At 36.8% G+C, this 251125-nt stretch overlaps 1 protein-coding gene across 2 annotated transcripts; it reads left to right on the forward strand.

Annotated features, from left to right (window-relative positions):
* The first annotated feature begins 40430 nt into the window (after positions 1–40430).
* LOC131035230 (delta(14)-sterol reductase) lies at positions 40431–238156 on the forward strand. 2 transcript variants are annotated; one of them, XM_057966892.2, is made up of 13 exons: positions 40432–40657; positions 40761–40878; positions 79464–79534; positions 107158–107214; positions 117117–117208; positions 134758–134805; positions 142189–142312; positions 142410–142456; positions 170565–170646; positions 193155–193231; positions 193454–193573; positions 237572–237646; positions 237768–238156. In XM_057966892.2, the coding sequence occupies exons 1-13, from the start codon at positions 40583–40585 to the stop codon at positions 237919–237921; spliced, it is 1140 nt and encodes a 379-aa protein (XP_057822875.1). In that variant the 5' UTR covers positions 40432–40582; the 3' UTR covers positions 237922–238156. The 2 variants fall into 2 exon arrangements, with proteins under 2 accessions (XP_057822876.1, XP_057822875.1); XM_057966893.2 differs by lacking the exons at positions 142189–142312; positions 142410–142456 and having other exon boundaries at positions 40431–40657.
* Positions 238157–251125: the final 12969 nt, after the last annotated feature.

Genomic DNA, 251125 nt, shown 5'->3' on the forward strand with positions numbered 1-251125 from the left:
GGGCAAGACCCTTCCTAAGTCTGCATTCAAGGTTGCGTAGTGAGCGAGAAAACTTCCCCGATGTCAGCTTGTGACAAAAATTAGTTTCATTAACCCTAATTGACAAGTATAAAAGTTGCATTTCCCCTCTCATTTGCAAAAAAATAAGTTCAATAAGCTAAGAATTGGTGATCAAACGTTCAAGAGAAATCAAACATTCAAGCATCCCTTTCAAGCATTGAGCATCTCCAGTCTCCCTTCAAAGCTAGGTGTTGCATTCAAGTCAAGGATTCAACCATTGAAGAGGAGATCCATTTCAACATTCAACTTCATACAAGCATTTCCATCAACATTTCTATCACAACCTCCCTTGAGGTGATTTACATTTCAGTCTTCCATTTACATTTACTTGCAAGTACTTTCTTTCATTACTTGGTTAATTCCAAAACTGGGGTTTGACCTGAAGGCAAACCTCCAATCCCAACCCCTTTTCCTCTCTTTTTTGTGTGTAGGTTGTAGGTGTGTAGCTATACTTTTAGATTTGGACTCCATTTGCAGAGGTGGAAAAACCCTTTTTGTTTCATGGATTTTTTGGAGGACCATGTACACTTTCACCACGGTCCAAGCAACTTTTTCTTAAATTTGTAGGGTGGCTTCGTTTTGACATATTACTGCCAAATCCAGGTGCACAGCTTCATCCCACACTTTGATCTTGAGTTATTATTAGTTCTTCCTCTCTTTTCACTTAGTCTTAATACATAATTCAATCAATTCCTTTCCATTCCGAGTAGAAGAGGGGATTGACTTATCATTCTCATTTCATTTAGAATTTTCTCTTCTTCTTTGGAGATTGAGTCTAGTGAATTCCCCCCCCCCCCCCACCTCTTCCAATGTAATGCATGAAAAGTGTTTGAAGGGAAATTTGTAGTAAAACTCTCATCTCTCCTTGGAGGGAAAGGGTAGCTTTCCTCTTGATCTCTCATTCACACATTTTTCACCAACCATTACATTTTGGTGACCATTACAATAATCAACAGGCCTTATAAATCCAACATCTAGACACTTTTGTAGTTCTGCCTTTACCAATTGTGTCCTGTGAGGATTCATTTTTTTCAATTTTTATTTGACAGGTTTTGCCCCTGGTGGCAAAGACAAGTGATTCATAACTAAATCAGGGTTAAGTATTGGCATGTCTGCATAGGACCATGCAAAATTAATCTCTCTTTCCTTATAAAATTAGATATGCTCTATTCTCTCTTCAGGTGTCAATGATTCTGCTAGATGTATAATCTTTGGATTCTCTTCTATGCCCAGGTTTGTTGGTACTATGTTTTCCACTAACATAGATGACTTCTCATGATATAATGCTCGGGGAAGTGTGTCAAGACTTCCATCCTCAGGTTCCTTAGAGAGGCTTTTACCTTTGGATACGTCCTTTATTTTTAATTTTTTTGGGTCTAATAGCACTGTAGAATAGTTTTTACTAGAAGACCTATTGATATTTTCCATGACTGAAAAGCTTGGCACTTTCTCCAAAGTAAGCCACACTGTTGAGTTCTATGGTGAATCCATCCTTATGATCTCCAAGGGGTAAATCACTTCATCCTCCAAGAAAGTTTATGATTGTCTTGTCATTTGAAGAACATATAACTGGGGCGGACCTAATTGGTCCCAATCAATAAGTTGTGGGTCAACAAGGGATCAGGGATCATGATTACACTCAAGATTATGAATTGGCTCAAGGGTACAGATAGAATCATAGTCATATACCAATGAAATCGTCAGAGTCATCGATGGAACCTTCCTCGTTAATTTGTGTTATATTAGAAGATTCTCCTACCTCACTCGAGTTACCCTTAGAACTCAAGGTCTTATCTTTATGTGTATCATACCCTAGACTAGGAACCTTACATCCACCATCAGGTTTGATTGGTTCAAGCATACCTTTTTTCTGTAAACCAAGAGGATTGTGATCATCATAGTCATATCTTTTCATTATCTCTAGTCCATTTCCATATAGCTCAGCTGGTATTTTGACTTTAGGTTCTGCAATTTGTTCTTTCTTTGTATCTTCGTCTTTGTATAACCATCTCAAGAGATCCTCTCCTTCCATTTAATCATACAAAGCTCCCCATTTTTTGAAAATTGTAGGTTTGCAGATCATAGTAGTGGTGTTTGATGTGGTTTTAGTCATTTGTGGTTTTCTATAAGTACGAGGGAACAAAGGTAGCTTTCCAATATAGAGAGAATGACTCATAGAATATTCCCCTACTCTATTCTCTTTTACTTTTATTTTGATCTCAGCTTCATTGGATTTGAATATGGATGCTTTTAAGGAATCAGGATCAATGTATGCTTGGGAAGGAGGTACTTCATGATTTCCAGGAATGATGGATTCATTCTTAGAACTCAAGTTGTTGCAATACATAAAAGGGTTTGGATCTTCTAATATAGTTACTATGACACCATTATGCAAAAATTTAATACATTGATGGTAGGTAGAAGGTACAACTTGCATTGCATGGTTCCAGGGCCTTCCGAGGAGAATGTTATAGGTCAAGGGGAGATCTAGGACTTGGAAAACAACATCCTTCACCACAAGTCCCACTTTAATAGGCAATATAACTGATCCCTTAGATGAACGTTCCTCTTCATCATATGCCTTTATCATAATCTTTTTCTTTGGATCAACTGCACTTTCATCATACCCAAGATCTCTAATTAATATTAGAGTACAAATATTTAGACCTACTCCTCTGTCTATCAGAACTCACTTGATCTTAACTCTATGGACAAGGACTTCAATGTCTAAGGGTGAATTATGCAATTGTTGCATGGATGAATCGTCATTCTTAGTGAAAGTGAGGGTATGAGGGGAGGCGATATGTCCCACCATAGCTTGAAATTGATCTACATGTAGATTTGTAGGCACTATGGCAGTAGCGAGCGCTTTATCAAGGATAGCTTTATGCTCAGGGGATAAGCGTAGTGACTCAAGAATAGAAATTTGCGCAGGAGTTTTCCCTAAATGCTCTATAAGTTTGTATTACAAAGTTGGTGCAACAGGTTTAGAATTAGGGCCTCTAAGGATAAATGTACCTTTGCGGGTGGTAACATTACAATCAATTTATTTTCCCTTTATGATGAAAGTATTCACATCATTGTCAGCCTCACTGATGTTGTTTATGGTATAATCACATTTAGCATTGGCATAGTTCACGCCATCACTAGATTTGGGGGCCTTCCCTTTATCCTTGTCATGCTTAGGGAAATGATTCTTGAATATATCATGATCGGAGTTAACAGAAGGAGTATGTCCATCAACCAAAATCTTTCCCTCATCAAGAAGATCTTTTATCACATGTCGAAGTTTATTGCAACTGTTAGTTTTGTGACCCTTGTGTCTATGATAGTCACAAAAGTGATCATCATTCCACCATTGGGCTTTGACTTGTGGATTGTATTCTCTCATCTCAAGCAACATTATAAGATTGTTCTCAAGGAGTTCTTTCAATGTCAACTCGAGCAACTGTCCTAATGGTGTAAAGTTTCATTTAGGGAAGCTTCGTTGTTTCTCTTTTCCTTTGTTTGAAGATGAACCCTTAAGGTTGTAAATAGGTGATGATGTTTTAGCATTTTTTGCATCAACAAATCCGTCATTAACCACATTCTTGTTTTTAGCCCAAAAGGGTGTTTTGTGGTTTGAACTCTATCCATTGTGATCTTTATCATTGTTAATATTTATAGTACCATCATCAATAAGGGTTTGTTCAATTCTAAATCCCATGTCTATGACCTCATCAAAGGTGTCCAAACACATGAGGTGAAGTTCTCTTCCAATTTATTTGTTTAAATTGTGACCAAAGAGGTGAATAAGTTGCTTATCAAGAATGTCATAAGGTACTCTTTTTTGTCAAATGTCTCCATCTTTGTAAAAATAATACAAAGCATTCTCCTTGTTTTTGTTTTGTGTTGAAGAGGTCCATCATGGTCACCTCATGTTCGCAGTTGTAAGCATAGTGTGAGATAAACTTATTAGCCAATTCTTGGAAAGATTTGATAATCGAAGATAAGTGAGAGAACCATTCCATAGTTCTTCCTCCAAGACTGTAAGACAATAATCTCATAAGGTATGTTTCATCCACTGCAAATCTTAAGGTGGTAGCACAAAATTCCCTCAAGTTATCTATAGGGTCCCCTTTTCCTCTATACATCCAATTTTGGTATCTCCCAATGACTAGGAAAAGGTGGCATCAAAATGCTTGGATCAAAAGGATAGGGATACATGTCCTTAATGGAAAACTTGTGTGATGATGCCTTTTTATTCTTGAGAGTGTCTAATTCTTTTCTCAATGCTCTTAATTCATTCAAAATGTGATCATTGGTAGATATAGGTTTCGATATTTTCATACATTTCTTATATCCTATTGCAAGTAGAAAGTTATGTGATCTTTTATTCTCTCCTCATTGTTTGTCCTTGTAGGTTTAGATTCACTAGCTCTCAATTCGTCCTTAACTATGAGTAATGATATGTCAAAATTAGGTGGTAGTTTAATTCCCTCGTCAACAATGGTTTTGAAGTATGCTTGTGGATCATGTTTAACCACCTCTTTAATAATTTTAGTAAATCTATGATCATGTAATGCTTTGTCAATGGTAGATTGAGTTATTTCTTCATCTTTTGTTTCACTGGTTTCACTAGTTGCAACACTAATGTGTTCTTCTGAATCAAAATCAATAAGTTTGTCTCCATCTTGAAATAGACAATTTTGAAACATTTTATTTCTCGAGTTAGGAGACATAAGTGATCATTTCTGATATTTGACCTAAGGTTTATGGATATGGCAATGAATGAGACTCAAGGTATGATGCAAACCCTAAAAATGCAGACTCAACTATATGATAGGTTACTTATGATGTGAGGCTCTAAAGGAGGTACTGACGACCAATGGTGAACCTACTATGATAAAATGCAAGGATTCAAGGCAACTCTAGGTCGGAAGGAAATTGTGATGCAAGGTGACACTTGTTTTATGATGGATAGACACAAGGACAAGTGATCAAGAAAGGGTGTGCTAAGTAGGAAATTATGAACTCCAAGTGGACTACCCAACTCAAAGATGCTAAAATTCTCCCTAACTCAAGGATTATGTGCCTCAAGTGATATGGGAGGATTGATAACCAATGTTTGTTTTAAGACCTTTTGAGAGAGACCTAATTGCAAGGCTAAGATGTGTTTCACCAATGAATGAGTGCAAGGACTAAATACACAATGAGATGAAGCAATCTGAAGGATGCAAAGACTAATGCAAGGTCTAAATGTATGATTGAATGGGATGATCTAAATATGCAAGGACTAGGCATGACTAAGTGAGATATGCAAGGACCTAAAAGGTGTGGAAATCTAGAATAATGTAACTATGCAAGGACCTAAAAAGATCAGAACTGCAAAATGATGTCTCTACAGCCTTACTAGTGTTGGGAGATAAGATGGTTGAATGTATTGTACTTTGTTATGCGCTTGTGATAAGGCTCTTCTAAAGAAGAAAGCTTGTGATCTCAAGGGTTCAGGTTCAAATTTCGTTGTAAAATAGTTTTAGAAATCTCGATAACAATGTAGAAATGTGCGATGTTTCAACAAAAGAATGCAGTTTTTGTATAAGAAACGTCTCCTCTTTTGAATAACCTTTGGGTTGATCTGATTTTTCCTAGAGTGACGATATATGGACTTCTTCATGAACTTGTGGGGCATAGGTGTGCTGCTAGATAGACGAATGAAAATGCAAGTTCAATGTTTTAGTTTCAAGTGTGGCGTTGATTGTGAAATTTTCTTGTTTGTTTTGCACACACTCATAAAACACAACAGATAGAATGTTAGTTTGATTTTGCAATGAAATAAAATCACATTCAAGCACAATCCTAAGGCTAGCCAAGGACAATACTTGTTGAATCCCCTTGCCCAGAACACCACATTCAACTGGATAGATAGAAGCTTGGTAGCATTGGCTCCAGAACACAACACTCACTTCTCAGGCATACCAAGCTTTAAATTTATAAAGACCCAAAGATATCGAGAAATTTTCTATCTCAATTTGAAGGGTACATGAGGGGTTTCTTCGAAATGCGCATATCACAACAATTGAGTCAACAAGTAAAAGTTTTTTGGCTGCTAAAACAATGAGTTTCTAGTAAGGGACTCTCTTTCAGGCATCCATATATGCTCTCTCCCTTTGGAGGCTTCCTTCCTGTAGACCACAAGTACTTGGGAAGTTGGCATAGGTAGGCAGTTAGCACCCATTCTGAATAATTTCATCCCACATATTTATATAGCAGTTGAGAGGTGACTTGGCTTTAGCCCATTACCACTTGGGTCGTTCCCTCTCACAAATCAGGAGGTAGGCCCTCTCAAGATGACAACAGATTCTCTTGCACCCAAGATCCTTTAGAAGGAAAGGGGAGAGGATACTTTTGTCATCACCACGGGTTAACACAAAGCATGTATGAAGAAAAACACAAGACAAACAGATAGAGTTTTTTTAAGCACCAAAATGAAGCGTTCGCTATACTAAAAAGACAATCGGTTTCAAAATCAAGTCTTCGTCAAATGTCTTGCACCAAATGTCATTAGTAATTTCAAGATTATGGTCTTCGACACATGAGAATAGATGCCCTGCACAAGACAAAACTCAATGATTAGCCTCCCAAGATTTGAAACAAACTCAACAAACAAAACAAACCCTATAGCTAACAAAAAAGTTTAAACTAATAACAAAAAGATTTAGACTAAATCAAACTTCCTAAACTAAGTAACACAAAAATATACACAAAAACAAATCTATCTAAACCATTAGCTTGCTATTCTAAGCTACAAATTAGTCTAGTTTAACCCAATTAAAGAAAATTTAAACTAAAAGTCTAACTAACAAAAATAAAAATTAGTTGATCTAATTAACAAAAATTAAAATCTAATTAGCAAATTAAAAAAGTCCAATTTTAATCTAGAATTAAAATCTAATCTAAATTAAAAAATTTAAATCTAATTTAACTCTAAAATTTAAATCTAAAAATTAAAATTAAAATCTAATTAAATGCTAGTTATTAAAATCTAATTTTAAAGCTAATTATTAAAATCTAATTCTAAAAAATCTAAAACTAAAAATTAAAATCTAATTAAAAGCCAATTATAAAAAACCTAATTGAAAAAATCTAAAACTAAAAAATTAAATTCTAATTAAAAAACTAATTATTAAAAATCTAAAACTGAAAAGAAAAGAAAAAAAATGCAAAAATGAAGAGGGTGGGAGGGCAGGGGGGTGGGCCTCAAAGCCTACACAACCTCTAAATAGAGGACTGCGTGGGTTGCAAATTGCCTGCGCAACCTCTAAATAGAGGCCTGTGTGGGTTATTGATGGCCTACGCAACCTCTAAATAGAGGTCTGTGTCGGTTATTGATGCCTTTGCAGCCTCTTCAAATAGATAATATTTCAAACAAAAAAAATGACAGCTAGAAATGCATATAAAATGTGGAAACACAAGAGGACCCATATGCAAAATGCGAAAAAGAAAAAAAGAAAAAAAACACAGGCAAAGATTTATCCAACACCAACAGATTTGTATATCAGCACAAGCAGATGTGAATGTAGCCTCAACAAAATGAAATGTAAGGCACGCCAGGTAAGGGATTAATCAAACCCTAGAAACCTCTAGGCAAATGTACTGATAAGCTATGCACAACAATGCAACCTGTCAAAATTTGAAGATCAACCTAGCCTGCAAACAAGATGTCAAAAATTTGCACACAAAGATATCAAAATCTCCAGCCAACCTGCAATAAAAATTAGTTAACGATTTGAAAATTCTTTTAGGCGAAATTAGAACAATAAAAAGGACAAATGCATGTCCCACCGGTTATGCCAAATGTGGATGGAGAAAAATAATCTAAAATCTTATGGAACAAGATCTAGATTTATTTCAACATCCTCAATAAAGTACCTGCAAAACACACACAATGCAAACCAAAAATCTAATCTAGAAACACACATGCATGCTCTAAAAACTACTCCATTGCACTCCCAAGATAAGAATGTTAGAATGCAAAAAGTAAGCTCCAATACTAGATTTCTAGATTGCTTGTTAGGGTTGATAAGGATGAAATAATCCTCTTATATAGAAGACCTTTTTAGAAAATGGAGGGATGAGATTAAGAGGTAAAAAGATAAATGGGCGGCTAGGATTAAAGGGTAGGTAGGAAAAATAATAAAATAATGAAGCGGGTAGGTAGAGGAAAATTAAGAGATAAATGACAAGTGTCATAGAGTGAAAAAGCTAATGAATTAATTAGATTAAATAAAAATTTATTTAATTAATAGAGGAAATGGGACCAATTAAATAAATAAAATATTTATTTAATTTAGAGAAAAGGTAATTTAAATAAATAAAAATATTTATTTAAATAGGAAAAAGATAGAAGAGGATAAATGAATTAATTAAATAAATAAAAATTTATTTAATTAATAGAAAAGTTAGGATAAAATAATTAAATAAATAAAATATTTATTTAATTAGGCTAGGACAAATTAATGTGTCTACAAAAACATCCCACCCTTAGGTAGGTGAAAGTAGGGAATTGGAGGAACGTACATCCATACCGGTTCACTACTTCCCATGCAAGATAATACACCCTTTTGTTGTATAAATCTTTTTTTAGCATGCACATATGATAGTCAAATAGTGCATCATTCACCTTTCTAAAATGATGAAAACTATTCTTCAATACCAACTAGGAATAGTGTTCATACACAACAACTTGCCTTTTGTCTCCTAATGTAGACAAACTTGGGAAATTTCTCATGAAAGTCGTTGCATATGCCAGATAAGATGTCATCTAGAATTTGAGGTTAGTTGGTACCTTAGTGAGTTGCTCACACAAGGCATCACTTATTTTCTTACCCCAAAATATTTTCTCTTTGTTTTGCCTAATGACATGGATGTACTGATACATCCATTCATAATAGGTATCTAAAGTATGAAGTCCCTTCACCCTTCTCAAAAGAGTAACCAATCCATTGACCTCTTCAATAAGATCACTTATGTGGAAGGTTTTCGGCCACTTGGCAATTGTAGGTCTTGAGGTCTTTAACCAATTGTCTTTCATATTCTTTCTACACTTCTTTGAATTCTTGTCATAGTAAGCTTATGTTGATTGCATGGTGACATCAGAATACTTTTCAATGTTGGGACACTTGAAGATACTGTCGAAGAAGTCCTCGTCAAGCCTGATTAGCTTTTTGCCACTAGTATCTTTCACACTTTTGCTAACAGGATCATAGTGATTTGCAACTTGAAGAACAAATTTGGGATCTTGAGCCGACATTGGAAATGCTGAGACTAGATTAATACTACTATTTATGGTAGGCTCCATCTTATAATATGAAGGTGGTTTCTCGACCCTCTCGAGAAATTATGTCGGGTCCACATGACCTATTTCAGTATCCCTTATATTATCAATACTTGAAGATACTCATGAAGGAGGAAAGATCAGATGTAGATCTTGCTTTTTGAACTTTATTGTCTTCTTGCTTGGAGATGGTTTTGTCATCTGTACAAGAATGTCACTGTAGCATAGACAAATCATCTATACTTGAGAATAACAATCATCAAAATTGAATAGGATAATGTATGTGTTGCAATTGGTGCCATTAGGGTGTCAAAAACTCTTATTGTATCATAATAGATCAAGTATAAATCGAGTCTACGAACCCTATTTACATGTGTGTGCATTTAGTGTAATTCAAGTTCGTAGACCCGATTTACACTTAAGGCTAGTTGTGGATCAAATGTGTAGTTCGGGTTCGTAGACTTGAACTGCACTTAAAAATGAGAAGAGAAAAACTAGGTATTTTCAAACCAACAAACCCGAACTACACTTAGGTAAAACAAAGCATTTGTGTAGATCGGATTCATAGGTCCAAAATACACATGAATAGTGCAATTGATAAATCAAGTGTAGGTCAGGTCGACTAGTTTGATCTACACAAAAAGGAGAGACATGGTGTAGGTCGGACCTATCGACGCGACCAACACCAAGAAGGGAGGAGCAAGGTGGTGAGGTTCGGGTTTGTAAACCAGATTAACACCACTAGTTTAGTGTCGTTAGGGTTGACAAACTTGAACACCACAAAAAACATGACATTGCAATGATAAAAAAACATAGTGTTGTTCTGGTTTACAGACCCGAACCGCACCATATCAATGGTGTTGTTTGGGTCGGTACACTCAAACAACACCACACATGAACAAAGGGAAAATTAATGAAAACTAAAAGGTATTTGGGTTGATGAAACCGAATACCACCATAAATTGGTGTGATTCAAGTTCACCAACCCGAATACCACCAAGGATAATGGTAAAAACAAAACGAGAAATGGTGCATTCAAAAAATAATAATTTGAACACCACTTCACAAACAATGTAATATGGCTAGGGTTTGTAGACCCTGACTGCACTAAGCCAAAAAAGTGAATGAAAACAAAATTATGGAACATGAAAACAAAAGGAAAAACCATGAAAAGGAGACTCAGAGGAAACTTTGCAACTTCAAAGGAGAAGAATGCTCCACGAATTCACCACTGAGAAAAGTGACAAACCAACAAGAAAAAAATATAGGCCAAAAATATTAAAAATAAAATATAAGAAACCTGAATCGAATCGATAAAGGAAACATTAAATTTAACATGAAGTGCAATTAATAGGTGCAAATCGGGTTCATGAACCCGATTTTCACTTATGGCTAGGTCAAGGTGCATTTCGGGTTCATGAACCCGATTCACACGTTAGTGCAAAGGGAAAAGCATTTAAAGGGGAGGTATAAATCGGGTTTATGAACCTGATTGACACCTAAAGGCCAAAATGGCATAAATCGGGTTCATAGACCCGATTAGCACCTAAAAATTAAAAAGGGGAGGAATTGCTAGGAATAGCAAAATGACAACCATGCACGAGGTGATAGAATCATCTCAAAAAGCATGCATAGAGCTTTTAAACTACAAATGGACAAAAAAAATTGTAGGGTTACCCCAATTTTTCTTATAATTCCAAATTGGAGATAACAAGTCTCTCGATAGATGGTGTCACGTGTAGACAATAACACTAAATGATGTTGTAAAGGACCCTAAATAAACCATTGCAAATGAAAAATACACCAACTCGGGCATGAAATATTTGATTGTGGAGGAGATAAAGGGAGTAAATGTGCAGTAAATGCTCATCAAGTGAGTAGGGAATGGTGTGATAGTTAATGTTGGAGTAAATGAGGTTTTATCATTTACATATACTTAAGTTTTACTTAGGTAGCTATTATTAGATATTAGCTGCATTTAGGTGCATAGTACTTAATAATAGTTGTAGTGTCATTAAATTGTGACCCTTGCAATTTGTGACCACATTAGGGTCTTCACGTTGGCGATTTGAATCCCCAAGGAGACCCGAGACTTGCTCATCCCCGAAAACTGCACTTTTTCTGCTCTCTGCACTGCTTGAACCTACTTCCTGTCCTAAGACAAGGGCAGGACAGGGGTGTGCCACCCCTATCCCCCCTAGGACAGGGGCGTGATGCAGTTGTCCCTACCCTATTGTGGGGCCCCCACTGTCCTATCTTTGCATGCGGGAAAAATTTCCTTGTGTCGGCCTCTGATGAAAAATCAATCAATTAACCATAACTGATGAGTATATAAGTCACATTCGCCCTCCCATTTGCATAATTTGGATAAGCGATAAGGTGGGCATAAGTTCAAGCATTCAAGCATTCCTTTCCATCATTGAGCATTCTCAAGTCTTCCTTCAAGGCTAGGTGTTGCATTCAAGTCAAGGATTCAACCATTGAAGATGAGATCCCTTTCAACATTCATTCAATACAAGCAAATATACCTACATTCTATCTACAACCTCCCTTGAGGTGAATTACATTTCAGTCTTTCATTTACATTTACTTGCAAGTACATTCTTTCATCATTTAATTAATTCCAAAACTGGGGTTTGATCTGAAGGCAAACCCCCAATCCCAACCCCTTTTCCTCTCTTTTATATGTGTAGGTTGCAGATGTGCAACTGTGTTCACAGATTCAGACTCCATTTATAGAGGTAGGAAAACCCTTTTCATTTTGCGGATTTTTCGGAGGACATGTGCACTTTCAGCACAATCCCGACAACTTTCTTCAAATTCATAGGGCAGCTTCGTCTCGACATATTGTAGCTAGATCCAGGTGCACAGCTTCATCTCAAGCTTCTATCTCGAGTTATAATCAGTTCTTTGCTAATTTTACGCTTAATCTCACAACACATAATTCGATCATTTTCCATTCTAAAAGAGGGGTTAGCTTGTCATTTCTATCTCATTATCAGTTCATTTAGTATTCAATCTCTTCCTTAAGAGATTGGATCTATTGAATTTCCCCCCTCTTTTAATGTAATGTGGATAAAGTGTTTGAAGGGAAATCCGCAGTGAACCTTTCATCTCTCCTCGGAGGGAAGAAAAACTTTCCTCTTGATCTCTCCATCATTCACCTTTTTCACCATTACATTTTGGTGAACCAGACGTCTTACATGCTTTATTCTGAAAATCATTGCATATTTTTCATTTACAAGTTTAATTTTTCTGCAAACTTAGTGGTTAATTCATTCAAAACCCTAGTTTTTAAAATTAAAATTGAACTTGTGTTGTGTAAAAATTGCTTGTTATTGTCTTAGATCTGAAAATTGCTTTGTTTGTCAAATTCAATTTCTTCATTGTCCAAATCAATTTGCAAATCAAATTCCCAAAATTAAGAGGTTAATTGTCAAAACCTAATTTTCAAAAATTTACTTGAAATTGTGCAAAAATTTAATTTTCATTTAATTTTCAGATTTGTGACTATTTTCAGACTTATCTTCTATCCTAAAAATCAAAATTTCAATTTCCCTCTATTGGTGTAATTAATTATTCATCTTGGATATTATTACATTATACTTAGTTTACTTAGGAAATGCATTTAATAGTAGTTTGGGTATGAGACACTTGGGTGTTTGTGCCACATTGGGATAGTGTGTGTAGGAGAATTTCCACCTTTTATGATGTTGATCTTGTTACTACTCTATCATATCCACTTATTGTGGAGTGATAATTCTACCTTAGGTGGTGATCCACCTCATGTGGAATATTTTATTGTTTCTCCTACCTACCACACCTATTTCCTACCTACCCTTGTTTCTTATTGAACCACATGTCATGTTGGTGTGCTCACATATCCATATAGCCTTGCCTATATATACAAGCTCATATTCATTGTATGTAACAACAATCTTTTTTTATCTATTGATGAGAATAGAGTTTATTCATGTCCTATATTTTGTCTGTATTTTGTAATTTTCATTGAGCTATTGATCTTGGCAAAATCTCACACGCTCCTTTTTCAAAATTCAAAATTTCAAAAATTAAGTGGTTAGGTCCTAAAACCCTATTTTTCAATTTTAATTGGATTTTGTGCAAATTTCAATCAATTTCAGTCAACTTCAGTTTTATAAACATTTTTTTAAGGTGTCCCTATCCATTAGGTTTGACCCTTTTCAAATTTTCAATTCAATTCCTCTTTTTTCTCAAAACCCTAATAGGGTCCTATTTTCACATTCAAACATTTCACCTATCTAGAGATCGTAAAATCCACCATTTTTGGGGGGTTAACTTTAAAATCATCGTAACTTTCATCCCTGAAAATTTCGAAAAAAGTTGGTCAGACTGTTTGCACTTTCAACATGGTTCCTAGCTTTTTTTCTAAAATTTCGTGAGACTGTTATGACTGTATTTAATAACTTAAATCTAGAAAATTGGCTGATTTTGTCAATTTTTTATCCCTCTAAAATAAAAAAATACCTTCACAATTCAACATTTCAAATTTCAAGAATTTTTTTACAATTAAGTGGTTAATTATAATCTACCCTTATTTTAAAAAAAAATTATTTTGTCAATTTTAAAATTAAGAGGTATCCCATTGGCCCTAATTTTAAATTCAATTTTCCTTTCATTTATCATAAAATTATTTTTGGAAATTGTGTCATTTCCTTCTTTCAACAAAGTTCAAATTTTTTAATCATTATTTTCTCAAATTTTGCATTATTCAATTTTTGTGCACTTTGTTCCTATAATTCACATTCAAAATTTTAAATTTTTCTTCTTGTCCATGAGTTTCACCACTGTTAGTCCACCTACACTATCCTTGTTAGATGAACCATTAGAATTAAGGCTTCCCAAGATTTAATTACCGAGGAGATGGAGCATAATTTGGATGACTTCTTTAATCAGGATAATTCTTCTCATCCTAATCATGTCCCTATCTATCCAATTGATGAATCCCATGATGAACATGAAGAAGCTTTGACTAGAGTTTCTATCGATCAACTTTCAAAATTGGACAATCAATTTGATAACTTTCAACAATGGATGTCCCAAGAATACCCTAATAGTGAAGTTCTTCCATTAATTGAAGGCCTTAAATGCATGATTCAAAGTGATAAGAATGGAATTGATATATTGCATGCCATTGCTCATATTGTTGATTCTAATGTCATGTCTATAAAGAGTTGTGCTGAGAATTTAGGTTATTCACAACCTTCAAATCAAATCAATTCTTATATTCCTTTGACCACTCCAATGGTTAGTATTCCTACTTTCACTTCAAATATCATGGCTACTTCAACTCAACATGTCATACCTATAACCATTGGTCATGGGGGCAATCCCTCTTCTTCATTTAATCGTCCATCTTTACCTATGTATTCCTTAAGTATTCCTATTATCCCTCAACCAATCAATGTGACACAAGGGGGCAATTCATTCAATAATTTTATTCCTCCTTTGCATGTCCCTTTTCCTACTCATTCATCACCTATGCCTACTTATCATAATGTCCCACCACCCTCAATCAATTCCTTCCTTCAATAACATCACACCACCTTCTCAATCAACCATGTCTAACATCAAGTCTTCTACCGAAGTGACCATTAGCAATCTTGCTCAAACTGTGTCTTGCTTACAACAACAAATTGCTTCCATGAGTCAATCCAAGTTTAGTGTGCCCACATTTGATGTTGCGAGCCCACTTTCCCTTGATATTGTTAAATTTGTCCAACCTAAGCATGTTGAGGCCCCTCAATTGAAACTCTATAATGGAAAAGGTGATCCTCTCACGCATGTTAAAACATTTCAAACCTTGTGTATTGATTTTGCTTATGATCAAAGATTGCTTGCAAAACTATTTACATGAACACTAAGAGATAAGGCTTTACAATGGTATTTCTCTTTTCCTTCTTATTCTATCACTTCTTTTCAACAATTAGCAAATGTTTTCATTCAACAAATAACATTGGTCCTACAATCACTTTGACTAATTTAATGCATTGTAAACAAGGTGTTAAAGAGAAAGTGACTGATTTCATTGGTAGATATAAGCATTTGTGTGCTCAAATTTCTTTTCATGTACATGATAATGATATTAAAAAAAAATTCATTTCTAATTTACAAAAAGATATTAGGGAAAAGCTTCTTTTGTTTGAGTTTACTTCCTTTCCGCAGTTGTGTGCAACACTCCACAATTATCAACTGGTTGTGAGTCAAATGGAGCAATCTACTCCTATGGCTCCGAGTGATAAGAGGGAGAGTGTTCAACAACCATTTGCAAAGTTCAAACCAACAAAAAGCTTCATCAAGTTCAATGATAAAATCAACAAAAACAATGTGAATGTTACAATAGGTGTGCCTCCTATTTCTAAATTCTTTAAAAGAGAAAGGCAATTTACTCCTTTGAATGAATCCTTACATAGTATTATGTCTCAATTGTTACAAAGAAATGTTATCAAACTTTCTCCTATCAAACCATTTGACCCATCTAAGCTTGCATCCCCTTATTTTGATAGCAATTTCTTTTGTCAATTATATCGTCAACCTGGTCATGATACTGAGAAATGTTTTGCATTGAATTGTAAGATTCAAGATTTGATTGATAATAATACTATATCTATGGTAGGTGTGAATGATAAAGGGGAACAAATTAGTAGCTCCTCCTAATCAAAATCAAGATTTTTACTGACCCTTTGCCTTCTCATGCCTCTAACGTGATTGAGACTGAACATACCTCTTTCTCTCCTTTTGATCTTACTACCATAGCTCTGAATTTGGTGAACATGGTAGAGAAACAAGAGACACCTAGGGATCCATGTATCACATTTGACCCTAGTGAGACCATTAGAGAACCTGATGGACCTTTATACATAGTTGTGAAGGTTAAGGACATACCTTGCGTGGTGCTCTTGTTGACCCCTCTTGCATGGTTAATGTCATCACTGAGGAGTATCTTTTCACTTTACGATTGCATAAACCGATCTATGATGACACTAATGTGCTTCTAAAGTTATCTGATAGCTTCTCTTGTCCTACCATTGGTTCTATCACCCTTCCTGTTGAAGTTCACACTAAATATATGGATGTCAACTTTGTTACCATTCCTTCTTTCAAGCAATTCCGAGTGAAGTTGGGCTACCCTTGGCTATCTTCCATGAAGACTATTTCTTCTCCAATTCATAAGTGTTTGAAATTTCCCCACAATAGATAAATCATAACTGTTAACCATAGCTTATTTTGACCATCCGAAAGAAGCCCAGGTGTTCCTATTGATCTCTTTTGGCCTAAGCAATTTCAATCTCTTCCACAAAGGAGTGATGCTCTTTTCCAATCTTATCAAAAATGGAAGAAAGATATGATTTTATCCTTGAGTCAACCTAGATCCCCAACACTTGACATTCCTATCATTCTTGAAGATGAAGTTCTTCCCCTAACGGATATAACTAATCTTCCTCCTAAGGAAGATCCTCAACCTATTCCTATGGATGTATCTATTCCTTCTCCTAACAAGACCAACAACATTCCTCTTAAGGTTAGACTTGTACCATCTCCTCATGATGGACCTGGTCTCCTTTCTACACCTAATATTCCTCCTTTATATGGCACAGTTCCACCTCCTTGCTCTTATAGAGAGAAGAGGCCCGTCTCTCCTCTTGTCCAACCTAAAAGACCTCAACTGAAACCTTCAACTATCAAAGAGGAGATTGTTCCTCCTTTCATAAATGTTACTCCTCCTTCTCAGTCTTCTGCTCAGACTTGATGAAATCGTTGTGCGAGAGACTACCAATGAAGGCGTCATGCTCGAGCTCATGAAGTTGTTCCTCAAACCATTCAATCTCCCAAGACTCCAACATTTGATATGATTCCCTTTTCTCCTAAGCAAGATGTTTAACCTACATCTCCAAATCATAAGTTTCACAAAACATGTGATGTTTTTACTCCTATTCATGTTCATGCTCCTCTTTCTATAAATCTTGATGAAGAAATGAGTGAAAATTTTATTCATGATGGCAATACAAATCCTAATGCTTCTGATAGTGACTATGAATATGTTGATGTGGACAAATATTTATCAACTAAATTTTCAAAAACCCGAATCCTAGCTCCTATAATAGAACAAAGTGATTTAGCCCATGAGCATAGTTCTTGTTTGGATCTTGTGTTAGCTCCATCTACTATGCTCGATGTCGCTCCTTTGGCATGTTTCTCGCCTTCCCAAAATTGTGATCAACAAGATCGAGAGGTGGATGTCATTCTAGATTTGCAATATTATCACTATAGATTTTCTCCCTCTCTCCTCTCTTTCTCTTTGTGACTATTCTTCTATGTGTATCCTTGTTCTTCTATTTTTCCTTAAGGTCTACTTGAGGACGATGCAAAGCATTGAGATCTCCTTTGGTCTCTTTTCATGTTGACTTGAAAGACATCCTCTATTCCCTTTCTTCCAAGGTAGTGTCCTTTCCTTTGGGAAATGACGATTATTATATGCACATACATATATGATATACATGAGTTATCATACAACATACTGACCCCAAGGAAAGCGTAACTACCTCGAGTTTTGTGTTCATTATCCTTGGGTTTAATCCTTTCTTGGGGGATAAATCCTTGCAATAACGTGCTCCATCTCTTCTATTTCTCTTGAGTGTATCCTACCTTAAAGCAAATCACTCCCAATAAGGCATGCACGATTGCTTTAACGTGGGGGCATACACTCCACTCATATTTTCCTTCTTGATACTTAAAGTTATTTAGTGAACCTAGATTTGCTTCATAATTTTGGTATCTTTGCTTTTTATGACTCATAGTGAGGGGAACCTTGCTAATTGCAGTCATGGTTTTCTTTTCTTGATCTTCCCTTTTACTTTGTCAATCGATGTCGTAAGATCCTTAGTCCATTGGGGGCTTGGTGCATCTTGCCTCCTTGATGTGATAGAAGTCTTTCAATCTTGTTTCCTTGTACTTTACCGATAGTATTGGCATATGCTTATACTCCCACTAAAGTGTGGGCTAAATGTAGTGTCATAGAATTGCAACCCCTGTAATTTATGACCACATTAGGGTCTTCATGTTGGCAATTTAAATCCCCAAACCTGATCGGAAACTGAGACTTTCTCATCCCTAGAAACTGCACTTTTTCTGCTCTTCACGCTGCTTGAACCTATTTCCTGTTCTTGGACAAGGGCAAGACAAGGGCGTGGTGCCCTTGTCCCTTCCCTATTTCGGGGTCCCCACTATCCTATCTTTGCATTGAACTTTGCATAAAGCGGGAAAACTTTCCTTGTGTCTGCCTATGACTAAAAATCAATCAATTAACCCTGATTAATGAGTATATAAGTCGCATTCGCCCTCCCATTTTCATAAGTTGGATAAGCGATAAGGTGGGCATAAGTTCAATCATTCAATCATTCCTTTCCAGCATTGAGCATTCTCAAGTCTCCCTTTAAGGCTAAGTGTTGCATTCAAGTCAAGGATTCAACCATTGAAGAGGAGATCCCTTTTAACATTCAATTCAATACAAGCAAATCTACCTACATTCTATCTACAACCTCCCTTGAGGTGAATTACATTTTCGACTTTCATTAACATTTACTTGCAAGTACTTTCTTTCATCATTTGTTTAATTCCAAAATTGGGGTTTGACTTGAAGGGAAACCGCCAATCCCAACCCCTTTTCCTCTCTTTTATGTGTGTAGGTTGCAGGTGTGTAGTTGTGTTTGTAGATGCAGACTCCATTTGCAGAGGTGGAAAAACCCTTTTCATTTTACGGATTTTTCGGAGGATCGTGTGCACTTTCAACATGGTCTCGATAACTTTTCCTCAAATTTGCAGGACAGCTTCATCATGACATATTATAGCCAGATCCAGGTGCACAGCTTCATCTCATGCTTCTATCTCGAGTTACAATAAGTTTTTTGCTACTTTTACACTTAATCTCACAACACATAATTCAATCATTTTCCATTCTAAAAGAGGGGTTAGCTTGTCATTTATATCTCATTATTAGTTCATTTAGTATTCAATCTCTTCCCTAAGAGATTGGATCTATTTAATTTCCCCCCTCTTTTAATGTAATGTGGATAAAGTGTTTGAAGAGAAATCCGCAGTGAAACTTTCATCTCTCCTCGGAGGGAAGAAAAGCTTTCCTCTTGATCTCTCCATCATTCACCTTTTTCACCATTATAATAGCATAGTATATTAAATATTTATTATTGCTAGTTACATTTCAGCTTGTTCCTACCTCATCAAATCTCTGCTATTTATACAGGATGTTTGTACATGTTTTATTATATCAATTCAATTATCACTCATTGGTAAAATAGCCTTTGTTGTTTCTCTCTTTATGAAGGTGATTGTTTGTAGATTATTGTTCTTGGGTTGGGTGGTTTTACCAACACAGTATAAGAGAAAACAAAGTTGCATCCTCTTTCATTGAGAGTTTTCATTAGCCTGAGTTGTTGAGGTTCTAGGAGTTCCAAATTGACAATATTACACCATTTTATTTGGTGCATCTCAATCAATTCCATCTTTTATTCCTAGTTTATTACATTTGCTTGTGGTAATTTTTGTCATCGGTTGTGATCTTCATTATGCTTGCAATATATACATCACTTTGATTTGTATTCCTTACATTGTAGGTAATTTGTGGTTTACAGATTTGTAAGGCCTGGCTAGAAATTTCATATTCACAAAATATCTTTATTTTTATCATCAAACTTTATACTAGCCTGTGTCTTAGCTTGTGTTTGGCTATGGGTTCAATTGCTATTGCTATTGCTTTCCTAAGTCAAATCATTATATCTTTTCGATGTGTTTGGAAAGTAGTTTCACGTCTTGGTATGCTTAGTTGGTGTCGACACTTATTATTTTTTAGTAGCTCATGGCTCATTCCTCTACTTGGTCAACACTTCTCTCATTTGAGCAGACATATTTGTAGTCAATAACCGTTTTTCATTTTGGTTGGTATTAATTGTTTAATAAATTGACCTTTTGTTGCATTTCAACTTGATTCATATTTTGCAAGGGTCATACCTGATCGGTTCATTCTTTGGTAGCTCTAAATATATTTTGCAACCTTATTTGTGGATTTGGCAATGCATTTTGGAGGCAAGACTTCATTGGCATTTTTTGTTCTTCCTTGATTAGGTGTCATTCAACTTTGATTTGTGTTTCTTATTTGTTGCAGCAAAAATTTTCTTGAGCCCGAAGGTTTTAGGCATCGACTTGTGCTTATTTTGTAGGCCTGTGTTTTTTGAAGCTTTTCATTAGGCAAGTTTTCTTGATTTCAGGCAAATTTTGTAAGTTTAAACCAATATTTGATTAGGGTTTGCCTAAGAATATTAGAGTGGGCCTGAGTGCAATAGTTGTTAATATCATATTGGGGACTTTAGTCCCATATTGTTCTTGCAACATGATATTACCTATTTAAATACATTAGTGATCCACTATTTCATTGAGAGTTGTTGTGTGGCTTATGGCTTGGTGCTTGAGGGAGATTGTGAAGCTTTGTGTGGTGATAGTTACCTGCCACTTAATTGCACCATCGCTACTTTCTCAACTCATAGGGTTTATATTTTCACCCCAGATATTGGACATGATCACATGGAGTGACCTACTATTGTGAATTAAGCCTCGTGGTGCTCTAAAAACACCTCATATAGGCCTTTTTTCATTTTTACATAACTTTTGCAAACATAAGCCATTTACTGCATTTAGCAGATAACAACAAAAAGTTCTTTTTGCCAATTTTATAGTGGTGGAAGTATTTTTCAGTAGTTTTGTTGTTTGATGCTGATTTTTACCTGTAGAAGTTAGAATTTCATGTTGTTTATCTTTATTTATGATGTGATAAGTGTATCATTGATGTAATAATTAGTTATGTTGGTTGAAAAGTTTGTACACCTGCTAGGATGTGCAAAATTGTGGTTTCAACCACAACACGTGAGTATAAAATCTCCTAATTTAGGGAAGGCTCCCCCTTTTCTAATATTATTTTAATCTTAAAATGGATGGGACAACATCCTTTTATCTTCTTTCAGAAAAGATTATGCTCTTCCCTCTTCATAGAAAAGAAGCAATAATTATGAAATAATGACAATAACAAATTACGATGAAACCAAGAAAGAGGAAATGAAGTTTCCTAAAAGCACAAAGACTTATATCACTTCCTTTGGGACTGGAAATTAGACCAAAATCTCAAAGTATTTTAACCTTAAGTTCCTATCAACCTTTTTAGGACTTTTAGGAAAATAACAACGAACAACAACACAAAGTCTGAAGTATATTGTAACTTTTTAACACAAAACAACAAGAACGAGTGTAAAATCAAAGTCTCACATCCCTTCCTTAACCCAAATCAATTTTGTAGATCACAAGATATCACTGAGAGGGGGGTGGGTGAATTAGTGATAATGGTAGAATAATGAAAACACTAGCAAGAAATCACACACGAGCACGTCACATAACACTGGATATACGAGGAAAGCCCAATGTGGGAAAAACATCGGTGATAAATGTTGCCGGATATCTACTGCTCCAATCCAACCTCACATAGAAATAACAATTTTACAATGTTTAGGACACCAACCCAAGGAGCACCAACCCCTAACAATTTATGGGCACCTACCCAAAGGAGCACCAACCCCTGATCTATTATGAGCACCAACTCAAGGGGCACCGACCCTTCCACTAAGCACCCACTCAGTGAAATACAATGAGATATTAAATTAATACAATGATAAGCACCTTGTTACAAATAAGTTTTGTAAATGTTGCAAACTATTCACTCTATCGGTTGAACTATTTTCTGTGACACTGCTTCTTCTCTACCGGATCTCAGTTCTCTCTATCTGAATCCTCTTTAACTCAGCTTCTGCCTAGCCGGATCTCCTCTAACACTCTCTCTGCTCTCCTTCACTCTCAACTGCTACCTTACCAGTTCAATCTATCTCAATTTGAAATTGTTATGCTCTGTAACAGTTTATCGGTTATCTTAAACCTTGTCGGTTAAACCCTTCTTGTCGGTTCTTCTTCTAACACTCAGTCACTTCAATATCTTGCTATCAACACTCAGACTGATCAAATCTCCTCTAGCATAATCAGACGCTATTTTTTTTCATCAATCATCCATCATCAATCTGCTTAAGTCTTTGATCTGCATATTTATACACATACTTTCTTGCTAAAAACAAATTTCAAACTTTACGTGCCTAGGGTTTTCTTCACTGACTCAGTCTGTATCAAATCAAATGAAATCTTATTTCTTGGATTGATAACCTACAACAAATCAAACATCACTGCCATTTTTTATCCTTCCAATACACATTCACTATATTTAGGAAACTGGATCATGTTCATTAGCTTTGATTTTGTCGACTACAATAAATGATCTAGTTGTTTCCTTTCAATCTAGTTTGAGCCGTAATCCTCTGTAATTGATCTATGATTTCTACAATTTTCATTTAATATCAACCTAATCAACAACTACCTTGCCAATACACTATTCACCTACCACTGCATGTTCACCACCTGGATTCCACGTGGCATCTTTGTCAGCATCCAACTCACTTGATTGTGTTGGTTCAAACTTGGTCACCGACCAAACATACTACCGATATACACCAATCGGTTAACCTTCATATCATGCACTTCTCTATTCTATCGGTTAGGACATGTTAACCCAAACTGCAGATGCCAAACCATGAAACATACCCAAGGTAAGCTACTGTCAGAAACCTTCATCATTACCGGTGATAGTCCTCAACCATTTTGCCAAAGTGGCAAACACTTCACATCCTTTCATCTTCTTATCTGGGTCCTTCAATTTGTCTCTTTACTTGCTTACCAGTTGACATACTTACCGGTTGACATCAACATGCCAACAATCTTCAATACTCCTACTTGCATACCGGTAACATCAACTTGCATACCGGTTGACATCAATGACAACACAATGCCAACAAATTTCTACTCTAATTTCTTTCAAGAACAAGTGTAGACACAAAGTTTTACAACTTCCCTTGATAAGAACTTTACTTTAATCTATATCAATCTCCAATATTTGCAACACAAAGTTTGCAAATAAAATTTGATTAAGCTCTCAAGAATTACATGCAAGAAGTGCAATAATGAACACAAAACTCAAAAAATTTAGCACAAAGCCTAAATCCTTGAATGATTCTCTTCTATTCCTTTCAACTTCAATTTACACACAAAAGCTCAAAGTCTTCCTTGTTGTAAATTTTGACAGAGTTTACTTGCTTGCTTTCAAAAGATATCTAATACAATAGGCCTCCATAAGTGTTTATAGGAGAAGAGACTCGAGAAAAAGAAGGGAATATTCTAACTAACTTGGACCTATTCAACAACTAGCTAAGACTTATTCAAATTGACTCATAATTAGTTTACTTATAATTACAAAAGTGCAAGTGATAAGTTAACTTACAATTACAAAATTATTTTTTCATGTAAATTTGTCAAAATGAAAACTACAATTTTAACAATTCAAAAATAAACACTAAGTGTTATGAGTCACTTGTCTTGCAGTATGCTTAGCCATATATTCTTCAAACTTCTGGACTATCCCTCATAGCTCATCAGGATTTGGCTCATGGGTATTCTCAGCAACAACAATTATTTTGATAACAATATCACAACACTGAGAATTGTAAGTCTATGTTTCTCTAGAACAGTTTGAATTTCTTCCAGAAAGGTTTGGTATTTCACCAAAGCCTAAATTGATGTGACTGAAAACTGTTCAACTTCTCATTCCTGATGAATCTTTCTTCTCAAATCAGAGAGAACTTCTTCTTTAGACAATAACTCCTCATCTTGGCTCACAATCTTACAAGAGATTTTCTCAAAATGAGAAACAATATCTTGCACCATTTCCACGAGCAATTTTGAGGCGTCATCAATTTCTTGAATAAGCTCTTTTAGAACAAGCGATTTATTCTCTAGAAGTTCTTCAAATTCTATATACATTGTTCAAGTAGGAATAATGTCATTTTCTTGTAGAACATCCAGCTTTTCTTGTGACAGCTTATGCCAAACTATTGAGTTGCTCTTAATATTTTCAAGATTCTATTTGAAAGCCTAATAAGTCTGGTTCAATCTAACCTTGGTCATTTCCAGTTTGACCATCACCTCGAATGTTTCTTTCACTACTTAAGCACTTTGGTCAGAAAGTTGATCTACCCAAGAATCAATTGTTTGCGCCTTTTGAGCAGGTCATTCAATCTGCTTGACTGGTTCTTCTGAGACAAAAGAGGCTGAAGGATTGATACTTTCTTTAGAAGACTTAGTGATCTTTTGGATCACTAAGAGAAGCTGCAAATTTTCCTCTTCCAACCTTTCTTTCTTTGCCAGAAGTTCATCATACCTCTGCACCAATGAAGTTACTGAGTGTTGAGCATCATGCACGACAACTGCATGTGTTCGCTTACCAAGTTCCACCCTTGTGATTCTATAATCTGAAGCTCGCATCTCTTCATGTGGCTTGTCCACAATCGGTTCAACAATTTTCGCAACTTTCATTTTGTCACTGTCTACTATCACTCTTGAAACCATTTTAGCCCTTTTAGTAGCCTTGGGTTTAGACTTTTTAAGCTGCTGAAAATGAAAGATGTCAAGAGAAATTTACTGCTTCTTTCTCTTAGGAGTGAAAGAGCTAAGCCTTGGAGGTAAAGTCATCGAATTTGTCTCAGAAATAGCTGGCGGTGGTGAAGAAGCAAACTCCATTTGGACTATATTTGTCACCCTGGGAAAGGTTTATGTCTGAACTATTGGTATTTTGGTATGGTTTTGTCATTGATGTCAACACCTACTTTGAAGATCTAGCAACATTCACCGACAAGCAAGTAAACTGTGCAACAGTTACTGGTATATGGTTCACCGGCAGGATATATTATTCACTGGTACCTGGAATGATATGGAAGACACTTGGTAATATCGAAGACATCGTGTGGACACTTTATTTTGAAGAATTAATCATTGGTATATTCATATTTGCATATTTGCTTTTACCGACAAACAGGTCCAGGTTATCTAGGGTTACACCGGCAGGTTTATCTTTTCCAAATCAGCATGGCACGCTATGGAGACGATTTATTATTGTTGTAAATGCATTTAGCCAACATGTTTAATCGGTTATTGCATCGGATATTATATTGTATGAAAAATGTTTTATTGTAATATCTTGTAGAGCCGACCTACTAAAATTGGTCTTAGGGTATGGTATAAATGTAAGATCTTATTTGTAAGATCAAGTGTGGAATACAAAAAAGAATTGAGTGAAGGTATATGTGAGATCAAGCAGGGATATACACGAAGATATCATTTGAAGGTGAAGTTAGGTTTTTGTAGAAGCATATCAGCATTACACCGGTACTGAATCCAGCATATGAAGATGCTATTTTGTGCAGTACATTCTTATTGGATTTAACCATCCAATTGTAGTCAGTGTGACTCCCATTTTGTGATTGAGCAATGAGCTCTAGGCTGTTGGCCTTTCTGCATGTGCAGACCCCATTTATGTACACTTACTATCTGCAGTAGTATCATCTGATTGTGTGTAAGGTTTCCCACCGTGGTTTTTCCCCTTGCAGGGTTTCCACGTACAAATATTGGTGTTATGTGTTGTGGATGACTTTATGTTTATGTTTCATGCATTAATCCTTACCGGTATAGCAATTTACTGTTAACACTATCTACCGGCATACTTAATTGGTTTACCGGTACTAAGCATTAAGTTGGTAAATTAGTTTTTGGTTTGAATTTATTAGACAACTGATTCACCCCCCCCTCCCCTCTCAGTTGTCTCCGGGACCTAACATGAACAACAATCATCACCTAGTCAACAGGCAAAGGATGTGATGATTCAATCATGAACTTCTCAAAATTTGTAGCAGAAGTATCAATTTCTGCTAATGACAAGCTGGGCAAATAAACATATGCAGGATTCTCATAAAAAATGTTTGACAAGTCTTCATGGGGATGATCAAGAGATGGTTTTGATGCTAAAATTGGAATAACATTCTGAGAAAACACACTCAAAGGGATAGGAGCAATGTGAATGGTGGAAAAAAATCTACATTTGTGTCAAAAGGAGACATAGGCACGTTCAAAGGAATTTGAGAAGGAACTTTGTGAGGTGACTCTGAAGTTGTGGACTTAGGAGCATAATCGTGTTGTTGTTCTTGATCTTGATAAGTCTAACAACATTACTTTTGAGCCAAGCATTGGTGTTAGCCAAAATAGGCTAGAATCTATCCAAAATGAAGGTACATTCTTTCTGTGACCATTGAATTGATGAAAGTGGTGCTTCATCAACTCTCTTTTCAACGTACTCAGAATCAAGTATGTTCCCATCATCAACCATTTCTTTAGGAATGTTTGTCAGGTTCAAGTCAACGATTTGAACAAGTGTAAACCTGCAGTAATCCATCCTTCGAATTTCCTCTTATGTATGAAGATCAACCCAGATGTCCTCTATGCGATGCAAATGTGTGAAAGATCTTTTAATCCTTTCTTTCATGCTCTGGTAATCAAATTCTTTCCTTGCTTTGAATCTTTTGAGCTTGATTTCCTGCATCTTAGTCTCTGTGGCCTTGGCTTTTATAGACGTCATGAGAGAATATCAACCAATATGCAATTGGTTACTTGATGATATCCCCATTCCAACCTTGTGTTGAATTGATTGTTGTGCATGAACTACCATAATTTGTCTTCCCAACTCCATAAGAATGATCTTGTCGGTTGGATACCTCAGAAGCATATATGGTTGCCCGTTGTAGCATCCAAATCTCATATAGGTAAAAGTTGGGAACTGAAGGAATAAGTAGCCATATTCATTTACACTCTCCCATGAAACATCTGACATTATTCTATTCTTCGGTGTTTTATCAAATAAACACATGTAGTGACCAAAGAAAGAATCTCAAACTCTTTTGGAATGGATCCTATTGGGTCTCAAGGGTATCTAATCATAATATTCCCACACAAGTACAAGTGAGTGATCACCCTTTATAGAAAGATCGGGGAAATGTTTGAGTGACGTTGCTATATATACCAGGTATGAATTCATGTAGAAGGACAAAGTGGTAGGAACTTTGGCAAGCTGTTCACATAAAGCATCACTAATAATCTCACCCCAAAAGATGTGTTAGGATTTTATGATGAGCAAAATAAATTGGTACATCCATGGTTAAAAGATATTAGAATGCTCCAAACCCATGATTCTACCTAAGAGAGTAATTGTGTCACCGATCTCTCCCTTGAAATCGAAGCGAAACAACTTTGCCCATCGGGTAAGACAAGTCCGAGGCTCATGAATCCATTTATTAATATGACGCTTGCACTCCTCCTCCCTTTGTACATAGTACTTTGTTGCACTTCCTTTTGATATTTCCACATAAACAGGAGTTGTAGGTACTTTGAAAATCTTCTCAATGGTTTCAACATCCAAACAAATAACAACCTCTCCATCATCATCTTTGACAGTTCTGGTTTCTTGATCAAAATGAGAAGTACAAGCAAGAATAAGTTCTAGCTCTAGGGCAGCTACTGGGAAAGAGGAAACAAGATGAGTATGGTTGTCCAATAAGCACTACATATTATGATCCTTAGGTTTTTCAACCCTTTTACAGAAATCTGACATATCCACATGTCCGATTTTTGTATCTTTAATCTCCTCCAATGAAGAAGAAACTTGAGAAGGTGAAATCTCGTTATAATAGTCATACTTGTACTTCATCTTCTTGTGGGAAGATGATGTCGACAAATTGGTCATGGAACAAGAATTTGTAATGTTGTGATGAAAATCCAGAAGTGTCAAGGCAACAACATGATCTATAGGAGAAGAAATATTATCTTCTTCAAATGGGAAAAACTTGAACTCAAACCCTATCCCTAAAGCTTTCAGAAAAGGAGTAATGAATGAACAAGAGGCTTTAAAGACATGACTTTTGACCAATTTTGGATCTTGAAAGGTATACTGCAAGTATGAAAATGGGGAAAAACTCTCGTGAAGACATAACTGCAATTGGGTTTAAAATTCCGATTGTGAGTAGACTCAAAATGGGAAAAATGAATGAAGGTGTGACGAACGAATGCTATGGTGGAAAAATGGATTTTTACATGAAGGAAATGATGGAAAGAAAGATTTTGACCATTGGTGACAAACTTGTATGACCATGTACCGATTTGGAAGAGACATTTCCAGTTTGACAACTTAGATAGAGGGAAAATCCTTTACTTGTAATATGATTTGTAAAACCCGAAATCAAGTATGCGAGTTTCAAACTCAACATTTGTACTTGGTAAAAGAGAATGTTTAACTCTTTTTACCAAAAGGGAAGGACAATTCTACCATTGTTACTTGTAATCGGGTTTCAAAAACCCGAATACAAGTAAATGTGGAAAATTTGTAAGAGGGGAAAATATGCAAATTCACAGGTTGTATTCAAAGAGAAAAACAACATGGGAAGACTATATAGAGACCCAAAATCTAAGCAAGATAATGATTATTTACAAGTTTGATCAAACAAGGACATAAAGATGCCAAAAAGCAAATAAAGACAACCAAAGAAAACAAAAGAAGACTGAAAACACATACCTTGCTTGATCAAATGCCCTAGGCGAAAATACATGAAAAAGAGATGACCCAAAATGCTCTATAAATAGATAATGGAGCCTCCACATCACATTTTTTGAAGCAGGAAAAATGGCTTGGCACTCAACAAAAAGTGCAGAAAATGATAAAGGAAAAGTCCCCTATTTAGCACCAAACACTTAACATTCAATAATAGATACAACAAGTGTCAAAACATAGCGAAATCCATGGATGAACCCCCAAAAATGCAGAGCTAATACATAGCGAATAGAGAATACAAAAACAAGATAAAAAACCCATAACACCGATATGCAACAATGTGCAAACTTTATGTGAATCAGATTTTAGGTTGAAAGTAGCAAGTTCAATGCCCATGGGAAGAGAAATGCGCTATCGGGTTGTAAAAATCCGATTACAAGTAGAAGTTATAAGCTCTAAAACTTCATACAAGTTACAAAGAAAGTAAGGAGAGATGTAGCCAGGTTATAAAAATCCGACTACATGTTTTCTATTTAAAACTTTATTTCTTTAAAACTATTGAAAGGCCTCCAAAATCGGGATTTAGAAAAACATAACCAAAGATACACGTAAAAAAAGACTTGTAATTAGGTTATAAAAATCCAATTACAAGTTTTAAAATAAAAAAGAACAAAAGATATTGATGCACGCTAAAAAGGACACAAGAAACATAAGACGAGTCGTTAGTGTTGTTAGTGGCAATAAAAAATGAATAACAAATGAAACTATTGTTGGCATTTTTGACGTTTATGTTGTGATTGTCATTGATGGACACACACTTGTATTGAGAACCCCTGTATATGTATGAGCTAGAGCTCAACTGGTATTTGTTCCAACCGGTATGTTGTATTCTAGTCTTTAGACTAGTGATTTTGCAGAATGTGTTTCTTGATCCGAAGTGGCATGTCGACCCCAAGCGGTTCGTAGATCTCAACCGGTACAAGGGAGCAAAGCGGCATAACACATTCTTACCAGTCTTCAGTTTTGTCAAACCAGCAACCGGTATTTTGTATGAACCGGTAATACTCTGTGACGAGTTACCAACCGGCATTTTGTGATGAGTTACCAACCCACCGATTGATTAACGGTGCCACAACACTGACAGTGCTTTTTGTGTCATGTTACTGAGTATGTCTATATTCATTGAACCTAGGAAATTGTAATGTAATCCTATTGGACCGACATGAAATCAGATTCCTTTAAAAGGACATCATGTCTAGAGGGTTTTGAGTTGTTGTTGTTGTTGCTGAAAGGGTTTATGTTGTGGCTAGGGTTTAAGGTGATTGTTGAGTTGTTGTAAGAGTGATCTTATCTGAGAAGATCAAGTTGTAAATAGAAAGAGATAGAGAAGACTGAAGTAATGCTGAAATGCATTAGCAGTGAGCTTTACTGGATCTAATCAAGCAGTTTGTGCTATTAGATAGATCAAACACTTGTTGATTACTCACATCTTCGACAAGTCTGTAGCCCTTAGTCGGGTAGGCCAAAAAGCCTTTGTAAAATCCTCTAACAAGGTGGTTCACTTCTGTGAATCTAAAATCCTCTAACAAGGTAGTCTTTAATCGGACTTATCTCCTAACAGAGATTGAGATTCCTAACAGGATCTGTTCTGGTGAAGAACATTGTAAGACCTTAACCGGTCTGACCTTAACCGGTTTGGTTTCTATTCTGCAGCTAGTGACTTGTGAGTTCCATCTCACCGTGGTTTTTCCCAGTTGGGTTTCCACGTCAAATATCTTGTGTTATGATTGTATTGCTTTTGTGGGTGAATGCTTTATTCGTATTTTGGTTTGCATGTGTGATATTGGTCTGTCTGTTAGACTGTTTTACCAGTTTATCTTCAGACTGTGTAAGTGTTTAAGTACAAAGATTTTTGGCATACTAATTCACCCCCCCCCTCTTAGTATTCATCAACTATAATCCTAAACATGCATACCAAGAGAGATATAAAATAGATTATGAAAAGCATACAAAAATGAAGGAAAGAAACAAAACCCCCCAAGATGCTCTCCAACATGCTCATAGTTGCTCCTCCCTTGTTCCTCTCCTCTCCAAGTTCCACATGAGTGTAGCCCTCAGCGTTTTGCACTATTATGGATGTCTTATGGAGATTCAAGATTATGAAAATGACTAATTATACAAATGCAAACAAGCTAAATATGAGAAAATACATAATTAATCTATGTTAATTTTATCCAAAATAACAAAGAAAAGTGCTTCTAAATGCTCTCTCAAATTTGGTATAAGTTTGATGCATACAAGATTTCTGGATCTGGATGAAGAAGGAATGGGCTCTATTTAAAGGAAAAATAGGGCAATGGATGGTTGAGATCGAGTAATCTCAACAAGGGTCAGGATTGATGGGTTTATGATCCATGTGAGGGCTTTCAGCCCAATCCCAAGATGACAAATGTCAACATGAGATGGCTTGAGAGGAGAGGGAAGAAGAATTAAATGCTTGAGATGACATAATCTTCTCGTCTTACAGATGCGGCAAAGGAATCCTGCCACACATCAGTTGCAGGAGGCAGAGATAGATTGCGTTGATGCGACTAGCTTGTATGACATGATGTACCTACCCGTGATTCAGATGAATCACGGTTTACTGACAGCTTTGGCGGAGTGATGGCACAACGAGACGTGCACATTTCACTTGGTGATGGGAGAGATGATGGTGACGTTGGAGGACGTATGGAGGATTCTGCACATCCTAATCAGGGGGGAGCTTGTTACATATGATCGATACCTGGGAACAACAGTTGTGCAGAGGATATTCATCGATGATGTGTACATTGAGGATGGCTCTATAGCATGGGAGGATATAGCAGCACTGTATGAGCCTCTACCATCAGTGTTATCAGGGATGGTCGGGGGTTTCCTTTGCCCCAATCAACGTTCACATGGATTGGCCATTGGTTGGGGCCAAGTGATAGAGCAGATGATGACTGAGGGGACCCGCTATGCATGGGGGCCATGTGTATTAGCACACCTATATAGGGATTTACATGAGGCAATGTACCGAGAGGCTAGATCACTAGGAGTAGGGATCACATTGCTGCATATCTGGGCGTGGGAGCACCTTCTAGTCACATGGCCGATATGCTTGAGGTTTAGGGCGATAGATTAGCCCTATGTGTATATGTATGGAGGCTTGATGAGCCAACCCCATTTGGGGAAGTTGGAGTTTTGGTGGCGGGCTTTGGATGATTTAGATACGGTCATATGGAGGCCATACCTTGAGTGTGAGCCCTGGGAGGATGATGTAGAGGTGCTACCATATGTATTTGTGACACATTTTTTGATTGGTAGTACATCATACTATGTAGAGAGACCGTTGCCGAGGAGAGTGATGAGGCAATTTGGACGGAGGCATGGTTTGCCGAGGGGATCAGGAGAGTATGCATGGGTAGTGCGGGAGAGATTTCAGTGGGGATCAGTATTACCTTATGAACAGGCCCTGACAGAGTTTCAGTTGTTATCGGCGAGACCATGGCAGATGAGGCCAGAGATTGTGGATGTAGGGGTGACAGAGGAGTACACACAGTATCTTACCGCACATCTGATTCCATGGATTTTAGATCCTGCCAAGCCTATACCACCTTTTGAGGATGACAGGAGATGAGGACAAAGGAGGAGAGGAGGCATGGGTGGAGGAGGAGGAAATGTAGGTGTGGGAGGAGGAGGAGATGGGGGAGGAGGAGATGGGGGAGAGGGAGGTGGTGGAGGAGGTTTTGGTGGAGCAGGAGGAGGGGGAGGGAGTGGGGATGGGGGTGGTGGATTTGGGGGTGGGGGTGGATTTGGAGGTGGAGGTGGTGGAGGAAAATGATTATAGAGGAGAGGCAGAGGTGGGCAACCATTACGACTATCATAGGGTCCACTTATACAGGGAGCAGCTAGAGCAGGAGGTGGGGATGTCGGTGGGGGAGCAGAGCCTATGGAGATGTGAGGGGGAGCCACAAGTGGAGGAGAGGATCCCATGGAGATGGGAGAGGGAGCCACAGGTGGAGGAGAGGGATATTTGTGGGAGTTTATGATTATACGGTTGCAGACTCGGTTAGAGGATAGGGAGGCAGAGATTGCAGCCAGGGATGTCCAGCTTTTTGCACTGGAGGCTGAGTTGAGAGAGAGAGAGAGAGAGAGAGAGAGAGAGAGAGAGAGAGAGAGAGAGAGAGAGAGAGAGAGAGAGAGAGAGAGAGAGAGAGAGAGAGAGAGAGAGAGAGAGAGAGAGAGAGAGAGAGAGAGAGAGAGAGAGAGAGAGAGAGAGAGAGATGATCTGGTGGACATATTGAGGGAGGTGCAGTACAAAATTTGAGTGTTGGAGGGAGCACAGGGGCAGGATCCAAATGAGGGAGTGTTGAGGGAGATGCGGCAGGCAGGTGGATAGACAGAATATTGGCAGGGATTATATGAGCAAGTTGTGCCAATTAGTTAGCGAGCATTGAGCTATTCCCAGATGCGGTGGGCGAGATCAGAGTGGTCTCAAAGGGTTTAGAGCAGTGGTGGTGTTATGGGTCCTCCTCGGCGAGATGGTGAGGGTGGTGGTGGAGGAGCATCTAGCCAGAGTGTTATTTGAGAGATTCTTATGCATTTGTTACTTTGTTGTTTTAGACTATGACTTGGATGGCTTGTGGTAGCCGGTAGATTTTGACATCATTGTACTCTGATACATGTATGCTTTTGTGATGCGATATATGATGCGATATATGAGGAGATCTCATTTTTTGTGATGATATGAGATGTATGTATATGATGACATATATGTTTTTATGCAGGATGATGATTATGAGTTATGCTTAGATTCATGCTATGGATGATTTTGCTTTCTATATGTACATGGTGATGATATGATTTCTATATGCATTTTATGGATGATTTGCTAATCATGTGGATGCAGGTAGAGGATGTATGATGCTTTTGTAATGCTATTAATATGATGCAATGACGATGTATGCTAAATGATGAGATGAGATAATGAATAATGATATTTGTGATAGATAATACTTGCTTATATTGATGATAGGATTTGATGATGATATGAGTAAAACGATGCATGTTTTTAAGATGAATCTAAGTGTTTATACAAATGTTTATTTATGCAATTAGATAAATGCATTTAAATGGATGAACAAAGGTTTATACAAATGTTATGTATGTATGCGCTTAAATGGATGAACAAACGTTTATACAAATATTATGTATGTATGCACTTAAATGGATGAACAAACGTTGATACAAATGTTATGTATGTATGCACTTAAATGGATGAACAAACGTTTATACAAATGTTATGTATATATGCACTTAATGAATAAATGTACTTTAATGATTAAATGAATGCCACTAAATGAGAATTAATAACTGCACCTTAATGCAATTAAAGGATAATGAATGCATCTTTATGGATCTACACGAAACTAAAAAAATGCACCTACTAAATGACTCTAAATGAAACTTCAATGATAATGAAATGAATACGTATTTAATGATTAAAGGAGTGCACTAAATGAGAATGAATGTTCCTGATAAAATGTAAGTAAATGAGGACAAATGATTTAAACAACTAAATGATGATGAATGATTGTGTATGATTTAGATGAATGCGACTTAATGATTGAGATGCAACTAGATGATAGCAAATGTACCTTAATGACAAAGTGCATGTACATTAATGACTAATAGGTGACTAAATGAAGATAGATGAATGAAATGATTTGAAAGGTATTTAAATGAAGTTAAATGCCCTTAAATGAAATGACGAAATGCAAGTAAATGAGAACAAATGCACTTAATGTTTTAAATGCACTAATGTGATGAATAAATCAATGCACTTAAATGAATATCTAAATGCAAGTAAATGATAATGAACTGAATGCATGTAGTGCAACTAAAGAATAATGACATGCCTTTCATGATAAATGAATGCAAGTTGGTGAGAATTTGCAGATGTGGAATGCAGATGTGAGATGATGTATCAGATAACTTCGTCATGATTTTGTACCCAAGACAAACTATATTAGATGCTTTCTTATAGAAGCCTGAATTACTTGTATGCAAACAATAAATATGAACAATGAATGAGCAAATGGATGGGTGATATGCAACAAAATGTAATATAAACATATGAGATGAAATGACGATTCATAGAGTATTTATAGTGCTTTATTTTCCTCATCGAGCATGGTAGTATCATTCTTGGCCGAGGTAGTAGGAACCAAGTTTGAGCATTTCACCTGTAAGCAAGCATCACAAACAAGGAAAGTTACCCCCCATTCTTGTTCATGCGCAAATGGTTGAGGTATACGCTGTAGTAAGCCATAGTGATCTATGACTGTATTTTGCATAGGATCACGTAGCTTAGTGAGCTTCCCACATAGACACCATTAGTACATGCCCCAAAACTTCATTGGATCAATCTGTAGACAACAAACAAAGAAAAAGATACCAGGTTTCATCCTAGCTTACTCTAATCACTTGTGGATATCCTAGAATAGCGTAGGAACCTAATATGAATAAATAAATAAATAACAAACCGACCAAGTGCTTATCAGCTTAAACAAAATTTTCTTGTCAAAGAAAATGTTACCATGTCTTGTTTGTGAGGAAGGATGCATCCTTGTGAAGACAGTTGTGTGTAGATGTTTTGATTGGTTGGTTGATTTGATAAGTGATCGTCGTTTAAGTAGCTCAAAAATGTTTGTTTGGTGTCTGTTGCGATGTGTATGTACAAAGAATATTATATATTGCAATGTCTTTGATTGATTTTTGATGTTTTTGACATGTTTTTAGATTTTGTGAGTGTTTTTGAATGTTCTGGGTATTTTCTGAGTTTTACAAATATTTTTGGTATTATTTCCAGCCAATTTTGAATGAGGAACTCAATGAATCACAAGTAATGTAGAATCCACTTCCATCAGTAGGTTAAGAGCATTGCCCCTAGTTTAAATGTTGCTATGAAAGCAGGATGCAGGATGTAGGACATATGAAGGACTAACCTTGATTGCAGATCAATAACAAGCCATGGTATAAATGATGGATAAATGGATGCAATGGATGTGATCACAACAAGTCTGAATGACAATGAAGCCATAGCCTTTACGAATGGCGCCTGTTTGCCAGGTTTTCACCACCGTACTTACCCAAGATGCCACCATAGTGGATTTCACCATTTGGATGAATGAATTTTCTTTACTATTTTCTTGATTTTTTGTATTTTTCTCAGGAGATTTTCTAAAGGTTTTTGGTATTTTCTGATATATTTGGAGGAGTCTGATGCTTTGCATAGCTTATGTATGAAACCGTTTGAGGTGCATGTTGTTAATTGGATATGCTAGTGGTTCTCCTTCTGAAGTTGCCAACTAATATGCCCCAGACCCGAATACAATAGTGATGACATACGGACCCAACCAGTTGGATTCAAACTTGCCCTGATGTTCTTTGTTTGGTTGGTTGCGAGGATTCTCCTTGAGAACAAGATCACCTGCCTCAAATGTACAAGGTTTAACCTGATGATTATAGCTTTTGCTCATGTGCCATTGATAGGATTTTAAGTGGTTGTATGCAACTTGTTGCCTTTCATCAAGCAGTTCCAAGTCCTGAAGATGAGAGACTCGATATGCTTCATCATCCATGAGATTGTGCATGCTAAAAAGGACACAAGAAACATACTTGACAAGTCGTTAGTGTTGTTAGTGGCAATAAAAAATGAATAACAAATGAAACTATAATCCTAAACATGCATACCAAGAGAGATATAAAACAAATTATGAATAACATACAAAAATGAAGGAAAGAAACAAAACCTCGCAAGATGCTCTCCAACATGCTCATAGTTGCTCCTCCCGTGTTCCTCTCCTCTCCAAGTTCCACATGAGTGTAGCCCTCAGCTTTTTGCACTATTATGGATGTCTTATGGAGATTCAAGGTTATGAAAATGACCAATTATGCAAATGCAAACAAGCTAAATACGAGAAAATACCTAATTAATCTATGTTAATTTTATCCAAAATAACAAAGAAAAGTGCTTCTAAATGCTCTCTCAAATTTGGTATAAGTTTGATGCATACAAGATTTATGGATCTGGATGAAGAAGGAATGGGCTCTATTAATAGGAAAAATAGGGCAATGGATGGTTGAGATTGAGTAATCTCAACAAAGGTTAGGATTGACGGGTTTATGATCCATGTGAGGGCTTTCAACCCAATCCCAGGATGACAAATGTCAACATGAGATGGCTTGAGAGGAGAGGGAAGAAGCATTAAATGCTTGAGATGACATGAAGGTTACCTTGGGAGGTAAGGTTAGGCTTGAGTTGATGAATAATAGGATTTATCTAATGAATAATGCCTTTATCCAATGGACAAATTCTTGTGCAAGAGTTAGTGGGGATAACCATGGTCAAAGCAATGAATGCTTTAAGAGACCCATGAGTTAAATAGGGGTTGAGTTAGAGGGAAAGTCTCTAACCATGTGGATAAGTTGAATTAACCATTAATGGTTACGTAAGAGCCATAAATGGTTATGTAAAAACCATTAATGGTTTGGAAGACTTTAGGGGTTAACTTGTTGAAGACATAAAAACCTTTAATGCTTTTCAAAGACTTTGAGGCTTTGAGAAGTGACTTCAAGTTGCTTAGGAATGTGACAATAATTAGGGAGGGTGATTAGGCTAATTTAGAATGGGTTTAGGAGAATCTAGAATGGGTTAGAAGAGTCTAGTGGGTTTGGTGGGTGAGAGAAAATAGGATTTTAATTAAAATAAAATTACTTTATTTCAACTAAATAAGTGCAACTTGCATTTGTAGGAGACTGCAAGTAGGGGGGGGGTAGTTTAGGGATTTAAATAAATATTTATTTATTTATTTAAAAGAGGAAAGGGGTTAATTTTAATAAATATGCTTTATCCATTTAATTGATTTAGAGTGTGACTTAATGAATTAATTTAAATAAATTGAATAATTTATTTAGTGAATAGAAGAAGAGTTTGATGATGAAATTAATTAAATATTAATTTAATTAACTGATTATTGATGGTTAAATAATCAAATAAATAGTAAATATTCATTTAATTAAGTGGACATATTTATGTGACTACATAAATATAGGAACTTTAAGGAGAACTTACAAGTTCTCATAAACTTGTATTTTTAAATTCACTTGTAATATGATAAAAAAGTCCCTACAAAACAACTTAAAAGACAAATAAGGGAAACATAAAAGAAATAACAAGTTACAAATTACACATCTTTTATAAACTTTCACTTGTAATTGTTTGAAAAAGCTCCTAAAACTTAAAAACAAAAGTCTCTTTTACTTGGAAAAGAAGGAAAATTTCCCACTCACAATCCAGAGATCAAAACTTGATTTTGGAGAAAAGACCAAGCAAACGAACTCAGAATGGGATCAAATTTGAAACATGGATCAAGGATGAATCAAAGATTAGTCTTGTTTAGAAAGGAGCAAGAATTTTGTCTCGAAAAATGTGTCTTAGAGTAAAATCTTCATTTTTGAATAAATTTTTTAAAGGGATTGTCCAATTTTATGAATACAAAATTACAGACAACAAGTTATGGAACACATACCTCTATTATCACTTTGACTAAGGATAATTATGAGCCATGGGCAAAAAATCAGCACATATTGTAGGTGGCTTAATCTTTTGTGTTATCTTTGTGGACTCATTCATGAGCTAAAAATACAATGGAAGCAATCAATTTGGGGTAATAAGAATGATCACATCATAGGATTGAATGGTTATAGTATCAATAGGAGCTTCGTCCATGACATCTACCCAAAGTTTAGAGGTATTTAATGCCCACACAAGTTTGGACCATTATTTGGGAGATATTTGGAGATCCACATGTTCCTCCATTTCTAGATGATCCTGCTTGAAATTGCCTTAGTCCACTTGATGATGTTGACACTATTCCCTTTGATGATGGTACCTTAGAGGAGTTTGAATATGAAGCAATACTTGACAGTTATGATGATCTAGTGACTCCTCCTGCAACTCCTACTTCTTTGCTAGATCACACATTCATCTTTCGTTGGTGATTCATTGAGTACTACCAATGATTCATCATAACATGTATGTATTTGTCTTCTCGATTGGGATTCCTATTAGCCAGACATTGGTTCATTGTCTGTGGACCCTCACATTTCAGATTTGGGAGACACATTTGAGGGTTTATATCTCCCATTTGATGATAGTTATGGTATAAGTGTTGTTACTCCATCTTTGCCTTTGGAGCTTGTTCACAATCAATTTCCATTGGTTCCTTGTTTGTCACCTTCTATTATGATTGGACATGTATTTGATTGATTTGTGACATCTTGATCATCCAAGGACTCGGTGACATATGAGTAGATTTAAGAGACATCATCTTCATACATTTGGATTCAACTTCCTACCAATTCCTATCTAGAATGGGAAGCATTCTTGCATTTATACTTGGTCTATCTTCTTTAGAAATGTTGTTTGTGGGCATTGGATAATGTTTTGTCTTCAAGAACTCACCATTTTTGCAGGATGTTGTCCATTATAAGGGGCTTTGTAGTCTCCTTTCCTTCCTAAGAGAAATACTTGATTGTATATATATATATATGATGTATATAGTCCTTGGGGCCCATATTATTGAGCCCTTCATGCATCATCTTGTTTGTTTCTTTTCTCTCTTTTGGAGAGGAGATTTGTGCCATTAGATTTTCTTCTTCTCTTCGGTTTGTGAGAGCTTTTAATTTCATTGCATTGCTATTTGTATTGTACATGGGCGCCTAGCATGGCCTAGTTGTTGGGACCCATCTTCCATCTTGCTTTCATATTGCATAATAATCTACTCCCTAAGTTGCACTTAAGGAGTGTTGGAGTAAATGAGGTTTTATCATTTACATGTATACTTAAATTTTACTTTAGTAGCCGATATGAGATATTAGTTGCATTTAAGTGCATAGCATTTAATAATAACATAGTGCATTAAATATTTGTTACTGGTAGTTACATGTCGTTCCTACCTCATCACACCTTTGTTATTTATATAAGGTGTTTGTACTTGTTTTATTATTTCAATTCAATTATCACTCATTGGTGAAATAGATTTTGTTGCGCCTCTCATTGTGAAGGTGATTGTTTGCAAATTGTTGTTCTTGCGCTGGTTGGTTTCATCAACAGTTAACATGTACATAAGGACCACATGCCCACCATTGGTTGATGCCCATTTTTGTCTTGAAAAAGATCTTTTTTAAAAATCGATCTAAATATGTAAAAAAAAATATAAAAAAATTGAAATAAATGAATAAAAGAAATATTTTAATAACGTCCACAAGACCAAACGACCTAAGAAACCCAAAACTCCAAAAAGATATTACTTGGTCTAATGGACCCCTCGCAGAAGCCTCTCCCGCAGATAGTTTAATTTTGAAAAAAGCCCGTTCAAAAAAGATAAGAAAATGCGCACGCCCAAAAACAAAACCGGCCCTGGAAAGAGTACGCTAGCTGTTTAAAAATAACGAATAAAGCAAAAAGCCCATCGCTGAACTTATTTGAAAGTTTTAAAATGGAGATCTACACAACCTCTCTCATGGCGACTCTGCAGGATTACGCTTCGCTGGTATTTCCTTCCTGGAACGCGGTAATACATTTCTCCTGGTTATATTGTTTTTCGCCTTTAATTTCATTTGGAATCCTGAAAAATAATATGTAGATATTACTATGTACATGATTTTTTAATGCAGGCGGGAATAATTTTGGTATACTTCACATATTTATATTTCGCTGGATTTTTTCTGCCCGGGAGAGTCATTCCAGGTGTTCTTCTTGCGGATAAGTCAAGGATTAGTTACCGCTGTAATGGTAAGCTTGATTTTAAGCGAACGCATCATCATCATTATCATTATTTTTTCCGCTAATGAAATCTCGATAAAGAATGCAGAGAGATTGACAAAAATGGTGATATCGGAATCGCTGGTTATTGAGCTCTTGCAATTTATAGAATTGTTTATTTATGCCTCGAATTTTATAAAGATTTTGGCAGAGACAATTATTTTTTATTCTCTTGAGATTTTAGTTGATCGTATCTTTGTAAACGAAATATTGCAGTGACCACGAAATTTCTCTAAAATGCAGTTCATAATAGAGGACAGAAGGAGTGTTGTAAATATTTTCTCGTAAAGGGATATTACTGTAAATACAAATTTTCCTGAAATAAGGATTGTAGAAAATTTCCATCAAAAGAAGGACCCTTTGTTCTGTGGGCGAACTGTAGAAAAATTCTGTCAAAATCTCGTAGGATCCGTCGTTCTGTTGGCGAGCTGTACAAAATTTCTGTGAAAACCACTTCCTGCATTTACCCTTCTTCATTGGGTATGCCACACGCAGCGAGTTGGATGTGTATTTCTCCTAACTCCAATACAGAAAACTTGCACCTACTCTTCAGTCATTGGTTACAGCACACCCAGCAAGTGGGATGTTGTATTTTGTGTAATTTTAACACACTATCCATGTCTCTCGGGGATTTGAATGCTGGTCTCTATTTTTTTTGTTTTGAAAGCTACACACGTTTTACCACTTGAGCTTATACCATTGGACAGAGATTTTTTTTTTTTGGTTTTTGTTTGGTCAGTGAAGGAAGGGATTACGGCCCTCTTACATACTAATAAAAGGAAAAAAGAAAGAATTTTTTTTAAGGGAACGTAGCCCTTAACTCAGAAGAATCTAGAAGATTCCAAAGAGTATGAGAAACTAAACTGCCCTAGGATACTAGTCCTAAACTTTTAATCCAATCAGAACTGAAGAAAATAGCGAAACCTATGCTGAACTGAATTACCACACGTGTTTTGAGGTGAACTTTCTCCTGTTTCTAGTGAGGAGAGCATCCATTGTTAATTGCACACCATCAATAACTGCACCTTGAGCTCCATTCGAAAACTTTCTTCTTCTATTTTCCTTTCTTTCTGCTTGCCTGAAGTACTTGTAAATTCAGGCAAGGGAACCAGATCATCTTCATTTCCTAGGAATTTCATCATCTTTAATTCGTGTTCCTTTGTAAGAGCCTAGAGGTACTTATCTTCATCCTAAAAAAATTGCTCTGTACAATGCTGAAATGCATCTTCTTTGTCAAACCACTGACCTGCGCGAGATGGAGCTTCCTTAGGAGGAATCAACATGGAGGTGGAGTGCATAGGAGTTGGTTCCTTGTGAAGGACCTCAGGGTGCATGGGTGGGATTCCAGCCCATTGCTCACGTGTTGGTGCCAAGGGCTTGAATGTGTGGTGTGCTAAAAAAAATTCCTGTGGTTTTGCCATATGAATTCTTTGTCTAGGCTTCCTGATTTCCTCACTCATTTCTTGAGGCTTATAAAATAAAGATCTGAAGACAATTTTACAGAACAACCCAAAATTTTGTGATGAATCATGCTGCATTTAAAATACCTCACTAGCAATCCTTTGAACTTAAAGGATTGGGTCAAAGTACCCTGTGAGGAATGGTTGTAATAGTGTGAATGATAGACTTGGAGATGTCTATCATGGCACACATCCTCACAGAATTCCTTTGTGAATCTGCCATCTCCGCATCCACTCTCAAGAAATCTGTCACTCGGTTAATTAATTTTTTGATTAGTATAGAATCTCTCATAACCAGTGGTAGGTTATATAAGTGCAACCAGAATGGGGTTTTGGAGATGATAGCAGATGCGGGGTCAAAAAAGGGAGATCATGGGGCCATGAACAGTCCAACCTTTCTAAAAAACCAAGGAACATGCTACCACACAAACAAACAGCCTTTAGCCAAGTGAAATTGCACTAGGAAGATATCATGTTCTATGGTCACCACTGTGGGAGCTGCCATGATGATCCAGGTGTTTTTCATCCATGAAACAAAACCTTCAAAAGGGGGGATGCTTCCCTAGGTACTTGAAAACAAGAGACATGCAACCAAAGTCATCCAAATATGCCTTAACAGAGTCCTTTGAAACATGAAAATTGAGGTTTTTTGAAGCTAAAAACATGACTATTTTGCCCAATGAGAAGGAATGTAATGTCCCCTTCTATATTCTGTACTGAGAATTAGAAAATTAGAAAATTAGGTTTTGAGATCATACTTGGTCAACTTAGAAACTTCAGATTAAATAAAACCATATGCAAATACACACATTCCTTTGATTAATAAACATGCAAGTTTAACAAGATGATAGGAATTTTAGTTTATATAATCATGATGTTTGGAAGGAGGATACTATGAGGTCTACTTTAGAGGCTCACTACCCAAGCCCAAGAGAGGTTGTTTCCTCTAACCTTCTTGCTCCACTTGGTGACTCTAACTGATCTCCTCGTATATCAACCTTCTTCATGGCTTACTTATCTTGTGAGTTTGGGATGTGGCTGTAACCAGGTTGCTAGACTCCTCAAGGTAAGTGCCCTCAAGGTCCTAGACGCCTCTAGGGTCATTCTAGGACAGCCAACTTACGAGTCTCTCCTAACCTCTCCATTACACCTCCATTCCCTCCCTCACAAGTGAGCACTGTAAGTCTGATTTAAATACTTAATATTTGTTTATCAATATGTTCTTAATGCTTCGAGCATTCAGGATTTATTCATAGTCTTTCATATTATTACATCTTGTGTTTATTGTAAGAAATTATTGAAATAACATTTATTTGCCTAAGTAAATTATCATTAATTTGTAAAGTCAGTATATTATCCTGCTTATGTTATTAGTGTCAATTGTCTTATGATTGAAGAATTTATTTAATATCGTTCCTTTATGACTGTGATTCTATGTTTGTGGATCATAACAACATACAGATAAGATTCTAGTAAGTAATCAGAATGATGTTACCGTGACAGAATCGCTGGAGTATTGCTTGTCTAAAACCCAAACTTGCTGGCGTGTGCCAATTCTTTTCTCCCGTCTCATAAGAATGTCCCCTCTTTTATATCTTCTTCCGTTAACTTGGAGAGAATACAACTGTTCCTAAAGAACATGTCTTTTTATATGGTTTTTGTTGTTATATGGAGCCTAATCAGACTCGGAGGTCAAATTTTCCCTACTTCTATTGACGCTTTTTCCCCCCATATTTTTCGACAGGAGTTTAGGGGCAGCGCCCCTTGCGGGGCCCAGGGACAGCGCCCCTTGCGTGCTCCCTGTCGCGATACAAGGCGGGGTCGAGGGGCAGCGCCTCGTGAGGCCAAAAAGACTTATTATTTTATAAAGGCGTCGGGTGTTATTTTTCTATTGGCTGACATGTTGTAACCCTAATTTTGTAGCTGACATAAGCCTTGATAAAAAGGCTAAGGGTTAGGGTTTTCTGTAGAAAATTTTGTAGCATTTTTTGCAGCGGTATTGAGTTGCAAGGGGATTGCTGGTTGTAATTGGTTTTGATTTATTGGATAATAATATTGGACTCTCTGTTTGGTGGATCTAGCCCGAGATTGGGTGAACCACCTTAAATATTGTCTCTTCGCTATTATTCTTTCTGTGTTTTTCATTCCTGTGTTTAATATTTATCTGCATATAATTGATATTTTCTGCATGCAATTCCTAACAAGTGGTATCAGAGCTGGTTGTGCTCGATTATCGTCTGCAGGGAGATCTCACGGTTGAGTGGGACTCTCATGGTTAAGTGGGAGCAATGGTGGATGAGGGTAAATTGAAGGTAGAAAAATTCAATGGACAAAACTATCAGTTATGGAAGATGCAGATGGAGGATTATCTCCATCAGAAGGATTTATGGAGGCCGTTGGAAAGAACAACCAAGAAAGGCACAATGAGTGACGAGGATTGGAATATTTTGGATAGAAAGGCACTGGGAACCATTTGGCTGTGCTTGGCACCGTCTGTAGCATTCAATATAACAAAAGCAACAACGATTGCAGATTTGATGTCGGCACTGGCTAAATTGTATGAAAAACCCTCAGCCTCAAAGAAGGTTTTTCTTATGAAGCGTCTATTTAATCTGAAGATGATTGAAGGTGGATCTGTGACATATCATTTAAATGAGTTTAATACGATTACTAGTCAGTTGACTTCTCTAAAGGTAAATTTCGATGAAGAAGTTAGAGCTCTCCTAATATTATGTTCTTTGCTTGAAAGCTAGAATTTGTTAATGGCGGTTAGTAACTCTGTTTCTGGTTCAAATACCATGAAATTTGATGATGTTGTTGGTGTTATTTTGAGTGAGGAAATTCGTAGGAAAAGCAGAGGTGTGTTGAGACATGGACCAGCTAGGACTTGAACCTAGGACTTTCCATATGCTGCTGGAGTGCTCTACCACCGAGCTACTGGCCCCTCTTGGACCAGTCCATCGTCGGTCCAGGTGTGGCTTATTTCCAACACCAACACCCCCCCTTCAGCCACACCTCTCGTGTGCTTGGGGCTACTAGCCTGGATCTGGCTCTGATACCATGTTGAGACATGGACCAACTAGGACTCAAACCTATTTCCTTCCATACGTTGCTGGAGTGCTTTACCACTGAGTGACTGGCCCCTCTTGGACCAGCCCATCGTCGGTCCAGGTGTGGCTTATTTCCAATACCAACACCCCCCCTTAAGCGACACCTCTCGTGTGCCTGGGGCTCCTAGCTTGGACTTGGCTCTGATACCATGTTGAGACATGGACCAGCTAGGAGTCAAACCTAGGACCTTCCATACGTTGCTGGAGTGCTCTACCACTGAGCTATTGGCCCCTCTTGGACCAGTCCATCGTCGGTCAGGGTGTGGCTTATTTCCAACACCAACAAAGTGGATCCACATTAGGTAGTGTTTTGAATGCAGAAAGTAGGGGCAGACCAAAGGAGAGAGGAAAAGGTTTTGGAGGTCGTGGGAAGTCATGAGGAAAATCAAAGGACAAGAGATCCCAATCCAGAGGATCAAAAGATTGCTGGTACTGTGGGAAACCAGGTCATCTGAAGAAAGATTGTTGGTCTTAGAAGAATAAAGAAGACAAACAAGAATGTAATAAGGAGGCAAATGTGGTAAGTAATAAATCTGAAGAAGATGCTTTGATTCTTTCCCTAGATAATGCTGATGATTCATGGGTTTTAGATTTAGGGGCTTTGTTTCATGCTACACCCCATAGAAGTTATTTTCTTGATTATGTCTAAGGAGATTTTGGGCTGGTTTATTTGGGAGATAATGAACCCTGTCAGATTGTTGGAAAGGGAAGAATTAAGATTAAGTTGCAGAATGGGAATCATTGGCTACTACGAGAGGTAAGGCACGTTCCAAGGCTAAGTAGGAATTTAATTTCAGCAGGGCAACTAGGTGATGAAGGTTGCATATTTACTTTTAATAATAAAAATTGGAAGGTTTCAAAGGGTGCCTTGATAGTAGCAAAAGGTGTGAAAGTAGGCACCTTATATCTTTGTACAGGTCATACCGTTCCTTCTACTTTGGTTGTTGCAAAGAAAACCCAAACACAGTCAAGAATAGTTGCTGCAGGTTCACAAGAAGAAACTAAAATAGTTGCTGCAGGTTCTGAGACAACATTGTGGCACAACAAACTTGGGCATATGAGTGAAGAAGGTATGAAGGTACTTCATTCTAAAAAGGTTTTACCAGGTTTGAAATGCATTAATATGGATTTCTGTGAAAGTTGTGTGTATGGCAAACAAAAGAGAGTTAGTTTTCTCAAGGATGGGAAGCAAAAAAAAGATGAAAAGTTGGAGCTTGTGCATAGAGATGTATGGGGACCCGCTCAGGTATCTTCTCTTGGTGGCTCTTGGTGTTATGTTACATTCATAGATGATGCAACTAGGCAGGTTTGGATTTACTTCCTTAGGTAGAAATCTGATGTATTTGAAACATTTAAGAAATGGAGAAGCTTGGTTGAAAATGAGACAAGTAAAAGATTAAAATGTCCCAGATTTGATAACGGTGGTCAGTATTGCAGCAAAGAATTTGAGGATTATTGTTCCATTAATGGAATTCGTAGGTACAAAACGGTTCCAAGAACTCCGCAAGAAAATGGAGTGGCTGAGCGCATGAATAGGACAATAATGGAGCGTGCAAGGAGCATGAGATTGCATGCTGGATTGCCTTTAAACATGTGGGTAGAGGCTGTCAATACTGCTGTATATTTAATTAATAGAGGTCCTTCAGCTCCTTTGGGCTGTGGTATTCCAGAGGAAGCATGGACAGGTAAGAAGGTGAGTTATTCTTTTCTCAAAACCTTTGGATGTGAAGCATTTGCACATGTAGATTCTGAAAATAGAACCAAGCTGGATGCAAAATCAAAAAAGTGTATTTTCGTTGGATATGGCATTGATGAATTTGGTTATAGGCTTTGGGATGTTGAAAATCTGAAAATTGTGAGAAGCAGAGATGTTGTATTCAATGAGAAGGTGTTGTATAAAGATCAGTTGCAACAACATGAGAAGAAAGAAAAGGATTTTGTTGTGCTGGATGATATTCCAGATAGTGATGTTCCAGTGGTTCCTCATGCTCCGCAACAGCAATCAGAAATACCACAAACTCCAGTGAATGTTAGACGGTCAACAAGGCTAGGTAGACCTCCTGACAAGTTCTCTCCCTCTCTGTATTCTATTTTGTTAACAGATGCTGGTGAACTAGAAGGATATGATAAAGCTACGAAGGTGGATACAAAGGTTCAGTGGGAGCTTGCCATGAAAGAAGAAATGGATACCTTTTGTAAAAATCAGACTTGGGAATTATGTAAGTTGCCTGTAGGTAAAAAGGTTTTACAAAACAAATGGGTTTATAGGTTGAAAGAGGAAGATGGAGGTAAGCACAGATTTAAAGCTAGGTTAGTTGTTAAAGGATTTGTACAGAAAAAGGGCATTGATTTTGCTGAAATTTTTTCTCCGGTTGTTAAGATGACTTCTATTCGTATTGTTTTAAGTATTATGGCTGTTGAAGATTTGCATTTGGAACAGTTAGATGTGAAAACCGCCTCTCTCCATGGTGATTTGGAGGAGGAGATATATATGGAACAACCCCAAGGATTTGAGGTCAAAGGTAAGGAGAAATTGGTGTGCAGATTGCATAAGAGTTTATATGGCTTGAAACAAGCACCTCAGCAATGGTACTTGAAATTTGATAGTTATATGGCTGAGCAAGGCTACAACGGGTGTAATTATGACCATTGTGTTTATTTTAGGAGGTTGGATAATGAAAGCTACATTATTTTGTGGTTATATGTTGATGACATGCTTGTAGCGGGGTCTAACATGGATCACATTAGAGAGTTAAAACAATAGTTAGCAAAATCATTTGCTATGAAGGATTTGGGGGTAGCAAAACAAATCCTTGGTATGAAAATTTGCAGAGATAGGCAGAACAAAAAATTAACTGTATCCGAGGCTGATTATGTTGAAAAGGTGTTGTAGAGATTCCACATGGAGAATGCCTAGTCATTTGAAATTGACTAAGGAGATGTGTCCAAAAACACAAGAGGAGAAAGACAAAATGTCCAAGGTACCCTATGCTTCAGCTGTAGGAAGTTTAATGTACGCCATGGTATGCAAGAGATCGAATATTGCACATGCTGTTGGAGTCGTAAGCAGGTACTGGATTGGAGTATTGTAATGTAGTAAAATGGGTTCTCAGGTATTTGAGAGGTACATCCAATAAACATTTATGTTTTGGGGGCTCTAATACTGATTTAGCAGGTTATGTAGACTCAGATTTGGCAGTGGATATTGATACCAGGCGGAGTACTACAGGTTATGTCTTTACTATCGGTGGGACAACGGTGAGTTGGATCTCCAGGTTGCAAAAGGTGGGTTCTTTATCCACCACAAAGGCAGAGTATGTAGTTGCAATAGAGGCAAGCAAAGAGATGATATGGCTGCAATCTTTCATGGAAGAACTGGGCAAAAGACAGGCTAACAGTTATTTGTTTACAGATAGCTAGAGTGCCATCCATCTTGCAAAAAATTCTGCCTTGCATTCAAAGACAAAACACATACAGTTAAGGTATCACTTCATTCGGTTAGTGTTGGATGATGGACAATTAAGGCCGAAAAAGATACATACAGATGAAAATCCAGTGGATATGTTTACAAAGGTAGTGACAAGGGAGAAGCTAAGCTCCTCTTCAACTTTGGTTGGTCTTCAAGACTGAAAACAATAAAATAGAACAACAGAGTCTAGGGCGTTTCATTCTAGTGGGAGCTACAGGGTCAGCGGTGTTATGATCAGTCTCCAAGTGGGAGATTGTTGTTATATGGAGCCTAATCAGACTTGGAGGTTAAATTTTCCCTACTTCTATCGGCGCGGTTTCCCCCCATATTTTTTGACGGGGGTTTGGGGGCAATGCCCTTGGCGCACTCCTTGTCACGATATAGGGCAGGGTCGAGGGGCAGTGCCCTGTGAGGCCAAAAAGACTTATTATTTTATAAAGGCGTCGAGTGTTATTTTTCTATTGGCTGATATGTTGTAACCCTAATTTTGTAACTGACATAAGCCTTGATAAAAAGGCTAAGGGTTAGGGTTTTCTGTAGAGAATTTTGTAGCATTTTTTTGCAGCGGTATTGAGTTGCAAGGGGATTGCTGGTTGTAACCGGTTTTGATTTACTGGATAATAATATTGGACTCTCTGTTTGGTGGATGTAGCCCGAGATTGGGTGAACCACGTTAAATATTGTCTCTTCGCTGTTATTATTTCTGTGTTTTTCATTCCTATGTTAATATTTATCTACATATAATTGATATTTTCTGCATGCAATTCCTAACAGTTTTTGTTCTAATAAACAAATTTCATCAATCCAAAATTAAACGCACTCTTTTGTTAATACATAAGTTTTGTTTACATAAATGAGAACCACCACTTGAAATGATAGTGAACCTTTTCTCTTAAAAATCGCACCTTTTGACTTTCACAAGATTAATCTGCTCTTGTGAAGTAGTTGCTGCTTCCTTAACATTGAATTTCTCACTTTTCAAATATAAAACTTTACATTACAAATCATTCAGCATCTTATTGTGGAATCGCACTTTATATTGTCTTTTATTTCTTATTAAATCGGTTCCTTTTAGTCTATGAGTTGCTGTCTTTGTCAGAGATCTCTTTTATGATAATTACATCACCATTTTTATCTTGATCCTTTTTTGTTTATACTAAACATAGTGCTACCATTTTATAAGATAACTAAGAAATATTTTAATGAGTTCATTCAAATAAATCCAAGTGCTTCATAAAACAATTCGAAGTGATCATTCCTTCAATGCTAATCGTTTCTTATTGATCATTTGTTGATAAGAATTACCTCCATCTTGAATTATTATCACTGCATTTTTAATCATTTGCTATCATAATGATGATCGCTGCCTCGATGGGAGTCTACTAGCATTAATCGCTATTTTCAAATTGCTGCCATTAATCTATATATATCGCTATATTTTAATGACATTCGTTGCGTTTATACTGTTTTTTGCTTATTTACATAATTCGCTGACTTTTGGAATAAAATAGGCGCTGCCTTCTATATTATCGCTGGCTTCAGTAATTTATCTTTCAAGTGCTTTCTTGAATTTTGTCTTAGTTTGTTATTAATAAACACAAGTATAAGAACTGCTTCATTTATTGATTAATTCCCCAATGAATCGAGTTTGCTCTAATTGCTTTATCGATGATTTTTTTAATCACACCATGCTTTCTCCAATGTTGTTTTAAAACTTCACAAACTGAATCGCTGCTGGCTACATTGTCCAACTTGATTGCTTGCCTTAGCTTTCTTTAAAATAGATCATTTCATCAATCACATCACTATTTGGTTTGCTTGTTGCTTGGTCACTCGTATTTTGACAAACTTCAGAACTATCCAATCGCTAGAATTGTTCTAAGTCAGCTGTAATTATTAATTTTCCTTTATGTTGATTATGATCTAGACTCTATTGAGGTTGTCTTCTCATTCTTAGTTGATCTGTCCATTCTATTATTCGATCTCAGCAGGTAATCCTTATAGGAACTAATCTTAAAATGACTGTGTGGATTGGAATTTGACGGGGATATAACATTGGTTCACTGTTTTGGTCTAGTGTCTATGGAGGGGACATGACAAGGAAGTAGTGGAATTATTTGGTTGTAGATGGGTAACTGTGGGATCTGGGTTTGGAGTGCCATTTGCCACAGCAATCGCTGAAACCAAAACATTTGCCTCAGCCAAATTTCTGACCGCTAGGTTTTGATAGAGATTAGGGATTTCAGTCAATATTTTCCTCATGCAAAAATCTCTGCAACCATGAAATGGGTTAAATGAGTTTTTGCAGTTCCTATATATTTAACTTTTAAGGTCTCATAGAGGCCACTGTGGAATGTAGTGGTGTTGCTGCTGCTGTGGTAGGGCATTGAGATGGTTAAAGAAAGTCTTATTTGAGGCTGTGCAGTGCTTCCTCAGCTACATGAGCAATGGTGCCATTCCTTTGCTCAGCATCTTGGTGGAACTGTCACCTTGTTGCCACTTCCATTGGCCACTTTCCTTTGCTATTACTCGTATATGCATGCTTCATCACTACTCCCATTCATCTCTCCACTATATCCTTACTATTATACAATGATTTTTTATTTTGAACCAAATTCATTATTATTATTATTTTTTTTACTGCATTTTGTGTCTAATGTCATTTAATTTTTATGAAGATTACAGTAGTGTCAATGATTTTATTTAATTTAATGTGTGAGATATGCTATGTTTGAAAATATAGATTATGGTAAAGGTGGAACCTATGCATTTACACCTTGACTGAAATTCTGCATTTGATCTTAGATTTTCATTACCTGATATTTAAAATGTTAAGCATATAGAAATGCTACAGCGAATCTTTTATTTCATATGTCATTTTTTGGCATGTAAAATTAAGGCATGCAGAAATGCCACAAAAAATCTTAGCTTTCATTGTTTATTGCTTGATTCTTAAGTATGGAATTACAGCAACAAATCTTAGGTTTGGCATTTTACTTCTTGATATTAAACTTGGAGCATACTGAAATGCCCCAGTAAATACCAGGTCTGTTGTTGTCTGATATTTAGCATTTATTTGTATAGAAATTGCTATGCAAATCATAGGTTTTCTTTTTCATCTGCTTGATATTTTAAATATAAGAAATTAAGTTTATAGAACTACCATCACAAATTTTCAGTTTCATTTGTCATTGCTTGATATTTTAATTCAAAGTTTGAGTATGTAGAAATACTACAAGTATAGTCAATCATATGTTTTAATTTTGTTTGTCCTTGTTTGATTTTTAAAGACTAAGCATTTAGATAAAATTAATGAAAAACGATTTGATCTGTAAATTCCATGGTAGAAATTATGTTTATAAAAAATGCAACCAGGATGAAAGATAAGTTCTTGCAACTATGAATACTCTAAATCTAACATTATTAATTCTCATGTAAGAGCTGGGAATTTCTTGGGCAAGTTAATTTTTTAGGTAATGTCTAAACTCTAAACCTCAGATCCAAGTTATTGATGATAGATTGATCTCAACTTTTTTGCAGTATGAAAAATGGAAAGTTTGAATGAGTCTGAAAAATGGTATTTTGAATGAGCATTGAAAACATCAAATGAACAAGCACAGTGTATCTTAACGAGTGAAATATGTCATTGTTCTGTTGTTATTATAATCATTGTTTGTTTTCCATTGGTAAACTCCTTTTGGTGTAATTTTTGGCCTAGATGGCACGACCAAGGGCATATCTTCTATTAAAGTTACTTAGGGCTTGCACATTCCCTTGTCTATTGGGTCATACCACCCTTGGAATTGAATGCTGTTTTCTAACTGAATTTCAAGACTTAACATATTTGATAGGGGAATGAGGGGCACCTCTATGAAAGCCTTGATGATTTTTGGTACAGGTCATTCTATTCAACAAATGTTAAGGTAAACATTAAGATAGATCTTATTGAAAAAAGTGGATGTGATTGGGTCCAAATATGGTTATAGTTGACCAGTACATTTAGCTTCTTCTTTGGTGATGCATCAGAGTCGGCATAGGTCCATGCATTACCAATAATTTTGACCCTAGCATCCACATGTTTTCATGGCTGCTACAAAGTGCCCAAAAGTGTTAGGAAGGTTTGTTGTATACCTTGCATAACAATATTTTACAATTGGGTCTTCATCGAATGGTGAGCCTAGGGAGGAGTCTTGACATTTCTCTCGTAAGATTGATCTTGCCACTTCGAATGTCATCTATGACATGGGAGTTACATGTGTCAGAGCATCTATGCTATGTAAGCTGTGTAAGAGCATTTATGGCACAAGAGTTACGTTGTAAGAACACTTATGATGGAGGCTACAAAGACATTAAAGAAAGACATCTCTAAGCTGCTTAAAACAATCATGTGTAAGAGCATCTTCTAAGGGCAATAGAATGCTCCGAATGGAGCAATTGGTTTAGTGAGTTGGACTCTTTGATTGTAAGGGTCAAATAAATCTCATGAAGTGTTGGGATTAATTTATGAGGTGTGGTGCAGGGTCATTGTGTGAACATTCTCATCAATGCCAATGGGAGATGCTTACTCGGGATCTGTGCTATTGAATTTTGCATTTAAATTCTCCATCCTCCATTTTGGGTTATCTTCTTGAGACTAAGGCCACAAAACTGCATATGATTACCTTGGGTCATGATTTGCAATTTGAAATTACCACCTTTAGCTTGGATCACGAAGCGTTGTGGCAGAAGTTTGAAGGCTTAAACTTTGTTTGGGCACATCTAACATTAATTTCAACCATTTTGGTGCTCATATGCAACCAAGGGAAGAATTAAGACAGCAATTTTTGCGTGGCAGGAGTGGAATAGATTAGAAATTTAAAGGTAAGAATAGATTGGGTTGTGTAAAATTAGAGGATAGCAAGAAATAAGACAAGAGAATAGTCAGAAGAATAAAGAAAGAAGAGGGGCATAGATCAAAAAGGGAGATTTTGGGCAAAATACAAAGAAATAACAGCTGTGAGCTGAACAGGTGAAGTCAAACTCTTGTTTTGTTTTGCAATCAAAAGTATGTAACTCAATATATTTTAGCTGTGATTAGGTCTTTTATTTGCCTGGTTTATGGGCAAGGAGGAAGCCCCCGATTTTGTATTTCTGGTTATTTTAATGAAATAGAGTTCGTTTGTTTATCACTCCTGCTGTCGCTAAGTATTTTCTGCAAGCTAGCATCATGAAGGGAATATTGTGTGCTGATCCCATTTGTAGCAATCTCAAAACGTCTCCTCTTGTTACAATGACTAGCTTGCAGCAAATATAAAGAGTTTGCTTTTGTAAGGTTGACCTAACTTTCATTCACCTGTGTGAAAAGGAGTTTTAGTGCTGATTTTACTTGCCAGTCACCCTAATGGTTTGTGATGCTACTTTTAGCGACTGCAAGGTTTGTCCTTATCATGTGGCATCACCTCAAACAACTTTACAGAAGTCATTCTTATGAGGTGTGATAATTTGCAGCAACTGTGATGTGGGTTATTTGTCTTGAGTGTTGTAGGTAGTGTATGCTGCAATCAAGGCCTGCATATAACTACATTATGTCTCTATTTGCTGCATGCTCACCTTCAGCAAAGCAAAGGCGTGCTCCAGCTTCACTGCTTGTAATCAATGTGTTTTGTGTTGGGTTGCTTGGTGGGATCCTTGTTCATTGCGGTCTCTTGCCTTGATGTTGCATTAGGGAGGAGCCAGAAGGGGGTACAGGGAGGGAGGCACAGCCTTTGGGTATGGGGATTCCTTTTGCCTAGTGTGGAAAACGGCAAGAAACCAAGGAAACTTAAATGAAATAGAGCAACATAAGGCATGGGATAAAGAACAAGAAGAAAACAAAAAAACACAAAAAAAGGAGATTAGAGAGGAGTGCTGCCATTTTTCTTAAGGAACAATCATTTGTCTTCATGTGTGAAACAGGAGAAGAAATGCCACGCAAGGAGAAAAAGGAAGATTAAGAGAAGATTTATGGGAAGAGAAAAGTGTGGTGCATGAGAATACAGAGTGAGGTTTAAAAAGAAGGTTAGAGAAATCCAAAAGGAAAAGCGAGAAGAGGTAGGCGACCACTCAAAAGGCATATTTTGTCTGTATGGGAAGGACAACAAACTTAGTGAAGAAAAGATTGGAGTGAAGGACACAAAAACCATGGGAGGTTTGATATTTTTTCTGTATGCTCATGTCTATTGTCACAAACCCAAACTAGTATTTTCCCTTCAAATTAATGAAATAATAGTTATTATATTGCTGTTCAAGTTTATATACACGCCCTTACTGTGTGTATGATAGAAATGTCCCAGTTTGTGTTCTCATTTCACTTGCAGCCATGTGTGTGAGAAGGCAGTTTAGTGATGATGTTACATGCAACATCTGTAGAGTTCTCATAGTCATCACTAGATGTACTTTTAGCAACTAGGAAAATCTGTTTAGGTGAGTTTGTGCTACTGTGTGTGTGTTGGTGGCTGGTGCACTGTTACATGTTTACTTGCAGCAAATGGAATAGTCATGCTTCCACCTTCCCATAGGTGCTATGTTGTTTGTGGTTCAAGAGTTTTGATTAGGCTGGTTTGTGGGATCCATGGTCACTTGGTCCCCCATAGAGTGGTGTTACAGCTTTGGGAAGGAATGGATCATTCATAGTTTGATTTTTGCAGGAGTCCAATAAGGGGTTTGTGTGAAAGAGTGTAGTCCTATGTAGGATTGCAACCTGGAGAGTTGTAGTAGTAGGAAAAGGGTGCTAGGACAGCCAGATGGATCCAAGATGAATGGTAGCAACAAATGTTGTGGGGAGATTGGACAGTGCATTCGAAATCATGAGAGAGATGTAGGCAAGAATGAAAGGCCTTCAGGAAGTTGGAAGAAGAGGCCATTTATGTGAGAGAATAGATAGTGAATGTGAAGGAGGAGCAAAAGCAGTGGGACAAGAAGGTGGCGATGCTTGTGAAGAAATGGATGCAAGGGAGAAGTGACTAATTAGGGCTATGTCCACGATTGGGAAAGGAACATAGGTGCAGTTGCCATGCTTTTTTATAATTCTAGACCTAGAAGAGCTGATAGATTGGATGATAGAGATGGAGAAATATTTTGAGTATGATGGAATAGCAGATCAGAGGAAAGTAGAGTGGCACAAACTAGGATTAAGGCACATGCTGCACTTTGGTGGAAAGATTGTAGGCTGAAAGAAAAAGAAATGGTAAATAGAGGATCACATGATGGGAAAGGATGGTGACTAGAATAGGCTAAGTTCTTACCAGCTGATTATTAGCTTGAGTTGTTGAACAAATTCTAGAACCCGTGGAAAAGGGAGTTGAGTGTAAAAGGTTACACTAAAGAGTTAGAATATCTCCATTAGGTCAGGTCATCAGGAGGCGGATCATGAGAAGGTGGCCAGATATATCAATGGCTTGAGGCTGAATATCTAAGATGATTTGAGCATGGTGAGGCTGCTAACTATTGAGGAGGCCTACCAACATACGTTAAAGATTACGAGAAATTGCCAAGAAGACAATAGGGTTTAGTTAGATACAGAAGTGGATTTGCTATGGGAGAGAATAAGCAAACAATAATACAGGATAAATCCAAGTAGCCAACAAAAGGTATAACCAGGGTGAAGAAACCAACTCATAATCAGAAAAACAACTATGAAGCAAGAGGAACGTTGTACCTAGCAAGAGAAGAAGGTAGAATTGGTAGAGGAAGATATAGGCGATTTATGGCCAAATGCTTGAAGTGTGGAGAAGCTGTCTGCAGAGTGATTGAAAGCTCACAAACACAATGGGACAGTGGTAGAAGAAGTGAGGCCCAAGGTCATGTTGCTTGGGTGCATGAAAGAAGTTTTATTGCACTTTAACACACGAAAGAACTTGTAATGGTGCAAAAGTGAGCCTACAAAAGGAAGAACTATGTTCCCTTGAGAGCCAATTTCACAACATACCTTCAGATATCTCCAACTAGGGAAGCTAGTGAAGATATCTAATTAGAGAAATTGAAAGAGAAAATACAGAGAGTATTCAGTCTAAGTCTGAGCATCTTAGCCAAGGACGCTAGTGCGTGTGTTGTCGTCTTGTACGGATTGCGAAGATAAAAGACTTAGAAACACAAAAACCCAACTTTATGTTTTGATTAACCTGCAAAAGCCCAAAAGTTAGAAATGTAGCAGAAAATACTAGATGATAAATACAAATAGAAATGAAATAAATAAAGCATAACAAACCCTCGTGCATTTGAATGCCTTCTAGAAACCTGCACACATACAAAAGAGGGAAAATGTTTGGGGCTGTTTGGAGAGTTGCCTCAGTCAAGTCCCTGTTTTGGTGTTTCCACCTCCACATTAGCTAGATAGATTGATAGATCAAAAAGATAAACAGAAAAAATGATGAAATGATCAAACAGATAAGGGATATGATAAATCCCAAGATGCTCAAAGACATGAGAAAGATATTACCAACAAGGATTGAAAAAGCCAAGAGAGATGAAAAGAGTATTGTGAGAGCTTGAGAGTGCTTTAGCAAGCGAGAGAGCAAAGAAAGCTGTGAGAGCCAAGAGAACAAGAGAAATTGTGTCCAGAATCTAGAGAGCTTGAATGGAGAGAAAAGACGGATTTAAAAGAGAGAATAGGAGGGAAAAAGAAGGTTGTCGAGCCGTTTAGAAGATTCTGAGCCGTTTCCACCGACCAAGTTAGGTGACAAGTGCCAAAATGCGGAAAACCAATATTTAAAAGTTAAGATGTTGCAAGGTGAATGTGTGGCGTGCAGATGTCCACGCAACGCACTAGTGTCCAAACGAATCACGCTAAAAAATGACGAGTGGCAAGAGAAACCCGCGGTTTATGCAAAACTGAAGCTGAAAGATAGCTGCTGAAAAGGTGTCCTGAGCATCCTAAGAGGGAAAAGGCTAATGCAAGGGCTAAAATGAGCCTACTCAAATGCTAGGGGAATGGACACTAAAGTGGCTACAAAAGTGTAGGTGGAATTGCAAAGGGATATGTGATTTTTCGACTATACAAAACCAGAGAGTGGAGAGACATTCATGATGAAGATAGTACTGTTAAGACCAATAAGGAGAAAGAGTCCATTTAGCAGAGAAATTTGTTTAGGATTGTGTGGAAAGTAGGAGGTAAGTGTTGCAAGGTTATAGTTGATAGTGGAAACATGGATAATTTAGTTTTTATTGAAATGGTAGAGATGTTATTTTTTATGTGCTGCAATGGGGTCATCAAATATTGGTGGACCAACAATGTTTAGTGAGTTTCCATAAAGGCGCTTATGAATTTGAGGTGTGGTGTGATGTTATGTCTATGGATTTGTGCCATATACTTATAGGGAGATTGTGGTAATTTGATAGAAAAGCTTTCCATAATGGCAAGGCCAATACCTATGCCTTAGTTAAGAATGGAAGAAAGCATATTTTCCCTTCATTGACAACCAAGGTAGAAGGGGAGACAAATAGCCCAAGGACCTTACTATTGACCAGTAAGCAACTCTTTCGAGAAGCCAAGCAAGAGGCTGCATGTGCTGATACAAGGAAGGAGCCCAATATTTATATCGCCTTCTCAGTTAGTTTAGAATTTACTGAACTACCATAGAATTGTAGGGGCCCCCCTATCAAGCTCCTAGAACTATTGCTTCCTACCCACCCGTCTAGTTGCTTCAATACCCTTCCAGCTAGTTCTGTTAATCTGTATGTAGGGGATTGAGCTGATGAGTGTAGGTGGTTTGGGCCCCACAGAGGGTCAATCCTTGCTTAGAGAGAATGGAGTTGGGGTTGGGAGAGGGTCCTCATGCAGGGATGGGTGGGAGAGATAGTATCCCTGGGAACCATTCCATAGGTTCATTTCCTAATGGTCAGTTGGATTTATTCCCAACGGATGGCGCAGGGGGTAACATGAAGGAGTTGGAGATCACCCTCTTAATTAATCAGCCTGCGGCGAATAAAGAGGGAGGGAAGTTAACAGGCTGATTAATTAGGCATGCCGAGGTAGATTAGTTGTAGGGGCTCAACTAATAGTAGTGGCCCACCCTGATTGTTGCTGATGTAGTTTCCAAGATGCTGCAAATAGAAATCACAGATGACAGCAGCGAGGAGCTTCCAAAAGAGAAGGATGCATTGGGAGAAAGTGGTGTGAAGATGTTAAATAAAATACTAGAAGACGACCTCCACAAGGAGGCAAATCATGGTTTGCTGGTTTCTGATTTGTAAAGAGCAAAAGCTTGTGGAAAGGGAAGTACATGCAGGTAAAGAGAATGAGTTCGCAGCAAAAGAGAAGACTATAGCAGAAGCAATGCCTTGTTCTTTGGAGGATAGAAGGGTGTTGGCAAATGTAGCAGACAAAATATAAAGGAAGGGAAGAGTGAGAAAGAGTACCTTGAGGAGTTGGAAGAAGTGGAAGTTGCAGACATTAGGCCTGAGGCAGCTGGTTGCAAGGAAGAGGAGAAAGCCTTGATTAAGGAGTAATGAGTATGAAAGCGAAGAACAAATGGAAAAGCTGTTTGAATTCATTGTTCATATAGAGTTGAGCCTGAAAGTAGACTTTGCATTCAAGAAAAAAGGAGGTGTTATATAAAACTTGGAATGAAGATGTGGAAGGAGAGGAATTAATGAACATAGAAGAGGAGAGTGGAGTTGAGGAGGAGAATTGGATTATTAGAGAACCATCATGAAGCAGCAATTCATGAGCGGGATGCTATTGCAGCAGGAAAGGAGTTGTTGAATGCTGCCAAGGAAGAAATGTACATAAAATTTACATGGCATGGAAGTACTTAGATGGTTGCAACAAAAGAAAGGAGAATTTATGAGCGAAAGCTTGCCTGGCAGCTGCAAAACAAACATTCGTTAAATATGTTGGACACGTGGAAGAAGATTCACCAAACATATTGTGCATGATGATGGGGAGGAGTGGCTAGTAATGAAGGCAGAAAAGATAAAGGTCTAGTCTGATTGGGCAGCAAGTTCACTTGCAGGAAGACATCTTATACTTGCACCAACACAACTGGTAACTTGTAGTGACACAAGTTTTTGGTAGTGAATAGGAGCTCACATTGTGTCAAGTTGCAAGGGAGCCTCATGCAGGGGAATCCGTGAACATTCTTGTCATCACCAAGCAAAGACACTTCCATAGCATCTATGCTATTAAGTTTTGCATTTAAATTCTCCATCCTCTGTTTTGGACCATCATCTTGAGACCAAGGCCGCTGAACTGCATTTAATTGCTTTTACTCACGATTTGTAGTTTGGAGTTGCCGCCTTTAGCTTGGATCATGGAGTGTTCACCTTCCTTGCTGCCTCATTTAATATTCAATAGTGTCAATTTGATTGTGGTGGAAGTTTGAAGGTTTAAAACTTTGTTTGGGCACATCTAACATTAATTTTAGCCATTTTGGCACTCATATGCAACCATGGGAAGAATTAAGCCTCCAGTGTTGGGGAGGATATAGCGTAGTCTTGGAGGGAGAGTTGTTTGAAGCCTTGTGGAGGTGAGAAGAGAAAGTGTGCAGGCATGTGGAGGAGCTAGAGAGCAGAAAAGTCAAAGAAAAAGAGAGCTGCAAGGAGAATTGTTCCCAATTGGTGTGGGCATGATAGAAAAGCAAAAACGTGTGTGGTAGGAGGAGTTGGCGGAAGTGGTGGGGTATCAACAAAATATCCTTTGCTAGAATGTATCCTGGTGTGTGTAAATAAGAGGAGAGGGACATTGAATAATTCTTTAAAGAAAGCTCTTTGTTCCCTTGTGGTGAATCAGCCAAGGGTTGCATGGCAGAAGTGGAATAGAGCAGAAATTTGAAGGTAAGAAAAGTTTGGGGTGTGTGAAAATAGAGGATAGCGAAAAATAATATGAGAATAATCACACTGACAAATAAAGAAGTGAGGCATATATCAAAAAGGGAGGTTTTGGCGGAAAGGCAAAGAGAGAAGGTCTATAAACTTAAATAAGGTAAGTCAAGCTTTATTTTTTATTGCTATGAAAACTATGTAACTTGGTTTATTTTAGCCATCAATATGCTTTTTATTTGTATGGTTTATGGACAAAGAGGAGAACCCTTGATTTTTATTTCTGGTTATTTTAATGAAATAGAGTTGTTTGTTTATTTGTCATTAAGTATTTTCTGTGAGCATGCTTGGTGAACGGAATATTAGGTGCTGACCCCACTTGTAGCAATTATAAAATGTCTCTTGTCATGATGCCTAACTGGCAGCAAACATAAAGAGTTTGCTTTTGTAAGGTTGACCTCAGTTGTGTCACGTGTATGAAAAGGAGTTTTAGTGCTGATTTTACTTGCAACATCTGCTGAGTTGCCCCAGTGGTCTGTGGTGTTATAGCAATTGCAAGGTTTGTCCTTGTCATGTGTTCTCACCTACAACAACTATAAAGAAGTCATTCTTGTGAGTTGTGATGACTTGTAGCAACTTTGATGTGGGTTATGTGTCTTGAGGGTTGTGTTGTGACCTTTTCACACATCGCCCCATTGCAAATGGGGACCCCCTCTTTCCTGCTTTCCGTGCTTTGTTAGTTTAGGGTTTTAGCAGTCAAGCAACAATTTTGAGCTTTCAAATGCCCGAGTCTCAGTTTTGAAATGATCTTGCCCGTGTGCTAATTAGGGTTTATAAATTTTGAGTTTTTGAGGTCAATAGGATCATAAGTTTTAAATTCCCAAATGTTTTTGTGATCCTAAACTTTGCCGAAGTTTGAGGTTGCAACAAGTTTTTAATGTGAATAAAAATGTCTAGTGCTGCAAATCGGGGTTATTTTTGTGTTAGAGCGTGTAGAGACCCTATAGGAGTGATTTTCTTGCTCCTAGTAGTTTCGATGAACCCTTATTTTCCGCCACTCAAAATGATGAAAGTCTTGGTGCAAAATGATTAAATTTGATAAGTTTTGACTTTTTCAGTGTGAAAAACACCATTGTCTTGATGGAATGTGTTTCTCCCATGAAATTAAAGTCATAAAATTAGGTTGTCCAGTTGGGAGACGTTTTTTCACTAAGTTTTCAAGGTGAATTGGACTTTGTCCCAATGGAGGGAGATTTTCCACCAAGTTGCAGGAGTTTTGGGGAAAATCCCAATGCATTCGTATTCTCCCCTATAGTTGTCCAGATGGACCACGCTTTTCCCCTAGAGGCCAAAATGACTAAGTCAAGTGTTGTATTTTGTCTAGATGAGGTTCGATTTTGCACGAGGCTGGAAAATGAGTGTGACAGAGTTAAGTGTGGACAAATTTACATTGCCCTTATGAGGTGCGTTTTTCCATTGGACGTATTGATGAATTTTGGAGTCCAGATGGACCACATTTTTCCCCTAGAGGCAGATTTGTGGATGAAGTGAACAAATCGATGGATTTTTTTTGTCTAGATGGGAATCGGTTTTCCCCAAGGAGATATTTGTGAACAATTTAAGTGAAATGATGATAATTTTTGAGTCCAGATGAGGGACGATTTTCCTCTCAAGGCCTCAATGTGCAAGTTAAGTGGAATTTAATGAGAATTATTTGTTTAGATGGGAATCTATATACCACAGGTGGCTAGAATTAAATGCAAATGAAAGTTTTAAATGACAAGTGTGCCCAAATTAATTATTTTTGCCTTGTTACAATTATATAATGATCAAGTGGGTTACATTTAATGCAAAGTGTGTTATCCCAATGAGAATCGATATAAGGCAAGTTTTTATCCCACATTGCTTGTGTGGTGAGCTTTCAAGGCAAAAACATGAATAAGAACACCCAGCCAGCATTATAATAATATTATATTTGCCTTGATGTGACAGTTTGCAGGCTGATTGGAGGTGTGATTGCTGGGCGATTTTTGTCTTAGTGTGATTGGGCACCATTTTTTGAAGAGCTCCAAGTTTATGCAGATTTGTTTTCTGGCACCATTGCCAATTGAAGCGTTTTCAATTTTTGGTGCCACCATAGACAAGGGCAATGGTTTTTGTGTGTGGCTAATCGGTCCACATTTGGGCGATTTTGAATGCATTTTGTGGCGCCCTTGCTGGAAAAGTAGGGGCAATTTCATACAAATATGAGTTTGACGCCATAGTGGAGGATTTTGACACCATTCAAAGGGGGCTCCATTGCTGGTCTATACTTGAAGCATTAAAGTTCCAGATCTGAAGTATCATTTCCAGCCCCTTTGACATCACAGTGATTTGTTCTCAGACCATTTCTAGCCAAGGCGACTTTATTTTGGACATCATTATTGCAGAGTTGAAGGTTGTGAAGACGCCATTGCTGGCCCAGTCTGAAGCATCATTTTCAGAACTATTCTCAGACTGATATTTCATTCCCAGCCACTTGTTTGTGCCCGGGCATGGCCATTTCAGAGTTTTCAAAGACAAAACAACCTAAGTGTAAGGGTGCACCATGGCTGTGATTGCTTCCAGCCACTGATATTGATCATTTTCTGAGTATCTTCAGACCTTTGGAAGCCATTTTCAGACTCTTGGAGGATACTTTCAGACTGTTCTCGGAAAATCAGACTGTGTTATCACTTTACCATAAAAATTCAGTCACTTTTTGAGTGTATTCGGACTTCCAAGCGATATTTTCAGACTTGGGTATACAATTTTGAGCTCCAAATTCACCATTTTCTGAGTATACCAGGGTGTCTTCAGACTTATGTTTCATGATCAGCCCTTAAATAAGTCTGAAAATTAAGTTTTAGAAGGGTTTAATACCCTATTTTGATTCAAAATCATGTTGTTTTCGGAATTTATGTTACCAATTGGTGAAATTTCTGATTTTAGACCTTTAAATTTGACAAAAACATTAAAAATCAGAACTTAGGAAATTCTGAAAACAAATTATTCGAATTATTTTCCATGATATTAACTACGAGTTTTGTATAGGTACCATGTCTAAGGCGGGGATAGTGGCAAGAAAGAAACAATTGAAGATCGTACAAGAGGGCTTCTATCCGGAGTCATTGCTATCGTCTTGATGGAAGAGGATCACAGATACGAACATGGAGTACTTGGACATGAAGCAGATGAGACAAAATGTTTGGAGTGAAGAATCATCTTCCTTCAACCTTATCGGCTAATATCATGAAGAGTGGAATCTACCAAGCAGCTGGCTTTCCCCCATACGTACAATGCAGTGAACTTTTTGTCGAGTGTGCGAAGCACTATGATCCAAGAACCAGAATGATCAAGTCACCTAAGGGGGTGGTGCTTGCATACTTAGCCGAAGAATCGATTGTGGAAGTGTTTGGAATTCCTAGATGTACAAACATGCAAGAGATGACTAAGGATGATGCCTTAGCAAAATTTGTGAAGAGAGCAGATGCATGTATGATAGTTGTGAACAACAAGTGGGTCATTGAGCCAAGCCTTCACCTCTCTAGATTGCCCAAGAGACTTTTATGTTTGGACTTCAAAGATGAGTACAACGATTTAGTAATTTTACTCAACTGAGTGATGGGAGCACCTCAAGGGGCATTGTTTGAGAATTGGATGTACTATTACATTGAAGAAATATCAAAGGGAATGGTGTTTAATTGGGCCAAGATAATCAGTGATAACCTCTACTTCTAGTTGAGAGGTTTGGAGAAACCACGAACATTTAGTGTGACTTCCTACCTTTTGTATGCAATAGCCAGATTTGTTGTGTACAAAGGATTGATATGCAAGGGCAAAGTTGGGAATGGGCTAGGGCAATACAGAGCTTATGAGTGCTATTCACAACTCCATATGCACAGATTGAACATTACAAGAGGGTGAATGATGCTTTCACCATGTATATCACAAGAATGCTGCAAGGCGGGATCCACAAATAGTTGTCCAAGGAGGCAACGAAGCTTATTGAGAAGTATGGATCGTGGTATATACAGTTTCCTACCTTCACATACCTACAGATTCAAGGATTTTGATCCGAACCATACAAGTTTCCTAGGTATCCGACCAATAAGATGATTTTACTTGAGGTAGTGAGACAACTTTTGGAGTATGATTTCCTCCAAAAGGAAAAAACATAGAATGGGGATAACTCTTCCAATTCCATTTGGGAAGACATTGGAGGTATGGCACACCGTGGCCGTAGCAAATTCAGTTATTGAAGAACTTGAGTTCTATCGCCTTGGAAGCTATAAGAGCAAGGATCGGTTTGATCCATTTAAGAATATTATGAAGATCAAAGGAGGAAGATTCACACACAGAATCAACGTCGAGGACTATTGGGCTAATCTCATGGATGAGTACATAGTTAGGAAGAGGATGTGTTCATGTATGTTAGGGGATTTCATGAGAAAATGTAATCTTTCTCCATTCCAGATCAGGTTTAGGATGATGGTGACCATGCTTACACAGTACGTAAGTGAAAGAGACAGACCTTTCTTGTCACCTAATTTGGTGCAACCTGAGTTGGTGGATTTGAATGTTTTGACGAGAGAAGTAAATGATTACTCTAGGGAATGGGTTGACAAGTATGTCAATGAATAGAGGAAGTTGAATGTCACCTTTACCTTTGAGAAGAGGAAAGATGAGGAGTCGTCTCTTAATGATGACGAAAGAACAGTCAGTGATATAAGGACACATGATGATGAGGAGAGTCAAGCTACTAAGAGAAGGAAAGGTATGCCTATAGAATCACAACAAAAGGTAAGGATACTGTTAGTCAAAGTTCGAGAAAGAAGAAACATAAGTCTAGTACTCCTCAATCCACCATGAGTTCTTGATCTGTGAACGAAAATGATATGATAGAGAAAGATGATGAGTCTAGACGGGGTTTCGATACAAAAATCCTACCAGAGAATAATCAGAAGTTACATGCTACAACATGGTCAACACCACATGATGATGATGAAGAACAACCGGGATCTCCTACATTCCAATTGGAGGTCAACTTGGGCAACAATGTGGTAGACTTAACCAAAGGACAAGGATAGAGATGATAATGTGATTTCAGCCTTGAGAGGACTTGATCAGGATATGAGCCTCGAGGATGGGATGAGATTTCTACTATTCTCGATTGGTTGCTGCAGAGCATAGAAAAGAAGAAAATGATAGAGGCATAGCCTATGGAGAACATTGATGATTTCTTAGCCAGGACAGACAAAGGAAACGAACAGAAGAAGGCTAAGGTGCTCTCTAGGATTGCTAGAGATGATACAGGTGTGCGCATTGCACAAGTGGCTGTCCCGATGGGTGATAAGACCAAAGATGTGGTCACTTCTATGGATTATCAGATCACCATGATTGACCTTGGACCAACTACAAAGAAACAAGAGTTCCAGGAACTTGATGATACGGTCAAGGATCAGGGCGCGATTGGATAGAGGACTATTGAGAAGAAAGATATGCTTGAAAATGATAACAAGAGACTCAGAGAGTACATTGAAGGGATGAACTCCCAAAGGTGTGAGGATCCTGCTTTTGTCTCACCTATCGCCATTGCTCGCGGGTTTCCTTTCGACTATGAGGCAGCAAGGAGTACACATTTAGAGGTTGGAAAATGGATTGAAGATATATTGAAACAGGCGGATGATTTACTAGCTCAATTTGTCCAGGCATTTGACAAGACATCAATGCTTCTATTTAGGATACAATACTTGGAAGGGGTTTGGGATGATTTCCAGCCGGTGCAGGAGAAGACAATTCCTCACCTCAGGGTGTTGAAACGAATCCCAATGCCTATTTTGATCTAGGAGGGAGTTGTGCATGTAGGTGATGTTCAGGGATGGTATTGTTCATTGGCTATGTGGAAGTTTGTTTATGATCATGCAAGGTAGGATTGCACAGAGATGGAGGGATCAATCCAAGAGAATCAATCCAAGATCCTTACATCAATTGATGAATTGTTGGGATGGATGTTCATGCTTCCAACAGTTTAAACTTAAAAGAATTGAAAGAAAAGATGAAGTTTGTTTACTTCAATCAGTTAGAATCTTTGAAGAAGAATCAGATAGATGATTTGGTTTCTCTTGTGGTTCACATCAACAATTTGCAGAATTTTATGCCGGATTGGGAAAGTGTCTTCGATGCTTGCTCAGATACCTTGGATGTGATTGATGCACAATAGGAAGCTTTACTCAATGCCACCATGGAGGAACTCAACTCAGTCTTGGCCAGATTCGTGGAGTATGGTGCTAGAGAGAGGGATGTAGGTCAGAATCTTCTAGAAAATTCCTTGCTTGATGACTAGGTGTTATCCTATTGGACCTCTGCTTTTTTGTTGCAAACCCTAATTAGGGTTATTTTAGAGTAGTGTTGGCAAGATCTTGGCCCTTGATTCTAAATGAATCTTGGCCATTCATTTCATTTGAGACTATATATAAATCCATTTGCCTCTCATTTGTAAGGGAGAGATTTTTGAGAATTGTCATCTATATGCTGCAAATTTTAATATAAATCATTGAAGTGTCGTAGCTTTGTTTGGATTTTGTATGCATTTGTGGTTCTCTTTGCCTCCAAAGTTTAGATTAAAATTTAGATTAGAATTTGTTTAAAGTATTTTAGATTGGATGAAAGAAGTATTGAATGCATTTGAATGAGATTCGTATAATCCATACCACTAGCTTCTTGCTGATTGTAAGTTCGCCCTGTGTGGTCAACTGGAAATTAATTGAGGTTAACTTCAATTATTGCACGTCCATTGGTATGTATTGCTTTGATGGTATTGATGTTGATGGTGATAATTTGAACATCTATAACTTTACCTTAGATGATTGCACTAAGCATGTGTTGAATTTTTCTTTGATGGTGAAACCTTGCCTAGTTGAATCTCATTGAGCCATTCATTACGTCTTGCATTCTAGGTTTTAGATTAGAACTCCGAAACCCTCATTCCTTTTGCATTTTATTTAAAATCCTTGTTAGATTAGATTAAGAGCTGTAATTGCAAAATCATTCGAAGTTATTGGCAACCTATCCTCATTCATGAATAAGCTCAACAAAACCGAACAATTATGTAAGTCCCCAAGTTAAAACAGCAAGTCACATCAACCATTGAGCTACCCACATGTCAAGAACTGACCGTAGAAACCTTGGAATCGTCTTAGTTAATCAGATATTTAGCATTTGAGGTGATATTGTTCAAGAGAGGGTAAAATATTTTGGTATTTTATTCTGTGTTCGATTGTGCCTAAAACACACATCAACAGAAATGGTGCTAGGAGGAGGGTTGCTTTGCTAAGCATGGAGGACTTTTCTCAATTTGCCTTTTGAAGGTCATGATGCGGAATGGTGTTGCTTGAAGAAGAACTCATCCTAGGTGAACAACAAGATATCATCTCATTGTTGAACACTCTTGCTTGGAGAAACAAAAGAAGTGCAGCTGAATTCAAACAAGTGAGAGTGGTGATTGATAAAGAGGAAGAATTGGGAAATTTGCCTCCGGTTGTTATTGTTCCTAGAGCAATCAATCGCGAGACTCCATCTCCCGCAAGACAGTAAGAGAATAAATTGAACAAGTTGAAGAATTTCCCAGTTGAGCATGAATCACGATGGTGCAACCTACTAGAAACGAACTCCCAGTGCATCAACCGAACTTGGAAGTCAACATTGACCAAGGAGACATTATTTCTGGATTGAACAATCTTGCTTGGGAAGTGAAGACGAGTGCACCTCAATACCTAGGTGCTACCTTTGTGTTCGACGAAGAAGAAGCGAAGGCCGAACGAATTGAAGCTGTAGTTGAAAGAGATTTTCTTGCTCAAAGATAAAGACAAGTTCCTATTGATCCTAGATAAGTTGGAGAAGCAAGTCACGTTGGACTGCATTAATTCATTTTCGCCTGAAAGGTTCCAAAGAATTCTAAGGTCCGCCCTTGGAGAACGAAGACATTACAAGCTGAGGTTCACTCCTAGATCCAAATTTGGGAGGCGAGAGGCCTCATCAAGCCAAGAGGCAGATAGAGATAGATTATTTGATCAAGAGGACGTGTTAAGGGAGGATATCTTTGGTTCATTCGAAACTCTTTCACATTAGGATCAAGATCAAGAAGAAGAACAAGGTCCTAATAGGCCTATATTTCAAGAAGAGAATCAAGCAATGGATCAAAATCAAGGTCCACCTCCAAATGGTGCTACATGGTTGGTAACCAACCCATCACTGCTTGCATTTGATGAAATCGATGATATGCCAAAGAATCCGAAGAACTTTTGCTCTAAATACAATGCCAATGATTTGAACTGGATGACAGAAGATCACATCAAGATGTTTGAAGACCATTTGTAAAATAGACCAATTGAGTATGGAGATGTAGCTTGCAGACTTTTTCCCTATTCCTTGGGGAAAGAAGCATATCATTGGTTTATTTCCTCTACCTGCAGGATCTATCACCACATGGGAAAGATTAATTCATTGGAAAATTTGGCTACCAAATTTCTCCATCAGAGTTGCATAGACAGTTTGTTGAATGCATAAGACAAGAGCATGAACCCATTACCTCATTCAACAATCGGTTCCAAAAGGCTTATACAAGGTTGCGAACTTCTTACCTTGTTCCAGATGCTTGAGAGATATATTATCATGCTTTGGATCCACTCACAACAATGTTTGTGCAAACTCATCCCACCACGGCAAATTTGAACGAAGCATATGCTAAAGCCGTGGAAGTTAGTAAAGGATTGGGTCAGAACATCACTGGACCCTTTCTCAATATGGGGTCGCCTGTGGTGGCAAATCAAATACAAGGCCATAGTCAAGCTTTGGCTCTACATACAACAATCATGAATCCTGTCCCGCAACCGACGTACCCAGTAGTTCAACCATCAAATCAGTTGGTACTCCAGCTCGAAGCACCTCTTTCCCAAGCTTCCCAAACGCACCTAGTGTACTTACAAAATGTAGTGACATCCACGAGGACGTAGGAGGAGAAAGAAGAAATGAAAGAGTTGATAGATCAAGTAAAGAAGTTGTCTACAAAAGTCACTCATTTTATAAATCAGAACAACCAACTCTATAGTATACATAGAAATCACCAAGGTGGTAATCAAAGTTATTAGATCAACAATCAAAGTTACCAAAGCAAGAATCAGAATAATCAGAATAACAACCAAGGATATTGTGGCAATAATCAAGGTTACCAGAATAGAACGTGGAACACTACGCCCAACAATGGAAATGTGCCGTCACCGCTTGACAATCCGCCAACATCAGAAAATCGAGCGACAGACAAGTTTTTCCTTGTAGAGGTTGCCTTATCAAATTGGTGCAGATTACACAATACAAGTCAACATTCATAGTTGCATTGTCCCAAATTCAAGGTTTGCAACAAACATTTTTCAACAAGAAGTGCGTAATAGTGAAACATCAAAAAGCACTCCAACAACGGGATATGAATTGGTCCCTACAACGAGATATGATCAGGCCTTGATCATTGAAGATTTCAAATTTCATCTAGCATGTGAGGAAAGTTCAATATGTGAGCAGAATGGGAGATTTTCTCCAAAATCGGCTAATGGACCTCAGTTTCCGCCTAGTTTCTTAGTTTTCGCCTGCTTCAAGGAATGGACCAATTGAAGATCGAGAGTACATTTTTCCACCATTAAACAACAATGTCTTAGTTGAAGGGACGAGGGAAGTATTTCATCAGTCATAAGGGAATTCAAGACCCAAAGTTTATCAAAGGAATCAAAGAAAAAAAGAACTATTAACTACATCGATTCCTCCGAACAATTTCTCTACTCCACCGAATTCAAATGCTAGCAATACACCAAGTTATCCACAAGACTTACCAGAGTACAGACAAAAGAATGTTTCGTCTCCTCCAAAAGAAGAATTGAAGAGGTTGAGTCTCCGTGTGCTAGAAGAATTTAAGAAAGTTAAGGTGAGCCTACCGCTATTTGAATTAATGAAGGTACCTGAGATCAGAGAGCCCGACGAGATCTAGATTGATAGCACCCCAAGATTAAGATTAATGATAATAGAATAAGGGGAGAATAACGAGATTCTATACCTAGAAATTGCTCTGGGAACAAGATCGGTAAGAGATAGTAAATTCCACAGAGGTTGTCATTGAAAGTGATCATGATTTAGATGAAGATAATGATATGTTCGAAAATTTTAGAAGATTCGTATTCAAAAGCATTCAACAAGAAGTTAAGATAGGCAATCGTACCTGCATTCATGATTTACTGTTGCCGAATTGGTGTAGAATACGTAATGCATCTCATTCTGAATTCTCTTGCGCAATGTGCAAGATCGCTTTGAATCAAATTCACAAGAGAATGCTTGAAGTTTTGACATTTGAAGAAATTAAGGAGGCCTCACCCAAGCCGGATGAGAACAAAGATAGAATTGAAGAATAAGAAGAAGATACAAGTGATGAAGATCAAGTATGGACGTTAAGGTTTGATGGCTCCAAATCAAAGAAAGGATCAGGAGCTGGTTTTGAATTGATTAGTCATGCAGGAGAGACCTATTTGGCCACTCATAGATTGCAGTTTCCATGTACGGACAATGTTGCCGAATACGAATCCTTAGTTCATGGATTACTGTTAGCTATTCAAAAGAAAGCAAAGATTTTACATGTGTTCGGAGAGTCAGAAATTGTTGTAAGACAAGTGCGAAAGCAATATGTTTGCCATGACAAAAGATTGACAAGATACAACAATAGGGTATGTGACCTCATCAAAAACTTTGATGCTCTCAATATCAAGTCAGCATATAGATCGTAGAACCAAGTGGCAGATGCACTTGTACAAGTTGCCAGTTCCTTGGCACCCGTTGCCATGGAAGGATTGAAGAAGTTTACAGTGGAAGTAGCCTCAGTTCCATCCGTACCAGATAATGTTACCAATTTCCAAGTTTTTGAAGATGATAAGCATATATTGGATTTTCTGACTAACTCAGATATTTTCTAAGTCAGATTATTGATGAAGAGGAAGCCGAAGAAGCAAAATATGATCTTGAGGGCATCCTAAACTTGAGGACAAACACTATTTCAAAGGGAATAGTAGAACTAGAAAGGATATTTGATTGAGATAAGTTGGAAACAGACTAGCCGCAAGACTCAGAAGGAGGTGCTTGCGAGACTGTAAATTTGGGAAATCAAGTAGTTAAGAATGTATTCACAAGGAAAGCATGCACGCCAAGTGAAAAGGAAGGCATATTGAAGAACATGAGAGACTTTCCTAATGTGATTGTGTGGGGATATGATGATTTGAAGACATATGATACGTCAATCATTACACATACAATTCCCTTCAAGCCAGATAACATGCCATTCAGACAGAGACAAAGGCCAATGAACACTTTGCTGGAGCCTCTCATATCTCAAGAAGTTTAAAAATTGCTTTTAGCTAGGATTATCTTTCCCGTGAGAGACTCGACGTGGGTCGCAAACTTGGTCCTAGTTAGAAAGAAGAATGGAGAGATAAGACTGTGTCGATTTTTAAAACATTAATAGAGCATAAAAAAAGGACAATTACCCACTTCTGTCATTGGATGAAGTTTTATAGATTGTGAATGGATCACAAATGATGTCCCATTTGGATGGATATTCAAGATATAACCAGGTGATGGTAGAATATGAAGATAGATTGAAAATAGCATTCACCACGAAGTGGGGAATATTTGCATACGGACGGATGCCATTTGGCTTAATCAACGATGGAGCCACGTTCTAAAGAGCAATGGACATCGCATTTCAAGATTTGATAGGAAAGTGCATCATTATTTACATGGATGGCATTACAATTTTTTCAAGGAAGAGAGAAGACCACATTGAAGATTTGAGACAAGTATTTCAGAGATACAAAAAGTACGAGATATATCTTAATCTCAAGAAATGAATGTGCGGAGTCACAAAAGAAAAATTGCTAGGACATGTTATCTTAGAGGAATTTCCATTGATCCGGAAAAAAATGAAGCTTTATCAAAGATCAACCTCCTAGGTAGTAAAAAAGAATTGAAGTCCTTCGGTAAAATCAATTTTGTGAGGAAGTTTATCATTGGATTTGCTGAGATAGTGTGACCATTGAACGAGATGCTGAAGAAAGATGCCAAGATGGAATGGACAACAGAAGCAAAGAGAGCATTTGAAAACATCAAGTCCGCCATTGCCAAGGCTCCCGTTCTGGTCAGTCGAGATTATACAAGGCCCTTTTACGTGTATTCATTTACTTTAGGATACACATGTGCTGCAATCCTTACATAGAGAAATGAAGATAAAGATGAACATCCCATAGCATTCATGAGCTCACCACTGAAAGATGCAGAGCTGAGATACCCAAATGTAGAAAAATAGGCCTATGCTTTGGTGAAAGCAATTAAGAAGTTCAGGCATTATATTTTAAGGACCAAAGTTAACGCAATAGTGCGAGATGCATTAGTCAAGACACTCCTTATGCAGAATGAACTAGGAGAAAGGAGAGGAAAGTGGGTCGCCACTATCCAAGAGTACAACATCGAGATCCAATCAATGAGACTTATTAGAGGTCAAGCATTAACGCAAACTTTAGCAGTGGACGGACCCGGATTGATCCAACAAGTCTATGCACTCGAGGATGTCACTCCAGATGAATGGTATAAAGATATTGTTTGCTATTTACTTAATTAGACATGTCCCGCTCGTATGAGCCCCGCTTAGAAGAGAGCATTGAGAGTGAAGAGTCAACAATGTTTGCCCTCTCGGGTGAATAGCTTAAAACATAAAGCACGTAATGCAGAATAATAACGCCATAGATATCAGACAAGTATAAGAGATATTATTCCATTCATAATTGTTGTTGTCCACAAGTTACATTCGGAAGTATATAAAGATGCCGAGGGGGTGCGAGCGCCAATCGTCGCACCGCAACTACCACCCCTCGGCTGCCAACTAACCAACACAATTACAACTTAATTAACTAGTTTTATTTCCGTGTACAATATTGCCGCCAACATCATCCCCCCCAAAAGAAAAGAAGTCGTCTCCGGACGACTTAACACAAAATAGAGATGACATTATACAGAACTGCTGACGCCAGTCGAGCCCGAAACTTATACACCTGCTGCGTCCTCGCTTAAAAACCCTTTTCTGCTACCATCCTATGCTCAAGTGCGGATTTCACCATTAGTGCTTCCTTTGACATCACAATCCTCCTGTGCCTAAACCAAACTTGTCTGCAAAACATGCTTTTCAATCTCAGCCTCCACCAACTGCTACTCAAATGATACTGTCTCTATCGCCACCGGCGTTGCCCTCTTGGCATCCAACTCCTGGGTACTAGCGTGAGATTACAAGGCTCGATTTTATACCGAAGGAATCATGAAGGAATTTATTTAAGATGTGTTGGCAAAGATGAAGTGAAACAGATTATGGAGCATTTTCACAACAAATTTGGGACTGGTCATGGTCCAAGTTTGGCTACAACGCATCAAATTCAAAGAGTAGGCTATTATTGGCCTACATTGTTTCGAGATACTCATGAATATGTGAAGACGTGTCACACATGCTAGGTAGTTGTTTTCCGAGAGAAGAATCCAGCCATGCCATTGCAACTTGTGATCGAGTCCAGACCTTTCGCTATGTTGGGTATAGATTTTATTGGTATGATCAATCCACCTTCCTCCACACAACATAGGTACATTCTAACCGCGATTGATTATTGTACGCGGTGGTCAAAAGCTCAACCTTTGAAATTATGTACTATTGATGTGGTAATTAAAATTTTAGAGGAAAATATCATAACCAGGTTTGGATGCCCACATGTTCTTGTTTGTGATAATGGTTCTGCTTTTACATCATTAAAGTTTTCAAATTGGGCTTTTGAATATGGTATAACCCTTAAGTTTTCATTGAATTATTATCCATAGGGTAATGGGTTAGCCAAATCTACGAATAAGAATTTGCTAAGTGTGATAAAAAAACTATTAGATAGAAATCCAAAAGATTGGCACACACAATTGAGATTCGCCCTTTGGGCAAATAGAACCAGAGCGAAGAATTTATTGGGGACTTCCCCTTATTTTCTGGTATACAACCAAGAGCTTGTCTTCCCTATACAACTGAGAATTCCAACTTTGAGATTTATTCAAGATTACATGGAGGGCAAAGACAAAATACAAACGAGATTGACACAATTGATGAATTTAGAAGAGAAGAGAGATATGGCTTTAGAAAGTTTCGCCAAACACTAGGACGTAGTAAAGAGCTGGTTTGATAGACAAGCATGGGTAAAAGCTTCCAGAATTTCCGACCTAGTGCTATATTGGGATAAAGCCCATGAGAGAAGGGGAGATCATGATAAATTTGACAAACTATGAAAAGGCCCCTACCAGATTGTTGAGATATTGGGAGAAAATGCATTGAAGTTGAGAACTTTAATTGGCGAGGATGTCCTGTTGCCCATCAATGAATAGTTCCTCAAGCATTACTTCCGACCTTAGGTTTCTTCCAAAGCCTAACCCTTGTACCATAGTTATTGTAGGTTTGCTTTCGGTTTGCCTTAGTTTAGGCCTGCTTCCGGTTTTGTTTTACGTTCAGGTCGACTTGCTTAGTGTTAGTTTTGAGAGGTATCCGCTTGTGATGCAGGAGGTGTTGTTGGGAAGACACACTCTGCGTTTCACTGGTTTTGTTTGGTCCATTTCTTGCGTAATACCTCATGAAGCTCTTCAGAATTGGAGATTGTTTTTGTATAGTGTATCATAGGATAGAATTCGTATTTGACGGGATTGGAAACCATTTATTGTATCTTGACGCTGACACCACTGGGATTGGAAACCATTTAGGTCTTGTATTATTGCTAGTTCTTTTTCTTGAAAGGGTTTCCCATGGTAAATCTTGTGTTGTGTTAATTTGTGTATGCCATTGATTTAATTGTGTTGCAATAGTTTGGATTTTTTAACTTGTTTAGCATAGCTTCTATCAAATGGTTATCTGTCTTTCCTTTCAAAGAGCTTGTGAAATGGAATGTGGGCTTATGGTCTGAAATTAATTTTTCCCTACCACTTTATCGAAACCATTTCACTGCTAATCGTCATTGTTGTTATTAACACCTCAATGATCAACATATACGTTTTATGATTATTTTGACTACTTTATAATGTTATGATGGAATGTGTAATGTCCCCTTTTCTGCTCTAGTTTATTTTGGGGGCTGTTAGCCTATTCTGGAGATTTGTAGGCTAGTCGGAAGCAAAAATTAGGGTTTCCTACCTCTGGTAGGATGTTTTTGCAGTTTCGAAGGCTCACATGTTGGAATTTGTCAGTTTGGATTTTGGATTCCTTTTGGTTTTTTCAGAAAGCTTCGCAATGAGGGTACATGCATAGCAAGTTTTGGAGTTTGACCAACTTACTATTTTTAGTAAGTGGAGGTAGAAGCAGTTGAGTTCTCTGGGTTTTTCTAGGTTTTCTGAGAGCTCTACGATGGTATAACATGCAAACCAATATGAGGACCTTTTCGGGACTTACTAGTTTTAGTAAGTTTGGCAGCTACTCAGAATATGGGAAAAATCACTTCGGAAACACTTACTATTTTTAGCAGTATGCTATTTATAGTAAGTACTATTTTTGGCAGGGATTCTGCAACTCAGCTCAATGGCTATTTTTGGCAGGATCCTGTATTCACTCAGATGACTATTTAGCAGTTCAGTTCAGAGCTCCAACTCAGTTCAGTTTTGGTGATTTCCAACACTTAAGTCTCTGGCTCTATTTGGCAATAATCAGTATTTGAGAAGGTATTTTTAATATATTAATACCTTAGGCATGAGGTATTAATATTTGATTATTTTATGGATGGACGACTTAGGAGGGGAGAAAATATTAATTTTATCCTAAGTCTATTTGGGCAAAATTTGCACGACTTCAAGGGGGTCGTCATGGTGTTAATAATTAAATTATAACTCAAGGCAAATGGGGCTATTTTCTAAGTATATTGCCTTAGTAATATTTTTTATTTGGAAGTCATAGTTGGGCGCCCACTTTACACTTCATTTTACGACACTTATATTTATTAAAAAGGGCGATTTTGGGTGAATGTGAGTTGGGCGAACTTGTGCAAGGAAATGAAATGAAATCCAACGCCAAATGTGGATGAAATGGAATGGCATTTGGTTTGGGCGCATTTGGAGAGCATTTGAGTTTGAATTTGGCTGGCAAAAAGTTATAAATACAAGCCTTGGGCTCTCATTTGGTATCCATGAAAATTTGTATAACGAAGTGCTGCCGGAATGGTGCCAGATTTGTGCTTCGAAGTTGCGAGCGTCCTAGCCTATGCCAGTTTCGTGCTCGAGATATAGCACCTAGTTGCGGAGAGACTATTTCTCACTCAGAGGAATAGATAGAGCTTATTGGGAATGTATGATTCAGTTGGTTTTCTGTTTTTGGTGTTAGTTTGTGTGTTTCCAGGTTGCTGGTTGGCGTCATGGCTGAAGCGTATTTTCACTCCTAGTTTCCTGTGCGGGGTCCTGTTGATTTTGGGTGTTGGCTCTAAAGATTTCTATGCTCCGAGCGATGAGATTTGTAAGTTTATAGCTCTTAGTATTGAGTTTGCAAATTTTAATTGCAAATCAAACTTTTCAACTTAGACGTTTTTGTTAGGGAGTGCATTGGGATGCATGCTGAGTGTTTGGGGTTATATTGCTGCTCTTTTCCTGTTGGTTCTTAGTCGCTCTATGTTATTTATCAGTTTGGGTGTGTTGTTGAGTGGGTTTTGAAAGAGTTAGGAGCATTTTGGTGTTGCTGGCTATGCATTTCCAATTTGCTGTCATAAATATCAGATTTTCGAAAGTTGGTCATTGGGTATGCTTTTGAGAGTGTGAGTAGATTGGGTGGTTAGATGATGATTGGAGGTGTTGTTGCAGTTGTCAGCTCATAATCAGCGCTTGGCTATCAAATTTCATATTTATTGTAATGCTGGTTAGTAGTACTAACAACAACATTTTGGCTTTCTTCTGTCCCACTGCGTAAGTGGAAAAGGCTGGCTTAGCCGCCTATCTTAGATTAGTAATATTTCTTATATTCAGAAATCTTTTAATGAATTTGTAAAGCTGGTTAGTAGTACTAACAACTATCTTTTAGATTTCTTAGTTGGCTCCCACTGCATAAGTGGAAGAGGCTGGCTTGGCTGCCTATCTTGAGTTTGTAATTCTGTTCTCCCGCTGAATAAGTGGTGGAGTTGATATTAATTTTTATTTCTAGTCCTCCCCCTGCACAAGTGGTCGAGTGATTGCATTCTTCAGTCTTTGGCTTGTCCTTGGCTGGTTTACCGCCAGGTGATTGCATAGTTTTCAATATCCCGTTGTATAAGTGGAAGGGGCTGGCTTGCCGCCCGAAGATTGTAATCATTTTCAGTTATTGACATCTAACGATCCCCTCAACACTGTATGCTCTCACCCTCCCAGATTGGGCTCTCGGTGAACAATAAGTGGAGGGTTACTTTCAGCAGCATTTGGTTTTCATTTCCCAACCATAACAAGTGTTGTGTTGAATGTAATTGTGGAAAAAATTGAGAAAAAATTAAGGGGGATATTACAGAATGCATTTAATTTTGAAATAATTATGTGAATTGATGTTATTGCTTATCATGTTTTTTTCGTGTACAAGAGAATCCTTGTTATAATTATGTGTAGAAATATTGAAAACATGATTTTGTGTGTTAAGTTTAATGATATCCTTACTTTCTATTTCAGAAATATATTTGGTGATGGTCTTGATGTCCTCTCCATTGTTCAAACTTTGTGTAGAAATATTGCAAACATGATTGTATGTGTTAAGTTTAATGATATCCTTACTGTCTATTTCAGAAATAGATTTGGTGATGGTCTTGACGTCCTCTCCATTGTTCAAATTTTTGTGTAGCAAACCTTTTACAATTGGCACTCTCTTTAAGTTTCAGCTTATGTAAAATTAGAGTTGTATTTATCCAATGAAGGTGTAGCCTTATTAAACAAACCAAGCCCAAACCTAATCAAAATAAAGTTAATCCTATCAAATTTCTCCAACTGAAATATTCCTTTGTTCACGAGGCAACCTCTATCAATATAATTAGTAATCTTTAAAGACACCCATTTATGGAAGCAAATCAATTTGTTTCTCACTCATCACTCAAGACAATCAGAAATGTCCGTTCACTGAAATTACACAGATATTCTCAAATTCTTTTGTACGAATGTTGACCTGTGGAATCTTAAATATACTAATAGAATATGTTAAAATATTCCATGTTCTCATAATATGGCTTTAATATATACGCATTTTTCCTCCTGAACTTTAATCTTTTGTTCATATTAAAGAACAGTTTGAAATTTAAGATGCTTGCCATTTGCATTAGATATTAGATGTATATGTTTAAATTTGGGGTGTAAGGCAAGGCATCCAGGTAATATCACAATCAATATCTATGCATAATTGACACAGGGACAGCTGATATTGGACCGATGAAAAATTAGAACAAATGATTTGTTTATTAGACTTTGTGCACACCTGTATTGATTATCTTGAGTTTAGAGTTAAGAATCTCTGTATTCAGCATTTTTGATTTGGGTCTCATGCAGTAAAATTTTGTTGTTGAAATAGAATGAAATTAAAATAAAGTAGTTGAGAAAAAATTCAGATGTGTATTCACTAATAATATGAATGACAAATGTTGCCAGGTTTTGCTACACTTTTGTTGTTGATTGCTCTCCTAGGAATTACTGTAGTGGCTGGGCTTTTCTCACCAGCGGTATGTTCTTCTCTATTTATTCCTTACTTCATTTCGTTCTCTTTCCATTTCTTTTCTATTTACATTCTATTCTTAAGCAATGAGTGTGATGTCAGCTTTTGTAGTATTTGAATGTTTGTTCTTGAGTCGCATTTCCATTTTACTAGCATGAATCTGTTTTTTGGAAGGGAAACTTTCCTCATAGCTGTTTATGGAATGGGATTTTTCAGTTTTCCTCCTCCATAGGGATGTCATTGAAAGGAAAATCCAAAAGGTTTGAAAGCAATGAAGTTAGATCAGGCAGCACTTATCTCTTCAATTCAATTCTCACTTGAGGTTTCCTTCATAGGGATGCTATCAGGGACATGGATTTTTTATTGCAGGACAAACAGCGAAAATTGTCCATAACTATAATGCTAGGTCAGTTGGCACTGCTGTCTTCAATGGACTTGTTAGTTAGTGGCTTACTTTATCCCTTACAGTTCATTAATATACAGTTGACATTAACTTTGCTTGAGGACAAGCAAATTTCGGGAAGGGTGGACTGTCATGCCCCGCCTGAGGTTAGGGCTTTATCAGTACAAATCCCAGCATTAAATAAAATAAACATCTGAGGGTTAGGGCCGACTCAGAAATAAGAAATAAATATTAAAGCCAGAAATAAATGTATAAGCAGCATGGGTGACCTGTTTTTAGAAAATAGGTTAAATAAACTACTTTTGAGAGGACCGACCCATGTGTTCTTCATGCTGGTCGACCCTAGAAGAAATAAATGACAAAATAAATAAATAAAATGTTTTCAAGGCCTCCCAAAGAAGGTCGACCTACTAGGATGTGCGTCCATGTTTGGGCAATGTAAATTAAATAAATAAAAACAAAGCTGTTTGTTGCTGGCCGACCTGATCCAAGAATTACAACCATTAGGGTGAAAAGACACCTTTATGGTTTATAAATAAAGGTTGTTTCGAGATCATTAAAGGATCCATCTGCATCTATTGCAGAAGCAGAGCAGATCAGTTAAGAGCAGGAACAGCAGAAACTCTCATATGCAGCAGACCTGATTTGAGCAGTGACATATTAATTTCTTGTGGTATGCAGAAATTTTTATTTAAATTTTAAGATAAATATATTTCTATATCAGTTGTATGCATATGTGAATGTATATATCTATATCAGTTGTATGCATATGTGAATGTATATATCTATATCAGTTGTATGCAGATATGAATGTATGAACCATTATGTGCTAATATAACATATATGTCTATGCATTTGATAATATTATGAGCAATTAAAGGATTTCCTATTTGCAATAATTGTTCATGGTATGGTGAGGAAGGGAATGCAAAGAGGAACAATGGCTATGGGTCCCTCACTAGGCACACAACCTCATCTGGATTGCAGAAAGGCCACATGAGGCCAAGGGGGACATGGTATTAGCTCTTGGGCCTTGGGTAGAGGGTCATTTTGGGAACCTTATTGCAATTTCCCTACGACCTCTATATTGATCAATTGTTGGGGTGAACTCAAGGGACCTTCAATTACAAGAGGGCAAGAAGGATGGCATGATGAAGGGGAACAACTAAAGAGGCCTCACTAGGTACACCACCTCATATGAGATGGCGAAAGGGCCACATGTGGCCAAGGGGGACAATGTATCCGCTTTGGGGCCCAGGGTAGGGATATTTTGGGCACTGTTGTCATTTAATGACACCTTTGGTCCATCAATGAGAACCGATCAGAGATATGTTCCATGGACCAGCGCTGCCCCAGTTGATCAAGGAGAAAAGCAATGGAATTATGAAGTGTGAAGTGTTGTCTTGTCAGAAGGAAGTTTCTAAGTCTTCAACCCCGGAACTCCGGAACCCCCAGGTTCCCAAGTTCCTAAGCTTTTCAACTTCGGAACTCCGGAACCCCCAAGGTCCCAAGTTCCTAAGTCTTCAATCCTGGAACTCCGAAACCCCCAGGTTCCCAAGTTCCTAGTCTTCAACTCCGAAACCCCCATGTTCCTAAGTTCTTAAGTCTTCAACCTCGGAACTCCGGAACCCCCAGGTTCTCAAGTTCCTAAGTTCTTCTACCCCTGAACTTCGGAACCCCCAGGTTCCCAAGTTCCTAAGTCTTCAACCCCAGAACCCCTAGGTTCCCAAGTTCGTAGTTCTTCAACCCTAGAACTTCGGAACCCCCAGGTTCCCAAGTTCCCAAGTCTTCAACCCCGGAACTTCGGAACCCCCAGGTTCCCAAGTTCCTAGTTCTTCAACCCCGGAACTCCGGACCCCCATTTTCCCAAGTTCCTAAGTTCTTCAACCCCGGAACTCCGGAACCCCCAGGTTTCCAAGTTCCTAAGTCTTCAACCCCGAAACGCTGGAACCCCCAGGTTCCCAAGTTCCTAAGTCTTCCCAACTTCGGTGACCCAGGTTTCCGAAGTTCCCCCAACTTCGGTGACCCAGGTCTCTGAAGTCTTCCAAACTCCTTTTGGCTTGCAACACTTTCGGATGGCGTGATTGGCACTCATAGATTTAAATGCTCCGACAACTTTTGTGACTTGTGCACCTTCTTTTGTGGAGCCACAGGGGTGCATTTAATGTTTTTGGCAGGAATTCCATCAAGGGAGGTACGAGGCCATGGTTGTTGTAGTGACTTATGTCATGTCTGCATATTCTGACTTTGGAAGGTTAGTCAATCCACCCTTCTCAGAATTGCCTTTTGTGGGTATGGCTAGGTTGCTTGCATGTACAAGTCAAATGCATGCACTTCCCTGCACTCCCAGACTGACATACAGGGGTCATGATCACTCTTGTAACCATTTTTCTATATAAAGGCTGTTAAGCCTCATTGTAAAGGGTTCTCTCCCTACTGGCTTGAGCTATTCCATGCTCTCCCACTTCTCTTGTATTTATCTTGCATTTGTGCAACTGTAAGTTTGGCCATTGGCCTTATAATTAATTGAAATTACCATTCTTGCCTATTTTCAACTTATGTATGCTGTGTATGTTTCCTTACCTTCATCATAGGTGTATGTTTTGTGGTTCTTGTCTCATATATGCTGTGTTAAATTTAATTCTTAGTGTGACTTGTGGGAAACCTTCTCCCCTCTTGGCATTCAGTGAATTCTAACCTTCATACATGCATTGGGGTCACTCATACAACTGAAGTTTGTGCATCTCCTGGGTGTTTCAATTGATTTTTTGTGTCATTTCGGTAGGTCGAGGAACAATCTCTTCTTGGTGCATCACCTCCTTTTATTTCAAGCATTATCTCTTCCCTTTACCTCTGCAACTGTATAGGATAGGCTTAGGAGTTAGTTTTGAAGTGTTGAGTTGATTCAACACCTGCACCTGGATTGAGAAGGAAACCGATCTTCTCCGGAGATTCAACCCCCTTGCGCAAGGTCCCACACTTTGGGGTTGTCTCCATGTTTCACAAGGTGCCTGAGTTGATAACTCAACAAGGGTGCGAGCTTTTGTGATAACAGGCACGTTAACATGTCTCCTTATATCATCCCCCATTATGGTTGAACCACACATGATAGTTTAGATTTGTTAATGTTTATGAATATGTTCCCTTTAACCCTAGTAATAGATTTATCTCATGAATTGTGTTTTCAATGTTTATCTAACTTGATTGCAGGTTTCCAAAAAAGACTTATCTTATCCTTGGGTGAGAATCACATCTTTAACTATATTATATTCCTTATTTCATTGGGATTTGTGAATTTAGAGAAAAATATAAGGTGGTCCAGAAAGGGGACATTACACAAAGTGCTAATGGTAGCTTTGAAGAGGTAACATGAGCATTGCTCCCTACAATTTTGGCTCACCCACTTTTTAGTAATAGTGAGACAATCCCTATAAAGTTATAAACATGTGTATAGTGCGCCTAGGTAAGTTGATGAATGCCTTTGGGGAGAACAATGGGTCAAAACACTATCCACTCACAAGGATAATGTGCATGCACAATGGTTAGTGGGTTCTGATACATCATGCTTTAGGTGGCCTGTGTTAATTAAAACCACTTAGCTATATTATCAATTAGAATGTTGTTTGGCTGCTTACAAATATGCAAAATAAAGGTCTAATGACACTCAAACATGTGCCAACCTAAAGGTTATTTTTGTGAGATGATTCTAACTATTGTAAATAATTATGCAGCTAGCGTTTTGCCCATGGATTTTTTTAGTATTCAAATATCCGAAAATGGCAGGAAATCACCTGTTTGCATCAAGTGTAACCTATTTTTTCGTCAGATCCAATCCTACTCTGCCAACAACTATGCATTGAATCTGCCTGAAATTACTTGGAGCTGTATGATTCAATAGAAATGTTGTTGGACCACCAATGAATATGCAAAAAAAGGCCTAATGACGAACATGTCAGCCAGACAGTAATTTTTGCAGTTTTCTGCATGATGAGGTTTGTATGGACTTGCCAAATCTACACCACTACCACATGGATCACAACTACCACATGCACTCAGGTGATTTCCTGCCATTTTCAAAGATTTAAATTATGAAGAATAGCGGGGGAGAAAGCTTGATCCATGGCTGGATTGATCTAGTGATGCAATGTTTATTGGCTGTGTATATGCAGTTCCTTATTTTACTATGTTACCCCGAGTTTTCGGGATGGGGGGACAAGTTCCCGGGACGACAAATTTTTTTGCCAATTTTGGGACGGCAGGGGGACGACTATATAAACTATCGGGAAAATTTTAAATATATAGGGAAATTCTAAATGTTCATATGAAAACATGGATAAATCATGCATATATACATTATATTCATATGAAAACATGGATAAAGCAGCTATATGTACATTATAGAACCTTAAAATACCACTTTTGTGTTCAGAATTTATTGCCAATACTCAGTAGTCAATATACTTTCATAATTCAGAATTCATTGTCAATACTCAATATGCATTCATAATTGAAAATTCATTATCAATATGCCAGCCCTTGTTTGATTTGTTAAAAATTTGACTGCTCTACTTAAATAGTTATCGCTAGAAATAATTGTTTTTATTGTCCGTATCGCATATGCTTCCCTTTTAAATATATGAATATCATATGGTAAGAGATGAAATATTTGTATCGTTCCCTTTTAAAGTTTTAAATGTATCATATAGTCAAACATGAAATATGGCAACGATATTATGAATTATCATCGTTGCCTTTTAACTTTTTAATAATGTTGTTATATGGAGCCTAATCAGACTCGGAGGTTAAATTTTCCCCACTTTTATCAGTGCAATTTCCCCCCAAATTATTCAACGGGGGTTTGGGGGCAGTATATGGAGCTTAATCAGACTCGGAGGTTAAATTTTCCCCACTTTTATCAATGCAGTTTCCTCCCAAATTATTCAACGGGGGTTTGGGGGCAGCGCCCTTGGCAAGCTCAAACGACTTTTATTATTTTATTTGCATTTAATTGATATTTTCTGCATGCAATTCCTAACAAATAATTGGAATGATTTCGGGCAAATAATCAGGGGCCCACATTAGGAAAATATGACATTTTTTATTTTTGTAATATTTTTTACTACCCCTAGCTATGGGGAACGTCCGGCTGTCCCTGGGACGGATTGGGGATGCCCCAACCGTCCTCATTTGCCCCCGGGACATATGGACGTCCCCCACAGCTGGGGCAAACGTTCCCTCGTTTCGGGGACATCCCCTTCAAATTCCAGCAATTTGGAGACAGGGGGGAAGCATCCCCTGGCTGTCCCCAAGTCCCCGAAACGTCCCCAGGACTCGGACGGGGGTTTTCAAGCCGGGGACGGGTCCTCGGGTTTCCTTGTTATTTTAAGGATGTGCATTTTTATATTAGGTCAAATGGTTGGATTGAAGGAAACTTTTATTTACTTGTTCTAGAGGGGCAATGTTCATCAAATATCTAGCTGTACTTGCTTATTTAAAGATGTTGCATTTATAAGTTCTTTGGTGGAGGGTTTCATTTTCGAGATAGGTATAGTTGAATGTTGTCCAAGTAATTATTGATAATGTTAAAAATTATGTATCAAGTAAATTGCTAATTCTATAATTTCCTACATTATTTTGGTCTCCATATGCACCTATTTGTACAATTTGTTGTTGAAGGATAATTGAGAATTAGTGTTTGTGAAGCTATTAATTGAAGATGCAAAAACAATAATTAATTCATTATTTATAGAGAATGCACTTGAGAATTTAAACCCGGGGACTTAGTTTGGTTCAAATTAACAAGGGAAGACTCATGATCAGATTAGAAGCAATTATAGGACAACTGAGAAAAGTGGGGAACTTCTACACTTTAGGCTCTACAGTACCAAGGAGTGCATTCCTAGAGGTCTTGACATGAAAGAATAGATTAGGTCATGTAGCTTAGCCACACTCTTTGTGTAAGGATCTTCCAACTATTTGTCACTAAATACCCCCTACGCTGTCTTAGTGGTCTTGCAGACCGGAAGATCTCTTTGAGAACAGATTGACAATATGTTACACATGCAACTAAAGGTACAAAACTGATTTGTATCCCTTCAGATTAATCCACTTATGCTTCTCAAATTTCATGTGCAACCTAGAAATCCATACATAGTTCTCTGAAAGTGTATCAGACAAGCTCTCACAAAAGTTGACACAAATTTAGAGTACTGTGTTAAGCAGCTTGGTAGAACCTATTCTACACTAATCTATCAAGGGAAAAATAAGAGGACAGTTTAATAAAGAATAGCTTACTTCATTGAGAAATTTAATCATGAACTTAAAAGGGAAAAGACCCTTAAGTGCATTTGAAACAAAGAATTAGAAATGCACACAAGATCCTAGTCTAGCTATGATTTCACCTATCAGCAAATCAAAGACACAAGAAACTTCACATAACCAGACATACTTGATTATCCATGTCTACTCACAGAAATTTCATATGTTATTATGAAAAGCACTTCCCAAAGAGTTATTGAAGGTCATACAACTGCTATGACAGTCAACTAATCAACAATGACAACAAACTAGCAAATGTAGCCTCATAGACATACAAATTATATCCTAAAACTCTCAGTTAGTCATGGAGGGGATTTCTGCAAGACACAACTTTCTTGAGGCTCAAATAATTCCCTTTCTCAATCCTCTCCAGCTGTGACATCACCCTTTAATCACACTAGAATACACTGTAGACAACCTTGTACGAAAATGGTCAAAAGACTGTTTTATCCTGCAAGAAACATGTATATATAATCAAACACATGCCCTATATCATGCATGCTGATGACACTTGTTGCAATCTCAAGTACTGCAAGGTGTTTTCTATTAAATTTGTTGCAACAATCTCTTTGTTCAGTCATTGAATTCACTGCAGTGATGCAAGACACTTAATTAGATTAGATATTCTTGTAAATGGGGAAAATCTTCCTTGAATCAGATTCTTTGTGGGAACAGGGGAGAAATCATCTTAAATTTTGCGTACAAGTTGTTTGAGAGCAGCTAGCTCTATTGGCTTTTGACACGAATTGAATGCTGGAATATTGCCCATACTTAAGACTCATCGTTGTTTAATTCAGCAAACAACATGGGTTCTATGAATTCTCATGAATTCACCAGTTACATTCTCCAATGAAGAACATGATGTCCAAATTTGAATTTGTGATTGCAAATCTGTCATATCATCACCATGTTACAAGAAATCTTGTGAAGACCTATCATCATGGTAATCAATGCCATCGCCTTCCTAAATCTACTTGTACCTGGAAATATTCCTTGACGAATCCTTGTTTTTATTGCTCATTATTGAGAAACCCTCAAAGGGCCTAGATGTGAACTAACACCTTTGAACTTTTGCCCCAAACCAATAGTTTGTTTTGATTGGCAATGAAATATTCTAACCACAGATTCTTGATAAAGTTTAAAGTTTTGTTTTGTTTGATGCATCAAATTTGTTCCATGGTAAAAATCGATTGTGCATGCAATAGCAGGAATACATACAGCAAGAATACAAAATGAACTTCATAGGAAACTAAAAATTCCCGAGTTCTGTCATTGAACAAAACAGAGATCTTACATACTAGGTTCGAACTCAGTGTGGGGCTGTTCTCAGACAATTGGATGCAGATTTCAGACTGCCATTGAAGCTTTTACAGACCTTCCAATATGCTGTGATTCACTGAGTTTATGGGACTGCGATTCTGGCTTGAGGAAAGCGTCAGAGTTGTATCCTCAAATCCCCTTCAATCTGGGCGAGTTGAAACTTATTTCTGGTTCTTCCTACTTCTGAACTGAAACTGTAATTGCAGCTGATAATGGTATGGGCGGACAGAAAGTATTTGCTGTGTGAATCGCCTAGCTCAGGCCTGGGGCTACGTCCAGCCTGTGATATAGGGGTTTCGTCCTGTAGAAAGCAGAACTTGCAGAGCTCATAAAACAATAATAGATAGATGATTGAATAATCTCTCTTAATGCATTGACCCCTTTATATATTCACTCCATGCTCTCCAAAAAAGCCATCAATTGCCTCTAGAAGACTCCTCATTAGCGACTTAGGCAAATAAAAAGTTGTTTTAATTATTAAATGACCCCCAAGTATGGTTGTGTTGTGACGTATTCACACATCGCCCTATTGCAAATGGGGAACCCTGCTTTTTGCTTTCTAGGGTTTGTTTTCTAGGTCTTTTAGGGTTTTGTCTGTTAGCCTTTGCAGGATGAGTGCTGTCGAGGGGATCGTTGGATTGCAGGCTTTGCTTGAGCCAGGGTGAGTCCACTGGGCCCAGAATTAGGGTTTCTTTGAGAGTCTTCCTTAGGGCCTGGTTTTGCTCTTGTTACTAATTGTGTCTTGCTTGGTGAGTGAGTATCATTCTTGAAGGTCCGAGCTAGGTCAAGTTGGTGAGTGATAAAGTCTGGAATGTCATCCTGATCTTTAAATGCCCTGAAATTTGGCTAAGTCTGGAATGTCCTGATCCTGAAATTTGACTAAGTCTGGAAAACTGAAGAATCCTCCAAAAACTAGATTTTGCAATATAACTTCTGGAGGTCCGAAACCACTCTCAAACATCCTGAAAGTATATATGGAATATAACTTAAAGTATAAATACTTTAAAGTCTGGAATGTCATCCTGATCTTTAAATGCCCTGAAATTTGGCTAAGTCTGGAATGTCCTGATCCTGAAATTTGACTAAGTCTGGAAAACTGAAGAATCCTCCAAAAACTAGATTTTGCAATATAACTTCTGGAGGTCCGAAACCACTCTCAAACATCTTGAAAGTATATATGGAATATAACTTAAAGTATAAATACTTAAATGTTATATTCCATAAAATGATCCTGACGGAGAGTTCAAAATGTCAAATTTCGCTCCTGACCCTTCCAAAGGGTCCAGAGCAAAATTCTCCATAAGACATTCTACTTTGACCAAAACCTAGAACTAATGCATTCCTAGGCTTGAATGAAGGCAAACACACTTGTTTGAATGAAGAAATGTGAAAATGAAGTCAGGATCTTGGCCAAGATTAGGAATTTCGCTCCTGACCCTTCCAAAGGGTCCAGAGCGAAAATCTTTGTGCACCTCAATTTATCACTTGTAAAGACCAATTTCATAGTTCCTTAGGCATGTTTGGGGGTGTCTTGACATGTTCTAACTTTAGGAGGTGAGTAAAGGTGGATGAGGTGAAGATTTTAGCCAAGAATGTGAATGTCGCTCCTGACCCTTCCAAAGGTTCCAGAGCGAAATTCTTGAAACACTCATTTTTTCCTTTAGCAAGAGTCAAGACCAAGGTGGAGATGCATGAAGAAAGATCTATGTTTGCCCCCCAAGGAAGATTCGAGTTTGAAAAATCAAGAATCAAGGTCAAAACATGATTTTCGCTCCTGACCCTTCCAAAGGGTCCAGAGGGAAAATCCTTGTAACTCTTGTTTTCTTCCTTATTTTGGCTAGGCGTTGGCTTGATGGGAGATGAATGGGTATGTTTTTGTCTTGAGAGGGAGTTTGATTGATTTTGAAGAACAAGATTTTGGCCTAAAGGAGAATTTCGCTCCTGACCCTTCCAAAGGGTCCAGAGCGAAATTCATCATAAACTTCATTTGCTACCTTGTTTGACCTTGAAACCTTCTTCCTCAGTGGAAAATGATCTAAGTTTGCTTCTTGAAGTGGTTTGGAGTTTGAAAAGTGAGTAATCTAGCCTAGAAGGAGATTTTCGCTCCTGACCCTTCCAAAGGGTCCAGGGCGAAAATCTACCTAAGACTCATTTCTTCCATGGTTTGACCAAATTTTGATTTGCAAGGCACCTTGAAAGGAAGGATGGACATCTTTTGCCATTGGAAATGTTTGAAAGCATTGAGAAGTGAAGGATTTTGTGCCAAATAGTGAATTTCGCCCCTGACCCTTCCAAAGGGTCCAGAGCGAAATTCCTAGAAACACCTATTTTTCCATTGGAGGAGGTCAAGTCCTTAGTTTTTTATGGCGTAGATGGAAGTGGGATAGCATGTTTTTGCCTCTTGAGGTGGTTTGGAGTTGGAGAAATGGAGAATCAAGCTCAAATCATGAAAATCGCTCCTGACCCTTCCAAAGGGTCCAGAGCGAAAATCTTCATGGACCTCATTGTCTTCCTTGTTAGGCCAAGTCCTTAGTGTCCAAGGTATGTTGGAGGAAGGATAAACATATTCTTGCCTTGAGGAATGATGGAAAGCAACAAAAGATGAAATTTCAAGCCTAGAAAGGAAATTTCGCTCCTGACCCTTCCAAAGGGTCCAGAGCGAAATTCCTTGTAAACCTAGTTTTTTGACCTTGCTTAGGCTTTAATCCTTGTTCCTTGGAGGAAAAATGATGAAATGTATCTTGTAAAGAAGATTGGGATTGAAAGAATGATGATTTTTGGCTAGAAAAGGAAAATCGCTCCTGACCCTTCCAAAGGGTCCAGAGCGAAATTTTGCAAAACCTATCTTTTCCCTCAAATTTATGCCAAGTCTGGTGTGGGTCAAGATTGGAGGTGTCCTTAGGCATGTCCTTGAATGGTCAATAATTATCAAACTTGAAGGAATTGAGCCAAAAAGTGATTTTCGCTCCTGACCCTTCCAAAGGGTCTAGAGCGAAAATGTTAAAACCACCTATTTTCCTTGCAAGTCTACTCAAACGTTAGGTTTTCATGGCTTGGATGGGTGCGAGGAGACATGTTCTTGCCTTTTGAAGTTTATTGGTGTTGAAAAATGATGGAAATTAGCCCAAACCAAGGATTTCGCTCTTGACCCTTCCAAAGGGTCCAGAGCGAAAATCCTAGGATCACTTACTTTCTTTGCAAGACAAGTTAAAATTTTGATTTTTATGGCCTAGATAGGAGTGAGGCAATGTGTCCTTAGTCTTGGAGGTGAATTGAAGTTGAAAGGATGGAGGAACATGCTCAAAACAAGAAATTCGCTCCTGACCCTTCCAAAGGGTCTAGAGCGAAAAACACTAAAACCATCATTTTCTCCAAATTTTGTGCTAAGTCAGGCCTGGACTAGGGTGAGAAAAGCTATTTGGAATGCCTTGGAAAGATGTTTGACCTTCAAAAATGTGAATTTTGAGCTAAAGTTGGAATTTCGCTCTTGACCCTTCCAAAGGGTCCAGGGCAAAATTCTTATAGGGTCTGTTCCTAGAGAAAATCTTGGGCAAGTTTCATGTTAATATCTTTTTGTTGATGATTTAAGTTGAAAATGCTATGTTGAAATGAATTTATCATGTGTCCTTAATCATCTTTTGGTTTGTTTTGGCAGATGAAAGAAGACCAGGCCAGGACAAGGACGACCTTCTCCAGCCCAGCATCAACAAGGACGACCTTCTCCAGCCCAGCATCAACAAGGATGACCTTCTCCAGCCCAGCCTCATTAAGGACGACCTCTTCCAGTCCAACATTTGAAGGAAAGACAAGGTGGCATCCCAGTCATCACTCCTCCAGTCGGGTTGGTCCACTTCAGCATGTCCAGATTCAATGTACTTGACTCATGGGAGATGGCACAAACTTCGATGTACCTACCTCGGTTCTCCATTGGTTGAATATTCCAGAGAAGACATGTGTCCAAATAATGCAATTATTTCATTGGCTAGAATTGAGTTTGTTGTAACAAACCCTAATTAGGGTTTTCATTGTAAAATCTCAGCCATTGATCTCAAATTGATTTGAGCCATTGAATTGTATTGAGGGCGCTATATAAGCCCTGGCTCCTCATTTGTAAAGGATAATAGTTAGTCAATAATAGCTAATAGTTAATAGTTAGTAATAGAGGCCAGAATAGTAGAATAGCAATTAGAGTAGATTAAGAAGAGAAGGCAAGACATTGTTGCCTTAATTGTAAAGACTTCTTTGATTGAAGATATGGTGGAATATGTTGTTTCTTTGCAATGTGCATGGTCTCTTGTTGAATCTTCATTTTTGATGATAGATGATTAAATTGAGTGAAGAAAATTGTTGAATGCATCTGTGTGGAATCTGTCTAGTCCATACCACTAGCCTCTTACTGATGGTAAGTGCGCCCTGCGTGGTCAACTGGCATAATATGAGCTTAATCTTAAGTCGTTACACGTCTATTGTTCATGCATTATCTTGAATGGTGATCATTGTCAGATAGTGTACGATTTGAACATATTGGAAGCATCCCTTAGAAGATCGCACTGAGTTGGTGTTGAATTGTTCAACCTGATGGTGAGACCCAGCCCAGTAGGACTCCACCTAGTCATCCATCCATTTTCTCGCATCCTAGATAGTAGAGTAGACTTCCTGAACCCTGCATCTTTTGCCATTTGTTTGTCTTCCAATTAGTGAATAGGACTTGTGATTCCAGCAAATTAGACGTTCAGGTCATCAAGTGTAAGTCCCCTTGTGATTCCAGCAAAATCACATCATACCACAAAGAGCTTATCCTCGAGTAGAGAACCTACATACAAGAACCTTGAAGCTTCTCCGATTGATCCTTCTGCGATATCTTCAGCATTCGGGAGCTTTACTCAAGAGAGGATAAGGTACCTCTGGGTATTTTATTCTGTGTTTGGTCGTGTACAAAATACACATCAACAGGTTGCATAGGAGAGATAAAACAATACTTAAGCTTTTTAGCCTTATTTTAATTATTCACTCATTCCTTTAATATTCAATTAATTTTCTAGCTTCAAGGAATGGAAAAGGCTAGATAATTCTTTTATGCCAACCATTATTCGGAAGGCGACATTACAGGCAAGCCCTCAATAGTTGAGGGTTCAACATTGAGAGCAAAGTTGCTCACTGGTCGTTTTAGCCATTTTGTCATTGCTTGTACTGCACAAACATTATGCTTATATGAACATTTGTGAAGACACAAAATCCTTTTTGGCCTTTGTTGAGTAGACCAAGGGGGACCAATCACTATTATTGCTTTTTTGACATGTGACCACATTTTACTTGTTCCTCATGCTACGGTTTTGTCCAAGTCAACAACCCATGTTTTAGCAATTGGCCTACAAGCCCTTTTGGCTTAATATAGAACATATTTGACCATACACAATAAATACCATTGGCAATGTCGTCATGGATTTGCCAATTGAGACCACATTGCACTTTTCCATTGGTCTACATAGCATAGGTTCACATGAGTCATCCATATAATCACTGTGGGAAAAATGAGGTCATGACACATAAGGCCAGTTGTATTGAAAGTTGTCACTACCCTTTATTACTAATAGTGGGCCCACTAAACATCATGTAAATCAAATGGCCTTTGTTAACCAAAGGTCAATGGCTAGGGCTTAAACACCACAACCAAAAATACAAGTTTTTCCTTCAGTTGTTTGGTCATTGCTAGTAAGAAACAAACATGTCGTTTTGAGGTGACAATGCCAACTTTGCACATGAACTCCACCGTACAAATGAGAATCATAGTTCCATATTGCAAGCCACAAGTGGTTCTTCATGATGTAGGCCCTTGCTATTTCCTTTTGACCAACAAAATCTTGCCAAGTAATGCTATATGTGCCTTGTCAGATTGTACTCTACCCTATCATCATCCTTTGTGGGCTGGGGCCAATGAAGAGAAGACCAACCAAGCCGATTATTTGCAACACAAATAAATCAAAGAATTGGTAGTTGGTTATCATGGGGAGAAAACAAACACACTTAAGTTGCCAGTCGCTACTTATCACAAGTCAATGCACATAGAGAAATAAAGTGCACTCGCAAATGCATAGGACTTACGCATTTTAGAACTTGGTCACCATAGCTGCAAACATTAGGCTTTGTCAAAGCACCAAAAATGGAGATTTAACATATGTGCTAGACGACTAACCATGAGGCTTACATGAATCATTCTTGACCAATTGAATGAGCCTATTTAGTCAACAAGTGTGTGTTTAATGCCAAAGCACAAGACTTAAGTGAATAATTCACAAAGTATAAGCTTACAAGTCCAACACAAATCTCAAATTTACATTTCTCAGTTCAATTATGAACATGAAGGCCTAAATGGCAACATAAAGAGCCATGACATTTATTTCTTGGATTAGGTGTGAACAAATCATAAGGAAACTAAATATTTTTCCTAAATTTTCCAAGTCAATTAAAGAAATGCAATCAACAAGCATACAGATTAACCTAGATAAATAGGGTTGAGACAAATAATTGCAATAATCATTAAAAAATAAAACTTGAGTGATTGGAGTACTTGAGGTTGAGAATCAATGATGGGGGAATGATATTGGTGATGTGTTGAATTGATTTGACAGCTGTAACAACCATAATACTTATAACAAGAAAAACAGAAATATTATAACATTTAATAAAAGAATTTACAACTAAGATTCAATTTCAGTTGAAATGAAATAGTTAATTAACTAACTAACTAACTTTCATTAGGAAAAGAACACTCACTAATCAACTAAAAACTAGTTAAAAAAATCAATTGAAAGATGAAAGAGTTAAGAGATTACAACTCTACAAGCATCCTGCTGAATAATTGGTACAAGCCTTGACATAGTCTAGGAGAGGAAGAGCATCATCAAGGGCTTTTCCGCCCAACCATAGACTAATTAGTCTCCTCTGCCTCTTCTATATGGAAGGGCCTAACCCTTCACGAGTGTGGCAGACTAAGGATAAGATCAATATGCCATTTGCCATCTGAGTCTGGTGTTTAACGTACGAGCTGGTCACACACTATAGGTACCTCCTAACTAGTATGACCATCTGACTAGAGGTGTATCTAGTTCAAGTGAACTGATGGTCACATGCTAACTGCAGTGCCACCTTGGCGAAGGTTTCGTTAAAGAAGCACTCATGTGCTGTCAGTCTTCACCACCCTTACTCGACTTGACCAAACTTGAGAACATCTGACTCACATAACATAAGGAATCATCTATCTCACTGAATTTAATAGCAGGTCCGGGTTTACTGACAATAAAGGTTACAGTGTCTCAAGAGTAACATGACATTAACCCCACTCCTAGCTGGAACATAAACTGACCCATGAAGGTTCTGGTTTCTGTTATAAACTTCAATTAATCTGATCAAGATACTAGACTTAGGTAACAACCATTTGGATTATACTATCCATGCTAGAATTATTTTACTTTGCTGATTCATTGTTCAGTCTATTGCTTCAGATTTTAAGTTTCGTTTTAAGAGTAATTATGTCTGATGCTATACATTCTCATGGCTTACATGCTCATGCTTACGAGATGAGAGAATGCTGCTCGTCATCCCTTGATACAAGTGCGCAAGCAGTCTTACATCTAGGTCTCTTTGGCATCTAGTAAGCATCGGTACACAAAATAGTTATATTCAGCCACACAAACAGAGCAACCCCAGATAAGCATTTAGTTTGCATTAGCGACATAGTAATTCCTTGATTTCTGCTTATGTTTTTAAGAGATTTTTCCTACCCAATTGATCAATGCATTAAAGAACTCTGTATTACAATTGGATATGATCCGATTGTCTTCATGATCTACAAGCATAACATGAGAAGTTTGCTGTTGGGATGCTGCTCTGTTATGTCATTACTTGGCACACAGACAGTATGCCAACAACAAAGCTTTTGGAGGAAACAACAACATAAATACATCAAAAAGACATTTGATTTACATCATTTCATAATATTATGCAAGACAAATCATCTACATTTGATACAATGCATCTATAAGATGGAGAATAATAAACATGCCTGGATAATATCGTAAAACGAATTCAAGCTTCTGATGGTGCCTTTAGAATTACTCTATGCATACTCCCTCTAATGCAAAGAAGGAACTTCCAGAAAGAAAAATAACAGCTATGTGGTCACAAGGACTGCAACAAGAGACTAACAAAGAGCTGCACTCTCTTCGCAGAGAATACCACCCCCTTTGCGTTACTTTCTTCTTCCTAAAATCATAATGCTTTTTACCCAAATGCAAGGACCAAGACGCATGAATGAATAATCAACCCCAACAACAAGCAAAGCCTTCCATCAAATGATTGTGGGACAAAAGAAAACTGCCACAAGAACGTGGCTCTTCAACGCCAAGTAAGAGGTGGTCGAGAGTGGCATACTCCCATCGACCCTTACTAATATAAAGCAAGGTTTACGGCTTCGAGCCGTTTCAAACAAATCACCTTGTTAAAGAGTAAAGATCAAATAAAAACACTTATATGCAATATATATATACACTTTGCCATTGAGATGCAGAAGTGTGTCTATATGCATATATGTATATATACAATTGTATATTTATTATATTCATAACTAGAATTATTTAATATTTATGTTTATAATACACACACACACAGATATATACATATATATACACACACGCACACGTATACACATATACATATACATATACATATCTACATATATATACACACACAAATATACATATACATATATATATATATACACACACACACACATATACATATACATATACATATACATATACATATATGTATGTATTTATATATATACATATACATATACATACATATACACACACATATACATATACATACATATACATATATATATATATCCATATACACACACACATATACATATACATATACATATATGTATGTATATATATGTGTGTGTGTATGTATACATACATACATATGTATGTATATATATATTTAATGAGATAATCCTTATAAAATAAATTATGATTCAATTATTAATATTAACTAATAATAACCACAGGAGTCGCACACAATTCACTACCCAAAGACAACAGAGGAAAAGTCCGACGATCCACTGACTGACAAGATGGTAAGACCAACCTTAAGGTGAAGGTGACATTGTAATGTCCCCTACTAAGTTTAGGCTTGTTTTAACCATAATTAATCATCTCAACATACTTATGACTTAAACAAAATTGATTAGGGGACAAAACTATCTTAACATGAATCCAATTGGTGATAACATAATCTTCTTTCTGATATTAAATTGATAGTTCACTCAGATTTACTTATTCATTCAAATTACTATTTCTATATATATATATATATAAATATATATAGATGTTGTCCTCATTTTTGGATTTTAAAAAATGTGACAACCCTTACAAATTATTGCCTAAAAAGTGTCATTTTTGTCTCCAAAGCATGTTTTACGAGGTACAAAACTCACATTTGATAGTGTCAAATATTGGGGGGTGTCTTTTCCATCATTGTCCAAGTTTTGGTGAGTTTTGATCTTCCTTTTCCTAGCTTTCTGTGCAATTTCGGGTTTCAGAATAGTCACTGCAGGTTGAAGATTTTACTCTATGGCACACTTCCCAAGGAAGAATTTTTCTTCGCCCTTGGACTGTCTTAATCCTCAGTCCATCCTCGAACCACGTTTCAAATTTCATCGCATTCTGGTTTCGTTTGTTATGTCTTTCCTTCAATTTCGGGTTTTTTCTCCCTGACTGCAAGTGCGAAATTTTCCTTAAGTTGCAAATTTTAATGTTTTCCTTTGTTTTAGTCTTTGTTGGGAAATTTTTAGTTAATTACAAGTACAAGTGCATTTTATGAAATTAGAACTTGTAACTTACTTTTTATTTCCCCCTTGTTGCTTTTTGGCTTTTTAAGTCATTGTAGGAACTTTTTGGGCATATTACAAGTGAACTTTAAACTATAAAGTTAAAATAAAACTTGTGATTCGTTTAAAAAGTTCCACTTAAGTGATTTTAAGTTATGGTAGGGGTTTTTCTCCTCCATTACAAGTTTTATAAAGTCACTTTAAGTTGTAATAGGGATTTTATTTCCCTATTACATGTTTAATTTACTAGTCTTTTGTTGAGTTGTTTAAAACTTGTAATAGGAGTTTTATTTCCCTATTACAAGTATTTTAAACTTGTTGTTTGCTCTCAAAAACCCGATTTTCCTTATTGCATGCAATTTTAAACTTGTTGTTCTTTCCCAAAAACCCGACCAGCAATATTGGAGGATTTTGTTGAAGATTTCCAACGATTTTGGTGGAGAAATTCAAGGAGGAAGAAGGCATTTTGGATTCCTTGCTATTTTCGTGCATTTTCCAACTTTCTTCACGCAATTTGGAAGACATTATTGCTGGTTTTATGGTGTTTTAACAACAAAAACGTTTTTGAAAAATGCCACGAATCTTGCCTTTCCTAAGTCGTTTTGGCTTCTTTCAGATAAGCGTGGGTTTGGATGAAGATTTGACCAATTCTCATGCCATTTTGATAGCCGTTTTTGCTGCATATGGCATTTTCTTAAAAACGTGGCTAGGGTTTGAATCTTCTTCTTTTGTCTATAAGAGATTCTTTCTCTTCATGATAGTTGTTAGTTTTATTTTGCTCTTTCCTAAAATCGGTTTTGTGAGAGATTTTTTCCGTTTGTTCCAAGTTTGCAAAGCAATTTGCATAGTGCATTGTTTTTCCCCATTTTCCCTCTTTACTTGCATTCGGGATATAAAAACCCGATTGCATGTAAGATGAAAATAGTTGATCTACCCCTTTGGTTGAAAAATCTTAACCATTTTTTGGTGAAATTCCAAGTTTCAAAGTTGGAAAAAGCTTTTCTTTCCAAAATCGGGTTTTTAAAACTTAATTTCAAGTAAAAGTTCTTCCCATTTTTCATATGATCAACATGAAAAAGTTCTTCAAAAATCCATTCATAACCATCGGCACTTGTTGTTTTTGGTCATAAGCTTCATTTCCCTCATATCAAGATCCCTATTCCCACCATTTCATCCACTCATTTCACACCTTCATTTATTTTTCCCATTTAAAGTCTACCTGCAGTCAGCCATCCAGAATCGGAAATTGGTCCAAAATGCACTCAAAAAACACTTGAAAATGAGTTTTAAAGGTCCAATTACAAGTGCAAACTTGTAGTTACCCATTACAAATATAAAGTTGAATGTTTGTTCTCCACAATTGCAAGTTAATGCTCTTGTTTTTCCCACACATGTAATGCAGCTTCCAAAACCCGAAATTCACTTGTGAGCCCATTTTTGCATCAATTTATCTCTTCCCTTGTCAGTCCAGTTTGCACACACGATCTACAAAATCAATGGATTAAGGCATGGGCCTTATTTGGCAAGCAAATTTCAAGATTGGAGGATGATACAAAGAAGAGATACAACAACAATTCATGGTTGAGAGCATAGAATGCTTTCAAGACAAAGATGGTCATGACATGAAAAGAGGAAGGCAACCCTTTCCCTCTTGTAAAACTAGTACTACCCCAAGAAAGAAGATAATGATGCAAGTTCCCGTTCCGGTTCAAGATGTCTTTACCAATCTAGAATACTTCAAGTTCTAGCATCCTGAAGTGACATGAAGATCGTCACAGACAAATGATGATGTAGTTAGAGTCGGGTCTTTAGACACATGGAATAGTTTTAGTTATGCATTTGTAATTTTGTTTTGACAAGTTACATGTAAAAAATAACTTTGTAATCGCAAGTTAACTTATTACTTGCACTTTTGTAATTACATGTAAAGCAACTACAAGTTGTGTTCAATTAGGATCGTAGTTGGAATAAGTCATAGTTAGTTATTGAATAAGTCTTGGTGGTTGAGAGAATTTCTCAAGTTAGTTAGGATCCTCCCACCTTTTCCTCAAGGCTCCTCTCTTATAAATACTGAGGGGGTCTATTGTAATCTTTATCTTTTAGAAAGCAAGCAAAAACTTTGCCAAATTTGCAGCAAAGATGTCTTTGAGCTTTCATGTGTGAATTCAAGAATTGAAAGAAATAGAAGGAAATTGCTGAAGCTTTGAGTCTTTGTGCTACATTCTTGAGTTTGTGTTCTATATTCTCTTTCTTGCAAGTGTTTCTTCAAAGAACTTAATCGAATTTGATTTGCAGTCTTTGTGCTGCAAGTATTTGAGGTCAATATAAATTAGAATAAATATTTTTTCCAGAGAAGCTGTAAGTCTTTGTGCTTGCACTTATTCTTAAAAGAGTTTAGAAGTAGATTTTGTGAGAAATAGCTATGAGTCTTTGAGCTTATACTACTTCCCACTGTTTTATGTAGAAAAGCATAAGATATTTCAGTCTTTGAGCTGTTATAATTTGTTCTTGATAGCGTTAGTATAGAAAAGGGTAGATAGGACTTCATATAATCAAGACTTTGAGCTTGATATTGTTGTCTCGTCCCGAAGGAAGTGACGGAAGTCTTCGAAATTTCAAGAAACTTCATTTCCTTTCTGTCATTTCATTTTAAAAGATTGTTACTGTTGTTTTATGTGAAATTGCTATCACTTTTCTGTGAAGAGAAAAGGATATTGACTTTCTTGAAAGAAGAAGAAAGACTGCTGTCCCATCTCATTTTATTTTTAAAGTTGTAGTTAGATAGGGGGAACCTTCCCTTAATTAGGAGAGTTTTACTCACACTGTGGTTGAAACCACAATTTTGTATATTTCCTCAAGTGTACAGAATTTTCAACGAACAGTTTTTGGCAACTCCGCTGGGGAAAGAGAGATTTGAAATACTTCGTTAATTCTGTCTTAGGATCTCTGGTATAAATTTGATTGGCCCATCGGAGTCACCAACAATAGAAATAGTAATTATATTTGTTTCAGATGGTACTATACTATATATTTCACTGTAGGGTAGTTCTTATAAAATATTATAGTAATAATAGTAATTACAATCATTATATTATTGTTAAATTCTGCATAAAAACATTATCGTGCTTCATATATTAAGCATTCATATTAAGCACATTACCTAAAAAATATTGAATTACATTGCTGATGAAATATCAGTTTTATGTTAAATAGTGATTGAACGTTATTACTTTGCTGATGAGTTATCAGCATTGTTTGCTTGAATATGTATAGTATTTATTTCCTTATCGAATCATTTGGAGTATTTATTTATTTATCCATATTAATGATAACCATTTGTAGTACTGAATAGCTTGTAGTATTCTTTTATTTTATTAAATTACTTATATTATTAAATCATGAATTATTCTGGAAATTAATAATAATAATGTTAGATTTTCCTTACCTCTTTGTAGGCTGACTGCTGTTTTGAATTGTCTTGGGGCAGACGTGACTGCCACTCGTGGTATTTCCTTGCCCCTTTATCTGATCGTATTCCCCTCTTCTTATCCCTTACTTACTCTTCCCTTTGATATTCTCTTTCTTTCTTATCTGCCGTGGCCTCTCTTTTTTGTTCCTCCCCCCTATCTGTCTCCGTATCCTTCCTCTTAAATAAGGTAAGAGTGGGTAAATGTTCCTTTTGGGGAGAGACGTGGCTTTATTGAAAGTCACGTTTTCTCCTTTTACCGGTTCTTAAGGTTATCATGGCTTTTGCTTAGCGTTTGCTATAATTACATTGGATTAACATTTATTTTTGGGTTAATGTTCCTTTATTAATTAACATAGGAAATAATTATTTATTATTTTTAAATTGGTGTATCTCATAATCAATTACTGATTATTAATCAATAAATAATACATCAATATAAATGTATTAGAATAATCAATATAATAATCAGTAAATAATACATCAAAATTTAATACATCAGTATAAATATACACAAAAAGAATTATAGATTAGAATTTGAACAATTTATGAATTCTATTATATTGGGTTTTTATTATACATAGATTAGGCATGGTTCGTGACAGAGGGTTGCAAATATGGGTGTTATTGAGGGGACATGACAGACATCTAACCACAAGAACAACTTATCTCCAGGCTCAAGATTTAATGGCAATTGATCTTTTTCCATGGACTACAATCCTCTCCTTGATGATACTCTCCCTCCCTCCTGAGGGCGTTGCCCATCTTGCATCCACTTGGTTACATAAAAAACTAGTTAGTCTAATCTTAACTTAATATCCGAATACTTAATCAAACAATAATGTCAAAGTAACTTCCATATTCAATTTCCAATTATTATGAGTTCTCAACCACATGTGAAATCAAATATAATGTAATTGATTAATCAATCCCAAAAGCATAAATAAGTATAATTCCAAAGTTGGAAAAGAGGGATGTAACAACACCTCTAGACAATTAATGGCCTTGGTGTGATGACTATTTCAAGATTTGAGCTAGCACACAAAATAACGAAGGTCAATCTCAAATGCCACAAATTTGTATTAAAAAATGAGCAATAAGCACAAACATGGTATACATACAATAACACAATATATTCATACAATATTGAAGGAGAATTACATAGAGGGTCATCTTATTATAGAGTTTGAGAGATGTAATTGGCTATAAATAAACATGACACTTGGCTAAAATTCTAAATACTAATAATAGGTAACATTATTACGCACGACTAAGTCACTACTTTGACTTCATTACAAAAGGTAAGTCTTATGTTTTAGCAATTCCTCTTAAGGTTTATTGTACTAAAACCAAAATGTCCTAACACATTGACTGAAAACTAAAAACCTCAGAACCATATAGAACCATATATTCTTTAGAAGCCTCTCTTTGGAGGCAGTTGTTAGATCAGGTAGCTGTCCATCAAGCTCCCTCATAACCCTTGTAAAGGTGTAGCACTTGAGTTCCATTCCACCTCACCTAACTATCGAATTATGGGACAACCATCAATTTGTTGAGGTCCATCCATAGTGCCCCATCAACTTGTCTCATGGCCCTTGTGAGGTGTGTAATTCCAAAATAACTCCTGAACTAATTGGCCACCCATGCATTTTGAGCTTCATCTACCTTAGATCCCTTCCCATCTTCAAATTGTGGGTTTGAAAGTATGTATTCTCCATCAACAAATTTTTCATCACTCTCAACATTTGGGGGATTTTCAGTAATTATGTTTTATCTTTGAGTTTTCCCTTGAGAACATCATTGGCTTGAATTCTATAGTTATAGGTCATGTTACCTTGTTTCTTGCAATAGTAACATTCAATCTCCCCTTTGTCTTTATCTGATCTTCTATGATTGTTTCTTGAGTATAATGCAATCCCATGTTGATGATCATCTTCTTTATCTCTTGTTGGTGCTCTCTTTTCTTTAGCTAAGAGAGCTGAATCATATCTTCTAGAGTTTAATAATGTATTTGATTGAGTAAAATCAACATTGCTGAACTTAGAAGTTTAAACTGTTTAACAAAATGGATTTGGCATCCTTGTCATCTACCTTAGCATTGACTTTTTCTAGTTGTCCAATCAAATTATTTATGTGGCTAGACGTAGTGACTTTATCATCTGTCTTGAATTTGAATAGCTGAAGGTTGAATCTTTAGCAAAACTTTGTATTAACCATCTTTGCTTCAAATGCTTTATTTGGATTATCCCAGATTTCCTTATGATTTTTCTAGATCTACATGATGCAACTCAGAATCAGAGAGAGCTAGTACAGTAATGGTGTTGGCTTTATCATATTTGCTTTACCAATCTAATAACTTATTTGCATTTGTTTGTAGTTTCTCATTTTCATTTACTATTCTGAACAAATTCTGTTCATTAATTGCATTTGGATTTTTACTTTATAGGTGTGGAATTTGAGGCGAAATTATTTTTTTAAATGGAATGTTTTTAAAAACCCATAAATTTTTTGGATTAAAAAATTGTTATTTTTGATGGATTTTTTTTTTAACCCATAATTTCTTTTAGATCAAAGAATTATTACCTTTTTGAATGCAAATAGAAATACCTTTAACTAACTTTGATTGGTGAGAGTTATGGATAGGGTTTTGGAGTTAGCAAACTTTATAGAACCCACAAACTTCCTTTTTTTGTTTGAGTGCCATCACTGTGCCCTTGACCAGCATTGACTAATAAATGGCCCAATGATTTTTAGACCCTGTGAAAATCTTCAGCTGGTAACTACTACAAAATAAATCCTTTTAACTATTGAAAACCTTGCCCATGCGATTGGAAAACTGATGTGATTTCTTATGATCGAGTATTTAATATGTTCCACACTTGAGGAAGAAAATGCCTGTGACCACATTTAGATGACTTCAAATGTGTAATAGGCTTTACAAAAGGCACTCGTAGTGATTGTGCTCTTGCATTTATCTTGTGTGACTCCTTTTAAACTTCTGACAATGATTTAGTTCTTTCCATGCACTGCAACTGGGTAAAACCCTTACTCTGATTCCATATGAAAACATGAGCAATAAACACAAACAAGGTAGATAGACAATAACACAGATATTGTTATAAAATATTGGAGTGAGAACTACAAAGATTCCATCTCCTTATATAGAGTTTGAGTGATGCAGTCGGCAATAAATAAATGTGACACTTATCCAATACTCTAGATACTAGTGATAGCTATTATTATTACACATCACTAAGTTACTATAGTGACATTCCTGCAAAAGGTAACCCTTATATTCTAACAATTTGATCTTGATTACTATGGACTTCATTTGTCATGTGGATCTGATCTATGCTATGTGGGAATGGTCTGTCAGAATGTGTGCCTTAAAAATTGCTTGCCTTCACATCCTTGATAGCTGTCAAGGTGATGTCTAGGGATGTTGTTGAGGAGTTTACTGACTTGATAGGTGAATGAGTTTGCCTAGGTCAAACCCATTGGTGGGCTCGCTTAACTACAATGTGTGCTGTTGAAGACAACATTCACCAAGATGCAAATGACTTATATGTGGATGTCATTTTTTTTCCCCTTGAGGAAACGAAGTTTTCTTTAGTTATTCTCCTTGTCTTATTTTATGGATGTTCTTTAATTTCACATTGAATGTTTCTAGGTACCATCTCTCACAAATGTGTGTTAGGTTGGCTCATAGCAACTAGTAGAAGAAGGGGGCAAGAAAGTTGAATTTTGAATTTGAAGCTTTTGGATTTTAGGTTCATTTATATGTGCCTTAGGATTGAACCAGGTTAATCTTATGTCACTCGGAATTGAACTAGAGGGATAAGGTGATGATCTTGACGTAATGAGTGAACATATCAAAATTAGTGTGATTGAGGATGGATAAATGGCGAATATTTCGGGATAAGTGCAAATGGGGGTAAAATGATAGTGGATAGGGATTGGGATACAGGCCAGTTGAAACACAAAGTATACCTCTTGTAAAGATGTTATTGCATTGAGACATTCCCATCAAGGTGGAGACAAAACTAAATGGGGAATGGCATGGGCATGCTAATCTCACCATTGCAATTATTACTAAAGGTAAAAGGTAAAGGCAATTTTTTGCATATGTTCCACAAAAGGATCGATTTTTCTATTTATATTAAATTAAACAAGGTGTGTAACCCATCGTGATATCCACTCTTGACAAGACATGCTTCCACCATCAGTTCAACTAAGCACTTCTCCTTATGGGATCCCTCATGAATAACAAAGACTTTATTTGTCCATTTATGATTTACTTTGCCATAAAGCATTTATCTCTTCAATCAATTTATCAATCAAATGCTTAGGAAATTAAACGGAATGTTTCTTGTTGTACTTATTAATCAATATACATTTTAGGACTTAATTGAGGGAGTTGTTTTGTTTGAACTTTTGGTAAAGGTTCTGGATTGCTGGATGGAGATAAGTCCAATATGGAAAACCTATGGGGCCATGGACAAGGATGAATCATTAGTCAAGACATATTAATACCATTGAGTGAGGAAGTTAAGTATAAATGGCATTTGATTGATGAGTGATCACGCATGGTTCACCATCTAATTTTTTAACCTAGGCCCTTTTTAATCTTGTGTTATTTTACTCCAAGGTATTTGACTCTAATGAGTGATGTTATATTATGACTATTTGGGTTTTTATCATATGGTCGCTAGATCTTACGTTTCAACATGCTAAGCAAGTTAAGCTGGACTACTACACTAATGCTATAGGATTGTTTGGCTTTGAGATGGTAGTGCAGGGAAGGAATGGAATGTTGTTAGGCGAGCAATTTTATTTTGTGGAGAGTCATTTTTTTGGTATGCAATTGGAGTATTAAATCAAGCTTGCATTTCCTTCAATTATATCACAATTGGAGTATATATGAAGTGCTTGGTGATGTTGAGCTATGGATGTCTCAAATGTCCCTCAAACTTCCTGGGGACTGACATACATCTATGCTTTAGCAAAATTAAAAAAACACAAAACAAAAAAAAAGAAGAAAAACAGAGGAAAAAAGAAAGACATATATGGGGGTTTATTACTCCTAACCTCCAAAAGAGACTTAAATGTATTTATTTTCATTTGCAGAAATGAAAACACTGAAATTTTTGTGTAATGCTATAGTTGAATCTTGATGCATTTGTCTTGATTTTTTGTAGGAGTTGGACTTCATTTAAGCTTTAATGCTACTGTTTGTTTTAGGTATTGTTATAGTTTCTTTTATTTTTATTTTTCCCCATTTTATAATCTGTCATCCCTGTTGTCCCTGTAAAGTTCTCGTGTCATTGTGGTCTCGAAAACATTTTAGCTTTTACCTGCTTACATTTAAGGAATTTCAAGCATTTTGTCAATTGCCTATATCAACCTTTTCTTAACTTCTATGGTAATTTCTGATTTTATATTTTTAGACTTTTTTGTATTATCCTCAGTCACGATTTACTTCACTGATGAATACAACCCAGTGTCCATGTAATGATGTAATTAAATATTGATAAGGATGGTTCACGTTTAACTGCTTTTTCTGGTGTAGGATTGACCTCTCTAAAGAATTATATGTATTATGTGGTTTGTATCAGACATAAATAGAGTACATGAATGCCCTATACAAGTGTATTTATTTTGTTCTGAAATGCTAGCAATGTTCTGAGGTTCATTTCTTTATAGTAGTATTAATAGGTTGCTTATATAATTTGTTTTTGATGCTGCATTTGTGGAGGGGATGAAAATCCTTTTGTTGGCTTCATCAGCTGGCTTGGTTGCCGATTAATGGTTTTCTTATCTATTAGTGTTTTGTAGCCAATTAAATCATACTTAAGATATAGCATTTTCTTTTTATGGTATTGTTGCTAATTTACATGGACGATTTTATAATAAACTCAGGGCAAGTAGGGAATGTGACACTTTATGAAGTGAATACATAATTATTGTTTTCTCTATATTCCTCTTCCATGCTCTGTGGTACATAAATGGTCAATTGTAGAGTGACAATGCTAGGGTCCTGCTTGACATTTAGCTCTTAGGTTGTCATGTTCTGTCATTGTGCTATCATTCTTGCATATGTACCATTCAATATTTCTTGTCTAGGATGGTCCGAGTTATGGATAGTACCATTAAGTATGCTTATTAAGGCAAACGATTTGTTGCAATAGTTTAATGTTTGTATCAAATGTTCTTGTTTGATTTCAGGTTATAGCAGACAGAGGAGGAGAGTTACTGTCTACAACATTTATACTCAGCATTTTGGTAAAGCTTCAGCATTAACCTCTTTTATATGCTAATGCTGTTGTCTAAAATGTCAAGTTTGGGAATTCATGTTATACACAAATAATTTTGTTTTTTAAAGCTACTAATATTTATCTTTTTATGATTAGTTTTTAGTATTTTGAAAAGGCACACGTTTATTCTTGATATTGTTCTCATCATAAATAACAATTATTTATTAATAGAAATAAAACTGTTTGCTTCCTTTCATCTTTTCATTAGCAGATCTGGAAAATTATTTGTGCTCCATCAAGCTTTTGTCATATTCTTAAAGGTGGAATTTGGCCACTGTGCCAAATTGTTTATACAGCCATCAATGTAAATAAAACCTTCCATTGTTTCCCGTTATAGATCACCCCAATCAGTTATTACCTATCAAAAGAAGCGTTCTTTTGACACCTATGTTAATTATCCTTATTAGTAGTTTAATGTTAGTTAATTTCCAATGTCAATATTTTTATTTTTGATCAGTAAAAAGGCTTTAGGGAGCCATACCCATTATATTAATATTAAAAATTTACATGATTGACAGCTCCATGGGAGGCCATGATAGCTACAAACTAAACTTGACACCTTCCTAAGAGAGTTTGATATTACATATCAAAGATCAAAGTCATTCATAAGGCCTTCACAGTCAAAACTTCCTATTGTCTATGCATCAATTCAATCTATATTGATTATTACAAATCTTTACTATATTCTTCTACTTCAAAAGACATTAGTTTTTTTCTTTTTGGTTAATGTCCATCGGCTGTGGTAGAGCATAGCCAATAGAAGGCATTCCGTCCTCCTTTGAGTCTATCTCCGAGCAGGCGATGAATGCAAATGACTAGTCCATCATGCCACTAGTGGAGACCCCTACAACGTGTTTGAGAAAATCAAGCCCCCAACAGGCTTTGTGACGTCTCACCTTCGTTTTTTCCCCTACAACTTCGGTTAGAAAGGGCACCACAAGCCATTGCAGGAAGGGAGGATTGCAGGCCAAATCCTAGGCTTGCTTTGAAAACTGTAATGTCCCCACTTTGGAGTAGAATTTAATAATAAATATAATATTAAAATACAAAAGAATAAAAATAAAATTTAAATTAATATAAAATAATATAATTAAAATTTAATTAAGTTAATGAATGGTCAAAAGACATGGAAGGAAAAGTTGTGACTCCCTTAAACATGGGATATAAAAGGGGGAAGAGAACCTCATTTGAGAAGGGGATAATTTGGGAATCAGAAGTGCAGATCTGATTTAAATAAGAAGTGCAGATCTGATTGTGAAAGGTTGTGTCCCTTCCAAAGGGCAGAAATAATGAAGAGTTGCACTCTTTCAAAAGGTGCTAATGGTGAAAGGGTGTGTCTCTTGCCAAAGGGCATGCATGATGAAGAGGTGTGACCTCTCCCTCACATTTAGAGGTTTAAAGGAAGGGAATCAAAAGCATCCAGTGACATCACTATGAATCAGATCAGATCAGAACTGTTATTAAGTTACAGGCAGTAACATCCTTGTTTGTGGTGATATGCATGGGAATGTGTTTAATAAATGAAGTCTGATGATATTCTTATGCAGAATTTAATAGTAATATTAATATAGACTGCAATATGAATGACAGTCTCACTTAATTCCATCTACATTCATAAAAGGGGACATTACAAAAACTAAGCTCGACCACCTTGTTCTCAAGCATTGCCTTTAAACTACGTGCCACTTAAGATTAATCAGGGTTGTAGCCACACACGACAACCACCATTTTTTGAACTCCTAAATCTAGCATGGTTTCCATGAAGTGGGAGAAAATGACTGAGTTAACCCTATTTCTAGAGGCCAATTTCATAAACATATCCCCCAAAACCATCTTTATTGCTTGCAAGATCACCATAGAGTTAGTTTTAAAAATGATCTTCAGACGCTTGTTTCTGATCCCTCTCCTAAAAGCTATTTGACAGAACTTTGCTTCTAGGCACATGGTAGGCTCCATGGATGCGTATACAAAGGGAAGAAATGATGAAATGACCTTGTTGATCTCCACCAATTCATAGGCCACTCCCATGAAAAGTCATAAATGCTCATTAATCGTTTAGTCCTCATCCAAGCATGTTTCACTAGTACAATTTGCTCGAGCGTGCGATAGGTGTTGTTTAGGTATGATATGAAGAACAAGGTAGGTGCCATATATCATTGAGAGATCAACACAAGTATTCAAACCAATTTGAGTGATTGACCCCATCAATTGCTAGGTTGGCTAAGGTATCAGCCTCCCTATTAGCTTCTCGATACACGTGGGCTATATTGAAATCTTCAAGCCTTTTTAGCAAGGCTAAATGTGCCCTTAGCATCCTATCTAATTTCCATTTTTTAACTTTTCCACTTCTTAGATCGTTGATTTTTAATAGAGAATCCCCTTCAATCACTAACCTTTTGAAACCAAGTTTAATCCCATCCAAAAGGCCATGGAGAACACTTGAACTTTGGCTTCATTATTGGTGCTAGATGGAAGGGAGATGCCCATTGGAGTCTCTGAAGATGCATCCGGCTTCCGATTTGCTTGGATTGCCCCTAGACACCCCATCATAGTTAAATATAATCCAACCATCCTTTGGAGAAATTCATGTTGCTTTTTCTCTTTGCGAGGAGCCAAGATTAGCCTTGGGAGCCCCATGAACGGGGGAATTTTCAATGTCAATTTTATTGTAATTTTTTCTTTTTTCTTTTTCTTTACCTTTGCTTTTAGGATGTCATCTGCCCTTAGCAGTTTTATATCCAGAGTAATAACAACATACTTCTTCATCGTTGCTGTTGACCTTTTCTTTACTTCTTTTGTTTCTTGCGTCAGTTGAGATTAACTGCATGGTGTTTAATATTAGAATAATATCTTTCTCTCTGTGTTATTAATGGTTATTTAAGTTGTTTCTAATTTTGCCTCTAGTTAACAATTGTTTCTTTTAGAAACATCGTCTTTGTAACTCTATTTAAAGGAGCTTTGTCTCCTTGATTAATTGAACAACATTGATTCTTTGAAATCCATATGCTTTTGCATCTGTATTATGGTATCAGAGCAGAGATAATTTTTGAGATTTCTAGCTATTCTAAAAATTTTTCGAAAGGAATTTTTGAGGAAAAATTTCAAAAGTTTTTCGAAGTGGTTTGCTTCTAGTTCGTGGATTTTTTGCTGCAAACCGCGTCTCGTGTCTTTGCCCTCGATCCGTGTCTATTCTCCATGTGTTTTTGCTCGATCTGGTTCATTCATGGCCGCCTAGGGTTTCTACAATTTTCGACTAGGGTTTTGACCCTTGAGTTCAAGTCGAAATTTTATTCTAGTTGCAGATTCTTGGTGGGTTTTTCGAGACCTCAACTGGTTTGTTATCAAATTTTTTTGGATGCATCGTTTTCTGTGCCTCAATTTTTGAGCCGTCGGATTTGCATTCTGATTTCAGATTCTTGGTGGGTTTTTCAAGAGCTTTTCTGGGTTGGTCTCATATTTTTCTGGGTGCCTCGTTTTCTGTGTCTCGAATTTTGTGCTAGCAAATTAGCCTTGGAATTTGTGCCTGTACTTCTCTCAGTGCATTGAACCTCGTACATCAGGTTTTGTGCACTCAACATCTTCTCAGTACCTCGTTTTTCGTGCCTTGAAAAGCATGAAGATGGCTTATGGGCATCAATGTTTGTTTCGGTTTTTAATATTTTTTTCCCTGAAAAAAATTCTATGGGTTTTAATATTTTTTTCCCTTAAAAAAATTTGTGGGTTTTTAAATATTTTTTGTTCCTGTAAAAAAAAATCATGGGAGGGTTTATGAGTTTTTCCTCAAAAATTGTACTTTGCTGCAGTCTGTTTTTAGTCGCACCTGGACTTGTTGTGCGAACATCTGCATTAGTCTCTTGTTTGCAGTCTATTTTTGGGCATCTTTCTCATCTGCAATAGTTTGGAGGGTTTGCCGATTTTTTCCTCAAAATCGTGGCAACTGTTCTTGGTGTGTCTCTGGTTACAGGGAGGGACAGTTTTCCAACATCAGGTTGGACGGTTGGTGTTGTTTTGGGTATCTCCAGAAGTTCTGCAGTTTCTGGGAGGGTTGGTGGCAGACTCGTCTCAAGTAACAGAGTCAGTGGCAGACTCTTGTCTTCTATTGTAGCGTGATCTGAGAAGAAGGGGGCAACCTTCTCTGTTATTTCTCTTGGTAGTTAGAACAATGACCATTAAGGGAGGGTATTAGAATAATATCTTTCTCTGTGTTATTAATGGTTATTTAAGTTGTTTCTAATTTCGCCTCTAGTTAACAATTGTTTCTTTTAGAAACATCGTCTTTGTAACTCTATTTAAAGGAGCTTTGTCTCCTTGATTAATTGAACAACATCGATTCTTTGAAATCCATATACTTTTGCATCTGTATTATTTAATGTCATCCTCATGCAATCAGTTTTCCTATCCATTAAAAGAAGAAAACTATTGATTCAAATAATCCGGTGTTAAGAGCTAGGTTATCATATCTTTGGTGTAATCTGTGTGGTAGGGCAACTTTTGATCTTCCTCTTTAATTTTTCATCCACCTTACCCAACTGCTTTTTAAGGATCTCAATTTGTATGTGAACTAACTTAGCCGTACACACGCCATTTTAAGCCTAATTCAACTTAAATTTGATATTTATTCCTTTGACCGAACAACGCAAGCAATTCATCTCTATTTTCTTTTGAAGTTTTAGAAAAGTGGAGATAATATATATCTGAATCAGATAGTATTAACTTTGTAGCTGTCTTGTTCTGGTTCAATCTGGCCAGTATATCTTTGCATTAAGAACACACGACTTTTGACTAGAAAACTTCTCTGTCCAGAGACCACTCTGGGTAGCAATAACCTGTTAAAAGCAGTGTTTCCCTGAATTTGAGGGACTTCTACTAGGTTTTGGGGCTGTTGGCGGGATGGCTCATAAATGTATATGAAAATAACCATAATTTGAACAAAATGTACAAAATTAAATTCTGAATTGAGAAGACAGCTGATAATTGAAAATTTGATGTCAATTGTCAAATCCTTAAATGTTAATGATAAATCAAAATGGTTTATATCATAGTTGCATTAGTTAGTATAGTGATTGACTAGATGTTAATGATAAATCAAAATGGTTTATATCAGAGTAGCATTAAATAGCATAGGGATTAACTTGGAAAACCCAAATTATACATGAAATTCAATTACTTGGGAAAATCTCTGGATAAAATTCAATTACTTGGGCAAACATTTATTTTTGTTTTTTAAATCCATATTTGGGGTTGGGTGGTGGCAGCTCCCTGCAGCGCAGAGAGGCAGTGCCCTTAGAATATTCCTCGTCACGATACAGGGCAGGGTCATTACCAAGCCCAAATTAAGGCCTTTGAGGCCACAAAGACCTCCATGGGTGATGCTTTCTTTCTTCCTTGCTTGCAAGATTAAATTATAACAATGCAAATAACAAATACTTAAAATAGAAAAATTAATGCGGGTTAGTGATGGGGAACAAAATAACATTTTTTTTAATGCTTAGGAACCTTGTGGGCTCCCCCCATAAAGGCTTGTTTCCTATGTTACCCGGGGACGCGTCCCCAGGCCTAAATCCCCCATCCTTGTCCCGGGGACTCGGGGGCAGCAGTGTAGTCTTTGGGCATTTTGTATGTTATTTTTTTTATATCACATGCATATTGACAATGAAATCTGAATTATGAATGCATATTGAGCATTGACAATGAATTTTGCATGTTAAAACTTAAGGTTCTATGATGTTTTCATATGCATGCTATATCCATGTTTTCATATGAATATAATGTATATATGCATGCTTTATCCATGTTTTCATATAAACGTTTAAAATTTCCCTATATATTTTAACTTTTCCCCATATTTCACATAGACGTCCCATTTGCCGTTCCCTAGCTGTCCCCAAAATTGGCAAAAAGAATCACTGTCCCGGAACCTCGTCCCCCTGTCCTCTGCCATCCACATCCCAGAAACTCGGGGTAATGTAGGTTGTTTCCTTAATTTTTTTGATGTATTAGGTGTTGTTTTAAAGGATCAAGTTTGACAGCTGTAGGGGAGGACAGAGTTTGATGACTGTGGAGGGCATCCTGATGTTCTGGGATGTCACAAGGACGTTGGGGATGACAGGCCATCCCCACAGGGCTCCCTCAGAAAGGGGATGTCTTGGGAAATGTTTCCTGTCTAAGGGGATGTTCAGTCTGTGTTCTTCAATTGTTCCTGGACAGTAAAACATTAATAAGAACCAGGGGACAGTATTCTGACTTCTATGTTCTTCTGCTTATCAATAGTTTCATGTTTATTAAGCTTCAATGACAAAATTATTGGTTTCTTCTTAATTTTCCTTTACCTTAGCTTTTTTTAGAACATCATCTGCTCTTAACACAGCAGTTTAAAATCCAGAGTAATAGCAAATATACTTATCCTTGCTGCCAACTTTCATTTTCTTTTGCTCTGTTGTTTGTTTCAATTCAACAGAAAATACATCTCATTGCCATGCAATAGTTTGTCCTATAACCTATTCATTAAAAGTAAAAACCGTGGTTTCAAATGGCTTAGTGTTAGAGTGAGGTTGTAATTAAGTCGGGTGTAAACTGTGTAGTTAATCAGCCTTTGATCTTCCTCTTAATTTTTTGCACCTTGCCTTAGCTAACTGTTTCTAATGGACCTTAATTTTTATGTGAGCTGACATAGCTGTACATAGGCCATGCTAAGCTTATTTCCATGAATATTTGGCATTTAGTTCCTTGACATGAACACCCTATGCAACTCTAAATTTTCTTTTAAACATTTCGGACAAGTTGAGATGAGATAAATCTGAATCAGATATACAAAGCGCAAGCACAATCTTGGCTTTGTCATCCATGTACTGCCATTCAACTAGTTTTTCTAGCTGTATAGTTTTGGTTGAACCCATTGATTACTACTCGAAACATTTCTGTGCATCAAGTACAATTGAATTTTGACTGTCAAGGCAGGAAAGTCCTTTCCATTAAATTATTTTATAATTATTTCCATCCTGAACAAATTTCTCACGAATACTTACATTCTTACAGCAGCAGTTCTTATAATTGTTTCCATCCTGAACCTACAACAGCTATTTATCTTTTGCAAAAATAAACTGGGCTGTTCTGGACGGGATGGTTACTATACTGCTACAAAAGTTATGCTCTTTATAAGAGTTTGGAAGACAAGCCATCTCACTTAAAAAAATAAGAGAGTAAGGTGACTTTTCCCTTTAATTGATTGGACCATTCCTGCACAATCCAAGTAATGCCAGTTAATTGCTAGTTCCTGCCATGGCAGGATACTATAGTAATCATTATTTTTGAAATGGCTTAAATAGTTATTAATCATTGTCCTTCACAACCAATCATTTTTAAAAATTTTTCAAACTAAAATAAATTTTTATCTTTTCAAAAGTCAACCTGCAAATTTTTTAGCAAAAGTTATTTAAAAACTGATTTATTTGTCATATGATTAGTCTATATTATTTTCAACAGGAATAAAATTCAATTTTTGTCAATAAAAAATACAAAATAATTACATCAGCAAATGTCAAATCATCTTTTAACTTCAATTTATTTTATTATTATACATAGAACATAGAGTACATCATTTATTATTACTAGTGACATCATGCCACATCAATAATAGATTTTTATAAAAAAACATATTTTTATACATATATAAGCATTATTAAATTTTTGAGTGACATTATGTCACATCTATAGTTTATTTTTCAATTTTTTTAAATTTTAAATTTACATAGTGATGTTAGCGGTGGGCTACACAAATGATTTACCTTTAAGAAGGTTATTTCCATTAACATATTATTATTGTCTTGAATTTTTATTATAACTTTAATTTTTAATTAATAAATAAAATTGACACTCAATTTTTTAATGGATGAAATTTTTTTTCCTTTCCACTTTTTACCGTGCTTGCTCTTCAAGTGCGTTAGAAATTATTAATTGACCATTCACCTCCTCCTAAGTGTAATTGATCACCTTTTTCAAAGTTTAAAGTAGATAAATTTATTGTATTAAACTAATTTAATATATATTTAATAAATTAATATAATATACATTCATTCATATAATTATAGGGTAATGTAGTCTAAATTTAATTGATAGACTATAATGGGATTTTGGATGTATAATGTCAACAAATCAAGCTTGACAAAATCTACTTCTTAGATATTATATTAAATAATTCAAGCTTGATAAAATCTGTTTTTAGGATATTGAATGAATATTTTTGAAAGGAGATTATAGTAATATAATGTGCATTTATTCATTATAAATAGTATTTTTACTTAATTTTATGTCTTTCAATCAACCATTCTTTAATTTTATATTACTATACTTACATTTGCATGGTTATTTTAGAATGTAACATTTTTAATAAATATAAATTTATAACTTAATGTAGAGCTTTGCAAATTTAGTTGACAGAGTATAATGAGATTTTAGATTTTCTCTTACCATTACTATAATGTATAATGTCAGAAAAATCAAGTTTGAAAATATTTGTTTTTTGATATTTTAATATAGAATATATAATTAATTAATTGTAATATACACTATATGAATTTATTTATAATATTAATACTTATTATCATGTATAAATTGAATTAAATAAATTGTCAAATTAAGAATTGAGTTTTTTAATCTTATTAATATTGAAATTTATTATAATTATTTATATATATCATTAGGTTGGAATAACCTCTGTAAGCATTTTTAGCCATTTGTTTTGGAACTTGTAGTTTACACGTGGCGGTAAAGAGAAGATAAGCCTTCTTTTCTGAAATCCGTGAGAAGATTAAAATAATGTCATTGTCCTAACACGTGATCACAAATCCAAAGCCATTAATGCGTCCATGTGGAACGACTTTATTATTTCAAATGTATAGCATGATATAAAAAGCAGCTCATGTTTATCGACTATAATGGATGCACAATTGACCAAATTGACAATTAGTTAAATTAAATATATTAATTGTATTTATTGCTCTTAATTTTTTTTAGGTCAATGTGTTCATGAAAAATCTTGTTTAAACAAGATACGCAAAGCACCATCCTGACACTGATATATGCTTATATCTCTTTCTCTCTTTCTCTCTCTATCTTTATCTCTCCCTCTACCTCTTTCTCTTTATCTATCAATCTTCTTATCTATATCTCTCTATTTTTATCTTTAACTCTCTCTCTCCCTCTCTCTATCTCTCTATCTATTTCTTTCTCTTCCTCTCCCCCTCTATCTTCATCTCAAATTTTATCTACTCTAAACTAATGGCAGGAACATGATGCTTTGCATCTCTTTTTAAATCTGGCAGCATACTACTGTTTGTTGAATAACATCAAATTGGAATCACGAGGACAAAATTGAAGCCTGTAGAATCTATGGGATATTTTTTTTTGAAGTTTATATGCTTGATTATGTTGAAGTCTTTTTTAATATCCTCTCTTCATTTTTCTTATCTCTTTAATAGCAATGCAAAGGTCCATATTTGTGATTCACCAAAATAGGTTTCTTGTATTTGGTTCTAACTCAACATTGGTTTTCTGAGAAATAACATAAATAAACGATAGAAGGGAGGAGTAAATAGTTGAATACTTATTATTGTAGGAGTCATCCAATTGCTTCAATGATGTCTTTTTTGTATGCACTTTAGAAAGTTATGCACAAACATCCTCCTTAACTAATCTACTTATAATGTTGGGTCACTATCATTTATTATGATTAAAGACTTTGGACTCCTTACATTATTGACAATTTAAGAGTTCATTGGATGCTTAGCTGCTAATCTTTTACTTTTGGAGTAGTTTAGTTAGCTAAGGTAATAGTGGCTAATTCTTGTGTTTTACATGTCTTGCTCTCCACAGATTACATTAGTCTTATATTTTTCGGGTCGTAGTTCTCATAGTACTACAACTTCTCTAAAGCCACATGTTACAAACAGCTTCATTCATGACTGGTATGTTTATCATCAACTTTATATATCCAAGCTCATTTCTATGCATGTATGGCATGAAAGATTTTGAACCTTACTCATCAATTGATAATATATTAAAAATTTATTCCTTTCTGTACTTGCATCCTCATCTCTATATTCTTGCAGATTTGGTTATGCCATTTTAGGTATGTTTAGTTTTATCTATTATATAAAATCTATGTTGCTGGTTTGGGTTTGATTCTCCCCTCCAAGGCCAACCGATCCCTAAGTCTCATCTAAGACTTAAGTTGTGAGCTATATAAATTAATCAAATGGTCTTGCTCAACACCCAAATTGGCTAACATGTCCTTTGTTGAATTTTGCTCTCTATATCAATGTGAGAAGACCGCTTCCTTAAACGAGGAACATAGTGCATTAGTGTTGATAAGAAAGATTAACACAAGACATCCTTCATCACACCTTGGGGAACATTTGCTTACAATTGCATGCCCTTTAGATTGATCAACGCAAGTGCTACATTCCAAAGAGCCATGGACTTGTCTTTTGGAGATTCGAGAAATAAAATTATTGTGATCTACCTAGATGATATAACCATGTTTTCAAAAAGAAGAGAAAATCATCTGAAGGACTTGGAGACAATCTTCCAGAGATGCAAGGAGCATGGCATTTCGCTTAATTTGAAGAAATCAGTTTTCTATGTTATTGAAGGGAATCTCCTGGGGTGTATTGTCTTAAAGGAAGGAATGAGGATTGATTTGGAGAGTGTTAGTGATATTTAGCAATTAAGCTTACCTTCAAACAGAACTGTCGTGAAATCCTTCTTTGGCCAAGCCAACTTTTTAAGAAAGTTTGTTCCAAATTTCTTACAGATCACAAAGCATATCATGGATATGATGAAAGAAAAACAAGGCTTCAATGGGATGACTTTGGTAAACAAGCTTTTAAAGATATCAAGGAAGGTATTGCCCATGCTCCAGTTTTAGTTCACCCAAGTTTCAACAAAGATTTTACAATCTTTTTTTACAAATCAGAACATGCAAGGAATTGAGAATCCTATTGCTTTCATGAGTTTTCCACTCAAAAAGCACGAACTAAATTATTATTTTTTTGATCGATAACCAGGATAATATATTGCTTAAAAAAGGAAAATTACATCCAAAAAGTTGTTAAACAGCTTGCCACTACATGGGGTCTCGCCCCTACAAAACCATCTGAACCCGAAATAGACACCAGACCTACAGGACCAACCACTACAAAAAACCAACCATACATACACACAGCCCCCTCAGAACCCGATAGGCCCAAAGGACCTGTCTAACGAAACCATCCCAAGGCCTCTTCCCTTGACAAGTTCGGGATGCCCTGGCTGGGGCTTGCAACATGCAACTCCCTCCCGCCACCTGGCATTGTTCCCGGCCTGCCACCACGCAGCGAACTGCGCTCCACCACCTTCATGTGCTTCCGAGGGGTGAGATGGCGAATCAGTGGCCTCCCATCCTCGTCCAGAGGAGCTTCAGACTGAATTGGGGTCTTCCCACGAATCTTCACTCTCTTAGTCGGCCCCAACTCACACACAAAATGCACTACATCCCTCCACCCCTTCCTTGCGTTCTCAAGCTGAATTTCTATAGGTCGGGAAGTCGACCAAATCACGAACGGCTGTAGCCCCCCCATTTCCACGCCAATCCTCCGCCATGGATCTTCCAGCATCTTCAGCCCTTCTCCAACAACAGCTTGAGCCACCACGTCTTCCAAACCACCCGACCATTTAGGTCGCAACACGAAGGATGCAACCTGCTGCACCTCCTCCGTCGACCTTCCCACCTACAATGCCAACGCAACGAACAACGACGAGATGTCTAGGTTTGTTCGAGGATGGCAATTAGACACCAGAAATTCCTCCCCCACCATCAACCGCATTGCCCTCCAAAACACCTCCCCTTCCACCTTGAAAACATTCATCAATCTATTACTCGAAATCAGACCGCAGAATGCTGACATCTGACCGTCAGTCGACAAGGAAAAATTTGCCTCCATCTTGCCTCGCCTCCACACCAAAACCTGCACACACTATCAAAGCCAAAACCAGCAACTTCGAAATGCCAGGGAACGAAAATCCAAGGCCTTAAAAAAGCCAGCGCCATCACATGACATAATTACACCACACGAAGCGCATCAAATCACCCATCATCACCAAGTCAGCTCACCGATTGCCTCCATCATCACTCCATCGCCACCAAAGCCACTTGCTAGAAATTCGTAGATCACAATCCATGAGGGACATTACTTCCCATAAATCCAGTGTCAAAATCAACCTCAACAAAAACAAATCGGGTTCTCTTCCCTCAAATAAAGCAATTCAACCAAATTCATGACATAATTACAACACACGAAGCGCATCAAATCACGCATCATCACCAAGTCAGCTCACCGATTGCCTCCATCATCACTCCATCGCCACCAAAGCCACTTGGTACAAATTCGTAGATCACAATCCACAAGGGACATTACTTCCCATAAATCCAGTGTCAAAATCAACCTCAACAAAAACAAATCGGGTTCTCTTCCCTCAAATAAAGCAATTCAACCAAATTCATGAGAACATACATTTCATAAGTCCTCAAATAAACTAAAGTTGTTATCCAATGAACCATTCGCTCCCACATTCGAGAGCTTGTCAGCCTCTACATTAGCTTCCCTGAGAACATGTGACACCTTAAAGTCTTCGAACCCATACAAGAGAAATTTCATTCTTCTAATATATTTGTCCAACTGCCACGCCTCCATTCGACCTCTAGCTATCCTGTTCACGACAATCTGAGAGTCTCCCTCCAAGTGAAGTTTCTTCACTCCCAATTTCTTAGCCATTAGAATGGCTTCTAAAGCCGCTTGACACTCAACATCGTTGTTCGACCCATCCACCAATCTTTTAGCTCCAATGGCTAGAATGTTGCCATAATCATCCCGAGCTATGAATCCAGCACCAAAGACCCCGAGATTTCCCCTAGAAGCGCCATCAAAATTGGCCTAAGTCCAACCCTTATCTGGCGGACGCCATTCCTGTCTTACTTCATCTATCCTTTGAGGATTAGCCCTCAAAAGCCCATTAGCAAGCCTAAATTTTATCAAAGGCCAACTCACCAAAACTCCAGCCTGAAACTGAGTGAAAGAAGACTTTGCTAAGTTCACCTGAGAAGCAGCATTAGTGACTAATTCTGAGATTGCTTTCTCCAATCTGATCAGAAAGCGATCCCTATTATCCGCTTTATCTTAAAACACTCTTCGGTTCCGTTCTTTCCAGAGTTCCCATAGAACAGTAGAAGGCAAAATCTTCCAAATGGCAGCAAGGATTGAAGACTTACCCAACAGAGGCCAAGATTCCAGCCAATCGCACAGATTCCCTGCCATAGGTCCCTTCCAGTTCAGCCTCTGCAACCCAAAACGCCAGGCTTCCTGGGCAAACTCGCAGTTGAGCAGAAGGTGGTCCACATCTTCCTCCTCCTCCTCGTAGAGCACACAACGAAATGGACCTGCAAACCCCATTTTCTTGAATCGATCTCCTGACAGAATCCTCCTATTGCCTGCTAGCTAGGTGAAGGCACCCGCCTTCGGTAAACACTCTTTGTTCCAGCATAGCTTTGCTTCCCATTCCTTCGTCCTGCCTTCTGTCTCCAATAGAGTGTACCCCAACTTAATAGAGTAACTGCCACTCTTGGCACCACACCAAACTATCTCATCCACATCCCTAGAGCACGACAACTCTCTGCTGTCCAGGACATTCCTCAGCAATCGTTCATCCGCCTCCCCCATGTTTAAATCACGGGGATCCTTCCAGTTCAAATGCTGGCCCAACGCAGACGTTTCTTGAGACAAAAAATCGCACACCTTGGAACACCAAAGCTGAGCAGTCTTCTCCTTTATCCGCTGGGGGACTCAGGAATCTAGCGATGGATGTCCGTCCCAAGAATCCTGCCAGAAGCACGCCTTTCGCCTGTCTCCAATCCGCCAAGAAAGATGGTTTGTAATCAGGCTCCTGCAGCTCACCAGAAAATTCCACAAAGCGGAACCTCTCGGGGGGTCTTCTACCGTAAGGATCCTTTCCTTTTCTCCACTATCCAGATACTTAGCTTGTAGAATACGGACCCACCTCTGCTCCGACTTGTTGTACATTTGCCACACTAACTTAGCCCCCATAGCCTCGTTGATTAGCTTCCAATCGCGAAGCCCCACACCTCCTCCTCCTTTGGGTTTGCATACTCTGTCCCAGGCAATAAGCAGGATTTTGTCCTGCTCTTGATTTCCATTCCACAAAAACTTTCTCATCTTTTGCTGCATATTTTTAATGACTGAGCCTGGTAGTTTAAAACAAGCCATTGGGAAAATTGGCATTGTCGAGACAACTGTCTCCAGCATCAGAAGACGACCAGCCAATGTGAGCCACTTGCTCTTCCAACACTCCATTTTTGCTTTGCAACCATCTAGCAACCCTTTCCAAATTTCTGTCTTACCTGCTCCAGCAAAGAGCGACATTCCAAGGAATTTCCCAGGAAGCTGATCAATCCTGATCCCAAACAAGCTGGCTATAGCCCTTTGAGACCCAACTTCAGTGTGGAAGAAAAAAATCTTCGATTTATTCCAATTAATTTCTTGCCCAGTAGCCCAACTAAATTTGTCCAGCACTTTCTTCATCACCGTTGCTTCATGCATGGAGGCCACTCCGAAAAGACAAGTATCATCAGCAAACTGGGAATGAGTTGTGGAATCCACCCCTCGAGCTATCTCAATGCCTTTCCACAGCCCCTGAGAACGCTTTCGAGCAATCGCACGGCCAACAACTTCTGCCATTAAAATGAAGAGAAAGGGGGATATTGGTTCCCCTTGCCGAATGCCCCGAGAGGTGGAAAAGAAACCTTGAGGACTGCCATTGACTAAAACCAACGCTGAAAACTGCATAATCATACTAGAAATCCACTTTATCCAAGGCTTACAAAACCTGAACCTAGTTAACACAGCCACCAGGAAAGACCTATCAACTCTATCGTAGGCTTTCCGAATATCTAGCTTTAGAATCATTCTTCTCTGTCTGCTCTTCATGGCCGTGTGAATCGCCTCATGAGCCACAATAACCCCGTCCACAGTGTTCCTCCCTGGGGTAAAACCACTCTGTTCACAAGAAATCAGCTTATCTAAAATCAATTTAAGCCTATTAGCAGCGACTTTTGTTATGATTTTGTAAATGGTGTTGCACAACGAGTACGGACGAAACTCCTCAAATCCCTCCGAGTTGTCTTTCTTAGGAATAAGCACCACCAAAGTACAGTTGAATTCCTTCAAAACAAATCCCCTTGACCTTGACTCTTCGACCACTTCTAGCAACTCCCCTCCAAGCAAATCCCAAAATAACTGATAAAAGAATGCCTGAAACCCATCTGGGCTCGGTGCTTTCTCCCCACCCAACCCAAAAACAACAGCTTTCACTTCCTTCAACGAGACTGGTTCCTCAAGCATCCTATTATCATCCTTAGAGACTAAGGGAGGAATTATCTCCAAAAACTCGGCCTGCAAACTGTCCTGACCGGACTCGCTCTTCCTCCATAGATTCCCAAAGAAATCCATCGCCTCCTTACTAATACGGTCTGGGTCCAGTCCTCCGTAGATGTTCCATCCACTAGTCGCAGGGAAAGGATTCTATTGAGGCTTCTCCTAGCCTTCACTGAGCTATGGAAAATTTTTGTGTTTCTATCACCGGCTTTAAGCCAATTCTCTTGCGATTTTTGTTTCCAGTAAATCTCCTCCCTCTACAGAACTTCTCCATATCTACTTAGCAGGTCTTTCTCCGTGAAATAATCCACTTCATCCATCCCTTCGGCCAAGACTTTCGCATTCAATGCCCCCAGATCCCCTTCAATTCTGCTTTTTTCATCAAAGATATTACCAAACACATCCCTGTTCCAAGATTTCAGTTTCCGTTTCACAAAACTAAGCTTTTTAAAGAACTGAAAGGCCAAGAAGCCTTCCACCACCGGGGCCTCCTTCCACCAACCAACCACCTGATCTCTAAATCCCGACTCCCGTAACCACATCTTTTCCACCTTGAAGGGACACCGGAGTGGAACTCCATCTTTCTGCACAACCAAAGAGACCGGGAAGTGGTCCGAACCTGAAATAGCTAAAACTTCAGCCTCAAAGACCAGGGGTGCCAAGTTCCAATCCACTGCAAGGAAGAACCTATCTAGTTTCTTAGCAATGTTGGAAAAGCCCCGCCGTCTATTGGTCCAAGTAAAACTCCCTGCTTTAGCAGCCACTTCAAAGAGTGCATTGGAATCCACAAATGTCTGAAAGTCAGATTGCGTCCTACACATCCTTCTCACCCCTCCACGCTTTTCCAAGAAGGAAAGAGTGGCATTGAAATCCCCAACTACAATAGCTAATGCAGGCCTCACCTCCTCTAATAACTTGGAAATCTCCTCCCACAACCGACACTTCTCCACAGCCAAAGTGGGACCATAGACATTGATTAGAAAACAAGACAAGTTCATAATCTTTGAATTCATCTTTACCATCTGCCAATGTTTAGAGCTTGAGACAACATCCACCTGAACAACCAATGGATTCCACAAAATGCCTAGCCCACCTGAAGCCCCTTCTGATTCCACAAAGAAACCAGACCACCTCTGCCTAACACCAAAAACTCTAGCCGCATCTTCTCTTCCCAACTTAGTTTCCTGAATGCAAATAACTTCCGGCTTAGCCTGATCAAAACCTCTTTTGATCAGGCGTCTCTTGTTAGGGGCATTGCAGCCCTTGACATTCCACGTTAGGAACTTCATTGCTGCCCAGGAGAGAACAGGTCTCTCCCGGATCTAAGCAGTCTTGTTTGACCCTTCATGTTGCCTGCTTCCTCAAGCAACTTCTGCCTGTTTTTCCTACCTCTCAAATCCCCTTTGGACTTAGAGGGATTAGTTTTAGTCTGTTTAATGGTCCTAACCTCTGTCTCCCCTACCTCAGTAGACAACCCCAAAGAATCATCGCTCAACCCATCCTTCTCATCGGACTCCAACTCTGCTGGGAAGCTATAATCCACCTTGCCTGGGGACATGTGGATGTCTTTAAAGCTGTTTGCCTTTTTCTCTACAATCCCTGCTATAACATCTGAATTCTGGTTCACCAGTGGTTTGACACTCAATCCCTTCTCCAAGCTGTCCAGCCCAGACTCAGAAAAAAACTTGTGCTGAGAGGGAATCCCCCCTCCTACTGCAAAATCATGAAGAATAAACCCATGACTAACCTCCGCTGCCGAACCTTCATTTTGGAGGCAAACATCCCCACACCCTTCGCTATTTGCTTGACGCACATGCACCCCATTAGCACAACCTGTCAGAATCTGAAGACGATCCACAAAAGTCTCACCCAGTGAGCCAATCGCACCTGCAACAATCTCATCTCCAGTAGGACCAAAACCCTTCAACAATGCATCTTGAGCTGAACAAGAAGCCAAGGACGCTTTGACCCCACCTAAATCTTCAGAACTTTGGTGATGTTTCCCAGCCATTGAAACGGCCCATTCAAAGCCCAAAATTGCCTTTGTGTGACCCGAAAGTTGCTTTTTCACCTCCGACCCTGCTAACAACTGCTCCTCCAAAGCTCTGTCTGCCCTTCCCTTGCCCTTATGACCTGCCTTGCAATCACGATCCTCATGTCCCCATTCTTTGCAGGACTTACACTTCACCATGATTTCTTCAACTTCAATCTCTTGTCTCCATAGGCCCTCTGGTGATCTAATCTCAACGGCCTTCGGGAGCCTTGGGTGTGGTTTCCACATGATACAGATACGGGCATACATGCATGAATTCATCTTGTCAACCGCTTCATCCGACTTGATGAATTTCCCTAACTTATCACCAATGCTCTTAAACACTTCCTCTTTCGAATATTCATGTGGAAGATTGTATAGTCTGATCCAAAAAGGTATTTCTTCTACGATGGCTTGACGAGGGTCAAAATTGGGGGTCCAGTCCTTAATGTAAAACCCTACTCCCATCATCAAGAACGACCCAATGTTCATCAGCTCGATTTTCTCCTCAGCTGTCCCAGCTATGATAAGGAAAAACCCATTTGTTAGGGTTTTGATCTCAAAGTGGCTCCCCCACTCTTCATCAACCCAGTTCCTAATCTTAGAAAAGGCCGGCCAATCCCCTCCCCACTTCATGAAGAAAGCTTTGGCTCGCAAGACTTGTACCGATTCCTTCCAAGCCTCCGAGTCAATACAAATACTGACAGTTCTCTTATCAGACGTTACCGAAATCTCGCCAGTGATATGGTTATCTGGAGGTGCTGGAAACTTCTTCCTCAATCTATCCTCCGTCTGTTGCTTGCTCCATTTCGGAAAGTTCAGAACCCGAGAGTGCCCCCATTTGTTTTTGTCATGCTCAAAAGGGAATCTGGTTTCACCAAAACTAGCTCCTTCCCTCCTCCTTCGTCCCATGTCCTGCCACTGCCAGTGGGTTGCGCGCGGTGGGCGCTAGGGCTGCTTGTTTTCCATCCGTCTGGTGCCATTCTCCCAATCTCGTGAACCAAAATCGCTGCCTCCTGCAAACGCTAGCTTCCTCCTACGCTCCATTTTCCGTTTTTTGCTGACTAGATTCTACTTTATTTTAATAGCACGAACTAAATTATTGCTAGATTGAAAAACATGCTCTTTCTATAGTCAAGGCTATCAAATATTTCAGATTTTACATCTTACATTCTCATTCTATAGTGTATGTTCCTGATAAAGCAGTTAAGAGCATCCTCACCCAACAAGATATTGGTTGCAGCAAAAGAGGACCATGGGTGGCCAAAGTTTAGGGGTATGACTTGGAGATAAGCCCACTAAATTGGTGAGAGGTAAAGTTTAATGCAAACTCATAGCAGAAAATGAACCTGAAACAAAAGAACCCCCAATGGTTCTGCTAGTGAGTCTACAAGACTCATCGTTTTCAAATGTAGCATATTACATCATGTATGGTGAATGTCTTGCATATTTATCTTCTAGAGAAAAGAGAAATCTAGAGTTGAAAAGAGAAGTGGGAGTATAAATAATAATACTTTGAAATGTTTAGACGTGTGATTGGAAATGCTTCTTTCCACCTCCTTCAACCTCATAAATTTGAATGGGCTGTGGGATTGTGACTAAATCTTGTGCCCACAAATATTTAAATATCCTTGGCTTTGTAAATCCTTCTTTACCCTAGACATGACCAGCTGTTTTTATAATTGCAAAAGACTTAGAAAACTCATGTTGTTACCCACATGCCTTCACAACTAGTACAAAAGGGTCAAAAATGTCCTAGCTATGACTAGTAAATGGTTTGGAAAATCCCTTGATTCTCAACTTGTGTTTTTCTGCTTGTGAACTAGACCTATGATTTTATTTTAATACTCGCTCATGCGACCTTTTACTTCTGCAACTTGTGATTGAACAAAAAACATGATGCAAATGGGCGTTTTCCTCACAATTTTGCCATTATTTTACTTTGTCACATGAGCTTTACTTTTGTGGCGAGCTCTGATAATTTTCACAATTTCTTCAAAGCTTTTCCTTGCCACAACTACAAATGATTTTATGCCCACACGATTTTATTGGTGCTTGCAAATGTTGCAATTGTTGGAATATTTGTCATCGATGTCAAAGGCTTGTTGAGTGTGCTAAGTGGCTGTTTGTGATTTTGGTTGAACTCCCTGTGTGCCTGGTTGAGCAGCTTGAGCTGCTTGGTTACCTGTTTGAGGTGCTTGTATGCTTGGGTGTTGGTTGAGCAGGCTGTATGAGTGCTTACTTGTTACCTTGCCAGCTACTACTTTGGATTCTTGCAATGTCAGCATTTTTTATGCCATATCATCAAATCTTATGTGGTTTGTGGGGCCTGTTTCTTTCCTTAGTTTTTTTAACATACTAGTAATGTGAATTATTTTTTTTGAAGGCGGAAAAGATGAATTAATTCCTGTGGCATATTTGTCAAATGTCGTGGAAATTTAAACAGGCATGATAAGCTTTGTCACTTTGGAAAACCAATTTTTTTTAATTCTAGACATGTTTGGAAATTAGTTTAAGGCAAGAGGAATGCATGTTGACCATTATCGGGAGCGGTTTAAATTTCTTTGGAGTGCATGCGTTTGAATGGAGACATGCCTGCAGAATAATCACGACAATGATATACAAGTGGCTGGATGTGATTTTGATTGAGTTTTTTTTCTATCAGAGACTTGTATGTGTCCTCCGTAGGTGTGGGTGGAGTTCGTTTTGAATGGCATCGTATCCTTGGGTGTGCGTTGAAGAAACTTAAAACAAAAAAGGAATTATTTTTTGGTGTGTGCATGTGGTGATTCCTTTGTGTATCATCTTTCTTATTCTCTGAAATAGCTGAGTTGTGGCAGAGATATTTTGTGGTGTGCCGTCGTGCAGCTGAAGATGTTTATTTTACTTTGAGCGGTCATTACTGATACGTTTTTTTAAGTGCAATTCTATATGGTTTTGTGGGTCAACACTTATTGATTCTGAGCGGCTATATTTTAAAAAAGGGGACCCAATAAACTTTTATGATATATTTGAGTTTGCTGTGTGTCGGGTGAATCTTTCTGAGAAGAAATAAATGATTGGGAGTTTGTGCTTTATGGAAGTTTCTCTTATAGATTTACCGTATTGAAGTGGAATGGTCTTGTAATGAATAGTGTGTGTATTGTGTGTGTGTAAAGCACCTTCTAGAATTTGATCCAAAGTTGATATACGTATGCGTGGGTGATGAGTTTGATGATTTTTGGCTGGAAAGTATGTGTCATTAATTATTGAAATTATCATAAAGGCATTTACTTATCAATCTTTTTTTTGTAAAACGTGTGGTCTGTGGTATGACTTGTGTGAAGTGTTTTTAAAGGAAATTTTTTAAGTGTTGGATGAGGTAATAAAAAAAATTGATGATTTGAAGGTTTGTGAAGCTGCTCTTGTGAAGTCAATGTGAACCATATCAGTGTCTTATGTTTAATTTTTGAAGAACGTTGTTCATAGCATATTTTGGTTTCGAAAAGGAAGAGTTTTAGTAATAAGAGGTTGGTGTCTTATTTATTTAGAGTTGGTGCTTTCTTTTGTATAGGGGTTGGAGCCTTTGCTGTTCACAGTTGGTGTTGTGAGAAGAGTTGGAGCTCTCTTTTGATTATTGCTTTGTAATTTGGGTTGGTGCCCATTTGAAGTTAATGAATGTCTTTTGATGATGTGGTTTTTTCCCGAAAGGGTTTTCCACGAGATGTCTGGTGTATTTGTCATTGTGGTTGTGGTTATTCATGTTGTGATTTCGCGTGATTTAAATTGAAAAGGTATAAATTTCTGCAATACTGATTCACCCCCCATCTTAGTATTGGCTGTGTGCTTCTCAATTGGTATCAGAGCTGGTGCCTTCTGTTAAAGCTTAAAAGCTTGAGGGTTGATCTTGTTTGCACACTATGATGAATGCTCTCGAAGGTGTTGCAACAAATAGAGTCCCTCTGTTTGATGGCTCAAACTATGCCTTTTGGTGTGTCAAAATGCAAGCTTACTTGATGTCAGTTGGTTTCGATGTCTGGGATTGTGTTGCGGTAGGCTATACAGTTCCTCAAAACCCTCCATCCATAGCCGATGAAATGAGAGCTTTTGAAAGCAACAAAAAGGCTATGAATGCAATACTATGTGGATTGTCAGAATCAAAATTTGTTAATGTTATGCATTGTGATACTACTCAAGCTATTTGGGATAAGCTTAAGAATACCTATGAAGGAGATGAAAAGGTGAAGAAAGCCAAACTTCAGACTCGCAGGATGCAATTTGAAAGTTTGAAAATGAAAGAAGATGAAAATGTTGCAGCCTATTTTCTAAGAGTAGATGAAGTAGCAAATTCTCTTAAGGGTCTTGGTGAGAAGGTTGATGACAGTTTGGTTATTACAAAATCTTAAGGTCTTTACTTTTAAAATTTGATGCAAAGATCTCAGCCATAGAGGAAATGGTTGACCTTGATAAATCGTCCATTGACAAGCTCCATGTTATGTTGACTATATATGAGATGAGGACAAACACAAAATCTTCAAAAAGGGAGACTGCCTTCAAATCTTCAAAGAAAGGCAAACAAAAAGAGCAAGTTTCAAGTGACAGTTCAGATGATGATTCAAACTCAGAAGAAACTTTGTTCATAAAAAGGTTGAAGAAGGAATTCAGCAAACAAAAGAAGAAGATGCCTCTTAAATGTTTTAACTGTGGAAAGGTTGGACATTTTGTAGCCAAATGTCTGTATGAGAATAATGAAGACAACAGTTATGAAAAGAAGCCTAAGTTTAACAAAAAGAAGTTTAGAGGAAAGGATAAGAAGACATGGAAATCCAAAAAGAGTCTATATTTAAAGGAGTAAAGTGATTCATCTGAAGGAAGTGATGAAGAATCTCAGAGTGATGAGATTTTGTTTATGGCTCTGGAAGAAACTCACATTGAAAATCAAGAAGATGAAGGTGTTTTTGATGAAGAAGATGGAGAAGTGGATCTTGAACAAGAATTGTTGAGTGTTCTTAGTGAGATTAAAAGTCTTAAGATGAAAAATCTAAATTTGAAGCTGTTGCTCAAAGAAGAAAGTGAAGAAAAAATAAAAAAATCATAAGCTCTTGATGATGCTAACGAGCTCATAGATAACTTAAAAATTCAGATTGAAGAAGCTAAGAAGGTTTAAGAAGATCTGAAAAATCAGATTAAGTTGAAGGAAGAAAGTTGTGATAGATTGGAGCTGAAATTGTCTCTCACAGGAAGTTAGACAAATCATTAACATTGCTGAACCAAGAAATGATAAGTTAGAAAAGTTCACTATCTTTGGATGACCTTCTAGCATCTCAAAAACAGTCTTCAGATAAATGTGGAGTTGGCCTTGAAGAAGGTCAAAGCTCTAAGTCTTTAGGTGAAGAACAACAAACTCTTAATGGTGATAGCTCAAAGTTTTATTCAACAGAAATCAAAAATAATGGTTTCAAGCAGCCTTCTAGTACTAGACAAGCACTCTTAACCAGGTTTAATCATTCTTTCTTTCATGGTTATTGTTATGCTTGTAATTGCTTTGGGCACAAGGCAATAAATTGTAGAATGTCTTTTAAAAATAATTTCAGATTTGTGAATCATAACTCCTTTGCCCCTTTGAGGAGTTATAATTATGTTTGTTACAAATGCAATAACATTGGATATAGTGCAAGGTTTTCTAAGAATGGCATGGCGGATTTCCCAAAGAAAGATGCTAAGAACAATTCTAAGGAAACCAAAGTGTGGAGGAAGAATGACAAAGAGCTTGAAACAAAGTCTCTAATTGTGCAAACAACTCTTTTTGCACAAAATGAGAGAGATATTTGGTATGTGGATAGTGGCTGTTCTAGGCACATGACCGGAGATGATAGTACGTTCTCGACTCTCAAGAAATCTAATGGTGGTAAAGTAAGGTTTGGTGGAAATTCATCTACAAGGGTGGCTAGAAAGGTACTCTCATGTTGAATGATGGAAAGACTAAAGTTGAGAATGTGCTGTTTGTAGAAGGCTTAAAACACAATTTGCTCAGTTTAGTCAGTTGTGTGATCAGGGACATAGTTTAACTTTCAGTTCTGATTGTTGCAAAATCAATAAAAATGGTGTTCATATTGCTGATGCAAGTAGGGCAGCGAACAATTTATATATTCTTGATGATGCTAAAAGTGAAACTTGTTTGACTTTACTTGATGAATCTTGGTTGTGGCATAGAAGATTTGGTCATATAAATTTTGATAATCTTATTCAGATCAGCTAGAAGGGAGTTGTTAGAGACTTGCCTAAGCTCACTAAACCATCAGACACTGTGTGCAAGGATTGCCAATTGGGCAAACAAACTTGTAGGAGTTCAAATCAAAGGAGTTTTCAAGCACAATGCCTTTAGAGGTGATACACACTGACTTGTGTGGACCTACAAAAACAACAAGTATGCAAGGCGAGAGATATTTTATGCTTTTAATTGATAGCTTCTCATGTATGACTTGGGTGGCCTTTTGGAAGGAAAAATTAGAAGCATTAGAGAAGTTCAAAGCTTTTAAAGCTTTTGTTGAAAATGAAAAGGACCTGAAAATCAGGTGCCTACGATCAAACAATGGAGTTGAATTTACCTCAAATGATTTTGTGAGCTTTTGTGAAAAGTTTGGTATCAAAAGACAATATTTAGCTGCTAGGACACCTCAACAAAATGGGGTGGTTGAGAGGAAGAACAAATCAGTTCAAGAGATGGCAAGAAGCATGATGAGTGAATTGAAGGTGTGGGTGGAGTTCGTTTTGAATGGCATCGTATCCTTGGGTGTGCGTTGAAGAGACTTGAGACAAAAAAATAATTATGTTTTGGTGTGCGCGTGTAGTGATGCCTTTGTGTATCATCTTTCTTATTCTTCGAAATAGCTGAGTCGTGGCAAAGATATTTTGTGGTGTGCTGTCATGGAGCTGAAGATGTTTATTTTACTTTGAGTGGTCATTATTGATACGTTTTTTTAGTGTGATTCTATATGATTTTGTGGGTCAACACTCTTATTGATTCTGAGCGGCTATATTTTGAAAAAGGGGACCTCATACTTTTTTTGATATATTTGAGTTTGCTGTGTGTCGGGTGAATTTTTCTGAGAAGAAATAAATGATTGGGAGTTTGTGCTTTTTGGAAGTTTCTCTTACAGATTTACCATATTGAAGTGGAGTGGTCTTGTAACGAATAGTGTGCGTATTACGTGTGTGTAAAGGAGCTTCCAGAAGTTGATCCAAAGTTGATATACATATGTGTGGGTGATGAGTTCGATGATTTTTGATTGGAAAGTATGTGTCACTGATAATTGAAATTATCTTGAAAGCATTTGCTTATCAATTGGTTTTGTGTAAAAAGTGTGGTCTGTGGTATGACTGGTGTGCAGTGTTTTTAAAGGAAAATTTCTGAGTGTTGGATGAGGTAAAAAAAATAAAATTGATGATTTGAAGGTTTGTGAAGCTGCTCTTGTGAAGTCAGTGTGAACCATATCAGAGTCTTATGTTTAATTTTTCAAGAAGGCTGTTCATAGCATATTCTATTTTTAAAATTAAGTGTTTCAGTAGTAAGAGGTTGGTGTCTTATTTATTCAGAGTTGGTGCTCTCTTTTGTATAGCGGTTGGAGCGTCTGCTGTTCACAGTTGGTGCTGTGAGGAGAGTTGGAGCTCTCTTTCGAGTATTGCTTTGTAATTTGGGTTGGTGCCCATTTGAAGTTAATGAATGTCTTTTGATGTTGTGGTTTTTTACGCGAAAGGGTTATCCACGAGATATCTGGTGTATTTGTCATTGTGGCTATTCTTGTTGTGATTCTGTGTGATTTAAATTAAAAGGGTTAAATTTCTGCAATACTGATTCACCCCTTAACTCCCCCCTCCTCTCTCAGTATTGCCTGTGCGCTTCTCAGCAATGACCTGACACTTGATTCAATTGTGCTTCGCGTCTTACAATCACCTCTTTTCCGAACCTTCTTGAATTCCATAGGATTTGCATTGCAGTCGACTGACAGGGGTGTTTTCTCAAGACAACTTTGTTTTAATACCAGTGTTAGTATAACTGAATAACTGAGCTTAAGAGAAAAATTGTTGTGAACAAATACTAAAAATAGAAAGTAGTTACAGTCTAAAAATATACGGTAGCTACAAAGGACTAATGTTGCAACTTTATTAAAGACTGCTGTGTACCAGTAATAGCTAATTTTTTATTTATATGTGTAAATGTACATAATATTATATAATTATATTAATATTCTAATAAATTGACCAAATGAATTAATTTGCAAACATAATGGCATGATGAAGACCATCTGCTATGTAGACCTTGTTCCACTTACTAGTGTACAATCTTTTATTGGGAATCTTCAAATTTATATATTTCAAACTTTAACATAAATCTGGATTTCACGGAATTGTAATGGCTCTCCCTAGTTTGCCAATAAAATTTTCCACACTTCTAACCACTCAGCAATATAGGAATTTTACCAAACAGTTGCCATGCATTCATTGGTGAAGAACATTAATCTAGCCGTTCACTTTAAACATAGTTTGTTGTTGGTTTTGTTATTTGATTTCTATTTTTTAACAACAGTTTGCACATATTTGCGTGGAGGTTTACATTTCTGATATTGCCATTTATAATTAATGAAAACAAACACCATAAATCTGGAGAATGAAAATTGAAGATACTTAACATTCAGTGAATTTAATAGTTCACAAGTACCTTGATTAATGGCTCCAAAATTAATGACAGATTTGATTACAAAATCTCAGACTTGTACAATCAGCAACAGCAGTAGATTATAAACAAATTCCATGAAGGTAAACACCTTGCAATTGCAGCAAATAGTTTAAACAGAACCAAAAAAAATCAGCCTTAAACTCTGCTAAAAAATATTTATTTCTGCAAATAGTTTAAACCCGTTTACTAATGAAGTTGCATCAATGACTCCCTGATATTATTCTGAAAATTACTTCGTAGCATTCTACAATGTAGAGAATGGAACCAATAACCATCCGTCTTTAACTCTTAATTCACAGGTCTTTCACCATAAATCCTAGCAGCTGCAGACCTGCAAATAAAAGATATTTCTACCTCCTTCTCAATGCCAAATACCTGCAATAAGCTCAATCTGAATTCTGGAATGAATTCACTCAAAAGGCCGAATGGGTTTTCGTCCAAGCAACCAAAAAACTTAAAGGGTTTCCATCCTCAGATTTCTTGTAAATGAAAGCCAAAGCTCTTCTCAGAGAGAAATTAAATAAAGCAAGTATATCCCAAATGAGTTCCCAAGTGCCTTTTTATAATGCTTTCATCCCAACGCCCTAATTAGGGTTTGCACATTTTAAATTAAAAGTGATTTTTTAATATTTTATAATATCCATGTTTCCCAAAGCACCATTAAAAGTCACTTTATAAAATAACTTTATAAAGTCACTTTATAATTCTCATATAGGCATTCACATAAAGTCCCCTTTATGTCATCATATCATAAAGTCATTTAATATAATTAATATTATTAAAGTTAAACTTGAGTAAACTTTAATAATTTAACTTCAATCTTTAAACTCCTGATAATTGCCAATATCAACTCATGAAAATAATCCATCAACTTTCCAGATATAGAGATGATGCCAACTGATCACCCCAGCGACTTACTATTTATAGTAAGTGTGAATCAAAGTGTCTTTAATGATCTCCGGAAGGCACACCACAAATAAACTGGGACACTGAGCTGAAGACCACTGAGATAAACGCTGAAAGGCCAGCTGAAGAGCCATAGAGCACCCTCATAAAGGTCCCCTAATCACCATGTTAGCCGATGGGGATCAAAGTCATAGGCTAACCTCTAGAAATAGCTGATGCCTAAAAAGGGGACATTACAGAAGTTGAAGTCAAGAAGTATCTGTTGTTTGGTCAAATTTATTTTTCTCCAGCTCTACTTAGCATTCATTAATTATCTTCTCTATTAGTTGATACAATCAATTTGGCATTTTATTTCTTTTTTTGATGTCTTTGCAGGTGGTTTGGGATACAGCTAAACCCACAATTCTTGGGCATTGATCTTAAGTATGTATCTGGTATTTGAATACAAAATCTATACATTTTGTGGAAGTTGCGTTCTAGCGTGCATCCTATTAATTCAATTTCTTTGCTATTAAAAGTGGATTTTATTTACAATTTAATAGAACTCACCGAGTAAGTTCCTATACCTAAAACTGAATTCTTTACCCTTTTTCTAGTGTGTCTTACTTCCTGGACAGATCTGATGGATATTGTGGCACTGGTGAAAGATACTCATAACCTTTTTTTCATGTTATCTTTCTCAGAACCTAAATTATTGCCTAGATCCTGCAATAATATCTGAAATCTTACCCCTTATCTAGATTGTTGACTTCCATTCCAGAACAAATCTGATTCAGAGCCATGTGGTAGAAAAAATGCTGGGAATATTTTATACCATGTATATAAATTTCCTTTTATATAATTCCCTTATGTTTCATTAAAACCAAAAAATTCCTTATGTTTCATTAAAACCAAAAAATTCCCATATTACCATTTGTTGAGATCTCGACTCTTCTTATTTGAATGAATGTGTTGATTCAAATATGCCCTTTTGAAAGACAACAGCTATTTTTTGTGTCTCATTTTGGTTTTAAATGTATTTGATAGATCAAATTTATTGCAACTTAATTTTTTTGCCCCAACCCACAAGAATAATCTTAAAAAGCTGTTACAAAATGAGTTTTGTACTTAAATGTAAACCCTAGGTTTGCAACATTACTCATGAGACTTGCAATATAATTGAGCAAATCTGAACTGCTATTTTAGCCTACAAATCTAAAATTAAAAGTAATACTTCATTACCACAATATTTTGATTCAAGCTAGTTGTACTTCAAAAGAATCCAAAACCATTAGTAGATACTTAAAATATAAACAAATGTTCAATGTAAGTGAGAATAAGCTCCTGATTAGTGCTTCTAATGTGAGTTACGAAGTGAGTTTTGTGCTTTGCTGTAAAGTGTAGTTTCAAGACATTTTTATTGGAAAAATCTGTGGTTCTTTTATGACAGACAATTTTAAAATTAATGTAATACTCCATACAACGTTACTTTGATTCAAGCTAGTTGGTCTTGTCAAAAGTCTAAAGTGAGTAATAATTAGGTCCTCATTATTGGTTCTAATGTGAGTAACAACCACCATTGATTGAAGAGAAGTTGAATTTCTCTTCCATATATAAATACTTGTATTCTTAAGAGCAGTTACTGATAATTTTCTCAAAATCATAGAATCTCACTCGATAGATCTACCCTAAACAAATTTTGTATTCCTACTCCAGAGTTTCAGGAAAGCTTATTATGTGTTTGCCACGCTTGGTCCCTCACCTCCTAATCCATGTCAACTCCTCAAACCTGCATTGGAACATTCTTTTGTCTTTCAGAAAAGATATCCCCCTAACCCTCCATTAATCAGCTAGGAATCTTGTACCTTTTGCAAATCGATGTGGACTTCCACCACTACTGACTTGGCTACACTGGTTGCTGTTTTGGAAGTTACTATTGTCTTGAAGAAGCTGGAAAAGCTAATAAAGGAGAAAGGAATTTACAATCCCTACAGGAAGAAGAGTTTTTTAGGCTTCCGCATGGCGTCATGAAACCAAATGAAAAGATATTGGGCATCCTGAATAATTTTCTCAATCATATCAGCAAAAATCATTTGGGAAAAGAATTGGAAAAACCGAAAGTATAAATTTTTTGAAAAAATGGGGGGAACATCAGTTTTTTTAGTAAATATGTAAAAAAATGTAGAAAAAAGACAAAAACTATCTTCTTTTCGAAATTTGAGGGCATTTCCATAGTATAGAGGTGTAGAGAGCAAATAAAATCTATGTTCCACCAAGTTTCTATGACAAAGGGATGTGGGGATGGGGGGACGTGTTTTTGGGGCGAGATTTTTTGAGGCCATTTTTGGGGACAGCAGGGGATAGCAAAGGGGACAGTTATATAAAAATATCTATACATTATAGAATCATTCATTATATTGACAAATACATTGTAGAGTGCTTAAAGCACAACAATCTTCATTATCAAACATTGGATGCATTCTTGTGGATCGTTAGTCTATATCATTTTATTGAAACCCCAATAAATTGTTCAAAGCATGTATTGTTTACAATGTTAGACTTGAGGAAATGTCCCCGAGCTGTCCCCATCGCCAAGACGTCCCCAGTATGGGGACATGGGCAGAAATTTTTTGGGGACGTTTCTCTGTGTATTGTAGAATAAAATAGTGAGTTTAACCCATGAATTGTAGAAAATAGGATTTTGTTGTTTATATTCATATTGCTGATTATATTGCATTGCACAAATCATACTTCATAGTGCATAAATGATAACTAGATGGTTACAATTGACAAAAAATCAATTATAATATAGTTTGTACAAAATCAACCTATAAACTAAGTACAAAGTTCCAAAAAATCAAATGTAGCCAATGGCTCTTTGTTGGAAATTTTCATTGATGTCAAGGGCACTTAGTTGTGTTGGAAATATTGTCATTGATGTCAAGAGTGTATCAATGAGACTATTGGCAAGATCGTTGTCATTCATGTCAAAGGAAGAATGAAGAGATTGATGCAGGTTGTCATTGATGTCAAAGTAGCAATATCATTGTAATGAAGGTGGAAATGTTGTCATCGTCCTTAAGTGAAATATCTAAGGTGGATTGGATCAATTGTTGAGTAGAGGTTGATAGAGAAGATCATTTTAAAAATAAAGATATAAGCATTGATATGGCTGACTATGAAAGATCCCAAATGGATCCCTTCGCTGATCTGCTGTAGTTTTTTAATTATTTTGATTGAATTTCCTGTTTATTACTATAATCTTCCAGAAATAGACAGAAGTTGCAGAAGGTTGAATTCTTTTTATGTTTTGATAGTTTTTCAGCAAGTAATAATTGAAGAACAAGTACATGAAAAGAGTACTGGAAATAATTGTTCATACACAGCCAAATCAGAATCGTACCAAGCAGATTTCTGATTATTTAAATCAAATAATTATCCAGATAGTGATTCCAAACAATTCCAGGAAGATTACAATAAGCAATGAGTCCAACCTGGATGAAGAGTGAATACTGTAATAAATAAGGAGGCTGTCGCAAACGTCCAAAGCTCTTACATAGCTCCAGATGGGAAGAGAAATGGCTGCAAAGTACAGCCGTACGGCTGTTAGGTGATGCCAAGCTGGAAACCCCAATCTCCACGCTGAACCCTAACTCTGTCCACTAAATCCTCCAGAAAAGATGTCGTACCAACTCTAAGGCACTGAAAATTGAATGCAAGAACCAAATAACCACTGTGTTGGGGGCTACGTCCCAGATAGGCAAGACCCTAGGGTTTTCGTCCCAGATGCTGAATCGCTCTCCAGAGCAAATTCTCCAAATCAAAGATGAAAATGTGTAAAAGATACTTGATAATTAGGTTACCATCTCCTTATAACTCCTTCCCTCTAGCTCGGACCCTAAAAGTGTATGAAAAGTGCGCTTAGGCTTATAAAGTCTTATTTCTCATTTTTAGTCGCCAAGTATAGAGAAAACGCCACTTTTTTAATATAAAAGAATTCTATTCATCAAAATGGTCCTTGACAAATGGGAAACATTTAGAAAAGTTCAAGACCTTTCCAACGAGCTATAACACATGGGCATATGCATCCAGATGAAGCCAAAAACCCCTTATTACTCCAAAATGGCTATAAACATAGCCTTATTTAATAAATTAAACGTTAACTTAGGAAATATTTAAATATATTAAAAATATAACCCAAATAGTTGCAGAAGGCTCAAATGACTCCAAAAGTCTGAAACAAAACCTGTCACCTGTCTGTGACTGATGTCGGAAATTATGGATCAACTGGCAGTCTCATCCCTAAAATCTAGGGATGCTCCTAGAAACTAGGAAACACACCCAAATCTCCTGAAACTGAAACCAAGGAATGGTCTCATGGAACCCCAACCCTGGACACTGTCACAACCTCCTAAAAAGTAGGAAGTGCCTCCTAAAATGTAGGAACTGCCTCCTAAAATCAAGGAACTGCTCCAAACTGGTGTATTACTGCTAGAAACACCAAATCCAAACACTGAATATCCTGACCGAGTCTCTATCCACCATTGCCAACCTACAAGACTCCATAATAGGCCAACTCACATGTCTCTGCTAGACAGAGCTAAAGAGGGGACATGACAAACTAAAAGACTATGTGGGTGATCAACAACGAGAAGAGAATACATCAATAAATATATTGAAGACAAGAAGGCAGAGGGGAGTATTTACCAAAGGCCAACTTGCCTCTTTAGTGCCATAAATTGGAGTATAAATTAATGATTTTAATTATTTAAGTGAAGCTTGGCTGACTTTCTGTTTAGCGCCATATAGGAGTTAAGCATATTTGAAGATTAATTAAATCTAAGTCTTAAAGGAGGCAGAATCTCATAAAGAAGCACTCCATATATGACAATCAATGATCAAAATGCATATGTATTGAATGTTAAGATATTTCCTTAGAAAAGTGAAGAAGTTGATGACTAAAGTAAGTTTCACATATAAGACAAAATGGAAGTCATTTAAAAAGACAAGTTATGAAATGTGTTAATAATTAAAGAGGTGGCCAATCTCCATAAAGAGCTCCATATAAGACAAAAGATGTCTTAAGTTCATAATGACAAAATGGTGTGATCTAAATACAATGATCATGATTATCATAAGACAATGTTTATGCCAAAGATTATGTTAATTAGAGTGCAGTGATTCATTAATGACAAGAGAAGCAGTAGTATCACTATATACAAAGCAATGATTACATATTATTAAAATGTGGTAGCAGATTAATTAATGGCAGCAGGGATCAAACATAAAAGAATTTTTATTAACAAATGTCATGAGTATTAAAAAGGTTTAGAAGGGTGTGATCTGAATAATAAAGTGCAGCAATTAAATTACCAAGGAAATCAGTTTTGAAAAGGAGCAATCTGCTAATGAAAGAGGAACAATTTGTTTAGAGAAGGATTAAATTAGTTCTCTAGGTCAGCGATCTGTTTGAGGGGTTGTGGTTATTGGTAAAAGACATCTCTTCTGATCAAGAGATTTATTTTCTGGTTGTAATGAGAAGATATATATTTTGCATTTAGTTTGGGAGAAGTAAATGAGGAGAGAAGTGTGTGAGAGATATGCAAGATAAATAAAGTGTGCAAAATAGAGAAGTGATGTGTGAGCATTTACGATTACAATCATATGCACCAAAGACATTGATGAAAAGGAACATTGTAGATTTATGAAGACTGGCATGAACAAACTTATGCGATAGTTATAGAAGACTATTGCAGATAAATGAAGGTTTGTTTTGAGCAGATATAAGAGCAACTTTATAGAAGAATGCAAAGTGGGTTGTGGGGTGTATTCAAAGGTAACATAAGAGCAAATTTAAAGCATAATTTGTAAAAATCAAGGACTTCCATCATCCATTGTAGAAGCAACATTGGTAATGTGGAAATCTGATTATGAGGTTGGTGCCTTACATTGGTGATGTTGGTGCTTCATAATTGGTGCCAATACTTTTGAGGGCGTTTCTTGCAAATGGCAAGTGGAATATCTTTTGCTTAGAGTTGGCCACATGAGTCATTGCCATCTTGATGTTGTTGAATTGTAGATAATGGAATGCTCAAATTTTGTTGTGCCACTCTCTTGTCACTCACAACACTTGGAAATGACCAATTATTTAAAATCAGCTAAATTCTTGTGTTGAGGTAATTCGCAAGGAAAGGGGATAGGATTGTTGTCTTAACTGCAACTTGCCTTCTGAGGTTTTCGTCTCATAAGGCCTCCAATAAGCATCAAAAGTTTTCCTCAATTCCTTAGAATGATAAAACTGCCCTAGAATGATAAAACCGCCTTTACACTTCACCATGTTAGAAAATAATGCAAGTCGACCAAAACTTGTGAAGGGGATGTCAGCCAGGAATTGGCGCTACGAGGAGATTTCAAAATTTGAAATTTATTTAGTATTATTTGTTTATTAATTATGAGGGTGTTTAAAAACATTGCTGTGAGAATTACTAGGCCGATCCAGCTTAAGGTGGGGGCATGACAAAACAAGGCAACTAGTACACCAAATTCTTGAACTAATGGTGAATGGCGCCCATTGGTGTTAAGAGTGGGGTTTTCGTCCCACCCGAGTGCTAGCGTAGGCCAACTCCCTCATGGACATGTGGCTACTCAATTGTGGGTGGGTCCAAGCCCTGTGTACACCTCCATCAAGAATCCACACCACCACAACATTTAGGCTAGGACATCATCACCCACCACACTTTACATGGATTGACCTCAAGACCTCGACTTTGATACCAAACAAGGCAACCACTACACCGAAATCTCAGAGTAAAGGTGAATGGCACTCACTAGTGTTAAGAATGGGGTTTTTGTCCCACTAGAGTGCCAACACAAGCCAACCCCCTCATGGACAGGTGGCTACTTGATTGTGGGTGGGTCCCAGCCCTGGGTAGATGCTCAACAAGAATCCATACCATCGCAACATTTAGGCTGGGACATCACAAATGCTCCTTCCATAAAATTAACCGAATTGAAATGAGTACTCAATTAGTCATAAACATACTCATTACCAATTGATTTGCAAGAGCATAATATAAACCAAAATCGTCATTAATCAAAACATTTAATTATCAAGTTTCTATCCTAGTCAAATTACAATGGGACTACGAGTGTTGTAAAAGTGAGTTTTATGGGGATGGCACATACAAAGAATAATGCCAACTTCAGTTCTCGTAATAGATCTTTAGGCTTCACTTCTTGGAGAGAGCAAATATGTTAGATCCCATCACCATGTGGAAGGTAATGTTATATCTTACCTTGTAATGAGTAACATATCCTTAGCCATCCAAGAGTATCCTAAAAATGGTAGATTAAATGTTGTAATGTTAGGTAAACCCTAAGAGGGTGGTCCGACTGATTTTATTGGTATGATATATCTTACCTTGTAATGGGTAACATATACTTAGCCATTCAAGAGTATCCTAAAACAGCTGGAATAAATGTTCTATTGTTAGGTAAACTTTAGGAGAGTGGCCCTTTGATTTTATTGGTGAAGCCCCAAAGGAGTAAATGGTTGTACACAAACATTCCATTTTCTTTGTAATAGCATTTCCAACACTTTAGCAATTATACTTTTTAGTGTATGCATGATCCTTGGAGAAATTTATACTTTGGAGTCACTTGTAATAAGATCCAACTTTTCCATCACAAATTATTCTGATAAATCCCTTCTCTGTCTCCACAATTTTTTTCTAATTCACTATCTTTTTTGGATGAATATGATCCATCGGTATTGTATACTATATACATAGATTGACTTTCTTATACCCTTGTATAATATTTCTGCAGATTCTTTTTTATTCGTGCTGGTATGATTGGTTGGTTGGTCATCAATTTATCAGTTGCGGCGAAAACTTTTGAACAGAATGGCTCATTAGGCATTGCAATGATTCTTTATCAGAGTTTTACTCTGGTATGTATGCTTTATATATCGTCTTTGTATATTAACCTTATTAATGTTTAAGGAATGTGTTTAAGGTATCCAATTGACATACATCTCACTCTTTCAGTTTTACGTGATGGATTATTTCTGGTATGAAGAATACATGACATCCACGTAAGTAACTAGCCTGATCATGTTAACATGAAAAATAGCTAATTTTTAATTTCTATTTCATGTACTGGCATTTAAAATGAATGATGCATGAACCCAACTAATTGTCTCTATTATAGATTGAAATTATTGTAGGATCTGTGTGCTTTTTCTTTTTAAATCACTTCTATACCTCTTATTGTAGCTTATTTGCCCACTATTAAATTATTAATATAAGGAAATTAAAATTGTTTCAGGACAATACAGATGTTTGTTTCTTATCAAGTTTTAGCCTATGTTCCGTGACATTTTAGGGATGGTAGGGGATGTGTTTTGGAGACCACAGCTTGAGGGTCTTTTTTAGGGGGCAACAAGGGGATGGTAGTGTGTGTCTATACATATATGAGTTTAAAAAATATATCTATATATTTATATTAATAATTAAATAATTTTTATATATTATTGAATATAAATATATATTAATTTAAATTATTTATATAAAAAATATTAATTTATTACTAGAATGCAGTATGCTCTTCTTGCGGACAAAATTGTTGAAAAACAATGATGCCTAGAGGGTATAGTCGGAATCATGCTTAACTATATATTGTCGTGCCTTATTTAGTTGCAAATATTGCGAATCCTTGGTGGTGCCAAATCTGACTTAAAAATCAAATTAAAATGATTGAGTTGAATAAATTGTGAGCAGGCAACATACTTTCAAAATGTCATTATAATCAGGAGTTCCATTAATGAGATAGATTTTTTGGGGGCGACCAAGAAATGGAACTGTTTCAATTGCGTGGCTTCTCTCATTACTATCTTATGGAAAAAATGGATTCTCCATTGGGAATGACAAAAACAAAAAATGTAAGCCTTGTTAATGTTTGCACACCCATGAATAGGAACAACATTTTCAAATGGAAAAATTAAATGCCTTAGTCATGCGTTTGTATACATGGAAAATCATATATGTTTCAGGTTTTTGTAAAAAGAAGGGGATGATTAGGGATGTTCCTTGTAATCCCGTTGTGTCAGAATTGGCTAGTGTACATCATTTGTCATCTTGTTGTCTCATAAATGCACCAGGGGATGGGGACATCGGTTTTATTGTATCCAATCCGAAATTTGATTGTGTTACATAAAATTCTATTGGTTTCTCCAAGTTTTGTGTGAAAATTTTGTTGTAGTTAGAAAAGTTATTTGTATTTAAAATCAAATTGTCGTTGCAAAATCCATAAATGTTGAATGTTGACAAATGTTCTTAATTTGTTTGTTGACTTTAACTATAATTATTTAGTGATAATTAATAATTTATATTAATTATTGGCTTGTAATTTGTCAAAATTATTATTTTAAAATATTAATTTTTAATTACTAGTTAACAATTAATTATTAATTTATTTATTAGTGTTTTCATTATTCGTATGGTTTAATTTTAAATTGTTAATTATTAATTATTTTAAAAATCATTATCATTGTTACAAAGTTAAATTAAAATTAAAAAGTTGAAAAAGAAAGGGTTAGTGCACTTTATAAGTGTGAATTGTATGAGGCTCACCTGATAAGGCCTTGTGTACAAAAAAAATGGCAAACATTCCAAAAGTGCACCTGAAGGAAAGCACAATTTCGATCAGCCTTTGTTCCTTCTAAAAAAGGTGCTAACTACAATGAAAATCATGCTTAGTATGGGTTTGATAATATATAAAAATATAAATTAGTATTACTATTTTTCTTTTGAGAAAAACAAACTACAAAAAAAGAAGATAAAATAAACAAATATGCAAAGTTAGTTGTCTATAAAAAAAAGAGCAAGTGCCTATTATTCACAAGGAAATTCTTTTTTGCTGTTCATGAGCAAGTAAAAGGAGTTTTATTTTTATTTTCAAAGGTCAGAAAAAACTATTTTGAGCGTCATACCAATTTTTTTCAGTTGTAGTAGCAGTGGTTGATGACATTTGGAGATTCAAACAATCAAAAATAGATTTTTTAGCAATGGAGTTGTATGATAGATTCAATGTCTAGCTTTAGTGATCATGCTGAGCAGAAGGTGATTTTTGAAAACAGAGTGAACAAGAGGATGTTCAGTTTCAAGCGGGGTGTTGTTGACGTGTCTAAAATCGCTGAACATGCAACTTCATCCGGCCAATGCAGAATAGAATGTACTCGCTGAGTATCCTATCCTCTCTTGAGATAAGGAAATCCCTAATGCTATTTTTCGTTTGATCAAAGGGGACGACCTCAAGGTTTCGATTGTAAGGTCTTGACTGCGGGATTACTCAGTGGTTTGATGTGTTCTTGCTGGAAACACAAGGGGACTTATAGTGATATGAATAATTGCTGGATGAGTTCCCTAAAACTTTAACAGTCTCGTTTATCGATTGGTTTCAGTTGCATGATACTGTTTCAGCAGGACTGTGGATTCTTCTTGGTAAAAAAAGGGAAAAAGAGGGATAGGGAAAGAGAGGTACAGAAAGTCTAAATTATTTAACTAGGATAGCATATTCAGAAAACAGACATACACCTCCAAATAACTAGACTGAACATTACCAGCCATTTAAGCACAATACTTGTATCAATCTAGTGCGATCTTCAATGGAAAATTGAGTTTTCATGCTACTAAATACAACGTTAGAACTTTAACATTCATTCAGTGAGTATTCAATAACCGAACTAAGCATATGAAAGGTTCAGAGTAACCATACAGAAGGAAAGACAATCAGTCATCCCCTAATGGTATGAACAGCGAGGATTCTATCAGATGTTTATCTAGAAAATGCTATAGAGAAATGAAAGAAACATAACTGAAAATTCTAAATTAATGAAGAAGGAGATCATGCACTCAAAAGGAAACTTGAAACAGTTTTAACTTTGCATTAAATCCTGCAAATTTCGCCAGAGTTTCAACAACAATCCATGAACTTCTTACAAAATGAGGGAAAACCAGTCCCCTTTAAATAGGCTTCAAAAATGGATGAATGGCCAAGATCTAATCTAAACAAGCAACCCAGATTCATCCTTTACAAAAGAGTACCCATACCCATAAATGGAGGGTAAATATCAGCAACTACCCCAAAGGGAGCAATAACTACCCAAAAAGGTAATTAAAACTTATCCAAAATAAATAAAAAAGGCACACACATAAAGTTTACATTTATGGTTGACTTGGAAGTCAAACATGTCCCTTTGGCCAAAAAGTGCACTTTTCAAAATTCAAAAGAAAAAAGCACTTTCTCTTTTCCAGGTTCACATCCTTTTTCCAATAATTCATCCTCGCCATGCAAATATTCTTGCCAAAGGTCCTGACCTGCCGCACGTTCCTTATGAACATACTCCTGGAACCTGATGCACAATTGGAATAGCAAACTGAATGGAGGCATGACGAATTTTATACTGCATGCCTTCAAGGTATTGGTCTGCATGCTTCAAACCATCCTTCCAGCTAGAATGATTACGCTCGAAGCACAACATGTCTAAATGGAATCGACCAGCAAAACTCGAGTCCCTAGCGGAATAGGTGATCCTATCCGTCCGCAGTCTTTCCTCCCTGTCCGACTGTATCACATCATCGGACAAGTCATTTCGCCATCCTGAGACCATTGATCGGAGGATCGTCTTGCCGAGTTCTTGCATGCCTTTCAGAATTGCCTCGCATGCATCGTGGTCTTTATCAATGATTTCTCGTGTCATTCTTCATGGTGATAGTCCAGTACCACTCTTTGAAAACGCCGATATCATGGGGGCGCAGGATGTCGGAGAGTGTAGGGATCTGTGCTTGGGTCCAAAAGAGAGCTCTTACGAGGGGAAGAGTTGTGGCAGCCACTTCATGCATTCTGAGGGATTCCCTTTTTACCTCTAATAGCCTGACTAGGGTGGTCTCTCGATGGTGGGCCATTCCTTTTACTTCTTCAAGGATTCGTTCTCCTCTCCCTTTGATGCCTTGTATCCATTCCCTGACGACCCTTGCAGTATCTCGTGCTCCTTCAAATTTTGTCATGGTTCTTTGTGCCAATGCTGTCGGGGGAATGTGGGATTCAGAAGCATTGTGTAATGGTCTCAGGAGTTGATCAATGTACCCCTCGGCCTGCTCAGTACGAGCCTGGTACATGTTCTTTTCAACTGTTATTTCTTCAAGTTGCTTGACTATGTTCTGTACTGAATCCCTGAATTCTTCCTTTTCCTCTTCCTTAGTGGCTCGTCCGATAGGGACAATCGTGATGCTATAATCTGCCAGTGTAATCTGATCTGCTGGCTTGTCTACAGGTGGGGTGGCGATGTGAAGAGTACGGTTCCTTTGCTCATCCTTGGTTATTCTGGAATATGCCTTGGGCTTTTTCTTCCCCTTGGCTTTAGCTTGGTCTATGCGTGAGAAGATGTCCTTCAAATCGATGGGTGGCTTGGTGGTGGCTTTGCGTTGAGCTCGGGCAATTAACCATTCTTGAGGTACAGTCTGGGCTGATGCTATGGTCAAATTTGCACTCTGCTCTTTGATGTTTGCAACCGTCTCTTCACAAATTTGTACCTGTTCCGTTATAGGAGGAGTAGAGGAGGTGTCAAGTTCTTTGCTTGTAGTTGAGTTTTCTCCCACTTCACTGAACAATTGTCTGGTGCCTTCGTGTGATGGTTGTTCTTCAGTCTTTTTAGGCCTGCGGGTATCATCTGTCTTTTGCTCTCCTTCAACAGTGGAGTCATCCTTGGTAGTATTATGGAGCAGCAATTCATGGCGGCTCTGTTGGGTGGGTTCATGCACTTCGATCCCTTGAGTGGATGGAATCTCTCCTTACTCTATTTGGTTATCTGGTTTGGCTGATTCAATGGCTCTTAGCTCGAGTTCCAGCATGTCGGGTGCGGGTGGATTGTCAGCTCCGAATGCGTCAATATCACTTTGGGAAGGCCGAGCAGGTATATAATCTAGTTGTACAACATCATCGGACGAACTAGGGTCCTTTGATGATGAAGTGACCTTTGGTCTCCTAATAGGGATCTTTTCCCTTCTTGTCCTTTTGGATGTCTGAGTTCCTCTGCTGGCCTTAGCCTTCTTCCTTTTCTTAGGCTTTTCAATCTTTTCCTTAGGTGCACTGGAAGTTCCCTCATCTTCGGAGGACTGGGAATCAAGGTTACCCATCAAGTGGTAAGTGAACTGGACTCCCTCATGTATTAGTCGCTCAATCTGCTGGTGCAACCATTGGTCAGTATATCTTCCTGGGGCTGCCATAACCGCCTCAAAATCAGTGATCGGGTTTTGCAACCAATCAACTCTTGGTAAAAGGTGCCTTACTGCCTCAAATTCTCGGACTTGCAGGCAATTTCCTGAATCTGTGAGTTGATCTGGGACCCGACGGTATTCAAAGAGTCGCATTTGCTGCACACTCAGCCTTGAATATTCGCGTCTTCGGACTTCATAGTCATCAGAGCAGTTCTTCCAATAATCTTCAACTGATTCTTTTGCTCTGTATTGCCTGCCATAGGCCCTCTTTGCTAGATTGTCGTGATCGAAGCATTTCCTTGGAAAATGCTCTTGTAGGCCATAGGAGGCTAGCTCTGCAAAGGATTCCTCCGCTTGGGATGTGTTGGTTGAAAATTTTGTACACTTGGGGAAATATACAAAATTGTGGTTTCAACCACAGCAAATGAGTAAAAACTCTCCTAATTAAGGGAAGGCTCCCCCTATCTAACTACAACTTTGGAAATAAAATAGGATGGGACAACAATCTTTCTTCTTTTTTCAAGAAAGACAGTATCCTTTTCTCTTCACAGAAAAGAATAGCGATTGAATATAAATAACCGTAACCACTTTTAAGTGAAATGAGAGAAAGGAAATGAAGTTTCCTGAAAGCTCAAAGACTCCCGTCACTTCCTTCGGGACGGGACAGCAATATCAAGCTCAAAGACTTGACTATTGGAAGTCCTATCTACCCCTTGCTATACTAAAATTTACAACGAATAAAAGATAACAGCTCAAAGACTGAAATAATCTATTCTTTCAACACAAAGACAAGAACTAATGCAAGCTCAAAGACTTGCCGCTATTTCTTATCAAACAGTAATTTTTCGTCAAGAATAGATGAAAGCTCAAAGACTTGCTGCTCCTTCTAGAGATTTTCCTATTTTAATTAATCTTCTCTACTTGCAGCTCAAAGACTTAACAAATCAGATTGGACTAAGCTCCTTTAGAAATACTTTGCATAGAAGAAATAAAAAGATTCAAACTCAAACATGTAGCTCAAAAACTCAAAACTTGAGTGATCGTTCTTTATTATTCTTGAAAACCTTCAATTCACATAGATAAGCTCAAAGACTTCTTGCTGTAAATTTGGCAGAGTTTTCGCTTGCTTTCCCAAAAGATAAAGATTACAAAAGACCCCTCAAGTATTTATAGAAGAGGAGCCTTGAGAAAAAGGTGGGAGGATCATAACTAACTTGAGAGATTCTCTCAACCACCAAGACTCATTCAATAACTAACTGAGACTTCAATAACTAACTTAGAGTTATTCCAACTAACTAAGACTTATTTCAACTACAATCCTAATCAGACACAACTTGTAGTTGCCTTACATGTAATTACAAAAGTGCAAGTAATGTGTAACTTGCTTTTTACAAAAAATACTTTTACATGTAACTTGTCAAAACCAAAACACAACTAAAGATTTCAAAAGAGGGAAAATTCAACTAAGTGTTGAAAAACACTTAAGTTGCATTTTGTGAAGATACAAATCCTTGAAATTTCTGGATGCTCGTTTGTAGTTCCTCGGGATTTGGTTCATGGGTGTTCTTGGCAAGAACCATAGTCTTCACAATAGTGTCATGACACCGAAGGAGTGCAGAATTGTTTTTATTCAGGATAGACTGGATTTCATGCTGAAAGACTTGGTGTTTCATCAATGTCTGAATTGAAGCGGCCGAGAATTGTTCGCTCCTCCATTCATTATGAATCCTCATTTGTAAATCAGCAAGAACTTCTTCTTCTGGAATCAGCTCCCCATCCTGACTTAATATGTTACAAGAGGCCCTTTCACAATGTGAGACAATATCTTGGTAAACTTCGCCTCGAAATCTCTTTGCATCACTGATCTCCTCAATGAGGGATTTAAGAACAAGGGCCTTGTTTTCCAGGAGTTCTTCAAATTCCAAGTACATGATCCTGGAAGAGATGATGACATGCTCCTTTAGAACACTCAGCTGTTGTTGGGGCATGGTACACCAGATTGTCAAGCTTTCTTCAACACTTTCCAGATTCTTTTTGAAAGTATTAGAAGTCTGATCCAGTTTCTCCTCAATGGTCTCTAACTTAGACATCATCTGAAAAATGTCTTTCATTATTTGTGCACATAGATCATGAAGATGATCAACCCAGGAATCCAGTGCTTGTACCTTCTGAGCAGCCCTTTCCACTCCACGAATTGACTCTTGGGAACCAGAAGAACCTATGGAGAACTCTATTCTTGTAACCTTATAATCGGCCGTTGACATTTCTTCAAGTGGCTTATCTGCAATAGGTTCAACAACTTCAGCTACCTTCATCTTGTTGCTGTCAACAGTTACTCTGGAGATAGTCTTGGCCTTCTTAGCAACTTTGGATCTGGACTGTTTGAGTTGCTGATAATCAAAGGCATCAGGTGAGATTTCTTGCTTCTTCCTTTTTGGGGTAAAAGAACTAAGCCATGGAGGCAAAGTCATCAACTCCCTTCCAGTAGCAACCGTAGGCAAAGGAGAAGCAGTTTCTGTTTGAATCACTGTGGTCATCCTGGGAGGAATATTTGTCTAGACAGCGACCACGGTTTGCTCAGTTACCAATGGGCATGAAGATTGCCTCATGAATTCTTCAAAACTAGAAGTGGAAGTATCAGTTTCTGATAACTGGATGCAATTACGAATATTCTCAGGAACTTTCAACACACTCTCTTGTTGATGATCAAGAGATGGCTCGTATGCTGAAATGGGAATTGCATTCTGAGGAGATTCATCCACAAGCAAATCAGGACGAGAAAGAGGCGTCTCAATGGAAACTGGTGGAATGATCTCATGAGGCGAATCTGAAATTGGAGATTTGGGAGCATCATCAGATTGCTGCCCCTCATCTGGGTTATCCAGATCAATTACCTGAACATGGAATCATGATTTTTCCTTCCCACGAACTGTCCTCTCCTCAGGAGGAAGCACTACTGCACGACTGTCTCGCAACTTGATCCTTGTGCCCGAAGATGAAGCACCCTTCTTGTTGTCAACCTGAATCTCAGACTTCCGTCCAAGAGGCCCCGTAGAATCATCTTCTTTACCAACCTCGATTTTAATAAGTCTAACTGCATTAGTTTTCAGCCATGCGTTGGTGTTGGCCAAGATAGGCTGAAATTTTTCAAGGATGGATATGCACTCTTTGTGCGACCATTGGATCAAAGGAAGTGGAGCTTCCTCAACCCTCCGTGAAATGTATTCAGGATCAAGTATGTGCCCATCATCAATCATCCCTTGTGGTATATCCACCAAGTTCAAATCAACAATTTGCTCAACAGTGAGCCTGCAGTAATCCATCTTCAGAACTTCGGCTTCCATGCAGAGATCTACCCAGATGTCTTCAATGTGATGTACATGCACAAAAGATTTCTTCATCTTCTCCTTCATACCCCTATAATCAAAATCGACTCTAGGTTTAAACCTTTTGAGCTTAATTTCCTGCAATTCAGTCTCCATGGCCTTAGCCTTCACAGATGTGACACGGGAATACCGGCCAATTTTCAATGGGTTTGTGGTAGAGATCCCCATTCCAACCTTGTGCCTAGCAGACTGAAAAGTGTGAACAGCCATGATCTGTCTTCCCAACTCCATAAGAATGATCTTATCAGTTGGGTATCTGGGAAGCATATATGGCTGACCATCATAGCATCCGATCCTCATATAGGTGAAGGTGGGAAACTGCAGAAACAAACATCCATACTCGCACACCTTATCCCATGCCTCATCTGATACTCTCTTGTTCCTGAGATTTCTGTCAAACTGACACATGAAATATCCGAAGAATGCATCTTGGACTCTTCTGAAATGCAGTTTGCTGGGTCTCAATGGCAACTGGTCATAATATTCCCAAACTAGTATAAGTAAGTGATCACCCTTGGTAGAAAGACTTGGAAAGTGTCTAAGTGATGCTGCTAAGTATACCAAATATGAATTGATGAAGAAGGTCATGGCGGTAGGAACTGCTGCATGTTGTTCGCACAAGGCATCGCTGATCTCCCCATGAAATGTGATGAGACTGCCGTATGAACATGATAAACTGGTACATCCATGGCTCAAAGACATTGGAATGCTCAAGGCCCATCATCCTGTTGAGGAGGGTTATTTGTGTCTCCAATCTCCCATTTGAAATTGCAGCGGTACAACTTCGCCCACCTTGAGAAGGAGGCTCGTGGCTCTTGGATCCATCTATTGATGTGTCGCTTGCAATTATTTTCCCTCTTCACATAATACTCCGCTGCACTTTCTTTGGAGATTTCCATATAAACAAGTGCAGGAGGTATTCTGAAGACTTTCTCGATTGCATTTGCATTGAGACGAATTATAGCCTCGCCATCATCATTTTTGATGACTCTTGACTCTTTGTCAAAATGATGGGCGCAGGCAAGAACAAATTCAGGCTCTAGGGCAGCCACCGGAAAAGATGATGCATGGTGAATATGGTTGTCCAACAGCCGCTGCAAGTTATTATCCTGTGGATCTTCTACCGTTTTGACGAATTCTGACATATCAACGTGCCCTATTTCCGTGTCTCTGATGCGATCCAAAGGAGAAGAAACCTGGGAAGGTGCAACCTCGTTCTGATATTTGTCATATTTGTATTTCATCTTCTTTGGAGTTGGAGATGCCGGCAAATCTGACATTGATTGTGAACCTGAAATACTGTGATGAAGACTTAAAAGAGTTAAGGCAACATCATAGTCAGCTGCAAATATCATTCTTACTTCTCCAAATGGGAAAAACTTCGTTTCTTGAATTTCAAGATTTTGTGAGAGGAAGAGGGGAAATACATGAGAAAATCTTGACTTTGACCAATTTCGGATCTTGGGGAAATTTTCGCAAGTATACAAGTTGGAATGAACATACATGCAATCGGGGTTTTAAAACCCGAATGCAAGTACACTTGTAAAATTGCAAGTGGAGAAATGGATGGAAAATGAGATTTTGACTTGCGAAAAATGACGGAGATGGAAAGTACGGATTTGGTAAATATGAATGGATAGAAATGGGAAAATCCGGGAAAGTCATTTTCATGAAAATGGGAAGAACTCTTCAACATATAATCCGGTTTTTAAAACCCGAATTTAAAAGGGAGAGGTATTTCACACTTTTCAACTTAGAATTATAACAAAAAATGATTAAATTCCTTAACCGTAGGGGAAGAATAAGAATTTCCAGCGAACTTGTAATCGGGATTAAAAATCCCGAATACAAGTAAAGAGGGAATTTTGGGAAGAACAATGCAATTCGAAAATTGCATACCAAGGGGATGATTTCTCTCACAAAAACCGATTTTTGGGGGAAGAACGACACATATTTCCAAAAATGCAACTAAGAAAGAAAACTAAGAAAGCAAGAAAATAACAAAATGAAGGAAAGAAAGGAAAGAGAACATACCTTTCTTGAAACTGAAAAAGCTTCTCCAAATATGCAACAATCTTTGGAAAGAAGAAGAAAAAGCAATAAATAGAAGCAATCCGTAATGCCAAACCCATATCATGTTTTTGCGAAAATGGTCCAAACTGAAAAACGTGGCAGCAATCCCAAATTTGAAGGGCCAAAATGCCAATGAGAGAGCATACCTAAGAGAGTTATAGCAAAACGCCTAAGGAGGAGAAGAAGAAATGGTGTTAAATTCTTGCAAAACGCAGCCAAAGGAAACACGTGGCCACCAAAAGCATCTTCAATGGCATCATTAAATAGCTCGTAACTCCTCCCAAACTCCACGCCTAGGTGAGAGAGGTCAAATCGATTTAGGAGATTGCAGCTTGTTGGAGGTTTGATCAACCAAAATGTGGCATTAAAGAAAAACGTGATTGCTGATTTAGGGCGAAAAACCAGTCAATACAACCCCCAAATGGCATGACAAGTGGTTCCAAATGCACAAGAATACGGTAGAAACCAAAACGCCTCTCCTTCCTTGAAGATCTCCACAAAAATCGATTGAAAACGTCAACAAATTCACTTCCAACTGAAAATCGGGTTTTTTGGAGAGAAGAACAAGTTCGAAATGCATAAGGGAATGAAAATCGGGTTTTTTAGAACAAATGACAAGTTCTAAAATTCACTTTTTCACTCACTAGGCCAAAATCGGGTTTTTTGAGCCAAATAGCAAGTTTTATTTTTGACTTTTTCACTTATAAGGCAAATTCCCAAATAGGCATAAATTCCCAAATAGGAAGTCCCATAATCCTGCTAAGCAATGTGACCATGTCCCCATGCTCGTTGTGAAAGTCTCTTCTAGGGGTCTTTTTCCCAATCCTGACGCTTGGAGGTCTTCTCTCCTTGTACCACTCTTCATTCATCAGTGTTCTGCATCTGGCGGTATTCATATCATACGCCCCCTGTGCTTCATCTATAGTCGTGGCTGTGGGGTTGTTTGGGAAGGGAATATCAAATGTGTCGTCAATGGCTTTAGGAGTGAAGTTAGCGAGGACCATGTCCTCGAGGAGCACCAATTTGGAACCTGGCTGGTAATGTCGGGCAGCCTCTACTACTAACTCATAGTTTTGCACTGTTGGGGGAAATCCTGCTGCTTGGGCGATGCCACTTTCCATCATCTGCCTAGGCTTGCCATACGCATTAGGGGAGAAGACTCGGTTTCTAAAATCTTGGATATCAATATGGCCCAGGTCAGTATCACCGACACTATCCCAGACACTCTGAACTTTTGACTCCCTCAGTCCCCCTCTTTGATACTGATACTTCATCCTTTCGACTCTACGAGGGATATCTGATTTGGATGCTCGCGATGTCTCGGTTGTAGCAGGCGTCTTTGATGATTCTATCGTCGATTTAGGCATTTATCCTGCATAGTCGGACGCGGATTACAAGGCGATATAAAGGAAGTAAAGCGGGTTAGATAAAGGATATGCCAGCATACAAGGATCAATTCAAAAACCGAATTGAAAGAACAACATGACATCTGTAGCTAAAAGCTTGATTGATTTAAACATGAATATTTATGAAGCTTTTTGATTGCGGATTTATACTTAGGCACTTTAGGATCAATTTTCAAAATGGACAAAGCTTAAGAAATTTTCCTAAGTCTGAAAATGCATTTTCTAGCTGATTCTTAGGAGTACATTCTGATTTTAATTGCTTTTCATGGCGCCTTATAAATGCGAAAAGATGCGGTTTTTAAGACTTAATCATTTTAATTCATTTTCCGCACGCACCTATATGATTTTGCAAATATTTCGAATGATTTCAAGAGAGGTGAAGCACACTTACCGGGCGAAAATGAATGGCGTGAATTCGCATAACTCGCCTTGCAAGAATGAATTCCAAATTTCAGATGTGGGAGTCTGTGATTTGAATTTTAATGGTTAACTTCCAATTCAAAAATTTCGTGCCTTTGGTTTGAAAAGAACTTGCAGTTTTACACTCAGACTTAGCAATTTTATTACCTTGTTGATTTTGGCGATTTACTTCAGCGATTTTTTAACAAATTACTTAACCTTCTACACTTCTCCGCGATTGTTACGGGTTGAAGGCGCTTGAAAACGAGTTTGGAGAGTTTTTTAGAAATCGCGGCGAACTTTGGTGTTTTATTGCTCCCTACAAGGTATGAAAACCTTTTGACTTTGATACTTTAAAGAAGAATCACGGTAATACCTTTAAATGACGAATTTCGGAGAATGAGACGTCTTTGCAAGTTTGTAGCCTTCTAGAAATCACAGTTTCAACCCTATGCGAAGTTTCATCGATGGAAAATGGAGTCCGCGGGAAACACTCACTGCGCAATATGTCTCATAACGCGAACCCTGGCAAATAGGGGGTTTTTCCTCTATCTTCGAACTTTACCTTTTCGCCTGTTCCTCCTAAATCGCGATTTTCGGCGATTGGGAGGAGTTTGTAAATTAATGAAAATCCCTATTTCCTCCGGTAGGCGAACTTTGGCAATGTGATTGCTTTTTTGTGAGTTTTACTTTCACGCACTCTACCCTAACTTCGGGTTTGGGAGGCAGTTCGCAAACTTCGAACTTTTCGCGTTCATCCCTTATTATGCGAATTTCGGAGAATGGTGGGTCTTTGCCAATTTCGGCATTACAAGGGGTTTTGCCAACTTTCAAACTTTACTTTCCACGCGCCTTTCCTCCAAATTGCGATTTTTGGCGGTTGGGAGGAGTTTGAAACTTTTAACTTTTCGCATTCATCTCTCATAAGGCGATTTTTGGCATTTTAGAGTGTTTTGCCAACTTCGGCGTTTTTAGGCACTTTGCCAACTTCGGCGATTTTACCTTCTTTGCAAACTTCGGACTTTTTAGTCACTTTGCCAATTTCGGCGTTTTTAGGAGTTTTGCAAATTGCGGACTTTTGAGTGCTTTTGAAAATTTCGGACCTTTTGGTCACTTTGCAAACTTCGGACTTTTCAGTCACTTTGCCAATTTCGGACTTTTTGGTCTTTTTGCCAATTTCGGACCTTTTGGTCATTTTGCCAATTTTGGACCTTTTGGTCATTTTGCAAACTTCGGACTTTTCAGTCACTTTGCCAATTTCAAACCTTTTGGTCATTTTGAAAACTTCGGACCCTTTTAGTGCGTTTTCACTAAAAAGTGCGAGTTTCGACACTTGGGTGAGTTTTGTCAATTTTGGCACTTTGGGGCACTTTAAGACTTTCGCCCCCTTTTACCTTTCAGCTGGCGAAAATCGCCATTCTCACAAATCCTGCCTTACTTCTAAAACATCATGTACTCTCTCCCTTTTAGTGCGAACTTCAGGTTACGGAGGATGTTTTTTGAAAATTTACACCTTAGCACCCTCTTATCTCTCTTATATCCTTATGTGAAAATTGGCATCTTTGGGTCCTCATGCGACCTTCAAACGCTTTATCCTTTACTTGGCGGATTTCGCCAGTCCCTATCATCCCACGCCTATCTAAGGCGATTTTACAAGTTTAGACAATCTCCTGGAAATCGTGCCCGAGGGCTCAACTGACCTCATGGATTCACAGGCTCCTCCGTTCAACATCATCATCTTACGGACTGATTACGGGCTCGCTCAAAAGGACGCGAGACACTCTGCGCAGAACTCAATAGGGCGAAGACGGAAAGGCCCAAAAAAGGAAAGGGGACCCTGTCGACGACAGGGAGCATGTGCAACGCACAATAGGTGTTCAACAAATAATCAAGCTTTTAAAAATCTCAAAGGTTTGCCAAATTTCATCAATAGTGAAACTGTTAAAGTACAGTTTTAGATCTTCGTCGAAAGGTTTTTGACAGACTTCATTGAAGTAGAGGATTCACCATAAATCATCTAAAGTCACCTTGCAGGATCTATTTTTAGCTTGCAATAAATTAGTTCGTTACCGTTTGGAAAAAGGAGTGCATATCCAAAGGTTGCAATTTTTATCAAAGTTTACACAATATTTATCATCTCTCTATTTTTAACTTGGAGTTCACTATTGTTATACTGTCTATCTGATCATGTGAGAGACATGACGTTTTGATGGATAATTGTAATATTTTAATGATTTGTTGAATTGGTAGTCTCATTAAAATATGTGGACAAAAGAATTTTTAATAAAGCTTGCATTTCATGCAAACGTTAGTAATCAAGTAAAATTAATCTCATTATTTTCATACAAGTTTGTAAACAATATAAATAAATGCCTTTTTGAATGTAGTTTCATCAATCAATTATAATTATCACATTTGCATTATGCTGAAACAACCATTCATCAAATATTTGTGATTGCTAATCCAAAACTCAATGTTTACTTGTTCAAATAGAATTCATTATGCCTATGTTGCTTTTAAGTATCTATTGAGATGTTTCGTTGTGTGCTTTCGTTGGGGAGTTGCGATCGGACTTGTTAATTTGGGGGCACATTTACCTGATTTACCTAGAGGCTTAGGAAAAATAATACCCAAATTCAGTGGGGATGGAAATGTTACTCTTGAAGAACATATTGATGCTTTCTTTGCAGCATGCTCAATTTTGGGGATCCAACATAAAGACGTTGCCGTTAGATTATTTGTGGAATCTCTCACTGATGATGTAGTTGAATGGTTTTATCATCTACTCAATGCAACAATTGATACTTGGAGAATTAAGTTTGAAGATAGATTTAAGTTTGCTGAGAATAAGCACACTCTAATCACTCAATTGTCTTCGATGAAGAAAGAAGTGCATGAGCCAATGCGTGATTTTGTGGCAAAGTTTCATAAGGTAGCTAATCGAATCCCAAATAACCTAAGACCTGGGGATCCTCTTCAAAAGTGTTTTTTCATTAATGCACTTCCTTCGGATGATAGTTTTCCTATCAAAAGAGAAGGTGTGGCCGATTTAGTAGCAGCGCAAGCTTTGGCTATATTAGTAGAAGATGATCTGATAACATTTGGGAGATGGAAAAAGGAATTACAAACCGGTAAACCTCAAGCAACCAGTTCTACAGATCCAATGATTTAGAGATTGGTAAACGATATCATCACTTTGAAAAGATAGATACCTGAAGGTTCCTATCAACCATTGTACCGAGAGATATCAAGGAAAGGTTATGATCAGCAAGGGAGTTTCCCTAAGCGATTGTCTCTAAGTGGATCCACACAAAATTTAACCATAGAAGCTCCTACCTTAGCAAACAAGGGAAACCACATGGCATGTAATTTTCATTTGACAATGGATCATGATGGCTCATCTTGTCTTGAAATGACAAGGTTTATGCAAATGGTCTCGACAAATGAGCAACAATATGAATATCAAGTAGAGGAAAAGCACTCACAGAGTGTTGATGTCGCTGTGAATTTCTTTGAATGAGTTTGGTTTTGTAAAGTGGGAAGATATACCCAAGTAGATGGTTCCAATTGTGTTGTATTTACCAAAGGACAATACAATCAAAGGAAAAGGACTCCAAAGGACAGAGTAGTGACACCTCAACTAGTCCAAAATTCGTCCTATCAATGAGTGTTACTTGGAACAGTGAAGAGAAAAAGTTAGAAGCAATCAAAACTACCCTACCTAGGTATCTTCCAACTCTTGTTGCAATGAAATCCCTGAACAACTTTTGATATTGTAGAATCATTTGAAAATACTAAAATCTAGATGTCCAAAGCTGAATATCTTAAACTCAACTCTGTTGAATTGGATAGGCTTGTCAGGTTTATTAATGAAGAACCCTTATCCTCTCCTTTAAACGCCCAAGTGTTTGATGAAGGCGCCAACACCGTTGAGATACAAAATTGCTCAAACTCTCACTCGACTTCTAATCTCAAAGGTCCCTCTGAAAAAGCAGAGCCTTTCTTCGAATCTCTATATATAAATGGGTATAGATTGAGCAATTGGGTGATATACTTAGGAGCTTCTGACAATGTTATGCCTACTCAAGTAGCCAAAGCCCTTGGTCTAACAATCTGTTCTCATGGAAAATGCTACTCCATGGACTCTTCCGAGGTACCTATCTTAGGCCAGATTAAAGATGCTCAAGCCGCTTTAGCTTTGTTCTCTAAAAAGAGATTGAAGTTCACCATTCTAGTGGCTGACATTCCTGCAAGCTACGGGATGTTTCTAAGTAGAAGTTTTTTGCAAAGACATAGGGGGAGATTGTTGGTTGAAAATTTTTTACACCTGGGGGATGTGCAAAATTGTGGTTTCAACCACAGTGTGTGAGTATGATACTCTCCTAATTTAGGGAAAGCTCTGCCTATCTACAAACTAAACTAATCTAATATGGGTGGGACAATAGTCTTTCTTCTTCTTCCAAGAAAAACTATACTTTTTTCTCTTCACAGAAAAGTAATAGCAATTGGAAATAAATAACAGCAAATACAAAAATGAGACTTTTTTGTAGGATTTTTGGAACATAAAGGGAAGCAAAGTTTCCATGAAAGCACAAAGACCTCCGTCACTTCCCTGGGACGCGAAAACAAAAAGAAAGCTCAAAGTCTTCAACTATCTATTCTCCTATCAACCCTTTTTTAGATGATTTTTTGCTAACTAAGCACAGTATGTAGCAGGTCAAAGTCTAACTACATGATGCACTTTACCTTACATGCACAAGTCTTAAAAATAGAAGTAGCACAAAGTCTACAAGCTATCTTCCCACTTGAGCTTTCCACACTAGCTTCAAATATGATAAATAGCTCAAAGTCTACAAGACCAAATCTGAAAACCAAACATATAACTCTAAATATAATTAGCAGCTCAAAGTCTGCAAGATTGAATTTAAATCCGTCTTGAACAATAGAACTAAACTCACAATCAACTCCAGAAAATGTCGTCACATAACAACTTGAACTGGCACAAAGTCTCAACACAACTTGCCTCTTTTATTGAAAGCAATTTGATTTACATCTAAGCTCAAAGACTTAGAGTGCACATACAAACTCACAAAATTTTGTTGCATTGCCAAAAGATAAAAATTACAATAGACCCCCTCAAGTATTTATAGGAGAGGAGCCTTGAGAAAAAGGTGGGAGGATCGTAACTAACTTGAGAAATTCTCTCAACCACCATGACTTATTCCAACTATAGTCCTAATTGAACTCAACTTGTAGTAGTTTTACATATAATTACAAAAGTGCAAGTGATGAGTTAACTTGCAATTACAAAGTTGTTTTACATGTAACATGTCAAAACAAGATTACAAATGCATAATTGAAATTACTCTCTGTGTCTGAAGACACGACTCTAACTACATCATCCTTTGTTTGTGACGATCTTCATGCTGCTACAAGATGTTAGAACTTGAAGTATTCTGGACTAGTGAAGACATCTCGAATCGAAACACGAACTTGCACCCTTGATAGTCTTTATGTCTTTCGCCAACGAACTTCAATCTTATTTTCTTGCTTGGGGTAGTACCATTCATTCAGGAGGGAAAGGGTTGCCTTCCTCTTTTCATGTCATGACCATCTTTGTCTTGAAAATAATCGATAATTTGCATCCATGAATTGTTGTTGTATCTCTTCTTTGTATCATCCTCCAATCTTGAAATCTGCTTGCAAAATAAGGCCCATGCCTTAATTTATTGATTTAGTAGGTTGTGTGTGCAAACAGGACTGACATAGGAAGGGATAAATTGATGCAAAAATGGGCTCACAAGGGAATTTCGGGTTTTAAAAATCGCATTACATGTGTGGAAAAACAAGAGCCTTAAATTGCAATTGTGGAGAACAAACATGTAACTTCATATGTGTAATGGGTAACTACAAGTTTGCACTTGTATCTGAACCTTTAAAACTCATTTAAAAGTGTTTTTTGAGTGCATTTTGGACGAATTACGGGTTCTGGAAGGTTGACTGCAATTAGACTTTAAATGGGAAAAATGAATGAAGGTGTGAAATGAATGGATGAAATGGGATTTTGACATGAAGGGGAAATGGAAAGAATGATACCAACCGGTAATGGCAAAGTTTATGTGACAAGGAAAGACACATTTTCAACCTGACAACTTTGGAAAGAGGGAAAAACTTCAACTTGTAATTAGCTTTGTAAAACCTGAAATCAAATGAATGGGAAAAATCTGAAAGAGGGGAAAATCATGCAAATTTACAAATTGCATTCAAAGAAATTATCCATTTTGGAAGATCACTTAGAAACTCGAATTCTTGCTTGGTCAAATGCCCTAGACCAAAACAAATGAGCTTGGGAAGAACGGAAATGCTCCATAAATAGACATGCAGAAAACCCTGGGCAGCCAAAAATGGATTTTGATTCAACCTCCTCCAAAACCGACATGAAGAGAAGTAGATTTGACTACAAACACTCATCAATGAAGGGAGAATGCAAGACGTGTTTGCAATGTGGCGAATTTCGTGCTCCAAAACGTGGCAATAAACAGTAAAGACGTCTTCCAAAAACGTCTCTAAAACGGCCTTTAAAATGCAAAACATGTTTGCCCAATCCATTTTTGGTGAAAAACGAGGCAATAAACATTGATTTTTAATGATTTTGCATGAATATAGGACGGATTTAGTGGAGAAATACCATAAGAAATGGGTTTGGGAGAACAAATGTGCAGGTTGGGTTCTTCATTTGCAAATACAAGCAAAATTTGCCCTCCAAAGTTTGAAATCCTTAAGGACGTTTGAAAAAGTTGAGGAATGAGTGTTTTAGCCAGGGAAGGAAATTTCGCTCCTGACCCTTCCAAAGGCTCCAGGGCGAAATTCCTTACAAACCTATATTTTTTACCTTCCTTGAGCTTAAAACCTTGTTCCTAGGGCGAAGAGAGATGAGATTTTACCTTGCAATGACGTTTCAAGTTGAAAGAATGATGATTTTTGGTCAAGAATGAGATTTTCGCTCCTGACCCTTCCGAAGGGTCCAGAGCGAATTTTCTCAAAACCTATCTTTTCCCTCAAATTTATGCCAAGTCTAGTGTGGCTCAAGATTAGAGGTGTCTTTAGGCATGTCCTTGAATGGTCAATAATTATCAAGTTTGAAGGAATTGAGCCAAAACTTGAAAATCGCTTCTGACCCTTCCAAAGGGTCCAGGGCGAAAATTCTTCAAACACCTATTTTCCCTTGCAAAATCAAGTCAAACTTGGGTTGGACGTGAGAGGAGAAGTGTTTTCTAGCCTTTTGAGGTGAATGCAACTTGAAATGATGGAGGAATAAGCCTAAATTAGGAAATTCGCTCCTGACCCTTCCAAAGGGTCCAGAGCGAATTTTCTCTAAATCACCTTTTTTCCCAATTTTGTGCCAAGCCAAGTTTTGATGGGAGAGGTCCTCAGGAATGACTATGACTTAGCAATGATTATCAAATTTGAAGGAATTGAGCCAAAAAGTGATTTTCGCTCCTGACCCTTCCAAAGGGTCCAGAGCGAAAATCTTAAAACCACCTATTTTGCTTGCAAATCTAGTCAAACGTTAGGTTTTCATGGCTTGGATGGGTGCGAGGAGACATGTTCTTGCCTTTTGAAGTTAATTGGTGTTGAAAAATGATGGAAATTAGCCCAAACCAAGGATTTCGCTCCTGACCCTTCCAAAGGGTCCAGAGTGAAATCCTAGATAGGTCCTGTCCCTGGCCATGATTTTGAGCGAATTTTCCCTTTTAGGCCTTTCGGGGATCAAGCAAATGTTGTCAAGTTGAAAGATAGATCCAATTGAGGGAGTCAATGGGAGAGAGAGTGAGAAGAATGGAATTGAGTGAGGGAAGACAAGCTAGGAATGAATTTCGCTCCTGAACCTTCGAAAGGGTCCAGAGCGAAATTCTTCAAATGTACTATTTTTCCCTTGTGTGAGGCCAAGACTTTGATTCTTAGGGCGTGGTTGAGGATGGAAAGATGTTATTTAGCCTTGCAAGATAGATTGGAGTGAAGAAGATGAAGGATCAAGCTTAAAACTTGAATTTCGCTCCTGATCCTTCCAAAGGGTCCAGAGGGAAAAACACTAAAACCATCCTTTTCTTTAAATTTTGTGCTAAGTCAGGCCTGGACTAGGACGAGAAAAACTATTTGGAATGCCTTGGAAAGATGTTTGACCTTTAAAAGTGTGAATTTTGAGCTAAAATGGGAATTTCGCTCTTGACCCTTCCAAAGGATCCAGAGCGAAATTTTGGATAGGTCCTGTCCTTGGGGAGAACCTTGAGCAAACTTCATTTTGATGTCTTCTTGTTGATGGTTTAAGGTATAAAATGCTATGTTAGAATAAATATATTTTGTGTCCTTAATCATTTTGTCTTGCAGATGAAAGAAGACCAGGCCAAGACAAGGACGACCTCTTCCAGTCCAGCATTTGAAGGAAAGGTACACCATCCATCCTGCACATCAAAGACAAAGGAGGTTAAAGCAAGGGTCCGTTGGAGAAGCAAACAGTTTCAGAAGAGTTAACTAAAGTTAGCTTCTCAGCATCACCAAATTGAACATCGATCAAGTGTCAGACAAGGTGGCGTTCCAGTCATCACTCCTCCATGTCGGATTGGTCCACCCCAGTGTGTGCAGATTCAATGTACCTGGCTCATCAAAATGGCACAAACTTCGATGTACCTACCCTGGTTATCCATTGGTCGATTATTCCAGAGAAGACATGTGTCCAAATAATGCAATTATTTCATTGGTTAGAATTGAGTTTGTTGTAACAAACCCTAATTAGGGTTTTCATTGTAAAATCTCGGCTATTGATCTCAATTTGATCTTAGCCATTGAATTGTATTAAGGGCGCTATATAGGCCCTAGCTCCTCATTTTGTAAAGGCTAATAGTTAGTCAATGGTTAGCTAATAGACAATAATTGGTCAATAGTTGATAGTCGGTGAATAGGTAGTAGAATAGCAGATAGAATAGCACTTAGAGTAGACTAGGAAGAGAAGACAAGACATTGTTGCCTTAATTGTAAAGACTTCTTTTTCATTGAAGATATGGTGAAATATGTCATTTCGTTGCAATATGCATGGTCTCTTGTTGAATCTTCATTTTAGATGATAGATAATTAAATTGAATGAAAGAAGTCGTTGAATGCACCTGTGTGGAATCCGTCTAATCCATACCACTCGCCTCTTATTAATTGTAAGTGCGCCCTGCGTGGTCAACTGACATAAAATGAGCTTAATCTCAAGTTGTTACACGTCTATTGTTCATGCATTAACTTGAATGATGATCAGTATCTGATGGTGTCCGATTTGAATATATTTGAAGCATCCCCCAAAAGATCGCACTGAGTTGGTGTTGAATTGTTCAACTTGATGGTGAGACCCAACCCAGTAGGACTACACCTAGTCGTTCATCCATCTTCTCGCATTCTAGGTAGTAGAGTAGACTTCCTGAACCCTGCATCTTTTGTCATTTGTTTGTCTTCCAGTTAGTTAATAGGACCTGTGATTCCAGCAAATCAGACGTTTAGGTCATCAAGCGTAAGTCCCATTGTGATTCCAGCAAAATCACACCATACCACAAAGAGCTTATCCACAGGTAGAGATCCTACATAACAGAACCTTGGAGTTACTCCGACTGATCCTTCAGTGAGATCTTCAGCAGTCAGGAACTTTGTTCAAGAGAGGATAAGATACTTCGGTATTTTATTCTGTGTTCGCATGTGCATAAAAAACACATCAACAATTACCCACCATCCTAGATCCATATAACATCAACACTCTTAAGGAATGGTACTCGACTATCACCATGAAGAATGACGCAAGAGAAATCATTGATAAAGAACACGATGTGTGTGAGACAATTCTGAACACCATGCAAGAACTTAGCAAAATGATCCTCCGATCAATGGTCTCGGGATGGCAAAATGCCCTGTTCGATAAAGTGATACGGCCAGACTGGGAAGAAAGACTAGGGACGGATAGGATCACTTATTCCGTTAAGGACCTAGGTTTTGCTGGTCAATTCCAGTCAGACATGTTGTGCTTCGAGCGTAATCGTTCCAGCTGGAAGGATGTTTTGAAGCACGTGGACCAATATCTCAAGGGCATGCAATATAAAATTCGTCATCCTTCTATGCCTCCATTCAGTCTGCTATTCCAATTATGCATCAGGTTCAAGGAGTATGTTCGTGAGGAGCGTGCGGCAGGTCGTGATCTTTGGCAGGAATATTTGCATAGTGAAGATGAGTTCTTGGAAAAGGAATCTACAAATGGAAAAGAGAAAGTGCTTTCCTAGAAAGTGCTTTTTTCCTTTTAAATCTTGAAAAGTGCACTTTTTGGCCAAAGGGTCATGTTTGACTTCCTAGTCAACTAAATGTAAAACTTTATGTATGCACCTTTTTGGATTATTTCTGGATATGTTCTAATTACCTTTTTGGGTAGTTATTACTCCCTTTGGGGCGGTTGTTGATATTTGCCTCCCATTTATTGGTATGGGCAGCCATGTTTTATGGATGAATCTGGGCCACTTGTTTAGATTAGATCTTGGCCATTCATCCATTTTTGAAGCCTATTTAAGGGACTGGTTTTCCCTCATTTTGTAAGAAGTTTTTGGATTGTTGTTGAAGCTCTCGCGAAATTTACAGGATTTAATGCAAAGTTAAGACTGTTTCAAGTTTCCTTGTGAGTGCATGGTCTCCTTCTTCATTAATTTAGAATTTTTCAGTTATGCTTCTTTCTTTTATATAGCATTTTCTAAGTAAACATGATAGAATCCTCGCTGTTCATACCATTAGGGGATGGCTGATTGTCTTTCCTTTTGCATGGTTAACCTGAACCTTTCACATGCTTAGTTCGGTTGTTGAATGCTCACTGAATGAATGTCAAAATTCTGATGTTGTATTTGATAACATGAAAATCCAATTTTCCCTTGAAGATCGCACTAGATTGATGCAAGTATTGTGCTTAAATCGCTGGTAATGCTTAATTTAGTTATTTGGAGGTGTCTGTCTGTTTACTAAATCTGCTATCTTAGTTAAAATTTATATTTTATGTATCTCTCTCTCCTTATCCTTCCTTTTTTCCCCCTTTTTTTACCAAGAGAATCCGTAGTCCTGTTGAAAACAGTATCAACTCAACTTAAACCATTTGATAAGTAAGACCATTAAAGTTTTGGGGAACTCATCCAGCAATCGCCTATCTCACCGTAAGTCCCCCTTGTGTTTCCAGCAAAAACACATCAAACCACTGAGCAATCTCGCAGTCAAGACCTGACAAACGAAACCTTGAGGTTGTCCCCTTTGATCAAACAAAAAATAGCACTAGGGATTTCCTTATCTCAAGAGAGGATAGGATACTCAGCAAGTTTATTCTATTCTGTGTTGGCCGTATGGAGTTTGCAGCAATGCGACTTCAGACACGTCAACAATATGCAGCTGCAAATGAGTTCATAATACACCACTGTCAAGTGTGTCATCCCCAAATGAGACATGTTTTACCTTTTCGGCCTTTTTAGTGGTCTATTTTACGGTTGGAGGTTCCAGTTGACCAAATAGGCAATAAAAAAACTTCAAAAAAATTGAAAAAATGTGTTTAATTGCCAAAATTCGTCCTGGGTTCTACCACTGAATTTCAAATTCGCTGGAAATTCCCCAAAATTTGCCCCGGGTCCTTCTTAGCGAACCCACAAGGCAAGTTCAGGACCCTTGACGAATTTGGAGAGAATTTCTAGAGGACCAAAATTTGGACTGAACCAAACTAGGACCCAACAATTTTCCAGAAGATTAGATATATATCATAAAATGTTGTTTTCCCTTCAACTAAAATTTGTTTTTATACAAATTCGATAGCTGTATACATCTGTATGTGATCAAAATAGCTCCTATTCGATTAGTTTATTGTGTCTTCAAGTTTTATTTGTTGTGGGGTGCATGCTACAAGTTTTAAACCCTTAAAAAGTTCTTCATTTCATTGTTTTTGAGATGTTAAGGATGACGTGGAAGAGGTACTCTGGTGGAAGGAAGCTTGCAACTTTGACTGCAATAAAGTACTTAAGGAAAAATTGACTTGGGAGTTAGGAATCGGGGTAGGTGCATATGAGGTACTTGAATAAGGGATAGTTGAAAACTTTGGTTTGAACAACTTGGACAATTTTTTAACTAAAATGTCATGTCCTGACCCTAATTTCTCTTGTTTTGTATTCAAGTCAGCTATGTATAATGGTCAAAATCATCACTTATCCTTTTATGCAATTAATAAAAGTAATATTTAATTATATATGTTGGTTGGTGGGATGATTAATCTTAATATCTTTAGCGGATGACTTAACAAAAGTAATTAATGATTATATTGGATCGAAGGGTCATAACCCTCTTGGAAAGTGCATTGATAAGAGAGAGTCGTCTCTCTCTCTAATAACACGTCTCCTTCCAACAAAGAGACACAGCATATGCGGAGCTTAAGAAGGGCCATTGGGTATCAAGGAGGACATACGGAGATAGGAGAAGAGAATTCGCACAAGGCCAGTAAGTACGTTTTCAGAAGAACAATACCCAGCACACTGTGTCATGGTAACATCATTCTGAATATTTATTAGAATCTTATCTGCGTACTGTTATGATTCACAGTCACAGCCTTACAATCATAAGTAATAAATTTAAATAACTTAAGCAATCTTCAGACAATTGGCACTAATAACATAAGCAGGTTAATAACTGAATTTACAAATCAATGATAACTTACACAGGCAAATAAATGTTATTTCAGTAATTTCTCACAATAAATACAAGATGTGTGTAGTAATATGAAAGACTATGAATAAATCATGAATGCTCAAATCATTAAGAACATATTGATAAAAAATATTAACTATTTAAATCAGAATTATAGTGCTTACTTGTGAGGGAGGGAATGGAGGTGTAATGGAGAGGTTAGGAGAGACTCGTAAGTTGGCTGTCCTAGAATGACCCTAGAGGCGTCTAGGACCTTGAGAGCACTTACCTTGAGGAGTCTAGCAACCTGGTTACAGCCTCATCCCAAACTCACAAGGTATGTAAGCCATGAAGAAGGTTGATATATGAAGAGATCAGTTAGGATCACCAAGTGGAGCAAGAAGGTTGGAGGAAACAACCTCTCTTGGCTTGGGTAGAGAGACTCTAAAGCAGTCCTCATAGTATCCTCCTTCCAAACATCATGTTTATATAAATTGAAATTCCTATCATAATGTTAAACTTGCATGTTTATTAATCAGAGGAATGTATCTATTTGCATATGTTTTTATTGTTATATGCAGGAAACTATATTTAATCTTATGTTTCTAAGTTGACCATGTATGATCTCTAAACCTAACTTTATAATTTTCTGATTCTTAGTACAGTATATAGAAGGGGACATTACATAAAAAGACCGAGAGGTTAAGGCTGGGGAAAAGGTATGCCATTAGGATGAAGTTTGACAACTCAACAAGGACAAAGGGGAAGGTGGAGATGTACAGTGTGACATACTTGGATGGACAACCTCAAAAGTTCAAAACTTCGACAACTATTCAAGAACTTAAGGAAATGACCTGACAAACCCAACACTTAGGGTTTTTTGCAAGCTTTGACACCATAGGGGCATACAAAGGATAATACTTAGGCAGAATACACAAATAAAGGCTCATACAAAGATCTCGGTTATAAACTAAGGGCACAATGAGGCTTAAGCTTGTAAATAACTATGACTTTAGCAAAATATGACACTACAGATTTGAGTCCCAACACCTTGGATACTCAATTGGCAAGGAGAAACATTCAAAGCCTGGTATTGTTTGTAATCTCTAATCCATTGAAGGTAGTGGATAGGAAATTTGATTTTTGCTTCAGTCAATTTTGTGAGTTCTTGCTTTATTAGAGGCTGGATCTTGGGATTCACTAGCATTTGCTTCTCCCTTATTAGTTGTGTGTCACGAGAGACATCTATTGTTTGTGGGATCACATCTTCATTATAATCGTTGATTTCTTCATAATTCTAAGCAATGATATGATTATACTTCACAGACAGGTGGATTATTTTTTTTTTCTTTTTCAATGTGCAAGTGTTGCAAACTTTTACTGTTCTGCTAGGAGCCACTTTCATTTCCACATAATCACTTTTGTCAGTTGTGGACTTTCTTTTATCCGTCTTTGCATCATCTGAGCTAAATAGACTTTCCAAAGTGATTAAACCTCTTGGTAGCTTGTTAGATCTCAACCAAAGATATGTTATCCATATGCTTTTTCAATTTTTGCTTGGATTTGATCAACAAAGTCACTAGATTTACTGTAGAAAAATGAGCTGTTTACTGCACTGAGAGCCTTGTGCCACTTAAGTTTTACTCTACAAAATTGGGATCCTTTGCAGGGTGTTAGCATAATGCTGTCTTACTTTTTGCTTTTGTGACCACGTAGGTGAGGGAAAGGGACTGCCAAATTTTTCAATCCTGCACATCCCTTGAATCAGTTAACGAATTTGCGGAAATCATTTCCATTGAGCTTTGACAACCTCATAGAGTTGTAGGAGCTTGCCACACGTATTTGCGGAAATCATTTCCATTGAGCTGAATGTTTAAATAATTTAAAGGGAAATGAGCCTGCCATAGGATGACATGGAATCCTATGACACTGGCTCAATAAAGTAAAGCTTACACTGACAACCTTTTGGCGATGCGTATAGTGTAGGATCAAACCCACCTGAATGGTTGCCTCTCCTTCATATTGACAATATGTTTTGACAGTCTTCAGAATGTGTGAATCATTCAATTCAAAAGAGATTGATTATGCAGATCACTTCCATTGAACAAAGGCTCCGTAAGCATGAGCCAAAAGGATGGCAACTGCAGAGAAGATTATCAAATGAAAAAGGTTGGGAGGAAGTTTGTAAGACTATTGCTGACATGCAAACCAACCAGTAAGTCCCAAAATACTTCGCTTATTAAAATTATTGAAACCTAAACAAAATGAAGAGCAAAACCTCTACAATTAGCAAACATCTAAATCAACTATTGGGTAACAGTTTCAAATTTTGTTGATTGTTTTTAGTTTTTAACTTTGGATCAGTAACAATGTATAAATTGACTTGCAGTTATGATAGGCTACTCTTTTGGGTATTTTCCATATCTCTTCCTAATCATGTATTTTTGTTCTACTTCTGGGCCAACCTACATGTTTTTCTAAAAGGGTTTGTAAATGGGAAGTATAGAAGCAGTTGAAATCTTTCAGTAAAATTTCAGTGGCACATTAAGTCCTAGAAGCCCATAAAATCTTAAATCAAAGTTTCATCCTAAATTGCTATGTCATTAATCAAATGACATTGTTCAGAGATATTGGTAGTCAATAAATTGTAAAAGAATGTAAGTTTTGGTACTGTTTTCTTCTTGAAGAAAAGACATTAAATTAAGGATTGGACAGTGGCCTAAATTTTAGCAAAGACAAATTTCAAGTTCTTCTATGTATAAGATTGACTTTTTTTATATAAAGAGTAGTGAATAGTTTTACCTGCATGATATTTCATTTGGTGTTATTTTTTGTACATGCTTGTTCTGTGGTTCACTTCCTGTGCTAGAATAGATGTAAATACCCTTTGGCCTTTAAAGCAAACACTCAGTAACTGTTTTATCTTTGTTTGGATCATGTAGTTGGGACATCATTGCAGAGAATTTGGGTTTCATGTTGGTTTTTGGAGATTTGGTTTGGATTCCATTCACTTTCAGTATTCAGGTATTAAAATAGCTAACTTGTATTGTACATTAAATATCATGTTTTATAGCCTTGGTAGAATTATGTAATGCAAGGAGATCGGCGTAGAATTTACTAGTGTATGGTAGAACATTTTCGACTACATTTACTAGGGATGCCTGGTATGCAGTTGTGCAATTATGAATGTGATTTGCATATAAGAATATTTATGCCAGTGGCCTGTTTATCTAGTTGATGGACTTGGGTATCATTTTCATTGGCAGTTCAAATAAATCTGAGCTATAATTTTATGGGGTTATCTTCATCAGTAGCTCAGCACTGAATAATGTCATTGTTCTGATATTAATTGGTTTTATATATGCCTAGTTTCTGTTCTGAAACACATTTTGTGTGTAGTTCTCGATGTTCTCAATATTGAGTAAACATTTCATGCAAAGGCTGTTAAATTCTCTTGCATTTTCCTAAGGAAAACTGATCAGGCTTAGAAATTCTAAGGGTAAAATTTTGCTTTGTTTTTTCTTCTGTTTTTTCCTTATCCATACATTTTAGCTTTCTTTTAGCTGTTAGAGCTTTCTCTGAGATCAGAAATTCATCGATTCCCTTTGACTAAAAGTTCATTTTTGTGGGCATAAGGAGAGATTCCTCTAGGCACAGCTGACTTCTTCTAGGATTGTCCATGTTGACACCCTAAGTCCTAGACATTTGCCTACAAGCATTATCATACCCTTCCAGCTCTCTCACAGCTATAAATAGTCATGCTACTGGTTCTCTTGTCTGATGCTCTGCTATAGACATGCGACTTTGCTGGTTGTTCACCTTGATCTCTTGCTTTCATCTCATCGGATTCATGTTTTATAGAGAACTATCACCTCACGGGCTTTTTTTCTCATACTTTGATTTCCTGTTTCCAACCTGACTGCTTAAGATATTCCTATCTCGTTATGCTTATTTTTGTTTGGTGCTCTATGTTTAGCTATTTTTTGTAGCTTATGATGCTTGTTAACCCTAGAATTTAACTAATGTAATGGATGTACTTTTTGAGTACCATTAGCCTACTTTTTTCATATGTAGAAATCAATATAATTTCTTTCTTTCTTTTTTCTAAGCCGACATTTATGATTTGAGACTTTTAGACTGTAACTGTTTAGAGTTAAGTGAATTCTCTCTATTTAAAAGCCATAGATTGCAAGGAAAACTGATTCTTCTGAAAACACAGTGAATAGGCTAAAATTTCTATGTCTTTATAAATACTTTAATATGTTCTTTCTTTTCTCTAAGAGGAATTAACTTGAACTAACAAAAGTAGTTTTGGCTATTCAAGAAAAAACTAGATATAAGTATTTTGATATCAGCTAGTACCACTTTGTTTTTTCAAATCCACTAGTGACTTGAAAGATATCGTCGCAGTTAAGTTGGACATACCAAATATCTCTCTCATTATGTGCAAGAAGAGCTGTTTGTACAATCAAAGACTTAGTTTCAGCTTCTTTCTCTTTTTTCCTCCAGACTTTGGTTTCCTTTGCATTGTTCTTAACATCCTTCTTTTGAAAATCTGCCCTGTCATTCTTACAAAATCTTGCACTATGTCCAATGTTATTACATTTGTAACAAACATAATTGTAACTCCTCAAGGGGGTGAAAGAATTCTGATTCACAAATCTGAAATCATTTCTCAAAGACCTACAATTTATTGCCTTGTGCCCAAAATAATTACAAGCATAACAATAACCATAAAAGAAAGAATGATTAAACCTGGTTAAGAATGCTTGTCCAGTACTAGAAGGCTACTTGAAACCATTATTTCTGATTCTTGTTGTAGAAAACTTTGAGCTGTTGCCATTAAGAATATGCTGTCCTTCCTTTGAAGTCTTTGAACTTTCACCTTCTTCAAGGCCAACTTCACATTTATCTAAAGATTGTTTTTGAGAGGCTAGAAGATCATCCAAAGATAATGAACCATTTTGTCATATCCCCATCCTATACCGATCAGTAGTGCAATCGAAACATTATTTATCCAGTAAAATGTAATGATATTCATGCCCTATATGAATATATATTTAATGTTTGTATATATATTATAACTTATTGTTCATTCAAAGTCATAAAATAATAAACATATTATTAATATGTCCTTATATATTATTATTATTCACACAACTATACAATAATTAATTAATGGATATAATAATTTATGTATACAACATTAATATTTATCCAATAATAATTAATTAAGATCACATATGCAGATTCAAGAATACCGATTAAGGAAAGACTTATGTAATACTCCCTATGCTAATTAACAAAGAAATATTAACAAAGCAACGACTAATAATAATGAAAGCTAGCTAGGAGTATCGGGTTTTTCAAAGCAAGTAACTGTTAGAGGGAGATGTGACCTTTATTAAAGCCACGTCTCTCCCCAAAGAGACATTGGACCACTATAAGTAAAGGCCGATACTGCACACGGAGAAAAACTATCGAGGAAACAAGGATTAAGACTGATCATTCAGATCATATCAGAAATATTATGAAGTTACAAGCAGTAACATCCTTGTTCTCGACAGTATGCATAGGGGATGTGCTTATTACGTATGCTTAATATACGAAGCCTCGTAATGTTTTTATGCAGAATTTAATAGTAATATTAATATATGAATATTACTATAAATATTAATAGTAACATTTATAGACTGCAATATGTATGGCAGTCATATTTAATATCATATATAATGGCAGACCATGTCAGATCTGTCTGCGTTTACAGCCTCTAGATAGACTAATAATTAGTGTTTAGGCAATGGTAGTGTTAATAATTTATATTATAGGTAATATTATTTGATTCATTTATTTATGTATATAGATATAATGTCTGATCAGACAAAAAAAATTCCGCATACTCAAAAACCATTAAACACAGAGATATGAAAGTGAAAGCATAACACGAAGAAAGAACACATAATCTTTCTCATGGAAAACCCTTTCGGGTAAAAAAACCACGGCAAAATGTTTCTCCAATAACTCAGAATGGGCACCAACCCAGATTACAAAGTAAGCAACTATCATGAGGGCACCAACTCTCCACTCAGCACCAATTGAGATTAATCAGAACACCAGCTTCAAAATATTAGAGAGCTCCAACTCCCTTCAGAACAGTTACTTCAAGAATTCAAAAATATAACTCTGCTTTACTTGCTGAACAACACTCCTGAATACAAAGTCTAAATAGTGAACAATAACTCAGAAACCATCTTCGGCAAAAACGATACTTGTTTTAGACATTTGATGAACCAAAAATTTGATAAACATCCAACATTCTGCATATTTCAACTCCACTAGACACATCCTTTTTCAATGCACAACACCTCATATAAGCCTTTTTAACACCTTTGAGTAAAAATGCTTGCTAAAAACTTGCACAAAACTTGCTCTAGTTTTTAATTTTTAAAACTTCAGCTCCCAACGTTGCACCTCGCACACATCTTCAACTCAGTAAGTAGCGGTCACAAAGCATAGCTCTAAAAGCACTATTTCTCCCTAAAAACGACTCTGCCAAAAATATTAACAGCACCCCAAATTTTCGCACCATGCATAGTCTGCATCGACTAAGCAAATATAGCTATCGAATTAGTCACTACTCTCTCAGTATGCACACCTTAGGACTTCAAAAAAAATCTCTACCAAAAATCGTATATCTCATTTTCTTCATAAAGTCGTATTTTCAAAAAAGGAGCTCCAATGCATACTCTGCACCCAGACGGCACCACTCCTGCACAATTAATGACCACAGCTCCAGAATATAATTAAGTACACCATGCTGCATACACAACAGCCACAAAAAAAAGGACGTCTACTTCAATCATTATATGTTCCTTTTTAAAATCCGACCAAAATCATATCCACAAATAATAAGTCTATTGCCACAACTTCTGCAAAAGGAATTTAGTGCACACCACGACCCACACATGCTCTAACCCTCCGATAAAATCAATCAGAAAAAAAAAACGTCCAGCCTTTTAAAAAAAAGGTTTGCTTGGATTAAATATTTGAAACACATCTCATGTACACACAGCATACACACAAAAAAAATCGTCTTTTTCTTATGTCTGCCGGCTCTGACTCAGACGTTTTCCTTTTAAACAACATCCACATAAAGTTCATGATGGCTGCATAATTAAATCGAAACTCACAACCCATAAAAAGGAATGTGGCTTGTTCGAATTAATATCCACAATGGCACAATTTGACTTCCAGAAGGAAGTAATGCACAACACAAAACTATTGAAAATATTCTGTCCAAAATCACATAGCAGGCTGAGTGATGGGTCCCGCCAAAACAAATATCTGACCAAGCAGATGATGATGTGGCAACAAATATGACAAAGTTGCTGACAGTGAACAAGTAAGGAAACACCTTGCTTAAGTTGACACACAAACAGTTGGAGTAGACAACCAACCAGCTCAACTGGGGAGCAGGTCAAGAAACCAGGCATGCACCTCAAGCAGCTTGAGCTTAAATCTTGACAAGAGAAAAACTTCAACTAAAAACTTTGACATCAATGACGAAAAAATTCAACAAACTTCAACAGGTTCTTATATATGCCATTGTTAATGCTACATACTCTGGTTTTTTACTAGATAATGCAACTTTGTTTTGTTTCTTTGAACTCTATGTCATCAATCCACTTCGTAATGTAAAACAATGTCTTCATATAATTTTGTATTGCGTAATGATCCTACCCAATCTGAGTTGGAATGACCAAACAACGTTGAATCTGTTAATTTCTGAGTTATCTTATGTAGATAAAACAAATGTCAAATTGGCCTAATCAGCCTTTGACATTTGTAGTTTATAATTAGTTAATTAATTCCTTATATACTTTATTGTTTAAATGAATTATTAACTTAGCTTCTAAACTGTTTAGATTCATTCATAATCGTAGTTATCTATTTATTTATTCATATTCATTAAATAGCGGTGGATTAATTAACACGATTCACAAATGAATCGATTCATATAAACCTGAATCGGTTAAAGATTGCAACCGTTGGAAAGGTCACGCATTTCCAAGATACAATCAATTATATATTTAAGGTCTCCTTCTTGTAAATTCATTTTTTTTGGTTTTTTAGAAAGAGATAAATACGTCTATAAGAATACGAATATAACTATCATATTCAAAACACGTATTTCTCAGGAAAATAATACAACAATATTGTCTGCAGACTATATGCTTTCAGATCATTCAAGTGTTGATATTAAAGACATAAACGTCAGATCATTTGCGGACTAGAGTTGGTAAATCAGTCTCTGAGCCATCCCATTAAGGAAAGTCGATGATCTCCTTCAGTCAGGCACATATATACATAAAGAGCAAACATCCATACACATTGCAGATTGACAGACTTAAGAAGATATATACTGCAGTTTGAAATTGTCAGATACATACAACTGTTTGTATACAGTTCAAACTTATCATAAATCAAACTTGTAATATTCTGAAGTAGATCATATTGAAGAATATCTAATCTCTATTGTGTTATAGACTTGAATTTATAAATAATATCAATTATATAAATCTGATATAAATGTACTAAGTAAGTCTGATTAAAATTTACATGGTATCAGAGCTGGTATAAATTAAAGGTCCTAAAATCAGATTTTAAATAGTAAATTATGAGATTAAAACATCAATATGGTGACCGGATTGAAAGTGGAGGACAGACTTGATGGAGCATCAAATTTTACCTCATGGAAATTTAGAGTGTTGCTTACTTTAGAAGAAAATGAACTAGCAGATTTCACAAAGAATGATCCACCTGAAACAGATGATGCTGATATATTATCTCAATGGAAGAAAGACAACATTAAGGCAAAGAAACTCTTAGTAGATTCAGTAAAAGATCACATTGTTGCCATTATTTCTAGATTATCAACAGCGAAAGTAATGTACAAAACATCGGAGCAAATGTATGAAATAAATAATACCAGCAGGGCATTGGCCTTGAAACAAAAACTTCATCACATTAAGATGACAAAGGAAGAATCCATTACATCATACTTCTTAAAGATCACTGAATTAAGAGACCAACTATCAACTATTGCATATGTCATTGATAGTAAGGAATTAACTATGTTGGCCCTAAATGGACTTCCATCCTCATGGGAATCATTTATCCAAGGAATCAGCGCAAGATCCAAACTACCAAAATTTCATAGATTAAGAACGGATTGCTTACAAGAAGAATCTAGGTTGGCTGCTAGAGGAATTGAATCAAACTCCTACAATGAGGAAAGTGAAGTACTAGCTTCTAAAACCTCAAGAAGAAAGGGAAGATTTGGGAGAAGAAGACACTTCAAAAGAAAGAGAGACCAAAGGACATATACAAATCTTAAATCTTATGAGAAGACAGATCTATCTAAAATCAAATGTTTTAGATGTGCAAAACTAGGACATTATGCCAGGGACTGCAGATCCAAATTCAATCAGCAAGCCTCTACTATTGATGTTCATGATGAAACACCTGAAGACAAAGAGTTTCTATTTATTTCTGCAGTATCAAGCAATACCTTGAACAACAGCACCACCTGGTTAATTGATAGTGGAGCGTCTAGACATATCACGGGATTTAGAAGCAATCTCTCCAACTTGATTGAAAGACCAACCATTCTTGAAGTAACTATTGGAGATGATGCCAGTTATCTAGTAAAAGGTTCAGGCATTGCTCACTTGAAACTACAATCCGGCATGCCACTTCAATTAAGTGATGTATTATATGTACCTGGAATTAAAAGGAATCTTGTATCAGTTTCAGCATTAGAAGACAAAGGCTATGAAGTTGCATTTTCTAAAGGAAAAGTACTTGCTTGGCCCAAGAATTCTCATATAAAGAAGGCACGTAAAATCAGACATAGATATGAAAGTTTGTACAAACTTTCCACCATTATCACTCAAGCTTTGATGACGGAGTCTCCAAATCCAAATGAACTATTGCACATAAGACTTGCCCATTTGCACTATAAGACACTACCCTACATGAAAAAAATGGTCAAAGGCATTCCTCATCTCAACATTGAAAAAGAAGGTACTCGCAAATTTTTTGCTTTAGCGAAAAATATAAAACGTCCTTTCCCTAGTAGTGAAAATAGATCTAAAGAATTTTAAATATTGTACATTCTGATTTATGTGGACCTATGTCTATGCCATCCCTAAGTGGATTTTTGTACTATGTAACTTTTATTGATGATTACTCTAGGAATATTTGGATCTACTTCCTAAAGTCTAAAGAGTCAGAAGAAGTCCTAAATAGGTTTAAAGAATTTAAATCCTTAGTAGAAAATATTACTGGGAAAAGAATTAAAATCCTAAGGTCTGACAATGGGGGAGAATATACCTCTAAAAACTTTCACAATTTTTGTATGGAGGCAAGAATCAAAAGAAAATTTAGTGTCCCTTACAACCCTCAACAAAACGGGGTGGCAGAAAGGAAAAATAGAACCATTGTAGAAGCAGCAAAAACTATGTTGCCTGATCAAAACATTTAAATCTCCCTATGGGCAGAAGCCTAAATAGAAACCCACACCATATCATACAAAACATTACTCCTGAAGAAGCCTTCACGGGTGTAAAACCTGAAGTAAGTCACCTTAGGATATTTGGATGCCCTGTCTACATCAATATACCCAAAGTGAAAAGAACTAAACTTGAACCCTCAGGCAAAAGAGGAATTTTTGTAGGTTATAGTGAGTCATCCAAAGCCTATAGAATCTACATCCTCGGACAAAAGCAAATTTACGTTAGTAGAGATGTGATCTTTGAAGAGGAAATTGCCTTCAAAAGATGAAAAGGATATCATATGGATGTTGAAGATGAAGAATCAGAACCTCCTCAAGACATGGAAGTTGATCCCTCTCCTGAGCCTCAGAGGGAGATTACTGAGATACAAGAAGACAATGAACCAACTGAACCATTGGACCCCACCGATGGTCCTGGAGATATTATAGTGAACCGAAAGAGACCACTATTGGCCAGAAAAACAATGCAAGAAGCTGAAAAATTAGCTGCTCCGAAAGGTACCTTTAGAGAAAGCAAAAGACCACACAAATTCTCTAACTATGTGGCATTAATCAACAACATTATTGATTCAGAACCTACTACAGTTGAAGAAGCAGTAAAACAACAAGTACGGAAAGATGCAATGAATGAAGAATACCAATCCATTATAAAAAATGATGTTTGGGACATTGTACCCAGCCCAAAGAGAAATCAGTTATTTCTTCAAAATGGTTATTCAAAATAAAACATGCAGCAAATGGTAGCATTGAAAAATACAAAGCCAGATTTGTAGCCTGAGGATTCTCACAAAAGGAACGTACTGATTATGAGGAAACATTTGCACCTGTATCCCGTTATACATCTATTAGAACAGTTATTGCAATTGTTGGAACCGAGAAATGGAAACTACATCAAATGGATGTAAAAACTGCATTCTTAAATGGAACAATTGAAAAAGTATATATCGAACAACCTCAAGGCTTTATAGTCCATGAAAAGCATACCCATGTATGTAGGCTAAAGAAAGTTCTCTATGGTCTTAAACAAGCTCCTCGAGCCTGGTATGAGAGAATTGATCGTTATCTATTAAGCTTAGGATTTAGTAATAATGATGTTGATTCAAATTTATATCTTAAAATAGTTAATGGTGAAGCTCTGATTCTAGTCCTCTATGTGGATTTTTTATTCCTTACCGGTCAAGAGCGTCTTATCATCAAATGCAAGAAAGAACTAGCATCAGAATTCGAAATGAAGGATCTAGGTGCTATGCACTACTTTTTAGGATTGGAAATATGGCAAAAATCAAATGAATGCACTATCGACATCTTGAAAAGATTTGGTATGCTAGATTGCCAGTCTATTTCAACACCCATGGAGACAATTCTAAGGAAGTTAAACAGCTAATTTAGATCTTGTTGACCCTACCTTATACAGGCAATTAATTGGATCCTTGATGTACCTTGTAAACACAAGGCCAGACATTTGTTATGCTGTAAGTGCACTCAGTCAATTCATGAATGATCCAAGGCACATACACCTAGTTGCCGGCAAACACATCTTAAGATATCTACGAGGTACATTTGGTTATGGATTAGAGTATTCACGCAATGTGGATCTATATCTACAAGGGTTCTCTGACTCAGATTGGGCTTGAAGTGTAACTGACCGGAAAAGCAAATCCGGATGTTGCTTCAATTTAGGATCTGTTGTTGTTTCCTGGTGTAGTAGAAAACAATCCTCCGTAGGACTTAGCACAGAAAAAGCAGAAAATATAGCAGCATGTATGGCAGCCTGAGAAGCAGTGTGGCTAAGAAAGCTACTAGCTGGATTAGTTGGTGAGCTTGTAACTCCTACAACTATTCACTGTGACAATCAAAGGTGGATAAAAATTTCTATAAATCCCGTGTTTCATGACAGGACAAAACACATTGAAATTCAATATCACTACATAAGAGACATGGTTTAAAGGAATGCTATTCAACTCAAGTACATTAGAACTGATGAATAGACAGCTGACATCCTCACCAAGCCTCTTGCTAGAGTAAAATTTGTGTACTTTAGAGACAAGCTTGGGATTGTAGAGAATGAAGCTCATGTTGAGAGGGAGTCCTCTCTTCGATAAATGCTCGAGGTATGATCATGTTTCTTTCCTTTATACTTGTCATGTTGAGAGAGTCCATGACAACCCTGGTTGCAAAAGTCATGTTGAGAGAGTCCATGACATATCATAGTTAAGGTCATGTTGAGAGAGTCCATGACAAGCCATGTTGAGAGATTCCTTGGCTAAACTCTTTGTGTTGAGAGATTCCGCAAATTGAGTACTTGTGCATATCATCATGTTGAGTGATTCCATAGTGAACATCATGTTGAGTGAGTCCATGATGAATCGGAATCTAATCATGATTTCACTATGTTGAGTGATTTCATAGTAAATCATAAAGTGTTGCCTTATTCTTTTTATCTACATAGATAAAGAGGGAGTGTTAATTTCTGAGCCTTATGTAGATAAAACAAATGTCAAATTGGCCTAATCAGCCTTTGACATTTGTAGTTTATAATTAGTTAATTAATTCCTTATATACATTATTGTTCAAATGATCTATTAACTTAGCTTCTAAATTGTTTATTCATTCATCATCGTAGTTATCAATTTATTTATTCATTTTCATTAAATAGCGTTGGATTAAATAACACGATTCACAAATGAATCGATTCATATAAACCCTATGAATCGGTTAAAGATTGCAACCGTTGGAAAGGTCACGTATTTCCAAGGTGCAATCGATTATATATTTAAGTTGTCCTTCTTGTAAATTCGTTTGTTTGCGGTTTTTAAGAAAGAGAAAGATACGTCTGTAAGAATACGAATATAACTATCATATTCAAAACACGTATTTCTCAGGAAAATAATACAGCAATATTCTGTGCAGAATATATGCTTTCAGCTCGATCAAGTGTTGATATTAAAGACATAAACGTCAGATCATTTGCGGACTAGAGTTGGTAAATCAGTCTCTGAGTCATCCCATAAAGGAAAGTCGATGATCTTGTTCAGTCAGGCACATATATAAATAAAGAGCAAACATCCATACACATTGGAGATTGACAGACTTAAGAAGATATATACTGCAGTTTGAAATTGTCAGATACATACAACTGTTTGTATGCAGTTCAAACTTATCATAAAGCAAACTTGTAATATTCTGAAGTAGATCATACTGAAGAATATCTAATCTCTACTGTGTTATATACTTGAATTTATAAAAAATATCAATTATATAAATCTGATATAAATGTACTAAATAAGTCTGATTAAAATTTACATTATCTTCAGATGAATAATAATGGACTCTATAATTCTTTGTTCCTTTTTCATACCTGGGTATCTTTTTCTTTTTTGCAACTTATAAATGTTATTTGGTAGGTTTGAATGACCAAACAACGTTGAATCTTCGGCTGAATATTAATGGACTCTAGAATTCTTTGTTCCTTTTTCATACCTTGGTATCTTTTTCTTTTTTGCAACTTATAAATGGTTTTTTGTAGGTTGGAATGACCAAACAACATTGAACCTTCAGCTGAATAATAATGGACGCTATAATTCTTTGTTCCTTTGTCATACCTTGGTATCTTTTTCTTTTTTGCACCTTATAAATGTTTTTTTGTAGGTTTGAATGACCAAACAATGTTGAACCTTCAGCTGAATAATAATGGACTCTATAATTCTTTGTTCCTTTTTCATACCTTGGTATCTTTTTCTTTTTTGCAACCTATAGATGTTATTTTGTACGTTTTCTTATATAATATGAAATAAATGATACTTAAAACTTAATATCTAGCTTTTTAGCTATCAAATACATTAAACTTTCAAGTTCTAACCATACTTATGTATTTCTTTCCATCTACTGTTGGTGACCAATCTTTTTTCACAATTTGTTTCTCTGTGTAAATCCATGCTAAGAAGATATTGTATAATTCCCAAATCAGTCTTTTTAAATTCTTTGATTATTACTTCTTTTGAATTTTCTTAGCTTTTTGTAAAGATTAAGTTATCAACATATAGACATACATAAATTGTTTTGTTGCCTTGCTTCTTGAAAAATAATGTAGGCTCATGTTTGCCACGTGTGCAATCCTTTTGCGACAAACTATGTATCAACCATGCTCTTAGTGCTTGTTTTAAACCATAAAGTGTGTTCTTCAACTTGTAAACATGTCCTTTACCTTCTTCAAATCTTTTTAGCTGGTCGACATATAACTCCTCTTAAACATATCCAATTAAAAAATACACACTTCATGTCTAATTGGTGTACTTCCCATTCTTTTTGTGCATCTAATGATAATATCAATCTCATAGTGCATAATCTCAATCTAATGGTACTTGTAGGCTTTGCATTCTGCACCGTAAGCTGTAATTATGTATGCTTCACTTTTTGCATCGAATTTCTTTCTTTCCTTATTATAAACTTTCTCCTATGCCAAATTTTATAGAATTACTTACTTATCACAATAGTGTTAACTGCATCTAATTTCTTTCTTTCTTTCTAAATCACCTTCAACAACTGCTCACAACTTCAACACAATCTGCCTTAAAAACCTTTGCTCTCAAGTCTCCAATACACCCCTACTGAGATCTGTAATAAGATCTTCAATGTTTTCTCTCAAATCTGAACCACATGTTCACAAAATTCTGCGCTTTATCTGCTCCAAATTTTCAAAACATGTACTTACAAATCTTGGATAATTTCACCATAGAATCTTCATACACATGAGACTAATTTAATCTCATAATTTCTGCTCATATAAATAATATAAAACATCCATTCTCTAGTAGTGAAAATAGTTCTAAAGAATTTTAAATATTGTACATTCTGATTTATGTGGACCTATGTCTATGCCATCCCTATGTGGATTTTTGTACTATGTAACTTTTATTGATGATTACTCTAGGAAGACTTGGATCTACTTCCTAAAGTCTAAAGAGTCAGAAGAAGTTCTAAATAGGTTTAAAGAATTTAAATCCTTAGCAGAAAATATTACTTGGAAAAGAATTAAAATCCTAAGATATGACAATGGGGGAGAATATACCTTTAAAAACTTTCACAATTTTTGTATGAAGGCAGGAATCAAAAGAGAATTTAGTGTCCGTTACAATCCTCAACAAAACGGGGTGGCAGAAAGGAAAAATAGAACCATTGTAGAAGCAGCAAAAGCTATGTTGCATGATCAAAACCTTCAAATTTCCCTATGGGCAGAAGCCTCCAAAACTGCTGTTTATGTCCAAAATAGAAGCCCACACCATATCCTACAAAACATGACTCCCGAAGAAGCCTTCACGGGTGTAAAACCTGAAGTAAGTCACCTTAGGATATTTGGATGCCTTGTCTACATCAATATACCTAAAGTGAAAAGAACTAAACTTGAACCCTCAAGCAAAAGAGGAATTTTTGTAGGTTGTAGTGAGTCATGCAAAGCGTATAGAAGCTATATCCCCGGGCAAAAGCAAATTGAGGTTACTAGAGATGTGATCTTTGAAGAGGACATTGCCTTCAAAAGATCAAAAGGATATCATATGGAAGTTGAAGATTAAGAATCAGAACCTCCTCAAGACATGGAAGTTGATCCCTCTCATGAGCCTCAGAGGGAGATTACTGAGATACAAGAAGACAATGAACCGACTGAACCATTGGACTCCACCGATTGTCCTAGAGATATTATAGTGAACCGAAAGAGACCACTATTGGCCAGAAAAACAATGCAAGAAGCTGAAAAATTTGCTGCTCCGAAAGGTTCCTTTAGAGAAAGCAAAAGACCACACAAATTGTCTAACCATGTGGCATTAATTAGCAACATTATTGATTCAGAACCTACTACAGTTGAAGAAGCAGCAAAACAACAAGTATGGAAAGATGCAATGATTGAAGAATACCAATCCATTATGAAAATTGATGTTTGGGACATTGTACCCAGACCCATAGAGAAATCAGTTGTTTCTTCAAAATGGTTATTCAAATTAAAACATGCAGTTGATGGTAGCATTGAAAAATACAAAGCCAGGTTTGTAGCCAGAGGATTCTCACAAAAGGAAGGTGTTGATTATGAGGAAACATTTGCACGTGTCGCCCATTATACATTTATTAGAACAATTATTGCAATTGTTGCAGCCGAGAAATGGAAACTACATCAAATGGATGTAAAAACTGCATTCTTAAATGGAACGATTGGAGAAGAAGTCTATATCGAACAACCTCCTGAAGGATTTATATTCCATGAAAGGGATACCCATGTATGCAGGCTAAAGAGCCCACTATGGTCTTAAACAAGCTCCTTGAGCCTGGTATGAGAGAATTGATCGTTATCTATTAAGCTTAGGATTTAGTAATAGTGATGTTGATTCAAATTTATATCTTAACATAGTTAATGGTGAAGCTCTTATTCTAGTCCTCTATGTGGATGATTTATTCCTTACCGGTGAAGAGCATCTTATCATCAAATGCAAGAAAGAACTAGCATCAGAATTCGAAATGAAGGATCTAGGTGCTATGCACTCTTTTCTAGGATTGGATATATGGCAAAAGTCAAATGAAATCATTCTCAGTCAAGGAAAGTATACTATCGACATCTTGAAATGATTCGGCATGCTAGATTGCAAGTCTATGTCAACACCCATGGAGACCAATCTTAGGAAGTTAATAGAATCAGCAGCTAATTTAGATCTTGTTGACCCTACCTTAGACGGGCAATTAACTGGATCCTTGATGTACCTTGTAAACAGAAGGCCAAACATTTGTTATGCTGTAAGTGCACTCAGTCAATTCATGAATGATCCAAGGCACATACACCTAGTTGCCACCAAACACATCTTAAGATATCTATGAGGTACAATTGGTTATGGATTGAAATATTCATGCAATGTGGATCTAGATCTACAAGGGTTGTCTGACTTAGATTGGGCTGGAAGTGTAACTGACTGGAAAAGCAAATCCGGATGTTGCTTCAATTTAGGATCTGCTGTTGTTTCCTGCTGTAGTAGAAAACAATCCTCCGTAGCCCTTAGCACAGCCGAAGCAAAATATATAGCAGCATGTATGCCAGCCCGAGAAGCAGTGTGGCTAAGAAAGCTACTAGCTGGATTATTTGGTTAACCTGTAACTCCTACAACTATTCACTGTGACAAGCAAAGTTGTGTAAAACTTTCTATAAATCCCGTGTTTCATGACATGACAAAACACGTTGAAATACAGTATCACTACATAAGAGACATGGTTCAAAGGAATGCTATTCAACTCAAGTACATTAGAACTTATGAACAGACAACCGACATCCTCACCAAGCCTCTTGCTAGAGTAAAATTTATGTACTTTAGAGACAAGCTTGGGATTGTAGAGAATGAAGCTCATGTTGAGAGGGAGTCATCTCTTCAATAAATCCTCGAGGTATGATCATGTTTCTTTCCTTTATACTTGTCGTGTTGGGAGAGTCCATGACAACCCTGGTTGGAAAAGTCATGTTGAGAGAGTCCATGACATATCATAGTTAAGGTCATGTTGAGAGAGTCCATGACAAGCCATGTTGAGAGATTCCTTGGCTAAACTCTTTGCGTTGAGAGATTCCGCAAATTGAGTACTTGTGCGTATCATCATGTTGAGTGATTCCATGGTGAACATCATGTTGAGTGAGTCCATGATGAATCAAAATCTAATCATGATTTCACTATGTTGAGTGATTCCATAGTAAATCATAAAGTGTTGCCTTATTTTTTTTATCTACATGGATAAAGAGGGAGTGTTAATTTCTGAGTCTTATGTAGATAAAACATATGTCAAATTGGCCTAATCAGCCTTTGACATTTGTAGTTTATAATTAGTTAATTAATTCCTTATATACATTATTGTTCAAATGATCTATTAACTTAGCTTCTAAATTGTTTATTCATTCATCATCGTAGTTATCAATTTATTTATTCATTTTCATTAAATAGCGTTGGATTAAATAACACGATTCACAAATGAATCGATTCATATAAACCCTATGAATCGGTTAAAGATTGCAACCGTTGGAAAGGTCACGTATTTCCAAGGTGCAATCGATTATATATTTAAGTTGTCCTTCTTGTAAATTCGTTTGTTTGCGGTTTTTAAGAAAGAGAAAGATACGTCTGTAAGAATACGAATATAACTATCATATTCAAAACACGTATTTCTCAGGAAAATAATACAGCAATATTCTGTGCAGAATATATGCTTTCAGCTCGATCAAGTGTTGATATTAAAGACATAAACGTCAGATCATTTGCGGACTAGAGTTGGTAAATCAGTCTCTGAGTCATCCCATAAAGGAAAGTCGATGATCTTGTTCAGTCAGGCACATATATAAATAAAGAGCAAACATCCATACACATTGGAGATTGACAGACTTAAGAAGATATATACTGCAGTTTGAAATTGTCAGATACATACAACTGTTTGTATACAATTCAAACTTATCATAAAGCAAACTTGTAATATTCTGGAGTAGATCATACTGAAGAATATCTAATCTCTATTGTGTTATATACTTGAATTTATAAAAAATATCAATTATATAAATCTGATAGAAATGTACGAAGTAAGTCTGATTAAAATTTACATTATCTTCAGCTGAATAATAATGGACTCTATAATTCTTTGTTCCTTTTTCATACCTGGGTATCTTTTTCTTTTTTGCAACTTATAAATGGTTTTTTGTTAGGTTTTGTTGATTGTAACTAGGTAGAATGTGGATTCCAATTGCCTTAAGGCAACATTGGAATCCGCCAAGGGCTGGGCCCTTCTTTCCCTTCCCATACGCCACACTAAAGGGAAAGGTGTTCCCTCTAATAGTGCCGACCCTATAACTAAAATACACACGCCACTCAAAAGGGAAACGTGTTCCCTCTAATAGGGCCAACCCTATAAAGTTATAAAACAAATAAAAGGGATCAGCACCAAGCCGAGCTCAAATAGGTCATCTTGCCTCATATAAATAAACAACTACTTGACCTCATTAACACAATGATATCACATGCGATAACCATTCTGCAAGTGCGAAAATCAGAAAGAAAGAATTCTAAATGTGAAGTGAAGGAAGTGTGCATTGAGGCAATTGTTAATACAAGGGTGATCTTCAATAGAAGATGTGAATTGCAAGACATATGTGAAGCCAAAGACAATTTCCAGATCTGCTAATCTGAAGGTCATTTTGCTGTTATATGCAAAACAGATTCAAGAGGTGTATTGTTGTGTGAAAGGCTTATACAAATTGGTGTGCCACATCAAAGCTACCAGCTAAGTAATGTACTGTTACAATTGGATATAATTCAGAGTCAGATCTGAAGATCTGTTGGCTGGGTTTTTCCTTGTATGAGGTTTTCCTAGGGTATTTTTGTGTTGTGTTCATTTTGTTCAATTTATGTTTTATGTTTAAGTCTGAAAGTAATTAAACTAAACAACAAATATATTGATTTAGTAATTAACTTCAGTTTTCTGAGTATAGGTTAAATCTGAAAGTCTAAAATTCAACAGGTTTGAATGACCAAACAACGTTGAATCTTCAGCTGAATAATAATGGACTCTATAATTCTTTGTTCATTTTTCATACCTTGGTATCTTTTTCTTTTTTGGAACTTATAAATGTTTTTTTGTAGGTTTGAATGACCAAACAACGTTGAATCTTCAGCTGAATAATAATGGACTCAATCATTCTTTGTTCCTTTTTCATACCTTGGTATCTTTTTCTTTTTTGCAACTTATAAATGTTTTTTTGTAGGTTTTCTCATATAATTTGAAATCAATGATATTTAAAACTTAATATCTATCTTTTTAGCTATCAAATACATTAAACTTCCAATCTCTAACCATACTTTTGTATTTCTTTCCATCTACTTTTGGTGACCAATCTTTTTTCACAATTTTTTCTGTGTAAATCCATGCTAAGAAAATATTGTATAAGTCCTAAATCAGTCATTTTAAATTCTTTGATTATTACCTCTTTTGAATTTTCTTAGCGTTTTGTAAAGATTTAGTCATCAACATATAGACATACATAAATTGTTTTGTTGCCTTGCTTCTTGAAATATAATGTCGGCTCATGTTTGCCACGTGTGCAATCTATTTGCGAAAAACTGTGTATCAACCATGCTCTTAGTGCTTGTTTTAAACCATAAAGTGTTTTCTTCAACTTGTAAACATTTCCTTTACCTTCTTCAAATCTTTTTAGCTGGTCCACATATAACTCCTCTTAAACATATCCAAATAAAAAATACACTCTTCATGTCTAATTGGTGTACTTTCCATTCTTTTTGTGCATCTAATGATAATATCAATCTCATAGTGCATAATATCAATCTAATGCTATTTCTACCTTGAGGGGACTAAAACTTGTAGGCTTTGCATTCTGCACCGTGAGCTGTAATTATGTATGCTTCACATTTTGCATCGAATTTCTTTCTTTCCTTATTATAAACTTTCTCCTATGCCAAATTTTATAGAATTACTTGCTTATCACAATAGTGTTAACTGCATCTAATTTCTTTCTTTCTTTCTAAATCACCTTCAACAACTGCTCACAACTTCAACACAATCTGCCTTAAAAACCTTTGCTCTCAAGTCTCCAATACACCCCTACTGAGATCTGTAATAAGATCTTCAATGTTTTCTCTCAAATCTGAACCACATGTTCACAAAATTCTGCACTATATCTGTTCCAAATTTTCAGAACATATACTTACAAATCTTGCATAATATCACCATAGAATCTTCATACACATGAGACTAATTTAATCTCATAATTTCTGCTCATATAAATAATATAAAACATGTTTACTCTAGGAAAAGGTACTTGCAAAGGTTGTGCTTTAGGGAAAAATATAAAACGTCCTTTCCCTAGTAGTGAAAATAGATCTAAAGAATTTTAAATATTGTACATTCTGATTTATGTGGACCTATGTCCATGCCATCCCTAAGTGGATTTTTGTACTATATAACTTTTATTGATGATTACTCTAGGAAGACTTGGATCTACTTCCTAAAGTCTAAAGAGTCAGAAGAAGTTCGAAATAGGTGTAAAGAATTTAAATCCTTAGTAGAAAATATTACTGGGAAAAGAATTAAAATCCTAATATCTGACAATGGGGGAGAATATACCTCTAAGAACTTTCACAATTTTTGTATGGAGGCAGGAATCAAAAGAGAATTTAGTGTCCGTTACAACCCTCAACAAAACGGGGTGGCAGAAAGGAAAAATAGAACCATTGTAGAAGCAGCAAAAGTTATGTTGCATGATCAAAACCTTCAAATCTCCCTATGGGCAGAAGCCTCCAAAACTGCTGTTTATGTCCAAAATTGGAGATTTCTATTATATCGAAAATGGAAAATATGAATATCTGATGCCATTGCAAAGTCTATAGTAATAAAGATGATTACATGATTCATCATTACAATGAGTAACCGAATACAAATACTAATAGCAATAGCATTGCAAAAGAGACTAGAGCCAAAGAAAAAATAAGAAAACTTACTTTTTAAAAAAAAAAAATTTTAAACATTGCATAGTTGGGTGGCGGTTGCGAGGGTAAATAGTTGTATAGTTTTTTGGCAGACATGGATAGGATTGTGATGTCCAATTTTAAATTATTAAAAGAAATGAATTTTGTTGAGTTAATTATGCCTTGTAGCTGGGTAGTGGCCGGTAGGAAGATGAATTTGAATTATCATACTTAATTGTTGAGTACTATTGTCATTTTATATTGTATTAATGACAGAGATGTAATGTGAAATTTGAACTTTAGTTTTTTGAGTATTATTCTTGCAGCACTAGTTAGTTTTGTGGATATTAGTTTTTAGTTTGCTGAAAGGATTGCCTTTCCTTTATCGTACATCTTATCTTGGATTGCTGTAAGATTGTTGTGTGAATGGAGGATTAGACATGAGGAAGAAGGGTGAGCAACCCTAGAAAGAATGCAGGCATGTGAAAAGGAGTTAAGGCACATCTATAGATAGAAGTATGTGGTTGAAAGAACATACATATTTTTAAATTTTGCCCTCATAGCATTTGTGCACAGCTCAAAACAACACTGTTATTTTTCTTAAATTGTTTTTTCCTGGACTATAGGTGTCTCTATGGAGAATGATGCATTCTAAGCAAAAGGATTACTGTTTTTGTGTTTAAGAGGCATGCAAAGATGAAGAATAGCTTGTTTGAATGTGAATGGCATGTGTATCAGTTCACTAGCATGGCTTTACAAGGGTGCCCAAAATATATGCCATGTTTAGAAGCTGACAAGACTTAGGAATGGGAGGTGCCTTGTTAAAACAATGTCTGTTTAGAAATAGAAAGGCTCTTTAGACAAAGATGAAAAAGCATTTGAAATTCAAAAATAGAATCAACTATTAATAGAGTTCAGCACCAAACTTTGGAGGAGAATTAATAATTTGGGCACAATAGCAAGGGCACATGATTTGGAAAGCTTATTCGTTTATGTAATAGTCAATATCAGTCTGAAGGGGGTAATTTGACAAAGCTTGTCAAGGACTTGAGCATTCAAGATGATGAAATACGAATTCAATGAAACAAGGGGTGTTATATTTCTAAAAGCAACAAATTGAATTTTTAGTTTCGAAGGTCTTAGAGGATTTGCCAAATTTTGTCAAACTTGTAAATATGTATTTTCAGCTCCTGCTAAAAATAGCTTGTTTTGAAGATAAGAGCATATTCTAGGACAAGCTCTTTTAGCTTCCCTCTATTTTTAGTGTTTGCTATTTTTAACCTAGAGTTGTCTCTGTCTCATCATTTGAGAGATGTGACCATTAAGGGATAAATTATACTATCTTAATCATCAATTAAATTGATGGTCATATGTCGTAATTTTAAAAGTAATGGACAAGCTAATTTGTGATAAAGTTTTCATGTCATGCAAGGAGACATTGTTAGCAAGCTTTGTATTGTAGGTAAGCTCGAGGGTGTAGCTCATGGATTTGTACTGAGTCTACATTTAATTTAACCATAACGTTCATGTTTATGTGTTAATGTATTCAATCCTATGTGTACTTAGTAATTACCCTATTCAATCTTTGTTTTTAACTGCACATTATAAACTTGTAGTTGTAGAATTTGTTTAAGTCAAATGTATAAAATCCTCTGCCTATTGTCAAAAGAGCATCTTAGCTTTTTACCTTAGGCAAAACCAAAACGATAGACATTTACATTTTATTTAGCATGAACATGAATGACCCCAAAAATTATTGGAAATATTGTAAATTGCATATACATATCGTCCAGTTTTAGGCTGTTTTCCTTATTTACAAGGAGCTTTTAAAGAGCAGTTTTAGTAGACATCTGTTCTGTTTTGCATCACTATGGAAGATGACAATTATAACACTAACAAAATCAACACTTTGAATTTTCTTCTTGTACACTTTCATGAATAATTTTTATCTCTATCTATTGTTAGTTACCTGAACAAAGATCTAAAAATCAACTTATAACAAGGAATATAAAGCACTCTAAATATAGCCTTGGTTTAAAAAAATATAAACCTGCACTAATTTTATCTTATAATATTATATCTAACTAGCTTCTCCTATTTCTAGTTGTTGCTTTTGGCATCCTTCATCTTTTGCAGTCTTCTGTTCTGATTGGTATTCTGTTGTGATGTTCTGTTGCAGCTCTGGCTTTTTGACATTAGATTTTTGAACAATTGTACCTCTTTTAACCAAGCCTCAAATTCTTCAAAAAATGCACTTTTAGTTTTAGTAATGTTTTTACTTTTTTGTTGTGGAAAAACTGTTTTGCTCATTTAATAAACTGTGGTTTTTTTGCCTGTTTCTTCAAATTAACATGTGATTGACAAAAAAGAATGGTTCGCTGTTTTCAATGGCTGAGCAGTTTTATAATGGCATGGTCTAAGCTCGGGCCATTGCTAATTGTGCGATTTTCTTGGTTAATGCTTCTACGTTAAAGACTTCAATCACCTGTAATCTGTAATATATGGAGAGAAATCTTCATGAAAAGCTGCAATAGGATTTTGAAAATCAGTGCTTTAGAACACACTTTTTGGTTTATAATATTATGCATGCTAGATGTTAAGAGTTGGAAATTGCTGCTAAATAACTTTTTGTTTTGCTCTTCTACGTATAGACTAATTCTGTTCTCCAATGCAAGGAGTTTAGTTATGTAATAATAAGAAGATCAAATTGCAGGTTAAAGAAGCGAAAACAAGAGTAAAAACTAGGTTATTTGTCTCTAAAATCATTTACTTATGGATACTATTGGTGAGCATATCTATGCTATCCTAATATACATAAATAATTAACACAGGCTGAAACCTTAGTTGTTCAGGAATGTGGTCTCAACATTCAACATCGAGAAAATGCATGTGTTGCTTCTAGAAAAACCTAGATATCCTGGTTCATTTTGCCATCTTAACTGTGAAATCCCACCAATGACTTCTCAATCATAGCAGGAGCTATTAAGTCAACCATTTACTGCAGATATTTCAGTGACAGATTATTTTTGCTCATAGACTGTTCATTCTCTTCAGAGATTGCTTACCTTTTCTTGATATTCCCGTCTTGAATTTTCCACATGACATGCCCAATTACACACACCAGAAGGAGCTGATACATTTTCGATATTTATTCACTGGATGGAAATACAGTTGTTCTGAAAAAACATTTAACTGTTTAAACTAGGTGCATTTTAGAATTAGTGAATACACATTAATGCTGGTAAAATTGATGACTCTAATCTCTCCTCATTTCAAGCATTGAATCTTCATTATTTTTTAATTTTCAAGTTGTTTTGAGATTATTAGGGTGTTTAACATTTTGTAAGCATGCTCAACAAAAATTGAATTGAATTGCTCACAAGTCAGGCAGAACCTACCATTTTGTCAAATCTCTTTTTACATTGCTTTTCTTTTAGCTTGAGTTAACTATGTTGTTCCCATGTATGTTGCAGGGTTGGTGGCTTTTAACACACAAAGCTGATATTACAAAAGCTGCTGCCATCCTCAATGTTCTTGTTTTTATAATTGGGTATGCCAATGTGGTCTCTGGTGTTGTGATCATTCAATCATAAAGAATGGATGAAGAGCATAACCTAATTTTTTTTGGGTTTTTTTGGAGATTCTCGTATAGGAGAGCTGTGCACTTTGTTTAGTGTGTTCTTCTTGTCAAGATAACATAGAGTCAAAGGATTTTTATAGACTTAAGTGCATTTTATTATTCTGTCAATCTCATTCTTAGCCCATTCTACAGGTATCGAGTGTTTAGAGGCTCAAACAAACAGAAACATATTTTCAAGAAAGATCCAACAACTCATATTTGGGGCGAACCTCCAAAGGTTATAGGAGGAAAGTTACTGGCTTCAGGTTATTGGTATGCTCTCTCATGCAACTTGAGGGATACATCTAGAGTTCATTCATCATATACAGGGCAGCCGATGATGTTTTTTTGATGTCTCATACAACTTTCTAGCAACATTTGAATCTTCATTGTTTTTGATGCACAAGTCACCACTTCACAATGTTGCTACATCTCTTTTAAGATGGTATTCGACAAATCTTGGAGAACCAATTGGGAATAGGAACACGTTGACATGGCACAAAACAGTATTCAATGCGTCATCTCATTTGGTGCTCTTTTGTTTTATTGTTTTCCTCAATCCTTACCGATATTTTCCCTCTTTCACATTTATATCTTTTCTTATATCTCTCCAGATCATGTTTCTTACATGAGATACTGGACAAAATGAATAAAATGAGATTGAATTCCGCAAGTTCGGGAAAATCCCAAATTTTGAATTTCGGTTGAAGTAAAATGCTCATTTTTGACAAGGCAAATTGGAATCTGTTTTTAAGATTTAAAAAACAAGAGATATGCTAGGATCTCAAGGTGCTTGCATGCTAATGACAAAGAATACTACAAAGAAATTTACTTACATATTGGCTAGCCATAATTGAAAAACTCAAGCTTCACAATAACTTGGCTGCCCCTAATTTTTAAAAAACTTGGGAATCGGCAAAATTTGGGAAATTTACTAAACATTAGAAAATACATAAAGTTGTAAAAATATTCTATAAAAATATGCATATTCCTGATTTTAGGGAACACATTACTGATTTCATTCATATATAGATCAATATTAGAATTCAATACACATCATGGACCAAAAATCAAGTTAAATACAGATCAACTTCAAGTTTCAATATAAACAATAATTACAACTTAGAAATTTCTTTGACGACAAAAGCTTGTAAAAATCTGCTACCATTGTATGGTATCTTTTTATTTGTCATAACCTTGAATATTGATTATATGAATTTGAAAGAGTTGGTAAGAGAGAAGGAAGACATTGTCAATGCAGTTGAATTTGAAGAAATTCGTTGTTCATTGCTGGCTGAAAATTCAAGTGAAGGAGAAATCTGAAGTCCAAAAATTGAAGGAAAAGACTGTGTGAAGGGAAATGTGTGAAAGACTGGTGAAAGAGAAACATGTAAAAGACTTGTGAAAAGTACTTTTATGAAACATCCACGTGTAAGAATTCGACAGTGCAAGACTTCAACAATCCTGTCTGTCACCAAAACAGGGGCACATTTTCCAGTCATGACAATCAAACATACCAGTCATGTTTGCTTGTAATGGAGGAAGGGCAGACAAAATTTATAGTTGTGTTTTCTGTTTGAGTGAGGTCCCATGAAATAACAGTGAGATTCTGAAAGTGCGTTGAAAAAGCTGCGGGCGAGTTTTTGACAAAAATTATGAGTTTTGGCAATTTTTGAGAATTTCTGAGAAAAACTCACATTCAGTTCTGTGTGGTACTCGGCCTTAAGTTTTTGAGTGAGTTACTTGTGAGCCAGATTGACTCACAAGTACTTGCTGATTTTTTGAACTATGGATCTACTATGTGCACCACAATCTCTTTTAACCCCTTGCTACATATTTTATATTTATAGTACCAATATGTGATTATGGTAGTTTAACCATCTAACAACATTTAATGCTTTATTGATAATTCTCTCACACTATTTTTGATAATAAACAAAATTTTGACAAGGTAGCAAGATATTCCAAAAGACCCAAAGTCTTGTACAAGTTTTCAAGGATAAATAGGAGAGGCACATGGATACAAAAACTACTGTAAGAGTAGCACGAAGAAAAGCAAAATACAATAAGCCGATTTACTGAAATATGAAGGATTACATGGAAAGTTTGCATATCAAAAAACAGGTATAAAACTTTAAGTGTGCAAAGATTTTAAAGAATTTTTTCAGAAGAATGTGTTGCCAGCATGCACTTTTTGTCTTTAAGGCTGTTGAGCAGCTTTTCTTGGGAAGAGTAAGGAGTTGAAGCTTTATCTTCAGAATTTTTGGAGCTGCTGATTCCATGTCACATGGTTAGCAAGTGGAATTCCTCTTGGAATAGTTCTTGTGGAAATGCAGATTGATGTGGTGAACAACATTGGTATAGGTCCTCTAGTTCTTTGTAGAGACACCTTACTGGAATGTTTGTTGAATGGTGTCAGCATGACAACTTATTCTTTTCATCCATTCAAATCTCAGAAACATGTTTGGCTCTGCTGGAGGGATGGCACCAGGAATTGGTTTGAAGGGCATGATGTGTTTTTGGGCTAAGGCTGAATAGGGATTCACAAAGAAAAGGCCAATAGGTCTGGTTAGAATTATCGTTTCGCTGAATTGTGGGGGCAGTGGCACATGGTTTCAAGTACAGTTAAGATTTTCCAGATTTTGGGGACAACTAGAGCATGGCTATTAACAAATTATTTAAAAATTATAATTTGAAAAGAAACATAAAAGGGATGAAGGAGAGTATGACAAACTAGGACATGAGTAGGGATGGCCATAAAGGAGGGCTGAAGAAGAGATCAAAGCACACATGCTATAAGACAGATAAAATGAGAATGAACAAGCCAAATAGGACACAAGAAATTGCATCAATACAAAAGCTTGACAAGTTTACTCAATTCAATTTAACTTGTGGAATTACTAGCATAGTGTAACAATAATAGTTTCCATAGCAAAAGCTTTGCATCCATAACCCTCCACTAAACATGAACACAACCGCTTGACTTCGACCCTGAAATGCCAATTTTTGTAGTGTATGTTTAGTATCAACTCTCATTATATACAGTGTGTTTATGACACATTTATAACTCTCTAGAGGCAGATTTTAGGGTTCAAATAATGTCTTAGAGCAACGCTAATCTTTTTGAAAGAGGCAAAATACACTCCAAAATAGCTTGAAATAAGCTTTCATTTGCTTTAAATTAGCTTTCTTCCAAAGACAAGTTGGGTACATTGAAGGATGGTCATGATTTGATGCTTTAACATTCCAATTGGGCATTCAAATTGTAATTGGTAAATTGTTTTTAAATAGGGTGCAGATTTTTGTTGCCTTTGCCACATAAAAAGCATGACAAACTGCTGTTTAGAACCCTGACTCATTTTAGGCACATATCACTTAAGTCGTAGCCCTTTTGGGTGCTATTTTAATCTAGTTCAACAACCTCATAATGGTGCTCTATTAGTTTAACTTTTGTTTCTCAATCTTTGGGTGGATTTTCACATTTCCCTTAGTATAGGATAGAAAAGTGAGGTGGAAAGTGCGATTATATCTGTAAAGAGAAGACACTTGAACTTAATCTATCACACACACACACCTCTTTGTTTAGTAGTACCATCATATAGATTATGGCTCTTCACTGGGCAAACATAGGCACACATGACCTGGTTTGCAAGCTTTTGGCTAGAGAATATTGGTCTTGACCCATGATTGTTAGGGAGGATTCTATGGGAATTTGTGGCACTAATCCACTAGTAGTTAGGATGGAGCTAACACAACTGATGTTAGTTTGAGCACATGAGGGGCTTAGTATTCCATGATTAGATAGACTTGCATATGATAATTGTGGAATCTTAGTAATGTTATAATATTACATTTGGTAACGTAATGCATAACAAGACACATTTGGATGTTTTATTGGTGGCTATTGTAATGATTGCCTCGACAGGAATATGGGGCATTGTATCAACATAGCTACAAGTAATTCACAGATGTAAATAAATGATTTCACTTGTAGTCACATGTAATTCAGATACGGGAGCACGTGCATCAGCCTAAGAATGTATATATTTCTGATTTCAAGTAGTGTACACTTTTATTAGTGGCAAGAGCACATGGGAATCAGCATAGAGAATATAGCTTGCATTTTCCATTTGTACCCCACATCATACTGCACCAATGATGAATTTCAGTAGTTTTTCTCTTCGATCAACAACCTAGAAAATTGAAGGGAGATAAAATTTGTCAAGGCATTTGTTTGGATTATATCAGCCACAAGCAAAGCTTCTAGGGAAGATAAACTTGAATGGATTCAAGAATATAGTCATAAGATTCAAGACATAACTCAAGGTCTATAAATAACTTGAGCAGCCATCAAGGTCGTCTCCTCAGTGTCATAAAGCAGCTTCAGCAAAAATTGGCTAAAAGAAAATTGTAGAGTGAAGAAGTAAGTATAAAACAAAGGAGACTAGCCTCTACAAAAAGTGGCCTAACCATGAAAGTAATTGGCAGAAGATGGGTAATAATAGCCTTTCTGATGCCACAACATTTATAAGGATCTTGGTCAGGGAGAGGGAGCTATTGTTGATTGTCATATCTTCATATAATTGCATTGTATACCATTTTATATATAAACATAAGATAAGTTCCTATCTATTTCATGTTATGTGTAAATAGTAAATACTTTTATGTTACCATGTACTCATAGTTTTTGTGGAAAATTATTGGCTCAACAATCCAGGTTGCATGGTCATGTTGACGTGTCTGAAATCGCATCGCTACGGTTCCATCTGGCCAATGCAAAATAGAATACTAAGCATCCTATCCTCTCTTGAAATAAGGAAATCCCTAATGCTGGCTTTGTTGATCAAAGGGGACGACCTCAAGGTTTTGGTTGTCAGGTCTTGACTGCGGGATCACTCAGTGATTGATGTGATTTGCTAGGAGCACAAAGGGGTCTTACGTTTTGCAACAAGGTGGTTTGCTGTGATTCTCAGACTATGAAATAAAATAAAAAAGGGAAGGGTTCAGGAAGCCTAAGGACAAGGATGATAACAACTGATGTAGTGGGTAGACAGATTTCGATAAACCAATTCTTGTTTCGCTAGAAATACCCTCACAACTAGACAAAAACGGTGCAAGCTCCAAGGGATGAAGGATTTTCAGACCAGAGACACTCGTTTTAGGCACCCAATTCTGGGGCAGCCTAAGACGAACACCTGCAGTTGAACTAAGCACATTTTGGGTTCAGACTAACCATGCACGGTGACCTACAATCAGCAGACCCCCAATGGTATGAACCAGAAATGCATCAAATACCCCTCCACACTTCACCATTAAAATCCCTGCACTCTAAAATTAACCAGCTGAAAGAAACCATGCAAACAGACCAAAGCAAAGACAACAAACACCATATTTGAATGTTCATATATTTGCTTCAGCTGCCATTACAACAATTTCTGCAACATCTCTATGCTATGCCTAAAATCTAACCTATTCTAACTCTGAAATCTAACTACAAAATTCTCTCTAACTGTCTAACTATCTAACCCTTTACTAAAGAATGGCCTCTGCCTTTTATAGTTTTTACAATATTGAATTAGAGGCTAGGATTGACTGCATCCAAGGGCTGCAACCTGCCATCCAAAAGCTGGCAGCCTTAACCCATGCCCATTAAACTCTTAGTCATCTATCCAACTACTATCCCAACTACTTGCCACTATTTGGATTCAATTTCAGTCTATCCGGTAGTTGGACATAACTGTCCACAAAAATATCCTGCGCGGGACCCACAGGCAGTTTTACAATAAAACAGTTTCAGTTTACAGAAACTGAACTTCTGGAGTTAAATCCAGCTGTGTACTTTTCCTGAGAATGCATGATTGTTGCATTCGGAGTGTTCTTCGGTCTTTGGTGGTGAACTTTAACTTGTTGCTCGGGTGGCATGCTTCCCAATGCTTCATCACTTTGATCTTGCGCTGCATCTTTTCTCCTCCAGCTTCTAGCACCCAGCCTTGGTTGTGATCCTTCTTCGATTTGCATTTTCAAGCCTTCGTCTGGTTCTCTGCGATGGTGTCTGTTGACGTGTCTGAAATCACATTGCTGCAAACTCCATACGGCCAATGCAGAATAGAATATCCAACTGATTATCCTACTCTCTCTTGAGATAAGGAAGTCTCTAATGCTGTTTTCTAAGTTTGATCAAAGGAGACTACCTCAAGGTTTCTTTTGTTAGGTTTTGATTGCGGGATTTTTCAGTGGCTTGATGTGTTTATGCTGGAAACACAAGGGGGACTTACGTTGAACTGGTAATTTATAGATAAGTTCCCTAGAACTTTTATGATCTTTCTATCAGATGATTTCGGTTAATTTGATACTGTTTTAATGGGACTGCAGATTTTCTGAATAAAAAAGGGGAAAAAGGAGGGAAGGATAGAGAGAGAGAGACATGAAATGTAAATTCTAACTAAAATAGCAAATTCAGTCAAGTAGACAGACACCTCCAGGAAACTAGATTAAACATCACCAGCTGCTCAAGCACAATGTTTGCATAAATCCAGTGCAATCTTCAAAGGAGAAACAAGATTTTCATGTTATCAAGTACAATATTAGAACTTCTACATTCATAGTATGTGTTTGATAACCGAACTAAGCATGAAAGGTCCAGATTAACCATGCAGAAAGAAAGGCAATCAGCCGTTCCCTAATGGTGTGGACTGCAAGGATTCTATCAGATGCTTGATTGAAAAACGCTATGCAAAATAAATAGACATAACTGAAAGATTTCTAAATCAAGTGAAGAAGGAGACCATGCAGTCACAAAGAAACTTGAAAACAGTCTTAATTCTTTGCATTAATTCTTGTAAATTTCTCCAGAGCTTTCGCAACAATCCAAGAACTTCTTACAAAAAAGAGGGAAAACCAGTCCCTTAAATAGGCTTCAAAAAGGATGAATGGCCTAGATTTAATCTAAACAAGTGGCCCAGATTCATCCATAAAGCATGGCTGCCCATACCCATAAATGGGAGGTAAATATCAACAACCACCCCAAAATGGGCAATAACTACCCAAAAAGGGATAATTACAGCAATTTGAAATAATCCAAAAAGGTGCATCAAATAAAGCTTTACATTTGTTGACCAAAAGTCAACTGTCACCTTTTTTGTGCAAAAGTGCACTTTTAAGATTTAGAGGGAAAAAACACTTTTGAGAAATTACTTTATCTATTTCGGTCTCACACTCCTTTTCTAGAAATTGATCCTCGCCATGCAGGTATTCTTGCCATAAATCACGACTTGCTGCTCGTTCCTCGCGAACGTATTCCTGGAACTTGATACACAACTGGAAGAGCAGACTGAATGGAGGCATGGGAGGATGGCGAATTTTGTATTGCATGCCTTCGAGATACTGGTCCACGTGTTTTAAACCGTCCTTCCAGCTGGAGCGATTACGCTCAAAGCATAATATGTCAAAATGGAACTGACTAGCAAAACTCAAGTCCTTAATGGAATAGGAAATCTTATCCGTCCCCAATCTTTCTTCCCAGTCTGGCTGGATTGCATTATCGGACAAGTCGTTTATCCATCCTGAAACCATTGATCGGATCAATTATGCTATGAGGATCTAGGATGGCGGATAATGAAGGAATTTGTGCGTGTGTCCAGAAAAGAGCTCTCATGAGGGGAAGGGTAGTGGTTGCCACTTCGTGCATGTGAAGGGATTCCTTCTTTACCTCTAATAACTTGACTAGAGTGAGCTCTCGATGGAGGGCGATTTCTTTTACTTCCTTAAGGATCTGCTCTCCCTTTTTCTTGATGTCTTGCATCCATTCCTTGACGGCCTTTGCGGTGTCCCGTACTCCTTCAAACTTAGTTGTGGTCCTTTGCGCCAATGCTGTCAGGGGAAAATGAGATTCAGAGGCATTGTGCAATGGCCTTAGGAGTTGATCGATGTATCCCTCGGCTTGCTCAGCACGGGCCCGATACATGTCCTTTTCAGCTGTGATCTCTTCGAGCTGCCTGGGTATATTCTGCACTGAATCCTTAAATTTTTCCTTTTCTTGCTCTTTAGTAGCTCGTCCGATGGGAACAGTTGTAATGCTATAATCTGCCAGTGTTATCTGATCTGCTGGCTTGTCTACAGGCGGGGTGGCAATATGAAGAGTGCGGTTCCTTTGCTCGTCTTTGGTCACTCTAGAATATGCCCTGGGCTTTTTCTTCCCCTTAGCTTTTGCTTGATCTATACGCGAGAAGATATCCTCTAGATCAATGGGTGGCTTGGTGGCGGCCTTGCGCTGGGCTCTGGCAATTAGCCACTCTTGAGGCACTGTTTGGGTTGATGATAAGGTCAAGTCTGCATTCTGTTCTCTGACGTTCTCAGTTGACTCACCACAGATTCGCAGCTGCCCTGCCACTGGAGGAGTGAAAGAGGTGTGAAGCCCTTTGCTTGCAGCTGAATTCTCTCCTATTTCGCTGAACAACTGCCTGACATCTTAATGTGATGGTCGTTCTTCAGCTCTTTCGAGCTCATGAGCCTCATCTATCCTTTGTTCTCCTTCGACGGTGGAGTCATCTTTGGCTGTATGGTGGAGCAGCAACTTGTGACGGCTCTGTTGAGTAGGTTCATGCACTTTGACCCCCTGGGTGGATGAAATCTCTCCTTCTATTTGGTTACCCAGTTCGGTCAATTCGAGGGCTCTTAGCTTAGTGTCTAGCACATCAGGCGCAGGAGGATCGTTGGCTTCAAATGCATCGATGTCGCTCTCGGAAGGCGGAGCAGGTATACAATCCAATTCTACAGCATCGTTGGACGAACTGGGGTCTTTTGAAGATGAAGTGACCTCTGGCCTCTTTATAGGAATCTTTTCCCTTCTTGTTCTTTTGGACGTCCGAGTCCCTCTGCAAGCCTTAGCCTTCTTCCTTTTCTCTGGTTTCTCAGTTCCTTCCCGGGGTGCACTAGATGTTCCTTCATCTTTTGAAGACTGAGAATCGAGGCTGCCCATTAAGTGGTAAGTGAACTGGACTCCCTCATGGATTAGCCTTTCGATCTGCTGATGTAACCACTGATCTGTGTACCTTGTTGGGGCTGCCATGACTGGCTCGAAATCAGTGATTGGGTCCTGGGACCAATCAACGCCTAGCAAGAGATGTCTTATTGCTTCAAATTCTTTGACCTGGAGGCAATTCCCTGAATCTGTGAGCTGATCTGGGACCTGACGGTATTCAAAGAGTCGCATCTGCTGCACACTCAGTCTAGAATATTCCCGTCGCCTGACCTCGTAGTCATCAAAGCAATTCTTCCAATAGTCTTCAACTGATTCCTTTGCTCTGTACCTTCTACCATAGGCTCTTTTTGCCAGATTATCATGATCGAAATATTTTCTTGGAAAATGGTCCTGTAGGCCATAAGAGGCCAGCTCTGCAAGGGACTCCTCTGCTAGGGTAGGGGTCTTCAAGTGGACATCATGGTTGCCTATGATCATAGGGAATGTGAATCTAGCCTGCTTGCTTTTTCGAAGTAAGATGCCGGTCGGGCGTGACTGCCTTGCAACCTCCATAAGAATTACTTTGTCGGTTGGATACCGTGGAAGTCGGAGAGGAGCACCATCGAAGCCAGTTATTCGGATGTAGGAAAACCTTGGGAACTGAATGAACCAGGCTCCATACCTCTATACTAGAATAGTAGCTTGCTTTGAGAGCCTTATGTGTAATCCTCCCTGCATTAGCCTGACCAGGCGCATTGTGAAGGCATCATTGACGCATTCATACTGACCAACTGCATAAGCTAGGCTGCTCTTTTTCCTCTGAGCTATATCTTGGTAGTGCAGTTGCAGGTAACAATCATAGACCTTCACCTGACCGGGCCCATTACCGATTTCACCTTTCATTATCAATCCTGGCAGTGGCTAGTTCTTGGCGAACATGTAGTCCAAATAAGAGGTCATGGTGAAGTACTTCTTCGTTTCGAGCTCAATCAGCTGAGTGTGGATGTTATCGCTTATGATCTGGGCCCAGTCAAACTTAGACTTCCCGGTGAAGACCTGCTCTATAAAATAGAACATCCACTCTTCAAAGTAGTTGGACTTAGGAAGTCCCATAACTCGGTTGAGCAATATGACCATATCCCCATGTTCATTATGAAAATCACTCCTGGGGGTCTTTTTCACAATTTTGGCGCTTGAAGGCCTTTTCTTCTTGAACCGTTCTTCGTTGATCAGTGCTTTGCATCGGGCCGGATTCATATCATATGCCCCTTGTGCTTCGTCTATGGTTGTAGCTGTGGGATTGTTTGGAAAGGGGATGTCAAATGCATCACCAATGGCCTCAGGAGAGAAGTCGGCGATAGTCATATTCTCGAGGAGCACTAGTCTGGAATTCGGTTCATAATGCCGAGCAGCCTCTACTACTAATTCATAGTTTCGTATTGCTGGAGGAAATCCCGCTGCTTGGGCGATGCCACTTTCCACCATCTGTCTAGGCCTGCCATATGCGTTGGGTGAGAAGACCCAATTCCTGAAGTCTTGAATATCAATATGGCTAAGGTCGGTATCACCGATATTGTCCCAGACGCTCTGGACCTTCGACTCCCTCGATCCTCCTCTCTGATATTGATATTTCATCCTTTCAACCTTACGCGAGATATCTGATTTGGATGCTCATGAGGTCTCGGCTGCTGCGGGCATTTTTGATGATTCTACCGCCGATTTAGGCATTTATCCTGTATAGTCGGATGCGGATTACGAGGTGACATAAGAAAAGCAAGGCGGGTTACATAGAAAATACTCTAGCATGCCAGGATTAATTTAAAGCTTGGATTGGACATGGAGCGACGTTTCTAGCTAAAAAGGGCTTGATCAATTTTAACCACAGCATTCATGAAGATTTTTGATTGCGAATTTACACTTAATGCTTTCTGGATTTTGAATTAATTTCAACAGAGACAAAGCATGAAAAGTTCTCCTAAGTTTGAAAAAAGATGCAATTTCTGGTGAAGCCTTAGGAGTGAATTCTAGATTTCGAGTACTTTGAACAATGTTTTATGAGAGAAAGAGATGCGGATTTCAAGAATTCAAGCACTTTGATCAAATTTCACGCATTTGTCCATTCAAGTTAAGCATTTTCAAATAATCATACCAGACAAAGCATACTTACCTGATGAGAGCGGATGGCGAGAGATTGCCCGACCCTGCCGCGTGAAATGAAAGGACGATCCTGCAAAGTTTTGAATTTCAACGGTTATATCTTTGGTTTAAATTTTTCGCGGTTGTTGGACGAGAGAGAATTTATCATTTAAAATGGTTTTTTACCCTAGGCAATTTGCAATTTAAATTTGAATGCTTTGGAAAAGTTTACACAACGTTTTACCTTGAATATGATTTACATGGAATTGGCTTTGTCTTTCAAATCTGTCATGATCTTTCTTTGCACGAAATGCAGCAACGTTGAGGGAGGGTTTATCAGACTTTGAATTTCCCAATCTGGGCCTGCGCCTAGCAATTTTGGAGAAATGGAGGATTTTAAAATTTCGAATGATTTCACCTTTCAACTTCGGACCTTGGAGAGTTTGGAGACCCCTTTGAAATTTAAATTTTGCCTTCTATTCAATCCCAAGGGCAAACTTTGAATCAATAACGCTTTCTTCTTTGCAAGTTTCGCAAATTTTGCGTTTTACATTTGGCGATTTGCAAGCTTCTGGTGAATTTCGGAGCTCTCAACGTTTTGGCGAACTAAAGTTTTCAGAGGAATCACACTACTTGCGAGAAAAAACTTCGGACCTGGCTCAGGCAATTTAGCGTTATCTGCAAGCTTTCGGCGAATTTCGGAGGTCACCGCCTTGGAGAAAACTTCGGACCTAACACCTCTTCTTTCGAGATTTGCTATTTTTCGCGATTCTAACTTGCTGGGGATTTGGGCGCTTGAAGTGCATTTTGCAAACAAACTTCGGAGCATTCAACCTTTCGCGATTTTGGAGATTTCTGGAGTTTTCGGGCCTGAGGTATGCTTCACTATTTTAACGCTTTTATCCCAAGGTCCGAATTTGGAAATACTTAAGTGATTTCGGACCTCAGCGCCTCTCTTGCAACTTTCGACACTTTATGTCTCTTTTTCCAAAATCGCCCCAGGGTCCGAGAACAAGGACTTTAAGTGATTTCGGAGCTTGGGCCACCTTTTGCAAGATTTTGCGCTTTATCTTTTTTTTTCGAAATTTCGGAGCTGGGGTCCGAAATTGAGATTTTACGTGCTTTTCGGACCTAAACGCCTCTCGTTTATAAATTCGATACACTTTCACTTACCTCTCCAGGGTCCAAAAATGGGTCTCATGGCGAGTTTCGGGCCAAAACGCTCTTTTTACAAATTTGGAGCTCCAACGCCACTTTTGCAATTTGCCATTTTTTAAATTTTGGAGCTAAAGTGCGAATTTGGGGCTTCAGGGTGCTTTCGGCCCTTGAAGGTCTTTTGGGAATACTTTGCGTTTTTACACTCTCCAGCTTTCGCCCCAGGGTCTGAATTTGGGCATTTTTAGTGATTTTCGGACCTGGAGCTACCTTTTGCGACACTTAAAGGCATTTCACATTATTTTCGGACCAAATGGGAAACATCAAATTTTGAAATTTTTGCCCCAGGGTCCGAAATTTGGCTCCCTGGGGGATTTTGGCAATTTTAACTTAGTGAAATTTTAACCCCTTTGGGCCTCTGGGTCCGAAATTTGGCCCCTAAGGCAATTTGAAAACTTACGTAAAACATTGGACCTCAGACCAACTTTCGCTAGATTCCACAAATTTGGATTTTGGAGGCTTCGGAATCCTAAGGCATTCGGGCAAGTTTCGCGACTTCAGTATTTTGGTCAGGGAGTTTGACCCTTCATCAGCAGGTGAAAATCATCCTTCATTCAAATTCTTACAAACATTCGCGGGAATAAACCTTACACAGTCCACTTCGTAGCTCTTGTGCGAAAAACGGTGACTTTGGTCCTCGTGCGACCTTTAGGCGCACTGCCCTTGTTTGGCGGGCTTCGCCAATTCCTACTACCTTACGCCTATCCAAGGTGATTTTAAAACTTCGAACAAACTCTCGGCACTCACGCACGAGGGCTAGACTAGCCGGGAGGATTCATCGGCTCACTTCCTTGGCATCATCACTGTATGGACCAGTCGCGGACTCGCTCGAAAAGACGCGAGACATTCTGCGCGAAACTCAGTAGGGCAAAGACGAAAGGCTCAAAACAGGAAGGGGGACCCTGTCGGCGATAGGGAGCGTGTACAACGCACAACAGTGTCCTGCGACCTACAAACCATTAATCCCATTTTAATAAATTAATTTGTAAAATTAAAATTAATTTAACAAACATTAAATTTAACGCCTGGAGCGTGATTTGAAAATTTCCCAAGTTTAACGCTTTTACTCCTTCCGCGAATTTAGTTGTTCCTGGCAATTTCGGGTAAGAGGGGCGTTCGAAAAGTTTTAAAAAAGTTCATACTTAAACGTTTTTGAAATTCAGCCTAAATGGCACTTCCGCAAATTTTAGTTTAACGCCTTACTATTTTATTTTCACATTTTCGGGGGGGTTTGAAAGCAATTGTAAGGTTTTAAAACTTTAACATTGCGACTTCCACGCTATATGCGAACTTCGGCAAAATAGGATAGTTTGCAAACTTTAAACATCAAAACTTTACGCCATACTGGCGAATTTCGGGATTTTGGGCACTTTTGCAAACTTAGGAGATTTTAGCCACTTTGCAAACTTCGGAGATTTTAGACTTTTTGCAAACTTCGGAGATTTTAGCCACTTTGCAAACTTCGGAGATTTTAGCCACTTTGCAAACTTCGGAGATTTTAGAGCTTTTATAAACTTCGGAGATTTTAGCCACTTTGCAAACTTCGGAGATTTTTAGAGCATTTTGAAAAGTTTTGAAACTTTAACATTTTTCTCTCTGTTTTCAATCTCCTTTGGCGAAAATTGGCACTTTGGGTCCTTTTGCGACCTTTAGACGTTTCATCATTTTGGGATTTTTGCAAGCTTTTGCCATTTCTCACCTAACTTAGGCAATTTTACAAGTCAAAAAAAAAAAAAAAAGCGACACTTGAAGCTTCAGAGTTAGCGTTTTACCAGCTTAAGCGATCTTTTGAAATTTTAACGCCCGAATGTTAAACTCACCATGCGGATTCCCAGGCTTACGCTCAAAAAGACACGAGACACCCTATGCAGAACTCAACAGGGCGAAGGCGAAAAGAGCAAAAAGAGGGGGACCCTGTCGGCGACAGGGAGCATGTGCAACGCACAACAGGTCACCACTTGAGCAAGAAAACTTTTGATGGTCTGGTGACAAATCATTATTGTTTCTCTTCATCACTACTTCCAAAAATGGTAGATGAAACCTTAACTTTCACTTAGTAACTCTTATACTATCAAAATGTTATTCAGATAAATCTGGATTTCTTCAAGCATCTCTCTTCAATTTCGTAGCATGGACAAATGTTCTCTCCACTTAAGCCGCAAATAACATAAATTCAATGCATGCTCCTCAAAGCATTCCATGAAAAAGTTAGCCACTACTTGGGACAAGGTTGAACTTAAGAATGTAGGGTTTAAACACAACTGTACAAGAATGGTGATAACACCATCCATGGTTATCTCAAATGACAATCTGCAGAATTTTATATTCTGAAGAGGACAAACAGAAATCAATTTGTCCCTAGAGTTAGTTAGTTCTCTAAGGTCCATGTGCTTTAAGTGTACAAAGTGTGAAACACTTCTGAATTCTACATATATATTGATTTTTTTATTACAGAGGTAGAATAAGAGAATAAATGCAAGGTCACAATAAAACTTTACATGTGAACAATAGAATGTTAAATATTGTCATTAGCATATTTCTAACATAAATCCTAGGTTAGTGTAACAAATATTTTCCTCTATCAATCTAAAGTGTCATTTCTGATAGATCTTCTATCATTGAAAAGGTAGATTACAATTTTAAAAATGAAAAGAAGAAATCCTAGACTTCTATCAACGCCTATAGAGGAAGAAATAAAGTATTGCAAGCATAGATGTTTTCATGTGAGCCATTCACCTTTGAAAACTTGCAAAATAAACAATCCAAATAAATCTGCAACTGCGAAAATGGAAAAGCTGTAAGCTCTTAAATTCAGGAAAAAATTAAAAAACATGTAACGATTTTGCATACTATCAACCTTCAGAGGTGGCTACAATTCTGAGCGATTGGGAAGTGTTGACATTCCTCAAGGACCAAGTCAAACTTCTTTTCTAAAAAATCTATCAATAATAGTTTCAAGTCATTTTTTGTTCCTTCTTCACACTGGCACTTGGCCCCTGCTTTGTCAACAATAGTACTTCATGCTTCTAATAATGTAGCAACAACTAGTGAATGCGACTACTGATTTGTAATTGGCCATGAGGTCCAGTCAACATCATTGGGGTGTGATATGGTTATCTACATAAGGAGCTCTAATGTGTTTCTCTAATATACATCTCATTGGATGATGAATCACAAAGTGTGAATACAAAATATCAAATTTTCTCTTTTATTTTAACACAAGGTTTCCAATAAACATTTGATTGCAATATGTATCTTGAAGGTTAACATCTCTCCAGTATCCTCAATGGCTTGTAATAGATTATAGAAGAAAACTTAAAATATTGCATTATAGGATAGTGGTACACCACTACAGTGCTTAAGCATTGTGTACTGTCAATGTCTATGCAAGCCAACCTTCATCATGGAGAAAAATGCCACTGATTGCTGTAGTTAACTGTCTCCACCTAAATTCATACAATGTATAATACTCATAATGTGTCCTAATAGTGTTTGATGGGTAGTATGCTAGATTCTTTGAATTATATAGTAGTTTCTAGATTTCAGAATAATATTTTGGTGCTAGTGGGTGATTGTCTACATGTTTAAAATGATCTAGTGTATGATATTTGAGGCTGCTTTGTAATCTCTAGATAATGGACAATCCACTTTCAATTATTTGATTTGGTCTGTACATAACAAAGTTGGTCTGTAGATAGGTTTGGTTATGACTGTAATCTTGAGGTCTCTCTTAAATAAAATCTATATTCTTCATAGTTTGCTGTATTTTCAGAATTTTCACTTTTCACGAAGATATGTTTTTATTAGGGATACACAGGGATGTGTCCATAACCCTCATAGGCACGTGTCCATTCCCATTGGTGTTTTTGAAACAGGTACATGGCAAGGTACATCCAGTTGGCATCCCCACAAAAATCAAATCGAGGAAACATCCCCAAACTACATCCCTAATGCAGGGGATGACGGGAAATGTTGAGGGGGTGCCTAGCTGTCCTTGGGATGGCCAAGGACGTCTCATACATCCCTCGACCATCTCAGGGACACCTAGGCATCCTTGATGTAAAGAAAATTGTGGGAGTTTGATTTCATAAGAAAACACAGTTATAATATTAAAATAAATTTTTAATAGGGGTGTGGGGTCACACAAACCATCGTATGCCCCCTTTTTACAACCTAAAGTGAAAAGATACAAAAGCATTTTTGTCTTAATGCTACTCTTGGACGAGAGAGTGGAGAGTGTTGACGGCTGCAATCAGAGAGTACTGAGTGTCATTTATTTCAAACCCTACCTTCTTTAAGTGTGATACAGCTACCACTGTTTGATGCCTTGAAGTTGGAGATTTTATTTTTTTTCTTGAAAAGAAATAATGAAACTCTGGCTCAGCAGCTTGTAGGTAAGTTTATTTTATTTTATTTTGCTTCAATGTTAGTTTTCTTTTGAGCTATTCTGAAAATCAAAACACAACTACAAGTTCTATTGGAAGTGCAGCTCCAAAAGATTGTTTTGCACGCCCTTCATCTGAACTTCAAAATAATATGCAGAAGGCCCTTTCAACCCAAAGAAACCATTGCTTCAATTCAACCACTAATAAGGCTAAATATTCGGGGGGAAATAGGCATTGGTTGTTTGCAATATTGATTAAGTGAGACTAACCATGGGGTTAGAGTTTGCAGAAGTATGAAATTGGAAGAACATGCTGTAATCCTAAAGTTGGTAGGGGAGAGGGAAAACATGTAGCTAATACTAAGAGTACAAAGCGTTCATCTAGAATAATGCAATCTATTGATGAATGTCCAATCTTTTAGTTGGAGAGCATTGTGATAGAGGGAAGAGGAAGGCCACTTCTACTACAGCCACAGGTGAAAAAAATATAGTGATAGGGATGATGAATCTACAAAAGCATGAGCAAGACGATGATTCAATGGAAAAGGTTTTTTATGTCCATACCATCCCTTTTCATTTGGCAACGTTTCCTTATTTCATAAACATGTTGAAAGACGCAATAGCAGTTGGATCCTCTTATGCTTCTCTTGGAGAACATAGATTGCATGTCTCCTTGACAACTAATATTCAAAGGTGAACATAATAAAGGAGACGAGACAAACATGGATTAGGACTAGTTGTTCCATTGTGATGGATGAGTGGACTGGTATTTGACATCAACGACTCATTAATATTATTGTTACATGTCCTATTGGTTCATACTTTCTTAGAACCATTGATTTTTTTGGTAGACAAGAGGATGTTGATTACTAGTTTGCCCTTTTGAAGCAGGCCATAGGGGAGGTTGGGTCCTCTAATGTTGTGCAAGTTGTGACAGATTCAACTTGTGTTTGAAAGTTGGATAGATTGATGGTTGAGAGCATAGTTGAATTGAAAAACTTGGACTTGGCAATGACTCGACTGGCCCAAAAAAATTTAAAACTTGGGACTTGCCAAAAATCTTGGGAAAAGATCGGCAATAACTCGGCAAACTTATTGAACATTTGAAAGTATATAATTTCTTAAAATATTCTTAAAAAATACACATATACACCAATTTTTTATAGAGTTATATTTATTCCTATAATATTTATATATAAATCATATCACACTTTATTTAATATTTAGTATTCTGATAATTTCAATCATATTTGTCTACTCATTAACCTTGGGAGGATACATTTTTTTTTTTCTAATAGATTAATAGCTATAGAGGGGTAGCACCCTTGTATTAATCAAAATTGAGAAATACATACTTGGTTCAGAAAGAGCCGTGGGGGGAAAGAGCCAGGAAGAAAACCCCCCACCATTGCTCCAACAGTAAAAGGGCTAGCCAAGCTGGCAAAGATCCTAAAAAGCTATAAAAAACAACTGGAGGAGAACAAAAGCCAGATGAAACCAAAAACCTACAATTATCTAAACAGTGCAAGAAATGAGATGTGGAAAACCAACGAGGGTCGTAGCACAGGGCCAAGGAGGACGATTTGTTCAGGATTCTTCATCTTTTGAGTTTGGGTCCTCGTCACCGGGGGCAGGAGCAGCGGCTGCATCCAGAATAACCGGGCAGTCACTCCCACAAGCAGCATGAGCCAATGATTCTTCTTTTTCCCATGGTTGGCGGACATCATCCAGAATCCATTCTTCACCGCGGCCAAGACCCCAAGAGTTGCCTTTAACTATGTCACCGTTGGCCATAATGCCAATGTCTTCTCTACCCGAAAGACCTTCCTCTTGGATAAAGGTGCTTCTCCCGACAGTCGTGAAGCCTAGCAGTATACCGAGAATCTTGCAAAGGAACTCAATATCTTTGTTAATAATAGGCCAGGAGGCCTCTAGGGCATTGAAGTCAAGAGAGTTTCCAATCATCTTTTTCCGCACCTCCACACCATTTCTCAAGCTCATATAATAATTCTGGGGGAAGGGCAATCTGAGATTGCCATCAACATTGTCCAACACTGCGTCAATTTCCCCAAGAAAGCGGTGCTCGAACACCATTTGGGTGATAAGCTTCGCCCTTTGTTTGCTAATTCTCATATAGAGCAGCATAGCTAGGAAGAAGGCCGGGATGTCTGCATTGGCTCTGTATCTGTGTTATGCATTAAGGAATTCCTCCCCCAAAATTCTTTTAACAGAGTGCAGAATCAAAGGGTGGCTTGAGGAAAGAACCGATTGCAGACGCTTATCAGAGATTTTGCCTAGGAATGCCATCTGACAGCAGGTTGCTTCCAGCAAAATCGGTGTTTCCATTGTAAGGACAGCAGAGCAAGAAAGAGGGAGAGCTTGATATGTCAAAAATATGCAGGTCATTCTTTATTTATCTCGGCAATCTCATAAAGGTTGAGGAGCTCGAGGGCTTAGCTAATCGAGCCAAATTATTTCGCACAAACAAGGCACATCTCAAGCATGCCGCCTTTAATCGCTATTAATTGCCTCTTTGATTTTAGCCGCCATCCGGCTTTATGATATCTAACAGTAATGATGAAAATTAGATTATCTTCTGACAACAACTCACCCCGAGCTGGAGTTAGTGGCCCTGGTAAGATCAAATTACTGAAACCATAAAGAATACCAGTAGGAGTCTAAGCAAGAGACCCGGTAAGAATATGTCTCCCGGTAAGTGCTACCACTAGTAGGGGCCAATACATTGGTGAAACAAACATTTCGTGCTTAGAATAGGATCGGTTACATCACTTAAGCCTTATAAACCACCATAATCAAAATAAAGATGTGCCTCAATCCGAACAGGGTATCTGAGGAAAGAAACGATTGCTGCCGCTTATCAGGGATTTGCTAGATTATCGTTCTGGCAGCATCTGCAACAGGACTGTAGTAACCCCGATGAGATCCTATACCGGAACGTAGTAAGTACCGGTTGGGGACAGGTACAATAGACCTATGTGAGTGACAGAATCACCAACCGGAAGAGGCCGAGCAGCTGAGATGGATACTCTTACCGGTAGGAGCCCGAATACCACAATCAAGAGAGACCCATAACTTGTAAGAGTTCAACTCCCGGTATAAACAACCGACCGGTAGGAACCAAGACATCGAGGGACCAAAGCAGTTCATTCATCGGCCAAAAGATGCAGTATTTAACCCTAATAATCGTTGTAATCAAATTTATCTATGCCCTAGCCGAATACCCGGATCAAGGCCTCCATCTGTAATTGCCATCTTAGATAGTTTGTCTGCTTCCATATTGCCTTCTCTATAGATATGGCTAATCCGAAAACCTTCAAAGGTCTCAAGCAACCCCACTATAGGTCGAAGCCATAGGTTGCGACGCCAACTGGGGGTATGGTTACTACGAACAACATTGACAACATTTAATGAATCACCCTCCAAATGGATTCTTTTTATCCCCAACTCAGACCCTAACTGCAAACCTCTTAATGCCACTCGGAATTCAGCCTCATTGTTAGTGGCCAAACCAATGTCTTCGAAAATTTCCTTAATACAGATGCTGTCAGAATCTCTAATAATACAGCCAATACCACTCCGCCCTGGATTCCCTGCAGAGGCACCATCAAAGTTAATCTTATACCACCCTGGTTCTGGGACTACCCATTTAACATCCAACCTTGGATTAGCTAGTATTTCAGGATTGCCATTTCGGAAAAGCGAGGGGATGATCAAATTTGGGAATGCTAGCTTTAGCTTCCAATCCCATTCAGTATATAGATTCTTTTTCAGCGATTTGGACTTGGTCGATTCATTCAGGAGCTCAACCAGGTGGCTCTCAATTTTCCCACAGAGGGCTAACTGGCCCATTTCTTTATGCTGGAAAATTCTTCGGTTCCTTTCTTTCCAAATTTCCCAAATCATCAATGAGGGTAGGATAACAAATAAGTCCAAACCTTTTGGAAAAGGGCATACCAGATTTAGCTTCCCCATAAAATGCAACCAACAGTTGTTGGAGAATTTGCAGTGAAGCAAAAGGTGGTCAATTGTTTCCTCTTGATTCCGACATAATACACATCTACTAGGTCCATTAATACGTTGAAGGGGTCTTTCATTGGATAAGATTTTCTTCTGAAAAGCCATCCAAGCAAAGGAACTTGCTTTAGGAAGAAGATGTCTGTGCCAGAACAGACTAATCGGCCAATCCTTCTTGTCTACTGTAGCTTCTTTCAATTTATAGCCAAAACATACCTTATACTTACCATCAAAGGAGCCACACCATCTAATGATGTCCTCATCCGGGGATGGATGAATGATTCAATCCTTCAGAATACCGACAAAAACATCTTTTTGATTTTGGGTTAAGGCCAAGGGGTCTAGAGAATTCCACACCCATTTATCAATACCATTCTCCTTGATTGAATGACCATAATCACAGACCTTGTGTCCCCAAAGCCGGCATGTTTCTCTCATTATAGATTGGAGGGTCGGGTTATGACACAAGGCTTCTTCGCCACTCCAAGAATCCAGCCAGAAGGATGCATTCCTCCCATTTCTGACATCCCAAGTGACCTGATCGCTTATGATTTCTCTGCACTCCAGAATAAAATTCCAAATGGCCAAGCCCCTGGGAGGGTTGATAACTGTGAGAATCCTTTTGGGCTCAAGTGAGTCCAGATATTTGTGTTTTAGGATTCTTGCCCACTTCTAATTACTGTTGACGCATCTAAAGTTGCGGAACTACGACTTCATCCGGCCAACGCAGAATAGAAATTGCTAAGAATCCTATCCTCTCTTGAGATAAGGAGATCCCTAATGCTGTGTAAATTTGATCAATGGGGATGACCTCAATGTTTTGGTTGTCAGGTCTTGATTGTAGGATAGCTTAGTAGTTTGATGTGTTTTGCTGGAAACACAAAGGGGACTTATGGTTAGGCGGAATTGGTTCCGTACAGGTTCCCTAGAGTTTATAGTCCTATATCATCTGATTTTGCTTTTAATTGATGTTATTTCAGCTTGACTGGATGGTTTCTTTAATGAAAAAAGAAAAAAGGAGAGAGAGATAAAGAGTGAATAAGAACAGCTAACTAATTCTAACTAAGACAGCATATCTCAACACATAGACGGAAACGGAAATCTCAAAATAACTAGAAATTACTTTGCAAGCCAATTAGCACAACTAGGTAAAAACGAGTGCAATCATCTAAGGATTTTGAATTTTCAAGCTATTTAGATATGAATGATAGACTCTTACACCTAATTATCCAAATCTAATAGCCGAACTTAGCACAAAAGGGGTTCAAACTAACCATGCAGAGGAAACAATAATATGAACCAAGATTTTCTATCAAATATATGCATAAATATCTGTCTGAAATTAAATACAGTTGCAGAAATATGAAATAAATGGAGAAGACGACCATGCACTCACAGTAAAACAAACACAGCTTTAACATCCATCAAATCCTGTATGTATTTTGCCAGAGTTTTTGCAACAATCTTTGTTTTTTTCTCTTTTACAAAGAGGAACTAATTCCCTTTATATAGAATTCCAAAAACGGATGAATGGCCAAGACTAAACTTAAACAAGTGGGCCAGATTCATCCTCTACCAAAACTGCCCATACCCATAAATGGGAGGCAAAATATCAGCAACAACAAAAGGAGAAACAATAACTACCAAAAAGGTAATTAATAACTACCCCAAAAAGTGCAAATGCATGGAGCTCAAGATTTACAACTGTTTTGGCAGTTAGAAATGAACTTTATGCCTAAAAAGTGCTTTTTAAGTTTTTTAAAAGAAACTTGCACTTTATGAAAGCACTTTCTCCTTTTCTGTTGTAGACCCTTTTTCCAAAAATTCATCCTCGCTGTGCAAATACTCCTTCCAGATGTCCCAACCTGCTGTACGCTCTGCTCGAACATATTCTTGAAATCTGATGCATAGTTGGAACAACACCATGCTTTGGGGCATGGGAGGATGGCGTATTTTATATTTCATACCCTCCAAGTGGCGATCTACATGCTTTAACCCATCCTTCCAGTCAGACCGATGAGTCTCAAAACTTAATATGTCCGAATGCAACCGACTGGCAAACTCTAGGTCCTCCATGGAGTATGCGACCTTATCAATTCTCAATCTATCCTCCCAATCTGGTTGTACTTGATCATTGGACAAACTATTTTTCCAGCCCAGAACCATTGATCAGAGGATCTTTCCACCAAGATCCCTCATGTTTTTCAAAATTTCCCTCCCGCTCTTTATTAATGGTGTCTTTTGTTTCATTCTTCATGTTGGCATTCTAGTACCATTCTTTAAAAACGCTGATGTCATAAGGATCCAGGATAGCAGACAATGTGAGAATCTGCGTGTGGGTCCAGAAGAGAGCCCTCATGAGGGGAAGAATTGTACCAACCACCTCATGGACCTTGAAACACTCCTTTACCTCGAACAATTTGACAAGAATGGTCTCTCGGTGGTGGGCCATTTCCTTTACATCTTCAATGATCCGCTCTCCCTTTTCCTTAATGTCTCGAATCCATTCCTTGACAGCCTTGGCGGTATCACGTACTCCTTCAAACTCTGTTGTAGTCCTTTGTGTTAATGCCAATGGGGGAACATGGGATTCAGGGGCATGTTGCAATGGTTTTAGCGGGTGATCAATATATCCCTCAGCCTGCTCAGCATGAACTCGGTACATATTTCTCTGAGTAGTCATTTCGTCGAGTTGTCTTAGCATATTCTGCATAGAATCCTTGCACTCTTCCCTCTCTTGCTCTTTGGTGGCTCGTCCTATCGGGATGGTTGCAATGCTATAATCGGCCAATGCAATTTGATTTGCTGGCTTATCGACAGGTGGGGTAGCGATATGGATGGTGTGGTTCCTCTGCTCATCCTTTGGTGATCCGGGAGTAGGTCTTGGGCTTTTTCTTTCCTTTGGACTTTGTCTCCCCAATGCGAGAGAAGATATCCTCCAAGTTTACAGGCGGCTTGACAACTGCTTTCCACTGTGCACGAGCGATTAGCCAGTCTTGAGGGATGGTCTGCTCGGATGTTATGGCCAAATTCCCACTTTGCTCCTTAGAGGTTTCAGCTGGCTCACTGCCTATCTGCAATTGATCTGTCATAGAAGGAACAGATGCAGTATCCAGTCCTTTACTCATAGATGAGTTCTCCCTTACCTCACTGAACAATTGTCGGGTATCCCCTTGTGATGGTTGCTCTTCAGTTCTGTCGGGCTCGTGGGTCTCATCCCCCTTTCGTTCTCCTTCGACGGTGGTGTCATCTTTGCCGGTGCTATTCAATTGTAATTCATGCTAACTCCCCTGGGTGAGCTCATGCTTACCAGCCTCTTGATTAGGCGAAATTTCTCCTTCCTCAACTTGATTTCCAGGTTCATTAGAACCAATGATCCCGACCTCTGCATCTGGCTGACCTTGTGCTGGAGGATTATTAGCCTCGAATGCATCAACATCACTCTGGGAAGGCGGAGCAGGTATATAGTCAAGTTCAACTACATCATACTCCGAATTGGGGTCTTTGGATGACGAATTGACTTCTGGCCTTCTAATAGAGATCTTTTCCCTTCTAGTTCTTTTTGATGCCCAAGTCCCTTTATTAGCTCTGGCTTTCTTCCTCTTCTTTCAGTGTTTCGATACTAAACGCCTCATATATAGCCAGCGCGATTCCCCCGTTCGCCCAATTTCGAGGCAAAACAAGCTTTTGCAAACTTTTCGCCTTTCTCCTGATTTGTGGTTTCGGACTGGGAGGACTTTTTGCGAGCCCTTTTCAATGTTTAACCTTTTGCCTTGTGCTCCATTTTTCGGCCAAGAGGGTGACTGAGAAAAGTTTTAGATGTTTTAACTCTATTTCGCCCTTTCGGCCCATGAGGCCTTTTTGCAAACTTTAGTTTAGCGATTCCTAGTGTTTGCCCAATTTCGGGCTAAAGGACCCTTTTGCAAACTTTACGAAAAAGACGCCTTCTTCTTTTTCGCGATTTCTTACTTTCGGTTGAGAAAGGCGTTATGAAAAGTTTCTTTTGGGGTGACTTTACATCATTTTTGGGGTAAAATGGGTTTTTGAAAAGTTCTTATTTTGTTAAGCGCTTTTCTACGCATTTCGCCTTTTCGGCCAAATGAAGGCTTTTGCAAGCTTTTTCAAATTGAACACTTTCACATTGCTTCACGTTTTCGGCAAAAAAGGTTACTTTGAAAAGTTATAAGACTTAACACTTTTCACGAGTTTTCAGCTAGATGGGTATTTTCGCGAATTTGGGGCTCTTCGGATTAAAAGACTAAAATGTAAACTTTTAAAATGCCCCTTAGTTAAACTTATTGACGACTTTGCGATTTCTGAAGAGTTTTAAGTTTCACTTACCTCATGACTTGGGGGATATTCATTTTCGGCCTGGAAAGCACTTTTGCAAGCTTTAAAACTTTTAGCATTTTCTCTCTATCAGGTGATTTTTTGGGGTTAATAGGGAGTTTGAAATCTTAGAAAGTTTGATGCCTTACTTCGCTCTTCAAATTCAGGCTAAAGGGAATTTCGCAAACCCATGGAACTGACATTCATGCCAACTTAGCCGATTTCCAGGCTTTCTCTAAAACTTAGTCTCCTTTGGATTGATTTTTTGCATTCAAATTGCGAGACTCTCTGTGCAGGCCTCCCAGGCCATGCAACTTAAAACTAATAGACGCCCCATCTCCTAATGGTGACATAGCTCATTGCCTCACTACCACTTGTTGGATCCCAAAAAATGGCGGATAAAAATTTAAATTCGAAACTCAGCAGGACGAAGGCTGGAAATGGAAGAGGGGGACCCTGTCGGCGACAGGGAGTGTGTGCAACTCACAACAATTACCTCCTCTACAAATTTCCCACACCAATTTAGCTCCCATAGCTAGATTCATAATAGAAATCTGCTGAATACCAGTACCCCCTGCACTTTTTGGTTGACTTATTTTGTTCCAGGCAATCAAGGGAAACTTCCTTTTGTCATCTGATCCATTCCAAAGGAAATTTCTCATTAAAGTAATTAAGTCTTCTTCTATAGCAACCGGTAACTTCATGCAAGCCATGGAGAAAACCGGTATGGTAGAGAGGACTGATTTTATCATAGTAAGTTTACCGGCAGATGATAACCATTTCCCTTTCCAATTTTTGAGCCCAGCTTTACATTTCTCAACAAGATGTGACCAATAACAAATCTTATTACAGCCACTGAAAAGAGGAGTCCCAAGGAATTTACTTGGAAAGTTTGCCACTCTTAAATTGAGAATCCTTGAAAGGACACCTGACATATTTGACAACGTATTGATAAAGAAAACTTCTGACTTGTTCCAGTCGATTTTTTGCCCTGGTGCCTTGCAATAGTCTTCCAGCATGTATTTATGGTCCTTTCCTCCGTTCTACTAGAGGCTCCAAAAAGAATAGTATCATCAGCAAATTGCAAGTGGGTTGAGTGTTCAACTCCTGTAGCCACATTGACTCCCAGCCAGTGACCATCATGGTGAAGAGATTTAATCAGCCGACCTAAGGCTTCAGCCATAATTATAAACAAAAATGGCGACATAGGATCCCCTCGACGAATACCTCTTTTTGAAGGGAAGAAACCATGAGACGAACCGTTAATCAAAACTGAGAATTTGGGGGTTGATATACAATTCCTTACCCAAGTGATCCATTCATTGCAGAAGCCAAATTTCCTCAATACTTCTACAAGAAATTCCCTGTCCACCATATCATAGACTTTCATGATATCCAACTTTAATATCATACAAGAAGCTTTAGTTTTCCTTGCAGTGTGGGGGGTTTTGTGAGTAGTAATGATGCCTTCAACAATAGAGCGACTAGGGGCAAAGCCACTCTACTCATCTGAAATAATATATTTTAGAAAAGGTTTCAATCTATTAGCAATGATCTTTGTTACTATTTTGTATACTGAATTGCATAAAGAAATTGGTCTGAAATCACCCATTTGCTGAGGGTTCTTCTTTTTCGGTATTAAAGCTAGAAAGGTGTTATTGATGGCTCCCAGCATAGTCATTTTTTTTCTAGATTCTTCTACCGCTAGGTGCAAATCCTAGGCAATAATGTCCCAAAAATGCTGAAAGAAGGCCGTAGGAAAACCATAAGGGCCTGGAGTCTTCTCGGGATTCAACTGGAAGGTAACTTTCCTGACTTCTTCTAAGTCAATAGGTTTAAAGAGCTCTTTATTGTGTCTTTCAGTGATTATAGAGGGGATTGAGTCTAGAATTCCGTTTCTTGCTTCCTGAACACTCTGGCAATTGCCACTCATCAAAGATTCAAAATGTCTTACTGCTTCTTGGCCAATATCCTCATAAACTCTGGCAATACTGCCATCCGGTCTCACAACCTCCAAAATTCTGGTCCTGCTACGGTTGGCAATAGCCGATCTGTGGAAAAACTTGGTATTTCTATCCCCATCCTTGAGCCAAAGTTCCCTAGATTTCTGCCTCCAGTGAATTTCCTCACGCCGAAGAATTTCATTTAGTTCAGACTTGAGAGAGTTCCCCCTTCTGAAAAGTTCATCATTCATGCCTAAATTTATAACAGAATTGGTTAAAACCTCCAGCTCTGCCGTAATCCTAAGTTTCTCCTTATGGATGTTTTGCAACTGACTCAAATTCCACTCTTTGATTTTGATCTTAATATACTTGAGCTTCTTATTTAGCTTGAACAGCCTCGAGTTGTTTCCGAGAGCCGGCTCATTCCACCATGTTGCTATCAAAACATGTAGGTCTGGCACTCTGAGCCACATAAATTCAAACCGGAAAGGACTGCCACCCTCAGATTGTCCTAAAGACACATTTAGGCAAATAGGGAAATGATCTGATCCTACAAGGGGTAGAATAGATGATTCAAGAATAAGATTTTGTGCTAGCCAATCAACGGCAACCAAAAACCGGTCTAGACGTTCTGCAATTTCAGTGAAACCGGTATGCCTATTTGTCCATGTAAAGGTCCCATTCTTTGGGACAATATCCAATAACTGATTCTTATCAACAAATTCTTGTAAATCTTTCTCAGCCATACCAATCCTCTGAATACCACCCTTCTTTTCATTACCTGCCAAGATAGCATTAAAGTCGCCAGCAAACACATAGGTGCCCAAAGCAATATTTTGGAATCTATCTGACAGGAGTGCCCAAAGTTCACGTTTGTCATTGGCAGAAGAAGGTCTGTAGACATTAAAAAGGTTGAAGCTCTCATTTTTGCATAAACTAGTGACCAAACAATGCTGCCAATATTTATCTTCACCAAGGAGAGTGACATGAACATTCAGAGGGTTCCAGATTATTCCCATGCCACCTGAGGCCCCCTCAGATTGCCTCAATAGACCTTTCCATTGTTTCCATGCTTTCATTTTTATTATAATCTCAGACTGACTCCATTTAGTCTCCTACAATACCCAAATATCTCCCTTAGTCTCATCAATCTGGCGCTTAATTGAGCGCCATTTGTCAGGGGCATTGAGGCCCCTGACATTTCAGGATAGTAGTCTCATGGTTCCTGGAGAAGGGGGTTCCCCTTCCCTAAATTAAGTTTGGACTGCCCACTAGCTGCGCTTGCGATTTTCAGCATTGTTTTCCTTGATTTGCGCCCCCTTTTGCCCTTTGGATTGAAGATTGGTGCAATAATATGTGATGCAGACTTACCAAAACCTTTTGCTGTATTATCCAATATCAGGCTAGCAACCAGTTCAAGATCTTCTTCCCATTCCGAGGCTGAGGAATCAATTTCTCCTTCTTCCAAGTCAATGGTGGGGCCTTTCTTGCCCAAATCACTAGAGGCGATTGGATCAGCTGGCAAAGGGGAAATAATCTTATCCTTTGTCACACTAAAATCACCGGCCTTATTGGGTACTGAGGAAAGAGAAGTTGCAAGCTTTGTTGCAATATCCTTTTGAAGGGATTTAGCTTCATCCAAGAGATTTAGAAGAGCTTGAGTACTCTCATTGTTGTCAGTAAGGATTTGTTGATGACTAGTCACAACAAGAGGAGATTTAACAATAGGGTTATTCTTTTTCCCCACCTTCATACTGGCAGCCGAGGATTGTTCTACATCATTTGTTTCCCTTTTTTCTGTATTTTCCTTATATAACTTCATGTAAGTCGACTTAGTTTGCACACAAGCTTAACTTTTAAGGATGGAGGCTAAAACTTCGCAATCAAGACCTATGTGCTCCCTTGAGAAGCTTTTGGGGCAAAGGTGCTACTGATCTTCTCTGTCAATCCTTTGAATCCAAACCTTACCGGCACCAATAATTTTGACCTTGGAAGGATACAATTATTCCTATACAATTTATATAAAACATTTGAAACAATTTATTTCAATTTTGATAATTTCAAATATATATCCCAACTCATTATCATTAAAAAAGTTCATTTACTCTTGTTGTACAATTTACATATAAAATATACATCTAAATCAAGATTTTATTTAACAATTTCCATATATCCACTTTATTACAATTTTATCTATTATTATGATTTGATTGTACATCCTAAGCTAATTTATATATGTGTATGATTAAGAGGCGAGTGATGAAGAGAAGAGTGATCATCATGACTCATCTTCATCAGTTGGAGGAGCCCAATAGCGAGGTAGTCCCAAATGCATATGCCTAATGTTTTCATCACTAGTCCAAACTATATATGACACTCTATACATAGATTGCACATATTTATGCTGCCTCATCGCCAGTGTCTTTTTGTGGCCTAGGGTTTTCCCACCTAACAAATACAATGCTATTTGGATGGGGATACCCAAATGCTCCCATTCATGACGTGTAGTTTGATGGTTTGTATGGTATGAATGGGTTTGATGTATGCTGCAACTGGGCTCCAAGTTGTGAATTGTTTGTGGTGTTTTTGCATGCCGTAGTGCGTTTTTCTTGTGTCATAAATGACTCCTCTGTGGCGGTCAAGAAATGTCTGAAAATGGCTAATATTTTTAAGGTTTTGAAAACTTCAATTTTTTTTTTTTGGTTTTTAGTAGCAATGTCGATTTCCTATGATTTTATGTGGTTTTTCCATGTTAAACTTGCCGTGATTTAGTGCAAAATTTGTCCATGAGTTTTTTAGCGAGTGACTTGTGACCTAATCACACATCACCCCATTCAAAATTGGGATCTCCCTACTTTTTAGGCCCTCTCAGTCTTTTGGTTTTGGTTTTCATTTCTTTTCGTGGCAGTCTCATCAGTCCTCTGAGTTTGCAAGTGTTTGGGGGTCAGTTTGATCAAGTTTACAGCTTGTTTGAGCAAATTTGGCTAAGTCTGGGGTTTGTTTTGTCCGTTTCAGGGTTTCCTCCTTCAAACCTTTCTTTTAGGGCTTTTGAAAAACTGAACGTTGCATTGGAATCAGGACCCTTTAAGGAACCTCCCAGTGAAATTTAAGTGAATTCTGAGCAACTTTCTATTTTTAGAAAGTTCCTATTTTTTAGGGATTTCACTGCCTCCTGGATTGTCTTTGTTTTACCAAAAATCAAACTTACTATTTTTTAGTAAGTTTCTATTTTTAATAAGTGTCTCTGCATCCTGTTTTGCCTAACTCTGACATGATGAAATACTTTCTATTTTTGGAAAAGCCTATTTGTGGTAGGCTCCTCGCAAACAGATACTGGAGATTGAACATGCCTGAAGATTTGTCTAAATCCGGAAAGTCAAAAGGCAAGAAAAATTGATCAAAAATGGCTAAAAGTGAGCATCCATTCCAGAAGTGGAAAGCATGAAAACGTTCCAAGTCTAACAAAAAATCACTTCAATTCCCCAAAATGGCTAAGTCAAGGAAAGGGTGCCAAATCCATGGTGCCTTGGAAAAGGTGATATTTGAAGAATTCCTTGACCTAATGGAATTAGCACCCAAGTCTTGACTATGGCGTTAAAATGACCAAGTCATGGAAAATCTTAAAGTTGCAAAATTCCTTCATCAAGTGAATTTAGCGCCCAAGTGGGGTAGTAGGGCGCCAAAGTGGGTTGCTCATGGAAAGTTGACCAAATGCCAAATTACTTGGCATAAGTGAAATAGCGCCCAAGTCTTGGACAAGGCGCCAAAATCGATAAGGCATGGAAAATCCAAGAGAAATGGAATTCCTTTAGCATATCAAAATGGCGCCCATGTCCCAAGGAGGGCACCAAATTGAGGTGGTTAAGGAAAAGTGCAGAACATCAAATTTCCTCCTCTACATGGAACTAGCGCCCATGCATAGAGAAGAGCGCTAAAATGACTAAGGCATGGAAAACTTCAAAATTATAAATTTCCTTCACCAAGGAGAAATAGCGCCCAATTCAAGTCAAAAGCGCCTAAGTGGGAGTATCAAGGGAAATTCAAAAATTCAAGAATTCCTCCATGCAGTGAAAATGGTGCCCTAAGTAGATTGAGGGCGCCAAAATCAAGGGCCCATGGAAAAGTAAAAAATGTTAAAATTCCTCCTCCATGGCATTCTAGCGCCCAAGATGGCTGAAGGGCGCTAAAATGGAGAGGTCGAGGAAAATGTGTAAAAACCAAAATTCCCCCTACATAGCAATTCAGTGCCCAGTTTGGCGTCAGGGCGTCAAAATCAAGATGTCAAGGAAAAACATTTGAAATGTTGAAAATTCCTCCAAGGTATGGATTCCATGCCCAAGTCAAAGATTGAAGAAATTTTCCAAGGCAAAGAGGAAATTGAGGGTTAAAGATGAACTGAACAAAAAAAAGTTTAGAATTCCAATTTTTTTTTATATTTGGATTCGTTAGAGATTCTTCTCGACCCTGGAACTCTAATTTTGGAAAGTTCCTAAAAAATAGATGTTGAAAAATCATTGAAAATCTCCGCCAGAGTAAGGAAAGTTCAAAAACTTCAAGAAAATTCTTCCTGAGTCAAAGTTTCTCTCTCCTGATTTTTTCTCTATCTTAGGGTTTTTTTCCACCAAGTGGATGGATAAGAAGAATCTTAGGTCAATCTTTCAAAAATCCATCCAAAATTCAAAAAATGGAATGTTGGCGAGTTGGTCACACAAGAAAGAATATTCCAAATTATGATGCACAACTCAAAGCATTAAAAGAAATTTCCATTTCGGAACTCAACTACAAGGGTGGGCCCCGTTTGCATGGCATCTTGGTGAGGAAACTATGACGCGTCATTAAAGCAACTACCTAGATTGACCTTTGCCAGTTTGTTGGTGTATTCTTGTGCTATTTTATGACTTGCATGGTCTCACTCTCTTCACTTAGATTAGATTTGCTTTCAAGTAATTAGATGAGTGGGATTGATGAGATTGCTTGTAGTGAAATCCGTGCTCATACCTTTTGTTAGCAGCTAATTGTTGTTAGCTTTGCAAGGTTAGTCTAAGCCTTTTACCTATGTAGACTTAACTTCGATCATCGGATGAATGTTGTTCGATTTGATGGTATTCCTTGGTGATATGAAAAACTATTGCACAACCTCTGAAGATTGCACCGCCTTTGTGTAGTTGTACTTTGTTGACGAAGCAAAGTGTGGTTTGATTTCGCTCAAATGATCCTTGTCTCTTTGTTCTTAGCTTTAGATTAAGTTAGCCTAGCTTTCTAAACCCTTTCCTATTTACTTTTTTCACATCTTAGACCCAAAAATCCTAAAATTGAGCCCTTTCATCTTTAAATCGTTCGCTAATTAAATCCCTTGAAATTGCAAAATTGTCTAATCTTCTTCGAGTGTACGTAAGGCCCTTTGGATTATCAGTATATCACATCAGCCAACTAAGTCATGTCCATTGCGAATAGGAACCTTGGAGTCGATTGTCTGATCTTCCTGTAATCTTAGCACACAATTGCATTTTGATCAATAGAGAGTATTCGTGAGCCTGCAAATAGCTTGCCAAGTTTTGTAAGCTTTGCTTACAAATTGATTTTTTGGACTCCATGTTTTGTGGATGCTCTGAATAATGCTTTGAAAGACATTGGCAAAATAGAATGGGTGAAGATTGTTGTGGCTGAATCTAGAGAAATGCAAATGTTTATATGCAACCATCAAACTTCACTTGCATTAGTTGGATCCCGTTCAAAGAAAGAATTCCTCAAACCAATTGAGACTAAATGTCCTAGTTATTTTATTTTATCAGAGAGGATGTTGGAGGTGTAGGACAGTGGTGGTTTGTTGAGAGGTGAAAAGGTGGGCTCCATCAAATACAAAAGGAAAGAAGGAGATATAGTGTGCTTAACGAGACTTGGTGGTGGAATATCAGCTAAGAAATTTTTACTTTATACGTTTCTAACTCAGTGCTTTTCTTTTTCTTTAAACTATTAGTATTACTAGTATTAAATTGTTAGTGTCTTACAATTTTTAAATGTTGTTTGTAGATATATTTGTCTATCATATCACTTGTTTTGGGGATGATAAGTATGCAGATACAACTCCCCTAGCCTTACAGAGACTTATGAGACTTTTGATAGCATGCTTGATCAAATGAAGCAAGCAATTCATGACTAGGATCCTCAATAACAATTCTATGAGTAGCATATCAAGCCTATTGTCACAAAGAGGTGGAACACAATGAACACCCCCCTTCATATGGCTGCCTATGCTCTTAATCCAAATTGGAATGCACCTAGACGTGGTTGAATGCTTCCTTTTGAGGATGATGGGGTAATGGAAGGGCTTATGGCAGCCCTTCGTAAGATGTATAGCACAAAAGGCAACCATACATCAACAGTAGTTGCTTCAATTTTACGATCTTCAAGGTCCTGCATTTAGCAAACCAGAGGCTAGGACAGATAGGGCCACTATTGCATGAAGAAAACCCATTGGATGGTGACAATTCCATGGGAAGGACACACCAGAGTTGAAACAACTTGCTATTTGTGTGTTCTCATAGATCACTAGTACCTTTGCTGCAGAGAGGAATTGTATAATGTTCCAGATTAAATTAATTTAATATTATAATAAATTTTGCAGCATGGGATAACATGTGGAATTAATTTCTCTTTCCAAACCCTTGGAATTAACTTATCCAAGTTAAATTGAAATTTAATCTTGCAAACAACATGAATCAGGCAGATTGGATAATAGGAAAGACTCTGAAATTCACCGGAACTTAAAGAAACTTCTTGAAAATGATATTAAATGATTATGTCAGATTTATTTCAAGAAAAATACATTGATTTTATGTCAAAAACAGCACATTACATCTGCTGCAAATCTGATACAAAATCTGGAAGCAAAAATGAAAGCAAACTCACTATAAACTTCACCAAACTTCAGGAATATCTCACCAAAATTCAAGACAACTTAATGACAAAAAATCATGAAAATATACAAAATAACATCAATCCGATGGCCTCAAGGCTGCCACAAACTTTTACAACACTCAGCACACTTAGAAACACTCTACAACTTCAAACTCTTGCCTACAACATGCAACCCAAAATAGTGAAAATTGTCAACATTGCCAAATCTTTCAGCACAGTAATATTCTCTAAATGAGATTATTCTATGGTATTCATTGACTCCCGTCCTCAGAAAACCTAGTAATCCTCTGACTCCCATCTTTAGATCACCTAGAAACTTTCAAACTCCGATTCTATAGTCTCCTTCTCCATTGGCCTACCAGCCATTGAAGAAACAAGCAAAAGGTTAGCAAAATTTGAAATCTAAATAATGAAACTTGGTCCCAAAACCAAGCATATATGCAACCAATTTTGAAACTCAAATTTGGTGCCAAAATTCTACTCCCAAGGAAAGAAAACTTTCCTTTTGCCAAGTGTTACTGTACTTCTACACCATTTCTTAACATTGCCAAAAAAACATAATTTCCAGAAAGACAAGTCATGTGAAGTTTCCCAAATCCCCACACCAAAAGGAGGGAAATTATTTAAATTGAAATATGTTCCGTATTTAAATAATATTAAAATCTCAGCCAAATCACCAAATTTTATTTTATTTTCAAATCTAGGATTTGCTATTTTGGGACTCATGACAAGTCCTCCCTTCCCAAAATTGCTTGTCCTCAAGCAATTGCAACAATGATGTTCCAAAGTCCTGATTCCCAAAATATCCAATCACTTCAAAATTCATGATAGATTGTGATCTTGTACCTTTGAGAAGTTGCATCTTCCTTTCAAGCATCCTGAAAATTTCTATAAAAGTATTTCTGTTCTCTGTAAAATTATGAAGATGATATTCAATATGAAATCTTATACTCCATATCACCTGAGGTTTAATATCATTCCTTTCATCTTTTCCAATCAATAACCTCCTCCCTTCAACTTTATTTCATAGTTGTGTATGTGCATTGTCACAAAGAGAACTGTACCCAAAGCTCTTGCAACCATTATCAAAGATATAAATCCAATTTATGCAACCTAAAGGATGGTTACAACAGAAATACATCCTTAATAAAAATGGTTGTCAATCTTAGAAACAAATATCTCCATTTTAGGATCATAAACTGCTGCAAATCTTGCCTCTGTTTGAAAAATGCTTGATGCAACTTTAGGATCAAATTTGGAACAATAATGTCACATGTCAAGAACAACAAATGTCATCACATAACAGCATGCGAAACGCCACCAAACTCTGGTTATTGTTATTGCAAACCACAAGCCATTCTGATTGTAATCTATGCACTTCCTGAGCCCTCCAACTAGCAGGTACTGATCACTTAATAATAAATTCAAAATGTTAGTAGAAAATAATTGTATTTCATCTTCTAGTAAATCAAGTGACTTACAGATGTGCTTGAAAGGTTCCATCTTGAAACACTTCCAAAACAAACTCTCCTTGCGTGACTGATAGTATCTAAGTTGTCTAGCTAGAAGTGCACTGTCATTAGGCAAGTTGTACCTGAAACTTCTAATACATTTGGTAATGATATGAATCTTATTTTTGCTGTTATTAGGACTGTCATGAAAGCCATTACATCTTCTACCACAACAAATACATCTTTTGGAAAAACTCTTCCATTCACATCCACACTATTGAGGTACATATTATGAAAATGCTTAACAAAAGATTTAAACGTTATCTCCACCTGTCATCTGCCAATATAACTTGAATTGCCCATCTTTGTGGCCCCAAACTCCCATAGTACCAAACCTAATAGATTCTCCATTCAATGTAATCCATCACATGGCTATGATAAGCAAATTGAAGTTTGAATATTTCGAAAGAAATACTGATTTTAAGCTTCTTTTCATACCTTGCAAGGCTAAACTCTAAAACTCTAAACTTCATGTTGTCAAGTTTCTTGCTTTCTAATCTTTGCAATGAAAACCAAATAATTCTCTTTCATGTAGTACCACAATCTATAGTACATCCGTATGAGAAATCTAACACCCAATGTTCATTTAACCACATCAGCATTGCAGCTCCAAAATCCATGGTATAGAAGTCTTTATCAAAGCTTTGTTCTTTCCAAAGGATAAACAATATCCTTCCCTTGAGGATGCTATAAATTTGCGGTATCTTCTTCTTCATGAAAACTCCATTTCGAGGGAAAATCGATATCCAAAAAACTAAAGAACATTTAGTCACATAATATTGAAAACAAAAATGATATCAACTTTTCTTACCAAGACTTCGCTTCTAACTTCTCAAATTGGACACCTCCTTTTGACTGTCTCCTGAAATTTTGTCTTCAATAGTGATATCTGAATCCAATGAATGTTCTATGAGCTGTGCATATTGATCCGTCACAAAGTTGTTAGTATGCATTAAGGATTCTATGTGGTACCTATTGCAATGGATAGTAATTTCAATACTATCAATGATGCCTCTTTCTAACTTGATCTTCAAAACAACCCCTAGATCCCATATATAAGAAATCTTTGAGATTTGAAACAAGGATTGAGTCTTGCTCTTTTTGCCCCTTATTTTGTCACCCTTAATTTCATCCTCTCCTTGATAATAATTTTTTGGCGAAGGAATAGGAGGAGACAATAATTCTGAAATTTCTCAATCTTGAACATACCTTGAGCTGCAATCAACATGTTCATCCACCCTTGCAATAAGAGCTATTGTTGAGATAACCTCAACACTTTTATCTTTGGAATCAATATAGGCATTCTTCTTGACTTATTTTTCACAATCAACACGTTCCTCTAGTGTAACTTCTAAAGAGATATCCCCATAATCTTCTTGTAAATTCATTTCTTGGCTTTCGATTTCATTAATTTTGGGCTTATACATATAATCATTGGAAATCAAATTAAGATCTTCTATCAAGGGATTTTTTCCTTCAAATTTTGAGGTGCATTGTTTCGGTTATTCCTTGTTGATCTTCTTGGGGAAGTCTTGTGAATCAACCTTAAATTGTTTTTCTTGATCTCTGATTTTTGTAGCCTTATTCAACATATATTCTTCCTTCCATTTTCTCATGAAACATTCGTCAAATGGTGCTTTAAATCTGTCCTCTAAAAGATACACCTAAAAAATTATGATAACCATTGCTTCTTTAGGCAAATCTTTCTCCACGAGCTTTGCATATTTACAAAAACTGATGACTCCCTTTGAAATTATACATTTCATAAAATATCCATCAAACCATCTTGATATTTTGGAGACTAAAACATCATTTTCCAAACTCCTAAAAAAGGATTGGTAGAACCTATGTCACAAGATTCACCAACTTTCAAGCATAAAATTCAAATTTTGGCAAATATTAAACTTCTAAATAAAATTCATTAAAATTCGCTTGAGATTCATATAGAAACGACGGGTAATGTTTTTTATTGAAAGGTATTTTCAAATATCATTTTTAAGGGTTTTTAAAAAGCGTTTTTGAGGTTTTCGAGTTGCAGTGACTTTGAGCGAGGAAGGAAGACTGAGCCACCAATGACAGTAGAGCATTGTCAAGCTACATTTGTTGTGTGACACTCTTGTTTCTGTCGTGTGGCTCCTATTCTTCTTTGGTTGCCTTGTGAATGTATTCTAGTCCTTGCAAGTTTTGAGACCCTATCTCCAGCTAACTCTACAACCCTGTCGGCGACTTTTGGCACACATATATGCTACAGATTTTATTTTACGGCTTTTTCATTTTATAATTTCTTTTTAGTTTTTTTTTCAACTATAAAATGCTATAAGTATTTTAAATTTTCTCTAATATATAACTAAAATTACAAATGTTAAATAGTGTTTTATTTTCTTAACATTGTTATTAAAACATTTAACATTCATCTATTATTTGTTTTTTAGGTTTCTTTTCATTTATAAAATTAAATCTTGTATTTTAAATTTTTAATAATCTATGTTTATAATATAACAAATGTCAAATATTATTTATTCAAATTAAATTGCTCTTAAATTTTTTTATCATTTATTATAATTAAATTCAATGTTGTTTTATTTTACTTTATAGTTTTTATTTTTTAATATTAGCTGTGAATAAATTAAACTATCATATTTTAAAATATTTGATTTAAAATTTAAACTATTTATACTAGCTTGTCGGTTCGGATTCGGGTTCGAAGAACCGGTACGCCAGTACGGCAAAATTTTGAAAAGGGGTTTGGGTTCGTTTGGGTTCATTAGTACAAAAACATGTAAAAATTATATATATATATATATATATATATATATATATATATATTTATTTGTGCAGCCTGTAAGCATGAATTAAGATTAGCATGTCACATAGCATCATATAAACAACATAACAAACATAAACTTGTAATCATAGCATCATGACCATACCATAATAGCATCATATACATCAAGTTTAATATCAAAATGACAAAATATTCAAGTATCATTGTTTCAACTTTCAACAATATAAAGTTTAATCATCAAATGGATAAGCTAATTCATCATCCTCCTCCTCCTCATCATCATCATTGACATTGACATTAGATGAGCCAACACCACTTGCAATTGCACTATAAGTTTGCTCGCCCTCCAAGTCATCAAGTGTCAATGCAAGAAGCTGAGAAGCGGGAGCATCCAAATCAATATGCTCTGGCTCTATATCCCACATCTTCGTTTCCCCTTGTGTGTAGTCACGTTGTTTGTGTGAAAGAAGACGTAGGTTGGAATGCACATATACTAAATTCTCTGCTCTTTTTGATAGCAACCTATTGTGCTTTATTGAGTGGATGAAAGAGTATGTGCTCCTATTTCTTTCTGAAGCAGATGAACTAGCAACCTATGAAGACAAAGTAAACGATTAAAGTTATACATTAATAAAATTAAAAATAAAAATTACTAGCAACCTATGAAGACAAAGTAAACTATAAATAAACTTGTGATAATTTTAATTAATTAAACAAACTTGTGATAAAACTTTTACAGAGAGGGGTTGTAGGTGTTGGAAGCATGCACCATGGAAGTACCACCAGCTATGAGCATCCTTCTTGGATCTATGACGAAGTGCCTCAACACTTAGACCATTCCCATTTGCGAATTCTACGAACTCATTTGTAACAATATCTTGCAAATCATCATCAAGATATAGTCTAAGAAATGCTGCCTTCTACCCATCAGATACTTCTAGATCTCTCCATGGTGGAATCCTTCCTGGTTTATCAAGAAACTGATTGCTATAGTACTTTGGTGTCAATGCATAGGCAAGAAGATGCAAAGGAGTGGTCATCTTATTCCACCTTTCTACAATAATTGCTTTCACTTCTTTGAAGAATTGCTCCTTGGGGTCATTCTCTTTTGCATTTATAGTGAACTTTATTTTTTCAAGCATTGAGTCAATGCCATCATAAATCTCACCAATGCAAGGCCTATCCATGTCGGTATAGCGAATCATAATGGGCTCAGTGATACTTAGGAGATATGTAACAAGATCCCACCATTTCTCAATCAATATTCTCTCCCTAATTTTTTTTGCCCTCTCACTGCTACTCTGCTTCCATACAATCCAATTGTTGTTGATCACCATATTGCATAGTGCCACTCTAACTTTCACAAGTCGTCTTAAGACGATTGTGTTTGATGCAAAACGGGTCTCAACAACCTATAACACAAACTAATGCCAAAATGATTAAAAAATAAAGCCAAACTTTAAAGAAGAATGCACAATATAGCTTACACAATGATATTATGAACATTGAAATTTAAAAAATCATAAAATTAAATTACTATTTCACTTACCTTCAATAGCTCCAAATTCGAAAAGGATCTAAAAATCCCTTGAGACATGTGGTGGTTGGTGATGAACATTTGAATGTCCTCAGCCTCTGCATACACATCTCTGGTCCATTTTATTTTAGTCCCAATCCTTTGTAGCATAAGATTGAGTGAATGGACCGCACAAGGTGTCCAAAAGATGTGATCATAGCGTTCCTCAACCAACAAACCAGCAACTCTACAATTTCTTGCATTGTCCGTTATGACTTGGACAACATTGCGGGGTTCCACTGACTCAATGGCGGAGATGAGAATTTCTACAATAAATTGGCCATCTTTTACTTGGCCCTCACAATCCACAGCTTTCAAAAACATTGCCGCTTTAGGGGACACTGCTATGACATTGATCAAGGGACGATTTTTATCATCTTTCCACCCATCTGAAACAATTGTTACACCTGTCTCTGCCCATGAATCCCTTATGGGTTTCAATGCATCTTCAACCCTCTTCACCTCTTTGTCCAATAATGTTCCACGTACCTTCTCATAACCTGGGCCCTTATACCCTCTTGAAGCTTCATTAACACTTTTTATCATTTGCTTCCAATATGGGGAGCGAACTACATTGAAAGCCAACCCATTTGCACAAATGCACCTTTCTATATCTTGGTCAGCAATGTCTCTACTCTCATTTTGAAATGCGGTTTCTAAAGGCCCCTTCGTTCTTTTGTGCGTCAAGGGTGGTTCATTTTCAGGTTCATTTGTGGAAAAGAAGGGGTGGTCTTGTACTACAACATCGGGATGAGATGGGGCTTGCATTCCCCTTGTTTTCTTTGCAGAGGTTTGAGTCAATCTACGGGCTTCTCTCTCTTCTGCCTCCTCATGCTCCTTAAAATATTTCATCACTATCTCATTTGGTATAGGGTTACCATCTTTTCCAGGGCATTTTTTGATGCCTCTTCCTTTTATTCCACACAAATGGCCTACTATCCGATAATATGAACTATTATGTTCAATACCACATCCTTGGCATCTCCAACGGAATCCCCCACCTCCTGGAAGTGGGTTTAAAATGTCAACATACTTCCATAAGAGAGAATTCGGATCATTTCTTTGTTTTTGTAATTGTTTGTTCATTGCAGATAGAGGAAGAGGTAGATGCCATTCTAGTTCCTATAGAAAGAAATAACATAAACATAATCAAAAACAAAAAAAAAATAACGAAAAATAATTAATGTTTCATGTTTGAAAATTTGGGAAACAAAAATAGTTGGAAAAAAATGTTAAAAAATCTATCTCTTGTAGGCAATGGGAGCTTGCAAATGTATGGAAATGATGCTGCAGCACTTGTTGAAGCTTCAAAAATCAGTCTTCAACTCCTATTTGATCTTGGAAACCAAATTTTGTTCACCCTTTCTTCAACCTGCTCTCATAAAACTTGTTTGCAACACAAATGAGGTGAAATGAGTGAATATAATGTTTTAGAAGTCAATTTTAGGGTATAAGTTTCACTTTTTACATGGCGAATTAAAAAAAAAGTAAAATTTTGCATAAAAAAGTGCGTTTTGGCCCGCCTAGCCGTCCGGATTTGACCTAGGTCCGCCTGGGTTCGACCTGGTTCGATCTTGGTCCACTCGGGTCCGAACCAGGTCGAACCCCCTCTAGGAAATTCGAACCCTGGTCGAACCAAGGCCGGACCGGACCGGACCCGAACTAGGGACCCAGACCGTACTGGACCCGAACCAGGGACCCAGACCGTACTGGACCTCAACCAGGGGTGTCTAGGGGCGAACCCGGTAAGCTCGTATTTATATATAAAATTTAACAAATTTAGTGTATTTAGATTAAAGTTAACAAATACACAAAACTTTAACATATTTAAATTAAATTTAACAAATATACTATATCTAATATAATATTGTTTTATTTTAAAATTAACACGTTTAAATATTTAATTAAACTTTTTGAACTTATCAGTATTCTGATTTTTTATAAATTTATATTGTTTATTTTACTTATATAGTTTTTTATTTTATAATATTAACATTTAATAAATTAAACTATCATATTTAAAAAGAAAAATTATATAAAGCAAATTTAATGTTGATTTTTTTTCCAAAATTTTTCCCTTGCCAAACTTAATTCGAATTGCATAGTCGTCGAACTTGTATTCAAACCTTGTGACTTAGGGTAGAACCCTCCCATGATTTGCAACTGGGATCCTTGCAAGCTAGCAAGACCTTAGCTCTGATACCACTATAATGCCCCGCATTAAATTAATTTAATATTATATTAAATTTGCAACAAGGGATAACATGTGGAATTAATTTCTCTTTCCAAACCCTTGAAATTAACTAATCCAAGTTAAATTGAAATTTATTCTTGCAAACAATATGAATGAGACAAACTTCAAGAAACTTCTTGAAAATGATATCAAATGACTATCTCAGATTTATTTCAAGAAAAATACATTAATTTGCTATAAAAAATAGCACAATACTTCTGCTGTAAATCTGATACAAAATTTGGAAGGGAAAATGAAAGCTAACTCACTACAAACTTCACCAAACTTCAAGCTAACTTAATAAATGACAAAGTATCATGAAAATATACAAAATAACATCAATCCCACGGCCTCAAGGCTGCCACAAACTTTTTCAACACTCAGCACACCCAGAAACACTCTTCAACATCAAATCCTTGCCTGCAACCTACAACCCAAAAGAAACCAAGCATATATGCAACCAATTTCCAAACTGAAATTTGGTGCGAAAATCCCAATCCCATGAAAAGAAAACTTTCCTTTTGCCAAGTGTTACCATACTTCTACAACTTCCAAAGGAACTTGCCATTTCTCAAAATTGCAAAAAAAAACTATAATTTCCAAAAAAGCAAGTTATGTCAAGTTTCCCAAATCCCCACACCAAAATGAGGGAAATTAATTAGATTTAAATATATATGGTATTTAAATAATATTCAAATCTCAACCAAATCACTAAATTTTATTTTATTTTCAAATCTCTCAACTGCTCCTAATTTGCTAGTTTGGGATTGCAAATTACATTTTTTAGTAAATTGCTATTTTTAGAAAATTTTGAAAACGGGACATCACAAATTGTGCCACCTATGGCTTCATCTACTCGATCAAGAGGAACAGGATTACCTCAAAATGAGCAGAAAAACTAGTTGCAGTTCATAGTGAGTTGAGACTTCAAGATGGGCATACTACCAAGTATTGACAAACTCTAGCAAGATGTTGGGATGTTGATCCTGAAGATGTCAGGTAGATTGATGAGGAAGAGGTGCAACTGGGAATGATCGGGATTCCATTGAATGTTCCACTTTAGCCTAAAAGTGATAGTGACACAGATTGTTCTTTTTGATATGATAATCCGGATGAGGCACAAATTGTTGTGTTTTGAAGTTTGAGACTTTGAGTTTGAGTTTAATTTTATAATTTGAACAAAAAAATGCTTTGATACTATTGTCATGAGTCTCATGATTAATTTTATTGCTGTTTATACTGCTATTATACTACTTTATTGAAGTTTGTACTGCTGTTATGCTAGTACTGCCATGATACATTCACATATTGATATTGTTGATTGTCCCCCTGCCATCCTTAGAAAATGGCCCTCAGATTATCGTCCCCAAAACATGTCATCCCCCCATCCTTGTCCCCGAAACACCATGGAACATAGGATTTTATGAATATATGCATAAATCCTTTGTATTAGATGCTCGTTAGTTTATAAAGTTTATCCACTGCTTTCAAAACTTCTGCTTGTATTTTTCTGTCACTCATTTAAAATGAACTGTGTTAATATGCTTTGTTCTCGGTGCCTTTGTGCATTCCCCAAAGGTTTTAAACACTCACTAATTTGCCTACATCATTGTTTTGAAATTCAAAGTACCTTAATGTGGCTGAATATCATATTTGTCTCGTTTGTGCATTAAGTATAACTTGAGATTTGCAGGGTCAAAATATTGCAGCTTGCATGGTTTTACTGGACACAATTTTTTGTACAATGCAAGATATTTAATGATGATCACAATTCAGTGTGTAATTCACAAGCTAAGCCAAGAATTCCCACCATGAACAACGAACCCAACTGCTCTCATATCATTTGACGTGAAACAAAAATTATCACACTAGTTAGGTAGAGTAGATGTTATTGTTTATTAATGAGATACTAAGATATATGATGGCATGGTGATCATAATGAGCATCCAATAGGATATCAATAGAGGACCTGAGCAATTATGTATTTTCACATTGCAAAATATCTCTAGAGAAGTCTTTTTATCATGCTGGTCATGTGTTAGGAACTTAGGATCACTTTAAGCAGTTTCTTCATTTTTGGTTCTCTGTAACCAGTCAAATCCCTTGTAAATATCCAATCCTTAGTCATTATACATGTCAAGGGAATTTATAATTTATTCTTTTATGTGGCTACAATTTTCCCTTATTGAGAACTTCCTGATCTAACTGTAAGAATTGCTGAGTTGAAATGTTACTGTTTTCTTGCAGGGGCATAGCTAGACACTGCAACTATCTTGGGGATCTACTTCTAGCTTTCTCATTTAGTTTGCCCTGTGGTGCAACGTATGCATTTCTGGCACTTGCTTTCCACTATAAATAGCAAATTGATACCATACTTACTTTTCACTAATTGAGGTTTCTTTGGTTTTCTCATGAAAATATTGTCCATCTTTGCACATTGCAGCTCTCTGGTTCCTTATTTTTACCCTGTTTACCTACTAATCCTACTTATCTGGAGGGAACGAAGAGATGAGGCCAGATGTCATGAAAAGTACAGGGAAGATTGGGTAACATACTGTAAAGTTGTACCATGGAGAATATTACCATACGTTTACTAGTTTAGTTCAGTTTTTTTGTTTGTTGTTGAATTCAACATGTGTTTCATTCAATTATAATGCTTATGATCCTTCTTGGAAGCCCTCGAAGCTTGGAGATCACGTTGAAATATTTTCAATTTTGTTATGTTGGAAAATCATAGAAGCATTACTTAAGCTATTACGGTGTTTCTCCAAATGTACATGAAAGGCTAAGTGCTAGTTGCAAATGGAAAATAAATAAGAAATTTGATCAACATTATAAGTGAAAAAAGTCCTTCCAATAATTTGTTGCTCTTTGCATTCTCTCTCTTTTCAACTTTTACAACACTTTAATAAATATATTAAATAAGGAATTTTGCTTAAATATTCATTTTTTACTAATTTGTAAAACGTTTGTATTAGCATCCACCTCTTCTTTGGTACTAAGATGGCTCTTAGAGGTAGGTGCTTGTGTGCTTTGTGGTTCTCCTTTTCTTGTGACTATTGTAACAATTTAATCCCAAATTAAGACCAATCTTTGTTGTTTTATTTTTCCCTTTTTCTTGATCAATTCCATCCATACCCACATGGAAGTTAAGCAGATGCCCACATTGACTTATTATTACAATAGTTCTATATCTACCCGCATTTAGATTTGTATTTTTTTAAAGATTCTGGACGTTCCATGCCATCGCATAAGTATGAAATGGATTATTTGTGCATGGATGTGAATAAAGCAACAAAAGGAATAAGGTTAATGGTAATCATTCTGATGTTTGTGAATATGGTCTCTAATTTATCGTGCCTATTACAAAGTTTAGAAAAAATAAAAATTGGATGAATAGTTGCCACCTCAATGTGACATGATCAAGAAATGATGTATTGTAACACATGTATATGGAATTGAAAACAAAATTGAATGTAATATTTATTTTTAGACTGGTGAGATTTTTCCGAATTCAACATAGAGTCAAATCAGTCTCTTGTTACTGTATATTTCCAATGAATTTGTAAGGTATTATCAATGTGGCATTTGACTGTAGATTAATTAATTGAAATTGAAAACAATGTCATATTCTGAATTTCAAGTGAATGCTGGATAGACAATACAGTCAATGGGTATATCCACTGGCTAACTGTCATTGGGGGCAGTCAATGCAAATAAATGTCTTTGGGACAGTCAATGTGGCCAGTGTCTATGTAGCCGACACAATGCACCTTTAAATGTTATTCACTAATTTGCAAAAAATGGAAAGCAAAAATGTGAATGGTTCAATTGAGAACTAGTTCACACCAACTGAGATGTAAAATCGAAAGATGGATGATACTTAAAGAAGAATGGACAGATAGAAAATGTTGTTATTGCACCCAAGATGTGGTGGAAACAGAATGGCATTACATTATGGAGTGTTCAGCTTACAAGGATATTTAGAGCAATTACATTGACATTAAATGCGAGCACCTTGGCTAACCTGTTTGAGGGAGAAAGGATAACAAAAATTGTTGACTTCTTGATCAAGATACATAATAGAAGATCCAGTAACAAAAAGAATTTAGGTAGACATGGATTGTTGGTCTCTTCTACGTGATCCCTTTTTGCTTATCCTATTTATTGGTTATCCGTGGGTATCATAGACTGTTCAGTCTTCTGGATGTCATTAATAACATTTATTTATTAATTCATAATTAATTTAATTGCTTATCCTATTTGTTGGTTATCCGTGGGTATCATAGACTGTTCAGTCTTCTGGATGTCATTAATAACATTTATTTATTAATTCATAATTAATTTAAAAATTACAAGACATTTTTGTTTTATGATTTTCAATTTATATGATAAATAACAGAAAACTGTCCAATCATATATGTTTTAAGGGTGAATCATTCCTAGTACATGTGTACTTCAAGTTCAAAGCATGTGATAAGCTCATGCAACAATTTAAGCCACTCAAACGCTACGTACAATATTCCCCTATGCAATTTCACACTTTCACGTGAAACTCTACAGACTTTAAAAAAATAAAAATAAATGGTATACTGGTGCTCGTTTTGACCATAAGTATTAATACATTAAAATTAGAAACCGATATGCTGGATAGACAGACAATACGGTGGATCTGCACCAGGAGGTGTATGTGCCTTTCAATTCTATAAACCTTTTTCCGAAATGATTTGACTGTGTACCTTTTTTTACAAATGATTGGAATTTCGAAGGAGATTTGGTAGATCTTTTCCTATCTTATTTTCGTATATGACCTGCCACGTACCATAACGAATTTCCCCGTATGTTTTGTCGCAATGAAAGGTTAATCAGAAAGCACACATTACAATGAACAATTATTTGATGTTTTTGTTCACGAGGGGGCAGTGGCAATTTAAAATGAATGCAATTTTAAACCAGTTTCATATTTGTCTCTTTTTTTTCTTAATAGTTTCATAGTATTATTAACACTCTAAGGTATCATTGGCATTATTGCTTTCAAAATTACCATTCTAGTAGTCTTTGTAATTTTCTCTTTCATTTGGGATTTATTATGATTTGGTTAGTTTTAATCTATAAGTAGAATCAGGTTAATCAATAGTTGGCATAATAGTTTTTAGGTATCTGTTTTATTTCTTGTTTCTACACATTTATTTATTTTTCATACAAGTTTATATTCAAACCTGGTAAAATTCACTTAGGTCATCTCCAAACTTTTAAATATTAATTAAATTTGGGTCGACTTCTTTTCCTCAATTAAGTCATTATGTGTTGACCTAAAACATGAAATGTTGTACTTGCTATCTTTGGAGTTTTATCTAGCATTTGAATCCAATTTATTTAAATATTTAGGATTTTAGAATATATCCTTGCACACATCATTGAGCATCAAAGTATAACTAAATGTGACATTAGTGTTGCATCAACATTCTAGGGTATATTGCATGGCTCTTTGGGATCTTTGTTCCTCAATTAAAAAAAGATGATCTTTGCCCAACAAACCTTTGAATCTGTACAAGCATTTTTTATGTAGATTATATAGCACAAAGCAAGTATGTTTTTCGTCCTAAAAATTATGAAGGTTTAGATATATAACTAAAGATTACACCTACATAAAAGGGTTAGATTTGAAGTTGTCTAGATCAATCAAAGACATTAAATTTTCATAGTTCATGATGAATATTATGATATGCTTCTAGATTCGATTGTGTGTATTTTGTTTGCATCAACGTTTCGGATCACACTCCATGATCCATCATCAAGATGAGAGAGTTGTTGAGAGAAAATTTTACATAATGATATCCATCATATATACTTGTTCCAATGCTTATCATAATGATATCTCACATTTATTTGTCCCTATAGGATTCTAATCTAGCATTCATGTCTATTTGCATTCAACAAATGGTTGTAATTAATGCCAACATTAGGGATACTCTAGTTCCTATCATCTACAAGATTATAATGATCACATTTTATTCCATGAATTTTAAGCTTGTTATGAAATGTTCTCTTTCTATATCCTTATATTCTAGGTTTACATGATTACATCATTTTTATGAATCTTTTCTCCTTTAAGTTTTGGTGCATGTTCTTTAGGTAGTTTATTAATACCATTTAGTTAATGTACTTAAGATATTTTTGTAATATTTGTATATGTTACATTTATTTTCATACTATCATTTAACTATATATTATTTATAACATTAGTTGGGCAAGGGTTCATATTATATTTTAGGTGTTGGAATTTAAGAAATAAATTATATGATGTTCAACAATAGTCAATGTAGGTTAGTAGGGCTGATAATACATTAATATTGTAATAAAAAAACTAGAGACAAAATATGTTGGTGTAAATTCTTAACTTAGGAATAATATCAAATATAAAAGAAAAAAAGAGTTCAAAATTTTATCAATGAAAGAATTATGAAAATGTGACTAAAATCTGCTACAAAATTAGATATTATAAGAAACCAAAGAAAACTAGACCAAATAGTTAGTGTTATGTATTAAGGTCACCATCAGCATTGAAAATAAAGACCGCTATTATTTATGAACCAAAAAGAGTCTATACAAAATCTAATAATGAAGGCCACCTCATTATTGAAGATAAGAACCACTATTATTTATGAATGAAAATTTTTATACAAAATCTAATGAACTCAATAAAAAGGTGCTTCAGAAACATCGTTTAAATATAATAACAATTACTATATAATCATTAAAGAGTGGGACATTTTCCTCCCTTAAGTATGTTTCTTTCCATTTCCTTAATTATGTTCATGGCATGCTTCATAATAACTTGTTGAAAACATATTGGCACCGTGTCATTTGTAATTATTATTATATATAACGAAAAAGCATTTTTTCTCCATCAAAGTTTGAGTAAATCATTGTAAATATGCTTAGGCATAAAAGATAACTCTCATCATCTTTTCTTGGATGGATAAATAAATGTAGCCCAAGGAAAACAGTCACTTTATACTTATCAGAACGTATATACAACAAACAGAGAAGCCCAAAACATGAGTCTCTAATCAGATAATTACAGTCATTAGCTGCCATTGAATCTTTTGGCATGAATTTTTCTGAGTAGATTTTGCTAAGAAACCCAAAATAATCTCATCTCCTACCACCCAACGTATGGCACTCCGGACCTGTTGAGAACAAATTATGAAAACACTTGTTAGTTTTTGTAGATCATAATTACCAATGATTTGAATCTTACATTTGAACATGGGAAACATAATCCTGCAATTTGGAATTTTTTCCATCTTTTTTAGCATGTTGACGACAATCTAAACTCAACTAGAGTGAATATTTTGAAAACTCGTACCTTGAATTCATAAGCAACGAATGCATATATCTTGATTTAGTGGGCGAGAACAAATTTTTTAGTGATGATAAGCTCTGAGAGTTAATGGCTTGATCTCAACGAGTCATACTTATCAATCTACTCAATTAATACCTCTAGTCCTTCCGTGCATGCTGAGACTGGGAAAGTCTGCCCATAGCAAGGAGAATAAAAATCCCTAGAAACATAATAGTTAGGCCTAAAAGAAAGAATGATAAAGCCTGTACTCCAAAATCAATATCAAGTTCTTTGCTTGAAATTCTCAACGTGTAGAAAACAGCTTCTAAATGTGAATTAAATTACACCATCCAATCAGTATGACTATAATCAGTTGTAGATTTTGTTTTTTTCCCAATATTTTTCATAATAGAATCATTCCATTCTTGTAACCCTTAATTCTTGATATGATCAGTTGAAAGATTAATGTGTATATTTGTCGATCTATCGATCAAGCCATTTGCTTTTCTATAGCAATGCATTGCTTTGGAACTTGTTGAGATCATTTAGTGATTCCCTTGTTCAATTTTACTTTTCAATTCTGACCAAATTGAAATTATTATAACTATTGAATCTCTTTTTATATAACTATTGAATCTCTTTTTATAGAAATATTTTAAGCTCTGTCTTTAGCTAAGCTTAGGCTCAGCACTAAAATTTGAACTTCAATTTCATTATTTATCTCATTTTGAAGTTTAAAAGATTTGATCTAAATTGTTTCACTTTCCTTAGTATTTCAACACACAACTTGCTTGTAATAATCTTAGATTTCCATGTGGAACATCATCAAAATTTAACTTTAAAAAATTCCTTTTTAAGAGACCCCATTTAAATTCCATTTAGTTAATCTTAAAATCCTTACCCTTGCATCTAGATGAATGGGGGTGGACTCAAGATATCCCAATTCCTAGGAAAGAAATTATTCCAAGAGGAGAAGAAATTCCTTAAAGCTTTGTGGGAAACTTGGAAACTACTTAGGTAAAAGAGAAGTTCTTTTATTCTATAATTTATTTATCGTCAAATACACCAAATTACTCACAAGGGATATAGCAACAAGATACAACTATACATAGCCTTATGATGCAAAATATAGGTAAAATCTAAAAAAGAGACAAGATAGTATTAGGAAGAGACAAATACTAATGTAGTTTACCTAAAATCCAATCCCAACAATGTCTCTATAATAAATAAAATCGATCCACACTTTATTGCCTCTCCATATAAAACATAATTTGTTGATTTTGAGACCCCAAAGAAAACAAGTTGAGCACCAATTAATATTCTACTATGCAATGAAACTTGGGCAAAAGCACCTATTTCGGTGAACAAGCCTTATTCCAACACAACTCGAGTAAGTAGTCCTTGCAATTAGAGTCCAAATTTAAATGATAGGTAGCCCTCTTTCACCAAATAATGCCTCAATTTAGCCCAAAATCATCTCAAAGATTCACGATCACTTGAAATATTTATTTCTTGATGATAATTCAAATTTGAGAATAACTTTTTTATCGTTGGGACAATTGAAAAATTCATTCAAAGATACTTTACTATTGCTTGATTTTGAATAAAACTCCAAATAATTAACAACTCTATTCTGGGGCAAGCTAAAGTTGGATAAGTTTTGGCCTCTTGCAAATCCAACCTTGCAGCTAGATATGGTCACTCATTCCGTAGCAATTTTTTCTTTTATATTTGATATTGATTTAGAATGCTCAACATTAAATAAAAATATTTCTACACAAAGTGGAAATGTCGACTTACAAGAGGAAAAGTTTAGTAAAAACCTTACTCATTTGTTTGGAACACTAAAGATTAAATAGAAATGTCACTCAACATAACACAAATTCTAATGTACAAAATATATGCTAGGAAAGCACAAACACTAGCAATTTAGAAAAAATGATAAAGAAAGAACATAACTATTGAAGTATGGAGCAAAAATTGCATTATTTTATAAAACTAGAATTAGAAGAAAGAAAAAGAGAACCTATAAAAGCTAATATATAGAAACTATAAAAGTTATAGTTAGGAAACATAATCTTGTAAGTGACAACTTGATCAAGGAAACTTGTACAAAACCAAATTAAAAAACCTTTGTAAGAACATAAGATAAAAACCATTGAACTTTGGGTAGAAATGTTAAAGCCAAAGTGGAAACACATCAAAGAAATGCAAAATTTTTACTCCTACAATACAACACATAAATTAGAAAGTCAAAGGCGAAAACATTGGAAGTCAAGAATATTTTTTGAGATTAATAGAAACACTCTTCTAGGAAATACATCTAGGAACATAGAAAATCCTGCAAAAGCACATTAAAATGGATTGTATGAGAAAATACTAGACTGGGAGAAGTGTCCTACTATGCTTTGTGAAATGTGCAATGGGAACCCTAGAATAAAAACATGGAAAATATAGACAAACAAACTCATATTCTAGATTAAGCCTACACCTCCAATTAAACAAAAGGAGCATAAAATAATGGAAGTAACAAACAAGTTTCTCTCTTCTCTTAGCTTCAGATTGTTCTCTTTCCCGCCTCAAAGGTCTTGCTACTTGGTGGAAGGATGCTACTAAAGATCACTTGACAGTTAATGCTTCTGAGGTTGTTTTTGTCGACTCCTCTCTGGATGATGATGTCTCCTCCCGTGATGAGGTGCCCCTTTACTGTTGATGAGGCCTTTGTTGATGTTACTATTGTCATGTACTCTTCCGCCCCTTTCGCTCCTATATCTGTTGCTTCTGCTCCACAGCTCCGCTCTTCTCCTAGCGATTCTGCTCTTGTTGTTGTCCTACAACAACAATCATTTCTTGTTCTGCAGCAATAGTCTGGTAGTAACTGTGCAGGGTGAGATTTATAGGGAAAGCTAAGGTGGATGGGTGAGATTTATACAAGTGGATAGATAAGATGAAATCATATAATGGACATTTAATATTATCTTAACTTGCTTGGAGAGATGAGATGCACACAAGTGGAGGCTTGGGGTGAGTGCACGTGAATGAGAGAGATTGAACTACCTAATGAATAGTCAAGATTGCCTTAATTTGAATTAATTATTGTTTCTTTCTATGGTGATGTGGGGATGGATTTTGGCATTTTATTTTTTAAATGAGATGAAATGAGGAATGTGCATAATTTATTCTAATTTTGTGATGAACATGATGTAAACATTGTTAAAGAAATGGAATGTAAATGTTGTTGTTGCCAAAACATTAGTCTTTCCCTTCCCAACTATAAAGAGATGATGAAACCCTATAAACATATTGTAAAATATGTGAATGGCTTTGAGAGAGAACCACAAAGAAAGGATGCATATGGGACTCGTCAAATTCATGTACATATATCAAGTTTTGTATAGCTTGATTCCTTTCACCTAACCTCAAGCACATCCACTGGATATGTGGACCTCATGTCCTTAGGTTATTTGTGGATCTGTTGAGTATAATTATTTGAAGAGGAGCCATAACAAATATGTTTGGTCACACCTTAGGTATGCACTTTCATGGTATTTTTTGTCATCAAATAAGATTAAGCTTGTTCATCAATTTTATCATGGTGATTGATAAATATAATTCTTTATTTTAGATTCTTACTATTACAAATTACTATTTTATGTGCATTAAACTAATAGTATTAATAGTGTGTCCAACATGTTCCTGTTGCAAGGTGTGCGCCCTTGGTCTCTTTGTGTTGTGTAGCGCAACACTCGAGTTTGTGACATGGCTTAACCGCCTCCTGTGGATTCTATAAGTCTAGTGGTTGTATCAGACATTAATAGGTCGTTCTTTTGGTGCACGACAACCAAACTTGTAACAAAGTGGTATCAGAGCTTAGTCACAAGTTCAAACCCCTCGCTTGCACTGAGAGAGGGATTGTTGCAAGGTGTGCGCCCTTGGCCTCCTTGTGTTGTGCAGCGCAACGCTCGGGTTTACCGCACTTATAACAGTTCCATGATTTAATTTATTCAATCAAATTAATTTATGTATCTTATAGAATATTTACAAAATAATTCATCTATAATTATAATAAAATTAACAATTTTTATATTTAAAATATTCACTATTTTTTAAATTTAAAAAATAAAAAATAAAAAATTGTATGCTCAATAAGACATATATTGCAATATATATGAAACAATCTATAAATATAACATCAAATATATTAAAATTCTCTTTAAATAAAGAATCATTTTTTTCTCATAAAACATGTAAAATGACCCATAATTATAATATTAACACTTATTGTTTCTAATAAATATAGAATTAAAAACAGGTGCAGACTTGAGCTGAAATGCAACTAAAAAATGCATACAACAGTCCAGAATAGAGGTATCCGTCTAAGGCAGATTTTAATATGGTGTATATTTAATCCTTTATGTCTACTATTTTATCTTGTCTGACAAATGAGCAGTCAAATTAATGTGGAATTAACATATGGTAGGAAGTTTCCCTCATTCAGAGGTCACGTTTAACTGGGATTGGGATGAGACCACAGACTGGTGGGCCCTGCACAACATTGAAAAGACATTTTAGCTGAGTTCACCATTACAATATTAGATGCTCACTCCATATTATTATGAGAAGCATCTCAATCAAAGTCTTGTGACCCATTTTGTCTTTCACTGTTTTGTATTATTGGGTTTCCTAAGAAGTTTTTTCAACCAATGGAAGAAACACAATGAATCTGCTTTGTGTGGAATGAACTGGGCCACCTTCTTGATTATGTAGACATTCTTAATTTAGATCTTGATTTTGTAGACATTCCTAAATCAAATCTTGATTACTTTAGAGTTCTTTTCATTTTGAAAGATTCTTATTATGCTTAATAGATCTTACTTTGGCTTTTAATATACCATCAAAATGAATGGAGGCTTGAGTATTTGGACTAATGAGTTTTAGGTACTCAATTGATGTATGGAGATATGATATCAAGATTTTTTTAATCAGAATTATCTATTTTATAGTTGAAGAGAAAGGGATTATGTATATTTTATAAAGAATCATTTTGAATATTTAGGTTGTTCATATAAATGAAATTTTAGATTCAATATATGAAATGTAAAATATGTTATATTCAATGTTTTTTATTAAAATAATAGGAGAAGGACCTTGATCTCATATTAAAACAACATGGAAAAGACCTTGATCTCATATTAAAACAATAGGGGAAAGACCTTGATCAATAATAATCCATGATCTCATTTTTCTTTCTTCTTATGCACTCTATCATTGTGATGATGGATCATGGAGTGTGATTTGATGCGAAAAACTCTCATAATCAAATCCATAAGCAACAAATTGATCAATGTAACATAGTCCAAATTAGAGCTCGAAATATTATAAAATATAAGTATTTTGACCATCGAGAGACGCAGACCATAACCAAAACACTAGAATATACCAAGATCCACTTGAACAAAAAAATATAATGATTTTCTAGTCGATGTTCTAAATCATGTTGAATATAATGATTTTCTACAAAACATACATATATCTAAAAACCAATTTGAAAAATTAGAGTACAAAATTTTATTTGTTATATTTTGATGCTTTCGATATTACATTCTATTGGGATCTTTACACTCTTATTTTCATCATGTTTTGAATGTGAGAACATGACAATCTTACATTTACTACTAAGAACAATTTAAATTATTGGATAGTGTTTTTTGATTGTTTAGTTTTACAAATAATAAATTAAACAAATCATATATTCAATTCTTCTATTTTATCTATGAAATTAAAATTTACTATAATTAAAAAGTATATGTTCTTTTATTTCTTTCACTATTTGATATAAATATAATATGTATTTATATATTATGATTTATTAAATCTTTATAAAAAATAATATTTAAAAAATATAACACATATATATTTAAATTCTTATATATTCTTTAAAAAAACCATTTCTCATTAAAAAAATAAAAATAAAAATTGTCAGTTTCATTTCTCAAAAGTTAGTGAAAACTAACAAAACAAAAGACCTTCTACCTAATTTTAAAAAAAGTTGTTCCCCTCTACCAAAACCTAATTGTCAACGTTAACATAATATCCAACAATCATGAATTTGGAGAGGTCATCTATTATTTGGTGTCCAAAGTCATAATATTTAGGTGTTATGAATCATGCCACATTCGACCAACTAGACAATCATTCCCTAAAGCTTCTTTCAAAGCAAAGCAAAAGCTTAAAAGCTTTTTCACTCTTTTATTTTAAAAGAATGCAAGGAATGATTTAGCCCACCTTAAACAAGTCTTTATCACAAAATAGAAAATTAAAACCACTTTGGGTCCTCTCATACACCCCATTTGCTCCAGCTCACACCTCTTTTTTATTCAAATTATAAATTAAAGTTTTGTAAGACAAAACTAAAGTTGTGAGATGTACAATTCCTTTTCATAGGCTTCTTTGGGCTGCATGTGTAGAGCGGATAAACAATTCATTTTCATATCTTTTCATAAATAAAGAATAAGGCCATGCTGCAGCTTCTATATTAAATCACACTCAAAAGAAGCTTTAAAACCCTACCTACTTTTTTTTAAGGGTGTTTTTCTTCTCATAAATAATAATCTTTCAATGTATATATCTAATTTTTTAATAAAATTTGATTTACAATTTTTTAATGTTTAGAGGCATTTTACAATGACAGAAAAGGGTAGGAAGGGGTATAATGTAATAACGTGAATGTGTTAACGAAAATTCTTATGTTTTATCTTAAATTTGACAACCATACTAGTTATAAACATCATATAATATAAATTTTTATATAGAAGTTTAGATAATTAATAGTCATCTTGTATTTGAATTATCAATTATTTATATATTAACAAGAATCTTAAAATTAGTATAAATATTCAAATATATTTTAAAGATGTTGAGAATTATTGGTCTAATTATTTATACAAATATGTCATATAAATTAGATAGGCATCTCCATTCAATATCTTCTAGCCAGACGCATTTAAGATATCTTTTTTAGTTTATTAGATTTTCTAGAAATGTATATATGATAAGTCATAATGAATGTTTGACATGATTGTCAAATTTATATTGTGGGGTTTTTTTAATTTATTCACTGTATCGTAATTCCTTTGGATATCATTATAGTTATGTCTATATAAGTATCTTAAATGCATCTATAAAATATGTCAAGAGATATTAGTCTCCACGTAACTAAATTGCATTTATGACATAAATTAGATAGTCACTTTGAGATTGACCATGCCTTTTAAATAGATGCATTTAAGATAGCTATACGAGTTTTTTATATAGATGTGCATATGTTTGAACATAATGAATGTTTGACACGTAAAGGATGGTCAAGTGTATATCCCAAGGGATGCATTTAAGATATCTAGACTAGTATATATAGACTTAATGAGTGTTTGACATTAAATTATTATCAACCATATTTTAAAGGGCATTATCGTCCACTCACCCCATTACAATTCCTTCTTTTTATCATTAAAATCATGTCCTAGATTACAAACTCCGACATGACAAAAATTCTACAAAAGTTGACAATGTAAAAAATACTTAAATTCTTTAGAAGAAAGTGACATGGTTTTGCAATTGAAGGCAAATTTCTAGTCTATAATAGTACTTTAAAAACAATGAATATTAAGACATGCAAGTGGTAAAATCATGTCTTAGATTATAAATTTTGACATGACGAAAATTCTACAAAAGTTGACAACATAAAAAAATATTTAAATTCTTTAGAAGAAAGTGACGTGGTTTTGCAATTGAAGGCAAATTTTCAATCTATAATAGTACTTTGAAAACAATGAATATTAAGACATGCAAGTGATAAAATCATGTCCTAGATTACAAAATTCTGACATGACAAAATTCTACAAAAATTGACAATGTAAAAAATACTTAAATTCCTTAGAAGAAAGTGACATGGTTTTGCAATTGAAGGCAAATTTCAAGTCTATAATAGTACTTTGAAAACAATAAATATTAAGACATGCAAGTGGTAAAATCATGTCCTAGATTACAAATTCTGACATGACAAAATTCTACAAAAGTTGACAACGTAAAAAATACTTCAATTCTTTAGAAGAAAGTGACATGGTTTTGCAATTGAAGTCAAATTTCCAGTCTATAATAATACTTTGAAAGTAAAGCATATTAGGACATGCAAGTGGGATGAGAAAAACTCAAGTCATGGGACAATGACAACCAAAATTAGAACACACAATAGAAATAGGAAAAATACTAATCTTAATTTGTAAAAGAATGTTGAATCATGATTTTTTTTTGCACATTTTTCTATATTTTCTAATATTTGACCAAATGACAAGTTTCAACATAAATTACTCATTTCTAATATTTTCTTAAGAACATTCTCCAAATATTTAACAATTATCTATACTATAATTACACCTATTGACAAATAATAATAA

The sequence above is a fragment of the Cryptomeria japonica genome, chromosome 5 (genome assembly GCF_030272615.1).
Source record: "Cryptomeria japonica chromosome 5, Sugi_1.0, whole genome shotgun sequence".
Taxonomy (NCBI): Eukaryota; Viridiplantae; Streptophyta; class Pinopsida; order Cupressales; family Cupressaceae; genus Cryptomeria; species Cryptomeria japonica.

Bases quoted from the DNA above. Each gene is read 5' to 3' on its own strand.
- LOC131035230 (XM_057966892.2), top strand. From the start codon at position 40,583: ATGGAGATCTACACAACCTCTCTCATGGCGACTCTGCAGGATTACGCT. The intron at 142,313-142,409 runs GTATGTATGCTT...TCACTCTTTCAG, and splicing joins TTTATCAGAGTTTTACTCTG to TTTTACGTGATGGATTATTT. The intron at 193,232-193,453 runs GTATGCCAATGT...CCCATTCTACAG, and splicing joins GTTCTTGTTTTTATAATTGG to GTATCGAGTGTTTAGAGGCT.